General features: G+C 44.7%; 6 protein-coding genes across 8 annotated transcripts in view; 4 read left to right on the top strand and 2 right to left on the bottom strand.

Moving 5' to 3' along the window:
* The window catches only part of dapk2a (death-associated protein kinase 2a), a 22,002-nt gene extending 16,072 nt beyond the window's left edge, over positions 1-5,930 (bottom strand). Inside the window, exons 1-3 of the mRNA XM_083918425.1 lie at positions 5,874-5,930; positions 5,549-5,647; positions 262-483 (exon numbers count right to left, since the gene is read on the bottom strand). Of these exons, the coding sequence (XP_083774551.1) occupies positions 262-483; positions 5,549-5,610 (284 nt within the window). The 5' untranslated portion in view covers positions 5,611-5,647; positions 5,874-5,930. The remainder of the gene's footprint in view (positions 1-261; positions 484-5,548; positions 5,648-5,873) is intronic.
* Positions 5,931-9,313: 3,383 nt separating this feature from the next.
* Positions 9,314-16,324, top strand: sh2d7 (SH2 domain containing 7; the record flags this gene model as incomplete). Its single annotated transcript, XM_083920858.1, has 6 exons — positions 9,314-9,456; positions 11,504-11,593; positions 11,686-11,851; positions 11,918-12,139; positions 14,105-14,761; positions 16,280-16,324. 6 exons carry the CDS (start codon positions 9,314-9,316, stop codon positions 16,322-16,324), a joined length of 1,323 nt encoding a protein of 440 aa, XP_083776984.1.
* A 2,551-nt stretch (positions 16,325-18,875) lies between these two features.
* Positions 18,876-26,941, top strand: rab11a (RAB11a, member RAS oncogene family). 2 transcript variants are annotated; one of them, XR_014593222.1, is made up of 6 exons: positions 18,876-19,033; positions 22,129-22,324; positions 22,674-22,867; positions 23,517-23,597; positions 24,188-26,371; positions 26,444-26,941. XR_014593222.1 is itself a non-coding variant. In XM_083914627.1 (5 exons), the coding sequence occupies exons 1-5, from the start codon at positions 18,994-18,996 to the stop codon at positions 24,322-24,324; spliced, it is 648 nt and encodes a 215-aa protein (XP_083770753.1). In that variant the 5' UTR covers positions 18,876-18,993; the 3' UTR covers positions 24,325-26,941. The 2 variants fall into 2 exon arrangements, 1 of the variants encoding a protein (XP_083770753.1); XM_083914627.1 differs by having other exon boundaries at positions 24,188-26,941.
* Positions 26,942-31,544: 4,603 nt separating this feature from the next.
* Positions 31,545-176,869, bottom strand: LOC310945504 (multiple epidermal growth factor-like domains protein 10; the record flags this gene model as incomplete). Its single annotated transcript, XM_083911617.1, has 22 exons — positions 176,794-176,869; positions 152,280-152,372; positions 103,909-104,155; positions 102,660-102,780; positions 100,787-100,923; positions 96,319-96,531; positions 94,346-94,520; positions 87,612-87,732; positions 84,040-84,203; positions 77,100-77,202; positions 70,427-70,573; positions 63,020-63,154; positions 52,027-52,155; positions 51,643-51,771; positions 49,009-49,137; positions 47,769-47,897; positions 45,266-45,499; positions 44,727-44,878; positions 40,034-40,103; positions 39,457-39,510; positions 34,082-34,300; positions 31,545-31,735 (listed from the first exon to the last, which is right to left on the bottom strand). Exons 1-22 carry the CDS (start codon positions 176,852-176,854, stop codon positions 31,545-31,547), a joined length of 3,153 nt encoding a protein of 1,050 aa, XP_083767743.1. The 5' UTR covers positions 176,855-176,869.
* LOC310945526 (tripartite motif-containing protein 16-like) lies at positions 137,576-139,255 on the top strand (the record flags this gene model as incomplete). Its single annotated transcript, XM_083911646.1, has 1 exon — positions 137,576-139,255. The coding sequence occupies exon 1, from the start codon at positions 137,603-137,605 to the stop codon at positions 139,253-139,255; it is 1,653 nt and encodes a 550-aa protein (XP_083767772.1). The 5' UTR covers positions 137,576-137,602.
* Positions 176,870-239,313: 62,444 nt separating the features above from the next.
* Positions 239,314-240,000, top strand: part of dis3l (DIS3 like exosome 3'-5' exoribonuclease) — a 29,769-nt gene continuing 29,082 nt past the window's right edge. For both annotated transcript variants that reach the window (XR_014593327.1, XM_083919531.1), the window contains exon 1: positions 239,314-239,497. Coding sequence is in view for 1 of the 2 variants with exons in the window: in XM_083919531.1 (XP_083775657.1) it covers positions 239,368-239,497 (130 nt within the window). In the remaining variant the exon portion in view is untranslated. The remainder of the gene's footprint in view (positions 239,498-240,000) is intronic.

Raw genomic sequence — 240,000 nt, forward strand, 5'->3', positions numbered from 1 at the left:
AGTTTCAATAAGCCGCGCTCACAGTTCATCACAGTAATCCAAGCGTACAGACGGAGTTACTCAACGCGCATTTCACCAATTTGTGCCAATTTTCCTTTCCTACCGTGTGAGCGGTGCTGCAGGGCTGCACACACAAATGTTTCGGCGGCATTTCATGAGAGTTTGGGACCGAGTGGACGTTAAGCAGAGGCACAGAGACAGTGCTAAAGAGGCTTCATGTGACAGAATGAGACACTTTACGAACACAGTGACTGGACTCACAGCTGCAGGATGAGCACCACGTCGGTGCGGTTCTCGTAGACGTCGTGCAGCGTGACGATGTTGGGGTGCCGGATCTGCTGCAGGATGTCCACCTCCCGCTCGATCTCCTCCCGCCGCACGCCCCGAGAGCTCGCCATGCTCTGCCGCTTCTTGATGAACTTGGCGGCGAACTCCAGACCCGTGCTTTTCTCCGTGCATTGCTTCACGATGGCGAACTGCCCGCTGCAACACAGAGGAGGGAACACTGCATCAGAACCGGTGTACGCACGTGTGCCGGTCTCTAAAATGTCAAAGTAACGTTTCTTTTTTCAGTCGTTGCAGAACAAAAACTGTAAAAACAAAATAAAGACAATTTTTTTCAAAAACAATTGATTTTGTTCGACCAAAACCTGAAAATATTCCATTTATTTGAATGTAAAGAGAAAGAAAAACAGCAGATTTGAACAGTTGAGAAGCTTAATAAGAGAATATCTGTGTGTATTTTTATTTAAAAAGACTCATTTGATGATTAGAATAATAATATTATTAATAATAATGCATTTTTTAAAGCACTGTTCAATCACAAAGAACACAGAGGAGGGAAACACTGGATCTGACCCGGTGTATGCTCGCGTGTCGGTCACTCAACAACAGGCTGCGATGCAGAAATGTCAAAGTAAAGTTGATTTTTTTCAGTCGCTGCAGCTGAAACTGCAAAAACTAAATAAACAAGAACAACATCATCTATGTTGTTCGACCAAAACCTGAAAATATTATTGTTTTAAATATTTTTTCTTTATTTTAAGTTAAAGAGAAAGAAAAACAGCAGATTTGAACAGTTGAGAAGCTTAATAAGAGAATATCTGTGTTTTTTATGTTAAAAAAAGACTAATTTGCTGATTATAATAATAATAATATTATTATTAATAATAATGCATTTGATTTTTAAAGCACTGTTCAATCACAAAGTGCTGCAAGAGTACGACCAGATTAAAAACACGAGCGTGAGAATACGAGACTAAGAGAAAGCTGTGATTAGTCGTCTGTTCTTTGTCTAAAGCAGGGAAGTCAAAGTCAAACACATCAGAGGGCAAAAAAACCCTAATCTGGTACAAGCCGAGGGCCGGACTGGTTCAATGTTTATTAAAACATATTAAAATGATGCATATAACCTGTTGAACCAAGACCTAACACAGTGAACCGTATTTTATTTAATGATTAAATGAATAATCCAATATTTTTGTATCTGTCAGTGATTTTCCATCAGGCTCACAGACAAAAACAAACTTCCTGTACATTAAATGAATAAAGCAAGATTTTCTTATGACTTTAGTTATTTAGAGGAAACAGGCAAACAGCAAAAAATAAAGAATATGTTCCTTAATATCAAGATAAAGACACACAGCTGTATGAACATGTGCTCTGCCTCCCACCGAGCTTCAAACACCCTGTTCTCCACGTCCACCCTCCGTTTAGCCATTATTTGGGGGTGCTGATGAATAATGAAGCAGAGGCGTCTCACTTGAGGTGCTGCAGTGAGTTCGCGTGCTACCGTTGCATTGTGGGTAATGTAGTTTTGGTGCAGGCGGCTGTGGCGTGCGGGCTGGTTTCTGATACTAATCAAACATCATCCCGGGGGCCGAGATCATTCATTCACCAGATCCGGATCCGGCCCCCGGGCCTTGACTTTGACACCCATGGTTTAATTGATTAATTGATCAACTGTTATTCCAGCTGACGTCTCCTGACTGAGTTTAGCTGCTTACTGGATGTTTTCTGGATTAAGTGACAAGTATTAAACTCTGTGTGTGGGTTAAAAAAGTGCATTTTTCTTTCTTTGAGCTAAAACGGATTCATGTCACAACTTAAATCTTCCTACAGAGGCGTATAAACGGATCTGTTAGAGTCAGGGTTCGTCCACACAATTTAAAACAACCTTTTTCCGTCCACTTGGCCTCGACTCCTAAATCTCTGCGTCCACAGGAAACCAGGTGCAGCGACTCCAAACGCTGTAGTACCCATGCCAGACCTGGAGGTGGCGCTGTAACTGCCACAGAAATACACCAACAACGGAGAAGAAGAGACGAGGAGACGCTGTGTTTTCGATGTTTTTTCGATGTGTTTTCGACGTGTTTTCTGTTTTTTTTTGGTTTGTTTTCGACGTGTTTTCAAACGTGTTTTCGATGTGTTTTCTGTTTTTTTTGGTTTGTTTTTGACGTGTTTTCGACGTGTTTTCTGTTTTTTTTGGTTTGTTTTCGACGTGTTTTCGACGTGTTTTCGACGTGTTTTCGACGTGTTTTCGACGTGTTTTCGACGTGTTTTCGACTTGTTTTTGACGTGTTCTTGGTTTGTTTTCGGCCCCGATCATCTGATCACCACAGCCTACACACACACACTCACACACTCACACACACCAGAGAGAAAGAAAGAGTCTTTCCTTAGATAAAAACCAAAGAGTCAGAGTCAGTAAGTGGAGACTTTGGTGCTGTTCTGGACTCTGATGCACCGATCACTCTGCAGTTAGTGTCCTCACTGAGCAGAGGGGGCTGCTGGGAGCCCTTCAATCTGCAGTTAGTGTCCTCACTGAGCAGAGGGGGCTGCTGGGAGCCCCTTCACTCTGCAGTTAGTGTCCTCACTGAGCAGAGGGTGCTGCTGGGAGCCCCTTCACTCTGCAGTTAGTGTCCTCACTGAGCAGAGGGGGCTGCTGGGAGCCCCTTCCCTGTCTCAAAGCACTCCCAGGCGCCACTTTCTCACTACATTTAGAGACTTTTTAGAGACGACTCTGGTCCCATCGTGATTTCATTTTTCTCACCACTGCAGTCTATTTATAGCGTCACACAAACTGCAACACGGTGACAAAGCTGCTCTCACGGACAGACACTCACACGTCCCAGTATCACGAACACCTCATGTTAAATACTGGGGTTTATGTTATATAAGTCAATTTAAAAGTACTGTACAGCTGCATCTCCATTTCTGTTTCACGTGTTTGTAATCCAACACTCCACTTCCTCATGTGCAGCCGGTGTGAGAGCCGACGCAGCCTCAGCTAAACATAGAAGAGTCCTTTAAAAAGCAGCGTGACACGAGCGACAGTTGTCTGCACCTGACAACGCAGCAACAGCAACAACACCACAGGCCTGGAAACGCAACCGCTCACTTTCCCTCTACAGCAGGAACACGTCAGTGCACAGAGACACATATAAAATAAAAACGCACCACAGGGTTATAATGGCTGCAGCGTACAGCTAATGATCCTGTGTCATTTCCATATTATTATAGCACAGTCATAACTGCTCGGTGCACTGACCGACATGCTCGGTGGTGCTCTCAGGCACGTTATTCTCTCTCAACGTGAACTCTGATGTCTGCGTTAAGTTCTTTCCTTGTGATGATCAAAGTTGTTGCCTGTGTGCCAGTATCACTGGTGTCTGACTCACTATACTGGAATAATAAGGAAGTTATGTGAAAAAGTTGTGTTACACGAAACAAAACAAGACATAAATATAACAAAGAGTCCCATAAATATATAATTTCCCAATGTGCCAGGCGACAAAATCTTCTATACTGATGCACACTGGAGATCAAAATGAGAGAACACATTATAAATACTTGATTTATTCTGATATATTGTTTTGTATTGTTCATAATTTGATAGAATATCCTCTTTTGTATTTTTTTGTGGTGGTTTTGCATCTATTTTTAGTCATTTTGCATCTTGTTCTGGTGGTTTTGCATCTATTTTTAGTCATTTTGCATCTGTTTGTGGTGGTTTTGCATCTATTTTTAGTCATTTTGCATCTTTTTGTGATGGTTTTGCATCTATTTTTAGTCATTTTGCATCTTTTTCTGGTGGTTTTGCATCTATTTTTAGTCATTTTGCATCTTTTTGTGGTGGTTTTGCATCTATTTTTAGTCATTTTGCATCTTTTTCTGGTGGTTTTGCGTCTATTTTTAGTCTTTTTGCATCTTTTTGTGGTGGTTTTGCATCTATTTTTAGTCATTTTGCATCTTTTTGTGGTGGTTCTGCATCTATTTTTAGTCATTTTGCATCTTTTTGTGGTGGTTTTGCATCTATTTTTAGTCATTTTGCATCTTTTTGTGGTGGTTTTGCATCTATTTTTAGTCATTTTGCATCTTTTTCTGGTGGTTTTGCGTCTATTTTTAGTCTTTTTGCATCTTTTTGTGGTGGTTTTGCATCTATTTTTAGTCATTTTGCATCTTTTTGTGGTGGTTCTGCATCTATTTTTAGTCATTTTGCATCTTTTTGTGGTGGTTTTGCATCTATTTTTAGTCATTTTGCATCTTTTTGTGGTGCTTTCCATCTATTTTTAGTCATTTTGCATCTTTTTGTGGTGGTTTTGAATCTATTTTTAGTCATTTTGCATCTTTTTGTGGTGGTTTTGAATCTATTTTTAGTCATTTAGCATCTTTTGTGGTGGTTTTGCATCTATTTTTAGTCATTTTGCATCTTTTTCTAGTGGTTTTGCATCTATTTTTAGTCATTTTGCATCTTTTTCTAGTGGTTTTGCATCTATTTTTAGTCATTTTGCATCTTTTTGTGGTGGTTTTGCATCTATTTTTAGTCATTTTGCATCTTTTTGTGGTGCTTTTGCATCTATTTTTAGTCATTTTGCATCTTTTTGTGGTGCTTTCCATCTATTTTTAGTCATTTTGCATCTTTTTGTGGTGGTTTTGAATCTATTTTTAGTCATTTTGCATCTTTTTGTGGTGGTTTTGAATCTATTTTTAGTCATTTTGCATCTTTTGTGGTGGTTTTGCATCTATTTTTAATCATTTTGCATCTTTTTGTGGTGGTTTTGCATCTATTTTTAGACATTTTACATCTTTTTGTGGTGGTTTTGCTTCTATTTTTAGTCATTTTGCATCTTTTGTGGTGGTTTTGCATCTATTTTTAGTCATTTTGCATCTTTTTGTGGTGGTTTTGCATCTATTTTTAGTCATTTTGCATCTTTTTGTGGTGGTTTTGCATCTATTTTTAGTCATTTTGCATCTTTTTGTGGTGGTTTTGCATCTATTTTTAGTCGTTCTGCATATTTTTGTGGTGGCTTTGCATCTATTTTTTGTCATTTTGCATCTTTTTGTGGTTTTGCATAATTTTTAGTCCTTTAGTGTCTATTCTAAATAAATAAAATGTGTAGATGATGGTGCTAGTTTTTTGTTGTACTTCAGGTATGAAAGTGCATCCATACCATCAACTATATCTGGGTCATGACTGACATTAAACACCACACCGTTATTCATTACATTTAAAAATAAACATGCACGCGTGTCTCATGTTGTGTACCTTCCCAGTTCTTCACCGATTTCATAGAAATCCTCCACCTTCTGTTGTTTGAATAAGTCCATGATCACTGATGTCTGGACTTCTGCTTCATCTCTTTATCTGAAATAATGAAACACATCTTCATCTGGGGAAACTCACACAACAACTGCAACAACTGCATGCGACATAAGAAGCTTTGAAAACACGCTCAGTGAATTTAAATGCAGTTTCAATGTGGAATAGGTGGTTTTTGGTGAACTGGAGCGTGTCACGACACACACACACACATATATATATGTATATGTGTATATGAATATTTAAAGATCAATGAACAGAAACGTCTTACCGTGTCCCACAGCCGGAGTGTGGCTCGTGAACGCGTCCTGCTCCCGTGTGCAGGACGCGAGGACTGTGCCAAAGACACATTCCGCTCGGTGGCACGGAGCGGAGCGCGTCACACGGAGCTCCATTCACAAAACGGCCCATTTAAGCGGAGTGTTGTTGCTCAGAGCTGGAGGACATAAGAGGATGAAACGCTACATATCACTCCACCACAGTGCACACAGTGTGATACCAACAGGGGGCGGAGCAAAGCAGCGCATCTGAATCACACTTAAACACTGTTTGCATTAGTTCACCCTGCTCCTCTCTACACCCTTTACCTCAAGATAATGTTGTAAAAACTTTATAAACGATGATTTGAGGTTTATTATTTTAACGCCGAATCCAACAGTGACACGTGCAAACCCAGCGCGTGCGTTAAAACTGTTAAATATGTGCTGCGCCTTTGCAGAAATGTAAGAAAACTTTCACTTCGCAATAATTTAAACGAGGTTCTGCGTGAGCGCGTCTGTGCGCGCACTCTGCGTCTCGGCTCGACCACCTGTTCGGCTCGTGCGTGACGACTTTGACACCTGTTGTGTCGCGCGCTCTGGTGCACAGTCAGCTCTGGAAATCAACTGGCTGTTTTTTAAATGTTTACTATTTTCTATGTGAATAAACAGGTCAACAGGTGTCACAGCCGGGGTCTGCGTCACGTTCCTCATAAATCACTAATAATCATTGTGGTTTTAAAGGAGCTTATTAAATGTTTTAAGTTTAGAGTGCAGCTATAAAAGCTCTAAACATTAGGATTTAAGCGGGTGACCCTATGATGCCCACCCTCCTGCTTTATCATGGCCGAAATGTGTTTCCTCAGGAGGGGGTCTGGAGTCTCCCTTAGAGAGAGGGGGAGAAGTTCAGCATCCGTGAGGAACTCGGAGTAGAGCCGCTGCTCCTTTGTGTTGAAAGGAGCCAGTTGAGGTGGTTCAGGATCATCTGGTAAGGATGAACCCTGGGCGCCTCCCTAGGGAGGTGTTCCAGGCACGTCCAGCTGGGAGGAGGCCTCGGGGAAGACCCAGGACCAGGTGGAGAGATTAGAACTCCACACTGGCCTGGGAACGCCTCAGGATCCCCCAGTTAGAGCTGGTTAATGTGGCCCGGGAAAGGGAAGTTTGGGGTCCCCTGCTAAAGCTGCTGCCCCCGAGACCCGACCCCAGATAAGAGGTTGAAGATGAGATGAGATAAACTGCAGCATTGAAATGACTTGTTGCACAGATTTGGGGCTAAATTGAACCATTTTTCACTTGAGAATTGGTAAAAATGTCAGAGATTCCTCCAGAATCCCACATTCAGACTCCCAGACCTCCAAGAACACCAGACCTGGTGGATCAGACCTCTGTGTTGTGGTTCCAGTGGAGCCGGAGCACCGAGCCGATCGCTGCTGCTTCAGCGCTCTGAAAGATTTTAATCTTGTGGCTGTTCCAGACTTTCAAAATGTTGTCAGACAGAACAGATACAAGTCTGATATCAGTGCATGTGAACACGGACGTATTCAGAGCCAATGGGCCCCCGGGCACAGACATGTAAGAGGCCCCACAACTCGGTCTGCACAGGAACAAGAAGTCCAAATTTAAAGAGTCGACTTTTAGTCTTTTTGTTTTGCTTTCCTCCATTTTTAGTTGTCTTGCATCTCTGTGATATTTTCAGACATTTAACATCTTTTTGAGGTGGTTTTGCATCTATTTTTAGTCATTCTGCATCTTTTTGTGGTGGTTTTGCATCTATTTTTAGTCATTTTGCATCTTTTTGTGGTGGTTTTGCATCTATTTTTAGTCATTTTGCATCTTTTTGTGGTGGTTTTGCATCTATTTTTAGTCATTTTGCATCTTTTTGTGGTGGTTTTGCATCTATTTTTAGTCATTTTGCATCTTTTTGTGGTGGTTTTGCATCTATTTTTAGTCATTTTGCATCTTTTTGTGGTGGTTTTGTATCTATTTTTAGTCATTTTGCATCTTTTTGTGGTGGTTTTGCATCTATTTTTAGTCATTTTGCATCTTTTTGAGGTGGTTTTGCATCTATTTTTAGTCATTTTGCATCTTTTTGTGGTGGTTTTGCATCTTTTTTTAGTCATTTTGCATCTTTTTGTGGTGGTTTTGCATCTATTTTTAGTCATTTTGCATCTTTTTGTGGTGGTTTTGCATCTATTTTTAGTCATTTTGCATCTTTTTGTGCTGGTTTTGCATCTATTTTTAGTCATTTTGCATCTTTTTGTGGTGGTTTTGTATCTATTTTTAGTCATTTTGCATCTTTTTGTGGTTGTTTTGCATCTATTTTTAGTCATTTTGCATCTTTTTGTGGTGGTTTTGCATCTATTTTTAGTCATTTTGCATCTTTTTGAGGTGGTTTTGCATCTATTTTTAGTCATTTTGCATCTTTTTGTGGTGGTTTTGCATCTTTTTTTAGTCATTTTGCATCTTTTTGTGGTGGTTTTGCATCTATTTTTAGTCATTTTGCATCTTTTTGTGGTGGTTTTGCATCTATTTTTAGTCATTTTGCATCTTTTTGTGGTGGTTTTGTATCTATTTTTAGTCATTTTGCATCTTTTTGTGGTTGTTTTGCATCTATTTTTAGTCATTTTGCATCTTTTTGTGGTGGTTTTGCATCTATTTTTAGTCATTTTGCATCTTTTTGAGGTGGTTTTGCATCTATTTTTAGTCATTTTGCATCTTTTTGTGGTGGTTTTGCATCTTTTTTTAGTCATTTTGCATCTTTTTGTGGTGGTTTTGCATCTATTTTTAGTCATTTTGCATCTTTTTGTGGTGGTTTTGCATCTATTTTTAGTCATTTTGCATTTTTTTTGTGGTGGTTTTGCATCTAATTTTAGTCATTTTACATCTTTTTGCGGTGGTTTTGCATCTGTTCATAGAAACTTTGCATCTTTTGTGGCGTTTCTGCACCTATTAATAGTCATTTTGCATCTTTTATTGGATATTTTGCAACTTTTGCATCTATTTTTAGTAATTTTACGTTTCTATGTCTTCATTTTGTGTCTCTTTGTGGTCATTTTTGGTTGTTTTGTGCGTACTTGGGGTCATTTCTCTTTTACCTTCTAAGTCAATGGGATAAATGTGTGGTGGGGGTTTACGACGATGGTTGAGAGAGTCTGCAGGTCTGTTCAACAGCGCCTCTGTTTTTCAGTCCAGTGGTTAAAAAAAACTGGTCCATCAAACTCAATGAAAACGCCCAAAGAGACAAAGCTGTTGCAAGCTTGATCTGGAACAAGGAACACAGATAGTGAAATGAACTGGCAGCCCAGCGGCAGGAGAGGAGTCATTAGACGAACTGAAACAAAGCCACTATTCAGATGAGAGCCACGGCCAACAGAAATAGTCAAATGAGGCGCCTCGTCTTCCTTTAGAGTCCTCGGCTGCGTCGGCTGCCGGCACACCTGTGAGGACGGAGAAGATGTCGGCTGTTGACCTGCACGCGGAGGCGCCGGAGGGAGGCCTGAAGGAGCTGGTGCTGAAGTGGTTCACGGAGACTCAGGCGCCGCTCATCCTCAACAACGGGAACTTCCCCGACTGGTTTCAAGGCTTCGCTGCACGCAAGTACGAAGAGTCCTACACCGCAGGGACAGGACGTTTTCATTGATATGAAGCAGAAGTTAGACTCGTTTTGGCCTTTTATGTGCTCCGTGGCTTTTTATTTGACTTTATTTGAATAGACTTGTGCAGGGGGCTGTAGGTCAGGACGTTGTTTTCATCTGTGAGTGGCAGTAACTAAGGACAGTGAGTCTTTTTACTTCATGCGACTGTGTAACTCTACTCCATTAAGCCTGCGAATGTTCTCATTTGTCCAGGTCATCTTTATCCCCAAAGCAATTTCAGTCAAAAAGCAACTGGACAACTAACCAAGTCCAGGTGCTTTTGACTGAAATTACTTTGGGAAACTTCTCCACTACAATTAAGACGGAAGTTTGGCTTTTTACTGACAGCTTTAGTTACCAGTGTGTGACGCACTGTTAAAGATTTAACTAGTAAAATGGTAAATGTCTTGTACTGTACTTGAAAAGATAGGGGGAGAAGTTCAGCATCCGTGAGGAACTCGGAGTAGAGCCGCTGCTCCTTTGCGTTGAAAGGAGCCAGTTGAGGTGGTTCAGGATCATCTGGTAAGGATGAACCCTGGGCGCCTCCCTAGGGAGGTGTTCCAGGCACGTCCAGCTGGGAGGAGGCCTCTGGGAAGACCCAGGACCAGGTGGAGAGATTAGATCTCCACACTGGCCTGGGAATGCCTCAGGATCCCCCAGTTAGAGCTGGTTAATGTGGCCCGGGAAAGGGAAGTTTGGGGTCCCCTGCTAAAGCTGCTGCCCCTGAGACCCGACCCTTGATAAGAGGCTGAAGATCAGATATATTTTTAATAAAGACGCAACGGCAACTACTTAAGGGGAATTTCAGCATTTCCCCATCTTAATAAGACTGAATCCTTTAAGTGGACGTACATTGTATCTCCTGTAGCTACTGGGCCGGGTCTCACCAACCTGGCAACCCGACTGCTGGAGTTATTTTTTGTTGTGGCGACTACGGTCTTTAGACACTAGATGGAGCTGTTCTGCTACCTAAAGTTTGCCAACATCAGCCACCACACGCTGCTGATCATATCAGGCCGAAGCTGCAGGACCCCTGAGCGTATCGACCCGAGTCGGGGTGTGTTTTATTCCTCCTGAATTCAACTCTACATTTGTTAGCCTTAGACCAGCAGTGTCAAACTCAAATTCACAGTGGGCCAAATTTAAAAACTGGGACAAAGTTGTGGGCCAAACTGTTTCTTCTGTTTGATTCTTTGGTTACAGCCACGCTGACAAACAGCTCTTTACCTTCACACACAGATCATCTGCTGAAAGATCCTGTCCTCCATCTTTCTTTGGGTCGTTTTTGTGGAGTTTTCATCTGTTTTTAGTCGTTTAGTCATGTTTTTGTGGTGTTTTCAGCTGTTTTTAGTAATTTTGTCACGTTTTTGTGGTGTTTCTATCAGTTTTTAGTCGTTTTGTCATCTTTTTTTAATGTTTTTTTTTCACTTTTTTGTGACGTTTTCATCTTTCTTTACTAAAAGAACAAAAAAGACTGCAAATGTGCATCTTTTCTCTTCTCTCCAGATGTGTAATGTTGAACCTTTTCAGTGCAGCTTCTGTCCTCCATCTTTCTTTGGGTCGTTTTTGGGGAGGGGTGGATTCAGTGTGTCTGCAGAGACTGGTAGCATGGATGCTCATGTTTGCTAACAGAAAAGTAGACGTGTGTGTGCTTTATACTCACGGACCAGCTCTCACAGAACCTGGATATGATCTTAGGGGCCAAATATAATTACACCGTGGGCCAGATTTGACCCACGGGCCTGAGTTTGACACCCCTGCCTTAGACCGTCATTTTTCATTTCATAAGTGACCTAACCCTGCTTTAAGGCGAGTTACAGACAATACTTGATTTCCAGATATAAACGCTGTTTGCAGGTTTGAGGTGCGACAGGATGGACTGATAGATCCCGCGTCTCTCCTTTACTCCCTCTCACGCACGGCACTAAAGCAGGTTTCATGACATGGCTGTTATTTCTAAATCTAATTTGCCTGCAGTCTGTTTCATTGGCGCCGTCTTTCTGCCTCAGGGACACAGAAGATCTACTGAGAGATAAAGCTCTGGGCTGTTTTCTCATTCGCCTCAGTGACAAAGCAATCGGCTACATCCTCTCGTACAGGTGAGGCAAATCCAGTCCGTCCTGCTCTCTTTAGTTTCCTCTTTACTGCCGTTCTTCACGTCACCGGCTGTGATTTTTTTATCCTCCAACAGGGGCCACGACAGATGTCGCCATTTTGTCATCACCCAGAATCCAGATGGACGGTTCTCCATCGCGGGAGACCTTCAGACGTACGGCAGTCTCTCAGAGCTGATCCAGCATTACAGAGTCAGCCCCATCCAGCCCTTTGGAGAACACCTGACCTGCAGCTGTTATGAGGTGAGGTAAAGTCCGTACGCCGCTGGTTGACATCGTTTTCATGATAACACTGGCTGTTGTGTTCAGGTAGACGCGGGGGAGCTGTACGACGTGGTGAGCGCCAAAGAGAGATCTGGTGTGAGTGTCAAAGCTCTGCGGACTCTGTGGGACCACGATCACCATCACCGCAGCAACTCCGGCAGCAAGAGCGACCCTCCTCCTGGGTCTCAGCCGCCCACGCTGCCTCCTAAATCCAAGAGCAGAAAGCTGACGGGAGCCGTGTCCGTAGGCACAGTGTCCCTCTCACAGGTATGACGGAGAAAAGAACCAGAACGTGGAAACATTACTCACAGTGCTTTTTATCTTTAAGAACATGAGAGTGCAACCTGTTCGCTCTCAAGCCGGCACACACACATGAACACACACCTTTGTTCCTGCAGGACTGACTGTTGTAATGCTTTCTACAGCTACTGCAAAACTCTGCTGCACGTGTGTTAAAGGTTGAATATGGAGAATGAGCAGAACACCGCCACCTAGTGTCTCAAGATCATCGTCCCAACAACAAAAAAGAAGTCCAGCAGTGGGGTTGCCAGGTTGGTCAGACCCGGCCCAGTAGCTCCAGGAGACCGGAGTCTGTTTGAGCCTGTTTGAACCCGTCCCCTCCAGAAAATCACAGCATCAAAACAAGGATTAGAGGAGTTTGACTGACAGTTAGCACGGGGCACGGTACAGACGCACAGTGGGAGTGCGCCCTTAAATTGCAAAACACACACACACACACCTACACACACACACGCACACACACGAGTGCATGTGAGTTATGAATATTGATCTAATCAGCGGTCGGGTTGCGTCATATTTTTGCAGGACTGTTTCATTTGCATTCACAACAGGAAACGCTGAGTCGAGACTTTCACTAAACAAATCAACTTGATTTGATTGAAGCCGGACTGTTTTAAACAGAACAGTCAAATAAACGAGTAACACACACACATATAAATATAATAATAAGAGCAGCAGAGCGGTCGTACAGCGGATCAATGACTTAGCCTCAGATGTGATTAAGAAACCAACAGGAGGACGGTGTGACTGCCTTTAACTGACACACGTGACCTTTATGTGTGTGTGTGCTTTTTTTCCTGCTGAAGGACATTTTGGTTGATTATTAACAGGCAGGGACGCAAGCGAGCTACGACACACACGCACACGCACACACACACACACACACACACACACACACACACACACACACACACACACACACACTTCTTGCAATAGCCTCACGAGTGCACTCCTGTTTCATATAAAGGCGTTAATGCTCATTAATATTAGCATTTGATCCATTAGGTCTGATAACACGAGGGCTTTGTGATTTAAGTGCGTCAGATTTGAGATACGCCATTTCCAGCGCCCTCTTTGGCGGTAGGGTGTAACTGCAGGTGAGCCTCTGGGACTTCATCTCCCAGAGTTCCTTTGGAAACCGAACAGCGTCGACCGTGTGACGTCAGTAGATCGGCAGCTCTCACCTGCAGCGATGATAAAGTGTAATTCTGGCGCAAAATCATCCCATGGTCCAACAACAACAGCGTAGTTAGAGAAGCCAGAGTTTTGCTGGCTTCGGATGTGGCTAACAGTGATTAGCTCGGGGCAGCACGGTGAAGGCATTCAAAGGTCTTTTTTAACCACTAATGCTGCTGAAAATAACAGCAAACCTCTGCAGCAGCATGAGAAGAGTCCCTACACACACAACAAAGCAGCAGCAGCGTAGTTAGTGAAGCCAGAGTTTATTAAAAGAGTGTTTTAAAGACTTACCTACTGGTCCCTGTACCAGCTCCTCTCATAGTAAAGTCCATTACAGTGGAAGGAGCCCATTGGTGCTTTGTTGTGTGTGTAGGGACTCTTCTCATGCTGCTGCAGAGGTTTGCTGTTATTTTCAGCAGCATTAGTGGTTAAAAAAGACCTTTGAATGCCTTCACCGTGCTGCCCCGAGCTAATCACTGTTAGCCACGTCCGGCTGTTAGCGACTCTCCTGGATTTCTCCATTGTTACATGAAAAAAAACTGTCTTGACGGCTTATTTGATGTATTTAAGTGCTGAAAATGACCTGAATGACACTTCCAGTAGGAACCAGTGAACTCAGGGCTGAGAACAGACAGTGAAGGGACGTCTGGACATATTGAGCATCGTCCCGTCTGCTGAGGAAGGTCACGTATCAGACGGACCATGAGGAGAGACAGTTTTATCCATGTTCTGATTGTTCCTGATGTCTTTCAGGGCGTTCCTCCAGTACCAAAGAGAGGCACTCTTCTGGGTTTGTCCCTGAGTGGATCTTTACCCGACACGTCATCGCACCCCAGTGAAACCCAGACCGACCCACACCGGCCACAGAGACTCAGAGGGAGCCCAAACCCAGCGCCCGTGTCCGACAGGGACTCGTTTAACGGCGCTGACACGAGCTCGGCAGCAGGCGCCACGTACTCTGAGCTGGTGGAGAGCAGAAGCAGATCTCTCCCACGGCTGAACAACCCCGAGGAGGAGGAGGAGGAGCAGTACTCCAACCAGCTCAGTCTCTCCTTCACAGCATCCCCCACTCCTCTGAAGAGGGTCACCTGTCACACCTACTCCCTCCATGATCCCAGAGACGGTCCGAGGCCCAGCAGCTCCAGGTCAGAGCAGCAGGGGGAGGAAGTGGAAATGTCCAGGTCCAACCCGCTGTACCACACCTCTGAGGGGCCCGGAGGGGGTCAGCAGGCGGACGGCATGTACGCTGAGGTCCCCCAGAGGCCGACGCCTGCTGGGCTGCCCGATAACACCTACGAGCTGATCCCTGGGGAGGCCGCCGCCGCCATCGCTGCCGCCGCCCAGGGCAACATGTATGAGTCGCTGGAGGACGTGAAGACCAAGAAGTCCAAATCCACATGGGGGAAAAATGTAAGTCAGAAAGATTTGTGGATGTTATTGAAGGTTGAATCTGTAGAATGAGCAGAACAGCTCCCTCTAGTGTCTCAAGATCGTCGTCGCAACAACAAAAAAGAAGTCCAGCAGTCGGGTTGCCAGGTTGGTGAGACCCGGCCCAGTAGCTCCAGGAGACCAGAGTCTGTTTGAGCCTGTTTGAACCCGTCCCCTCCAGAAAATCACAGCATCAAAACAAGGATTAGAGGAGTTTGACTGACAGTTAGCGTTAGCCGTTAGCGTTAGCCGTTGCAGCTAAGTGCAGATGAAAGTGATGTTAGCATCAAGGAGCAGCGTAGCCATGTGGGCGTGCGTTTGAATGGCGTTCCTCTCCTTTCTCTCAGTCCATGGAGTGAATGCTCGGCCTATAGTGACTCTGGTTGTTGCCCGTCTCCGCTCACTCAGCTGCTGGGACAAAGAACGCCCCCTTCACTGAGGCTCCCAAGCAGCTGCAGGATCGGCTAACTCCATTTCACCCTGTTGTGGGAATTTTGGATATTTGTAATTCATAATCATAGTTTTGTCAGGTCAGACACAGTTCAGTGTCTCCTCTGTCTCACCTTCTTAATGGATAACGCAAATAACTAACTCATGATGGTATATTGGCACATTTGTGCATCTGCACCCTGTGTTAGTGACCTTGTGATGAGAGAGGTTCAGAATTGTAATGTCTAAGGCGTGTTTTTATTTGGTCTAAAGACGTCACCCAACCAAGGCTTAGCGCGTCCTGTCCCTCTCCCTAAAAGACTGTGCGAGATTTGGCAAATCGTCATTCCCTGCTAGACTGCGTGAGGACGCAGGGACGAACGTATTTTTGTCTGCAGAGGAAAATGCTTTGGCAAAATAACCACGGAGAAAAAGCCGATCCTGTTTGTTGATCTTTGTTGAAGGATCCATTTCCACAACAACCCAGTGCCAGCCTACAGTAGCTGCACCCAACAACAGACAACCCTGGCAACCAGCAACGCCCAACGCTATTGGCTGCTACCATGGAAACACAACGGGACAGAGAGTCATTGTAAAACCTGTCAAATTAAAAAAATATATGAATTCAGACTAAATAAATATTTTTAAAGAAAAGCTACGTCCCCCTAAAAACGCCCCGTGTGTGTTAAGAAGAAGAAGAAGAAGAATTACTTTATTAGTCCCGCAACGGGGAAATTTGATTTTTTCACTCAGAGTGAGGGGGCTGCCAGTGACCAGCGCCCTGAGCAGTTGGGGGTTCGGTGCCTTGCTCAACAGCACCTCGGCAGTGCCCAGGAGATGAACTGGCACCTCTCTAGCCACCAGTCCACGCTCCATATATGGTCCACACAGGGACTCAAACCGGCGACCCTCCGGTTCCCAGCCAAGTCACCTATGGACTGAGCTACTGCCGGAAATTAAATATAGCTTTTAATAAAGATTCTACTCGTTCAACCTTTAAGATCAGAAACTATAAATAAAAATGAGATATATATGCATCTAAAACTGAACTGTTCTTTATTTCTGTTGCAGAACATGAACTGGAAGAAATTCCTTCCTGATTACAAGAAGAAGTGAAAAGGAGTCGGAAACGACGGAAATGAAACGAGTATTACAAATAAATCACATCCTTTCATTTCATTTTTATTAATTATTCTTTGTTTTTACTGTTTGTTGAAAGCGTCCTGTGGTTGATCTCGCCCTGCGGAGGTGTACGTGTGTGTGTGTGTGTGTGTGTGTGTGTGTGTGTGTGTGTGTGTGTGTGTGTGTGTGTGTGTGTGTGTGTGTGTGTGTGTGTGTGTGTGTGTGTGTGTGTGTGTGGATTTCTCTGTTTGTCAAAGCACTTTGTAACTTTGTCTTTTTAAAGGTGCTTTATAAATAAAGTTAATATTATTATTATTGTATTAAGTGAGAAAGTTTAGATGTTTAAACACTGCAAATATCCACCTTTATAAAACACAGCTGCAGTTTTCTTTATGTTCTGTTATTTTCCTATTCATTTAAAATGTTTTGGATCTTGTGTTTTGTCAATTTTAAATAAATATTGAGCAACATTTTTCTATTCTTTTCATTCGTTTTTCAAAATTACCACGACGGTGCCGGCGCCCTGCACGATACTGATGGTCGGCTCTGAGGAGAGACGAGAGGAGAAATCGCTTATTAACGGATTTATCATTTTATTAATCAAATAAAAAACTCTGATATTCTCTTCTACCTCCTTCAGTTGTTGATAATAGGGCGCACTCACACTGTCCTTCCGCGCTGCGCCCTGTGCTTTAGGGTCCTTGTCCCCCCCTCCAGGCCCGTTTGTACTCACACTACCTGGGCCTCGGAGAATGCTTCTTGCTGCCTATACGTCATCACGCCGTAACACGTCACACGCATTGATGACGTCATGGCGATGCGTGGCTTTGTTTCCAAATCTTTCCGTAGACCTCTGAGTTTTTGTGCGTCTTGTCGACTGTTTTTGAATCTTTTCATCGACCAAATCTGCAGTAAACACTCCACCTCCGCATCACACCAACGTGAACCTTTCACCACCATTGTTTGAAATGTCCGCGCATGGTCCCTCCTTCTTTTTTCTACGTCCCAACAGGCGCACAGGAAATGACCTCAGAACCGCCGTAGGCCTCATGCTCGTACACGTGCGCACGCTCGTGCTCGTACAAGTGCAAACGTGCTTTACTAAAGCCCAACTCTCCCTGCAGTAAACACTTTTTCAAAATTAAAATGTGCTTTATTTGATTGATTTGTACTTTATGCACACAGAAATATTTGTGTAAGAAAATCCGTTATTTGCTGAATCTCTCTCAGGTCTCTGCTGCCGTGGTCCTGCATGACTCTTCCTGCTGCTGTCATCACTGTTACTCATATAAACTATCATTAGTTTAATAAATTATAACATTTGTATCCATAAAAACACCATCAGTGATATATCTCACTGTATCACAGCTGTTATCACCACGACTCATCACTTATCATATTTACCACCATCATTATCATCATTGTCATATTCTGTCACCTCAGCTGTGCTTGTTTCTACTGTTCTGCTGTATTAACTGTTATAACATATAAGTCACATTCACATAACTGTAGATATTATTATAGTTACTGTTACTTTGTGGTTGTTTGCATCTCTGGGACTGTCCATCTGTCTGCCTTTGTCTCTGTCTGTCTTGTCTCTCTCTCTCTCTCCGTCTCTTCCTCTCTCCGGTGCAGACAGATGCGCGTCCTCCACAGAGCTGGGTCTGTTCGTTCCTGTCTGTTATAGTGAAGGTTTTCAACGCCACTGTGTGCTCACGGGGGAATTGTTGTGTCTCTGTAAATCACAAATAAGTCAGAGAGTGTGGTCTTTACCTACTCTGTAAAGTGTCCTGAGATAACTTTTGTCATGACTTGGTACTAAATAAATGATGGAGCGTGAGTTTGGCCGGAGAATCGGAGCAGCGGGGGCGGAGCTGCAGTCGCTCTACCGCACCGTTGTGATGAAAAGAGAGCTGAGGAAGGCAAAGCTCTGGATCTACCGCTCAGTCCTGGTTCCTACCCTCACCTGTGGTCATGAAAGCTGGGTCAGGACCCAAAGAACCAGGTCCAGGTCCAAGCGTCTGAACTGTGTTTCCTCAGGAGGGGGTCTGGAGTCTCCCTTAGAGAGAGGGGGAGAAGTTCAGCATCTGTGAGGAACTCGGAGTAGAGCCGCTGCTCCTTTGTGTTGAAAGGAGCCAGTTGAGGTGGTTCAGGATCATCTGGTAAGGATGAACCCTGGGCGCCTCCCTAGGGAGGTGTTCCAGGCACGTCCAGCTGGGAGGAGGCCTCGGGGAAGACCCAGGACCAGGTGGAGAGATTAGATCTCCACACTGGCCTGGGAACGCCTCAGGATCCCCCAGTTAGAGCTGGTTAATGTGGCCCGGGAAAGGGAAGTTTGGGGTCCCCTGCTGGAGCTGCTGCCCCCGAGACCCGACCCCGGATAAGAGGCTGAAGATGAGATGAGATGAGACTGTAAATAAAATTAAATTGAAAGGTTCTGCGCAGAAAAACCTGTGCGGCGCAGTTCCGCCTCCTGACCACCAGATGTCGCTGTCTTCTTCGTGTGCTGCCGATGAGCTGCCAGAGGAGAAGCAGCAGAAGAAGAAACCCCGGAAGTGCGGCTTCTAAACAGATTCCCGTTGAAAGAAAAATAAAAACAGCAGATCTTCTTCCTTTCCGTGAAACCGAACTCAACCTTGGACTAAGCGTTTGTGAACAGGACGATGGGCACCAGAGATGACGAGTACGATTATTTGTTCAAAGGTAAAAACGAAGGGTTTCCTCTTTACTGGGCTGTTAGCCGTCAGATGCTAACGGAGGCTAACGGAGCCTCCGTCAGCTGAACCTTTGTGCTCTCATCTCTCTTCACACACTTTCACAACACATGTCAGCGCGTTTGACCAACACACACGGGTCAAACCGACTCCTCTCCCCCCGGGGGGAGTGGAAGCAGCGGCGGGTTCGTCACGGCGCGTTAGTTACCGTTAAATTAACGACGGGGCGTTTGGGTCGTTAGCATGTTAGCTCCTGTTAGCTTGTGTCAGTGGGCGCGGACACACCTAACCGTGCACCGTTATCACTGATCTCCGACCAGCCGAAACAACAGGAGAATTAACTAAATATACAAGAAAACAGGTTTAATCTGCAGTTTGCATTGAGTCGTGCAGCTAAGCAGCTAAGCTAAGGTGTTAGCATGGGTGTGTTTACTGCACTGGAGCTGGGTGGGAACATTAAGGCCAGTGATGCTGTCAGAGGAAGCTGCTGCTCCCGGTGTGGCACCAAATCACAGCATAGCTCACAATCACACAGATGTTATTAAATACTGAGATCATGTGAAATAAAGTCATATTAATAATAAAAAGATTAAACTCCTCTTTTCAGTTGTGATGATGTTTAATTGTGTTTGACAGATGTCATCGCAAACTTTTCAATAATAATAATAATAATAATAATAACACAATAGTTTTGGATCTTGCTGGAAAAAGAACATTTCAAATCATATATTTTTGACCTTTGCAAAATGTCAAAGATGTCAAACATGCATATTAATTTTAGTTTATAAACTAAATTTATCACAATTTGTGTAATTTTGCGTAAAGGAAGCGGTCATCAGCCCAGGAGTGTTATTATAAGTGGTTTAATTTAATGGAATTTAATCTTTTTTGTGCATGACTTCGTCGTATTTCTGTGGTTTTTCGGGGTGACTCCCTCAGATGTAGGGATCCACTGATACTGATGTTTTCCCTTCAGCCGTAGTCGATGACCGATACGGATCGCCGATTTTCTCGAGCCGATTCTGCTTTTGCTCCTCAATTTACGTCATAAAAATGACACAATGATGAAAACAAATGTTACGAGTCTCCGTTTAAAAAAGGAACATTTGCTGAACTTATAAAAGGCGTCTCCCGCAGCACGCAGCTGCCTGCTGACGCCCGTCTGTGAATAATGCAGGAAAAACTATCTGTGAACGCAGCAGCTGCACCGGCCGATAGGAAACACGTGAAGAAACGCAAATATCGGTCCATCGCTGCTTAGATGTCTTTAAAGAAAGGTACGATGTTCGGCCCAAATCCATCTGTATTTGACTTAACAAGGCTGCGTTGTCACATTCATCTCTGCAGGATCCACCCAGCTGAAACAACGGGAGAATTAAGTAAATATACAAGAAAACAGGTTTAATCTGCAGTTTGCATTGAGTCGTGCAGCTAAGCTAAAGTGTTAGCATGGGTGTGTTTACTGCACTGGGGCTGGGTGGGAACATTAAGGCCAGTGATGCTGTCAGAGGAAACAACTGCTGTTCGCGCTCTCCGACCCCCCCCCCACACACACACACTCACACACACACATATCTAACAAGGCTAAACAGGTACATTTTAAAATCTCATCTTCATCCATTTATCCAGGGTCGGGTCGCTGGGCAGCAGCTTTATTACCTTAGCAATAACACTACTAACTTGGTAGGGTGGCGGCAGTAGCTCAGTCCATAGGTGACTTGGCTGGGAAATGGAGGGTCGCTGGTTCAAGTCCCTGTGTGGACCTTGAACAGAGTGTGGACTGGTGGCTGGAGAGGTGCCAGTTCATCTCCTGGACACTGCTGAGGTGCTGTTGAGCAAGACACCAAACCCCCAACTGCTCGGGGTGCTGGTCACTGGCAGCTGCCTCGCTCTAACATCTAAAAATAATAATAGAGTGAAAATTGAATTTCTCCATTGTGGGACAAATAAAGGAATTCTTCTTCTTCTATATTGCGCAGTATTTAAAAATGTAGTTGAAGTGAAGGAGTTCAAGTACATTTTGAAATACTGTGTAATATATACAAAGTTAGTATTTTTATTGCTAAGTTTATAAATGTTGAGGACTCCTGCACTTTTTGTAAAATGAATCCAGAAACAATGTCACGTCTGTTTTTTTATTGTGATATATCGAAGAAGAAGAAGTTTTGCGGAGATGTTGAATCTCATTGTTTTACTTTTCTAACGTTCTGCTCTCCGACCCTTAAAGATGTGATTTGCTTCCTTTAACCCGGAAGATAAAAATGCTCGTGAACACCTGAGGAACTTTGTTTTCCTGTGTGTAAAACTCTTTATTCTCAACAAACATTTGCAAAATCTGCACCTAAGTTTGCTCCTTTCCTCCTGAGCTCAGCTCTTTGACTAAATCTCTGATTTTGTTAAATAACAAAAGAAAAAAACATTAGAGTCGTTATAAAAAGTTTCCCCTGAAGCCTCTGTTTGAACCATCTATTTTTTTAGCTTGTATTATTTAATTCTGCCTTTTTGTGCCTTTGCTTTATTAATGACGTTAAGCACCAATATGCTGTTAATTGTATACCATTTAAACAGTTCAAAAAAAAAAAAAAATGGTCCCTTTGTCACTAAAAACAGAAGAGGTTGGTAGAGTGTAATGTTTTGTTTTGCGGGGTCACGCAATAATCATTCAGATGTTATTAAATTATGAATTCATGTAAAACAATCTACTCATCGTAACATCTTCCTGTACAGCTGCATGTTTTATATTTACTGTTACACGTTTTACATGATAAACCCTGATTTATTCTGACATATTGTTGTTTTTTAGTGTTCCTAATGTGATAGAATATCCTGTGTGTCTGTACCTCTGCTCTACTAACATGTATTTTTAAATAACTAAGACACTTATTTACACGTGACATCACTAGTTTCTCACTCTGCTCTGCTTTGATTAAGTGGAGCGGTCGTAGTTTAAACACACAGATATTCAGTGTCTCATAAGACAGGAGAGCAGAAAACCCTCACGAATGAGAAGCACGGTTCAAAGACTGTTAAATGCTCTAGCTTGAAACCAGGCATCTGTGTTAAAGCGTCTTCTCTGTGTCTCAGTGGTCCTCATCGGTGACTCGGGCGTGGGGAAGAGTAACCTGCTGTCCCGCTTCACCCGCAACGAGTTCAACCTGGAGAGTAAGAGCACCATCGGGGTGGAGTTTGCCACGCGCAGCATCCAGGTGGACGGCAAGACGGTGAAGGCGCAGATCTGGGATACAGCCGGCCAGGAGCGCTACCGTGCCATCACGTCAGCGTGAGTACAGAGGAGGAGGCTGCGGACGGGCAAACACGAGCAAACGCACACCAGATCACACTGTCGGCCCATTCACACAAGTGAAAAACAGATCAGCTTCACAGGACGGATCTGAAACTTATTCCAGAAGCAGAATAACCCGAGCCGTGTCCCGCAGGTCCATTTAGATGAGGTCGTCAAGGCAACCGTCTGTCATTTCCTGTAGTTTTACACTAAATACGCCGCAGAAATAAGTTTTACAAATGACGCCAACTCACTGAAGCACAATCGACCGGCTCAGATTCCCAGCATGCTCTAAGCGTCCAATTCACCTGAAACTTGTGTGTGTGTGTGTGTGTGTGTGTTGCAGTTACTACCGCGGGGCGGTGGGGGCTCTCCTGGTCTACGACATCGCTAAGCATCTAACCTATGAAAACGTGGAGCGCTGGCTGAAGGAGCTGAGAGATCACGCCGACAGCAACATCGTCATCATGCTGGTGGGCAACAAGAGCGACCTGCGTCACCTCCGGGCCGTTCCCACCGACGAGGCGCGGGCTTTTGCTGGTAAGACAGTTGGGTTCTGTTTCTACACTATAAATATATTTTTTAACTGAATGAGACTATGACACCACAAACGAACAGAAGCTAGTTTCACGTTAACCCGACGCTGCTTCGACCCCCTCGACTGTTCAGCAGTCTGGCAGGAGACGTGGCTGGTTGTCCTCTGTAACCATGGTTACTTTAAAATGTGTTTGTTTCAATCCGCCTGTTAAAGTGTAATTCTGGCGTAAAATCATCCCTGGGTCTTTTTCTGCACTTACATTTATCAAATAAACCATCCAGACAGTTTTTCCTGGAGAGTCGCTAACAGCCGGACGTGGCTAACAGGGATTAGCTCGGGGCAGCACCGTGAAGGCATTCAAAGGTCTTTTTTAACCACTAATGCTGCTGAAAATAACAGCAAACCTCTGCAGCAGCATGAGAAGAGTCCCTACACAGGGACTCGTCACAGTGAAAATGCACGGGGGAAACGGGGGGAAGTGAGCGGAGTTACTCAGTACCTGCAAATACAAATGTTTTCTTTCCCTGTAACACAGTGAAGAAATAGTAGAACGGTGTCTGGTACGAGTTACACACACACACAGATACACACACCCCTCTGCTATCTGAAGAATGTGACGTCTCTGACACGCGTTAACTCTTCTCCCCACAGAGAAGAACGGTTTATCTTTTCTGGAGACGTCGGCTCTGGACTCCACCAACGTCGAGACGGCCTTCCAGACCATTCTGACAGGTCTGTACTCTGTGTGTGTGTGTGTGTGTGTGTGTGTGTGTGTGTGTGTGTGTGTGTGTGTGTGTGTGTGTGTGTGTGTGTGTGTGTGTGTGTGTGTGTGTGTGTGTGTGTGTGTGTGTGTGTGTGTGTGTGTGTGTGTGTGTGTGTGTGTGTGTGTGTGTGTGTGTGTGTGTGTGTGTGTGTGTGTGTGTGTGTGTGTGTGTGTGTGTGTGTTACAGAGAGACATTTACGACTCCACACAGGCCAACAGACTTTGCATTTATGGAGGAAATGCCACGCGTCTGTTTTTATGACGGTGCTGATTACAGTCAGGTGAGTGTTGTCGCTGCGTCACGTCACGGTGCCTGGTTGGCTCTTCTTTAACGAGCGTCACACCTTCAGTCATCACGAGGGAGACGACTGACTGACACGTTTCAAATATTTGTTTGCTGCCGTATTAATGATGCGAGTGTGGAAAACAGGACCTTTAAATAATTCATGGACGGATAGAAGAGTGTGTGTGGCGGCGGATTGTACCCCAGACAGGGGCAGAGGTAAACAGGCTGTAACTCTAAATGTCCCCCCCCTCCCCCCTCCCCCCTCCCCCACAGAGATCTACCGTATCGTGTCCCAGAAGCAGATGTCGGAGCGCCAGGAGAGCGACATGTCCCCCAGCAACAACGTGGTCAACATCCAGGTGCAGCCCACTGAGAACAAACCAAAGATGCAGTGCTGTCAGAACATCTAGCCCCGGCCGCGGACCTGCTGCTCCCCCCTCCTCCTCCCCTCTCCCCCTCTCTCTCCCTCTCCCTCCCTTCCTCTTCCCCGGCTCTCGACTCCTCAAACCCCCCGCCCTCAGAAAATAGACTGCCTCTGCGTACTGTGCGGTGCGGGAGCGACGAGCCACAGCTTCCAAGGCTGTGACCCGAACTCTGCACCCGCCTGTACCCGCCTCCCCCACCACCCAAACCCCTGCTCCTCCTCCTCCTCTCCCCCGCCGCCGCCCCACCCCAGGTAAATATATCCCAGTATAAGAAGTCACCGCGTGGGGGTGACCCCTCCCCCCAAGCAGAGCCCCTCTGTCGTCAGGCTACTGCAGGACAGCAGGCATTTCATATCACTTTAGATCTCATCATGTAGATGCGCTGACATGTCACAAAAATGTCTTAATATATGAATGTGATTTGTTTTCTTCATACTTTGTGCTCCGTTGATTCCTCCACACGTTTCACCATCTCCCTCTGTTCCGTCATACGTCGACTATATGAATTTAAAGCACATCAAAAGTTGCTCTCAAGTGTGTTCCCCGTATTCAAGCTTCTCCTGTCACTTTAGGCCCCGCCCCCTCTCTTTAGTGCAACGTACTGGGTTTTGGTTTTTTAGGGAAACCACGCGGATGAAACCACGCGGATGACACCCGTAGACCCGCGTGCTGCCGTAGTGTCGCACCCTCTGAGCGGCTCGCTGTGAATACGATGCTTTTTGAAACGTAGATTTTTTTTTTCTGCATTCGCTTCAGTTCGCGCAGAAAGAGAGAGCGGGTCGGGAGTTTGCATGTCGCCGCCACCGCGTTCACAGCGGGGCGGCGGGGTTGGGCCAGCTTTGCATGTCTTTTTAAAAAAGAAAGATGGCGCTCTGCCGTGCTGCATGTTCATCCGGCGGGAGACTCGACGTGGAGCGGCGTCACCGTCTGAACGCAGCTCCTCCTGGTTCTGTTGTCGTCACGCGGAGCATCACGCGGAGCGTCACGCAGAGCGCCACGCCACGCGTTCAGTCTTTTCCCCGCGTCAGCGTTTTAAAAGGAAAACTGACTCATTTTGACTCAACTATGCAGAAACTAGCACACGGCCGCCCGGAGTCTTCTGTGTCGCCTCTATAGCAAAATGAAGGAACGAAAACCGAGCAGCGGAGGTAACGGATGTAGTGTTCTCTTACGATACTCGATAATAGCATAACCTTAAACGACGCTTTGCATGTAACCACGGTAACTGTAGTTAGGACGCACCCGAGAGCGCAGGGGACGGAAAACGTCACGAGCGTGAAAACGTCACAAATGTTGCACTGAACCGTAAAGAGTTAAACACGCTTTTCACACCTGTAGGGTTAGATTTTCACTGCACACGGGGAACCTGGACCTCTCGTCAGATACTCGTTTGTTTGTTTTTGTTGTTTTGTTTTAAGGTCGTCGCCACTTTACAGAAACCAAACTGTCCCGTTCAGCACTGCAGGACTGAAGTCTTTCCTTAAACACTTAAAGACGGTTTCATGAAGGAAAAATCAAGGAATTCAGTCTCATTCTCGCCAACTTCTGCTCACAGTGCCTCCTCGCCCGTCTCATTCACCCGCTAACACCTCGCCATCGTACCCGTAACCTTCCGCGCCCCCCTCCCCCCCCGTCACATTAAGCCTACGTACACCGAGCTGCCTCTGACGTCAACACAATGCATGGCTTCCTGTTACGACTCCAACTCCTCGTCGTATCGCCTTACGTAGCTAACATAAGTCATTACTGTCCACGGTCTCTGCGGAGGGTCTCGGTTCGGCGAGCTGCGACGATAACGAGCCGTGACCGCTGAGTCCGGTCCGTGCGCTGACCGACGCCTCGCTAACGTGCTAAATTAAAACAAACCTCCCGAGTGTGTGTTCTGTTCCAGCTTGTAGCCGCGTCAGTGTGTGATGGTGTTAGACATATCCCTGAACTCAGAGTGTGTGTGTGTGTGTGTGTGTTTGTGTGTGTGTGTGGAGGCAGAAGGTAGATGGGTAGCTCTGGTGTGTGTGTGTGTGAGTGTGCGTGTGTGTGTGGAGGCAGAAGGTAGATGGGTAGCTCTGGTGTGTGTGTGTGTGTGTGTGTGTGTGTTTGTGTGTAGGCAGAAGGTAGATGGGTAGCTCTGGTGTGAGTGTGTGTGTGTGTGTGTGTGTAGGCAGAAGGTAGATGGGTAGCTCTGGTGTGTGTGTGTGTGTGTGCTTGGCTGGCAGTGCCAATGGCGTTTCTTTTTGAACAGACGGCGCCGCCAGCCGAGCCTCTCCAGACTCACGGAGCCGGCGTTCTGTGGACGAAGTGATTCCTTTTCTTCTGAGCTCCTGATTTCCGTTCCCGTTCCTCCATCGTTCTGTGTTTTTTTAAAGAAGTGTGTTTGATTTTTCCCTTTTTTTTACTCTATTGAATCTATAACTGACTGTAATTCCAGTGCAAACGTGATAAAGAGTGAAATGACGTCATTTCAGTGGATCTGGAGCGTTAAATGTGAGCGGGGGGGTCAAAATGAATGGTTTTATGTTTGTACAGATTGATAAATTGTACAATTGTGTCTATATCTTAAGTTATCAGTTCATCTTAATAAAAGCGCACCAGTCATAAACCTTTATACCATCTCCTACTTTACTTGTTACATCATTAAAGAGTGAACCACCTGAACTTGAACCACCTGAATCTGAACCTGAACCTGTACCAGCTGAACCTGAACCTGAACCTGACCCTGGTGCACCTGAACCTGAACCACCTGAGCCGCCTGAAGCTGACTCTGAACCACCTGACTCTGAACCAGCTGAATCTGAACCTGAATCACCTGAACCTGAACCTACTGACTCTGAACCAGCTGAATCTGAACCTGAATCACCTGAACCACCTGAACCTGAACCACCTGACTCTGAACCAGCTGAATCTGAACCTGAATCTGAACCTGAACCGCCTGAACCTGAACCAGCTGAACCTGAACCACCTGAATCTGAACCTGAACCAGCTGAACCTGAACCAGCTGAACCTGAACCACCTGAACCTGAACCACCTGAACCTGAACCTGAACCAGCTGAACCTGAACCTGAACCACCTGAATCTGAACCTGAACCAGCTGAACCTGAACCTGAACCACCTGAATCTGAACCTGAACCTGAACCACCTGACTCTGAACCTGAACCAGCTGAACCTGAACCTGAACCACCTGAATCTGAACCTGAACCTGAACCACCTGACTCTGAACATGAACCACCTGAACCTGAACCTGAACCACCTGACTCTGAACCTGAACCAGCTGAATCTGAACCTGAACCACCTGACCCTGAAAGGTTTGCAGTATGAAACAAAAATCTGTTTCTTTGTATCTTTGAGTTCCTCCACGGATGATCACTGAACGGGCCAACTGGGTACAGGTCATAAGGGCACGGGCCATGAAAAAAACAACAATCAAGAGATGCTAAAGGACCACAAGTTTACACAAAATGACCTTAAACACAAATAAATGACTATAGAGATGAAAAACCACCTCAAAAAGATGCAAAATGACTAAAAATAGATGCAAAACCACCCCAAAAAGATGCAAAATGACTAAAAATAGATGCAAAACCACCTCAAAAAGATGCTAAATGACTAAAAATAGATTCAAAACCACCACAAAAAGATGCAAAATGACTAAAAATAGATGCAAAACCACCAAAAAAAGATGCAAAATGACTAAAAATAGATGCAAAACCACCACAAAAAGATGCAAAATGATGCAGAATGACTAAAATTGAAGCTAAATATTCTCCTCAGATGTGAGGATTTGTTTAGTTTGTCGGTTTTGTATATTCTGGGTTTAGTTTGTTGGGTTTTTTAAACTGAGACGAGCATTTTCACTGTTTTTATACATTTTAAAGATAAAACAAAACATCTGATGAAGCAATTATGAATTATTTTATAGAAATAACTCTTCTCTTCCTGGTTCCTTGTTGTATAACTGACTTTTCTTTGGTCTTAAACTGAAGTGAATGGTGGGGTACTCACCTCACGTGCCACATTTCTCTCCAATCAGCAGCAAAAGCACAAAAGTGTTTCCCTGCGTACAGGACCAGTGCATGTGCTAATTCACCAGAACAACACACAACAAACAACAGGTGCTGTGAAGGACGTTTGTGGGATTCTGGTGCTCAGGTCGGAGCAGAGCAGAGCAACAGGAGGACGTCTCATCAGTCCAGATGAGTGGAAACACCTGTGTGTGCAGCAGCGCCTCCTTCCAACACACAACCACGACACACACACAGAACAGCATCACTGTGATCCTTGTTAAATGACTTAACAGCTGCTGCTGCTGCTGCGTAACCACACATGACACCACTCCCCTGAGCTATGACAACTTTATTGAGTTCAGAGTTGGAAACAAAAAGAGCAACAAGCAGAACTGGACACATCTACTGCAGCTGACACGATCACGGGGATCACAGCTGGAGGGAAAAGGACACAGGAGCAGGGAAAGTCACAGCCAGAGGAACAAACGACACGTGGGCGAACAGAGCTGTGACGTGGGATTGTCCTGTTATTGCTTTACGCAGCTTTAATCATCAGTATTTAAAACAAAAGTCACCCGTGTGTCAGTGACGGTCACGGCTCAGGTTCATGTGTAACGTGAGAGACGGTTTCCAGACGTGAGGTGACGACAGGAAGTCACTGACGGCCTTTTGTATCTTCTGACCTCGCTGTAACGAACCAGGTTCCCCCTTCACTGTTCGTACTTACACCTACGAGAACAAATGCACGGTTTGATCCCTACGTCGCCCACGTTATGGTGAGCGGGACGCCTCTGGGGTCAGGGGGCGACGCGTAGAGGAGCGACGTGGTGATGGAGTAAAGGGTCAAACAGCGTACTTAAAGGTTGAATATGGAGAATGAGCAGAATAGCGCCATCCAGTGTCTCACGATCACCGTCGCAACAACACAAAGAAGTCCAGCAGTCGGGTTGCCAGGTTGGTTGCCGAGTGTGTCAGTGAGGAATCAAACAGCCACTAATTTGGACTCATCAGTTAATATACAACAGCGTTTAAGGTTAGTCAGTCTTTCTGTGAGTGCTGTGTGATCCGTCAGCTCTCAACTCTAAATGATTCATGTTTCTGTGGCAACGACAGACAAACCTGGCAACCAGCAACGCCCGACGCTATTGGCTGCTACCATGGAAACACAACGGGAGCTACTTTTAGCGCTAGAATGCTTCGTGAACTACACTTAGTCCTAAAATTAGGAGGGAAACGCCCCTGATTTTGAAGAGTTTCTCCTTAATCAGCGAGTTAGGAGCTCTGAGCCTTAACGAGTTGTGAGAGTACGGTTAAAAGTTGATTCTAAACTAAAGGAACGTCGCATAATTCATATTAACACACGAATTTCAAGGACAATGAACGTTTTCCTCTCATTTCCCATGTGAGGTCCAGGTTTTTCAGCAGGCGTGGGAACCCTTATTTATCTTTAACTTCTCTTTTCCAGTTTTTGTACCAACGCCGGTCAAATGTGCAGAACTCACACTAGATCTCACACTAACGGTTGTATGAGGACACAAATGCATCAGTGTAAAGCTCCAGTGTGCAGGATTTAGTGGCGTCTACAGATTACTAATGAGTCAAACTCCTCCTGAGTGCAAAGCCTGGAAGTTTGTCCCCTCTGGGCTACTGTAGAAACATGGTGGGGCAACACGGGGACTCGAAAACACACCGGCTCTAGATTCAGTTGATTATCCACCAAAGAAAACACACTTTCTGCCCATAGACCGCCCTAAACACGACACACTGGACCTTTAATCCCAACTAACTTGATAATCAATTAATCGTTTGGTCATGACCGAAAGAACCAGGTCCAGGTCCAAGCGTCTGAAACGTGTTTCCTCAGGAGGGGGTCTGGAGTCTCTCTTAGAGAGAGGGGGAGAAGTTCAGCATCCGTGAGGAACTCGGAGTAGAGCCGCTGCTCCTTTGCGTTGAAAGGAGCCAGTTGAGGTGGTTCAGGATCATCTGGTAAGGATGAACCCTGGGCGCCTCCCTAGGGAGGTGTTCCAGGCACGTCCAGCTGGGAGGAGGCCTCGGGGAAGACCCAGGACCAGGTGGAGAGATTAGATCTCCACACTGGCCTGGGAACGCCTCAGGATCCCCCAGTTAGAGCTGGTTAATGTGGCCCGGGAAAGGGAAGTTTGGGGTCCCCTGCTGGAGCTGCTGCCCCCGAGACCTGACCCCGGATAAGAGGCTGAAGATGAGATGAGATGAATTTATCGTTTGAGGCAAAAATGTGTCAAAATGTGCCGTTTTTCTTTCCCCGCACGTGATAAAAAACAAGTTTCTTGAGGTTTTGGACATTTGAAGATGTCATGTTGTCGGTCAAACTATTAATCAATGATTTAAAGAAGAAAATCTGAACATTAATCAGTAATAAATAAAGGTCCGGACGTCAGACGACAGAATCAGAACGAGGGTATTCCTGGCTAAATATCATATCTGGATTAATCTTTGGCATGCATGTGTATCGAGCTTGACACGAGGAAAGATCACAATAACAATAACAATAATAACAATAACAATAATCACGAGTGTACAGTAAGTGTAACACCACTCCGTCTACAGTCTACATACAAAAAGAGAACTTCTGGATCCCGACCGCACCTTTAAACGTGTAAACAGGAAATAAGAAACCATGTGTAAAAAGAGCGGACGTGTACAGGTGGAGTGGGTCGGACCGGGCTGCAGTCTGGGTGCGTTCAAACACCTGTTCATTGGAGAACGTCAGAGGAACGAGCACCTTATTTTCACACAGTTCTGTACACGTCATAAAGTCCGTTTGATGCTTCTTCTTCTTCTTCTGCGGATCCCGTCGGTGCAGGTGTGACGGGGCTTCAGTCACACGTTTGATCTGCAGAAACATTTACATCAGGAACTTTCCTTTCCCCTTTGTCCGATCGTCTTTGAATTTTGATCTTCTGACGTATGAAGTCATCAGAAATCGCCAGAAATAAAAGCAAAGCTTGTGTTTGTTCCCTCTGCTGACGAGGGAGAATTTACAACCCGACACAAATATGAAGTATTGATCTGCACGGACGCAGTTTGGATATAATACAGAGATCACATGTCAAACAGCGGCGCGTCGGTCGCGAGGAGATCCTCATCCGTCCACGTCCCAGTCCACGGTCCACGGTCTCCTGGTTGTGGGTGAACCGGGAGCTCTGGTCCAGCGTGCGGTCCGGGGGTCTAGAGCAGCGAGCTGGTGGGGCTGCCGGGCAGCGGGGGGCTGTGGCTGTGGGAGGGGCTGGGGCGCACAGGCAGCAGGTCGTAGTGGCTGGGGATGTGGCTGTTCCTGGGCAGGTCGTACGGGTTCTGAGGGTAACCGGGGACCACCACGGTGCCGGCGCCGGCGCCCTGCACGATGCTGATGGTCGGCTCTGAGGAGAGACGAGAGGAGAAATCGCTTATTAACGGATTTATCATTTTATTAATCAAATAAAAAAGTCTCATATTCTCTTCTACCTCCTTCAGTTGTGGATAATAGGGCGCCCTCCCACTGTGCCTCCGTCCCGTGCCCCGTGCTTTAGGGTCCTTGTCCCCCCCTCCAGGCCCGTTTGTACTCACACTACCTGGGCCTCGGAGAATGCTTCTTGCTGCCTATACGTCATCACGCCGTAACACGTCACACGCATTGATGACGTCATGGCGATGCGTGGCTTTGTTTCCAGATCTTTCCGTAGACCTCGGAGTTTTTGTGCGTCTTGTCGACTGTTTTTGAATCTTTTCATCGACCAAATCTGCAGTAAACACTCCACCTCCGCATCACACCAACGTGAACCTTTCACCGCCATTGTTTTAAATGACCGCGCATGGTCCCTCCTTCTTTTTTCTACGTCCCAACAGGCGCACAGGAAATGACCTCAGAACCGCTGTAGGCCTCGTGCTCGTACATGTGCAGACGTGCTTTACTAAAGCCCACCTCTCCCAAACGGGTCGTGGACGGCCAGCTGTCCGCAGTTATGCGTGGAGTGGTTGCACTCACACTGGTCAAACGCACTAGGCTTTACCCGTAAAAACCTGTTTTGGCCCGGTGCTGAAGGACAGTGTGAGTGCGCCCTTAGAGAGTGTTGCGTACATCGTGACAGATCCAGCTGGTTCTTGTTGTTGTTTATAGACACTTGATGCAGTGAATATCTGTTACCCACATTATCTCAATACTCTTCTTCCTTTTTTTGTGTTCAACCCCCCTTAGATAAGAAATTAGTACTCATAAATACATAAAACTGGAAGAATAAATAAATAAAATATACACATGTACACACTTAAACCTAAACATACTAATTTGTATGCGCTAACATGCACAAATAAAAGAGTAAATACCAAAATAAGACTTTAAAAACAACCGTCCTCAACTCAGTTATCAGTTTAATTATTAATATCTTTATTATAAACTGAATATCTGTTAGTTTTGGATAAATCAACGCTCTCTCTTGTGACTCTTTCCCCACATTAATCATTTAAATGACTAATTTAGAAGTAATAATTAGCTGCAGCCCTTTAAAGTTGATTTTATTTGTAAGATGAATAAAAACAGTGTCTTTGCCCCGAGGCCACGCTGCTTAACGCCAGATTAAACAGCTGAATAACACGCATTCGTTATATTTATCAGGTTAAATGAACGAACATTAAAAAGAAGTGACTCATCTTTCTTTTAAATGAATAAATGATTATGATCAGGTGTTTGCAGGGCCGAGGGTTTAAAGACATTCAGGGTTTAAAAATAAAGTCAAATTTAAATCAAATGTAAAGTGCCGTATTTTCCGCACTATAAGGCGCACCTTCAATGAATGTCTTATTTTGAAACTTTTATATATATATAACTTCCCTGGACTTCGATACTGTGGGTAAAGCCACAGTATTGAAAGCCAGGGGAAGTCCGAATTTTTTAAATCGCCCGTAGGTGTGAATGGTTGTCTGTCTCTGTCCGTCTCTATGTGTCCTGTGATAGACTGGCGTCCTGTCCAGGGTGGACCCCGCCTCATGCCGGATGTCAGCTGGGATCGGCTCCAGCACCCCCGCGACCCTGATAACCGATAAGCGGTTGAAGATGAATGAATGAATGAATGAACTAGGCAAAGTGCACTCTAATGACTGTCAAAGTGGAACCTCCAACTAGCAGATGACCTACCCTGCTTTTGCTAGTAGGAGGTTCGACTTCGACAGTTATTCAAGTGCACTTTGCATAGTTATACAATGGGTCCAAAACCTCAAATTTCCCATGGCACTTGAACGCAGCATGAGCAGAGCGACAGATGACGGGCAGGAAGCTCAGATTTTTATCAGAAATATATGAAAATTGAATATTGATGAGTTTCAACTAAGCCCCCACCACAGCGACTTCCTGTTTGATCCAATCAGGAAGCTCGGTCAGCGTCAGTTCTCTGAGTGTCCACTAGGGGCAGGTTTCATAACAGAGCAGTTTCTCATTGAGCCCCATGTTAAACAGGCCGTTTACACAGCATCATTAAACCTGTTTAAGGACAAAAGAACATCCTAGTCTGTGTGTTTAGCTCAGATCTCCATGACAACACTGAGGGGGAGGGGCTAGTTTTGATTTTATTGGAGGTTAAAGTTTATGAATAATTAGGGGCGTGGTCTCCTGAGTGACAGCTAGCCTCTGGCCCTCACTTCTCCTCGGAGGTAAACGTATTTTTCTGCTCTATATGGGAGAAGAGTCAACATCTGAAGTTTTAAAATTACACGCCCTCTCGCCGTAAGCGTACCCATGTCGTAGACGTTCTTGGCGGGCACGGTGGTGTTGGTGGTCGTGGTGATGATGGCGGCGGAGCAGCAGTGCGTCATGTGGTCGTGGTGAGCCGGTGACTTCATCTCCACGTAGCTGCTCTCCGAGTGTTTACACACGCCGGGCGCGTCGTTGATGGTGGCGTACGGGTTTTCACTGTTGAGGGAGCAGGTGCTGGACAATGAGCCCTTCATGTAGTCTACAAGAGAAAGAGCACAACGGTCATTTAGGCTCGAGTGTGCGGAAAGTATAAACTGTACAGCTGAACTCAACACACTGGAGACCGTCACTGTCCTTAAAGGTCTGCTGGTGATTTCAGTTTTCACATTTTAAAGCCAGAGTGTTAAACCGCCCCCTCCGTCCCCTGCTTCATACACTCAATTCAATCATCCCCGTCGTCATAGTGATCCTGATGCTCTCTTACAGCTGCTGACAATGCTCTGTTTTCCTTTTAAAGCCCTTTTAAATGAACCTGTGATTCAGAAACATGAACTTCTCCTCAGCCGTTTCTCTCGTCTCTGAAACGCTTTAATACTGAAACTCTCTGCACTGTCTGTGCTGAAAAAGTCACTTTTTACTGCAGGATTTTACTCCTTTTAAAGCTGCAGTCGCCAAGTCTGGCAGAAATTTCGGATGTTTCCAACTCTCAAGCCCCTCCCCCTCTACCACCGAGCTCCTCCCCTCCCTCCCATCGAGTGCTCGTCAGTGCACGTGCACCAGATTCCTGTGAACGCGCCCGTCTCTTCTCTCATCGATAAACAACATGGAGTACACGCTACATGGAGGTAGGCTGGCTAACTCACTCATAGATAGCAACTGCTAACGTCATTTAGCGTGTGCCTGTGATATTTTAACATGCACGAGGGGGGAGGAGGGATCTGTGGCGTGTGCACGAACTGTGAACTGTGCTGAGTGGACAGGATGATACGGGCACGGTGGACTTTTGCAATACAAACAACAAGCTCTAGGTGCATGTTCAGGCGTGTTTGTTTCCAAAACTGGATGATTTATGTCGTTCTATCGGAGCCGAGTGTCGGTTTAATTGAATATGATCAAAAGAATGTTGACGACTGCGACTTTAATCAGACTTTCACCGTCCTGTAGTGATGTGAAACGGTTCTTTTGAACGGCTCTTTGGTATTCAATTCAATTTATAGTGCCAAATCCTAACAGAAGTGATCTCAGGACACTTTAGAGTAGGTAAAAACCACACTCTATGACTTATCTATGATTTACAGAGACGTAGGTATGAACAAACTGCTTCTGCACTGAACTGTACTTGAGAGGCGTTCTTTGGATCGACGCCCAAACCTCAGCGGCGGCAGCAGCTGCGGGATGCACAGACGGCCGTTACACCCTGTCACATCTGCGCTCTCTGTCCACACACACAGTTCTTCGTCCATCGACACAAATAAATAGAAACGGGGCGTCCGACAAAAGTTACGTTTCAAACGGCACTTGGCCAGTTAGGACCATCCAATAGAAAACAATGTTATCAAAGTGATGTCATCGCTGACGCTCGCTCGTGTCACGCGTTAGATTAGAGACACATTAAAGCCTTTAATCCAACAGGCAGGACAGGCCGGTGCGAGGGGACAATGCCTGATCGATGCGCAGATGAATAGAAAACGTTAAAAAAGAACAATGAGCGGCTAAGAAGGGGACAGCCGTGAGATCGAGCTCCCATCAAAGAGCCAGAATTCCCATCAGCACTGTCTGAAAGGATGCGTTTACGAGCCAATAGGAACGCTCTATCTCTCTCTGTGACATGAGCTGTGATTGGGCGAAGTCTCCGGTCGCAGGTCAGATGTTCTAAAGCCTGAAACCAGCCACGAAGAGAAGCAGAAGTCCAGTTTTTATTAGACAACTTGAATTGAAATAGATCAGATTGGACATTTTTTTGCCGTCCTCAGATTTACACGATGACATTGTCCTCGAAAAAAGACTCGAACCCGTGACACTAAAAACCCTGGACTCAACTTTCCTCATGAACGGTTATAAAACAGATGTTAATGCGTCATATCTGAGACATCTCCTGCAGCATTTGAACAAAACTGGCTGTTACCATGGTGACTAATTTCATGTTTGTTAATAGAGACATTCAGCGGAGTGGGTCACTCACACTCACACGTCGTGTTCTTGTACTTTCTCACCGGCTCACTGTCGCTTTTAACAAACAATAGGGAGGAAATTGTGAATTCACTGGGGACTATTTTCAGCTGTGGATGAATCACATTTGGCGCTCAGCAGGGCGGTGTGTGTGTGTGTGTGTGTGTGTGTGTGTGTGTGTGTGTGTGACTGAGACAACAATCGAGGAAGAATAGAGATTCAACAACGAGGAAGTCTTGTCGTGGTCATTGATCCTGTAAGAAACAAACACGTTAGGGTAATGATGGCATCACTGGACAACAGAGGTGACGTTCACGGGCCAACGTCAACATTCAAAAGCAGTTTGGGTAAAAAACAACATCTGCAGCTGAAGGAAGTGAGAGGGAAACACAGCATTCAGGAGGAGGAGGAGTCCAGCAGAGAGGGAAACACACAGAGGAGAGGCGTCGAGTCGTCCTGCAGAGACACAAACACACCGGGTTCATATCAACAACGTCAGGTTCAGCCTCGGAGCATTCAGGTACAGATCTGAGAGGGTTCATCATGCTGCAGCTCTTCAACCACACTCACGCACGCTGCTCTTACAACATGTGGCGTGTGCTCAAAGAGACACTTTACTCATTTTAATCCAGGTGTGTGCCAGTGTGGACATAACCACGGCACAGAGCTGGAACCATATTGGGAAAGTATCCTGTAAAACCTATAAAAACATTTTTGTTTTTAGTTTTATACCATGCGTATTTATGAATTAACGCGTATTTATGAATTAACGCGTATTTATGAATTAACGCGTATTTGTGGAAGCAAACCTATGTGAGCAGGGAGGGTCTGATGTTCCTCGGTCTGTTACTTTTTCCACAATCAGTGTTGATTCTTCAGGAAATAGGCCTATGTAGACCCTGACCCTAACCCTGACCCCGACCCTAACCTCTAATCCTAACCCTAACCTCTAACCTCTAACCCTAACCCTGACCTTAAACCTCACTCTAACCCTGACCCTGACCTCTCACCCTGAACCTAAGCCTAACCCTGACCCTAACCTCTAACCCTAACCCTGACCCTAACCCTAACTGTGACCGTGACCCTGATCCTAGCCCTGACCCTAACCCTAACTGTGACCGTGACCCTGACCCTAACCGTGACCCTGATCCTAACCCTGACCCTAACCCTAACTCTGACCGTGACCCTAACCCTAACTGTGACCGTGACCCTGACCCTAACCTCTAACCCTAACCCTAATCCTGACCCTCACCCTGACCCTGACCTCTCACCCTGACCCTAACCGTGACCCTGACCCTAACCCTAACTGTGACCGTGACCCTAACCTCTAACCTCTAACCTTAACCCTAATCCTGACCCTCACCCTGACCCTGACCTCTCACCCTAACCCTAACCGTGACCCTGATCCTAACCTCTAACCCTGATCCTTACCCTGACCCTGACCTCTAACCCTAACCCTTACCCTGATCTTTACCCTGATGAAACTTTGAATTAAATCAGCGAAGGCAGAGTATTATGCGACCAGGGAACATATGACCCTTTATTTATGAATTAGAATGTATATTAATGAATAACGTGTATTTATTAACATGCCAATTTATGAATTAACATGTGCATTTATTAATTGACATATGTATTTATGACTTCAATGTGCATTTATGAAATAGCACTGTCAGTGACTGTTAGTAAACTAAAGTGAATTTTCATGTGTTAGAATTCATTTTAAGTCATTGTAACATTTCGTCAGTATTTTCTTCATATACAATCATGTGCACGTCCTGTGGAGTCTAGAGCAGCGGATGCACCTGAAGCCCACTGGGGACCAAGTGATCCGGACCCTCTGATTGGTTAAGACTGTTTAAAAATATAAGCTGTGTAAAAAAAAACAACTATATGATGAGACACTGTTTCTGATCTCTGACTGCTGCTGATGAAGTCTGTGTCGGAGCAGAACATCTAAATAAGGATACTGACGTCTGTTCAAGTTATCCACCTATTAACAAAACCCTTTTCTGTTTTTCTGAATACACAATGGAGAAGACAATGTTCATTTATAAACCTGTGAGCACGGTAGAGTATAAAGAAGTCCATTAACAGATGAGTGGCGTCCTACGGGTAAATGTCAAATATAATTTTACATCTGAAGAAAAGCAGATGTAGACGTTCAGTTCTGCGTTTGACAGTTTAACCAGATTTCCTGTGACGCGTCCTAAAACACGTTGCTCACTGATGAACGGGTGCGTTCACAGGTGCATGTTAACAAAGCTCCGACGGCATCAAACCGACTACAAACCAACCACGTTTAAGGTCAAACTGAAACAGTAGCTTTGTGTCAGGACTCCGGTCCTGTCGGTCTCTTCCCTCTTCCTTTTGTGTGAGTTTGTCTCCCTCTGTCTGTTTCTCCTGCTTGTGTCTTTCCCTGTGTGTTTGTCTGTTGGAGCTGGTCGGCGTGGTTCTCCCAGCTGTGGCTCGTCTCCTCATTAACGCAAAAGGATAAAGAGCCGGATGTGACCCTCGTCCGGTTCCACGCCGTATTGCTATGTCGTGGTTCGTGTCTCTCATGGTTGGCTACCTACTCTATGATCGTGTTCTCTATCCATGTTGCTTTGTCTTGTGTTCATCCTTTCTTTGTTTCTTTTGTTATAGTTTCCTGAGTTCCTGTTTCCCTCCCTCCGTCCGTGTTTCGTCCCCTGATCCCCACGTGTGGTTTTCCCCTCGTCTTCACCCGGACCCTGTTCCTGTTTTCCCGTTCCCTGGTTTTTGTTTGGTTCTTATTTTCTTCTTTATTAAATATCTGTTTAAATCTTACTCGTTGTCCGTGTCAGCGTTTGGGTCCTGCTCCTCGGAGTTATTCCCCGCACCGCTCATAACACTTTGAGACAACACATCCCTGGACAAACACTTATGTAGCTCATTTAATGCACCAGTTTTGGTTTGAAAGTAAGATTGTGATTTAGTACTTTAGTACTTTACTTAAATATGAAGCTAAAGTTGGATCTCCATGCGCGGGTACGCACCTATACGACATCTAACTACAACCAGGAGCCCAAGTCCTGAGACTCTTTTTGTGTCTGTCAGACAGAATCTGTCTGTAAAAGATCGCCCGCTACAGCGACGACATGCTGCAACATGAAGCTGAGGTGCAAGACGGAAGAGAGGCATTCATTGGCAGAGGGAAGTGTTCGAGCAAGAGGATTGGCCGGGGTCGATGAGGTCACGCAGGCTCAGGCCCCCCTCACACTGTACCTCTGTAGCGCGGCTCCACGTGGTAGCTGTAGCGCCGGTCAACGCAGTAAACACCTGCACAGAAACAGAGAGGAAAAGGTCCTGAAAGGTGAAAACAAACAAGAACCAAAAGACCTCAACTACTTCTATATCTTTATTTAATAGTGGCACTTTGCACACTTTCACTACGTTCACACTGCAGATGCACAATTCTGATTTATGGCTCAAATCTGATGTGTTGTTTGTCTGTTCACATCACGTCTTTGAATGTGGACTGTCTACGGATTTGTGTGTGAACAGCTCACGCTCCTGAAATGACCCGCATTCACAGTTGATCATTGATGACGTCACAACCACAACGTTGTTTACGGAAGCGACCATGGCGACGGCAACCAGTGTTCAATTCAATTCAATTCAATTTTATTTACAGTGCCAAATCATAACAAAGGTTATCTCAGGACACTTTACAGAGCAGGTAAAGACCACACTCTATGATGATTTACAGAGACCCAACAATTCCCCCGTAGAGGCCTTCACGCAGAAGCTAAACTACACCTGTGAGCGTCTGAGGAAAGAAAAGAGAGACGCAGGGACTGACCCAGCTCGCTGAGGTTACAGTAGGCCCCCCACTCCGGAGCGCTGTTCCTGTGCCGCTTCTTGGTCTTCACCTGAAACACACGGAGACGGAGAAACACGATAAAACACTGGGAAAGAAATGATGAAACAGGATGATGGAGCAGTTTACAGACTCAGAGATTAGATTCATAGGAGGGGAAAAGGAGTTTGATTTATTTCAAGGCAGGGTCGAAGGTTATTATTATTTTTATTATTAAAAATCCAGTGAAATTTACTTTTCTCTTTGTTGTCACTGTTGCTTCATCTGTCGAGCTCTCTGCTCATATAATACGTCTGCTAATAAATAATAATTTATTTGTCTAGGTCAGGGGTGGACAATTCCGGTCTTAGAGCCACTGTCCTGTATGTTTAAGGTTTCTCTCTGCTCCCGGAGCCACTGTCCTGCATGTTTTTAGTTTCTCTCTGCTCCTGGAGCCACTGTCCTGCATGTTTTAGGTTTCTCTCTGCTCCTGGAGCCACTGTCCTGCATGTTTTAGGTTTCTCTCTGCTCCTGGAGCCACTGTCCTGCATGTTTTAGTTTCTCTCTGCTCCTGGAGCCACTGTCCTGCATGTTTTAGTTTCTCTCTGCTCCTGGAGCCACTGTCCTGTATGTTTTAGGTTTCTCTCTGCTCCTGGAGAGCCACTGTCCTGCATGTTTTAGTTTCTCTCTGCTCCTGGAGCCACTGTCCTGCATGTTTTAGTTTCTCTCTGCTCCTGGAGCCACTGTCCTGCATGTTTTAGGTTTCTCTCAGCTCCTGGAGCCACTGTCCTGCATGTTTTAGGTTTCTCTCTGCTCCTGGAGCCACTGTCCTGCATGTTTTATGCTTCTCTCTGCTCCTGGAGCCACTGTCCTGCATGTTTTAGTTTCTCTCTACTCCTGGAGCCTCTGTCCTGCATGTTTTAGGTTTCTCTCTGCTCCTGGAGCCACTGTCCTGCATGTTTTAGGTTTCTCTCTGCTCCTGGAGCCACTGTCCTGCATGTTTTAGGTTTCTCTCTGCTCCTGGAGAGCCACTGTCCTGCATGTTTTAGTTTCTCTCTGCTCCTGGAGCCACTGTCCTGCATGTCTTAGTTTCTCTCTGCTCCTGGAGCCACTGTCCTGCATGTTTTAGGTTTCTCTCTGCTCCTGGAGCCACTGTCCTGCATGTTTTAGGTTTCTTTCTGCTCCTGGAGCCACTGTCCTGCATGTTTTAGTTTCTCTCTGCTCCTGGAGCCACTGTCCTGCATGTTTTAGGTTTCTCTCTGCTCCTGGAGCCACTGTCCTGCATGTTTTAGGTTTCTCTCTGCTCCTGGAGCCACTGTCCTGCATGTTTTAGGTTTCTCTCTGCTCCTGGAGTCACTGTCCTGCATGTTTTAGTTTCTCTCTGCTCCTGGAGCCACTGTCGTGCATGTTTTAGGTTTCTCTCTGCTCCTGGAGCCACTGTCCTGCATGTTTTAGTTTCTCTCTGCTCCTGGAGCCACTGTCCTGCATGTTTTAGTTTCTCTCTGCTCCTGGAGCCACTGTCCTGTATGTTTTAGGTTTCTCTCTGCTCCTGGAGAGCCACTGTCCTGCATGTTTTAGTTTCTCTCTGCTCCTGGAGCCACTGTCCTGCATGTTTTAGTTTCTCTCTGCTCCTGGAGCCACTGTCCTGCATGTTTTAGGTTTCTCTCAGCTCCTGGAGCCACTGTCCTGCATGTTTTAGGTTTCTCTCTGCTCCTGGAGCCACTGTCCTGCATGTTTTATGCTTCTCTCTGCTCCTGGAGCCACTGTCCTGCATGTTTTAGTTTCTCTCTACTCCTGGAGCCTCTGTCCTGCATGTTTTAGGTTTCTCTCTGCTCCTGGAGCCACTGTCCTGCATGTTTTAGGTTTCTCTCTGCTCCTGGAGCCACTGTCCTGCATGTTTTAGGTTTCTCTCTGCTCCTGGAGAGCCACTGTCCTGCATGTTTTAGTTTCTCTCTGCTCCTGGAGCCACTGTCCTGCATGTCTTAGTTTCTCTCTGCTCCTGGAGCCACTGTCCTGCATGTTTTAGGTTTCTCTCTGCTCCTGGAGCCACTGTCCTGCATGTTTTAGGTTTCTTTCTGCTCCTGGAGCCACTGTCCTGCATGTTTTAGTTTCTCTCTGCTCCTGGAGCCACTGTCCTGCATGTTTTAGGTTTCTCTCTGCTCCTGGAGCCACTGTCCTGCATGTTTTAGGTTTCTCTCTGCTCCTGGAGCCACTGTCCTGCATGTTTTAGGTTTCTCTCTGCTCCTGGAGTCACTGTCCTGCATGTTTTAGTTTCTCTCTGCTCCTGGAGCCACTGTCGTGCATGTTTTAGGTTTCTCTCTGCTCCTGGAGCCACTGTCCTGCATGTTTTAGTTTCTCTCTGCTCCTGGAGCCACTGTCCTGCATGTTTTAGTTTCTCTCTGCTCCTGGAGCCACTGTCCTGCATGTATTAGGTTTCTCTCTGCTACTGGAGCCACTGTCCTGCATGTTTTAGGTTTCTCTCTGCTCCTGGAGCCACTGTCCTGCATGTTTTAGTTTCTCTCTGCTCCTGGAGCCACTGTCCTGCATGTTTTAGGTTTCTCTCTGCTCCTGGAGCCACTGTCCTGCATGTTTTAGTTTCTCTCTGCTCCTGGAGCCACTGTCCTGCATGTTTTAGTTTCTCTCTGCTCCTGGAGCCACTGTCCTGCATGTTTTAGTTTCTCTCTGCTCCTGGAGCCACTGTCCTGCATGTTTTAGTTTCTCTCTGCTCCTGGAGCCACTGTCCTGCATGTTTTAGTTTCTCTCTGCTCCTGGAGCCACTGTCCTGCATGTTTTAGGTTCTCTCTGCTCCTGGAGCCACTGTCCTGCATGTTTTAGGTTTCTCTCTGCTCCTGGAGCCACTGTCCTAGATGTTTTAGGTTTCTCTCTGCTCCTGGAGCCACTGTCCTGCATGTTTTAGTTTCTCTCTGCTCCTGGAGCCACTGTCCTGCATGTTTTAGGTTTCTCTCTGCTCCTGGAGCCACTGTCCTGCATGTTTTAGTTTCTCTCTGTTCCTGGAGCCACTGTCCTGCATGTTTTAGGTTTCTCTCTGCTCCTGGAGCCACTGTCCTGCATGTTTTAGTTTCTCTCTGCTCCTGGAGCCACTGTCCTGCATGTTTTAGTTTCTCTCTGCTCCTGGAGCCACTGTCCTGCATGTTTTAGGTTTCTCTCTGCTCCTGGAGCCACTGTCCTGCATGTTTTAGTTTCTCTCTGTTCCTGGAGCCACTGTCCTGCATGTTTTAGTTTCTCTCTGCTCCTGGAGCCACTGTCCTGCATGTTTTAGTTTCTCTCTGCTCCTGGAGCCACTGTCCTGCATGTTTTAGGTTTCTCTCTGCTCCTGGAGCCTCTGTCCTGCATGTTTTAGGTTTCTCTCTGCTCCTGGAGCCACTGTCCTGCATGTTTTAGTTTCTCTCTGCTCCTGGAGCCACTGTCCTGCATGTTTTAGGTTTCTCTCTGCTCCTGGAGCCACTGTCCTGCATGTTTTAGGTTTCTCTCTGCTCCTGGAGCCACTGACCTGCATATTTTAGGTTTCTCTCTGCTCCTGGAGCCACTGTCCTGCATGTTTTAGTTTCTCTCTGCTCCTGGAGCCACTGTCCTGCATGTTTTAGGTTTCTCTCTGCTCCTGGAGCCACTGTCCTGCATGTTTTAGTTTCTCTCTGCTCCTGGAGCCACTGACCTGCATATTTTAGGTTTCTCTCTGCTCCTGGAGCCACTGTCCTGCATGTTTTAGGTTTCTCTCTGCTCCTGGAGCCACTGTCCTGCATGTTTTAGGTTTCTCTCTGCTCCTGGAGCCACTGACCTGCATATTTTAGGTTTCTCTCTGCTCCTGGAGCCACTGTCCTGCATATTTTAGGTTTCTCTCTGCTCCTGGAGCCACTGTCCTGCATGTTTTAGGTTTCTCTCTGCTCCTGGAGCCACTGTCCTGCATGTTTTAGGTTTCTCTCTGCTCCTGGAGCCACTGTCCTGCATGTTTTAGTTTCTCTCTGCTCCTGGAGCCACTGTCCTGCATGTTTTAGTTTCTCTCTGCTCCTGGAGCCACTGTCCTGCATGTTTTAGGTTTCTCTCTGCTCCTGGAGCCACTGTCCTGCATGTTTTAGGTTTCTCTCTGCTCCTGGAGCCACTGACCTGCATATTTTAGGTTTCTCTCTGCTCCTGGAGCCACTGTCCTGCATGTTTTAGGTTTCTCTCTGCTCCTGGAGCCACTGTCCTGCATGTTTTAGGTTTCTCTCTGCTCCTGGAGCCACTGTCCAACACACCTGATTCTAATGATTTGCTCGTTATCAAGCAGCTGATGCTCGTCACAGTTGGATCATTGTTAGACTCAGGTGTGTTAGGGCAGGGAGAAACCAAAAACATGCAGGACAGTTGCTCTGCAGGACCGGAATTGCCTACCCCTGGTTTAGGCTCATTTGGGTGAATGAACTCTTACCTGTCATTGATTTTATGTGAATGAATATCACTTGTATTTTCACAGAGACGTTAATAAATGTTTCACATTTCTGAGATTCTACTGAAGCCGAGAGCGGACGGCTAATTTTTTTATAGTTAACTTCTGAATTCAAAATTACAGCACTTATAAAAAGTCACTTGCAAGCACGACTGTTCACTGCTTCATCACGTCTTTATGAATATTTGAATACTTAATAGTTCATACTAATCCTGCAGCACACACACAGTAACGGGGTTTCTTTTGACCCACCTTGGAGCTCCTCTTGGCTGGCTTGGCGTAGTGAGCGGCGTAGGTGCAGGGCCCCAGAGTGCGGTAGCTGGGGTTGGAGAAGCAGCCGCCTGCTGAGGCGTTACTGGGAGAGGAGTCTGGAGAGGAGAGCAGGCCTGTGCACTGCAGCCCTCCTGTCACCACACAGCATCAGCACATTTATACAGAAAACATACACGCATGTGCACACAGTCAGAGGGACGCCGGTGTCCACAGCTGCCAATCAAACTGAAGGAAGTCCAGCTGGATCCAAGAGGAGGAACTTCCTTCTCTTTACCTGTTTGTTTGTCTTTATGGTCACAAACACATAGAGGAGGTCCGTGCTGAAATCAAGAATGCTGAACATTGGCCCTTTTATATTAATGTATATTGAATATCTTTAGCCTGTTGGTAGACGAAACAAACCACGTGAAGAAACTCTTTTTCTGACATTTTATAGACGATGAATAGAAAAAAGAATGTGTTCCGGTCGCCTGGATGTGTGAGAAACGTTAAAACACGCGGAGAAACGGACGTCTTACCCGAGAGCGAGTAGTCGGTGGAGTTGATGTGCAGGGCGGGCGTGTAGGTGACGTTTGGCACGTGGTGACCCTTCTCTCTCTGCCGGTAGCGGAACCAGACGACGAGGCCGAGCATGGCCATGATGAGCAGCAGCAGGAAGATGATGCCCAGGACGGCGCCGGCCGACTGGCGCTCTGACGCCAGAGCCGGGCTGATCTTTGTGTAGGGGTTCAGTTCCTCCATCATCAGAGCCGCTGAGCAAAAACACGTAAACAGGGGTTTTACGTGAATGGACTGACATCCTCATATTACTGGAAGTTTCAAAATAAAAGCCCCACATTTAACTTATTACTGCGGAATCCTCAAATCTATCGTTGCTGTTGGAGAGAGACTAAAAAAGCATGCCAATCACTTTTATCGTGTTCCTCTGTGTGATTGGACCTATTCTCCTAAACATACGGCCACCAAACGGCCACGTCTGCGCGTTGGTTTGTTGGTTTGATCCAATCAGGAAGCTCCGTCAGCGTCAGTTCTCTGAGTGTCCACTAGGGGCAGGTTTCATAACAGAGCAGTTTCTCATTGAGCCCCATGTTAAACAGGCCGTTTACACAGCATCATTAAACCTGTTTAAGGACAAAAGAACATTCTAGTCTGTGTGTTTAGATCAGATCTCCATGACAACACTGAGGGGGAGGGGCTAGTTTTTATCTTATTGGAGGTTAAAGTTTATGAATAATTAGGGGCGTGGCCTCTTGAGTGACAGCTAGCCTCTGGCCCTCACTTCTCCTCGGAGGTAAACCTCAGCCAGATGGACGTACGCCCCTCCCCCCAACGTCACATACATGCCCTTTTTTGGACAAAGGAAATGAGGCGGAATCAAAGTTTGAAAAGATGGAGACTCCTGTAGGCGAGGACGATCGGATCAAGTTGAGAGAACGGACCTCGACGGAGACACTACGTCTGTTTTTACACAGTTTATGGTCACGGCACAAAGTTGGATATTATCTCCTAAATAAATAAACTTAAAAGAAAAAGGGACAATAAATTATGCTGCGTAAAATCATTCAAATTAAAACCTATAAAAAGAAAGAAAAGAATATAAAAAGTTCTGACAGAAGCCTCGGTTTTGTTATGAGATGAAATCGTTTTGTGAGGGCTGAAGATTTTGTTTGTAGGAAAACAGTCCTTCTGAAAACTGTCAGCTAATGCTGAAGTGGGAGAGGTGGGCATGTAGGAGCACGAGCGTGCGCACGTGTATGAACACGAGGCCTACGGCGGTTCTGAGGTCATTTCCTGTGCGCCTGTTGGGACAGGAGGGACCATGCGCGGACATTTAAAACAATGGCCTGTGTTCCTATAACACTTCTGCCTGACTCAGAAGTTGAAATATTCCGATTACAAGTGAATGCAGCATGATCTGGGCGACCGACCAACCGCTGTCAGCAGCGTCACTAACATGGCGGCTTATTTACATCTAAGTGTCGCCACAGACACGGATACTGCACTACTCAGCAAAAAGGTAGAAGAGCTTTCATTAGTGGGTCGTATGATCAGTCACCATTGTTTTAACTCACTCTGATAGAAAGGAACTTAACTTAACTGAACTTAAATCTTACAGACTACAACTTTAAGTCTTGACGTAACACGTAAGGACGGTTTCCAGGTTCAAGCCCCGTATTTCTACAACACTGCAGAGCAGTTTTCCTGTTGAACGGGTCATTTTTCCTCTTTCCCATTGATAAAAACGAAAAAGAAGTGATTGTAAAATGTTCACAGGTTTGGCCGTTGTTGTTTTTTTGAGTGTTTGGACCCAGAAATATCTTTTGAAAAGGTGTCAGTTAAAACTTAAAGACCAGATATTCATAATATTAATAATAATAATAATAATATGTACAGTGGAGATGCAGCTGTAGTGGGTTTGTTAGGGCACACTCCCCCTTCTGAAAACAGTCAGTCCTGTGTTGCTTTCATTCCCCACACAACGCATCCTTTTGATACGACTACTCAGAGTCACGAAGGTCCGAATTTCCACACTTAGTGGCTTTAAATCATGTGTTTTATGTATTTGTATTGTTTGAAGCCCTTGTAATGTTCGCAGAAACGATCTTTGAAGCCTTTCTGTGGCTCTGTGAGCTGCTTTGAACACATCACATCTCCCAGTCTGCTCCATCACTGACGAATGCTAACTGATGTTTCCACAAAGTTCATTATTCATCAATGTTCGCATGTGCTGACCCGAGCGAAAAGACTTTTTTCATAGTTTGAATGCACAAATACATCAAAGCACATACTTGCAATATCAACGATGAATGAGGATGAGGAATGAATCTGACTGTGAAATGAAGAACAGACGTGTGAGACGCTGCGTAGCTTCATCTTATACAAACACGTCTTCTCTTTAATCTCTGAGGTAATGTGTATCCGTGTTCCCCCGTCATCTGCGCTTCTACATTTCATCTGAGCCGACAGAGTCAGCATCAAACACGTTTCCTCCCCGGCAGCGTTCAGAGAACACGGGCTCACCCTGGTCACAGCGGATGCCTTTGAAGCCGATGCTGCAGTAGCAGGTCCCCGTCACGTAGTCACAGGTGGCGTTGTTCATACACTCGCACAGCTGCTGGCAGCCGTAACCAAACGTCCCCGCGGGGCACTCTGGACGCAGGAGCACAGGTTCACACACAGTTAATATTTCACGTGTAGACATTAAGGCACTCTCTGCAGCTTCTCGTCTTATTAAAATGGGACTAATGTACAGGAATGTGTGCAGAATGAATATCTTTATAACAATAACACAATAATGTGCAGAGTTTGTACTTTACATACACCTACAAGAACAATAACTTCACTTTAACGCTGCTCTCTCCACACGACACACAAACCCACAGCTCATGTGATATTTCTTTCTTTCTGCATTTACTTTACTTGTGTTAATAAAATAACACAAATAATAACACTGTTTAGGGCGTAAGCAGACAGCGAACCAGTGCCCTACAGTATGCGTCGTCTTTCTTCCTTGATTTATTGAAACTTTTCTGTTTTCAGTCCATAGGTGTCTTGGCTGGGAACCATAGGGTCACTGGTTCAAGTCCCGGTGTGGAAAATGTATGGAGCGTGGACTGGTGGCTGGAGAGGTGCCAGGCACAGAACCCCCAACTACTTGGGGCACCGGTCACTGGCAGCCCCCTCGCTCTAACGTCTCTCCTTAATTGCATGTATTGGTGCATGTGTGTGTATTTCGGGCCTGTGTGTGTGTGTGTGTGTGTGTGTGTAACATGATTAATAATAATGAGTGAAATGTCCCCGTTGCGGGCTCAATAAAGTAATTCTTCTTCTTCTGAACCCGTCTCCTTTTTGTTTTTGTTCATCCAGTAAATTAAATGTTAAGAACTTCTGTCACACTGATGCAAACATTATATATAAACTCAACATTATTATAAAGCAGTGCGGCTAATTTTTACCACACTTGTTTCATACACACAGAGATTTAATGGGAGAGATCCGACGGTATAATCAATGAAATCATATGAGCCCTTATCTTATTTATGTAAAAAAATATAACTGTTCATCCATTAAGATGCATTTCAATATGAAATATGATTATTTTTTTGATTGTTGAACTTTGTGAACTTTGACCGTATCGGTGTAATTATTGTTCAAAGCCCCAAAATATTGTATATACATTTTGTCTTCACAACGACGGCGTGCAGATATGGACACACACACACAGACACAGACACAGACACACACACACACACACACTCACTGAGCTCACAGCTTTGTCCTATGAAGCCCGTCCTGCAGGAACACTGTCCGCTGATGTGGGCGCAGTCCGCCCCGTTCTGACAGCGACACACTTCAGCACACTGCGCGCCGTAGAACCCCGCAGGACAGCCTGGAGACAAACACACGACCCTTTGATTCCTCATCATCACTGCGACTTCTTCAACGTATCGTAAACAAACAAACCCAAAAATACCGAATAAATGTGTCCATGCAAAGCTTAAAACAATCCCCATAACGGTCTTTTATAAACATTAGGGTCAGGTTTGACCATAGAAATGCAACGAGGGGAGAACGGATGTGAAATAAACACAGCAGGATGTTCAGAGCAGCAGCCATTTTTATGTGAACCACTGCCACTGCAAAGAACCGGGCCTCCTCGCATAAACGTCTGACTTATGAGTGAACAAATTAGCAGCGGAGAAGTCTGAAACATCTGTACTAAAGGTGTGAAGACGGACTGGGAGGACAGAGTTAGCGCCCTGCTACCTTGACTGAGGATCCAGTTATTTAGCCGTGTTTCTCTTGGAGACGTTCGACAGGTTCTCGGACAGAATGGATCCAATTATGATATTAATGCATTTTCATTTCCTGGGGGTCGTGATGCTTGAATAAAAAGTGAATCCACAGATTTACAGACGTTCTTTTGGGCCCAAAGGCGTCAGACACAGTTGTAATTCCACTGTTTGGCCACTAACGTAACTGTGTCACCAGTTGGACGCCTTGCTGGTGTTTTCCGGTCTGCCACAGTTTCCGGTCTTTTCGTGGTGCTTTTACAGTTTGATCTTCACTGAAGTGCAAGTAGAATTTATTTACACACTTCTAAGAATCTCCAAGGTAAATTTCATATTAGCACATGAACGTTTCCGTGTCAGATTGGTAAAATAAAGTGACGTTGGTGAGAGAAAGCAGTCAGAACGTTTGGGCGACGCTCAGCCTGAGCGGCTCAGGTGGTGTTTGCATTCAACATGGAAATGAAGAAGACTTTACGCTTTATTTTGGAGCTGTCAAAGCATGGGCTTTTATTGTGAAGGACTGTGGTTTGGACAACATTGATGTTAATGTGGACGACCAGCAGCTCCAGTGTTAACGGAGAGGAGATCTAAAGGGTTAGCACACGGCTAATTCAGCGTGTTAGCTGGTTAGCGTCCTTTTGACCGCTCTGGTTCACACAAAGATAAATCAGGACGTTCAAACCAGATTTGGTTACAAAGAGAAGAAGTTAGACTTTAGTTTAACTCCATTAAATTAGGGTCAGGGTTAGAGGTTACGGTTAGGGTCAGAGGTTAGGGTTACGGTCAGGGTTAGAGGTTACGGTTAGGGTCAGGGTTAGAGGTTAGGGTTACGGTTAGGGTCAGGGTTAGAGGTTAGGGTAAGGTTTAGAGGTTAGGGTTACGGTCAGGGTTAGAGGTTACGGTTACGGTTAGGGTCAGGGTTAGAGGTTAGGGTTACGGTTAGGGTCAGGGTTAGAGGTTAGGCTCAGGGTTAGAGGTTAGGGTTAGGGTTAGAGGTTAGAGGTTAGGGTTAGAGGTTAGGGTTAGGGTTAGAGGTCACGGTTAGGGTCAGGGTTAGAGGTTAGGGTCAGGGTTAGAGGTTAGGCTCAGGGTTAGAGGTTACGGTTAGGGTCAGGGTCAGGGTTAGAGGTTAGGGTCAGGGTTAGAGGTTACGGTTAGGGTTAAAGGTTACGGTTAGGGTCAGGGTAAGAGGGTTAGAGGTTACGGTTAGGGTCAGGGTTAGAGGTTAGGGTCAGGGTCAGGGTTAGAGGTTACGGTTAGGGTCAGGGTTAGAGGTTACGGTTAGGGTCAGGGTTAGAGGTTAGGGTCAGGGTTTGAGGTTAGGGTCAGGGTTAGAGGTTAGGGTCAGGGTTAGAGGTTAGTGTTAGGGTCAGGGTTAGAGGTTACGGTCAGGATTAGAGGTCACGGTTAGGGTCAGGGTTAGAGGTCACGGTTAGGGTCAGGGTTAGAGGTTAGGGTCAGGATTAGAGGTCACGGTTAGGGTCAGGGTTAGAGGTTAGGGTCAGGATTAGAGGTCACGGTTAGGGTCAGGGTTAGAGGTTAGGGTCAGGATTAGAGGTCACGGTTAGGGTCAGGGTTAGAGGTTAGGGTTAGGGTCAGGGTTAGAGGTTACGGTTAGGGTTGGAGGTTACGGTTAGGGTCAGAGGTTAGGGTCTACATAGGCCTATTTGCCGGGAAATTTGCACTGATTGTAGGAACACAGGACCCTTTCTGTGAAAAGCAGGGAACATGGGCACGCAGACCTTTATCGCGGCACTGTTGCTGAATATCTGTGTGAAACATGCTATTGTTTACTCAGTTTGTAGGCCAGAGGGGAAAGTAAGAAGTAGGGAAGAAAGGAAGAAGATAGCTAAGGAGATGGGGTCAGGAATGTCTTCAGGCATGTAGTTTTTTTATCTGCCACCAGATGGAGGTGCAGGTATGAGACATTCATAACAGGGGACCTCTGTGACTCCACTGTGAGAAGTGAGAGTGTATCAGTAATGTGTCCTCACAGCAGCCAGAGAGTGTATTCCCTTTCCTTTATTAGATCTGTGTGTGTGTGTGTGAGTGAGAGTGTGTGTGTGTGTGTGTGTGTGTGTGTGTGAGAGAGTGAGGCATACGCTGAGTGCAGAAGAGTCCCGTCCATCCTGGGCTGCAGTCACACTCTCCGTCTGTGGCGCTGCACTGGGCTCCATTGTGACAGTTACATGTGTGGATGCAGTCTGGGCCCCATGAGCCCTGAGCACATGCTGCCAATGACACACGCACACACGCACACACGCACACACACACACACACACACACACACACACACAAATGAACAGATATACGTCATCAGGGGTCTTCGTTAGCTTCATCACAAGTGATTAACTGATTGTTCTGTTCAATAAAGGATGGATGATTAATAATAAATGTTTTAGGTGCTGTCTCCGATTGGTTCACGATCCACTGGAGCGGTCTGTACGTGTTGAGGAGAGAGGGAGAGAAGAGGAAGAGCGCCTTACGTTTGGAGCAGTCCTCTGCGATCCACCCAGGGAAGCACTGACAGGAGCCGTCGATGGGGTTACACGTGCCGTTGTTGGTGCACAAACACGACTCGGCGCAGTCTTTGCCGTACTTTCCACTGGGACACACTGTGGGGACAGACAAACACAAACACACCGTCAGTCATTCTGGACTCACATATCTGCCTTTTTTTAATTAAGGGCGCACTCTCACTGTCCAGCCGTACCGTGCCCAAACAGGTTTCACGGTTTCAAGTCTGGTTCCTTTGACCAGTGTGAGTGCAACCGTACCACGTCTAGGAGCGGCACGCTTGCCGGTCACGGACCGTTTGGGAGAGGTGGCACACTCCAACTGTGCCTCCGTCCCGTGCCCCGTGCTTTAGGGTCCTTGTCCCCCCCTCCAGGCCCGTTTGTACTCACACTACCTGGGCCTCGGAGAATGCTTCTTGCTGCCTATACGTCATCACGCCGTAACACGTCACACGCATTGATGACGTCATGGCGATGCGTGGCTTTGTTTCCAGATCTTTCCGTAGACCTCGGAGTTTTTGTGCGTCTTGTCGACTGTTTTTGAATCTTTTCATCGACCAAATCTGCAGTAAACACTCCACCTCCGCATCACACCAACGTGAACCTTTCACCGGCATTGTTTGAAATGTCCGTGCATGGTCCCTCCTTCTTTTTTTCTATGTCCCAACAGGCGCACAGGAAATGACCTCAGAACCGCCGTAGGCCTCGTGCTCGTACATGTGCGCACGCTCGTACTCCTACATATGCAAGCGTGCTTTACAAAAGCCCAACTCTCCCAAACGGGCCGCAGCTAGACGCAGTACGGTTGCACTCACACTGGTCAAAGGAACCAGTCTTTAGCCGTGGAACCTGTTTGAGCACGGTACGGATGGACAGTGTGAGTGCGCCCTTAACTGACTACTTTACACACTTTGGGTTCAATGATTGTTCTCTGGGTTTGATCTCTAGTGTATATATGAAAGGACGTCCTGATGTGTGGGTGGGACGTTAGGGAAATGTAATCACTTCTCTTACTGCTATGATTATTATGTCATTAACATCAGTTTGTTGGTTATTTGCAGGTCATTATACATTCACTCAGGCTGTGATAGAAAAAAGACTTTACTGTCGGGGGTTAATAAAGTTCTCTCTCAGTGTTTTCACGGCCTGAATAAAAGCTCTACTTGATCTAATCTGAAACCATCTAAGAAGTGAGGTAGGGAGAAGCGTGTTTCTCTGCACACGAGGGAGGAGGAGCGGAGAAAACCCCAAATGGAATTAAATCTGCCCATTCTCTGATTAGTTTTTAATGAACAGCTGAAAAATCGGATGCAGAGTGAGTTAATACAGTGAAACATGTTTTCCAGATTCAGTGCAAGTTTACAGAAAAAGGCTTTACCACGCGCTTCTTTCACAGAGACTCTCTGTATAATGAAATACATCGTCAGAGAGATGAAATGACCTATATCTTAGTTGAATCCTGTGTTTTCTGATCAGCAGCCCGCAAAGAGACCGAGTGTGTTTTCTTATTTCACAGTTGGACGGTTCGTAGACGCTCCAGATATCCTAATAAAGAGCAAAACAACGGGAAAAACGACTTTTTCTTAATGTGTCACATTTAAAACGCTAACAGATCAAACAAAACGTCTGAAAAACTGCAATCAATGTATAACTTTCATTAAGTTTTCCAAGGGAAAATAGAATTATTATTGTATTAATGCTTAAATTATCATCTCATCTTCAGCCTCTTATCCGGGGTCGGGTCTCAGAAGCAGCAGCTTTAGCAGGGGTCCCCAAACTTCCCTTTCCCGGGCCACATTAACCAGCTCTAACTGGGGGATCCTGAGGCGTTCCCAGGCCAGTGTGGAGATCTAATCTCTCCACCTGGTCCTGGGTCTTCCCCGAGGCCTCCTCCCAGCTGGACGTGCCTGGAACACCTCCCTAGGGAGGCGCCCAGGGTTCATCCTTACCAGAGGATCCTGAACCACCTCAACTGGCTCCTTTCAACACAAAGGAGCAGCGGCTCTACTCCGAGTTCCTCACGGATGCTGAACTTCTCCCCCTCTCTCTAAGGGAGACTCCAGTGGGACAGACAAGAAACTGGTACCCCAAATATGAACGCATCTGTGTCTCCAGACGACAGTTTTTGACTCAATTCTAAAAAACTTTCTGTTTAACCTACAGATCTAAATGATGGCGTAAAGTTTAGAGTTCATTTATGTTTTTTTAAACTAAAGTCTAACTTCTTCTCTTTGTAACCAAATCTGGTTTGAACGTCCTGATTTATCTTTGTGTGAACCAGAGCGCTCAAAAGGACGCTAACACGCTGAATTAGCCGTGTGCTAACCCTTTAGATCTCCTCTCCGTAAACACAGGAGCTGCTGGTCGTCCAAATTTACATCAATGTTGTCCAAACTTCAGTCCTTCACAATAAAAGCCCATCAATGTTGTCCAAACTTCAGTCCGTCACAATAAAAGTCCATCAATGTTGTCCAAACATCCAGGACCAAACCTCAGCCCTTCACAATAAAAGCCTATCAATGTGGTCCAAACATCCAGGGCCAAACTTCAGTCCTTCACAATAAAAGTCCATGCTTTAACAGCTCCAAAATAAAGCGTAAAGTCTTCTTCATTTCCATGTTGAATGTAAAGCAGCACCTGAGCCGCTCAGGCTGAGCGTCGCCCGAACGTTCTGACTGCTTTCTCTCATCAACGTCACTTTATTTCACTAATCTGACACAGAAATGTTCATGCACTAATATGAAATTTACCTTGGAGAGTCTTACAAGTGTGTAAATAAATTATACTTGCACATCTTCGGCGATCACCCGTAGAAGCACCGTGAAAAGACCGGAAACTGTGGCAGACCGGATTCGTCCGGATAGGGCTGATACCAGCGAACACGTCCGACTGGTGACACAGTTATGTTACGTTAGAACATCAGAGCTCGACCGATGTGGTATTTTAGAAACTGATACTGATTTTAGAGGGAATTAAATCACAGATTACTGATATGGAAGCAGATCTAGTGCATGAAAAACGACCTTTTCTATGTGGATTTTGCACCGATATGACTCTGCAAAGGTGCTCAGACGGCTGATAGAGATAAAACCAGTGAACAGGATTCGACTGGTGACAGAATATCTTTGGGTTTTGAACGGTTTGATTGACGAAAACTCTCTGAACACAGTTTAAAAAACTCTGATTTGTAACTGGAGAATAAAACGTTCAAGACGTCACAGACACAGGAAGGATCTGAGTCGTCGTTTCCACCAGAGAAACGTTAAATATGACGAACACCACACTGAAAGAAAGGTAAAGAAAACATGATTGATGGTAAATGAAACATCTCCTTTCAGAGTGAGTCAACAGGACGCATCACTGACTCAGCACAAACTCATGTGAATCCCTGTTATTATGAAACCGATCTTTAATTGAATGAGAAACCATTTTGCTTTGAAACCTCCCCACTTAAATGATGAGTGTCTCTGCAAAAGAACAAACACACTGTTCACATTTTCTCCTCGGGAACAAGTTTGTCTTCTTCTTAATCATTTTAGGGAAATGCACATCCTGTTGCTTTAGGATGCAATACTTGGACTCTTACGTCGGGCTCTCTAAATGTAGTTACGCTGATAAAACACTGAGACACTGAAGCGTCTGAAAGGCCTGATATTATAATCATGTGCTCTGGGGTTTTTTGGATTATTGCTTATTAAAATGAGAGGACGTACTGCGGCTAGAGCGTGTTATACATCAATGTAGAGTTTATTAAGTTAACAGTATCTTAGGGCGCACTCACACTGTCCTTCCGCACCGGGCCAAAACCGTTTTTTCAGCTAAAGCCTAGTGCGTTTGACCAGTGTGAGTGCACCCGCTCCGTGCATAACTGCGGCCAGCTGGCCGTCCACGGCCCGTCTGAGAGAGGTGGGCTTTAGTAAAGCGCGTTTGCACATTTACGAGCACGAGGCCTACGGCGGTTCTGAGGTCATTTCCTGTGCGCCTGTTTGGACATAGAAAAAAGAAGGAGGGACCATGCGCGGACATTTCAAACAATGGCGGTGAAAGGTTCACGTTGGTGTGATGCGGAGGTGGAGTGTTTACTGCAGATTTGGTCGATGAAAAGATTCAAAAACAGTCGACAAGACGCACAAAAACTCTGAGGTCTACGGAAAGATCTGGAAACAAAGCCACGCATCGCCATGACGTCATCAATGCGTGTGACGTGTTACGGCGTGATGACGTATAGGCAGCAAGAAGCATTCACCGAGGCCCAGGTAGTGTGAGTACAAACGGGCCTGGAGGGGGGGACAAGGACCCTAAAGCACGGGGCACGGGACGGAGGCACAGTGGGAGTGCGCCCTTAAAGAACTTTATGCTCAGGTTACTCCCTGGGCCAGAAAGAGGCAGACGGACCATCAAGAGACATTTCAACCACCTCAATTATGTAAAAGTTGGAAAAATTATGAGCTGGAATTAAATTGCCCTGAGGGCGACACGGTGTTGTAGTGGTCAGCACTGTCGCCTCACAGCGAGAGGGTTCCAGGTTTGAATCCCGGCTGTATCCTTCTGTGTGGAGTTTGCGTGTTGTCCCCGTGTCTGCGTGGGTTTTCTCCGGGTTCTCCGGTTTCCTCCCACAGTCCAAAGACGTGCAGGTGTTTGGTTCATTGATGACTCTAAATCACCCGTAGGTGTGAATGGTTGTCTGTCTGTGTTCGTCTCTATGTGTCCTGTGATAGACTGGTGTCCTGTCCAGGGTGGACCCCGCCTCACGCCTGATGTCAGCTGGGATCGACTCCAGCCCCCCCACGACCCCGACAGGGACAAGAGGCTGAAGATGAATGAATTTCACTTGACCTGAACTCACTTTAATTGTTTAATGAGAGTTGCATAATTATGTCACAACACAAGATGCAGCGTGTGCTCTTTTAGTCAAGTTCATTAGATATTACAACCGTATCACAGCTCCATGAATGTGTGCTATTCATTCAATAATTCATGAATTAATTAATGAATTAATGAGGTGTGGGGGGGGGGGGGGGGGGGGGCTGGAGCCGATCCCAGCTGACATCGGGCGTGAGGCGGGGTCCACCCTGGACAGGACGCCAGTCTATCACAGGACACATAGAGACGAACAGAGACAGACAACCATTCACACCTACGGGTGATTTAGAGTCATCAATGAACCCAACACCTGCACGTCTTTGGACTGTGGGAGGAAACCGGAGAACCCGGAGAACACGCACGCAGACACGGGGACAACATGCAAACTCCACACAGAAGGGACCCAGCCGGGATGCGAACCAGGGACCTTCTCGCTGTGAGGCGACAGTTAAAGTTAAATACATTATATAAACATGAGCGGTGTAGAAACTCATTCTTTTACACGACTCTTCTCTGCCCGTTTGCATTTTTACCGCCACCTGTTACATAAAACGTGTCTTCCTCATTAACATATTCTGCTTCTAACAGAGCATTAGCGGGCCGTCGTGCATATTGTTCCACTAACATAATAAAACCCAGGAGGGATTCTTCACTCTGCTGTGAGCGCGATATAGATCATTATGAGTGTCTTAATGAAGTCCCTGCACTTACGTAACACTAACCAATATGTGACTAGTGTCTGTAAAGTTTGGATCAAAGGACAAATACACGTCCATGGATAAAAACACGGTTAGATAATTAGCAGGAGAGGGACTGTCCGCTGCTCCCCGATGATCCTCTGTTAACTGAGCACTCCAGACGCTTTGAGACGTCCTCGCTAAACATCTGCTGTTCCCTGCTGGATCTACAGTATTTACAGTACATACATTAAACACCGACATGTAAGAGTGTCCAACTGCACAACAGTTTGGTTTATGACTTGATACCTCTGATGTGCTTGAGTTTAGACACGTCACTCACGGTTTTGGTATCATGTCGGCTACTTTCTCTGTAAAATATTCAGGCTGAGCACGTCCTCATGGAACCAGGGTTACATCCAGGTAACTGCATGTCCTCAGCAGATGTGGAGAGTGAACAGGAAGATGTTGTGAACTCCTCCAGCCCAGTTTAAACTGCTTTGGTCCTCCAGCCCAGTTTAAACTGTTTTTGTCCTCCAGTCCAGTTTAAACTGGTTTGGTCCTCCAGCCCAGTTTAAACTGTTTTTGTCCTCCAGTCCAGTTCAAACTGGTTTGGTCCTCCAGCCCAGTTTAAACTGCTTTGGTCCTCCAGTCCAGTTTAAACTGCTTTGGTCCTCCAGCCCAGTTTAACTGGTTTGGTCCTCCAGCTCAGTTTAAACTGCTTTGGTCCTCCAGCGCAGTTTAAACTGCTTTGGTCCTCCAGCCCAGTTTAACCTACTTTGGTCCTCCAGTTCAGTTTAACCTGCTTTGGTCCTCCAGTTCAGTTTAACCTGCTTTGGTCCTCCAGTTCAGTTTGAACTGCTTTGGTCCTCCAGCCCAGTTTAAACTGGTTTGGTCCTCCAGCCCAGTTTAAACTGTTTTTGTCCTCCAGTCCAGTTTAACCTGCTTTGGTCCTCCAGCCCAGTTTAACTGGTTTGGTCCTCCAGCTCAGTTTAAACTGCTTTGGTCCTCCAGTCCAGTTTAAACTGCTTTGGTCCTCCAGCCCAGTTTAAACTGTTTTTGTCCTCCAGTCCAGTTTAAACTGCTTTGGTCCTCCAGCCCAGTTTAAACTGCTTTGCTTCAGCTTAGTAACGTCACATTCGTACGTACTAGTTCACCTTTTCCACACAGACTTGAGCAGGAAAGGCTGCACATTGGTGTTTGAATGGTCAGATCAGATCGATGGTGGGCCTCTGCCATCGGTGTGAATGTCCGTGTGAATGGGACAAGCAGAGCAAAAAGCGCCTTGAGTGGTCAGAAGACATCCACCATCTACAGTTTTTACACGACTCAAAAGATTGTGTTTCACAGGACAACAACGCAGGAATCAGGACACCAGATAACGTCTCGTAAAGTCTTTAAGTCGTTGTGTTTTCACACTAACTCACTGGTAGAGCAGTGTAAGGGGCAGGCCATGATGAGTCTGCTATTGGAATAAATCAAAAAGTGAATGTGCTGGTTATCTGTAGGTGATGGTGTCTGTAAATTATGTGGATGAGATACTTGTTTTGTTAAGGTTTTGTTAGGAGTGCACTGTATCCTCTCCAAGAAGACAAATCTATTACCTAAATGTTACATCTTGGTTAGTTTCCACTTAAAAAACATGTGATTTCTTTATTAACGCGGTGTAAAGCTATTTCGTCTCAGTTAACGCTTCTACACACACACACACACACACACACACACACACACACACACACACACACACACACACACACACACACACACACACACACACACACACACACACACACACACACACACACACACACACACACACACACACACACACACACACACACACACACACACAGAGCGAGTTGTTTTCTTGTGAGATGCAACAGAGCCTGTGAGAGGTACCAGTCAATAACATCATTAGCTCGGACAAAAGGGTTTCACACATGGAGGGAACAGGGATGGAGCTGGACGGGCTCTTCGGGCGGTTAAAAGCCCCCGCGCCGGACGTCTGATTTATCAAGGCTCCTCCGGTTATCTATGTGCCTGCTCTGAGATGCAGCGGCCAGCAGAATGCCTAATGTAGGACAGGGCATGAGTAAGGCCGACTTCATGTTTAATGATGATGAATATTTCACGGCACACTCCTTCACTGTCTCTATTTAAAATTCGACTTGGCAACGAACCTTGAGCCAGCTGCCTTCATAGGAGGATTAACACCTGTTTAACCCGCAGAGGAGCGAAAGCGGCACTGAAATAATGATGTACAGCAGGAACAGACAAAAAGATGTGATTGGGAAGCAATGAAGAGGGTGGAGGAGTCGTTAAAAAGGGGACACAGAATGCACTCAAGGTTTACATTTCTCTCTCGTTTCCTACGTTTCTAATGAAACGTCGACGTTCAAGGGGTTTGCTTTGTGTGCAGGGCTGAAGTTTAACCTACAGTTGATCAGAGATGTCAGGGTTTCACAAAGAGAGGTTGTGTAAAGAGGCAGAAAGCAAAGGTTTGATTTAGATAAAAAATCCCGTGACAAAAGGTTTCAGAAGCCGATGATGAAACAGCGTCGAACGAGACGTGAAGAAGAGAACTCTCTGGAACTTTGTTGATGTGCTCACACACAGATTGCCATCTCTGTTGCTCGTTGCATGTGACAGTGTGTGTCTAACAGCCTGTGACTGTTCTCATGTGTCCAGGTCGTCGTTATCCTCAAAGCAATTTCAGTCAATAGCAACTGGACTTGGTTATTTGTCAGGAAGACGTTTCACCTCTCATCCAAGAGGCTTCATCAGTTCATGTACGCATCTGACCAGGACCAGGCTGGGACCAGGACCAGGACCAGGACCAGGACCAGGACCAGGACCAGGACCAGGCTGGGACTGTTCCAACTAGCTGGTGTGAGATCCAGGTATTTAACCTCTCACAAGGTCGGTGATGTCACTGGAACCCTTTGTGCTCCAAGTGCCAACGACCATCGTTAGAGTGGCAGTCGTGGCGGCCTTGTGAGAGGTTAAATACCTGGATCTCACACCAGTTAGTTGGACCAGTCCCAGCCTGGTCCTGCTCCTGGTCGTGGTCCAGTCCCAGCCTGCTCCTGGTCCTGGTCCTGGTCCTGGTCCTGGTCAGATGCGTACATGAACTGATGAAGCCTCTTGGATGAGAGGTGAAACGTCTTCCTAGACAAATAACCAAGTCCAGTTGCTTTTGACTGAAATTGCTTTGAGGATGTGTGTCTAACAATGTTGGACAGGCCGTCTTTGGTGACCACAGCGCGAAACTCAGTGGGTGGTCGTGTCACAAGGTGCTGAGACTTTGAGTGGACATGTATTTATGGTTTGCAGGTGCCCCGCTTGATTCCACTGCAGCCCGATTTGAGTTGTGCACATTTTTATTTCAGAAACTCTCAAGTCAGTGGTGATGGCAGTGTTGTGACTGTTCAGTGTGGTGATGGCAGTGTTGTGACTGTTCAGTGTGGTGATGGCAGTGTTGTGACTGTTCAGTGCGGTGATGGCAGTGTTGTGACTGTTCAGTGCTGTGATGGCAGGGTTGTGACTGTTCAGTGTGGTGATGGCAGTGTTGTGACTGTTCAGTGTGCTGATGGCAGTGTTGTGACTGTTCAGTGTGGTGATGGCAGTGTTGTGACTGTTCAGTGTGGTGATGGCAGTGTTGTGACTGTTCAGTGTGCTGATGGCAGTGTTGGGACTGTTCAGTGTGGTGATGGCAGTGTTGTGACTGTTCAGTGTGGTGATGGCAGTGTTGTGACTGGTCAGTGTGGTGATGGCAGTGTTGTGACTGTTCAGTGTGGTGATGGCAGTGTTGTGACTGTTCAGTGTGGTGATGGCCGTGTTGTGACTGTTCAGTGTGCTGATGGCAGTGATGTGACTGTTCAGTGTGGTGATGGCAGTGTTGTGACTGTTCAGTGTGGTGATGGCAGTGTTGTGACTGTTCAGTGTGGTGATGGCAGTGATGTGACTGTTCAGTGTGGGGATGGCAGTGTTGTGACTGTTCAGTGTGGTGATGGCAGTGTTGTGACTGTTCAGTGTGGTGATGGCAGTGTTGTGACTGTTCAGTGTGGTGATGGCAGTGTTGTGACTGTTCAGTGTGGTGATGGCAGTGTTGTGACTGTTCAGTGTGGTGATGGCAGTGTTGTGACTGTTCAGTGTGGTGATGGCAGTGTTGTGACTGTTCAGTGTGGTGATGGCAGTGTTGTGACTGTTCAGTGTGGTGATGGCAGTGTTGTGACTGTTCAGTGCTGTGATGGCAGTGTTGTGACTGTTCAGTGTGGTGATGGCAGTGTTGTGACTGTTCAGTGTGGTGATGGCAGTGTTGTGACTGTTCAGTGCGGTGATGGCAGTGTTGTGACTGTTCAGTGCGGTGATGGCAGTGTTGTGAGTGTTCAGTGTGGTGATGGCAGTGTTGTGACTGTTCAGTGCGGTGATGGCAGTGTTGTGACTGTTCAGTGCTGTGATGGCAGTGTTGTGACTGTTCAGTGTGGTGATGGCAGTGTTGTGACTGTTCAGTGTGGGGATGGCAGTGTTGTGACTGTTCAGTGTGGTGATGGCAGTGTTGTGACTGTTCAGTGTGGGGATGGCAGTGTTGTGACTGTTCAGTGCGGTGATGGCAGTGTTGTGACTGTTCAGTGCGGTGATGGCAGCGTTGTGACCGTTCAGTGTGGTGATGGCAGTGTTGTGACTGTTCAGTGTGGTGATGGCAGTGTTGTAACTGTTCAATGTGGTGATGGCAGTGTTGTGACTGTTCAGTGTGGTGATGGCAGTGTTGTGACTGTTCAGTGTGGCGATGGCAGTGTTGTGACTGTTCAGTGTGGTGATGGCAGTGTTGTGACTGTTCAGTGTGGTGATGGCAGTGTTGTGACTGTTCAGGGTGGTGATGGCAGTGTTGTGACTGTTCAGTGTGGGGATGGCAGTGTTGTGACTGGTCAGGGTGGTGATGGCAGTGTTGTGACTGTTCAGTGTTGTGATGGCAGTGTTGTGACTGTTCAGTGCGGTGATGGCAGTGTTGTGACTGTTCAGTGTTGTGATGGCAGTGTTGTGACTGTTCAGTGCGGTGATGGCAGTGTTGTGACTGTTCAGTGTGCTGATGGTGGGGATAAAAGATCTTTTATAGATGTTTTTCCGTGCCAACGGGACCTCGTAGCGTCGACCTGATGGCAGTAAGTCACAGGAGTGTTGGAGGGGGTGAGTGGGGGTGAGTGGGGGTGGATGGGGTCCTGTGTGATGGTACTGACCGGGTGTACAGTTGTGGTAGGGGGGTTTGGGGAGAGCCAATTAATTTGCCGGCCTGATGAACTATACGTGCAAGTTTTGTTTTGATCAGATGCATTTCATTGCATTTGAATGTACGTATGCATGTGACAATAAAGTCAAACTTGAATAGACTCAAAGAAACAAAGAGAAAACAAAAACACACTGACCTTGATTACAGAGCGAGCCGAAGAAGCCGGAAAGACATTCACAATGTCCGGAGACGTGGTGGCACGCCCCGTCGCTGTAGATACACTGAGGACACGACTGGCTGCAACGATGGCCGTAGAAACCAGGCGAGCATGCTGCAGAGAACACACACACACACACACACACACACACACACCACTGTTAGACGGTTGTGGGTAAACAGTGTGTGTGTGTGTGTGTGTGTGTGACAGAGAGAGAAGCCAATTTCAGAGTCTAAAGAAAACTTCTGATTGCTTCTCTGATTAGTTCTTTGATCATCTTAATAATGGATTTCATGGTCCACTTAGTCCCAATTTAAGCTACATTTTTAAAACCCCACGTACATGAAAACTTAATATCCGCTGTGTCCACCGTACCCGTATATTTGTGTGTGTGTGTGCATGCACAAGTGTGTCCACGAACGTGCTTCCTGCTCGCTGTCTCCTCTCCGGGGTCAACCTGTTGGCACTAGCCGCTCTTCTTTGTTTCCCTCCCACCACAGATGCTCCCTCATACGTCTTCCTGAGGCCTTTAATTTGCTTTAACTGATGTTACTCTAAGTGGTGAGACAAGCTGGTGCAGGCCGAGCAACCGCCTCTCTCGCGCTACAGGATTTTCCTAATTAAGATAATTGCCTAAACTGTGAACTGAGAGCCCTTAAATTTATCACTTTGATGCAGAGAGAAGTGCAGGAGAAACTGGCCTGTGTTATATCGGCATATCAGCAGAAAGGCCCAGTGCAAGCAACACCAACAGGTAATCTCAGACTTTGGTTTGAGCCTCATGTATCACAGGGGCGTTTGGCTCTTTTCATGCATAAAGAATACATTTTGGCCAGTGTGCGGAGGTTTTTCCCTCTGAATTTTGGAAGTTCAACCCCAGCTCCTTTAATTAGTCTTTAATAAACTGTGTTTCCAAAAGACTGACACTCAAACACACTGAAAACCATTAAAACCACAATGTTTTTTGAACCCTGGCTTTGAAATTGTAGTTTTTGCTATCATCAACTAGATTGACAGCCTCCTGAGTCCATCCTGATCTCTGAGCTCCATTTTGTTTTACTCTCAGATCAGTCTGGTGACGTGAGACGGAGAAAATGTGGAGTAGTTTGAGCAGCGACCGAAACGATCAGCGTTGGTTTCTTTGGAGCAAGCCGCTCACTAACTCTTTGTTCTCTGGATCCTTCTGTTGAATATGGACCGGGCTCCTGGAATTGGGCCTTTAGCTCCTAGAGAGCACTTTAGCACACGTTTTGGCTCCTAGAGGACACTTTAGCACACATTTTAACACATGTTTTGGCTCCTAGAGTGCACTTTAGCACATGTTTTGGAACCTAGAGGGCACTTTAGCACACGTTTTGGAACCTAGAGGGCACTTTAGCACAGGTTTTGGCACCTAGAGGACACTTTAGCACACGTTTTGGAACCTAGAGGGCACTTTAGCACACGTTTTGGCTCCTAGAGGGCACTTTAGCACACGTTTTGGAACCTAGAGGGCACTTTAACACGTGTTTTGGCTCCTAGAGGGCACTTTAGCACACGTTTTGGAACCTAGAGGGCACATTAGCACACGTTTTGGAACCTAGAGGGCACTTTAACACGTGTTTTGGCTCCTAGAGGGCACTTTAGCACACGTTTGGAACCTAGAGGGCACATTAGCACACATTTTGGCTCCTTGTTTTGTGGCGGATTTAAGTGAAGAAAGGAGAAGAGACTGTTGAGTGTAAACAACATGGAGGCTTCCACGGATGAGATGAGCAGCTATGGAGCGAGCCGCTCACTAACTCTTTGTTCTCTGGATCCTTCTGTTGAATATGGACCGGGCTCCTGAAATTGGGCCTTTGATCCGTAACTTCACGTTAAACACAAAGGGAAAATCTCCTTTACCCACATGTTGCTTCCTTTCTGAGCTTTGCCTCCACGCTGTTAGCACGTCACACGCTTCACTGATCTGATTGGTTGGTTTGGCCCGTATGTTGGTGACAGACAGATGGTTTATCCAATCAGAAACCAGGATTTTCACCCCTACCTAAAGAGCTCCAAACCAGAGTTCAGATGGATCTGCTGAGACGATCTGGAGGAGTCAGGTTACCAAATTGAGCCCTGTTGTCATGTTTGCCCGATGGTGCAGATGCATATATTTCAGGGTTTTGCATTATTACGGACAAGAGACAACCTCTGGTACGGAAAAATGAACCTCAGCTCCTCACATTGAGCCACTTGAGACTCAGTAGCGTCATGACTCGATCCTCCTGGACCCCGACTTAGCTCGTCCATTTCAGGGTTCTTTATTCTACACATTTTCACCACAGCATGTGCTTTTTTCTCCACCACGTACATCATTCGGTTGCAATTTTCTGGCACCCAGTGGGGTTTCTGACCACGTTCAGCAGAATATTTGACATGTGGATCCTTGCAGGGATGCAGGAAGTCAGTGTTTGATAATGAAGGACAGTGAGGGTGCAGCCATTTCCTACCAGAGAGGCACATTCACCCAGAGGAGCAGCTGTGACTCTGTTTGTCTCTGTTAACTCCAGTCTGCAGCCTCTCTGCTCATTATCCCACTGAGAGAGGGTTTGCTTCCATTTGATTAAACTTATCAACCCACAACGATGCCTTTTTTTTTTTACGCGTGGCGTATTTTTGTTGCATTCGGTGAAGTGTAGTCTGCACTTATATCCCCCTGTACATGTGTTTTGAACGTCTTAACTGTATCTACCATGACCGATCAGCTCCAATCTGTCTGTGAGCTTGCCTGCGTCACCACATGCAGATTCCCCCGCCCTCGCTCTCTACGGAGGGAGGGTAAAAAACAAGTCAGTTAATCGATGCATGCAGGGTTCCTACACGTTTTCAAATGAAAAATTCCACTTTTCAAGACTTCTCTGGATTTTCCAGCCTATATTAAACATCTGAATACCAATTTTTAGATGCTTATTATGTAAAAAAAAAAGAAAATCGTTGTGAAATCCAACTTTTAACACGTCTGATTGGATGTTTTTGCTGCTGCACGTGTCTTCAGAGTTCCACCTCCCCCGTGTTGGAGACGTCGAAAGATTTCAAGCGTAATTTGCATCTTTATTTTCCCACTTGGTTTTCTTTTATCAACCATCTTTTATAGTTTTTCGTCATGAAGCCAGCCCTTGGGAAACTTGCATCGACCCGTGACACTCGCTGCCGACAAGAGGCGGTTGCAGTCGCACAGCAAACAGTAGCCATGGTAACCCAATACCATTCTACAGCCGGCTTATTAGTTTCATATCATCTACAGGTCGATGTGTTACGTTAAACTTGTTTTGATTTGTATAGATTAATATATTTTATTTCTCATGACCGAAAGAAGGGGGTCCAAGCGTCTGAAATGTGTTTCCTCAGGAGGGGGGCTGGAGTCTCCCTTAGAGAGAGGGGGAGAAGTTCAGCATCCGTGAGGAACTCGGAGTAGAGCCGCTGCTCCTTTGTGTTGAAAGGAGCCAGTTGAGGTGGTTCAGGATCATCTGGTAAGGATGAACCCTGGGCGCCTCCCTAGGGAGGTGTTCCAGGCACGTCCAGCTGGGAGGAGGCCTCGGGGAAGACCCAGGACCAGGTGGAGACATTAGATCTCCACACTGGCCACTTCCCTTTTTCCAAACTTATCCAGACGTGGAAATGACTCATATTCAATTCCATACTTTTCCGTACTGCGTAGGAACCCTGCACATACAAACACAGTTGATTCACTGCTGTCACTCGGCCTGGTGAAGGCAGGTTAAAGCAGCCTCTGTCCTCTCTGCTGACGTCGGTCGGTGACTCACTGACCCTAACTAACTCGTTCTCATTCCCATCTTGTCACGTACGGACGTCTGCCTGTGGAGACGTGTGGAGTGTGGAGTGGATGACAGAACTCACATGTTGCTTAAAATATCCAAGACTTGCAATGAGTAATTATGCTCCCTCGTGTCTGCCCCTGCCTTCACACACTCATTATTTTTACATACTTCTGTAATGCATTTTTGTATTTTATTGTATCGTACTGTACTGTGTTGTACTTTAGTACAAAGAAAGAGGAGTAAAAGAAGCCATCTATGTAAAAGTGGAGAAACCATCGCTAAACAGAGGAGGGGGTCTGAGACACCACTTATCTCCAATTTACAATGCCGCCCTTTCATCCCTTCCCAGGAGATTCAACAATCTAACCTCAAAGGACAACTGTTCACACATGGCCCGGGTGACCCCAACGACTGTCGTTCAGACTCAATAGAGCACTAACGACGTCGAAACCAACTGCCCACCACCGACTGTCACTCTAACGACGGGCGTGGGCACTTGGAGCACAAAGGGTTTCAGTGACATCATCGGCCTTGTGAGAGGTTAAATACCTGGATCTCCACACCAGTTAGTTGGACCAGTCCCAGCCTGGTCAGATGCGTACATGAACTGATGAAGCCTCTTGGATGAGAGGTGAAACGTCTTCCTAGACAAACAACCAGTCCAGTTGTTTTTTGACTGAAATTGCTTTGAGGATAACGATGACCTGGACGAATGAGAACATTCACAGGCTTACTTTAGTACTGATTAGGTGATTTGTAATAACCTGACAGGGACAACAGAGGAAAATAGCCTTTTAGCACATTTATATTGAAGTGGAAACTGAAATATTGATTACTGTGCACTGCATGTATTTGTTTTTTAAGTAATAAAAACATATACATACATACATATATGCATCTTTTTCCCCCATTGCAGTTAAACAATACAGAAACAGCAGGAGGTACTGCAGCCCCCCTCACCCCTCAGCGCCCAAGTTCCTTGCTTTGTTCTCGTACACGTGTCGTGATGCACTTTCCTGACGATAGTTTCACACTTCTCCACTGATCTGCAGGAAGCCATAACATTAAAAAATGCACCAACCCGTTAGGAAAGAAAATAAGAGTGCTAGGAAACTTGGATGTAGACAACTGTCTAGACTGGGTCTCAGACTGAGCACATCTCATCTCATCTCATCTTCAGCCTCTTATCCGGGGTCGGGTCTCGGGGGCAGCAGCTCCAGCAGGGGACCCCAAACTTCCCTTTCCCGGGCCACATTAACCAGCTCTAACTGGGGGATCCTGAGGCGTTCCCAGGCCAGTGTGGAGATCTAATCTCTCCACCTGGTCCTGGGTCTTCCCCGAGGCCTCCTCCCAGCTGGACGTGCCTGGAACACCTCCCTAGGGAGGCGCCCAGGGTTCATCCTTACCAGATGATCCTGAACCACCTCAACTGGCTCCTTTCAACGCAAAGGAGCAGCGGCTCTACTCCGAGTTCCTCACGGATGCTGAACTTCTCCCCCTCTCTCTAAGGGAGACTCCAGACCCCCTCCTGAGGAAACACATTTCACACGCTTGGACCTGGACCTGGTTCTTTGGGTCCTGACCCAGCTTTCATGACCACAGGTGAGGGTAGGAACCAGGACTGAGGGTAGATCCAGAGCTTTGCCTTCCTCAGCTCTCTTTTCATCACAACGGTGCGGTAGAGCGACTGCAGCTCCGCCCCCGCTGCTCCGATTCTCCGGCCAAACTCACGCTCCATCGTCCCCTCACTCGTGAACAAGATCCCGAGGTACTTGAACTCCTTCACTTGGGGTCAGGACTCATTCCCTACCTGGAGTAACAGGTTTCCTGCTGAGAGCCACGGCCTCAGATTTAGACTGAGCACATAGAACAAAAATCCTGAATTTGTTGTTTTTTGGACATAATTTAGTCCATCTAACTGTTAATTTATCTTAGTACTATTTAGTCGTACCTTTATCCAGGATAACGTTGTATTGGTCAATTTGAAAATATATCAGCAGTCATTTTAAAATCTGCAGGAAAGTTTAGCTCCTTCTGCTGCAGTCGTGTCAGCAGAAGGAGCAAAAGTCTAAGTGTGTCTTCAGAAATCAATGATCACTAAAAAATAAAACGTTTGCTCTGGTGAAGTAACTGTTAGGGGTGACGTCTCCTGCAGGTTTAATCTCTGCCTTAAGGCGAGATCAGCTCAATAAACTGGTTTTTAGGTTGCAGTTTTGTAGACTTGTCTAAAAAATGATGAGAACAGAACGTGACGCTGGACGTAGAGTGAGGCGGTAGAGAGTCACGTAAACAACTCAAACTCTCACAGAAAAAGCAGCTTGGGAAATGTTTTGTGAGGGAGGAAATGAATTCCACACGTTGTTTTCAGACCTCAAAGATCCACACACTGTGCTCTGGTGAGAAACACTGCATGTAAACAGAAACTCTGTTTACGAGAAGACTCCACAGGGGCATCAGCGAGAGGCTCCGGGAGATACTGGAAACACAATCACATAGAAATACAAAACAAGAGCATCTGCACGTTTGATTTCATTACATTCAAGCTTCCGGTCATAAACCCCCCTCAGGCTAAATCCAGTCGGTTTGTGGCCAAAAGCATATATGAAATTAAATTGTGCATGGATATCAGTGATTCCCAACCAGGGGCACCTTTGGAGGGAACTGCTGCTGCTGCCAGAGGGCACTTAAGATTACGGAGCCGCTCAGCTCATTTGTAAAAATGATGATTTGATTGGAATATATCAGCTGTGACACCTGCACGCTGCATTTTGAACTGAAGTGGGTGAAAATGAGTGAGCACAGAAGTTTAAACATTAAATAGACGAATTGAATAAAAAGCTAAACGTATCGATAAAGAGTAAAATGGACTTGTTCTTATAAAGCGTCTTTCCAGTCTTCTGTCTACTCAAGGTGCTTTCACAGTGTACACAGGCACGTTCTCAGCTCGTTGTTTATGCGTCATATAACGTAAACACTTATTCAGCCTGTTGTTCTCTGTTCTAGTTTTAGTTTAAATTGCCTTTTAAGATGAAATGTCGTTTCTTGCTGTTGGATTTAAACTCTAGTGCGACTTATTTATGTTTCTTTCCTTCTTTATTTTGCATTTTCGGCCGGTGAGACTTTTACTCCGGAGCGACTTTTAATCCGAAAAATACGGTACAAAGAACGGCTTTACGGCGTACGTCACGTTTCCTCAGATTGGGACGCCAGAGCCCAGCTGTGAAGCGTAGCAGGCTTCACAACAGGCTCCCACAACAACGTCAACACAGTACACACAGTCTACACAGGCTGCAGCAGGCAACACACAGGAATACACCCTGTGTGTTGCCTGCTGCAGCCTGTGTAGACTGTGTGTACTGTGTTGACGTTGTTGTGGGAATCTTGGATATTTGTTATTCAAACACTACCTCGATGCTCAAGCACAGTCGAATACGTTTCCTGGGAATTCAATTTTCCAATCATAGAATATCTAAGTAGTTTTGCTTTTCCTTTACCTGAGTCCTTCCTCCGTTACGCTGCAGCTACGATAGTGAAAGTTCAGCACGTGTGAGGTGAAATGTCTGTGTGTAAAATGTCTGTTTACTTCGTCTGCAGTTGGTGCCGCGGTAGCCGGGAGCGCACACGCAGGTGCCGTCTTCTGGGGAGCAGGAGCCGCCGTTCTCACAGGTGCAGCTGTAGGAGCAGTTGGGTCCCCAGCGTCCCTCCTCACACACACTGTCGCAATGGACACCTGTAGAAAGCACATACGCACACACACACACACACACAGAGACAAAGACACAGACACACACACACATTTTAAGACGATGGTAAAAGCAAGAGGCTTTGTTCTCAGCTGCCGAGCTTTTAAGTGAAGTCAAACTGACTTCACAAAGTTTCAGACGTGTCACTCGAACTTGAAAAAAAGGAGAATGATGCAAACGAGGGTGAGATGAGGGGAACATTAAGCACCTACTCAGACATGGAGTCAGCAGGGGAGGAGAGAGTGTGAAGGCGCCGTACGGAGATCAGAGGGATAAAGACAATTCCCTTACACTCATCACCCTATTTTAGATCACAGCTGCTGATATTCCTCTTTCCTTAGTGTCAATAAATCCTGTATGAGGACCAACTATGAAAGCGTCTACTCAAAAGTACAATGTGTGTGTATCAAAGGCTGATATCTCTTTCTTTGCCTTTGTTTCCCTTTGTGTCCGTGGAAACCGTCAGACAAATGCAACCACAACAAATAAACCGTTTCCTCCTGTTCGTTTGATAAAAAGCTACAGTGACCAGCTGTTGAAGGTTCACATAGGGCGCCCTCCCACTGTGCGTCCGTCCCGTGCCCCGTGCTTTAGGGTCCTTGTCCCCCCCTCCAGGCCCGTTTGTACTCACACTACCTGGGCCTCGGAGAATGCTTCTTGCTGCCTATACGTCATCACGCCGTAACACGTCACACGCATTGATGACGCCATGGCGATGCGTGGCTTTGTTTCCAGATCTTTCCGTAGACCTCGGAGTTTTTGTGCGTCTTGTCGACTGTTTTTGAATCTTTTCATCGACCAAATCTGCAGTAAACACTCCACCTCCGCATCACACCAACGTGAACCTTTCACCGCCATTGTTTGAAATGTCCGCGCATGGTCCCTCCTTCTTTTTTCTACGTCCCAACAGGCGCACAGGAAATGACCTCAGAACCGCCGTAGGCCTCGTGCTCGTACACGTGCGCACGCTCGTGCTCGTACATGTGCAAACGTGCTTTACAAAAGCCCACCTCTCTCAAAAGGGCCGTGGACGCCAAGCGTTCCGCTCCTAGACGTGGTACGGTTGCACTCACACTGCTCAAAGGAACTAGACTTTAGCCGTGAAACCTGTTTGGACGCGGTACGGAGGGACAGTGTGAGTGCGCCCATAATCAGTAGGAACCAATGAGCTCGGAGCTGAGCCACAGACAGGAAGTCAGACAGTATTGAGAGACGGACGAACACATTTTTGGTTGAAGTTTTTTTTTTTTTACTTTTCAGATAAAGTTTAAGAAAATAAGAACAAATGTCCACGTTGTGATGCATTTGCAGTGAATGCTAACGAGCAAAACCGACATAGATAGAGAGGAACTCAACACACTATTAACTAGAAGAAAATCTTATGATACGGAGAGGAACGTTTCACGCTGTAAAAGCTGTCTCCGATGGACAGAAACTGTTTCTAAACTACGACAAATTCTACGACAGGGAAGTCAAAGTCAAACACATCAGAGGGCTAAAAAACAAATGTGCTGCAAGCCGAGGGCCGGATCGGTTCAATGTTTATTAAAACATATTAAAATGATGCATTTAACCTGTTGAACCAAGACCTAACATAGTGTACCGTATTTTATTTAATAATTAAATTAATAATCCAATGTTTTTGTTCGGCTCTGTCAGTGATTTTCCATCAGGCTCACAGACAAAAACAAACGTGTCCTGGACATCAAATGAATAAAGCAAGATTTTCTTATGACTTTAGTTATTTAGAGGAAAACAGGGTTAACATCAACCCACTTGTGGCGCTGCAGTGAGTTTGCGGGCTACTGTTGCATTGTGGGTAATGTAGTTTTGATGCGTGAAAAACACCAGCATGCGGCTGTGGCATGCGGGCCGGATCTACGACTAAATATCATCCCGGGGTCAAAGATCATTCATTCGCGGGCCGGATCTGGCTTTGACTTTGACACCCATGTTCTACGACAACTCCTTTAACGCAGACATGACCACAGTAATCTCCAGAACATGATTTGTTCCTTTTAACAGCGAAACGCCGTGAAAGACTCTTTAGGTTCTGTATTTCTCTCCAGCGTTATAGTTTAAAGCAGAGATATATTGTTATATATATATATATATGTTGTTCAGGGGGGCATATTTTCAGAAGGCTAAGGGCACTGAGCTATTATTATTATTATTATTATCATTAAAATACACTAGACCGTATTTTTAATGTAATTCTTTAGGGTTTTATCAATACTACTCCTCTTATTGATATTCTGATTGGTCCTTTTCACTTTATAATAGATTTAAAAATGTAAAAAATCTATTTAGAACATCATATTTTATATTTTAAATGAAACGTATTGTTATTTCTAGAGCAACAACAGCAAAGTCTCTCCATAAACACTGAAAACGAATCTGAAATGTAGATTTTTATTCTAACACAACTGTTCGGAGAATATAAGAGAAAAGGTCTGTCTGGTACTCCTGCACCGCAGACGGCTCCATGGATTTATTAAAACACAGTGAGGCTGTTCATATATCAGATAAGGATCAAGGGTTGATGATTTATGCGGACTCGACTGTTTGTCTGGTCAGCGTTCTCTCTGCTACGAGGAGACGGAGACGGGGGTGCAGGTTAACGAGTCGGCCCCCCCTCACACCACCTACTGCTTATATCTGTTATAATAATTGTTATATAAGTTATACACTCTTGGCTGTACCGAGTATAACATGAAGAAAGTATCTTTGAGCCTCTTGTTCCCAATAAACACACAATACAACAACGCAAATATGTGCGTTTGTACGAACAAACATTTAAAAAAGCCTTAATCCCCCCAAACTCTGCCTGAGACTTTTTACTTTAATCATTTGCTGAAGTGTCTCCTTCTTTCATCAGGGTTGCATGTGCTCATGTGTGTGTCTCTGTCTGTGTGTGTGTGTGTGTGTGTGTGTGTGTCCTGAGAGGCAGCAGTCTTTCTACACAAACGGCTGCTCGCAGAACGGATCAGAGCCCTCGATGCTCACAGGGGACAGTCTGGAGACTACAGGATCCCAAGAGACTCACATTACATTAATTCTTAGTTACACACACACACACACACACACACACACACACACACACACACACACACACACACACACACACACACACACACACACACACACACACACACACACACACACACACACACACACACACACACACACACCTAAATATAGAATCAGACAGAGAGCAGGACAGACAGACAGCCACAGTAAGAATAGTGTATGTGCAAACACAGTGTTTCTTCCTCCTCCTCTCCGCAGTCGGGCGATTCTGCAGCTCATTAGAAAGTTCCTTTGACACAGTATATGAGAGAATATTAGAGTGGGGCACAGGCAGCCATTATAACTCAATTAATAAACTACCTCTGAGCCACAAAGTGGGTGAAAATCAGAAGCTCCATTCTCTTCGTTAGGCTGTGAAGTAAAGACGAGGGGAGGTGGAGGATGAGCAGACATGAAGCAGAAGAAGGCCAAATGTAAAATCTTGTCGCACATTAGGCTCTAAAGTTTAGGTGCAGCTGTAGCTCGGTGCAAAGCTAACACCTAGTATCCGTCTCCCGAGTGGCAGCAGCTGTGACGGAAAATTAAGACGCCAAAAATATGAATGCTTCTGACCCAATTCAAATCTTCTAACACTCACGAAACTCACCGAAAGAAGAAGTCTAAAACAAATTAAAGCAAACACTTCAAAGTAACTGTAGGTTCGAGATCGAGTGTTTGTGTCAGCAGCTCATCTCCAGACTCCTGGAGCTCAATCAGGACTGTTTCCTAACGTCATCGACTGCTGCCTCCTCACTTTTAACCGGCCAATGACTGCTTCAGTAGCAGAAGGCCTTTCTGCTAAGCCAAAAACAAGCCTCACCTCCACTGGCGTGCACGGGGTGGGGGGCAAAACATGTGCTGAAGTGCCCTTTAGGAGCCAAAACGTCTCTAGGAGCTAAAACATGTGTTAAAGTGTCCTCTAGGAGCCAAAACGTGTGCTAAAGTGTCCTCTAGGAGCCAAAATGTGTGCTAAAGTGTCCTCTGGGAGCCAAAACGTGTGCTAAAGTGTCCTCTAGGAGCCAAAATGTGTGCTAAAGTGTCCTCTAGGAACCAAAATGTGTGCTAAAGTGTCCTCTAGGAGCCAAAATGTGTGCTAAAGTGTCCTCCAGGAACCAAAACGTGTGCTAAAGTACCCTCTAGGAGCATAAACGTGTGCTAAAGTGTCCTCTAGGAGCATAAACGTGTGCTAAAGTGCCCTCTAGGAGCATAAACGTGTGCAAAAGTGCCCTCTAGGAGCCAAAACGTGTGCTAAAGTGCCCTCTAGGAGCCAAAACCTGTGCTAAAGTGCCCTCTAGGACCCAAAACGTGTGCAAAAGTGTCCTCTTGGACCCAAATCGTGTGCAAAAGTGTCCTCTTGGACCCAAAACGTGTGCAAAAGTGTCCTCTAGGAGCCAAAACATGTGCTAAAGTGCCCTCTAGGAGCATAAACGTGTGCTAAAGTGTCCTCTAGGAACCAAAACGTGTGCTAAAGTACCCTCTAGGAGCATAAACGTGTGCTAAAGTGTCCTCTAGGAGCATAAACGTGTGCTAAAGTGCCCTCTAGGAGCATAAACGTGTGCAAAAGTGCCCTCTAGGAGCCAAAACGTGTGCTAAAGTGCCCTCTAGGAGCCAAAACCTGTGCTAAAGTGCCCTCTAGGACCCAAAACGTGTGCAAAAGTGTCCTCTTGGACCCAAAACGTGTGCAAAAGTGCCCTCTTCAGTGGCGAGGAAGCGACATAATTCAGTACACACAAAGATGTCACCATGCAAACATGGAATTAGAGAGTGGAGCTGATGGAGGATGGAGGAGATGGAGGAGCTCACACGTGTAAAAGGATTCAAACTACTTGTTGAGGAGGAGGTGGACTGGTGTAACAGCCTCAGGTGTGTCCTTTAACTCTCAGACTGCCCTTTTTCACCTACACACAACGTTCACTTGTTATTGGCATTTACAAGATGGAGGCTGAAGGTTCATCAGGGTTTTGGTGTCAGCAGGAATATTAAACCCCTTTATGACCAACCCAGGCCTGGTTCCAGTGCTGTGCTGGTTCACTGTTGGTTCAACCTGTTCTGAATCGTGCATAAGTGTGAATAAACATTTTTTTAAAAAACGTTACTTAAACCGTGTTTCTGTGTTTATTAACCAAACTAAAGAAGACACGTCTCTTTAGAAAAGTTGTTAATTTTGACAAAAAACAACAATAAAATACACAAATTCTAAATTCACAACATTTTTTAAAGCAAGCAAGATTTTGTGGTCGCGGTTCAAGACCAGCAAAGAGTCGGAGCCGCTCTGTCCACCCTGGACAGGACGCCAGTCTATCACAGGACACATAGAGACGAACAGAGACAGACAACCATTCACACCTACGGGTGATTTAGAGTCATCAATGAACCGAACACCTGCACGTCTTTGGACTGTGGGAGGAAACCGGAGAACCCGGAGAAAACCCACACAGACACGGGGACAACATGCAAACTCCACTCCACCGTGTCGCCCCAGTTTAAAGTTGATTGCTGTTGATGTGTACCTTCAGTGGCATAACAGATAAATATCTGTCAGGGACACACAGATGGACAACAGAGAGACGCAGCTCCTTTTGTTCTCTTTGCTCGTAAACTGCAGGTGGATCAGAACAAAAAGCAAACGTTTTCACATCCACCGGGAACATAAAGGATCACAGGAGAAGTCTTAAAGAGAACATGACGGCTGCGTTAGAGAAGTCAGAGATGATACACACAGTGTTTTTATTCCAGCTCCACCAAGAACCCTCCTGTTATCTCCCAGGACTAATTATATCACCTCAACTGTAATTACACAGAGCCAGAACAACACTTCACGTCTCTTTACTTCTTCAAACCAAATTTAGTTTAAAACTTTTGGTCTGAACTCTGATCTAGAAATTCATCCATATATTGAAATCCCTGCCGGTGCCAGTTCATTACCAGATCTCCCCCCGGCAGTAAAAACAAAAAAACGCCCTTTTTCATATTCATCAGCCCTCTATCGATCATCACGACTCCTCTTATTGACAATTAAGGGGTGAGAGAGTCAGAGCTGCAGCTCGAACATGACCATTACCAAAGTAAACAAAGGTTCAAAGACACAAGTGCGATGTCGCTGCTGACGATGTTGATTTACTGCTTCAAAAATAAAAAAGCCTCCCATAAAAGCACGAGCCAAGAACACAAAGCCAAGTCCATAAAGGTACTTCACCCGTGGGGGGAACCCTCGTGAAGCCGTCGAACTCATCCGAGCCTGAACCTCCATCACTTTTACAGTCATGGGTTAGACTTCGTGCTCGTGTCGTATTGATGTATCGCCTCCGCTCCTGTCACGGTCTCTCCCGCACACCCTCGGCCTCGGACTCTCCTCTCCCCCGGGTCTTCACTCCCGCTGCCATGACGCCTGAACTTTGCCTGTCACTGTGTTTATCGCTCCTAAACGGAGGCCGCAGAACTCACCTGTCCAACCTGCGACGCAGCGACAGGAGCCGCTCACCGGGTCGCAGCCGTCGGCGTTGACACAGTCGCACCTCTCTCTGCAGTCCAGCCCGTAGGATCCCTCCTGACACCGGCCAGAACACAGCAGACCAACACATATAAATGCACGTCAGCACAAAACTACATCTCAAAGAAAGATGCTCTGTGCAACATACAAGAGAGGTACATTTACATTTCTAAATTTCAGACTTTTCCAGACTTCTCTCAGGATTTTTCAGTCAATATTAAACGTCTGAACACAAAATGTTAGATGCTTATTGTGTAAATAAATGGTTTTAACCCTGTTAAGCCTGACCCATGAAAAAATAGTGAGAAAATTCTAATTTTTTGGGACTGAAATGTTTTTATTATACCCTCAAACTAAATCCCAATTTTTTTTTTGCCACATCATTTTGTTTATGATATATTTTTTGTATCACATTTGATACATGGGGTTGTTTTGGCAACTCTCTGTTCACAACTTATGTTAATTTTAGATACAAAAACAGAACATTTTGACAATAAAGAACATTTCAGGTAGTTTTTCTCCCGTCACAGCTGTCATCTGTGCCTTCCTCAACACATGCAATGAAATCGACTGATTGATATTTATTTGTCTCCACATAAAATGGAATTTAAGATTAATTAGAATAATAAAATTATCAAAATAGTCTGTGTATTGTAATACATGTATTGATGTAGATTATATTACAAAGTTCTGACATGAGTGTTCAGGGATAAATCACCTTATATACCTACAGTATCAAATTTGATACACTCATTTTTAACACGATTTAACTCTAATATAAAGAATTAAGTATTAAATAATAAGAAGATATTTATCATGAAAAATGAGTAACAAAAATGTTTTTATTCTTACTGTAAGTTCTTGGAAATGAGTAAATGTTTTCCTGAAAAAGGTGTGTGGCTGAGCTGATGACGGCAGCCATTTTGAAAAGGTGTGTGGCTGATCTGATGACAGCAGCCATTTTGAAAAGGTGTGTGGCTGATCTGATGAGAGCAGCCATTTTGAAAAGGTGTGTGGCTGATCTGATGACAGCAGCCATTTTTAAAAGGTGTGTGGCTGATCTGATGACGGCAGCCATTTTGAAAAGGTGTGTGGCTGATCTGATGACAGCAGCCATTTTGAAAAGGTGTGTGGCTGATCTGATGACGGCAGCCATTTTGAAAAGGTGTGTGGCTGATCTGATGACAGCAGCCATTTTGAAAAGGTGTGTGGCTGATCTGATGACGGCAGCCATTTTGAAAAGGTGTGTGGCTGATCTGATGACAGCAGCCATTTTGAAAAGGTCAAATAAAGCCCCTCCTATGACTGCGTTTGAATGATAATCCACTAGGGGGCAGAGTTCAGGTATCAGGTCGTATACAACAGGTTTTTAAGGAAAGTATTGATAATGTTGATAAAATAGAGCTCTCAGAAAATAACGTAGCAAATATGATACAAATGGTTTTATGGGGTTAAAATCCAACTTTTTCAATTCAATTCAATTTTATTTATAGTGCCAAATCATAACAAAAGTGATCTCAGGACACTTTACAAACTAGGTAAAGACCACACTCTATGACTTATTTATGTTCAAATAACACATTCACCACTTCATAAATCAGTATATGAAGGTTACAGCGAGTAAAATAAAGTGTGGCAAAGTTACAAGTTCATTCATTTAAGTGGATTTAAACTTATATTTTAGTGTAGGTCAAAGATAAAGCTACATGAGTGTTTTACAGGGGAAGACGAGTACAAGTATGAAAAGTCTGACATTCATTTGAACGTGCTGACGTTCCTGGATTAAGAAAGGAAACCTACAAACATTTCAAGCTCCAAACCAACTTTACCAACTAAGCTTTTCAAAATAAAAGACCACGAACACGTATGTTAAATTCTGACTGTGTGCCGTTATGTTGCCAAGTAATTAAAGACATTTTTAAATACGTATCGTAGCTCAAAAGTACATTATCTCTGTTCAACGCGCAGCATTTTATCCAAGCTAAATGCTGAAAGAGTGAAATGAATGAGTGAACCTGTGACTCTACAGCCAGGAACAGTAGAGATGGATCATTAAATGAATAAGTGAACCTGTAACTCTACAGACAGGAACAGTAGAGATGGATCATTAAATGAATAAGTGAACCTGTGACTCTACAGACAGGAACAGTAGAGATGGATCATTAAATGAATGAGTGAACCTGTGACTCTACAGACAGGAACAGTAGAGATGGATCATTAAATGAATGAGTGAACCTGTAGCTCTACAGACAGGAACAGTAGAGATGGATCATTAAATGAATGAGTGAACCTGTGACTCTACAGACAGGAACAGTAGAGATGGATCATTAAATGAATGAGTGAACCTGTAACTCTACAGACAGGAACAGTAGAGATGGATCATTAAATGAATGAGTGAACCTGTAACTCTACAGACAGGAACAGTAGAGATGGATCATTAAATGAATGAGTGAACCTGTGACTCTACAGACAGGAACAGTAGAGGTGGATCATTAAATGAATAAGTGAACCTGTAACTCTACAGACAGGAACAGTAGAGATGGATCATTAAATGAATAAGTGAACCTGTAACTCTACAGACAGGAACAGTAGAGATGGATCATTAAATGAATAAGTGAACCTGTAACTCTACAGACAGGAACAGTAGAGATGGATCATTAAATGAATAAGTGAACCTGTAACTCTACAGACAGGAACAGTAGAGATGGATCATTAAATGAATGAGTGAACCTGTAACTCTACAGACAGGAACAGTAGAGATGGATCATTAAATGAATGAGTGAACCTGTAACTCTACAGACAGGAACAGTAGAGATGGATCATTAAATGAATAAGTGAACCTGTAACTCTACAGACAGGAGCAGTAGAGATGGATCATTAAATGAATAAGTGAACCTGTAACTCTACAGACAGGAACAGTAGAGATGGATCATTAAATGAATAAGTGAACCTGTAACTCTACAGACAGGAACAGTAGAGATGGATCATTAAATGAATAAGTGAACCTGTAACTCTACAGACAGGAACAGTAGAGATGGATCATTAAATGAATAAGTGAACCTGTGACTCTACAGACAGGAACAGTAGAGATGGATCATTAAATGAAAGAGTGAACCTGTGACTCTACAGACAGGAACAGTAGAGATGGATCATTAAATGAATAAGTGAACCTGTAACTCTACAGACAGGAACAGTAGAGATGGATCATTAAATGAATAAGTGAACCTGTAACTCTACAGACAGGAACAGTAGAGATGGATCATTAAATGAATAAGTGAACCTGTGACTCTACTGACAGGAACAGTAGAGATGGATCATTAAATGAATGAGTGAACCTGTGACTCTACAGAGAGGAACAGTAGAGATGGATCATTAAATGAATGAGTGAACCTGTGACTCTACAGACAGGAACAGTAGAGATGGATCATTAAATGAATGAGTGAACCTGTGACTCTACAGACAGGAACAGTAGAGATGGATCATTAAATGAATGAGTGAACCTGTAACTCTACAGACAGGAACAGTAGAGATGGATCATTAAATGAATGAGTGAACCTGTAACTCTACAGACAGGAGCAGTAGAGATGGATCATTAAATGAATGAGTGAACCTGTGACTCTACAGACAGGAACAGTAGAGATGGATCATTAAATGAATGAGTGAACCTGTAACTCTACAGACAGGAACAGTAGAGATGGATCATTAAATGAATAAGTGAACCTGTGACTCTACAGACAGGAACAGTAGAGATGGATCATTAAATGAATAAGTGAACCTGTAACTCTACAGACAGGAACAGTAGAGATGGATCATTAAATGAATGAGTGAACCTGTAACTCTACAGACAGGAACAGTAGAGATGGATCATTAAATGAATGAGTGAACCTGTAACTCTACAGACAGGAGCAGTAGAGATGGATCATTAAATTAATAAGTGAACGTGTGACTCTACAGACAGGAACAGTAGAGATGGATCATTAAATGAATGAGTGAACCTGTAACTCTACAGACAGGAACAGTAGAGATGGATCATTAAATGAATAAGTGAACCTGTAACTCTACAGACAGGAACAGTAGAGATGGATCATTAAATGAATAAGTGAACCTGTGACTCTACAGACAGGAACAGTAGAGATGGATCATTAAATGAATGAGTGAACCTGTAACTCTACAGACAGGAACAGTAGAGATGGATCATTAAATGAATGAGTGAACCTGTAACTCTACAGACAGGAGCAGTAGAGATGGATCATTAAATGAATAAGTGAACCTGTAACTCTACAGACAGGAACAGTAGAGATGGATCATTAAATGAATGAGTGAACCTGTGACTCTACAGACAGGAACAGTAGAGATGGATCATTAAATGAATAAGTGAACCTGTAACTCTACAGACAGGAACAGTAGAGATGGATCATTAAATGAATAAGTGAACCTGTGACTCTACAGACAGGAACAGTAGAGATGGATCATTAAATGAATAAGTGAACCTGTGACTCTACAGACAGGAACAGTAGAGATGGATCATTAAATGAATAAGTGAACCTGTGACTCTACAGACAGGAACAGTAGAGATGGATCATTAAATGAATGAGTGAACCTGTAACTCTACAGACAGGAACAGTAGAGATGGATCATTAAATGAATAAGTGAACCTGTAACTCTACAGACAGGAACAGTAGAGATGGATCATTAAATGAATGAGTGAACCTGTAACTCTACAGACAGGAACAGTAGAGATGGATCATTAAATGAATAAGTGAACCTGTGACTCTACAGACAGGAACAGTAGAGATGGATCATTAAATGAATGAGTGAACCTGTAACTCTACAGACAGGAACAGTAGAGATGGATCATTAAATGAATAAGTGAACCTGTGACTCTACAGACAGGAGCAGTAGAGATGGATCATTAAATGAATAAGTGAACCTGTGACTCTACAGACAGGAACAGTAGAGATGGATCATTAAATGAATAAGTGAACCTGTAACTCTACAGACAGGAACAGTAGAGATGGATCATTAAATGAATGAGTGAACCTGTGACTCTACAGACAGGAACAGTAGAGATGGATCATTAAATGAATGAGTGAACCTGTAACTCTACAGACAGGAACAGTAGAGATGGATCATTAAATGAATAAGTGAACCTGTAACTCTACAGACAGGAACAGTAGAGATGGATCATTAAATGAATAAGTGAACCTGTAACTCTACAGACAGGAACAGTAGAGATGGATCATTAAATGAATGAGTGAACCTGTAACTCTACAGGCAGGAACAGTAGAGATGGATCATTAAATGAATGAGTGAACCTGTAACTCTACAGACAGGAACAGTAGAGATGGATCATTAAATGAATAAGTGAACCTGTAACTCTACAGACAGGAACAGTAGAGATGGATCATTAAATGAATGAGTGAACCTGTAACTCTACAGACAGGAACAGTAGAGATGGATCATTAAATGAATAAGTGAACCTGTAACTCTACAGACAGGAACAGTAGAGATGGATCATTAAATGAATAAGTGAACCTGTAACTCTACAGACAGGAACAGTAGAGATGGATCATTAAATGAATAAGTGAAGCTGTAACTCTACAGACAGGAACAGTAGAGATGGATCATTAAATGAATAAGTGAACCTGTGACTCTACAGACAGGAACAGTAGAGATGGATCATTAAATGAATAAGTGAACCTGTGACTCTACAGACAGGAACAGTAGAGATGGATCATTAAATGAATGAGTGAACCTGTAACTCTACAGACAGGAACAGTAGAGATGGATCATTAAATGAATAAGTGAACCTGTAACTCTACAGACAGGAACAGTAGAGATGGATCATTAAATGAATGAGTGAACCTGTAACTCTACAGACAGGAACAGTAGAGATGGATCATTAAATGAATAAGTGAACCTGTGACTCTACAGACAGGAACAGTAGAGATGGATCATTAAATGAATGAGTGAACCTGTAACTCTACAGACAGGAACAGTAGAGATGGATCATTAAATGAATAAGTGAACCTGTGACTCTACAGACAGGAGCAGTAGAGATGGATCATTAAATGAATAAGTGAACCTGTAACTCTACAGACAGGAACAGTAGAGATGGATCATTAAATGAATGAGTGAACCTGTGACTCTACAGACAGGAACAGTAGAGATGGATCATTAAATGAATAAGTGAACCTGTAACTCTACAGACAGGAACAGTAGAGATGGATCATTAAATGAATGAGTGAACCTGTGACTCTACAGACAGGAACAGTAGAGATGGATCATTAAATGAATGAGTGAACCTGTAACTCTACAGACAGGAACAGTAGAGATGGATCATTAAATGAATAAGTGAACCTGTAACTCTACAGACAGGAACAGTAGAGATGGATCATTAAATGAATAAGTGAACCTGTAACTCTACAGACAGGAACAGTAGAGATGGATCATTAAATGAATGAGTGAACCTGTAACTCTACAGACAGGAACAGTAGAGATGGATCATTAAATGAATGAGTGAACCTGTAACTCTACAGACAGGAACAGTAGAGATGGATCATTAAATGAATAAGTGAACCTGTAACTCTACAGACAGGAACAGTAGAGATGGATCATTAAATGAATGAGTGAACCTGTAACTCTACAGACAGGAACAGTAGAGATGGATCATTAAATGAATAAGTGAACCTGTAACTCTACAGACAGGAACAGTAGAGATGGATCATTAAATGAATAAGTGAACCTGTAACTCTACAGACAGGAACAGTAGAGATGGATCATTAAATGAATAAGTGAAGCTGTAACTCTACAGACAGGAACAGTAGAGATGGATCATTAAATGAATGAGTGAACCTGTGACTCTACAGACAGGAACAGTAGAGAAGCACTTACGTGACAGGGTAGGTCGCAGAGCTCGTCTCTCCAGCCCGGAGAGCACGTGCAGGTCCCGTTGACGGGGTCGCAGGCCGCCCCGTTGGTACACTCACATGTTTGATTGCAGCTCAGTCCCCACGCACCACTGGAGCAGGGGATGGAGCAGTCCACGCCCTGCCAACCTGCACGGAGACACGGTCCAAACAGCCATCAGCCACTGAAGCACTTTCTATGAGTCTGCTGTATTTCATGAGCAGGAACTCTGGTTTTTTCCACAGTTTTGTTCATCGACTGTACATAAAGATGCAGACCGCTCCATGAAAGGGAAGCCAAAGCATCCCCAGGTTGCATTATGGGTAATAAATCGCCCCTCCATGTAATCAGACAGGACGTGGGCATAACTTAGTGTTTTTCTTTCTTTTAAAATGTGTTTTTTATTATTTCTTAGATGCGATCGACTCCTGTGGTCCGTCTTTACCGCAGACTGAACATAAAGATAGATGACGCCTCTACACTTCCTGGTTTCTTGTCTCTTGTTCAAGCGTTCGTTTTGTTTTTGTCTCTGCTCTGTGAAGCACTTGTGATGATTGTTACAGGTCTTTTTAACTGTGCTTTAGAAACAAAAGTGAACTTGAAATAAGATACAAAGATTTATATATAACTATATATAAATGTGACAAAACTATATAGAAAATGATCTCATCTCATCTCATCTTCAGCCTCTTATCCCTGGTCAGGTCTCGGGGGCAGCAGCTTTAGCAGGGACCCCAAACTTCCCTTTCCCGGGCCACATTAACCAGCTCTAACTGGGGGATCCTGAGGCGTTCCCAGGCCAGTGTGGAGATCTAATCTCTCCACCTGGTCCTGGGTCTTCCCCGAGGCCTCCTCCCAGCTGGACGTGCCTGGAACACCTCCCTAGGGAGGCGCCCAGGGTTCATCCTTACCAGATGATCCTGAACCACCTCAACTGGCTCCTTCCAACGCAAAGGAGCAGCGGCTCTACTCCGAGTTCCTCACGGATGCTGAACTTCTCCCCCTCTCTCTAAGGGAGACTCCAGACCCCCTCCTGAGGAAACACATTTCACACGCTTGTACCCGCGACCTGGTTCTTTGGGTCCTGACCCAGCTTTCATGACCACAGGTGAGGGTAGGAACCAGGACTGAGCGGTAGATCCAGAGCTTGGCCTTCCTCAGCTCTCTTTTCGTCACAACGGTGCGGTAGAGCGACTGCAGCTCCGCCCCCGCTGCTCCGATTCTCCGGCCAAACTCACGCTCCATCGTCCCCTCACTCGTGAACAAGATCCCGAGGTACCTGAACTCCTTCACTCGGGGTCAGGACTCATTCATAATAGTAGTAATAATTAGTAATAATATTAAATATCAAATCTTTTTTTGGAAGGTATTGTCATGAATGAAGCTAATGGTGAAATTGAGGAAGCTTAAAGTACATTTATATGATTTTCTCATCTCATAGCTTTATCTTAATGTAGGTTTCTTCATTTTTTTTTCCCGTCTGTGACGTTTGCTCGTTGTGTTTGGCCGGGGTTTAAACGCTTGGCGCCCTGGTGGCGTCGGGGCTAACCTGGTTCACATCCGGCCTGCACGTTTGCTGCATATCAATCCTGCCTGAGACATAAAAGACTGTGGACACGTTGGTGTTGGAGGCATCAGTCGGGGATGAATGACGTGCTTTTCTGTACTTTACCTCATTTATTTTCTCACTTATTACTGCAGAAGGCACACGAGCTGAAACACTGATCCTTAGAATTATGGATATAATTATGCACGAGTGAGTGTCCTCATGTTCCCTCTTCCTGCTTTCACTGTAAATGTGTCAGACATGCTTCTGATGTGCCTGAACTTGTGACTCCTTACGCCTCGCGGTAAACAGTCCTGATAGCATGCTCAAGTCCGCACATGATCAGATGTTTACGTGACCAGCACTTGTTTGAAAAAGCTCTTTAATCAGCCTGAACTTTTCCCCTCCGTAGCTCTGAAAGGAAAAGGAAATGAGGGTTCACAGGGTGACGGCGGGCGGGCACCCACTTGTTCCAGCAGAGCCCTGGGCCCCTGGTCCTGCACGCCGCCTCAGATGTCTCTCCACTTTAATTACCCATGAGGTTCAGTGGCGCATAAATATTAAAGGATGCTGATATTGAGGGAAATTAAGAGGGAGATGTGGAGAACAAAGAACAAAGAGAAAGTTCTGGAGATCTTGAAGGTGGGAACTTTTACATCTTTAGGTCAGTCGGGAGTTTGATGGGTGACTTTAGAGGAGGGAAGAAACCTGAATGTTTACTCAATAACAAAAGCAAAAATGATTAAAGACCCATGTACTGACTTTGTGTTGTTGAGACGAGAGATAAAGAAAAGATCAAAGTCACTCCTGACGTGAACACACGTGAAGTTTCTAAAGCAGCGGGAAAAAAACAACCATGTTGTTTAGCTTAGTCATGTCCGCAAGAACGAGGACGCGGGCACAAGCGTCTGAAATGTGTTTCCTCAGGACGGGTCTGGAGTCTCCCTTAGAGAGAGGGGGAGAAGTGTCTGCGCCTTGTTACTGCGCCTTGTGTCTCGTGTCTGCGCCTCGTGTCTGCGCCTTGTTTCTGTGCCTTGTGTCTCCGCCTCGTGTCTGCGCCGTGTGTCTGCGCCTCGTTTCTGCGCCGTGTGTCTGCGCCTCGTGTCTGTGCCGCGTGTCTGAGACCTTGTGTCTGCGCCTCGTGTCTGCGCCGTGTGTCAGCGCCGTGTGTCTGCGCCTCGTTTCTGCGCCTCGTTTCTGCGCCTCGTGTCTGCGCCTCGTGTCTGCGCCTCGTGTCTGCGCCTCGTGTCTGCGCCGCGTGTCTGCGCCTCGTTTCTGCGCCTCGTGTCTGAGACCTCGTGTCTGCGCCTCGTGTCTGAGACCTCGTGTCTGCGCCGTGTGTCTGCGCCTCGTTTCTGCGCCTGGTGTCTGCGCCTGGTGTCTGCGCCTCGTGTCTGCCCCTCGTTTCTGCGCCTCGTGTCTGCGCCTCGTGTCTGAGACCTCGTGTCTGCGCCTTGTTTCTGCGCCTTGTGTCCGCGCTGAGCTTGGGTAAAGAGCGTTTAGTTTTGCTGCTCCCACCTCATGGAACTGTCTCCAAAATGACTTGAAAATAGATTTTAAAAGATAAAATACGGGATACTGGGCCGTGCCTGTGTTTCTGATTTGTTATCCATGCTCAAGATTCTGCACGTCACCTGTAAATCAGTTTGCACTTTGTAAACCGTTGTTCTCTGTTAACTCATTGTTTGTAAATTGTAATAGTTTCATGCCGTGTGTCGCTGCCTTCTTCGCCAGGTCGCCTTTGTGAAATTGATCCTGATCTCAATGAGTTATTTATCTGCTTAAATAAAGGTTAAATAATTAATTATTCAAAAAAACAGACATTTTGCCTCTAAACGTCTCAAATGGCTTCATTTAAGAACGCAGGACTAACTAAGTAAAGGTTGTGAGTACCTCTTCCACCACTGTTCAGGGGATTTACTGTGTTTCCAAAAGGAAACTTGTAGCTCAGGATGAAAGCGTGACACATGAATGATCTGTAACAGTGTGATGGAGGATCTCTGAACACCACCTTCTCTGCAGGTGCACGAGCCGTCGATGTGCGAGCAGGAGATCTCGTGGTGACAGGAGCACGAGGAGGTGCAGTTGATCCCGTACAGGCCGGCAGGACAGCTGATGGAGCAGTCGTCCCCCTGGAGCACACACGCACACGCACACGCACACACACACACACACACACACACACACACACACACACACACACACACACACACACACAATTTAAAACCACAGATGTCATGGATTAGTTTAGTTGCTTAGTTAGTGATACCGACACGTCCTGCAAGAAATAACTCTCTAAAGTCAGACTAAACTCTCCTGTCCTGTGACCTCTGACCTTCTCTGTGTCTCCCCTTTACAGACGTGCATTTCTCATTGTCCCATGTGTTTCAGGAGTGTGTTCACACTGCTATAGACTGCTACTTCTTTTTATTTGAGTCTGGTGTTCAAAGCGTCTGCTGAGAAAAAAAATCTGCCCCTCTGACAAAGACAAGACACTCGGAAATAACAGTAATAATAAAATAAATCAGTGCCAAATTTGTGAAAACTGCCACAAACCCTGTGGATAATGTCGTGATAATGATACGAACATTACTGCTGCAGAGATGAGTCGATAAATTGATACTTGACAGACCGTTCAGACTCATTTTTTACAGAGAAAATGTCAGAATCCTCTGATTCCAGCGTCTCAAAAGTGAACACTCTGTGGTTTCTCTGCTCCTCCACCATGAAGAGGTTTTCCTGAACGTGTTTTGTTTCTCTGCAGCGAGTCGAGCTCTCTGCCTGCGCTCAGAACAGGCGTTTCATTCTCTGCAGGTGCTTCTTGTATTCTTCATGAGACGGCCTGCTCAGCTGTCCTGACTCTGCACTTTGGAGTTTGGGAGTTTTGGGAACATCTTGACTGACAGCGCCATCTTGCCCTCCTGCAGCTCCGCTCCAGGGGAAACCGCTCCTGCTCAGGGTTCATCTTTTAAATTCATTATAAGTCCGCCACTGCAGTAGAATCTGATGGCAGAGACGCAGCAAACACGCACATGTATTATGGAGGAGAGAGACGGTCACCACCGACGGCATCCCTGCAGAGAAACATGATGTCTGTGCTCGTCCAATCAATGGAGGACACGGGCAGACAGGCTTAAAAAAGACAGCTCGGCGTTAGCAGGGTATCTAACCTTTCTCTGCTCTGTTAGCACGCTGTGAAACAAGCTCCACATAAACCTGAAGCTCCAGCACGCCGCCGCATTGATCAGGACCTTCAACATATAAACTGTGCTAATTAAAGCTGCCTGCTGCCGCCCTGAAATTGCTATTAATCTAATATTCACAAAGCCAGGCAAATGTGCAGAGACAGGAGAAGAGAGAAGCCTTATTAAAAAATGTTGGTGAATTAATGACCTTTAAACAAAAACACAACTTTGTTCATAAATAACTTGTGTGGGCCCAATAAGAGAAACAATCAGAGTTTCCCAGGGGAAGCAGGAGTTATTCTAACGCATGAATATGTGCGGATCGATGGATCCTGGTATTTATCACGCTCTTCTGAATTCAGAGAGGTGCTTTAAAAACTTTGTTCTTCTTATTTTACAAGAACAGAGACGATGAATAAAGAAAATGGTAAGTTTTCTTTTGAAAAACTGCGTTCAAACAGGATTAAATGAATCACTTTGGGGCGAGAATCACAGTAATTACACGCTCGTCCATGGATGTGAGGAACGCGTTATTATAACCCTCTCACACACTCTGGATAGGAATGGCACAAATACACACAGCAGCTTCCACGTGTGTGTGTGTGTGTGTATGTGTGTGTGTGTGGAGCAGAGGATAAAGGTTACACAAAAACAGGGATGTTGTTCTCATAGTGCCAATTAAGTTGACATCAAGCCCCGATACACCGGCGGCGTGCTGCTGCAGAACGACGCCGAAATCTTCCCGAGTGCCACAAACTCTGGAAAAAACCGGAGCCAATACAAAAAAGTCCAAAATCTCAACGGTGAAGTGTTTCCATGCCGGTGACGGGTGCAGAGTCTGGGCTCAGTGTGACGTATTTCCAACGCATGAGCGCTGCGAGCGTGCTGGAGTTCAGCGGAGGTCACCGGGACACGCTCGGGTAATGAGGACATCCTGTCGGACACCGGGCTCACGCGCACTGTTGTTGTCTGCTTCCAGTTTCATGGTTTACTGTGATGTGAACGTGGACAGTTTTCTCACCGTGCACATTTGCTAATCGACGCTATTGAAACTTTATTTCTGCACAAAAGGGACTTTTTATACATGTTTGTATTAAATAAAATGTTTCAGATTAGAAATGAAACTGTATAAAAACTTCATTTTACAGTTTATAAAGTTTTGCAAAGCATTTTTCAGATTCTTCTTCTAATGTTAAATACTTATTTGGGATCTGAGCAGTAAAGCTTTTACTAGGAGGTGTTAAAACCGGGGAAAGCCACCGTGGAGGAATGGATCAACATTATCTATGATGATATTTTTAAGATGGAAAGTATGGTTAACGTATGTCCCACCAACACGACCGTCACTCACCATCTAAAGTGGATTTTTGTGTCCTTGTTTTATTTTATGCTCCCTCTGCAGAGAGCTTTGGGTGTCACTAAGGTTTACCCCAACATGTTACTTTATTAAGTTCTTTTTCTCGCCTCACAGCAAGACGGTGACAGGTTTGTATCCCTGCTGGGGCCCTTCTGTGTGGAGTTTGCATGTTGTCCCCGTGTCTGCGTGGGTGTTCTCCGGGTTCTCCGGTTTCCTCCCACAGTCCAAAGACGTGTAGGTGTTGGGTTCATTGATGACTCTAAATCACCCGTAGGTGTGAATGGTTGTCTGTCTCTGTTCGTCTCTATGTGTCCTGTGATAGACTGGCGTCCTGTCCAGGGTGTACCCCGCCTCACGCCCGATGTCAGCTGGGATCGGCTCCAGCACCCCGTGACCCCGACAGGGAGAAGTATAGTTACTGGAGGAGTGAAGGCCAAATGTTTATGTCTGGGACACCTACAATTGTACATTTGCAGATGGCTGAATGAGTATGATGTGTATTATCATTGACTGTATGGACTTGGAGAATCATAATAATAATAATAATAAAAAAAACTTTATTTCACCATTATAGTGGCGAAAGTTATGACAGTACTGTAGGTTAAAAAAAAAATCAAAATCATTAATCATCTAAATTTGCTGACACGTTTGGTCTGAAAAGATCTGTTGGACGACTTGTTCAGAGAGCGTCAGGTGGACTTTGACCATCGCCTGTGTGACTTTAGTGAGCTGCAGCCGTGAAAACTGAATCTGAGCTCCGTGTAGTTAGAGTTTGAGTTTTATTTTTTCATCCTTTTTTTTAATGCTCCTCAGATTTTAAACGTCTGTTTGTTGCAAAGTCAGAGACTTTCACACCAGGAGTCTGATAAAAAGTACTAGAGTGATAAGAAGTCGTAGTCAATGCTTGATAAGTAAAAGTATAATAAATAACTAAGTGTATTTTTTGGTGTTTGTGCCGATATGATAATGCCAGCTACAAATAAAAACTCCTTTCACCCTCGTGTGTGAGAGCATTGAGCTGGTGAAGCCTCATGGAGCTTTTCATTTGTGCACACGGTGACGTCTGGGGGCCTAAAGACGGACGGCATCATTGCCACGCTGCACTGATTTAAAGGTTTGCAATGAAAGTTCAACGAGCCTGTGTGTTTATTAGACTGTAAAATCTATAACAGTTTCCATCAGAAGTGCTGCATCGTATGTAGATGTGAAGAAGTTTGCAATAATTAATCAATGCATCACCCAAAGATCCTGCATATACAATATTTCTGCAGACAGAAAATGTCAGAATGGACTTTTTTGGTGTAGTTTAGGCTGCGTATCCACTATGAGCTCATGTGTTTGGACTTCATGGTTCATATTTATATAACATTTCATGAGTCTCAATGAGCTAATTCATTTAATGTATGAATGACTTTATTCAATAGTTTCATTTAACCCATTAATGTGCTTCCCAGGAGTGAAACGCACTGTGCCTGAGTGCAGCCTGACAGCGCTAACATGGCTGCAGACTCTCGTCGTCTCGTTGCGATGTGCTGCTGACTGTGACGGCCCTTCTGCTCGGAGACTTTGCTGTTCGTATGTTGTCTCTCTCCGCGGCCGCAGACGTCTATTGGGAGTAATCAGCGGCCGGCAGATCTCCACAAACACCGCACACCCCTGTGTCTGGCTTCTGGTTCCTTTTTCTAAGCTTTTACAGCACAATTTCACTCCCACTTCACAGATTCCTCCCATCCACTTGTTCGCTTGTGTGTCCCCTTTTGTAATCCAGCCTCAGAGCCGGGCTGTGACACGAACCAACAAACACGTGGGCCTGAAAACAACGACCTTGTTACAAAAGTGGACTCAAGTGCAAATGGAAAACTATCCTAAAATGACTCCAGTGTCCTGACGCAGAAGCCTCACACTCAACGACGCAGGCTCAACGTTGTTATAGAGGTCTAGATGAAATTAATTCACTCTTTATTACTGCTTACATATACAACGCTGACATTACCGCACTTTCCTTCTCCTTTAGGTCGACCTATATCACGCAGTTTGCACCTGCAGCCGCCTTTCACCGTAACAAGCCACGAACAGCGAACTCCACGACTGAACCTGCAGCGTCCACAGCGCCTGATATCGAGCATGTTCTCCTGCAGCAGTCCAGTGTTCTTCATTTACACGTCATCTGTGTACTTGTGTTCGTTTATGTCGTGCAGATTTACAGCACTATTTTTTTATTTGTTTGAATTTTGTTTTAATGTACCTCTGACTAAAAAAAGATTCATAAAAAGTGTTTGATTCATTGCCTTGGGAGCTGATGAGTCTGTCGCTGTAGCCAAGGGCGTCCTGCACTGTAGGTTTCATTAGACACAGTTTGAGCATCAAACACTTAATTTCCTGTGTTCTGGTGAATTAACAACTACTCTGTGCCTTTCCTGCATCCGTTTATGGTGGAAATGTCTTTATTTATGTAAAAGAAAACACAAAATTCAGGCACCAGGTGGTAAATAACAAATAATGGAACATAATGCAGTGAGGCTTTCAGCTGTCTGTGTCGCTTTCACATATTTACTCTCCTGTAGATCAACTTTTTCCATGTTAACGCTGCCAACACACACATGTAGGCAGCATGATCGTGGATGTATTACTGAGCGAGCCTACAGGGCACAGGCTCAGAGGCCCCGATTTATAAAATGTTTATGAAGAAAACACAAAATAAGACATAATAAGAGATGCTGAACGATCATAAGTACAGACAAATGTCAAGAAATAACCAGAAACAGACAAGAAATAACTAAAGGGATGCAAAACGAGCTAAAGGAGATCTGAAGAATGAAAACGGACTCAAAACAACCACGTAGAGAAAAAATGACGAACAAACAATATGATTTAAAATAGATCCAAAAAGACCACAGAGAAACAAAATGATGACATAGAAAGGTCAAATGTTTAGAAAATAGATGCAAAACCATCACAAAAAGATGCAAAATGACTAAAAATAGATGCAAAACCACCACAAAAAGATGCAAAATGACTAAAAATAGATGCAAAACCACCACAAAAAGATGCAAAATGGCTAAAAATAGATTCAAAACCACCACAAAAATATACAAAATGACTAAAAATAGATGCAAAACCACCACAAAAAGATGCAAAATGACTAAAAATAGATGCAAAACACCACAAAAAGATGCAAAATGACTAAAAATAGATGCAAAACCACCACAAAAAGATGCAAAATTATTAGAAATAGATGCAAAACCACCACAAAAAGATGCAAAATGGCTAAAAATAGATTCAAAACCACCACAAAAATATGCAAAATGACTAAAAATAGATGCAAAACCACCACAAAAAGATGCAAAATGACTAAAAATAGATGCAAAACCACCACAAAAAGATGTTAAATGACTAAAAATAGATGCAAAACCACCACAAAAAGATGCAAAATTATTAGAAATAGATGCAAAACCACCACAAAAAGATGCAAAATGGCTAAAAATAGATTCAAAACCACCACAAAAATATGCAAAATGACTAAAAATAGATGCAAAACCACCACAAAAAGATGCAAAATGACTAAAAATAGATGCAAAACCACCACAAAAAGATGTTAAATGACTAAAAATAGATGCAAAACCACCACAAAAAGATGCAAAATGACTAAAAATAGATGCAAAACCACCACAAAAAGATGTTAAATGACTAAAAATAGATGCAAAACCACCACAAAAAGATGCAAAATGACTAAAAATAGATTCAAAACCACCACAAAAAGATGCAAAATGGCTAAAAATAGATGCAAAACCACCACAAAAAGATGCAAAATGGCTAAAAATAGATTCAAAACCACCACAAAAAGATGCAAAATGGCTAAAAATAGATGCAAAACCACCACAAAAAGATGTTAAATGACTAAAAATAGATGCAAAACCACCACAAAAAGATGCAAAATGGCTAAAAATAGATGCAAAACCACCACAAAAAGATGCAAAATGACTAAAAATAGATGCAAAACCACTGCAAAGACAAACAAAACACCTAAAAATGGAAGAAAATTGTCTCCAGCAGCACCTGCAGATGTAACTGTTTACCTGACGCACATTATCAGAGGTGAAAGTATTCAAACGTAATGTCACGAAACACCTGCAGCTCCCGGTGAAGTGACTCAGCAAATTTAGATACGAATCACCACGGCCGTGTTTGTGTTTCAGCACTTACTATGTACCCCGGAGCGCACATACAAGCTCCGGTGATGCCGTCGCAGTCGGCTCCGTTGGCGCAGGCGCACAGCTCTCTGCAGCCCTCGCCGTAGTAACCCGCCGGACACGTCTCGTTACAGTAAAGCCCCGCCCATCCGGCTGCACAGGTGCACTCTCCCGACAGAGGGTGGCAGCTGAGGGAGCAACACATTTGGATCAGTCCTCAAAGTAAACAGCGTGTTTCTATGTGCATGTAAGAGTCACACCTTCATTTGGTTCAAATGTCAAAGCTGCATTCTCTCTAATGTCCAGCAGGAGGAGACTCCACTTAAAGCTGCATTCTCTCTAATGTCCAGCAGGAGGAGACTCCACTTAAAGCTGCATTCTCTCTAATGTCCAGCAGGAGGAGACTCCACTTAAAGCTGCATTCTCTCTAATGTCCAGCAGGAGGAGACTCCACTTAAAGCTGCATTCTCTCTAATGTCCAGCAGGGGGAGACTCCACTTAAAGCTGCATTCTCTCTAATGTCCAGCAGGGGGAGACTCCACTTAAAGCTGCATTCTCTCTAATGTCCAGCAGGGGGAGACTCCACTTAAAGCTGCATTCTCTCTAATGTCCAGCAGGGGGAGACTCCACTTAAAGCTGCATTCTCTCTAATGTCCAGCAGGGGGAGACTCCACTTAAAGCTGCATTCTCTCTAATGTCCAGCAGGAGGAGACTCCACTTAAAGCTGCATTCTCTCTAATGTCCAGCAGGAGGAGACTCCACTTAAAGCTGCATTCTCTCTAATGTCCAGCAGGAGGAGACTCCACTTAAAGCTGCATTCTCTCTAATGTCCAGCAGGAGGAGACTCCACTTAAAGCTGCATTCTCTTTAATGTCCAGCAGGAGGAGACTCCACTTAAAGCTGCATTCTCTCTAAGGTCCAGCAGGAGGGGACTCCACTTAAAGCTGCATTCTCTCTAATGTCCAGCAGGAGGAGACTCCACTTAAAGCTGCATTCTCTCTAATTTCCAGCAGGAGGAGACTCCACTTAAAGCTGCATTCTCTCTAATGTCCAGCAGGGGGAGACTCCACTTAAAGCTGCATTCTCTCTAATGTCCAGCAGGAGGAGACTCCACTTAAAGCTGCATTCTCTCTAGTGTCCAGCAGGAGGAGACTCCACTTAAAGCTGCATTCTCTCTAATGTCCAGCAGGGGGAGACTCCACTTAAAGCTGCATTCTCTCTAATGTCCAGCAGGAGGAGACTCCACTTAAAGCTGCATTCTCTCTAATGTCCAGCAGGGGGAGACTCCACTTAAAGCTGCATTCTCTCTAATGTCCAGCAGGAGGAGACTCCACTTAAAGCTGCATTCTCTCTAATGTCCAGCCGGAGGAGACTCCACTTAAAGCTGCGTTCTCTCTAATGTCCAGCAGGAGGAGACTCCACTTAAAGCTGCATTCTCTCTAATGTCCAGCAGGAGGAGACTCCACTTAAAGCTCCATTCTCTCTAATGTCCAGCAGGAGGAGACTCCACTTAAAGCTGCATTCTCTCTAATGTCCAGCAGGGGGAGACTCCACTTAAAGCTGCATTCTCTCTAATGTCCAGCAGGAGGAGACTCCACTTAAAGCTACGTTCTCTCTAATGTCCAGCTCCATCTTGCTAACCAAGCTGGCTAGCTAGTGTTAGCATTAGCTGGTAACTAAAATGAAACTGCCCATTTTCAGCCGGCTCTGTGCCACTGCTTTGCATGAGCATAAAAGTTTCCCTCTTTAGCGTTTAGCTCAGTGCAGCGCCACTGAAATATCACCAGCTCCACCTTTCTTCCAAATATGGTCACTTTTGGCTCCAAGATAGCAAGATGGCGGCGGCCAAACAGCAAACTCGAGGCTTCAAAACTGTAGGGGTGACTTCACGTTGAGAGAACGGGCCCCGATGGAGAGGCTACGTCCATTTTTTATACAGTACAATGAAAACAAAGCAGGTTTCTTAGTTAAGCAACAGTGAAGTACCTGAGTGTGTTTGCAGTTTTGCAGGGGCAGTACTTGTCACAGATGAGTCCGTACAGGCCGGCGGGACAGAAGCGGTCCTGGCAGCTGGGGCCCTTGAAGCCTTCATTGCACAGGCAGGCCCCGTTAATGTGGTAGCACTTGGCTCCGTTCTGACAGTCACACTTGTGGGCGCACTGCGGCCCGTAGGTGCCAACGGGGCATTCCTCCTGGCACCTGGGGGGGAACAGAAGCAGAGCGGGCGGAGCAGTGAGAGGAGGTGTGCGGCCTGCAGGACATCATGTGTTTCCAAATGAAATTGGTTTGTCTTGCTGTGATATCGTTGTGAATCTGAACATTGACATTGAATATAAGCAGTCAGTTCAGATACAGGGACATCTGAGTAGTGTGGATTTCATGATAGAAAAAGAGGAACATGACCTTGGGCCCAGCAGGGGTTATTTCTGCTCTCTAAGTAGTTTGAATATAATGTTTACCGATGCCACATACAGCTGAAAAAATATATAAAAATGTTTATATTGTTGTTAATCTTCTCTTGTTCTTTACAATCAGCACTGCTCTCAATAGACTATTGACCTCCTGTACCCTGCACTGTGCAATATTCCTGTACCAAGGTCACTTCTGTTTTTGCACTATTTGGACTTATTTAATCATATTTATTCACTCCATCTCACATTATTACAAACAAACAAGACAAGAACAACTGCACTATATCATGTCAATATGTGTATATGTCTATTTTCCATTTCTTCCCTTTTTAAATTTAACTTTATTGTTTATTTTTGCTTATTTTTTTATCTTATTTTGTAATATTCTGTTGCTGCTGTAACAAAAGAATTTCCCCGTCTGCATGAAACATTAAAGGTGATTCTGATTCTGAATGTTCTTAAGAGTCTTTTCCTGCTAAAATCAGAGAAACTGTTTTTTTTATACCTCTACTGTGAGGGTTCTGTGTCTTGGTGTTTTTACGCCGCATGTTTGTTCCACCCCTCTGCAGGGTTTGGCTGACGAGGCTGACGAGGCACACCTGCAGCCATTCAATTACCACCTCAATATACACACCTGGTCTGGGCCCTGCTACGCAGCCAGATCATTCCTTCTTCTATTTGAGCTTCTTAGGATTTTATTATTGTATTGTTTTGCTTTTTGTCCTTTAATGCCCATGTGCCCATTGTGAGTGCGCCCTTACTTGCATTGTAATTGGTCCTTTTTCCTTTTTCCTGCTGTCATTATTTATTTAATTTGACTTCATTTAAACTGTATTGAACCAGGGAAACGACTCAATGAGATTAAACAGGACAGGCAGCAGCAACACAGTTTCCAGACACAAGCATTTAACAATTCAATGGAAACAAGTTAGAAATAACAGTGTTCTAAGATATCAAAGCATAACTCAGCGTTTAAAACATCTGCAGCTACAGATGTGACGTCTTTAAGCATCGCTTCATATGTTTATATGTGTTTAGTCGTATATTCTCCTTGTTCCATGTCTGTTTTTATTACTGTGTCTTTCTAAAATTCAATTAAATGTTAATCGCACGATGCAAAACGTTAGAAATAGGTTTTACATTCATCACGGCCAGAGCGATCTTTTAAACGCACATTTACACTTCACACAGTGATCAATGGTGCTCCCGCTCCTCCCTGATGATAAACACGGAGTGGTTTTATCCCCCGACCTGCAGAGGAGGCTTCATTCTTCTCACGGACGACATGTGCTCTCCCGTCACACACACTCACACCGTTATGAGGTCAACAGGCTACAACATTATGCAGGGACCCTGAGTGGTCTTTATAATGAGCACCACTGAACACACAGAAGTCAATTGAATAGAAAAGTGTTGAAAGCCTGAGTTAGGCTGACGTCTCAGCATCATTCTCACCACGTCTGTGAGTCGAAACCATTAAGAAATAGACAAATCACTCAATTAAAATGGCTCAGTGAGGATTTCTGTTTGTGTCACGTTTAAATCACACCGACTTCCTTCAGGACTCTTATCTCGGCTAATTCCATTAGGTGGTGGACGAGGGGGAGGAGAACTCAATCTAGGAATTATTCCATGTAGGCTAATTCACCTGTCTGGGGCCTAAATGAATGGAGGTAATTTGGCTCAATTGAGAGGAAAGATGGAGAGAAGAGGAAGGAGGAGAGAGACGGAGTGCACCGGGGTTTGCAGAAAGTCTTTTTCAACTATGAGACGAAGAAGAGTGTCGCAGATGATGGAGGAAATAAAGAAGGAAACAAAGTCAAACGGCTCTCTGGGCGGACAAAGAAGTGCATAATAGCAATCAGTGAGCATTAGTATGTGCGGGAGAGTAGGAGGGAAGAACATTAACATATAACACTGAACAGAAAGGCTTTGTGTTCTGAGTGATAAACACACACACACACACACACACACACACACACACACACACACACACACACACACACACACACACACACACAGGTGCAGACCAGGTGTGCCGGGGACTCTTCTCCACCAGTCACTTTGTGTTAAAGCCTGATGTCTTGAGGTCAACCAGGACAGAGAGGTTTTGGTATTGTTTTCACCTTGTGAGTGTGTGTGTGTGTGTGCGTGTGTGTGTGTGTGTGTGTGTGTGTGTGTGTGTGTGTGTGTATGTATGTGTGTGTGTGTGTGTGGAACTACCACAGAGGAGGCTCAGATGTGTGTTTCTGCATCTAAAAACTAAACTAAAAACGTTTACATTTCTATAAAATTACAATAAAACTACAAATAATGTTCGAAGCAGGGATCGACCAACACACAGTTTTTAGCCTTAGCTGATGACCGATACGGACTGCCCATATTTGGAGCTGATTCTACGTTTGCGCCCTGAATTTACATTAGAAAAATGCCACAATGATGAAAACAAATGTTCCGAATCTCAATTTTTTTTAAAAAAAGGAACATTTATTGAACTTAATAAAGGCGTCTGCAGGAAAACGGAGCTGCCTGTGGACGCCGGTCTGTAAATAATGACTGTAAAAAATGCAAATACAGCAGCCTACATCGGCCGATATTTGTGTTTTTACGTGTATCGAATTATATTTGTGTTTTTTACGTGTATCGTAATCACCGATATTTGTGTTTTTTACGTGTCACTAATTCAGAGCAAATAATCACCAGTTGCCTCATCCAGGAGTTGTTCCAACTTAGAGAAAGCAAAAGTGAAGAGGAACAGTGCGGAGCATGTGAAGGCATCACGGCGCATCGCTGCAGGTGAGAGCTGCCGATCTACTGACGTCACACGGTCGACACTGTGTGGTTTCCAAAGGAACTCTGGGAGATGAAGTCCCTGACGCTCGCCTGCAGTTACATCTCACCACCAAAGAGGGCGCTGGAAACAACATGTCTCAATTCTCACGGATTATGACTTTAAACCTTACAATCAATTTCACAATTATCCCACTCTAAAGCAGCCCAGCTTCATCCCCCCTCAACAGTGAATCACCCCATCCTGATTTAGCATTAGCACAACCACTGAGGCGTGTTTACATATGCACACACACACACACACACACACACACACACACACACACACACACACACACACACACACAGGCCCGAAATACACACACATGCACAGACAGGACCTGTATACATGCAATTAATGGAGAGATTTCAGAGCGAGGGGGCTGCCAGTGACCAGCACCCCGAGCAGTTGGGGGTTCGGTGCCTTGCTCAACAGCAGTGGTAGGAGATGAACTGGCACCTCTCCAGCCACCAGTCCACGCTCCATTCATGGTCCACACAGGGACTCAAACTCGACCCTATGGTTCCCAGCTGAGTCACATACGGACTGAGCTACTGCCACAGGCTGTCAGTCTTTCCGTCCTCGTCGACAGAAACTTTCTCCTTTATCATTAAAAAAATCTGTGAGGAAAAGCCTTAAAGTAATGATTACTGTCCCTCCAGTGTTTTCCCACACTTTATGAACTCTCCCTTGTTTGTCTATTCCTTAAATCTGTTTTGTATTCCCCCCTCATGCTCATGTTCTGATTTCTTATTCTCCAGCTTCTTCTTCCACACGTTGAAAACCGCTCAAACATTCAGCTCCGTGAAAAATTGTGAATTACTTAAAACTTGTCGCTCCTCTTATAACTCCCTCAGGACCGTCCGCTCCTGCCAGACTCTCACCTGGTGTCTGCATCCTGAACACCGGTAACCTAGGAAACGGCTCCGTCCGTCATCATCTTTTTAAACGAGGCTGACACTAAAGTGCTTCCAGATGTTAAGATACTGCATTTGGTCTTTCTCTGTATTTCCTACTAACATACTTTCACTGACACCAACTGTGTTACCTTATGGTGCATTTACCTTGTATTGACTATCTCACTGTGTGGGCTCATGTTTACCTTTCTCTCTATTGAATTCACTTAATATTTTCAGCTGCACAGGGCTAATTTCCCCGGGGGGGTCCAATAACGTTTCATGTAATCACACTGTCACACTTTCACACACGGTACCTCTCTCCGATGTATCCGGCGGTGCACTGACACTGACCGCTGATGTGGTCACACAGGCCTCCGTTACGACAGGTGCACTCCTGAGAGCAATTAATGCCGAATGATCCGAACGAGCACGGCTGCGCGCACACCGGACCCTGAGGAGGAAGAGGACACGACCATCATGTTAATATGCACATGGAACATGAGAGTACAAAGTGTTTAAAGGTGTGACTGTGACTGTGTGGATCTATAAATGAAGCGAACTTGCTGCCAAAATAACTGGTTCCCCCCATGACCCCCCTATCTGAGCTGTACAGTCGCTCAGTGATCAGGAAAGCCAACCTGATCACAGAGGACCACTCTCACCCCCTCCATCGCTCCTCCAGCTACTACCATCAGGCAGGCGTTTCAATGCACCACCGGCCCGGAAGAACATTTACAAGAAGTCCTTCATCCCTTCTGCAACAGCCATGCTGAACAACACAAAATGACTACCACAGCTGACACCTCAACACCCCATGTCCTGTCCTTATATGTCTGTGTGAATGTTTCTTGTGATTGGAGCCTTGTCTAAGAAACCCTTGTGTAACAGACAATAAAGTATTATCTTATCTTATCTTAAACGTGTTTGTCACAGTAGATGATGGCAAGAAAAACATCCTGCTCAGGTTGATGACCTTAAAGTGTAAGTCAGGGGAGTCTATTTTAATAAACTCTGGCTTCACTAACTTCGTTGTTGCTGCTTTGTTGTGTGTGTAGGGACTCTTCTCATGCTGCTGCAGAGGTTTGCTGTTATTTTCAGCAGCATTAGTGGTTAAAAAAGACCTTTGAATGCCTTCACCGTGCTGCCCCGAGCTAATCACTGTTAGCCCTTTGGGGCTGTTAGGGCGCACTCACTCTGTCCTTCCGCACCGGGCTAAAACAGGTTTTTCGGCTAAAGCCAAGTGCGTTTGACCAGTGTGAGTGCAACCACTCCGCGCATAACTGCGGCCAGCTGGCCGTCCACGGCCCGTCTGAGAGAGGTGGGCTTTTGTAAAGCGCGTTTGCACATGTACGAGCACGAGCATGCGCAGGTGTACAAACACAAGCACGAGGCCTACGGCGGTTCTGAGGTCATTTCCTGTGCGCCTGTTGGGACCTAGAAAAAAGAAGGAGGGACCATGCGCGGACATTTAAAACAATGGCGGTGAAAGGTTCACGTTGGTGTGATGCGGAGGTGGAGTGTTTACTGCAGATTTGGTCGATGAAATGATTCAAAAACAGTCGACAAGACGCACAAAAACTCTGAGGTCTACGGAAAGATCTGGAAACAAAGCCACGCATCGCCATGACGTCATCAATGCGTGTGACGTGTTACGGCGTGATGACGTATAGGCAGCAAGAAGCATTCTCCGAGGCCCAGGTAGTGTGAGTAAAAACGGGACGGAGGCACACGGGACGGAGGCACAGTGGGAGGGCGCCCTTAGCGTCTCTCTAGGACAAAAAAACGGTCTCCATGGATTATTCAAACGTATTTTCATACTGAAAAAGACCATGGGGTGCATTTTCATCTAACTTACACTTAAATTTGAGATTATTCTCTAAGTCCTGAACTGCAACTACGAGCAAACAACTGTTTTCTTGTTGTTTGTTAACGACTTTTGATGATGCAAACGTAATGCAGGTGCAGCACGGTGACAGAACTGCTTCTTCCCTAACAGGAGTGTTACGTGATTATACTTCACACCATTCAGGAGGTTTTTCAGACTGGTGTGAACTAAACTTTGGAGAGGAAACTTTTTTAACATGAAGACAGTGTGATGTGAAATGGCTGCTCTGAACACAAACGGGGCTGAACTCGGATAAACATGCACATCAGCTGGTTTTGTTGTGGATGTGGAGCAGGTCGTACCACCCAGCCGGCGGGACAGGAGCACTCTCCGGTGACGTGATGACACGTTCCTCCGTTCTGACAGGGACAGCGCTGTTCACACAGAGAGCCGTGTTTACCCGGAGGACAAGGCTCCTCACAGCTGGAGGGGAGAAGGAGGAGAAGGAGAAGGAGAAGGAGAAGAAGAAGGAGAAGAAGAAGGAGAGGGAGAAGGAGGAGGAGGAGGAGGAGGAGGAGGAGAAGAAGAAGAAGATGATGAAGAAGCAGAAGAAGAAGAAGAAGGAGAGGGAGAAGGAGGAGGAGGAGAAGAAGATGAGGAAGATGATGAAGAAGAAGTAGGAGAAGAAGAGGAAGGTGATGATGAAGTAGGAGAAGAAGAGGAAGGTGATGATGAAGAAGGAGGAGGAGAAGAAGGAGAAGAAGAAGAAGATGATGATGAAGGAGAAGAAGAAGAAGATGATGATGAAGGAGAAGGAGAAGAAGTTGATGATGAAGAAGAAGGAGAAGAAGAAGAAGCAGAAGAAGAAGGAGAAGATGTTGATGAAGATAAGATGAGGAAGAAGAAGAAGAAGGAGAAGAAGAGGAAGGTGATGATGAAGAAGGAGGAGGAGAAGAAGGAGAAGAAGAAGAAGATGATGATGATGAAGAAGAAGGAGAAGAAGATGATGATGATGAAGGAGAAGAAGAAGAAGAAGTTGATGATGAAGAAGAAGGAGAAGATGATGATGAAGATAAGATGATGAAGAAGAAGAAGAAGGAGAAGAAGAAGAGGAAGAAGGAGGAGGAGAAGAAGATGATGATGATGAAGAAGACAAGGAGAAGATGAAGAAGAAGAAGAAGAAGGAGGAGGAGAAGAAGAAGAGATTCATGTCTTTCTGCCTGATCAATAAAAGTTCGGGTAAATGCAGAAAACAAACCTCCTACAATAATTTGTTGATTCAATTTCCATTTTTATCTCCGCTGAATAAATAAATTACTGACTAATTTGAAGAAAAATGAAAGTACTTTAATATTTCTTTAATATATATGAAATAAAAATCACCCGTCCTGTTCATGTAATAAAACCTACTAATGTAGAATTGATGTTATAAATGTTCTAAAGTCAATCACGGGCGACCTTTAGCAGCGTATTTCGATTATGTCTACCTTAATAATGTATCACAAAGATGAATTATCACATGAATTATGCATCTATTCCTTTTTCTTCTCCTCTCTGAATCTGAAATAATAGAAATTTGAATTCAGAGGGACAGACGTGCAGAATACTCACAAGGCGCCGGTGTATCCGGGCGCACAGAGGCACTCGCCGGTCTGATGCTGGCAGGTGGCGCCGTTGAGACACTGGCACTCCAGCAGGCAGTCTTTGCCGTAGAAGCTGGGGTCGCAGGGCTCCTCGCAGCGCCAGCCCTGGAAGCCGTCGGTGCACACGCAGGCGCCGGTTATCGGGTTGCATTTGGCCCCGTTGCGGCACTGACAGCGGTTACTGCAGTGAGGCCCCCAGAAGTCGCTGTCGCAGCCTGGACAGAGAGGAGGAAGGAGGGTCAACGTGTGACTTAAAGCTCATCGATGTCTGCATGAACACGACACATTTATACATTTATTTATATCACACCTCTAAGAGTTAGACTCAAAGCTCTCAAAGACAAGAGACAATGTTCTCCGCTGAAATGAGAAATAAGACTTTTATCACTTGTCTCCTTCAACGTACAGGGAGTTACCAACCCCCCCAAAACAGCGACTTCCTGTTTGATCCAACCAGGAAGCTCCGTCAGCGTCAGTTCTCTGAGTGTCCACTAGGGGCAGGTTTCATAACAGAGCAGTTTCTCATTGAGCCCCATGTTAAACAGGCCGTTTACACAGCATCATTAAACCTGTTTAAGGACAAAAGAACATTCTAGTCTGTGTGTTTAGCTCAGATCTCCATGACAACACTGAGGGGGAGGGGCTAGTTTTGATTTTATTGGAGGTTCAAGTTTATGAATAATTAGGGGCGTGGCCTCTTGAGTGACAGCTAGCCTCTGACCCTCACTTCTCCTCGGAGGTAAACGTCAGCCAGATGGACGTACGCCCCTCCCCCCAACATCACATACAAACGAAAAGTGTACAAATGCCAGAAAGGGAAGAATTGCTTTAAGTATTAAATATACGTTTTATAATTTACATATTTCTCTACTCTATAAGGGAGAAGAGTCAACATCTGAAGTTTTAAAATGAAAGGAGATGTGAGAAGTGACGCGCTGACACGCCCCTCTCGCCGTAAGCGTACCCATGTCGTAGATGTTCTTGGCGGGCACGGTGGTGTTGGTGGTCGTGGTGATGATGGCGGCGGAGCAGCAGTGCGTCATGTGGTCGTGGTGAGCCGGTAACTTCATCTCCACGTAGCTGCTCTCTGAGTGTTTACACACGCCGGGCGCGTCGTTGATGGTGGCGTACGGGTTTTCACTGTGACGTACACCCCTCCCCCCAACTTCACATACATGCCCTTTTTTGGTCAGAGGAAATGAGGCGGAGTCAAAGTCTGACAAGATGGAGACTCCTGGAGGCGAGGACGATCGGATCAAGTTGAAGGAACAGACCCCGACGGAGATGCTACGTATGTTTTTTATACAGTCTATGGAATTTACCCTGTATCTGACATCTTGTTCAAAATCCTTACATTTGTGATTATAATTTCTTCACGATTGTTCAACTGAGATTAAATAAAGACATTCACAGCTTTACCTCTCCGTCTCTCAGCCCTGTTTCAGTTTACGCAGTTTGAGCTGAAGCCGTTTTCTGCTCTCTTCAAAGCCACCAGACTCCTTTGACTAAAACAGATCACAGGAGCTGCTGGTCTCCTGCTGCCTCCTTGGTTTGTTTGTTTGTTTTATCGTGCGACTTCTGTGTTTTAAAGGGTTAGGAACAAACAGAAGGAACCGATAAACTAGCTGATCGAGGCAGCGGTAGATCAGCAGCTCCTGTGTCCTGTGAGGTAAAATGACTGTTTTTGTCAAAGGAGTTACGCGGCTTTGAAGAGAGCAAAGAGAGCAGCTTCACTTCCCCCCTGTAAACCTAAACAAGACTGTTTGACAGCAAGGTAAAGCTGTGGAGATATAATATATAGTGTACATTGAAACTGATTTTTTAGGCGTCCACAGCTTGTCCAAACTAAGGACGTGCTGACCATTATCTACGTGTAATGAACCGTCATTTAAATACACTTTAAAACATCTGAACAATGCCGTTCAAAAGTTCAAAATTTCACTTTAAGAAGTAGAGAAAAAAGAGAAAAGGAAAAGTCTTGAACCTGAACAAACCTGATACCAGTCCAGTATACATGTCCATAAAGTATTGGTCCCAGTCTTCATGAATACTGGCAAAAACTAATTTGTTTTACAGCAGTTTAATCTGCACCGAGGCCCCTTGAACACACCAGGTGAGGTAAATCTGCTCGCTGTCGGCTCTAAATGTCAGCGAGAGGCGACGGACGGGAGAGTTCTGATCCGCAGTTCCCATAAAGCAGCATCAGTAAACTCTGTACAGCTGATGTTTACCTCCCCATCTGCTCTGGGATCTCTTCATATCAACGGATCACTTAGTGCAGGAAAGCCAAGTCAACTGGATTTAGAAAGTGGTTTATATATAGTGGATTATAAAGTCTGGGTGCAGCTGCAGCAGAAATCCTGGCACTGATGTTCGCCTTCGACTTCACTCTTTTACCTTTTTAATGTAATCAATTACTTACTTACTTACTTACTTACTTAGGCCTTTCATTTCCTTTGGGAACACAGGCCGTTGATGAGTCTTTCCCACCCTCGTCTGTCTTGGGCCGTTTTTTCCAGCTGTTTCCATGTCAGTCCTCTATCTTTAGCTTCTTCTTCAGGTGTTTTTGGGTCTTCCTCTGCTCCGAGGAAGTTTGTTTGGCGCGTTCCCACATCTCATCTCATCTCATCTTCAGCCTCTTATCCGGGGTCGGGTCGCAGGGGCAGCAGCTCCAGCAGGGGACCCCAAACTTCCCTTTCCCAGGCCACATTAACCAGCTCTAACTGGGGGATCCTGAGGCGTTCCCAGGCCAGTGTGGAGATAATCTCTCCACCTGGCCTCCTCCCAGCTGGACGTGCTTGGAACACCTCCCTAGGGAGGCGCCCAGGGTTCATCCTTACCAGATGATCCTGAACCACCTCAACTGGCTCCTTTCAACGCAGAGGAGCAGCGGCTCTACTCCGAGTTCCTCACGGATGCTGAACTCCTCCCCCTCTCTCTAAGGGAGACTCCAGACCCCCTCCTGAGGAAACACATTTCACACGCTTGGACCCGCGACCCCGTTCTTTGGGTCCTGACCCAGCTTTCATGACCACAGGTGAGGGTAGGAACCAGGACTGACCGGTAGATCCAGAGCTTTGCCTTCCTCAGCTCTCTTTTCGTCACGGTGCGGTAGAGCGACCTCAACACCGCCCCCGCTCCTGAATGCTGAAAACTACCTGGTTTATAAAGAGCCAAGATGGCGGACGTCTGAGGGCAGCAGGCGTTCCTCATCCTCCTCATCTCCCAACAGGCCGCACTTCAGCTCAGCTTTGTCGTCCTTTTGAGTAGTTTCAGTTTCTTTGAGTAGTTTCAGTTTCTTTGAGTAGTAGGGGTGGACTGTCACTTTTGTTAACATTGTTTTTTCCTGTTTATTTAGTTAGGGAAGTAAATCTTGTGTCATTTGTTTCTTAAGTTTGGTTAGGTAAGGTCAAAATGCTCCACGCTCAACATTTAAGGAGCTTTTTTGTTCCCTCTGACATTTTTACAGCTGAGTGAAGACGACCGTCTCACACAAAACAAAGTCACACAATTTGTTTTCACAGGTCGACAATGAAGGAATCAGGACAGCATCGATAATGTAGCTTCTACAAATGTCCCGGTTATGAAACTGTGACGTTATGTAACTGCTGCTTTATCGGTTAACCCTGACATCTCTAAGTGACATGAACTGAACTGAACCCCACCACCATCAGCCTGCCGTGGCCACATGGAGGATGCAGTTTCCCCCACACAGCACAGCGCTCCCATCAGGCTGAACCAGCAGAAAATATCCAGCATTTAAATTCTCTGGGCCTCTGCGGCCACAGTGTTTTGCTGTGGACTGCTATTTGTCCTATTTCCTAACGGACTCTTATTTACACAAATTAAATCTGCGTATGAGCACAGTCATTGTCAGCCTCTTGTAACTGAATGGAGGGAGTGATAAGAAACCCTTTTGTTCACGCTGCCTCCTTCCTTTTATTCACGCTGATGAGTGGATTCAACAGATTCTCAGGATCCGTATTGAGAGAATACATCACAGGTCTATAAGTGGATGAATTGCTGCTATAAATCACAACCCTGAAGACATTAGATGAAAACAAGTACAAAAGACGGGACATTTTATTGTATATTACATCATCTGAAGATATAATAAATCAAGGCACTATTATCTTTTTGATATATGCTCACAGGGCTGAACTGCTCTCCCCAGACGGGAAGTAAAGTACCCAGAGTCTGAGTGCCAAGACCTCTGAGTGAATGTCCTTAAGTTAAAAAGGAAAAGTCCTGCAAATGGCGGCGAGAGACACAGGCAAAGATGTCCAGAACCTTCCCCTCCAGATGTGTGTGGTCGTCCTACAGATATCATAGTGTTAAATGTTTCATCAGGACTGTGCTGGACGGAGCTCCGAGCAGACAAAGCATATATCACACTCACGCTCCCTCCCTCTCAATCTCCCTCTAATTTACTTTCTCTGTTTTCTATGCATCTCTCAGCTCCTCCTGCCCCTATCTCCGTTTCTCTCCTCCTCCTCTTCTCAAAGAGGGGACTTCTCTTTATTTCTCTTAACTAGTGAGCCAGCATAGTCAAATCCTTTATCCTCTCACAGCCTCAATTATTCAGCAGCAAAGAGTCCAAATCAAGTGACTAATGACTTTGATCAAGAGTAGCTCGCTGGCACTAAGCAGAACTTTCTGCACTAAATTAAGAGCTGCATAATATACTTTGGCCAGGGCTAACTCTTACAGGAATATTTCTAGGTTCGTCTGTGGTGTAGCCGCTCTTTGCCAATAATAAAATGTGAGCTTGCTCTTTGGTTCTTTGGCTCTTTTCTGTCTCGTGTCTTAAAAAGAAACGCCCCTCGATTACATGTTAAACATGCATCTCTATGTCCGTGGCCGTCTCTTGAATCCAGCTTTCCCCGCGTGGTTCGCAGTAAACGGGCTGTCCTCATTCACTGTTCATGCATATATACGTGCTAAAACTAATTCCCTGTTACTCCTATGTAATCCAAGTATTTATGATCGTACAAATTACTTCACAATTCAGAAGAAGGAAGGTAGTATAAGAGCGCTAAAAAAACCTGCGTAGGGAGGACGTTCGCAACCTTTTTCTAATCTTGACCAAGTCGTTCTGTGCTTAAACTTAACCAACCGGCTGCTACACAGCGTTAAACAGAATGTTATATATTGTGAAGTATGATTCATGCAGATATCATACGAGTTGGCGTGTATAAGAAATCTTAGGGCGCACTCACACTGTCCATCCGTACCATGTCAAAGCACGTTTCATGGTTAAAGCCTAGTTCGTTTGACCAGTGTGAGTGCAACCGTACCGCGCACGGCCCGTTTGGGAGAGGTGGGCTTAAGTAAAACACGTTTGCACATGTACGAGCACGAGGCCTACGGCGGTTCTGAGGTCATTTCCTGTGCGCCTGTTGGGACATAGAAAAAAGAAGGAGGGACCATGCGCGGACATTTCAAACAATGGCGGTGAAAGGTTCACGTTGGTGTGATGCGGAGGTGGAGTGTTTACTGCAGATTTGGTCGATGAAAAGATTCAAAAACAGTCGACAAGACGCACAAAAACTCTGAGGTCTACGGAAAGATTTGTAAACAAAGAGACGCATCTCCATGACGTCATCAATGCGTGTGACGTGTTACGGCGTGATGACGTATAGGCAGCAAGAAGCATTCTCCGAGGCCCAGGTAGTGTGAGTACAAACGGGCCTGGAGGGGGGGACAAGGACCCTAAAGCACGGGGCACGGGACGGAGGCACAGTGGGAGGGCGCTCTTAAGATATTATATGGACTCGTGGATGAGAATACGTTGGGGTAAATTACGGGGATAACCTTTCAGATATCGCTCGTGATTTTCACCCAAGCAGGACAAAGAGTGTGAGAAAAATAACTGTGACGGTTAGACTACATTAGACAGGTAGTTGAGAAAGAGGACAGGTTATAGTTAATTAATAATAACTCTGTATTTGTGAATTTTTATGCATTTCTGCTCAGCTACACCAGAGTTGAATAAGTGAATGTGAGGTCCTGAAACTCCTAAACTGATCCAGCTTCACTCAAAAGAGACTCAAAACGGACGAGGATGTGATGTAATGCAGCCACACACGACATTTTGAAGCAGTGCACCTTTGTTTGGACTGAAAAACATCATGTTTGTCGTGTCAGCCTGCACTCAACGTAGATGACTAACAGCTGTTTATAACACGAGGGAAAAGAAACCAGAATAAAACCTTTACAATGCTTGTTTTGAAAGCGTGAGGGCAGCATGTTCAATAGGCGTGTCGGTACTTTAGCATTTCCTACGGAAAGCGAAGTTCAAAAACAATAAATTGTCAGTTTTAATGGATGATTTTACTGCAAACAAAATGTCCCCAAAAACGACTCTGCTATGATTAATATAGTGTTTAAAAAAGACAGTAAAGAAAACTCAGAAGGGGCTGGAGGCACATCTACTCCTTCTCCCTCACTGAGAAATTAAAAATTAGCATCTTTTCTTAGTTTCTGTTGTTTGTCAGTGTGTTTTCTCTCTAACTGAACACTCTGAGCTCCAGTTTTCAGCTTTCTTTGACGCTGTTGTGTCCAAGTCGTTGTCCCGTCCAATACGACAATTCACCATGACGTCACCACGATAACATTTGTACTTCTGGGTGGCAAAAGCCGAAGCGTTCTCCAATCGCACCACTAGTAAACAAGCCCTTCCGTGTCATTTAACCAGAGGAAAAGGCTTGAATTACTGTTTGATCTGCACCAAAGTGCATGTAGAACTAATTGACATGAACATTTCCGTGTCAGATCAGTAAAATAAAGTGACGTTGATGAGAGAAAGCAGTCAGAACGTTTGGGCGACGCTCAGCCTGAGCGGCTCAGGGGGTGTTTGCATTCAACATGGAAATGAAGAAGACTTTACGCTTTATTTTGGAGCTGTTAAAGCATGGGCTTTTATTGTGAAGGGCTGTTGTTTGGACAACATTGATGTTAATGTGGACGACCAGCAGCTCCAGTGTTTACGGAGAGGAGATCTAAAGGGTTAGCACACGGCTAATTCAGCGTGTTAGCGTCCTTTTGAGCGCTCTGGTTCACACAAAGATAAATCAGGACGTTCAAACCAGATTTGGTTCCAAAGAGAAGAAGTTAGACTTTAGTTTAAAAACATTAAATGAACTCTAAACATTACACCATTATTTAGATTTGGTTACAAAGAGAAGAAGTTAGACTTGTATCACAATATTACAGTCCTGACTGGTATTGTAACAGATGTTTTCCCCCATGATGTAAAACCTTTCAGGTGTGTTTTTAAAAACAGATGATGTAATCATTTTGACGGATAATGTTATAATGTAAACATGTTTTTTTTTCTCGTAAATGTAAAGTGTGCAAGTATAAAAAAAGTATTATACTGTTAGCGTCATGTTAGCCTACTGAAAACATGTGACACTGATTTCATGTTTGTTAATGTGCTCGAGGCTTAATGTAGAATTTGAAAAATGGGACCTAATAATCAGGCAAAGATGCATTAAAGCAATTCTCCCCTTTCTGACATGCAAAGAAAACAAAGCACCAATGGGCTCCTTCCTTTGGGATTGACTTTGGTAATCCACTGTAATGGACTTTACTATGAGAGGAGCTGGTACAGGGGCCAGTAGGTAACTCTTTAAAACACTCTTTTAATAAACTCTGGCTTCACTAACTACGTTGTTGGTGCTTTGTTGTGTGTGTAGGGACTCTTCTCATGCTGCTCCTGTAGGGACTCTGTAGGGTTCTGTCGGTCTCTTCCCTCTACCTTTTGTGTGAGTTTGTCTCCCTCTGTCTGTTTCTCCTGCTTGTGTCTTTCCCTGTGTGTTTGTCTGTTGGAGCTGGTCGGCGTGGCTCCTCCAGCTGGGGCTCGTCTGCTCGTTAACGCAAATGGATAAAGAGCGTATTGCTATTTCGTGTTTCCCGAGTTCCTGTTTCCAACCACCTGTTCGTGTTTTGTCTCGTGATCCCCGCATGTGGTTTTCCCCTCGTCTTCACCCGGACCCTGTTCCTGTTTTCCCGTTCCCTGGTTTTTGTTTCTTACTCGTTGTCCGTGTCTGCATTTGGGTCCTGCTCTTGGAGTTATTCCCCACACCGTTCATGACAGCTGCAGAGGTTTGCTGTTATTTTCAGCAGTATTAGTGGTTAAAAATGACCTTTGAATGCCTTCACCGTGCTGCCCCAAGCTAATCACTGTTAGCCACGTCAGGCTGTTAGCGACTCTCTCGTTAATATACGAAAAAAAATTGTCTGGATGGCTTATTTGAAGACCCGATTCGATGTCTCTTTCCCTCTCTGTCTCTGTAATAATCTCTAATAATGATAAATAAGAAACACATTTAAATGTGATGTGAAATAATGACGTTTTGTATTCGTGCTGTAGGGTTTTCTGAGTCTGCAGAGGTCACGATAAAACACGTAGGAGTCTTAATTTGACTCCATAACGTGTATTGCTGCTGTGCATATTTGCAGTTGGTGCAACTCACCTCTTTATTATAACATATTGAGGAGGAACTGCTTTATGTCACACTGGCAGGTCTGTAAACATGCAGTGTAATAAGGTTATAATGCAGTGTTACTGCTGGTCTATCAGACTCAAACGGCATGATATGATTAGGCACTGCTCTTATTTTTATCATTGTTGTTTTGTCTCATATAGTATTGTAAAGGCGTGTGAAGTGCTTAAGGTAATGTCTGCTGTGCACACACACGCTGTGCACGGCTGATTGATGTCGTCATTAAACCGTCTGCTGCACCCACTTTAAATGCTGCTCTCTCTCGTCTCTCCAGCCGTTCGTACGGAGAAAAAGAAAACCTTCAGGGTTTCACTGTACCGCTTTCTCATGACACAGGCAAAAGTTATGCAAATATAATAATCATTCATTAGTCATTATCAGGCGGAAGTCAGTTGCTTGAGTTGTTTTTCTTATGTGGCCCCGACAAAAATACGTCACTATGCATTTCTGGGGCTGTGATCGTTTGAGTGTGCAGAGATCTGTTTTTCAATTCAATTCAATTTTATTTACAGTGCCAAGTCATAATAAAAGTTTTCTCAGGACACTTTACAGAGTAGGTAAAGACCACACTATGACTTATTTATGATTTACACAGACCCAACAATTCCCCCGTAGAGTACGGTGGCAACGAAAACCTTCACTATAACAGACAGGAACGTCAGACAGACCCAGCTCTGTGGAGGACGCACATCTGTCTGCACCGGAGAGAGGAAGAGAAGGAGAGAGAGAGAGAGAGAGAGACACACACAGATGGACAGAGAGACAGACACACTTCCAGAGATGCAAGCAAGCAAAGCCTAACAGTAACTATAATAATATCTATAGTAATGTGAATATGCAGATATGTTAAGACAGTTAATACAACAAGCCTGTGAATGTTCTCATGTGTCCAGGTCGTTGTTCTCCTCAAAGCAATTTCAGTCCAAAGCAACTGGACTTGGTTGTTTGTCAGGAAGACGTTTCACCTCTCATCCAAGAGGCTTCATCAGTTCATGTACGCATCTGACCAGGACCAGGACCAGGCTGGGACTGGACCAGGACCAGGACCAGGACCAGGCTGGGACTGGTCCAACTAACTGCTGTGAGATCCAGGTATTAGTTAATAAAGCAGAACAGTAGAAACAAGCACAGCTAAGGTGATAGAAGATGACAATGATCATAATTATGGTGGCAAACATGATCAGTGATGAGTCGTGGCGATAACAGCTACGATACAGCGAGACACGCCACTGATGGTGTTTTTATGGCTACAAATGTTATAGTTTATTAAACTTTCTTAAACTTTAATTCATCCAGAAAATGCCACTGAGCGTTCGTAGCAGCTTCATGCATACCAGTGCAACAGCGGAGCAGAGGCAGTCCTCTTTCCACTTCCACTTCCAGACAAACTTTTTAAACTTCCTGCACAAACACAAAAGCCGAGGACTACGATTCTGCTTCAAACCAGTTTTTTACAAAACCTCTCCAGCTTTGAATTAACACTGAAACCATCTCTTTTCTCTCCTGGCCTAAACAACCACTGACATCTGCATGACGAGTGTTTCACATTAATCAATACAGTCACAGGGTGGGCAGCGAGGTTGTAGTGATTAACTGTGTGAAATTAAAAAAAAACACAAAGCCCTGCATTTCAAAAGTGTCCTTTCACAAGAGAGAAAAAAACCCCTCTGCAAATTGAATTAGCCGCTTTTGTGAGGCTCTTGACTGCTTTATTTTTCGGCTGATTGAATCAGAATTAGAGTGGTGGACGACTAAAAACACAATACTCACGGGAGAAGATTGATTGTTGACTTCCAAAAGCCCACTAGAGGCGATTTCAGCGTGACCAAAAAGAGTTTATTTGTTTGTTTGTTGGAATCAGCACATAGGCACGCTCCCTTCTTACCTGACAAACAGAAATCACTTTGGTTTTCATTTAAGTCCTCTTCCAGACGCATTTGAATGTATGCAAATGCTCTTAATTTAGATTTTTAACATGGTTAAAATCTGGATCTGCCCTCGAGCTGAAGAGGTGTGACGTAGGAAACCCTGGCTGTCCGAGTCCAGGACGTAGAGACCGTGATTCGCTGGATTTCCATCCAAATGTCAAATGTTTTTTAAATTTTAACCACATTGTTGAAGCCAAAATAGTGTCGTGAGTTATTAGTCAATTATGTGGTGTTACGGTTATTTATTATTTAAATGAATGTGGGGCTACACGGTGGTGTAGTGGTTAGCACTGTAGCCTCACAGCAAGAAGGTTACAGGTTCGCATGCGTGGGTTTTCTCCGGGTTCTCCGGTTTCCTCCCACAGTCCAAAGACGTGCAGGTGTTGGGTTCATTGATGACTCTAAATCACCCGTAGGTGTGAATGGTTGTCTGTCTCTGTTCGTCTCTATGTGTCCTGTGATAGACTGGCGTCCTGTCCAGGGTGGACCCCGCCTCACGCCCGATGTCAGCTGGGATCGGCTCCAGCACCCCCGCGACCCCGACCCCGAGATAAGCGGTTGAAGATGAATGAATGAATGAATGTGGTTGAGAGAAGGACGGTGCATCATACAAACTCATAATTGAATGAGAGCGGCTGCAAATGTATTCCAGCTGTGCTCAGTCCCAGGTATGCAGTCACACTGTTTTAGACCGCAGCAAAGCAGCCATTAAAGGTCCACGAAAGAATCTATCTGCAGGTAACACACCTGCCTGTTTCTCCTCCGCCCCGGTGAGAAATTAATGCAAAACTTGTTTGTTTAAGAAGAGGAATAAACAACCTTCAACAAAGGGAAAGTTGGGGTGAATCTAGCAGCGCATATCCTGGTAAACTAAAGGAAAAGTCTCGCACTTTTATAAATTTGGACAAAATCTTTATAAGAAAATGCAAATGAATTGCTTCCACACACTACTGTTACGTGATCATTAGGAGTTGGAGTTGAGATTAGCAGATCAGCAGCAGGTGGAGCCAATTCTCCAGTCAGGAAAACGTTATATCGTTGCGTTACAAGAGGGTAATTACATTCAAAGAGCACCAGTCGAGTGAAAAACAATGTAAAAATACAACATTTGTGTTTGTATCACCCCCCTTGCCTCACTCTCTTCTCTCTCTGTTCACCAGACCACAAATGAGACTCAAATTAGCTCAATCTCCAAATCCACTGACCTCTGTCTGATGATGATAACATCATCCTCATACTTTGCTTCTGCTACCCAAACCTCTTCCTGTTGCTTACAGTTTCTACCTTTCTATGCAGAATCTGTCGATAGCAATTAAGAGTAAGCTAGCCGGTGTACACTGCGGTCCTCCTCGCTGCTACGGAGGGACGAGGACAGCAGCTCCAGAGACCAGACCTCGGCTGTGGCGGCTCGAATTTGGCCAGTTGAGCGCAGCCACACAGCAGCTGATGCTTCACCACCGTGTAAACTGTTTCAATTTTGTCACCTTTTGCTTTTATCGATTCTATTCAATTCATCAAAAAAAGGTCAGCGACAGCGTTAACTGCTCATTTCTTTCATGCTATGTCCTGCAGTATATTAAAAACACCATACAGACATGTTAATAGACAGCTACAAACTTGTTTTTCATCGGAGGGTGTCTAACAACACTCATACTCTTCTTACAGACATAGATGGTAACGTGGTGAGACATGGTGACATCAGCTGTAATAAAGAGGATGCATGTGCCCCAGTGAAACGGTGATGGACGAGCCGGCCGATTGGACAGGAGCGAGGGGGGAATACCCTGCCAATAAGCCAGGCAGAGGGATTGTGCTGAGTGGCCAAAAACCGCAGCAGCACTCCGACTGCCACTGGACCATCTGTTGATCTATGGAGCAGCAAGCGCACTCGTTTGTCTCGGTTCTGCCCCGCTGATTTGTGTTTGGTGTGCGGGGGTCGGACTGCGGTTTTATTGGAGTTTATTAGTGTTCACCTGGACTAATAAGGGGCATGTGCAGGTGGAGAACAGAGGGGGGCATGGAAGCAAGAGTCTTAAAAACACACGGGTGGAGGTGGAGGCTTTCTCATTAAAGTTCACATTAGGGATGCACTGATCCAACTTTTTCGGTTTTAATAACGATAAATGGGTTCTGCGTATCAGTCGATACCTGATACTGATCCGATACCATTGTTGAATTAATAAACTTATACCTCACCGTGTGGGAGAGACTAAAGGCCTCAGGCTAGACTTAAAGCAACTCTTACCTTTCGGGCATTTTTACACTTTTCTTTTGTTATGTTAAAATGCTCCTAATAAGTGTACGGCACCAAAATGTCAACGAAATCCACCCGATGTTCAAACTCTAAAATATTCAGTTCTCATCAGTTCTGATAAGAGTCTGACCACCATTTTATACGGTCCGCATAAAATGATATACCGAGCTTCCTGCCTGTCATTGTCGCTCTGTTTCAGTTGCTCAGTTCGAGTGCTATCGGAAGTCCGAAGTTTCGGACCTCCAACTGGGCAAAGTGCACTGGAATGCCTGTCGGTCAAACCTCCTACGTGTGAATTCGAGGTAGGTTGATCTCCCTTAATTTCAACAGTAGGAGGTTCCACTTTGACAGACATTTCAGTGCACTTTGCCTAATTGGAGGTCCGAAAAGTGGGACTTCCGATTGCACTTGAACGCAGCATTTCTCTCAGCACAGGTGTCGGGGGAGTGTCAGAGGTGAGGCAGGGGGAAGAGGGTGGGACTTACGAGGGAACCGCTGTGAGACGTGCAAGTAAGGTAAGAACTGCTTTAAACATTACTTCCATGTACTGAAATTGTTATTTATGTGTTATTAAAATAAACAATTGTGCACCGGTTTAAACTTCTGAAAGCAATAAAATAATAACATTAAATGGAACAGCTGAACCTGATAAAGTTACTTAAATAACAAACAGTAAGGAAACTAACTGTCTAAGTGTAAAGAGGAATTCGAAATAAACAACAGCAGATGAACCTGATAAAGTTACTTAAATAACAATGTGAGACTTCGACGGTGCAGCGCTGTTTGTCCACTCAGACTTGCCGTAGTTGTTGTGATGTTAAGGCGAAGCTGTTGTTTTTACTTTTGCTATTGTTTTTCTCAGCTGTACCTTAAGGAATGCATTTCTATAAGTAACCAACTGTATTTGATTTGAATATGTAACATTTCGACTGGTGGGACTTCATTAAAACTGTAATTGAAATAAGGCCGATGACCCTGGCCTGCAGAGACCCTGAACGCAGCGCAGTGTTTAGTATGAGGTCATTATATAGACTGGGACCCCCAGCTGGGACCGACCTCCAGCACCCGTACTGTAACACACAAACAGGCGGCTGTGATCGCGTCCATCCAGACACACGCTTCATGCACGGCTGCAGACGGAGACGAGAGGCCTCGTACTCTCTGAACTGAGAGCAACTAAACGGCTCCTTGCAGCCGGGACGAATAAATTATTACAACGTTGTTCTGTGTCTGTCATCGAGTTCGCCTTCAACATTTCACCCAGACAAGACGCCGGATCGATGCCGCTGTCAGCCAATGAACGCCTTCTCAGCTGCTCTCACAGGGACTGTTGGGCAAAAGCCAATGAACTATCCAGTCAGCACACACACACACACACACACACACACACGCACACTTAGAGCCTCAAGCTTAATTAATTCATATTTAATTCAATGGTGTCTTTGTCAAACACCCATGAACAGGCAGAGGCGGTCTGCGGGACACTTGTTTCCAGGACTTTGACGGCACCTTTGGTGATAAGCAGTCACAGCTTTGGCGTTCTGCATTTACCGCAGGCGCCCGCATAATATTATCTATTATTAAATAGGACTCTCTTATATTTATTCCAAACAAATGACTGCTGTTGCTCCCATGAACACAAAGACGATAAGTTCCTGTGCAGCAGAAGAAAGCGAGTCGTTCCCACAGCTGAACAGCAAAGTAAGGGCTTTTCTAAACAACCCCGACTCGTCGACTCGTTATTTTATTGGCAGCAGGGTAAGAAATGCCTTTTATTCATATGAAAAAAATGGCGAATGATTACTTTAAGGCGCAGCGAATCACACCTGCTGCTTTTTAAGCGAAATGTCCCACGGGCTCACTGAGAAAGGTCACGAGCAGGGACGAGAGAAGTGTACTATGAGCCAGGAGTACAGTTCATTTATATTTCCAACAGCACCCAGGTGTTACCCAGCTATGCACCGCTTTATTTAAGGCCACACTGCCCGCGTGAGTAGAAGTAGTTTCATCAGCACGCCGCCTGACAGCCACAGAGAACACCGTGACAAATGAGTAAACAATAGTTTTGAAAGAAGCAGTGGGAGCGGGTGAGGCCACTCTCACCTCCAAAACACACGCATGAAAGTCGCCGATTATGTTGCTAACCGCGTTTGAACCGCGGTGGAGTTTTCACGCTCGTCAGTGGATAACTACGTCTTTCAAAGCTGAGTTATTAGCAGGCGTGTGACCCATATACAAACTCGCACGCTCGTGTTTAATTCAGAGCCATTGATTTCCTATTTCCAATTAATAATTGTAATTAGTGGCAGCATAGTTCAGGCTGTATGGGACGCGGGTCGATGAGGGGGGAGGGCGCTGATGGAGGACAGGCCAGATGGATGACACAATTTACTGCTCACCGGCCCGGAATAAAGTGTCAGTTTACCTTGACACCGACGGCGTCTGCATCTGCTTGTGTGTCGAGGTGATTGAGTTTTTACAGATTTCCCTTTAATTTGAAAAGGGAGGACATTCTTCCATGTCCAGATAATAAGTTGACGCGTCCGCTGCGTCACTTCTGGATCAACCTGAACTAATTCCAAGAGTCTTTACTGACTTCTTAGCTCCGCGCTCTCTGCGGGTTTTTTAAGGCTAAATAATTGCTTTCATTAGCGGTCGTCAACAACTTTGCTGGAATGATGCATGAGACGCGTCGGCCTCTCACTGATGTTTTTTTTAATGCGAGCGTTGGACTCATTCAGACGCCGTCCAAGCGGCTTTTTTGTGGCGTAATTGCATTTTAATGATCTCCCTTTTATGCAAACTTAGGGCATAAATTTGAGTTCAGGTTTAATGGCTCTTGGCAGGTGGTTGTCCTCCCACCGACCCACTGATAAATATAAAGAGGTGAGAGAACATCAGACAGCTGATGGCGCCATTTGGCTGGGGTCAGAGGTCAAGCATCATCCTGGCGCATTACTTCATGGGAGTCGTCCACCAAACGTCCACGCGGTGACTATCTTTCTTCCTGTCTTCATAAAACTCAGTGAAAGTCAATTAGTATAGGCCCAGTTTTACTTATTTAGTTTTTTTTTTAGCAACACATCATTATTATTCATCTTTGGGTGCAGAAACCTGGTCCCTTCAGCTCTGCTTGGGTCTCCTGAGGTAAATATGGTAAATGGACGTGTACTTATAAAGCGCCTTTCTAGTCTTCTGACTACTCAAGGTGCTTTCACAGTGTTTGTCACATTCACACTGATGGCAGTGGACATCTACAGACCATCTAATCTAATGTAACCATTCACACCACATTCACACACCCATGCGCAGCACGGAGAGCAATTTGGGGTTCAGTGTCTTGCCCAAGGACACTTCGACATGTGGACCGGGGGAGGTGGGGATCGAACTACCAATCTCTCGAATGGAGGACGAGAGATTGCCATTGAGCCACAGTCGCCCCCATATCTGCCTCTGTAGCTGCTAAACGCTCCAAATGACCACAAAGAGACACAAAAAGAGCACAAATGACACGAAATGACCACAAAAGGAACATATAAAGACAGAAAGTCTCTTCCCTGTGTAGACAGGTTGGGGGCCTCTTACATGTGGGTGCCCAGGAGCCCATTGTCTCATAACCTGCGCGACTGTCATTTGTTTCCTGCTGTAACATCTTTGTGTTTGTCCTGGAGGACAGATCCTCCCTGAGGGATCAGTCCAGTGTCATCTTCTCCTAAACCCTGAGAGCATGTCATTGAGCAGACTGGCTTCAGGGGATGCTTTAGGAATCAACAGGCCCACCTTCCTTCCTACTTGGAGGTCACAGCGGCTCCCTTCTCTGCACCACGTGACCCCCTTGAGAAAGGTCAAGACGGCTTGAAGTGCAAAATGAGCGAGGGGGACGAGGATGAAGGGGGAAAAAAGAGAGTGAAGACGCTGCATCGGCGCTCTTCTTCTCTGAGCAAATGTAAAGTAGAAGGAAGACAGACGATGAATAATTCCTGGCCATTTTCAAAGTCAAAGCGAAGTCAGTCGTGTGGGGAGGAAAGGGATCTATTGTGCCGGCCACTTCAGCTGAAAGGCAGCAGTGGACGATAAACAAGTTAGTTTGGAAATTAATCAGAGTGCATAGAGAGAGAAGGAGAGAGAGAGGGGGGGATGTTGAGACCGTGGAGGAGGGGAGGGCAGCCAGAAAGGCAGAGCGGAGTGGGCAAGTCGTTATATTCCTTAATGGGTTGTCTGTCAGCGTGGGCTCACGTGGCATTAGACGGAAAATGGGTAATCAAAAGGTTTCCGAGGTGAGGTGCCGGTCCATTTCCCCTCTCCTCTCAGACACACATGATCGATGGCTCACACGGGGAGAGAGAGAGCAGGACTCGGCCGCAAATTTGGCCGCTGACGGAGCCGTGTTTCCTGTCAACAGAGGAGCCGACGCGCAGAACTATACACTCAGATTAGTCACTACGGTATCAAACGCAGAGAGAACTGACCTGATGCTGTTATGGTGACATCACGGGCTGCACGTGTTGTGTACGCTCATGGTTAAACAGCGAGACAGGAAGCGCTGGTGTCGCTAGTTTTCAGCCATTTGTTGCACAAACTCCATGAATACTAAACAGAGTCATCGTTCACGGGTTTCATTTTTACAGATTTGAGGCAAAAGTCCTTCACTTTTTCATTTTAGGTTTTCCGCCTGGCATTTTTCAGCAGTAGTCATTCATTGTATTTCCATTCTGTAATTACCTCTCGAGATAATAGATTTTATTGTTGGTGGTGGAGAGATTCACAGGGAACTACATATTTCAGAGTGTGTGTTTGAAAGTTCACTGACAGATCTCTGCAGAGCCGTTTCAGAGCTGTGTTACTTTAGTGCGACTGAAATCCAAACATTTTCTACTGCTGCTGCTGCTGCTGCTTCACATTAAAAGCAGTCAACTGTTCCACCACAGGCATGGACGGGTTATGAGACAACGGGCCCCTGGGCACCCCATGCTGTCTATACAGGAACAACACATAAAGAGTCTACTGTTGGTCATTTTGCATTTCTGTGCCTTTTCCCCAACTCATCCAGTTCAAAGTCCTCCACAACCAGGCTGCTTCTTGCCTCACCGACCTGCTGCACCATCACTATCCCCCCCATAACCTACCGTATTCTCCGCACTATAAGTTGCACCTAAAAACCTTCAAATGTCTCAAAAGCCGACAGTGCTCCTTATAATGCGGTGCTCCTTATATATCGACCAATATTGAGCCACAACAGGTCTCCAACTACGGTGAGCAGCCGCCGACTCTATTTTCCCCCGTAGAAGAAGTAACGCGCGGTGCATGTTGAGATATACGACTGCGTGAAGCGTGCCGTTTCATTTCCATGTGTGTGTTTGTGTAAAGAGCCCAAAATGGCTCCTGTTAAGAGACACGCTTACGACGCAGAGTTTACACTCAAGGCCATTAGTCACGCAGTAGAACACGGGAATAGAGCAGCAGCCAGAGAGTTGAACATGAACCAATCAATGGTGCCGAAGTAGTAATTTTGCGTCTTTTTGTTGTGGTTTTGCATCTATTTTTAGTCATTTTGCATCTTTTTGTGGTGGTTTTGCATCTATTTTTAGTCATTGTGTATCGGTTCGTGGTGGTTTTGCATCTACTGTGGTCATTTGGAATCATTTCAGCAACTGACTGATACAAAACATTTTTTAGCTATGTATTTTTATTTCCTCAGAGTTCATTTCTAGAACTGGTTGACAATATAATACATTGCATGCATCTTTCTTCCACTGCTTGTTGGGGTTGCGGAGGGCTGGAGCCGAACCCAGCTGACATTTGGGCGTGAGGCGGGTCCACCCTGGACAGGACGCCAGTCTATCACAGGACACATAGAGACGAACAGAGACAGACAACCATTCATACCTACGGGTGATTTAGAGTCATCAATGAACCGAACACCTGCACGTCTTTGGACTGTGGGAGGAAACCGGAGAACCCGGAGAAAACCCACGCAGACACGGGGAGAACAGGCAAACTCCACACAGAAGGGCCCGAGCCGGGATTTGAACCAGGAACCGTCTTGCCCCAGCATTCCATTGCAGAGTAAAACAGGTGCACATTCCACAGTGAACAGGTCTATTTTAATTCCCTATGTTGACCATCGGTGAATCTTACCTCTGAAATAGGTATTGGTCTCACAAATGAGAGCCTAATAAACTACCCCAAGTGTTTTGACCTCCAAAAAGTTTTGTCTTTTACGTCTCAGTGCATCATAAATCACTGAGTTGGTGCTATCTTTACTTTCAAAGAGCGTTGTGTGGCACCACAAAGGCCGGAGGAAGCCATTCAAATATATGGATGACTTCTCCTCCTTCACTTGTGTCTTTCTGAGAACTTGCACACTTTCTTGTTAAGCTGGCAGGTTTAACTAATGCGTCTTGAGCGGGTTACAATGAAGAGTCTTATATCAATAAACTCTGCGGCACAAAGGCCTGTTGTTTTCCCTGTACACCACTTGTGCTGCAGGAGAAACAGGTCTAATGAATCAACGTATCCCATCACTGGCACTGACACACAGGTGTGGTCTGCAGCTGCAGAGCCTCCAACGTAACGCAGCTGATTTATGTTGTTTCAGTCCTGATTTGTTTCTCGGCTAAGCACAAATCACCATCTTTGGTCTTTTTTTTGTTCAGGTGTTTGTATTTCTTGTTTTGGTCCAAGTAAGTTTTCTGGCCATGGCTCTCAGCAGGAAACCGGTGGATTGTTACTCCTGGTGCACACGCTCGTGCTCGTACATGTGCAAACGCGCTCTACAAAAGCCCAGCTCTCTGAGACGGGCCGTGGACGGCCAGCTGTCCGCAGTTATGCGCGGAGCGGGTGCACTCACTGGTCAAACGCACTAGGCTTGACCCGAAAAAACGGTTTCGGAAGGACAGTGTGAGTGCGCCGTTAGTTCCTCTGAAGTGCAGATTGAGGATAAAATGATGATGAGAGAACGGCCTTTAAAGATATGGATTGTGAAATTTCATACACCACTTTCTCCAGACACGATATCTGATCAAATCCTCAACATTAGGAGACATTTACAGACACAAATAAGCAAAGGGATGTTAAATAATCACCTAAATGTTTTCTTTCCCCTGATAAAAGAGCAGCGGTCGTGTCGTAATGCGTGTGAACGTATGTAACGCGTGGATCTGAGGGCTGCAGACTCTCACTGATCTACACTGGAGTGGATCAGCCACAACATTGATGAGATGATGTGTATCAGCGTGTTGAACGACGAAGAGATTCACAGAAAAGACAGAAAAGGTCAGATGTTATTGTAACAGTTTATCAGGAGCTTCTTTCGACCTCTGTTCTTAAGATTTTCACATTTGGTGCCAACGTTATCCAACACTCTGCAGAACGGGGCCAAACCTGACCATGTAGTTTTGTTGAGCTGGTTCGATTGAAACACTTTTCATGTGTATTTGTGTATTCTCTTAGGTCGCCCTCCCACTGTTCCTCCGTCCGTGCCCTGTGCTTTAGGGTCCTTGTCCCCCCCTCCAGGCCCGTTTGTACTCACACTACCTGGGCCTCGGAGAATGCTTCTTGCTGCCTATACGTCATCACGCCGTAACACGTCACACGCATTGATGACGTCATGGCGATGCGTGGCTTTGTTTCCAGATCTTTCCGTAGACCTCAGAGTTTTTGTGCGTCTTGTCGACTGTTTTTGAATCTTTTCATCAACCAAATCTGCAGTAAACACTCCACCTCCGCATCACACCAACGTGAACCTTTCACCGCCATTGTTTTAAATGTCCGCGCATGGTCCCTCCTTCTTTTTTCTACGTCCCAACAGGCGCACAGGAAATGACCTCAGAACCGCCGTAGGCCTCGTGCTCGTACACGTGCGCACGCTCGTGCTCGTACACGTGCAAACGTGCTTTACAAAAGCCCACCTCTCCCAAACTAGAGATGAAAAGTGTCAGACTTGCGTTGTTTTCTTGGAAATCGCAGTGTTTCAATCGTCCCGGCTCTCCGTTAACGTCTCTTCTGTTTGAATTCACAACATCCAAGACTGTTAAAAAGGGAAGCTAACTGCGAGCGTCACCGCATGAACAGATAACGGCCCACTGAACCTGCTGACAGGTGTAGCAGCACCTTCTAACCCATAACTGTGATCACGTCCCAGGTGTGTGTAGCAAGAGTGTTTGACTTCTTCCGCCAGCAGTGGATGTTTGTAAAAAACCTCACTGAGCATTTTTGCTTTTCTCCGCATAGGCCGCAGCTTTGATTGTGTTTCTCTCTGTAATTTAAAAAACTGCAGGAAACTGCTGAAGGATCATTTTTCATCTGCTCACAAGAAGCAAGACCAACACATGCTCCACAGCTTCAAGCTGAATCACAGCTCCCCGTTGGAGGAGACGGACATCGCAGCTCCAAACGGGGCCGTGCAGAGAGCCGATCGCCCCTCAGGCTCTGTGCTGAAATTTGATTTAAAAGTTTGTTGGTAAATTAATTTTGACCAAACACAAGAGGCATGCTGATGCTGCTGCAGCCGTTAATTGGACTTGGCAGCGGGGCAAGTCCACTCGTCAGCGTGTGTGTGTGTGTGTGTGTGTGTGTGTGAAGCTGTGTTCGTGTCGAGCAGGACAATCACTGTCCCCTAAGACTGTGTATTATCACTGAAGACCTAAATGAAGTGCCAGGATAAACATCCGGAGGAGCTGCAGCCTCGAAAAACACACACACTCTTCAGAGTGGAACAAGGTCAGCGGTGTGGAACACGGACCGCTCGATACATGCAAACACACACACACACACACACACACACACACACACACAGACGCACACCACGCCTATGCAAAGTAACAACAGGTGCTTTAATCCCTGAGTCACACACTCCTCCTCCATGTATTCCCTTGATCTGCAGGCTGTCCATATGCTCCATCTCTGTAATCATACGCGTCTATGATCCTCTCTCATGTAGCGCTCCCTCACCTCTCCGCAGAAACTCGCCGCATCATTCCTGCAAAGCTGCACTTAATGAGTCGCTGAACTCAGTCTGCTGGGTAATGAAAGATGCACCGTCATAAAACACCAGTCTTCTCCTGAATGGGGTTCAGACCCGGACAAAGCTCAAGAGGACAGACTGGCTAATGTCCGCCGACCCCACAGCATCACCCCTCCAACACGGGCAACAGGTTTTGGCTTCCTAATGAACTCGATGCTAATGAGGAGCAGAGGGACGTCACAGGCGTCTACTGCCGGGCAGAGCGCAGGTGAGAAGCACCGGGACCACACTACATTTAGAGTTTGAGTCAATAATAGAAAGCTTCAATTCCTGACATTATAAATGTCTTTAGTGTTTGTTTTAGACAGAAACACTAGAGTGTTATGGGGTTAATATAAATGTTTATACATATTCTACATATATACGCATTGAAAGTGCTGTTATGATGTCAATATGACCATCAAAAAAACATTTCACTCCTCTCTTTAAGGTCCAATATTGTAGAAAATGTCATTACAGTCATTCCTCGGCTGCAATGACGGTGCAGAGACGAAAGACACAGATACACTCACCAATCAGAGCAGACGGGGACTTATCATTGATCTTTTAGTGGTGGTTTTGCATCTGTTTTTAGTCATTTAGCATCTTTTTGTGGTGGTTTTGCATCTTTTTTTAATCATTTAGCATCTTTTTGTGGTGGTTTTGCATCTTTTTTTAATCATTTTGCTTCTTCTTGTGGTGGTTTCCAGCTTTGTGACGGTGTATTTTCCAGCCGATCCAAGAGGCTTTTTAAAGACTTTATTCAGATTAAAAAGGAGGAGAAGAAGAATTCCGCAACGGGAATTATTGTTATTCATGTTACACACACACACAGGCCCGAAATACACACACATGCCAAAAGAGGACCTATATAAATGCAGTTAATGGAGAGATGTCAGAGCAAGGGGGCTGCCAGTGACCGGCGCCCCAAGCAGTTGGGGGTTCCCTGCCTTACTCAACAGCACCTCAGCAGTGCCCAGGAGATGAACTGGCACCTCTCCAGCCACGAGTCCACGCTCCATACATTGTCCACACACGGACTCGGGCGGGCGACCCGCCGGTTCCCAGCCAAGTCACCTATGGACTGAGCTACTGCCGCCCAGAGGGGAATTTTCTCAGCACATAAACAAACACTTCATCCATCAGTTGATCACAAACACATTTGGAGATACGTGGTTTTCAGTGAACAGGAAGGGGATGAAAAGCTGTCAGCTGACAAGTCACTCAAGCTTTTAGACAAATGTATTAAAGTAAAGAAGGTGAAGGTAGTGGCACAATGCATGGTAAAATGATAAGAAATCAAAGAAACAGCAGAGATTATCTCATCTCATCTTCAGCCCGGGGTCGGGTCGCGGGGGCAGCAGCTTTAGCAGGGGACCCCAAACTTCCCTTTCCCAGGCCACATTAACCAGCTCTAACTGGGGGATCCTGAGGCGTTCCCAGGCCAGTGTGGAGATCTAATCTCTACACCTGGTCCTGGGTCTTCCCCGAGGCCTCCTCCCAGCTGGGCGTGCCTGGAACACCTCCCTAGGGAGGCGCCCAGGGTTCATCCTTACCAGATGATCCTGAACCACCTCAACTGGCTCCTTTCAACACAAAGGAGCAGCGGCTCTACTCCGAGTTCGGCCGCTTGGACCTGGACCTGGTTCTTTGGGTCCTGACCCAGCTTTCATGACCACAGGTGAGGGTAGGAACCAGGACTGAGCGGTAGATCCAGAGCTTTGTCTTCCTCAGCTCTCTTTTCATCACAACGGTGCGGTAGAGCGACTGCAGCTCCGCCCCCGCTGCTCCGATTCTCCGGCCAAACTCACGCTCCATCGTCCCCTCACTCGTGAACATGATCCAGAGGTCCTTGAACTCCTTCACTTGGGGTAAGGACTCATTCTTGCTTTCACATACACACGGATAAGAGTTTCACTTGTTAAACAGCTGATGGATTACTTTGAGCTCAAAAGAGAAATCTACTCAAAACAAGACAGAAATGTTTTCTCAGCCCTGCATTGGTTTGTAAAAGCTCAGCTTCTCAACAATCCTTCCTGACATCAGAGACAGGAGTGAGAGAGTGAGAGCACGCAGAGACCGGGATCCTCCCATCTCATAATGAACTCCGCTAACGTTTGCTCACATCAGTTCAACTTTGTCCCCTCTGTGTCGACTTTAATGCTGCGTTCAGCTTTTAAAAACTGTATTACAGCAGCACGTTGGGTCCACTGCTGAAGACCTTGAACTCAGGCGACCTTTCAGATAAAAAATACTAAATAACAAGGGTGAGTGAGCACCGGTGTCTAATTGTAATAGAAGTAATCTACATGAAAGGCCACACTGCACACCGCTCCCAGGGGTTTTTGTCTCTTAGAGCAGCCTATCAGCTCCAACCGGGAGCTTAGTTCCTCCTTTCCAACGGTGAATTGCCTTAAGGCGGCCTCCACTTTGTTCCCTCTTGTCTCCCAATGGAGGGGTGACCTTCCCATCCCATTCAGCGCTGCATAGTCACTGCCTATGTACCGGAGGGGATTGAAAACCCATCTCTTCAAGAAACAAGTCACGTCCGTCTCCCTGCCCTACCTTCCTCTCACTCCTCCAAATCACACCTCCGTGTCCTCGTCTCACTCCTGTCCTCTTACAGGGAACTTAACCTTTTCCACCTGCTGCTGATTTCCTCTCACAAGATGTTTACCTGCTTCCTCTCACGAGCAAGTGTTTTCCAGAAGCAGGCTAAGTAGACAAAGACAACAAGCATGCATGTTTGACACTAGAAGAGGATAATAAAGGAGAGCTGTGTGGCTATGTCACATTGTTTCACATTATGAGTTATGGTGTTGAGTACAGAGCATTGGTCCATAAAGGAGATAATTACAGTCTCAAGTTTGATGGCCTTTGCTTTATATAATAAACTGTATGTAGTGAAGACTGTCTGGCTTTTTTTTACTTTTCTTTTGTTATCTTAAAATGCTCCTAATAAGCGTGTAGCACACTAAAATGTAAAAGAAATCCACTGATAAAAGCCTGACCAGACTGATGAGACTGAATAAAATGATTTGCTGAGCTTCCTGCCTCTCATCTGTCGCTCTGAAGTCCGAAGTTTCGGACCTCCGACTAGGCAAATTGCACTGGAATGCCTGTCAAAGTGAAACCTCCTACTTGTGAATTCAGGGTAGGTTGATCTCCCTTGAATTCAATAGTAGGAGGTTCCACTTTGACAGGCATTTCAGTGCCTAATGGGAGGTCCGAAAAGTCGGACTTACCATTGCACTTGAACGCAGCATTTCTCTCAGCACACGTTTTTAGGGGAGTGTCAGAGGTCAGGCGGGGGGAAGAGGGTGGGAATCTCTCAAGATCTGGCTCTGTCAGTGCCCTCCTCTCCTATGTCTTGTGTGTGTTTGTCTCTCTCTGTCTGTGTTTCCCTGCATTTGCTTTCCCCTGTCTGTCTGTAGGTCCGGTAGGCGTTCCCCCAAGCTGCAGCCTGTTTAGCTGATTACACCAACACGTTAAAAGCCTGAAGCTGGCAGGCATGCAGCGCCGGACCGTCGTCGACCCAACCTTGGTAAAACTATTCCCCCCGGACTGGCATCCCCTTTCTCGTAGTGATTTTCACGCTCCCCGTTGTAAGCTTACTAATCGTGTTTTGTGTTCTGTTTTCTCTCCGTAGTTTCCCGTGTTCCCGTTTTCCCATCCGTCTCCCGATCTCCCGTCATCTCCCCGTTCTTGTATTTCCATGTTTGTTCAGTTAGTCTTGTGTTTGATTATCTGTAGTGTTTTTCCGTTTGTATTTATTAAACGTTTAATTTGTAACTTTCTTTTGTCCGTGTCTGCATTTGAGTCCAAAGTTGTGTTATTCCTGTACCGTTCATGACAGAATCCCTGTTAGGCATGTAAGAAAGGTAAGAAATGCTTTAGTGAAAGGTATTACATTTGTCTCTGTTCGTCTCTATGTGTCCTGTGATAGACTGGCGTCCTGTCCAGGCTGTACCCCGCCTCACGCCCGATGTCACCTGGGATCGGCTCCAGCCCCCCGAGACCCCGAGAGGGTAAGCGGTTGAAGATGAATGAATGAATGAGGGGTTATACAGCATGCTCTGATACCATATCAGCTAACTAGGCACTCCGCCATCAGATAAATTCAAAGATCGATAAGAGTCTCAGTTGTTTATGACCAAGTAACGAACCAGCCGCTCCACTGTGGTGTAAACCTAAATACCTCTTTCAAAACAATGGGAAGAAGAAAGAAAAGTCCATCCGAGATGCACCTGAATGCAGCATGAAGTACTGCCGATTTAAAGTCCAGTTAAGACCAAATATTTGCAACGAGAACAGTTGAAACTTCAAATGTGCTGTCACGCCGCGGTGAGGTGTGTCCTGTCTTTGGGTTTTTGTCTGGTGAATTTCCTGTTTTATTTTGAAAGGTAACTCTCCTCTGGTTCCAGGTCACTTGCCCTTCCTCTTGTGTCACCGGTCTGACGTCATTCCCTGATCCATGAGTGTTTCCACCTGTGGTTCCACCTAGTCCGTGTCTTCCCCTCCCTTCATGTGTATATAGTCCGTGTCTTCCCCCCCCTTGTTCTGTGCCAGATTAGTTCGTACATTGTGTCGAATGTTTCCAGCACTAGTCTTGTTCGTGCCCTCGAGCTTGTTTCTACGTTCAGGTGATGGTATTTCTTGTTTTGTTAAAGTAAGTGTAGTATTTTTGAATTCTTGTTTATCCATTGTTTTTCCCTCCTGGTTGGAGCGACTTTATTTACTGTACTGTACTTTACTTTATTACTGGCGACTTCCTTTTTGTTCCTCCTGTGCGTGGCTTTTGCTCTGCGCCACGTTCCTGTCGTTGAGCTAATAAAGCCAAGTTTTAATCCGCGAACCTCCGCATCTGAGTCCTCATTCCTGCCTGGGCCTGACATGTGCAGGTCTGCAACGTTCTGACGCCTGCCAGTTCACACCAATAAGACGAGGTGAGATGCTGCAACGACTCCCTGGACTTCGGTTCTCTCTTCTGACTTTTCAGGCTTTTTTGTTTTTTTGCTGGATATAATTTGTAGCGTCATAAATTATAAATGAAGACAGAGATAGCGAGATACTTTCTACAGCTGCATCAAAGCGCCAAAACGTTTGACAACCTTAATCCAGTGATATCCGATTTAAAAACAACATTTTTGTGAGAAACAAGACGATTAGAAGAGAGTCAGTCTGGCAGAGAGCACTCGTTTAAAAGCACTCATGAATATTTGAAGAACCAAAGTGCATTTGTTTAGTCCACTGTCTGGATGTTGTTAGTTTGACCTTTGGAGACTTACGTGCAAAGAATATAAAAGAAGTGATCCAGCAATGAAATCTCGTCTCGTGAAATTAATATACTGTATCTTCCGCACTATAAGGCGCACCACATTATAAGGCGCATAGAACAGACGCTACAGTGGAGGCTGGGGTTACGTTCTGCATCCATTAGATGGAGCTGCTCTAAAGGGAACGTCAACAAAACAGTCAGGGGAGGTCGTCTTGTTGCTTCCTCCACTTCGGCACCATTGATTGGTTCATGTTAAACTCTCTGGCTGCTGCTCTATTCCCGTGTTCTGCTGCGTGACTAATGGCCTTGAGTTGAAACTCTGCGTCGTAAGCGTGTCTCTTAACAGGAGCCATTTTGGGCTCTTTACACAAACACACACATGGAAATGAAACGGCACGCTTCACGCAGTCGTATATCTCAACATGCACCGCGCGTTACTTCTTCTACGGGGGAAAATAGAGTCGGCGGCTGCTCACCGTAGTTGGAGACCTGTTGTGGCTCAATATTGGTCCATATATAAGGAGCACCGGATTATAAGGAGCACTGTCTGCTTTTGAGACATTTGAAAATACGGTACAAAAATGAAAACGATGAAAAACAGATCACGAAGAATAAAGTCAGTGGAAAGGCCTCGTATGGAGAGGCTGAGTGTCGGGGAACACAAAAACAAATCAAAAGCTGAAGCTGAGGCAGAGTTGCAGTGCGATGGATCTGTATGGATCCTGTCGAGTCGAGCTTAAGAGTGGCACCGGGAGATAAGGAGAGAGACTCACCGGAGACAAACAGAGGAGCGAACAACAGCTGAGGGAAAGCTCAGGCTGCATTATGTTGTTGCACACCTTGACAGGCTCTCTCCAACACGGATGCCAGCAGGAAAACCTGAGTGAAACTTGGCTCTTGTGGGGACTTAGGCTGCCCAGCTGCTCTTCTGCTTATTTGTGTGTGTGTGTGTGTGTGTGTGTGTGTGTGTGTGTGTGTGTGTGTGTTGCATCCATCTGCATGAGTCCAGCTCGGATAAATGGCATGTCTGAGCACAGCGGTGAGCGAGCGCCTACGCTGGCCACTGACAGCCGCGCTGTCGTCTCGACAATCCACACCGGATCAACTCGACCTCGACATATCATCATATTTATAGGAACTTTAAAAATAAAATAAAAAAACTGTGTAAAACACAGAAGAAGGTGAAATGAGAAGCGAGCTGGGGAAAGCCACAAACACCAGAATACACATGTGGGCAGGTTCAGTTGTAGATATCTTTAAAGATAATGACAGAGAACGCAGCTGATGGGATATTGTGCAGAAGAACTAAGATAAACCACGTCTGTCTCTATTTGCTCATTAGGGAGGGTCCTGTTCACAGGTGAACTGATGCCCATGCTGGTATCTGCCCCGGACGATGCCTTTCTTATAGCAAAAATGTCATTTCAGTTACAAAAATAACTCCAAATCCATGCATCCTATTTACTGAGAACATTTTCTAATTTAGAATAAGGGAGAGAGAGAGACAGAGAGAGAGACACAGGGGATGATGGTTTTGAACCCGGGCTGCTGCAAAGGACCCACCTACAGGGGTGCACGCTCTACCAGGTGAGTCAGAGGCCAACCCACAAATTTGAAGAAATTGAGATGAGAGAGAAGGTTCCAGGTTTGAATCCCGGCTGGGGCCCTTCTGTGTGGAGTTTGCATGTTGTCCCCGTGTCTGCGTGGGTTTTCTCCGGGTTCTCCGGTTTCCTCCCACAGTCCAAAGACGTGCAGGTGTTCGGTTCATTGATGACTCTAAATCACCCGTAGGTGTGAATGGTTGTCTGTCTCTGTTCGTCTCTATGAGCCCTGTGATAGACTGGCGTCCTGTCCAGGGTGGACCCCGCCTCACGCCCGATGTCAGCTGGGATCGGCTCCAGCCCCCCCGCAACCCCGACAGGGACAAGGGGATGAAGATGAATGAATGAATGAATGAATGAGGGGTTATACAGCATGCTCTGATACCATATCAGCTAACAAGGCGCTCCGCCATCAGATAAAGATCGATAAGAGTCTCAGTTGTTTACGACCAAGTAACGAAGCAGCCACTTGACTGTGGTGTAATCCTAAATAGTTCTTTCATAACCATGGGAAGAAGAAAGAAGAGTCCGTCCTGATAGCAGCACGGCTAATAGGGAAGTCACGATTCTACGTAGACGTCGGAAATTCGGAGAAATCTCTAACAGCGACCGACACAATGGTGTTCGGAGCTGAGCACAGACGGTCGGCAGGGCTCACGTCTAAATGCAAACACTTCTTTATTTGACGCTTCGGTTTTATTAAATATGACTTTAAAACATTATTACAACATCTACAGGTCAGAGAAGATGGAAAAGCAGAATAGGTCAGGTTTAAGGTGAACTGGTGCTCAATTTAATTCAACAAAAGTTATGTCGAAGAAGAACTTTATTAGTCCCGCAACGGGGAAATTCAATTTTGTTCACTCTATTATTAATCATGTCACACACGCGCACTATATACATGCAGTTAATGGAGAGATGTCAGAGCGAGGGGGCTGCCAATAATAATTATATTTATAATAAGTATTTATCCAGCAATCTTGTGCACACATTGGCGATGTAAATCTTCCTTTTAGCAGCAGGAACGTCTCTACGGAGGCACATTTACTCCGCGGTGCTGACGTAATTCACTCAGTACCCTTAAAATATTTTCTCTGACTGTCAAAGTTCATCCATTACAAGAGACGTAGAAAACAAAAGCATTGTTTTTTTTCCGTCTAGAGAGCTTCCAGCAGCTCATCAGTAAAAAGCGTGTTAATGTAATGTTCTTGGGCATCGTCCGTTTCCATGACAACAAATGGAAACCTGCACCGAATTCATCACTTGTGTCCGAGTGAAGACTGAGAGTTTTTACAAAGAGGTCTGATTGTTGCTTTAAGAGGGGTTTGTGCACTTTAGCCCGACTCCTCCCGACCCCCGGTGGAGAGAGCGAGAGAGCGAGAGAGAGGTGAACTACCCAGAATCCCTTGTGGTCAGAGGTCATTTCTTATAGCCGGTTGAGATTACGCCGTCACCTCTATCAAGCTAGTTCTTTTAAAGGTGTGCTGAGGCTGCAGCCTGGGTTGGTTAAAGGAGATGAGGCAAAAAGGCAAACACTTCAGATTAACAGCACCTGCTCCCGTCAACATAAATATATATTTATATATTTCTGCTGCTGTCGGTGCCTCGACGTGGATGAGTCTTTAACTGATTGTTGTGATATAAAGCGCTTTGTTTTTAGTGTCACACACAACTGCTGCTGTGCCGAGGAGTAACTGAGGTCATATAAAGAGGGAGTGATCCTGAAATGAAACTATGCATTAGCGAGCGCCCGAGGTGTTTGAGATGAGACTCATAATCCCTCTTTACAGCATCAGACACTCACACACCCTGCAGGATCCAAAGGCCGCTGCAAATGTTTGTAGTTCGTCCGCTGCACTCGCGTCACTCACAACGGCATGAAAATCCATCAAATAAGCCATAGAGACAGTTTTATTTATCAACCATGTGTAGAAAATGCTAACAGCCCCAAAGGGCTAACACTGATTAGCTTGGGACGGTGCGCTGAACGCATCCAAGGGCGCACTCCCACTGTGCGTCTGTCCCGTGCCCCGTGCTTTAGGGTCCTTGTCCCCCCCTCCAGGCCCGTTTGTACTCACACTACCTGGGCCTCGGAGAATGCTTCTTGCTGCCTATACGTCATCACGCCGTAACACGTCACACGCATTGATGACGTCATGGCAATGCGTGGCTTTGTTTCCAGATCTTTCCGTAGACCTCTGAGTTTTTGTGCGTCTTGTCGACTGTTTTTGAATCTTTTCATCGACCAAATCTGCAGTAAACACTCCACCTCCGCATCACACCAACGTGAACCTTTCACCGCCATTGTTTGAAATGTCCGCGCATGGTCCCTCCTTCTTTTTTCTACGTCCCAACAGGCGCACAGGAAATGACCTCAGAACCACCGTAGGCCTCGTGCTCGTACACGTGCACACGCTCGTGCTCGTACATGTGCAAACGTGCTTTACAAAAGCCCACCTCTCCCAAACGGGACGTGGCCGGCAAGCGTGCCGCAACTAGACGCGGTACGGTTGCACTCACACTGGTCAAAGGAACTTTACCCGTGAAAACCTGTTTGGACACGGTACGGAAGCACCAAAGTGGATCGCAAACATAGAAGAAGCATCAATAAGAAAGAATAAATTGTAGAAAATATAGAAAAATATATTCACAGGGAAATATATAATATATATTTATATATTTCCATGGAATTATAAATGCCAAATATTTTAGTTATTAGTTTGTCACATTCACCCGTTCACACAGACATTCACACTGATGCAGTGGACATCTACAGACCATCTAATCTAACCATTCACACCACATTTACACACCCATGTGCAGCACGGGGAGTAATTCGGGGTTCAGCGTCTTGCCCAAGGACACTTTGACATGTGGACCGGGGGAGCTGGGGATGGAGCCACCAATATCTCGAATGAAGGACGACCCACTCTCGCACTGAGCCACAGCCATAAACTATTAACCGTAAAAATAGAAAGTATATACATATCTGTATTTACAGAAGTAGATCAGGAGGTAGTGTGCAGTTAAAGTGTCCAGCGTTGGTGCAATGCATATGTGAGTTGTAGGTCCATGCATGTCAGTCAGAGTCTTGTCTCAGAGGGGGAGTATCTGTCCCTGTGGCGGGAGGTTTTGGTCCTGATAGACCGCAGCCTTCGGGGGGAGGAGAGAGGGGTCAGCTGTTTTTTTCCCTAGCTTTCTTCAGGGTCCTGCAGGAGTAAAGATCCTGAAGAGAAGGGAGGTTACAGCCTCCTTGAACTGAACTCCAGTGCATTCTGTAATCCACTCGTACGGACGACGTGTCAACATGGACCTGCTGGTAAGGCCCAGACTTGTAAAACAGTCTTTTTTAATAAACTCTGGCTTCACTAACTACATTGTTGGTTTTTCGTTTTATGTGTAGGGACTCTTCTCATGTTGCTGCAGAGGTTTGCTGTTATTTTGATCATGTTAGTGGTTAAAAAATAAGTTTGGATGCGTTCAGCGTACGGCCCCGAGCTAATCACTGTTAGCCCTTTGGGGCTGTCAGTGTCTCTCCAAGATTTCTCTGTTAATAGGTGATCAATGAAAAAAACTCTCTCCATGGATTAATTGTTGTATTTTCATGCTGAAAAAGACTAAGATTAAGTGAATACTGAATGTACTGAATGTACTGAATGTACAGTTATGACTCTTTTGATGAGAGGATAGAGAATGATGTGTGTTTATAGAAGAAGGGATTACATGATTGATGATAGACGATATGAGTAAAGGGAAGATGTTTATCTTTGCTTTAACACAAATTTTGATACGTTTATTTAATGGAAAATGAGTAAATCATAGACATTTAAGTGGATGTCATTCAAATGTGGTTAATGTACCAGTGCTTTAATGCAAACAAAACAACAGGAATATTCTATGATTGCAGTCAAACGGTTAACAGGATTTTTGTAAGGATAAATCTAATCCAAAGCACTTGGAGAATGAGCAGTTATGGTCCCGTTTCACTCATTTCTATCCTGTGTTTCCAGTCAGGATTATCTATCTGTCAGCGGCCGAGCCGGGACCCGCTACACAGGCAACCACAATCACCGGTCATCACCAGGCCCACCGTCAAGGGGCAAACACGTGTACAGTTGCCCTGGGCCCTGCAGGGGTGAGGGCCCAAGAAGATCTTCTCTGTTTTCCTCTCTTCTCTTGTAATACATGCTACAAGTATTTCAAGAAAATAGAAAAAGATGAGGGAAAGCAGAAACCTTTGGTGCCCTGTCACTTTAGGTCAAGAGTTTAACCGTTAATTCACCGGTTTCACCACGCGGAGGAAATAAACCTTGGACCTCTGGGCTCCTGAATGCCCGGGTACTATGACAGAATAATCTTCTCCCGGCACTGAGAAGACACGCGGCGGGCCTGGTCATCACGCACTACTTTTGGTGTGATAGTATTTATATATATATATATAATATATTCATGTATATTATTATATTATTCACTCGAAACTCGAAGCGCTTCAGTTTGATAGGAAACAATTAATCTGCTAAAACACGCTCGGTCTGATCCTAACGTCATTACTTTGAGATACTAACTTGTTATTTTGAAAAAAATATATTTTCTCATCGCTTTGGCATAAATGAAATTGAATTGTTTTGTCATAAATGCTTCAAAGAAGACGATTTAATCATTAAAGAAGAAGTGAAACAATAGAGACCATTGTGAGTCGGCTGTTCCCCAAAGACTGAGCTGCCAACAAGTGTTTTATAACTAAACACCGACGTGTTTTCAGACGTGGAGCGGGTTTGAACCGAGGCTTTGTTGTCAACGAGGAAACAAAGTGGCGCTCCTCTTCCTGGAGTGAACACAGCTTGATAACCCCTCCCTCCTCCTCCTGCTCTGAAACACAGCCAGCTCCACCCTGAACTCCACTTATTTCCTTGTTCCCTCCCCTTCAGATCTACACTTTGAAAATGGGTGGAACCAACATGGTGGTGACGTGCAGGAGCTGACAGGCCCCACTCACTGCACACACACATGTTGTTGAGATCAGAGCTCAGACTAGTTTCACTGCTGAGGAAGAGAAACTCACACAGGCGTTGGCACTGAGAGGTGAAATGGCGCAGAAAGGAGTTCAGCTGGACCGGGAAACCTTCTCTTGTTCCATCTGTCTGGATCTACTGAAGGACCCGGTGACTATTCCCTGTGGACACAGCTACTGCATGAACTGTATTAAAAGCCACTGGGATGAAGAGGAGGGGAAGAAAACACACAGCTGCCCTCAGTGCAGGCACAGCTTCACACCGAGGCCTGCCCTGCTGAAAAACACCATGTTAGCAGTTTTAGTGGAGGAACTGAAGAAGACTGGACTCCAAGCTGCTCCTGATGATCACTGCTATGCTGGACCTGAGGATGTGGGATGTGATTTCTGCACTGGGAGGAAACTGAAGGCCATCAAGTCCTGTCTCTTCTGTCTGGCCTCTTATTGTGAGAAACACCTGCAGCCTCATTTTGACTCAGCCACATTCAAGAAACACAAGCTGGTGGAGCCCTCCAAGAAGCTGCAGGAGAACATCTGCTCTCGTCACGATGAGGTGCTGAAGCTGTTCTGCCGTACCGATCAGCAGTGTATCTGTCTTGTGTGCGTTATGGACGAACACAAAGGCCACGACACAGTCTCAGCTGCAGCAGAAAGGAGCCAGAGGCAGAGAGAGCTGGAGGGGAGTCGACTAAACATCCAGCAGAGGATCCAGGACAGAGAGAAAGATGTGAAGCTGCTTCAGCAGCAGGTGGAGGCCATCAACCGCTCTGCTGATAAAGCAGCGGAGGACAACGAGAAGAGCTTCAGCCAGCTGATCCGTCTCATGGAGAAAAGACGCTCCGATGTGAAGCAGCAGGTCAGATCCCAGCAGGAAACTGAAGTGAGTCGAGTCAAAGAGCTTCAGGAGGAGCTGGAGCAGGAGATCACTGAGCTGAAGAGGAAAGACGCTGCGCTGGAACAACTCTCACACACAGAGGATCACACCCAGTTTCTCCACAGCTACACCTCACTGTCTCCACTCACTGAATCTACATCCAGCTTCAAGATCCGTCCTCTGAGACACTTTGAGGACGTGACGGCGGCTGTGTCAGAAGTCACAGAGAAACTACAGGACGTCCTGAGAGAGAAATGGACAAACGTCTCACTGACTGGGACTGAAGTGGATGTTTTACTGTCAGATCCACGAGCAGAGCCCAAGACCAGAGCTGACTTCTTAAGATACTCACGTGAAATCACACTGGATCCAAACACAGCATTCAAATATCTGTTATTATCTGAGGGGAACAGAAAAGCAACACGGATGAGTGAAGAACAGTCTTATTCTGATCACACAGACAGATTCATTGATTATCCTCAGGTCCTGAGTAGAGAGAGTCTGACTGGACGTTGGTACTGGGAGGTGGAGTGGAGAGGAGAAGTTGATGTAGCAGTCGCATACAAGAATATGAGTAGAGCAGATGGATTTGGATTCAATGACAAATCTTGGATGTTATATTGTGACAACAACAGTTATTATAACTTTTATCACAACAAAGTCCACACTCCCGTCTCAGGTCCTCGGTCCTCCAGAGTCGGAGTGTACCTGGATCACAGTGCAGGTGTTCTGTCCTTCTACAGCGTCTCTGAAACCATGACTCTCCTCCACAGAGTCCAGACCACATTCACTCAGCCTCTCTATGCTGGGCTTTGTCTTTATGGAAACTCTGCTGAGTTGTGTAAAGTCAAATAGTCAGCAGTCATTTAATGGTTAAATCCTCAAACTTATTTCGTCTCCACGTTTGTCGCTGAGAGCTGATTTTTCTTTCCACGTCTAGGCTGCACACAGATCAGCTGTCACTCACACGTTGTGGGCGGGACTTTGACGTCTTGTCATTAAGTTGTGGTGTAAATGTTTGAGTGTCTTTAGGTGGCGCTCCTTCCTGCGTGTGTTTAGCCACGGAGCCTATCACTGCTCATGGGGATGGAAAAGGAAACGTGTGTGTGCTCTAAATGTCTGATGAATATCTGATTCTATGGATGCATTTGTATGTTGTTGTTTCTTTGTTTGTCACACGTACGAATGAGGCTCTGGGATTGATGCTAAAGTGTAATAATCCAGATTATAATGAGGGAGGAAATCCTGATTCTTCTCTGTTCCACAGCTGAGATTCTGCTCAAACATGTTGATTGTGTGGATGAAGTGTTCCTGAAATCATTGAGTCATTTCACTTTACTGATGGGACGTGTGAACAAACTGAAGCTTTATCAAGAAATAAACGTCAACACACTCTTTTCTCCTCTTTGTTGTTTCAATAACATATAATCAGATAATGTTGGAATATAAACAGCTGCAAAAGAAACTAATGAAACATACTGTACAGTAATTATGCTCTTTCATTAGATATTTAATAAATAAATATAGACATCATTTAAAAATATGCCTATGAAATAAATAAATATGACTGCAAAATTAATCTTTAATTAAATAAATAAAATCCTGTTTAATTTCCCCTTTTATTCACTAATTATTTATTTTAAGTATATTATTATTATAATATTATTATTATTATTAATTATATTTTTAAATTATTTATTAATTAATTAATTTTAATAATGTAGTAGCAGATGAAATTAGATGTTATTGTGCTAATTAATAAACATAATTGTTAAAGCTCATTAAACCAGATGTTCATGAATAAAGTGCTGAAATAAAAAATAAAAATATTCAATAAATAATAAATCTTTATTGGCTAATCTGATCAAAATAACACCAAACCTCTGCAGCAGCACAAAATAAGCTAAGATATTCATTTATTAAATTTCCTTTTTAAAGCAGCAAAGTGGACGCAAACATAGAAGAAGCATCAATAAGAAACAATTAATTGTAGAAAATATAGAAAAATATGAACAATATATTCACAGGGAAATCTAAATTATAAGAACAATATATACAGTATCTTTAAATATTACTATTGCACATTGAGATTGAATTCACCTGAGCTAAGTCTTTCACACAGAGGTGAACCCAGCTGGTGAAATGGGCGCCAGTAGCATAATCAGGGTCCCGACACGTAAAACCAAGCACCAACAACGTAGTTAGTGAGAGTTGTTGAGAGGAAAGGGATTTTGTAACTTACATATTCAACTCCTTTCATTTTTGTGTCGACACTCGATAGACATCGTCACAAACAGCAGTACACAGAGTTTTAAAAAATAGATATAAATGAAGAGTTCTTTTCCAAAACGAGATAAAAGCCAAATTTAAAACAAATGAGTTTGCTGTATACAGAACCTTTTCACTGCTTCATCAGTGTTTCTGCCAAATCGCTATATTTCGTATTTAAAATGGTCTCAAGATGCAGTTTCTTTCCAAAATGACACTAAACAACCAAAACCAAACAAATAGTGACTACAAATGACTCAAAATGACCACAAATAAATGCAAATCAACTAAAAATCGACGTAAAAACACAGATAAAAGTGCAAAATAACTCAAAGTGGATGCAAAACTCTCACAAACGTATGCAAAATGACTACAAAGACGTGTAGAATGACCATAAATAGTTGTAAAATGACTACAAAGACGTGTAGAATGACCATAAATAGTTGTAAAATGACTACAAAGACGTGTAGAATGACCATAAATAGTTGTAAAATGACCACAAAGACGTGTAGAATGACCGTAAATAGTTGTAAAATGACTACAAAGACGTGTAGAATGACCGTAAATAGTTGTAAAATGACTACAAAGACGTGTAGAATGACCGTAAATAGTTGTAAAATGACTACAAAGACATGTAGAATGACCATAAATAGTTGTAAAATTACTACAAAGACGTGTAGAATGACCGTAAATAGTTGTAAAAAGACCACAAAGACGTGTAGAATGACCGTAAATAGTTGTAAAATGACTACAAAGACATGTAGAATGACCAGAAATAGTTGTAAAATGACTACAAAGACGTGTAGAATGACCGTAAATAGTTGTAAAAAGACCACAAAGACGTGTAGAATGACCGTAAATAGTTGTAAAATGACTACAAAGACGTGTAGAATGACCAGAAATAGTTGTAAAATGACTACAAAGACGTGTAGAATGACCGTAAATAGTTGTAAAATGACTACAAAGACGTGTAGAATGACCGTAAATAGTTGTAAAATGACTACAAAGACATGTAGAATGACCGTAAATAGTTGTAAAATGACTACAAAGACGTGTAGAATGACCGTAAATAGTTGTAAAATGACTACAAAGACGTGTAGAATGACCGTAAATAGTTGTAAAATGACTACAAAGACATGTAGAATGACCGTAAATAGTTGTAAAATGACTAAAAAGACGTGTAGAATGACCGTAAATAGTTGTAAAATGACTACAAAGACGTGTAGAATGACCGTAAATAGTTGTAAAATGACTACAAAGACGTGTAGAATGGCCGTAAATAGTTTTAAAATGACTACAAAGACGTGTAGAATGACCATAAATAGATGTAAAATGACTACAAAGACATGTAGAATGACCATAAATAGTTGTAAAATGTCTACAAAGACGTGTAGAATGACCGTAAATAGTTGTAAAATGACTACAAAGACGTGTAGAATGACCGTAAATAGTTGTAAAATGACTACAAAGACGTGTAGAATGACCGTAAATAGTTGTAAAATGACTACAAAGACATGTAGAATGACCATAAATAGTTGTAAAATGACTACAATGACATGTAGAATGACCGTAAATAGTTGTAAAATGACTACAAAGTGACCCAAAGTCATTACAAACGACCAAAACCAAACAAATAGCGACTGCAAATGACTCAAAACGACCACAAAGAAAACAGAGCGACTCAAAAAGTTAAAAAGTTAAAAGTTGAGAGAGTCCCTGTTTAAAATGGTCTCAAGATGCAGTTCCTGTCCAAACCGGGACCAGCGCCAAACCTGTTTTTAGCCTAAACGCGATACGTCCTCTCGACCAATCAGAATTCAGTGAGCGTTCTATGGGATCCAACATGACGGCGCTCTGAAGCGGGAGAGTTTTTTGTGTCGTCCGTCCGTTCAACATGTTCAGACTGAGTGAAAGTGAAAAAAACGACTAAAAACAAATGAAAAACACCACGAAAATGTGACAAAATTAGTAAAAACAGATGCAAAATACCACAAAAACTGAAAAAAACAACTAAAAACAGATGAAAAAACACAAAAACGATTAAAAACAGATGAAAATACCACAAAAAAGTGAAAAAATGACTATAAACTGATGAAAACTCTCGACCAATCAGAATCCAGTGAGCGTTCTATGCGATCCAACATGGCGGCGCTCTGAAGCGGGAGAGTTTTTTGTGTCGTCCGTCCGTTCAACATGTTCAGACTGAGCCATAAAACATTTTAACAAGATAAACTGAATATGAACCAAATGTGTGGGTAGAAAATGTAATGCTCCTGAAACTATTAAAATGGATTTATAGCGTTTTGGAAAAGAGCTCCTCAAATAAACATGTTCTGTTAGTTTGAGCTCACAGAACACGGGTTGCTGGTCCACTGCTGGTGTTTTAAAGAGTTAGGGACTAACTCAACTGGAGCAAAGCAAAGCTGCATTATCCCTGAGGGGCAGTTTGTCTCGCAGACAGCTGCTCAACACTCAGAGAAGGGGGTCGAAGCACACCTCCTCTTTCTCCCTCTCTTGCTGAATCCAAGTGTCCGCGGACTTTGAGCCCCCGTGGACTTCTGTGACGTGTGACACGCCCAGTCCGGGGGGTTGAGAGAGTGCTAAACCGCTGACAGACGTTTGTTTCACTGTGGAAATGTTTGGAGCAACATAAGGGATCGTCTTATCAGGGAGAGATGCACACCTCTACCTTATCTCTGTGTGTGTGTGTGTGTGTGTGTGTGTGTGTGTGTGAGAGACGGGTGATGAGCTGATGAGCAGAGAAGAAATTAGCAGGAACGTTTTGATTTGTTAATTTTTTTTTGGGGGGGCGGCAGTAGCTCAGTCCATAGCACCGGAGGGTCGCCAGTTCGAGTCCCTGTGTGGACCATGTATGGAGCGTGGACTGGTGGCTGGAGAGGTGCCAGTTCATCTCCTGGGCACTGCCGAGGTGCTGTTGAACAAGGCACCGAACCCCCAACTGCTCAGGGCGCAGATCCATTGGCAGCCCCCTCGCTCTTACATCTCTCCAATAATTGCATGTATATAGGTCCTGTCTGTGCATGTGTGTGTATTTCAGGCCTGTGTGTATGTGTAACTTCTTCTTCTTCTTCTTCTTCTTCTTAACGTGGGTTTTCTCCGGGTTCTCCGGTTTCCTCCCACAGTCCAAAGACGTGCAGGTGTTCGGTTCATTGATGACTCTAAATCACCCGTAGGTGTGAATGGTTGTCTGTCTCTGTTCGTCTCTATGTGTCCTGTGATAGACTGGCGTCCTGTCCAGGGTGGACCCCGCCTCACGCCTGATGTCAGCTGGGATCGGCTCCAGCCCCCCCCCCCCCCCCCGCGACCCCGACAGGGGCAAGAGACTGAAGATGAATGGATGAATGAATTTGTTCTCAGTGAAAAAAAACCCACACATTTGAGTAAACTAACAACTTTGCCAACTCTTAATTGATAAAAGTGTGAGGCGCAGAAGTAATCACTGTTGATCAAAATGATTCACTCCATAAATTGCTTATGGAGCAGCTTCTCCTCGGCCTGATTCTTTTACGACCCTTTAACATCTTTAAACTGCCTCTCTGCAATGTTCCCTCGCTTCATCTTCTCCTCATGCTCTTTATAATCTTCCTCATCATAATCACCATCTTTACAAGATAATTTTCCTCATAATTCGTCCTTATCTGCTGCTTTTTTCCTTCTAATTTCCTCTACTTTTAAGGCCCCTTCAGTCCCTACGCCTCCTCTCTTGTCTCCGCCGTCTCATCCGGGCCTTCCTCTCGCTCATTCACCCCACTTCAGCCCGAGCTTTTTTCATGTCGCCTGGCAGAGCAACAAAGTTCTTCATCTGGGCTGGAGTTTGGAGAGAGGGAAGGCGGTCAGAGGCTAATGTGGTGAGCTACGGTCAAAGACAACGCAAAGGATCTTCTCTTCTTCTTCTTCAGTCAGAGACGGCTGGAAGTTTGAGTTGTCGATGTGTCTTCTGCTATCTCCGCTCTGCTTTACAAGGGCGCCACTGACGAGTGTTATTGGTTAAAAGCCTTTTTTTCTTCCCTGCACTGTGGCATTATGGTAAATGGACTTGTACTTATATAGCGCCTTTCTAGTCTTCTGACGACTCAAGGCGCTTTCACAGTGTTTGTCACATTCACCCGTTCACACAGACATTCACACTGATGACAGACCATCTAATCTAACCATTCACACCACATTTACACACCCATGTGCAGCACAAGGAGCAATTCGGGGTTCAGTGTCTTTCAAGGACACTTCGACATGTGGACTGGGGTGGGGATCAAACTGCGATCTCTCGAATGGAGGACGGCCCACTCTACCACTGAGCCACGGTCGCTCCATGTCTGGTAATGTCACTCTAATATACTACGAGATGTGTTTTTATCCATACTTTGTGCAGGAAACGGATCATGTCCACTGTCATATTCTGCTAACACGCAGATGGACTGACAGTAAACGGGGGGTTATAAAAAGAATTACCCCCTCAGCTACGCACAGTTTTTAACTTACTGTTTGGGGTTTTTACGGCCCACGAGCAGTGGTGATGAAGTATTCAGATCCTTTGCTGAAGTAGACGTAATAATACTGTGAGAGCCTTTTATGGGTTATATGTGTACTTGTGTATTTCCTGGAGGCCACAGCAGGTGGTGCTCTGCACTGTGGGGTGTAGGTAATCATCAGGTGTGCTGCTGACGGGAAGAGCAAACTGTTTTTTGACCGTCGCCATTGTCGCCATTGTCGCCATTGTCGCCATTGTCGCCATTGTCGCCTTCGTTTATGCGTTGTGGCAAATATTTGAGTCTTTTGTGTTGTTTGTATGCACACTTATGTAAGGACGCTGTGGCAGTTTCCCCTGCCACTGGTAAAACACCACACCATCATTCAGTTCACATACCATATGTTGGCTAGGTTGCGTACTATTGTTAGTTTGGTGGGTGCACACACTGAACTACAGTTAACATCCAATTAAGTTTCCTGTGTTATGTATTTTCATAGTTTTCCAGACACACACACACAAACACATGTATTGTTTTGAGTATTTTATTATTATTTAAGAATAAGTAATCCTGAGTTTAACTTATTGGTGTTTTCTCACCATAGTATTTCCTGGTGCTGGGCAGAGACAAAGGACCCGAGCCTTGTGTCAGGCTGGCTTTTATAGTGCCCGAACCAAACCAAACCTACTGTGGGGTAAAAATTGGTTTGTACAGGCATCTCTGGATCGAGGCCTTTTGTAATGTGGTGATGACTGCCTTTAAGGGTGGTTAGATGTAATGTATGTATATGACAGTGATTTGGGCACTGTCGCCTCACAGCGACGCGGTTCCAGGTTCGCATCCCGGCCTGGGCCCTTCTGTGTGGAGTTTGCATGTTGTCCCCGTGTCTGCGTGGGTTCTCCGGGTTCTCCGGTTTCCTCCCACAGTCCAAAGACGTGCAGGTGTTCGGTTCATTGATGACTCTAAATCACCCGTAGGTGTGAATGGTTGTCTGTCTCTGTTCGTCTCTATGTGTCCTGTGATAGACTGGCGTCCTGTCCAGGGTGGACCCCGCCTCACGCCCGATGTCAGCTGAGATCGGCTCCAGCACCCCCCGCGACCCCGACCCCGGGATAAACGGTTGAAGATGAATGAATGAATGAATGAACTAATTGATGACTTTACTGATTTCAATTAAAGATGGTATGGTCCATGGGAGGGGCTAGGCCTTTAAATTGAGGCGTTTGACACTGCTTAGGGAGTCCGTGAAGGGCTGTGTAGCTGTGTGGACCTTTTGGCTTTCTGGTTGAAGCGCTGCTGTCAAGAGACATTGTGAAAGGACAATAAAACATTTCATTTTCTTCTTCAAGTGGACTCTGTCTTGTGATCTTTTTTGTCAACATTTTAAGGCTAAACCACCCTTTTTCCAGTCAGCATTTCGGCAGACTACCCTCACTCGAGGCCGGAGTGTGACAGACGCGTACTGTCAAGAGCACAAATCTATAAATAAACGTTTATGATTGCAAAAGACGCGTTGGATTCATTGGACCCGGAAGACGACAGACGGGTCGATTACAAGTTCCAGTACAGCCGCCGCTCAGTGGCTTTATGTTTATGTTGTTTCACGTTAAGAACAAGTCTCTACAAAAACCACACTGTGAAAATAAAGACCTCAAAAGTAAAAGTATTAATGTACGATGAGCAGAATGCACCTCAAACATAAAAGTCTGTCTGGTGCAGTAAAATGTTTCCTGGTATATCTGGTGTTTGTGGATGAATCTTCCTGCTGCATTCATGTGTTTGTTTCAGTTTCCTGCTGTAGATGTTTAAGGATGAGCTCATTTTAACTCCTTTATATCCTGTTGGGTAGATTAATCTGCAGCAAAGCATCATATTCTCTAAGATCAGCATGTGTTTGAAGCGTGGCTGTTCTGCCGGTCCGTCCTCTCTCCCTCTTGTATGAGTTTGTCTCCCTCTGTCTGTTGTTCCCTGCATGTGTCTCCCCTTTGTGTTTGGTCGTCCAGGTCCGGTAGGCGTGTCCCCCCAGCTGCAGCCTGTTACGCTGATCACCTGAGGACTATAAGAACCCTGAGCTGACGCTGAAGCTGATGCAGCGCTGGACCGTTGTTATCCTTCCCCTGGTAAACTCTTCGTCGGATTGGCTCCCGTTACTGGTCGTTCCTGTTTTGCGCTCTGTGTTGATTGTTATTGTGTTAATCTTTGTTTTCTTTGTTTCTTCCCGTAGTTTCCCAAGTTCCTGTTTGCCTCGTTCTTGTTTCCTGACCGTCCGTCGTTTCCTCGTCTGTCGTTTCCTCGTTCTTGTTTCCTGACTGTCCGTCGTTTCCTGGTTCCTGTTTCCTGACCGTCCGTCGTTTCCTCGTTCCTGTTTCCTGACCGTCCGTCGTTTCCTGACCGTCCGTCGTTTCCTCGTTCCTGTTTCCTGACCGTCCGTCGTTTCCTGACCGTCCGTCGTTTCCTGAGAGTCCGTTGTTTCCTGTTTCCTGACCGTCCGTCGTTTCCTTGTTCCTGTTTTCTGACCGTCCGCGTTTCCTCGTTCCTGTTTCCTGACAGTCCGTCGTTTCCTGGTTCCTGTTTCCTGACATCCGTCGTTTCCTCGTTCCTGTTTCCTGACAGTCCGTCGTTTCCTGGTTTCTGTTTCCTGACAGTCCGTCGTTTCCTGGTTCCTGTTTCCTGACAGTCCGCTGTTTCCTGGTTCCTGTTTCCTGACCATCTGTCGTTTCCTGGTTCCTGTTTCCTGACCGTCCGTCGTTTCCTGTTTCCTGGTTCCTGACCATCCGTCATTTCCTGTTTCCTGGCCGTCCGTCGTTTCCTCATTCCTGTTTCCTGACCGTCCGTTATTTCCTGTTTCCTGTTTCCTGACCATCCGTCATTTCCTGTTTCCTGGCCGTCCGTCGTTTCCTCGTTCATGTTTCCTGACCGTCCGTCGTTTCCTGTTTCCTGTTTCCTGACGTCCGTTATTTCCTGTTTCCTGTTTCCTGGCCGTCCGTCGTTTCCTCGTTCCTGTTTCCACGTTCCTGTTTCCTGACCGTCCGTCGTTTCCTCGTTCCTGTTTCCCTCGACCGTATCGTCTTCAGTGTTTCTGTTCCCGTTTCTGTCGTGTTATTAAATATTTGTTTGTACTTTTACCCCGTGTCCGTGTCTGCGTTTGGTTCCTGTCTCCCGGTGTTATTTCCCTGCACCGTTCATGACAGAGTGAAAAGTGTTTTTTCCTTTGTGACGATGCATTTTCCAGCTGATCCAAGAGGCTTTTTAAAGACCTCATTTAGATAAAAAAGCACATAAATGACCACTTCATCCTTCAGTTGATCACAAACATTCAACATCAAAGAGGAAAAATGCCCCGAGGAATCTCAGAATGCATCCAGAAAACATGATCAAGGGGCAAAAACCGCCCCAAAACAAGTATAACAACCAGTTTAGGACAATACCCCAAACATCATATGTCCAGCCAGTATTTAATGGTGCATTTCTGCCTCTAACACACACAAACACACAGCGCGGAGTGTGTGTTTTATTTACTGGCGGTGTTGGCACAGGGCGGTGATTACACGCAGCACCGGTCACTTTATAAAAGACTCTCAGGAACACTGTTGCACTTCCATCAGCGCCTTTTACATTTATTATATTTAGTCATTAGCATTTATGTCCTTTATAAAAGGCACATTTTCAGTTTGTGTAGTTTTCTATACCCTTTGGTTTTGCCTCAGTTTTGTACTATTTAGAATTTATTTAATGTACATATTACTTATATTTTTCTTTACTTATTGCACCGTGGGTCGGAGAGAAACCTATTTTTGATTCCTCGGTATGTCTGCTTTTTACCGTTTACCTCATTATTATTATTATTATTATTCTCTTCTTTAATACTTGTTCTTTGCACACTTCTTCATCTTGATTGTCACTTGTCATTAATCCTCAGCAACTTACGCCTATTAATTCACCTTTTGTTGTATTTTAACGCACCTGTTTTTATTGTATGTTATTGTATTGAACGGTTATGACGATTTAATGAAATCATCTATCTATCTTGGTTAGCACTGTCCCCTCACAGCGAGAGGGTTCCTGGTTTGAATCCCAGCTGGGCCCCTTCTGTGTGGAGTTTGCATGTTGTCCCCGTGTCTGCGTGGGTTTTCTCCGGGTTCTCCGGTTTCCTCCCACAGTCCAAAGACGTGCAGGTGTTGGGTTCAGTGATGACTCTAAATCACCCGTAGGTGTGAATGGTTGTCTGTCTCTGTTCGTCTCTATGTGTCCTGTGATAGACTGGCGTCCTGTCCAGGGTGGACCCCGCCAGGGACAAGCGGTTGAAGATGAATGAATCATCTATCTATCTTTCCATCTCGTTTACTCTAACCGTCTGTTCACTCTGACCTAACACCCTTTCAAAATAAGGTTTCCGGGTCCAAACGCTCCGTTGAAACAAAACAGACACAACGGAACAATTAAATCACCTCTTCGGTCGTTTGGACGTTTTTTTCATCGATACGAAAGAGTTAAAATGACGAATATGTTGTTTTTTAAAAACTCAGATCTGTTCAAACAACGGGGGACACGGCGCTGTGGTGCAGAAATACGAGGCTTGGACCAGGAAATCATATTTTGAAAGGGTGTTACGTCACGACATTAGAGCTGGAAAGACTAGTTTCATGTAAAAAACAGCAACTTTATGAACTAAATACTATTTTTTAAGACTTTTTAAGACAATGAGGAAAAGAGTTGTCCTCCAAATATTGCTTTAATATCCAACGCTGACGTCTTTTTTTACTGGATAGGACGAAAAACTGTCATGTGTGCGTTGAAAAACCTCTGAGATGGAGTTTAAAGTATAAAGCAGCAGAAAATGGAAATACTCAAGTAAAGTACAAATACTTAATTGAAGTTGTTTTAACGTTTTAACATGACGCTGAACATTATAACCGTCATGAAGGAGGAGGCATGTTTGTTTTTGTTTGGCTTGGTTGTCTCTTATTATTATTAAGAATCCACTGTTTTTACAAACCTCATCAATAAATCACAGCTGGACGCCATCTTTACTGAGACGCTGCCTCCCTTCAGATCAGTTTGTACCATTTTTCACTGGAGCAGAGCCTCCGATCAGGATCCTGAGTCCCTTCTGCCTTTAAATGCATTCATTCATCCTGAGCTGCAGTTAATTACTGTAGAAAACAAAAATATTAATGTAAAAACTTTCAATCTGTTACTGACCGTAGGAGTCATTTCCTCTGGCCAATCAGGGACGAGCGTGCGTGATATAAAACAGTCTGTGTTATCCTCCCGGGAGGAACGACTCCTGTCTCACTGTGCGCGATCTTTACTACAAATGACATCCTCCCACAGGTAACGAGCAAATGACGAATGTTACTGTCGGGGTGCGAGGAGGCTGCGTCTTCACGCTGCGGGACACTCGCGAAGAAGATGCTTTTTAATTTGTTTTTCTTCATATGCACCTTTTTATACAGCTGCAGAGTTTTTACTCAAATAAGGGAATGGGGAGGAGATGACGAACAGATGGAAACAAGAACAAAGAAAGAAAGGAAGTTAAATTAAGCCAGACTACCAGAGTGAAGCCGACAGATTGAGTTGATGGAGGTACTTCACCCTCAGTCTAAGTGCTGGTACATTTACCTAACCCCTCTCCTGGCCTCTGTCCCCCGGCCTCCAGGCAGCAACACAAGCAGTAAACAATAGGTAAGGCTGGAGCACACCACCAACAAAGTGAGACTAAGGGCGCCCTCCCACTGTGCGTCCGCCCCGTGCCCCGTGCTTAAGGGTCCTTGTCCCCCCCCCCAGGCCCGTTTGTACTCACATTACCTGGGCCTCGGAGAATGCTTCTTGCTGCCTATACGTCATCACGCCGTAACACGTCACACGCATTGATGACGTCATGGCGATGCGTGGCTTTGTTTCCAGATCTTTCCGTAGACCTCGGAGTTTTTGTGCGTCTTGTCGACTGTTTTTGAATCTTTTCATCGACCAAATCTGCAGTAAACACTCCACCTCCGCATCACACCAACGTGAACCTTTCACCGCCATTGTTTGAAATGTCCGTGCATGGTCCCTCCTTCTTTTTTCTACGTCCCAACAGGCGCACAGGAAATGACCTCAGAACCGCCGTAGGCCTCGTGCTCGTGCTCGTACACGTGCGCGCGCTCGTGCTCGTACACGTGCAAACGTGCTTTACAAAAGTCCACCTCTCCCAAACGGGCCGTAGACGGCAAGTGTACCGCTCCTAGGCGCGGTAGGGTTGCACTCACACTGTTCAACGAACTAGGCTTTACCCGTAAAACCTGTTTTGGCCCAGTACGGAAGGACAGTGTGAGTGCACCCTATAGGAGCTGTCAATAGCTCCCAAAATCCCTCCGACAGCCCACACACACACACATACACACACACACACACACACAGTGCGTTTACATTAGACGGAGTAACTCTTCCTCCGTTACAGTAGGTGGCGCTCCTCCAACATCCAGCTGGTCTGAATGCGCCTTTTTCTCCCTGTTCACCTTTGTCAAAATCACAACAACTTGGAAAGCGTGGGGGAAAATGGCCGACTTTTGGACAGAATTACGACACAAATGGGTCTTCTTGGTAGTGATGTCAGTTGCCATGGTGAAGTCCTCTGTTTGCTTACTGGTTCATGCTGATACACCTAAAAAATGCCAATAATTGGCCGGCCGATGTATCGGCCCATCACTAATAAATATGGAGGACGCATCTCCGCTTCCTCACACTGCACAAAGGTGAAGCCTTTTTCTTTTCCCGGATACGCGCCCCGCCATGTCGTTCTTTTGGAGCCAGAGTCTACGCAGTAGTGACGGGCTTACACCCGGTCGACCAATCGTGAGTCACTAACAGCTGTCAGTCATGATGTTTCCCCCCGTTTTTATAGCATCAAGTAGCTAAACAGAAGCACTTAAAATGACAGGAACCTTTGACTTTTTTAGTTTGGCTCATGTACCATGCACTAACGTCGAGGAGGCGGGGTTTACCCGCACTGCAGCCGGCCACCAGGGGGCGACACAGATGTCTGAGCAGTCTATCGTTCAGACAGACAGTGTGATAAAACCATCAGTTTCACCCAAAAATACAGAAAAGAACCCTTTAAATTCAAAGTGATGTGTACTCACCACTGGAGCAGTCCAGTCCTCCCCAGCCCGGCTCACACTGGCAGGTATCAGGAGAAACACAGCGTCCGTGGGCACACTCTTCAGTACACAACGCTGAGGAGGAAACACAAAGACTCATATCAAACCCAGGCTCTGACCGCCATTACAAAGTCCCTGTTGGTCTCAGTTTGCATCCACAGCAGCAGAAACTCTTATTGTGAAACTTTACAGAAATCTTGCACAATTCACACAAACTCTCTTATGCGCCTCACCGTTCTCAAGTGGCAGCGAGTTCCTTATGGACTTTTTTGCTCCCGGTTTCGTCTCTCAGGCAACATTCAATATATCCTAAGTTTGTGGAAGAGGTCACACACAGTACTGCAATAAAAGCTGCAGGATCTGTATTTATATTTATTTATATCAGTCAGGCATGTGACAGTAAAGCACAGGACGGCTGCAACTAACAGTTGGTTTCATTATCAATTAATCGGTTAAAAATCTCAGTTTACATCCTGGTTTCTCAAAGTTCCGGGTAGTGTTTCAATAGATTCGTCGACTAATCGTTGAAACTTTAAAGTAAAGAAACTGTAGGCATCTGTTAAGGAAGCTAAATGTTATGACGTGATAATAACTCAATTTCTCCTCAACTAATTTGATAATCGATTCATCGGTTTGAGTAATTTAGGGGAGAAAGTCAAAGGAAGATCACGGCACGCCCGGCCCGAGGCCTGAGGAAGATCACGGCACGCCCGGCCCGAGGCCTGAGGAAGATGACTGCAGGCCCGGCCCGAGGACTGAGGGAATGACTGCAGGCCCCGTCCGAGGCCTGAGGAAGATCACGGCACGCCCGGCCTGAGGCCTGAGGAAGATCACGGCACGCCCGGCCCGAGGAAGATCTTCTTCTTCTGCCCTGCAGTGAAAATGTTTTTGTCTCAGACCGGAGTGTTTTTGCCTGGATGTGTGCACGCTTGGTCACTTTCCTACACACAGTTTGTCCCCTGCAGCAGAGGGACAGTCACAGACGTGCATGTGTGATTCCAGCATTTTCAGCAACAAATGAAAGAGGGAAAAAAGTGCATCTAACTCTGTGCACAAGTTTTTCAGATGACCCACAATAATAACGTCTTGAGTCCGTGCGAGTCATGGTGCTGTGCTGTTGTTTTAATTGTTTGTGGCTTGACAACATCACACATCAATGAGGCACAGATCAACCACCGACCGAAACAAAACAACTTGACTGCGATATGCTGCAGTGCTGCGAGCTCATCTCCTGATATTAAAATAAGGCATATTATCTGCTTTGTACAGCGCACAGATAAGGCAGCGCTGACATCTCTATTTTCACCTTCTCTCCCGGTGTAATATTTCATCAGGACACAACCTTTACAGTTGAGAGCTGTCACACACTATCTGAAGGTTCAAAACAAACGACTGTCACGGCGTAATAAATGCTGCAGCGTTCTCACAGAGCTGCCGCGCCTCACCGTGTCATTACACCGTGCTTCGATTAGCTCAGGTGGCCACGAGAAGGAGCGAGGAAGACGAGGAAGGAGGAAAAAGGTAGAGAGAGAGGACAGCAGAGAGACAGAATGAAGACAAAGGAAGCTTAAAGACAAGACTAATGACACACACGCCTAAAAGTGAATGTGAAAGCGTCTCTCCCGCTGACTTCAAAAGACAAACACATAAAACTTTAAACCCAGTGGCACGTCAGGATGATTTTTAATAATATAAAACTTTTTCATTTGCAGTTATTGTGGTTGCATCATCAATTTTGAGAAGCTCTCTAAAGGGAAAGTCTTTATACCGCATCATGTAATGCGCTATATAATGTTACAGTATAACTGTGCGTAAAGTACTCTGATCACACATTGAATGTTCAGGGATTTGTGTGAATGTTTTTGGGAAAAAACACACTGATTGAAGAGTCTTTAACTCTCGGCCAACAGTATCCATGAGAGACTGTCGTCATACTTCAACACTTCCACACACATGTTGCAACAACATTTCTGTTTGCACACGACTAAACTGCACTCTCCGTTTTGCTTCGAGGGAAACGTTTAGATTGTTTGTTTCAGCACGTCCTCGGTTACAGTTTTAAACATGCGGTTAACGTTGTGAATTCAAACAAACGTACTTGAGGTATTTAGCTCATCCAGGGAAGCCGTCATGTTGTTAACACTGAACAGTCTCTTCTCATTTTGTCACTTAAATCTGCCTCAAAACCAACGCTGATTAGTTCGGTTGCTTGGCAAACTCCATACGTTCTCCACCGCACGTTACCAGACTGATCTGAGAGTAAAACACAACGGAGCTCAGAGATCAGGGCGGGCTCACGAGGCTAAAAAGCTGTTGGCGAGCAGAAAATCAGGGCTAAAGTCGGGTAGTAAGAGTCTAGCTCAGGGGTGCCCAATCCTGCTCCTGGAGAGCTACTGCCCTGCATGTTTTAGGTTCTCCCTGCTCCAACACACCTGACTCCAGTGATGATCAAACCTGTGACGAGCTTCAGCTGCTGTCCTTGACGAGCACAGCATTAGAGTCAGGTGTGTTGGAGCAGAGAGAAACCTGAAAAATGCAGGGCAGGGGCTCTCCAGGAGCAGGATTGGGCACCCCTGGTATAGGTCAATAAAGTAAGAGGTCAAGAGGCGGCACGGTGGAGTGGTGGTTAGCACTGTCGATTCACAGCAAGAGGGTTCCTGGTTTGAATCCGGGCTGGGGCCCTTCTGTGCAGAGTTTGCGTGTTGTCCCCGTGTCTGCGTGGGTTTTCTCCGGGTTCTCCGGTTTCCTCCCACAGTCAAAAGACGTGCAGGTGTTCGGTTCATTGATGACTCTAAATCACCCGTAGGTGTGAATGGTTGTCTGTCTCTGTTCGTCTCTATGTGTCCTGTGATAGACTGCCGTCCTGTCCAGGGTGGACCCCGCCTCACTCCCGATGTCAGCCTGGATCGGCCCCAGCCCCCCGAGACCCCGACAGGGACAAGAGGCTGAAGATGAATGTCGATTCCTGTCATCTCTCTGCTATCAGCTACGTCATTAAGACTAAAAATCCCCTGAAATATAATTAAATATATACTGCATTTATATTTATAGAACATATATATCAATACATCTTCCCTGAAAGCTTACTACTGAACATGTTTTTTAAAGCAGGAAGAATCCTCTTCAAGCTTTTGTTTAATCCTTCCACAAACACAAAAGGTTAAAATGACAGTTTACTGTTTTATCGGGCGCTAACCTGCTGCACCTGTCTCTGGTGCACGGGCACGGTGACTTTGTGGAATATTGTCTTTTATTGTGAGGTTGCCAAGCAAACTAGCAGAGAGTGTAAACAGAGCCAGAGTGCTGATGCGTCCAGGCTCTGCCCCGGAGCATGCTGGGAAAGGCAGTAATCGTTAACAGTCCCTCGGCTCAAAAATAATAATTTGAAAGGGATAAAAACTATAAAAAATGGTAATTTACCCCGTCACAATAAAAGCCCTGTATTGCTTAATGGCATGAAAAATCAAAGCACAGAAGATAAAACCGCTTTATTGTCATCTGTGCCACAAACTGAGAGGCTGAACTTTTTCTAACATTGCCTGCAACTCATTTTGTGAGGATCACTCGTGTATCACAGCATGAATACTGCATCATACATCAGGTAGGGATTGTGCGAGGAGAAGACGAGCTGACAGCTTGGAGACTTTAGCTCCTCCATCACAGAGAAAGGATGTGCTGCTGCTCCCGCTCTCTGTTTGTGCAACTGATTCCTCTCGAAGGGAAACAGGCAGCTCGACTTCATATCTCCTAAATTAAAAGTATTGTGGCTTAAGTTTCGCTTCCTGTAGGATGGGACTCCGTGCACCCAACACTAATTCTGCATCACAAGCTCTCACCAGTGTTATTAAGAAAGCTGTGTTTTAAGGCTATGAGGTGTTATATAAAATCAGCACAGTGCATAAAACGTGAAGTGCTGATTTTTGAAAGCTGCAAGGAAGCGATGCGAGCAGAGCAGGGAGGAAGAGTGCGTTCAGTGGATACAGGAGCTGGACTGGTCTCAGAAAAGCCAGCTTTTATGGGTCTTCAGGTACTTTAGCCACAGAGGGGTCATCCAGTCTAAATTTACGACGGCACCGTGTTAACATTTTACAGCCTTTTTCATGCATTAGTACAGGGATCCTCCGGGCTGTATGCACTTGGCGCGGCACACTGAGTTCAGACTGATACACGGGGAGGGGAGACTGAAAGCTTTAGCTCAGAGATAGACGCTGAGAACACGGTGGTTTGTTTTAACAGTGGCAGGTGGTTAAGTGTGATGAGTATTTGTATTTGGGTAATTCAAAGATGCTACAGCATTAGAGCACACACACTAGAGCTAAAGGTTCTGCGTGTAACTTTTTGGGGGAAATGAGAACGTTCTCCTACTTTCTTGGTTGCCTATAGTAACACGTGGCTCTAACTATGTAAAGGACAAGGGACACATGTTCCAGGAACATCATAAGGACGTGATTGTTGCACGCTCTCTGGTTCCTTTGCTTCTCTTCAGCTACAACCAACAGTGTGCAACATTAGTGAACGTTAGCTTAGAAATGAAGCACGCTAACATCAACAAACAACGAACTGAGCCGAATGTGTGAAGTGTGCTGATACAAACACTGACATGTGAAGTAAATACTGGTTTTAGCTGGTAAATGTTAGATAACATAACCTCCAACAACACAAATTGCTATTTATTGTTAGCTGACATTGTTTCAGACTCCTGGCTGGCTCGCCGATACATATTTATCAGCTAACGCTAACGTTGCCGGATCCAGGCAGCGTAGCTAAGTTCCAGCTGGTTCCTTTGGCTGAAACTTGCTCACGCCTGTGGAGTGCGAGCACAAGCAACAGGATGCTGACTGCAGTTCACCTAATGGCCACTGGTGTCGCTAAAAACAAGGGTTTTCTGAATGTTAGGGCGCACTCCCACTGTGCCTCCGTCCCGTGCCCCGTGCTTTAGGGTCCTTGTCCCCCCCTCCAGGCCCGTTTGTACTCACACTACCTGGGCCTCGGAGAATGCTTCTTGCTGCCTATATGTCATTACGGCGTAACACGTCACACGCATTGATGACGTCATGGCGATGCGTGGCTTTGTTTCCAGATCTTTCCGTAGACCTCTGAGTTTTTGTGCGTCTTGTCGACTGTTTTTGAATCATTTCATCGACCAAATCTGCAGTAAACACTCCACCTCCGCATCACACCAACGTGAACCTTTCACCGCCATTGTTTGAAATGTCCGCGCATGGTCCCTCCTTCTTTTTTCTACGTCCCAACAGGCGCACAGGAAATGACCTCAGAACCGCCGTAGGCCTCGTGCTCGTACACGTGCGCACGCTCGTGCTCGTACATGTGCAAACGTGCTTTACAAAAGCCCACCTCTCCCAAACGGGCCGTGGCGTGGTACGGTTGCACTCACACTGGTCAAACGAACTACACTTTAGCCGTGAAACGTACTTGGGCACAGTACGGATGGACAGTGTGAGTGCGCCCTCAGACGAACCTTTAACTAATTTAGTTCAACAAGTGCGTAAACCTTGACAACAAAGTAGTTTGCTATGTCTTGCTAATGTCTTCTGAAACAACAAATGTGATATTACAACATAGTTACTGTGAAAGGAACTTGATCTGGTGAGCTCACGTAAAAGCAGTAACCACACCGGGTGATCAGCCTTTCTGTTCAGCACATGCTCTCTCTTCATGGTTCCTGTCCATCTCCACTGTCAGCTCACAAATAAAGAGGCACAGATGCAAAAAAGACTCGCATTAATGCGTGAAGTCATTTCTCAGAAAAGAGTGAACGAGTTTTAAGTGTTGAACAAATGACCAATGCTGTTGTTTTCGAGGGCGTTTGTCATTTGCTGGAGTTCATTTGTCCGTTTATTTGTATTTAACTACTGAAGTTGAGGAATGCCAGTCCCTGTCAGAGTCGGTTGTGCATTTTAAGAAGCTTTTCTGTGAGCACTTCGTTGAGTAAGGTGTGTAGTTTTTATTGTTCTTATTGTTTCCGTTTGATTGCTTTGTTGTCTGCTGTATTTTACTTACTCAGCACCTTTAAACAGTGGTTTTGACAGGTGCTTTATCAATAAAATGACCTAATTTACATTGATTTGCCCACTTTTGATGTGTTTTGATGTAAACTTCAGTGAGTTCTGCTCAGATTTAGGCCGGTCACAATAACACATTTCGCTTGGCCATAAATTGTCATAGGAATTATTGCGAGAAGCAATAACTTCGCCGTTTTGTGACCATTTTCAACTGATATAATTATAATAATAGCCTAATAATGCAAGTCCATCTTTTCAAAGATCAATAAACGTTTATTTCTAAAGAATATTTAACACGAGAACTGGAAAACTTTTAAAATATCAAGAATAAATCAACAAAAGAACCAAAAACAATAAATCAAATGTACTCTCAGTCTATTTTAACACCTTTACGTTTAGTTGCTGCTTTTTTAAACAAAAGCGTCACAGCGGCTCGCTCAGGTGAAGTGGTTCACCGCGGTCGTTGGGTTTGAACCTGAAGTTCCCACACGGCAGCTGTGGCTTTAAAACCAACTCCATCTTTGTTTTTATTCCTCCAAATCTCAGCTAGCGTGTCCTCTAAGCTGCTCCTCACAGGGCTCTCCTGCTGCACTCTGGGTAACTCCAGGGGTCCCCCCCCACACAGACACACACACACACAGAGACCGTGCTGCTGACGAGTGACCGACACGACACCAGACGAGGGTGAACTCCTCGTTACAGGAGGAAGAGAGAGGCTCAGTGGAAACAGACGCACTGCAGTGAAACCTCTGTGACAGAGAGACACCAGGAAAACACAGGAAACATGGAAACGATCGCAGCTGGAAACGTTATCGAGCTCATCAAAAGTTATCATAATTAATTGATTTATTGTTTATTGCGACGGACTTAGTCAGATTGTTATAAATTAGAAATATTTTGAGGCCTGAAGACGAAAAAAATATATAAAATATTTCACAAAAATAAACAACTAAAAGGGCAGTCACACTTTCACCAAGGCCAAGTGGAAGTGTAAGGGCGCGCTCACACTGTCCGTCCATACCGTGCCCCGTGCTTTAGGGTAGTTGTCCCCCCTCCCTCTCCCCCCACAGGCCAGGCCCTTTTGTCCTCACACTACCTGGGCCTCGGCGAATGCTTGCTGCCTATACGTCATCACGCCGTAACACGTTTTTACAAAAGCCCACCTCTCCCAAACGGGCCGTGGCCAGCAAGCGTGCCGCTCCTAGACGCGGTACGGTTGCACTCACACTGGTCAAGGAAACTAGACTTTAGCCGTGAAACGTGCGTGGGCACGGTACGGATGGACAGTGTGAGTGCGCCCTAAGTGACCGAAAGTGAAACATGATATGTTTCTGTCCAGTGATTCGGATCAGCCCCAACATTTAATGGTCCCTTCTTTGCCGAGAGGCATAAAAACACACCAACGGAGGTTATAACGACGGGGGCAAAGTATATTTTTCCATCTTTCATTTACTGCTGATCATTTTGCGACCCATCAGACGCCTCTCCTCGACCCTCGGGTGGGGGGCCGCAGTCCTACAGGATCATTATTTGACATTTTGTGTGGTTCCACTGTAGAAAGCAACAAAAGGAGGGGGGACGGGGTCACTGCTGAAAACAAAACAGCCTGAACTTTATAATCAGCCAAAAGCCGTCCGGATTAACAGTTTTCATGAGAGCACTTGTTTTTTTTTTGTGCTATGCAGCATATTTTTTTAACACAGGCCCATTTTAATAAGAGTGCCAAAGACACATGCTCCTGTAATCCTGAAGGAGAGTTGATAAACCATTAAACGCGGGGCCTAATCCTTTCATCCTGTGCAATTGAAGCGGAAGCATCTACAAGACGGATTACATCAGCAACGGGTACAGAAAGATTAATAGATATCAAATTGAATAATCGCTTCTTAATTCCAGCTATTGTCTTCTTCACGCTGAAGCGGTCTGTGGCGCCTTTGAATCTCTTGATCTGCTGCAGGAGGGAGAATGGGAGCGGAGGTGCGAGCGACACCTGAGCCAGCAGCAGCGGGCGCCTCTGTAAGTGCACACCTGACATCTTTTTTGTCGACGGTGCCGACCACAACACCCCGGGGGAAAGGGATTCAAATTAGATTGTTCTTGTTCTGAACAAAAAACAATATTAATTAACATTTCTCCTCTTGCACTCTGGACAAAACATTTTATCTGACGCTGTGTTGGTTTTTGCATAAAGCCTTTTTTACTAGGAGGTTAATTTGCTGAATAAATAATCATGTAATCTATGTATTAGGGATATAACCGGATATGAGTACTTTATTGGGATATGAGAAGATAACGCTCTCTGCATCCAAATTTCTTCAGTAATACCGTATTTTCCGCACTATAAGGCGCACCACATTATAAGGCGCGTAGAACAGACGCTACAGTCGAGGCTGGGGTTACGTTAAGGACAGCCTCTAAATCCATTGATGTTAAGTTGGCGTGCTAGCGCTGTTGCTTTCAGTGGAACAGTGATTGTACGGACTCTTCTACTTGCTGCTCTCTGTTCAACAACCCACTGTTGGAGTTTGTCCTCCAGCTGCAGCCGTCTCGCTCTGTTCCCTCTAAACTCTGTTTAGTCTTCTTTACTTGGCGCAGGTCGTCTTGTTGCTTCCTCCACTTCGGCACCATTGATTGGTTCATGTTAAACTCTCTGGCTGCTGCTCTATTCCCGTGTTCTACTGCATGACTAATGGCCTTGAGTGTTAACTCTGCGTCGTAAGCGTGTCTCTTAACAGGAGCCATTTTGGGCTCTTTACACAAACACACACATGGAAATGAAACGGCACGCTTCACACAGTCGTATATCTCAACATGCACCGCGCGTTACTTCTTCTACGGGGGAAAATAGAGTCGGCGGCTGCTCACCGTAGTTGGAGACCTGTTGTGGCTCAATATTGGTCCATATATAAGGAGCACCGCATTATAAGGAGCACTGTTGGCTTTTGAGACATTTGAAGGTTTTTAGCTGCGCCTTATAGTGCCGAAAATACGGTACATTTTGGCTAAGAACAACACTTCTTCTCTCTTTCAAAAGTCAGTCAAATCATGATTATCGTAAAGGAAAAACAACACTAAACTTAGAAATCATTATTTTAAAAATGCACTTCTTCTCCCGTAATGCAGGTGTAAGTGTGAACAGGAGCAGGAGTAGTGAAGCCAAAGGAGCTCCACTTCTCAAAGGTATCAAAAGTGTGAACAAATAACGACCAAAAGCTAAAAACAACAAGGACGTGTGTAAAGTTAAATCTACAGATATTTGGTGTGGGTCAGTGCAGGATAAAGTTTGACTCGTGTTGCACAGACATCATGTGTTCATGATCCGATATTGAAACCGTGTGTGTTTGACAGAACACTGATGAGGTAAGGGGCTGTCTCAAAAGTACGCGCATAATGACCAGGAGTTTTTGTCAACAGCTTTGTATTTTCCTTTCACAGCCATTTTGAACCCACTTTAGTTTTTATCTAGAGCTGCTCCTCTAACCTGGGGACCAGAGGAATCTGCAAGCGCATGTTGTATTTGCTCCGGTAGGTACGTCTGGTCCCCCTGATGATACGATGACTCACAACTTGGGAAGACTTCATGCAAAATATTTGATGATGATGATGATTTTCTGGCTTGTGTACGAGCACGAGCACGAGGCCTACGGCGGCTCTGAGGTCAAAAGAAGGAGGGACCATGCGCGGACATTTAAAACAATGGCGGTGAAAGGTTCACGTTGGTGTGATGCGGAGGTGGAGTGTTTACTGCAGATTTGGTCGATGAAAAGATTCAAAAACAGTCGACAAGACGCACAAAAACTCCGAGGTCTACGGAAAGATCTGGAAACAAAGCCACGCATCGCCATGACGTCATCAATGCGTGTGACGTGTTACGGCGTGATGACGTATAGGCAGCAAGAAGCATTCTCCGAGGCCCAGGTAGTGTGAGTACAAACGGGCCTGGAGGGGGGGACAAGGACCCTAAAGCACGGGGCACGGGACGGACGCACAGTGGGAGGGCGCCCTAATATTCGCCTCAAATGAATTAATTCAGTAATGATAAATACGACTGTTAGCTGTGTGAAAATCTAAGGTAAGTAAAAGAAAAGAAAAATGAGGACATTCAGCTCCTTTAGGAGACAGGAAGTGTGTATTACTTCATTTAATTTAATTTCAGCTGTGGTTTCTTTTATATAGAGAATCTCTGGACCACTGAGAGTTAATGAGCTATCTACTTAAAAAAACGATTTAGAGGCAGAGTTCAAATAAAATGAATCCTTTTGATGAATTTAGGTTTAAATATGACATTATTTTCACACACACTCACCCTCACACACACACACAAACACACACACACACACACACACACACAGACGGTGCAACGCTGCACAGCAACGCTGAGCGATGCTCAGGGAATAAACTCACACAACTCAAAGTGACCTATCACTGAAATGCACCTTTCTCTCTCTTGCACATTAAATCCACACACACGCACATTGTAATATAGTGTTTATCTGCAATACTGTACTTTTGTTTTATTGTTGTTCATATTTTGTATTTTATATTTTATCTTATCTTTTGTATTTCTGATTGTTTTGTACCGCTGCTACGATGACCTCATTTCCCCTCGGGGATAAATAAAGTTATCTATCTATCTATCGACCACACACACACACACACACACACACACACACACACACACACACACACACACACACACACACACACACACACACACACACACACACACACACACACACACACACACACACACACACACACACACACACACACACACACACACACACACACACACACACACACACACACACACACACACACACACACACACGCACACACACACACGCACGCACAGTACGAGGAGTATAAATGGGGTTTGGCGTGATTTCACTTGTGTAAATCTTGTGAAATAAACAAATACAGAGAGCAGTTTTGAGTTAAACTCCTACTTTAGTACATTCGTAGTACAATTATTGCTCTTTCATGATTTACTGACACATAAATACTTATTTTATGAAGGAAGAGAGAATCCTTTGATGAAAGAATGGATGTTTTTGTTGTTGAATGTGATCAGAAATCACATCCCAACTGTGTTTTATATCAGATTTGCTGCGGGGAAGCGACGAGTGTGTGAGGTCTCGGAGCGGGGAGGAGGGTAAAGGCGGATGGGTGACGAGGTCAGAGACGAGCCAAGCTGCTCTGGTTCAACGGCCGGAGAGAAGGGGACGCACAGGAAAGCGTTAAAATAAAAAAATAAAGTTGGGCCGAGATTGAAAAAGGGGACAACTGAGGGAGGGATCATACTGACAAGAGATGAAATGGCCTCAGGCGGAGAGGAGACATAACAAAAGGTTTCTAGGCCTGCGAGAAAGGAAACATCAACAAAAGATGTGTTCAATGTCCAATGTGAAAGTCTGGGAGCAAAAAACAGCCCTGCACGTAATTACATGTTTGTGTATGGACGTGAAAAACAGAGCGCTCACAAAACAGAGAGGAAACAGAGAAAGAGGAAAGCCCTGTAATTAAATTAGCGGCGGCTGCTGCTCCTCCTCCTCCTCCTCCTCCTCCTCCTCCTCCTCCTCCTCTCTGTCGGGGAGGGAAACCTTTCAATTAGCTCAGGCTGTGTGCATATCACACAACAAAAGAGCTGTCCCAGGCTGTTAACGTTAGCCAACCAGGCAGGCATCTCCCCGTAGTTAACATTGAAGAATTAGCTTCTGGCATTCAAAGCCTGCGGGAGCGTGTGTGTGTTTGTGTGTGTGTGTGTGTGTGTGTGTGTGCGTGTGTGTGTGTGCAGCGGTGCAAGCATGACACAATAGAGTCGAGGGTTATTTGTCTAGGTCCCCCGGGAGAATCTAATAAAGTTGTTTACAAGCAGATGTTGAATAAAGACACACAATACGCTCCTCTTTTCCCTCCTCAGCCCCTCGGGCAAACCCATTCACTTCACTCTCCTCAATAGGAAAAGGCAACACTGCCCTATAGAATTTACCATCTAGGGTGGATAATTGATTTCTTTTGCTGCATCCAGGAAGGTATACCAGCATGAGATAGAGACGGCGCAGGGAGACAGCCTCCTTCTCTCACAAACTTTGTTGTTTCTGACGTTTGAATGCTGATTTTTGAAGTTTTGAGCTTCACAACTTTCGGGATTTCACTTTAAACTGCTTGTGTTTGCATGCGGGTGGACAGAAAAATACAAATTATTAGTCCATGAGCTGTCGTTATCAACTGGGGGGGGGCAAAGTCTCATAGTGATTTTTCCCTTCCCTTCACGATAGCAGTGCAGGAGTGGTCGGATACCACCCTTTTCAGCTCATAATGTTACTAACCCCTTAGGTCGTGTCCACACGGAGACGCTTTTTCCTGTAACCGCACAACTTTAGTCTGGTTTAGTCGTCCATCCACAGCAGCCGGCGTTATCGGAGCCTGAAAACAGGATCTTTAGAAACCGGGTCCCAGAGTGGGAAGATGTGAAAACGCCCCCCATGGCGTTGTGGTCTGGACGGTGAAAGCTCAGACTTTGTTAAAAGATGGCGTCATGGCCCCACCTCTGACCTCTGGCGTCACATAACAACAACAGTGCTGCTGCGTGAGAGGACAGAGACGGACCCAGAGACTGTTTACTGAACTGGACTCGAAAGGTTCACGTTGGTGTGATGCGGAGGTGGAGTGTTTACTGCAGATTTGGTCGATGAAAAGATTCAAAAACAGTCGACAAGACGCACAAAAACTCAGAGGTCTACGGAAAGATCTGGAAACAAAGCCACGCACCGCCATGACGTCATCAATGCGTGTGATGTGTTACGGCGTGATGACGTATATAGGCAGCAAGAAGCATTTGCCGAGGCCCAGGTAGTGTGAGTACAAACGGGCTGGCAAGCGGGGGGAGAGGGAGGGGGGGCAAGTACCCTAAAGCACGGGGCGCGGTGCGGAAGGACAGTGTGAGTGCGCCTCTAGTCTCTGTTTCTAAATCCAGTTCTAAGAAGCTGTGAAAAGTCTCTAAATGTAGTGAGAAAGTGGCGCCTGGGAGTGCTTTGGGACGGGGAAGGGGCTCCCAGCAGCACCCTCTGCTCAGTGAGGACACTAACTGCAGAGTGAAGGGGCTCCCAGCAGCCCCCTCTGCTCAGTGAGGACACTAACTGCAGAGTGAAGGGGCTCCCAGCAGCCCCCTCTGCTCAGTGAGGACACTAACTGCAGAGTGAAGGGGCTCCCAGCAGCACCCTCTGCTCAGTGAGGACACTAACTGCAGAGTGAAGGGGCTCCCAGCAGCCCCCTCTGCTCAGTGAGGACACTAACTGCAGAGTGAAGGGGCTCCCAGCAGGCCCCTCTGCTCAGTGAGGACACTAACTGCAGAGTGAAGGGGCTCCCAGCAGCCCCCTCTGCTCAGTGAGGACACTAACTGCAGAGTGATGGGTGCATCAGAGTCCAGAACAGCACCAAAGTCTCCACTAAGACCAGAACCAGGGACACGTTTGTCTCTAGGATGGAGGAGGATTTGGAGAGGAACTCTCCGGTGTTTGGATTCTCCACAGCGTCTCCCCGTCTCTTCTTCTACGTTGTTGGTGTATTTGTGTGGCAGTTACAGCGCCACCTCCAGGCCTGGCATGGGTACTACAGCGTTTGGAGTCGCTGCACCTGGTTTCCTGTGGACGAGGAGATTTAGGAGTCCAGGCCGAGTGGACGGAGGGAAAATAAAGGTTGTTTTCGATCGTGTGGACGAACCCTGAGATAAGTCACATTTTTGGAAGCAGGTCTATATCTGGTTTCGGCTCATGGTAGGGATATTGTCAATATTTTATAATATGGTGCTTGGTATCGTTGGAAAGTTGACCTTTGAGGCTTTCATTTAAACCCAGTATCGAATCTGACTGGCAAACACAGAGGTCACATGACTTCTTTAAACCATAAATAACACACATTTTCTCACAATTTCCGCCTGAATGTATGCTTTCTTTTGTCCCTGTGGCATGAAGGAACACCAGGGACACAAAGCCCAACCACTTCAATAATCACGGCACTCTGATGATTCAGAAAATGTATAATTTACCCATACTATATGTATTCTTCTCTAAAGAGTACAAAAAAGTTATTTCACAGCTTTGCATGACCACCTGCTGATACTGCTTCACCCTGGTCATGTGAAAAAGCTCGCTTTGGCACTTTATGGATGATTCTGAACATGATTCATTAAATTACATTCATACACGCGCTATAAACAGCCACAGCACATACGCAGACTCTGACTCGCTGGAGGTATAATCAAAGGGCAGAACATTTAATCTCTCCTTTTAAGTATTAAATAATAAAAAGTGCATTTACACTGAGGTGCTAAACGCTCCTGTTTCCTGTGGAGTCTTTGAAACAACTCAGTCAGATATTGTTTCTGCTCGTGGCTGCAGGAGGAAGCATCGATGAACATACACACGTTCACCTCCGCTGAGTTCTGGAGAAGCTAAGAACGTACTCTGAAACTTTAACGGTGGCAAATGCACGACATCTTTGAGCCCAGCAGGTGGAGCATAAATTAATAAATCATGCTCTCAAATGAATATGTTTGTTTCCAATCATTTCACAGAAGAAAACCTGTGCGTTTACTACAAACAAGTCACAAAACAACTGGACACACTCTCATCTCATTCATCTACAATCCACGTTTGATGCTTTCATATCTCATTAATAACGCCGCCCAGCACCAGCAGTTATTCCGACCGCCAGCGCAATTTGTAACACTTGAATTATTGCATCAAAGAAGCACAACAGAAACTTCAGAGAGCCTGTTTAATAGTCTAGTGTTATCTTCCAGGCTGTTCTCATTCACTCGGTGCGTTAACAGTCACAGCGGTAACCTGAAAATGGTCTCTCCTCGTTTAAGGGAATCATGAGAATGGGAAAATGACGGGGTAACTCGACCTGCGGCGTCGCCAACATACGGCTGGGCTGAATACGGCTTTTTCTCCCGGTTCACTTTTGTCAAAATCACAACAACTTGGAAAGCGTGGGGGAAAATGGCCGACTTTTGGACAGAATTACGACAGAAACAGGTCTTCTTGGTATTGATATTAGTTGCCATGGTGAAGTCCGCCCTCGGTTTAAAATTGTAAATGTCAAGAGTCGGTTCTGTCAGTCCCTTTTCTCTCCCTCTTGTGTGAGTTTGTCTCCCTCTGTCTGTTGTTCCCTGCATGTGTCTCCCCTTTGTGTTTGTTTGTCCAGGTCCGGTAGGCGTGTCCCCCCCAGCTGCAGCCCGTTACGCTGATCACCTGGGCCCAGTATTTCAAAATTTGTAATCTGGATCAGAATAATCCGGATAATGAAATCCTCCTTTTCTCAGTCATGGATCACGGTGATCCTGCTGACTTTATCTGAGTATTTCAAAACACAGGCAGGGTGGATCACCGTGATCCCTAACTGGCCGGATACGGATTTCCCAATCTCAAGTCTCCGCCTCCGGGATCTGAAACATGGTGGACTACTTCATGAAAGGAGTAGCAGAGAGCCGACTTTCACGTCAAAAGTGTAAGTTAACCGTCGTCTATTGTGTAGCGGTTTTAATACCATACGAACGGCAACCAACACATCATGCAAGCCAACTATTTGAATTGTCACCTTATTAAAAGCAGGCCGTGGCGATCTCTAATTGAGACGCGGCCGTGCTAACGGGAGCTAACGCGGCTCCATTGACTTGTGTGTTAAGCAGCTAGCGGGCTATCATTAGCGGCTATCATTAGCGTCACGTCATTTGCAACACGGCAGATTTACAGTATAAGCAGGCTGCGTTGTGTACAGACCTGCTCAGTGCTTAGAAAACACAACGCAACACAGTTTGAGTATTAACTACAAGGTTTGTTCAGAAGGTTCAGAATGCTACAGTAGCCTAATGCTGGTGATGATATCATGTTTTTGTGTAGGCTACATAAACACAATTTGGGATTGTGGATTAAGATACTCATACACCTTCTACCTTCAGAGTCCACTCACAGCCATGGACCACTCAGCTACAACAGGGTGAGTGCTGGAAATCCTTGAAAATGCTTTAATTGTATTGATACATTTAAGACTTTCAAGTAATTGGAGTTTGAATAAAGTGCTTGAAACTGCTTAAATTTGTAATGGCATTACTTTCATGGTATTGGTCAGTGACACAATTAGAAACATTTCTTCATCCTAATTCCTCTCCAACATTGGTGAGAGCTTGTTTTTTTTTGCATTTCACTACACTGTTTTTAAACCTTGGTTTTAGCTTTGCATGTGACCAATAAACTTATCTATCTACCACATCACGCACGGGGGCGAGAGCCAGAGCCAGCGCCAGCGCCAGCGCCAGCGCCAGAGCGACGGCGACGGAAGAGGCATGCCGGAGATGAGGAAGCCTATGAGAGGCTCCTCAAAATGGAGACCGAAAGGGCAGTCAAACAGACTGAACTGGCCAAACGGCAAATTAAGCTGACGCTGCTTCAGCAAAAAGAGACAGAATTAACAATCAAGCTGTTAGAGAAACAGCTTGACATTTGCAATAGCATGGTCCTTAGTGGTCACATTATTTTTTGTTGGAATAAAACTTTGTTTGGACCCTGCATTCCTTTGTCTTTCTCTGTTTTGGTACATGCAAGTTACAATGTTTGGTGAACTAGAATTTGAGAAATAATTGTAATTTTATTTACAGCAGTTTTACAGTGTGGTCAAAAATTTTACTATGCTTTACATTTTTTGATATTACTTAAATTACTTGTTAGAAGTACAACACTAACACTTAAGTGTAACAAACATCTTGAGTAACAATATCTAGGAGAAGTATGCGCTGAGAGTTTGTCAATCCAAGTCAAATCCACCTCTGAGGTGGGATTCAAATGATCCTGAAATTTTGGTATCAAGTTGATCCAGATATCTGACTTAACTTTTGAAATACCCAAATCAGCCTTTTATCTGGATTCAGGGGAGGATTGGATTACCAGAGCTGAAACCCTGATCTTCAGGATCAGGATTCTCCTGATCTGTGTTGAAATACCCAGTTTTCAGATCAGATCTAGATTTAATCCAATCCGACCAGGATAATCCTGTCAGATCACGTTTGAAATACTGGGCCCTGAGGACTATAAAGACCCAGAGCTGACAGGCATGCAGCCCCGGACCGTTGTTATCCTTCCCCTGGTAAACTATTCGTCGGATTGGCTCCTGTTTCTTGTTCGTTCGTTTTTGCGCAAAATTGTTTGTTGATCTTTGTTAATCTTTGTTTCTTTCTGTAGTTTCCCGCTTTCCCGTTTCCCTGATCTGTTCCCTGACCATCCGTCATTTCCCCATTCCTGTTTCCCTCTTTCCTGTTTCCTGACCATCCGTCATTTCCCCGTTCCTGTTTCCCTCGTTCCTGTTTCCTGACCATCCGTCATTTCCCCGTTCCCGTTTCCCTGATCTGTTCCCTGACCGTCCCTCATTTCCCCGTTCCTGTTTCCCTCGACCGTCTCGTCTTAGTTTCTTGTTTCCCTGTAGTTATTCACGTTTGTCTGTCGTTTATATTAAATATTTGTTTGTACTTTTACCCCGTGTCCGTGTCTGCATTTGGGTCCAGTCCCTTTGTGTTATTTCCCCGCACCGTTCATGACAGTAAAGCTTGTGTTGTTTTGTTTTTTTCACGTTGTTTCGGCACCGTTGCGTCCTGGTTTATTCGATTTCCAGGTCCAAAGCCACTGCTGCGGAGTGTTATAACCCAGGGAGCATGTGCGGAAGCGTAACCTGATCATAACCGGGGGTTTACATGCACGAATACTCCGATTACTAAAGGAGTTATTTAGGTCTGTTACCCGGGGTTTGGTGTTTTCATTGGCATTTGAGAAACCTGACAGTGCCCTTAACCTGAATATAATGGGGTTTTTAAACTGCATGTAAAAGCACTGACTGTAATTCGTATTTAACCCACGTAGTGGTGAGGCAGACGTGTAGGGCTGCCTCTAAAGAGGAGGTCAGGCGACGGAGTATAAAAGACTACAAAGTCCTCGTGTAGAGGAGGTCGTGATGGATGGGTCAAACAAACACAGGACTTCCACTCAGGAGACGGAGTCTGTTTGTGTCCCGTGAGAAAACCAAATCAATGTTGACCTTTGGAGAGATATAATCCGAACAGTTACATGAGGAAATGTTGTATCTTTAACACTGTTAAACATCATCTGCTGTTATTTCAAGAGTTGGACAGCTTGCATTAGTAATCCCTGTGCACAATTTAAACTGAAACCACAAATTATTAATAACTTCTTGTTGTTATTTTCCTCCACGGTGCCGAACAAACTGTGTGTGATACAGACACCAAAGAGGAGAGGGGGAAGTTTGAGCCGTTGTTTGAATAAAGAATAAAGAACGGAGAGGAGCTGCTCGTGTGGCGACCGGCAGCAGAGAGCGTTTTTACCGTTTCAGATGATATCTCACTCAAGTGGGTTAGATCCTGTGTGTTCTTAAGTCCTAAACGTTGTTAATGGGTCAGAGATGAAGACTTTTGACCTTCATGCTGAAGAACGTCTACGTGTCAGCTGTGTCCTGTTAGTTGTTGTTCATCAAGGTTTTGTATGAATCCTGACTGCAGACCAAATTCCCTCTAAGGGACAATAAAGGTACTTTAACTTAATTTAGAAGACAGGGATTCACTCAATGTTGTTGCGTCTGAAACAAAAGCATCTACAGTCCTAAGGAGTGAATCCTTGTTTGTCCCTCAGACAAGTCATTTACCTTCAACTTGTCCAGACGCAAACAGTTGAAAGCATCCAAACTGTGTCAAAACGTATAAATAAGTGTCATTTTCACTTGGTATATCATGAGAAATAATCTTTTTCTTGTCCTTTTTAGCGCTCCACGCACGCACACTGTTAAACCACGAATAAGACGAGCATCGAAATCCAAGCGGCTGCTGGCTGGACCGGGGTTTCCCAAACGACGGCTCATTTCACGTATCAGTGAATGCATTAAGTGAGAGACGGGACGTCAACCTTAACTCCCTGTTCACTCTGAAGCTACATTACAGATGTCAGATCGCACACATGGTCTCTCAGCTAGCTTCAGGTAGCTATGTTTGTAGCTTAGCTAATCTCAAAATGTATTTTTGGGTCAATGCATCTGATTCAGTGAGAGAAGGCTGCAATTCTGGGCGCTTCGCTAAAGTTACCCCTAGCTTGGCAGTCGAGGCGTTGCCCCCGGCAAATGCCACAGAACCACGGACGTTTTTGTGCGTCTTGTCGACTGTTTTTGAATCTTTTCATCGACCAAATCTGCAGTAAACACTCCACCTCCGCATCACACCAACGTGAACCTTTCGCCGCCATTGTTTGAAATGTCCGCGCATGGTCCCTCCTTCTTTTTTCCTCAGAACCACCGTAGGCCTCGTGCTCGTACACATGCACACGCTCGTGCTCGTACACGTGCAAACGTGCTTTACTAAAGCCCACCTCTCCCAAACGGGCCGTGGACGGCAAGCATGCCGCTCCTAGACGCGGTACAGTTGCACTCACACTGGTCAAAGGAACCAGACTTTAGCCCTGAAACGTGCTTGGGCACAGTACGGATGGACAGTGTGAGTGCGACCTTATATGTTCGGCAAGACTGAGACTTTGAAACTTTCTTACAGTATGAAAATAAAATACCGCGGCTTCATCAGCAAAACTCAATAAAACGAGCTTAAATGAGCGGTTTTAATGGACAGAGGACAGTTGGTGTGTTGGAGACTTCTTGAGCGGTATCAGATGTGATGAGATAAATCGATATATGAGAGAATCAGTGTGTGTGTGTGTGTGTGTGTGTGAGAACAGCAGCTGAAGGCTGGTTCTACAGTTAAATAAAGAATCCTGTGTCGCAGTGGCGTCGACTGAACATCTGTCGTCTCATCTGCTCTGTCTAATTGTCTGACATTCTTTTTGATGTACGACTTGGATTTTTCTTTGGCTGGGAAAAAAGAAAACGCAGCTTCAAACTGGAATAACGGTGCGGAGAAATATTGGTGTTTAATCTCACTGACCAACTTCTTCAACAACAGATCCGTCTCACGCACCAGGGAATAAAGCTCGTCTGTTTCTTGCACTAAAGATAAAAGGCGACAGAGGCAGAACGAGCCGTCGGCTGATTTACCAGATGACCTGAGACGACACTATTGTTCAAGCATCAAATCTTCAGAATAAAGATGAGATTTGTCAGTTTTATGAGATATCGGACTCAATATTAGCAGCTCTCTGTGCTCTGCAGCTTTTGTTTCCCTTGTTCTGTTTACGTTGATTTCAAAGGTCTCTGCTGTGAAACTTTGAGTAGAAATGGATCCTCATTGTAACAGAGGCGGATTGATCTAACTCGGCTCTAACAGCAGATATAGATAACTGTCTGAGACTGAATCACAAGATAACGCTGCAGTTTGAACAAGTCCTGAAACTTTGTGTGTATCGTTGAAAGAAATAAACTACACAGATGACGGGAAGATGATTTTGTTTTGTTGCAGAGACGTTAACGCCGAGCGCACGTTCCCCTGTGGTGGGAATATTTCAAATCCAGCTGCATTCTGGAGAAAGTGCCGTCTGATGGGAAGCAATGATGTCGGATACGTTTTTATTGCCTTTTCATCAAACGCAATGTGCATTTCCTGCATTATGAGAGCTCATTTACTTCACATAAATAAGTGGAGAGCAATTTGTGTTAACCTCTATTGAATAAAGTTAAAGTGTTGCTCAGTCAGACCATGAAAGTACATGAACGGAGTCATTTGTTTGGTCTTTAAATCATTCTTCTATCGCTTACAGCTCGGCTCTTTGTTACACAGTACTATGAAAAGCTCTGTGTCTTCCAGCAGCAGAGAATTTAACAAGACTATTACATAAAGTGGTCAAAAGAGACATCTGTTATGTGCTGCTGATTCAGTTTGGATTATGACTCTTTCTGGGCAGACGTCTTTAAGATGTTGCAGTTCTTCCACGAGCACGGAGACAGGAGCTCGCAGAATAGGTCGACACCTCGGACTCTGGCGTCTGTTTACTGTGCTGAGAAAATGAACCACTATTAACAACTGCCCCACTCAAAATCTTGGACAGAGAGGACAGATGGTTTGAAAGAGGAGTAAAAGAAGCCATCTATGTAAAAGTAGAGAAACCATGGCTAAACAGAGAAGGAGGTCTGAGACACCACTTATCTCCACTTTACAATGCTGCCCTTTCATCCCTTCATCCAACAATCCAACCTCAAAGGACAACTGTTCACAAACGGCCTCCTGTGACTCCAACGACGGTCGTTTAGACTCAATAGAGCACTAACCAAGTCCAGACCTACTTCCACCAACGACTGGACCAGGACCAGGACCAGGCTGGGACTGGACCAGCACTAACCAAGTCCAAACCTACTTCCACCAACGTCTGCCACTCTAACAACAGGTGTTGGCACTTGGAGCACAAAGGGTTCCAATGACATCATCGGCCTGTGAGAGGTTAAATACCTGGATCTCACACCAGATAGTTGGACCAGTCCCAGCCTGGTCCTGGTCCTGGTCCAGTCCCAGCCTGGTCCTGGTCCTGGTCCAGTCCCAGCCTGGTCAGATGCGTACATGACCTGATGAAGCCTCTTGGATGAGAGGTGAAACGTCTTCCTAGACAAATAACCAAGTCCAGTTGCTTTTGACTGAAATTGCTTTGAGGATAACGACGACCTGGACACATGAGAACATTCACAGTCCTACTGCCCCGCTCAATATTTTTACATTAGCAACGGATCAAATTACTGCATGTAGTGTGAAAGGAGGAGCAACAAACACGGAGAATCACCACTAGGGAAGGGACAATAATCGTTTTTTTTAATCACAAATTGCAATAAAAAAACACACTCAGAATAAGTTAATTGTGAGATAAAGCGCAATATCGTTCCAATGTGCAATGTTATTTATATTTACCTAAATATTAAAACCACAGTAATGTAACCACTCAACGTCATTCTCCTCTTTCCCTTGTATATTGTCAGGATCCCTGACCTGTCAGTCTCTTCCCTCTTCCTTTAGTGTAAGTTTGTCTCCCTCTGTCTGTTTCTCCTGCTCGTGTCTTTCCCTTTGTGTTTGTCTGTCGTTGCTGGTTGGCGTGGTCCCGCCCAGCTGTGGCTCATCAGCTCGTCAACACTGGAGGAATAAAAGGCTGGATGTGGCTCACCTTCAGCGCCAGACCGTTTTCGCATTTACGTTTTCGTTACCTGTTTCTTTGTTTTTTTTTCTTTTGAGTTCCAGTATTTCCACCACCCGTTCATGTTTGTCTCCTGATCCCCACGTTTGTTCTTCTTCGTCTACAGCCTGACCCTGTTCCTCTTTTCCCCCTTTCCTGGACACTGTTTGTCATTTGTTTTTTGATTAAGATTCGTTTACTTCTTACTCAGTGTCCTTGTCTGTATTGGGGTCCTGCTCCTCTGAGTTATTCCCTGCACCGTTCATGACATATATATCTTATTTATTCTTGTATTATAATGTTTGTACAGCCCTTTGTTGTTGTTTGGATTGTACTTTAGGGATGCAGGATATTGGATGTTTTTGCCGAATATCCGATATGCCGATATTTTATAAGTCATTGGACCAATATGATATGATATCGATATTTACTCTTTTTTCCCTGACACCTAATCATCAAGTCTCTGCTGTAGTTGAATTAACATGTTATTATGCAGACTCTAATGTGGCACACGGCAAATCTGGACATAAAATACAAAGCTTAAAATAATGAAATATTCATCCCTTATGTGTAGGGACTCTTCTCATGCTGCTGCAGAGGTTTGCTGTTATTTTCAGCAGTATTAGTGGTTAAAAAAGACCTTTGAATGCCTTCACCGTACTGCCCCGAGCTAACCACTGTTAGCCACGTGAGCAATGTAATTAGTTCCTTTTTGTTTTTGTTATTAAATATTTGTTTAATATCATACTCTGTGTCCTTGTCTGCATTTGGGTCTGGTTCCATTGTGTTATTCCCCCGCACCGTTCATGAAACATTCCTATTCTCCACTTTGTTTATACAGTATATATATATATATATATATATATAGTAATACATGCTATTGAGCTATTTAGGACATTCATCGCAGAGCTTTGCTCGGGTGCACAGGCCAGTGGAGCCAATGAATTTCAGGGAGCAGCTGTAGAGTCGTCCCCAGTTTTAGCTACAAGACGACAACTAACATCAACTCTGCAGAGGAAAAAGCTTTAAACCCACTGTACACGACGTGTCCAGCACCAAACAGCCGACAAACACAGTTAATTAAAGAGACCAGCTGGTGCAGAACAGGGAGCATTTACTAGAGCTGTCCTGAATTCCAGTTTGTGAGACTTGGATATTCGGTACTCATCAGCAGCGGATATTTGTTGGTTGGGGGGCAACAGCATGAATCGGGAAGGAGCCAGCCAGCACCGTGCACAATGTCATTACGTGCAGCCTGTAAACAACACCAGGCTGCTACAGTCAAACCACACCGACCTCTACACACTTCAGACTGCTCGGTCATAACGTGACTGAGATGAGGAAGGCACAGCACTGCAGTGTCAGTGGAATTAATAAATTAGCAGCTAGCGGTAAACAACACTGTTGAAACAGGACATTCGATGTTGGAAGCAGAGCAACAAGTGCTGCACCAGCTCCAGCGTGCGGAGAGAGAGAAGTGACTGAAGAAGACAACCACTGAGTGGAAGTGCAGACACTGTCCTGCAGCACGTCTTTCAATGGGTCACAACATGTTAAAGCTTTGATCTACGATTTGGATTACGTTCCTGTAGTCCGATCCACAGAATATGAATAGTACTAGGGGCAGCTGTGGCTCAGAGAAAGAGTGGGTCGTCCTCCATTCGAGAGATTGGCGGTTTGATCCCCAGCTCCCCCGGTCCATGTGTCGAAATGTCCTTGGGCAAGACACTGAACCCCGAATTGCTCCCTGTGCAGCGCTAGTTGTGTGAATGTGGTGTGAATGGTTAGATTAGATGGTCTGTAGATGTCCACTGCCATCAGTGTGAATGTCTGTGTGAATGGGTGAATGTGAAGACTAGAAAGGCGCTATATAAGTATATTAAAAATAAAATACAGTTAGTCTATCAGCCGTAGGCCTGCATTGACTTAACAGTTTAGCTCAAGAGCTGCCTGAAATGCTCCTCCTCATACTGGAGTTGATTTCAGATTCACACCCAGATTCTTGCAAAGTGAAAGACGACTTTTCTCTATTCTTGTTTGAGTGTTACGGAGAAGACAAGTAGTGATGTTTCTCTGCGTGTGTGTGATGAAACCAAATGTTAACACTGTAGTTTAAAGTCTGCAATCAGCACCCTGTTGTACCTGAATCACGTTATCAAGCAATGCAAGGAGCAGGAAAGAGCTATTACATGAGTTTACGAATGCAATAGACTCCAAAGGACCTTTTTTGTTCATTATAATAACTATGGAGCCTTCACCTTCACCTCACCGGCAACAGCATCATGTTATTGTTTTGTTGATATTCATAAAAATACTTACGGACACAGAGGTTTCCACTTTCAAAGAAGCCTGGGCAGCACTGAGAGCGACGCCTGTACATGGTCCTCACACCTCTTCTGTATGCCGTCTTGTAGCTGATCCTGTGCACACACACACACACACACACACACAAACGCACACACACACAGATCTGTTATTTTTTTCTCCAGGCCTTCTTTCCATTAAACTAGTGCAACTACATTTACTAAGAAGTTATTGTTATGGTGCTGCGCCATAAAAGCGATATAAAAATGTGTTCACACCACTACACTTCTGAAAGACGAGCGACACTTAAACGTTTAAGGGAGTTTCTCCCACTCATTCAAGGACGGGGATGTTGTCTGACATTTCGGCTTAAGATCAATGACTCAGCTCTTAGCTGGAGGAGCTAAACTGGTGGCTATAAAGCTTAATGTGGTCATTAAAGCTGATGCGCCGACGGTCGCTCATCGAAATGACCACATCAGACAGAGCTGAACTGCTGGTGTTTGGGTTGAAAGACGCAAGTGACTGACTGCCTCAGAGCTCCTGCAGCAGAAGTGCATGCGGGACTCATCTACAGCGGGATGTGCACTGGATTTACGTCTGTGGGATAAAGAAGGAAAGCAAATCAAACGTCATCACATTAATTGTTCAAAAAAACAAACTCTTTCTTTAATTGTCTCTAAATGTAGCGCGTTGATGTATTCACATGATTCCCGTTGGACCCACATGACTGAACGCACTTATTGTAAGTCGCTTTTATAAAAGCAGCAGCTAAATAAATGTAAGGCAGTAAAGTGCAAAGCACCAGAAACCAGACTGTCCCCAACGTTTAAAGCGATATTACACTCTGATCTGGTGTCACTGTTCACTCTTAAAGGGCTGCAACTAATGACGATGTTCCTTGTCTTTTCTTCACTCTGTTAATAGATTAATTGGTCGGCCTATAAAATGACAGAGAATGGTAATTAATATTTCCCACAGTCCAAGATGACGTCCTTAAATGACTCCCAACTCACATGCAAAGTCCAGTTCAGACCAACAAGACGAAACCGTTTCAGATGTTTGTAAACGTTGTGAACTAACTCGCCTCGTCTCGACTCAGAGCTGCTGGTTATAGAACATAAGACACGTCACCTGTTTCAACAGCCAATCAACTTTTAGCTAAGTTTAACGGTCAAGTCACTTAGGGCACACTCACACTGTCCTTCCACACCGGGCCAAAATAGGTTTTTCAGCTAAAGCCTAGTGCGTTTGACCAGTGTGAGTGCAACCGCTCCGCGCATAGCTGCGGCCAGCTGGCCGTCCACGGCCCGTCTGAGAGAGGTGGGCTTTTGTAAAGCACGTTTGCACATGTACGAGCACGAGCGTGCGCACGTGTACGAGCACGAGGCCTACGGCGGCTCTGTCGTAATTTATGTGCGCCTGTTTGGACTTAGAAAAAAGAAGGAGGGACCATGCACGGACATTTAACAACAACAACAATGGCGGTGAAAGGTTCCGGTTGGTGTGATGCGGAGGTGGAGTGTTAACTGCAGATTTGGTCGATGAAAAGATTCAAAAACAGTCGACAAGACGCACAAAAACTCTAAGGTCTACGGAAAGATCTGGAAACAAAGCCACGCATCGCCATGACGTCATCAATGCGTGTGACGTGTTACGGCGTGATGACGTATAGGCAGCAAGAAGCATTCGCCGAGGCCCAGGTAGTGTGAGTACAAACGGGCCTGGAGGGGGGGACAAGGACCCTAAAGCACGGGGCACGGGACGGAAAGACAGTGTGAGTGTGTCCTTATAAACTGTCAGCTGGTTCAAATGGCAGTTTTGGACGGAGGCTCAACGAGAGAGAGAAGGAAAAAGAGACAGAGAGAGAGAGAGAGGGTTTAGGGAGCTAGAGAGTAAACAAAGAGAGGGAGCGCTGTAACTAGAAACAAAGCAGGGAATCAGAGAAATAAAACAGAATTTACTCAGTTTCATCTCTACTAGAAATGCAGCTGTAGCAAGTATCTCTGTCTCTGTCCTTATTTATATTTTAAGAGGCTACAAAAGATATCAGCTAGGAAAAAAACAGCCGGAAAAGCCTCACTGGTGTAAACTGGTTTCAGGATGGGGCAGACCTGCACATTGCAAGTTTCATTGCGTCTTGTTGCAAATCTTTGGTCTGAACTAGACTTAAGAAGCTGAAATCAGAGAAATGTTTTTTTTTTCTTAATCCATTATTGAAATAGTTGAAGATTAATGTAATAGTTGGAAGTAATCGATAAATCTGTGCAGTTCTACTTTGAGCTCAACTAAGGATGTTAAATATCTCTTGTCCTGTAAATTCAAACAGGTTTGCTGACGCTGTGGATGTGAACGATGACCTCTGACCTGTTCTCATAACTCACGGCGGAGAACGCGATCGCCGTCTGAAGGAATGAATCAAAGGCACTCACGTCCGCTGGTGTTAGAGTGGGGACAGGAGGAGCTTACAGGATATCACCTTAAAGTGTCATTCTGCCGCAAAATCATCCCACGGTCTTTTAAAGCAGATACACTCACTAATTATTTAGCAAGTTCCAGTTCAACCAAAGAAAAAGTATGTACCTGTGTAAAAACAGCCACAAAAGAGAAAATATATTACGGAGCATTTAGACCAAAGAACCTTTCTGACCACTTTTTAATCAGCTGTTGCAATTTTGAGTACAATGGACATTTAAAGCGTAATTCTGGCACTTAGGGCGCACTCACACTGTCCTTCTGTACCGTGCCCAAACAGGTTTTACGGGTAAAGCCTAGTTAGTTTGACCAGTGTGAGTGCAACCGCCTAGCTGCAGCCAGCTTGCCGTCCACGTCCCGTTTGGTAGAGGTGGGCTTTTGTAAAGCACGTTTGCACATGTACGAGCACGAGCGTGCACACTTGTACGTGTACGAGCACGAGGTCGGTTCTGAGGTCATTTCCTGTGCGCCTGTTGGGACGTAGAAAAAAGAAGGAGGGACCATGCGCGGACATTTAAAACAATGGCGGTGAAAGGTTCACGTTGGTGTGATGCGGAGGTGGAGTGTTTACTGCAGATTTGGTCGATGAAAAGATTCAAAAAAAGTCGACAAGTCGCACAAAAACTCAGAGGTCTACGGAAAGATCTGGAAACAAAGCCACGCATCGCCATGACGTCATCAATGCGTGTGACGTGTTACGGCGTGATGACGTATAGGCAGCAAGAAGCATTCTCCGAGGCCCAGGTAGTGTGAGTACAAACGGGCCTGGAGGGGGGGACAAGGACCCTAAAGCACGGGGCACATGATGGACGCACAGTGCGCCCTTTCGGACCTACGGACGAATTAGAGTCATCAATGAACCGAACACCTGCACGTCTTTGGACTGTGGGAGGAAGAACCCGGAGAGAACCCACGCAGACGCGGGGAGAACATGCAAACTCCACACAGAAGGGCCCCAGGTCAGAATCTCAGACTCAACCTTTGAGTCATTTTAGGATTTGCTACGTTTTCCATTAAATTAAAAAAAATGAATATCACAACTGTGGACTGTCCGTCAGATTATTTAGAGGTGTCACTTTAGGCTCTGACGCGTTGTGACAGGCATATTTTCTAAATTCCATGACATTTTATCAACGATTGATTAATTGGCCCCTGAAAAAACAATCAAGAGAATAAATGATCGTGAAAATAACCATTAGTTGCTGCAGTAGTCCACACTGCAGCTTGGATGAGCCCGTACCTGTGTCTGGTGCATTTGAACCAGTTGAGGATGTCGGTGCAGCGTGTGTAGTAGACCTGGTCGAACGGATGAGCGTAGGACTCCTGCACAGTCACCGCGTAGCTGCAGGGATCGAAAACACAACCACAGAAAAACAGGGGGGCTAGAAACAGTTGATAACAACAGTGCACAATTCAGCTCCTAATCTTGAATAAATATTTGTCATTAATAAATTAACAAGCTGCGTGCTGCGCATCCAATTTAAGGATTACCCTTCCAGGCTTTGGGGAAATCTGAAAACTCTAAATGTTACTGCACAATATTTCTCAAAGCTCAAGATACCAGAGGAACATTTGTCCTCATCAATAACGTTTCCTTTTAAGACAGATCATCCGGATGTCAAGTATTGATCCCAGGACAGTGAGCGAGGACGTCCTCTCGGTGCAATTATTTAAATCTGAAAAATGTTTAAAGGTTATCGATTATTTCAGAGCGTTTAAAAGCTTTTTACTTTATCTTCCTTCCAACTTTGACGATTTTCTAAGACTCCAGGAAAAACTCTCCTGGAACAATACACACCGGACACAGTTCGCCGAGTCAAGGTCAGTGAACTGAGTCCGACCTTTAGCCGGAAGTGAAAACATTAAGAGTCATCAGAGGTAATATCCCATTTTCCTCAATTCGCGCTGATTACACTGAGAGATTATTGATCACAGCACATGCACTCTGTGTCGCTCTCCTCAGAAATGACATTGTGCTTTTACTCAGCGCAGCCCTGAGTGGTGAGACCACTCAAGCAGTCACATTACCATGGCTGCGGATTTATGGCCTCGCTGTGTCCCCAGGAGTAAACCTTTTCCCTTTTGCTTTTGATTATTGGCTAAACCTCATTCTTGATTTGTGGCGGGGAGTCCATTAGTTCACTGCAGCGTTTTGAGCGCTGTTTTTTTTTTTTATTTGAATCCTGAAGAGGAGGAGACTCAAACTGACCTCTCCCAGTGGCTGCACACGTTGGGGTCGTCCGGGTTGAGGGGTGACGCCAGAGAGATGAAGGTGAACAGGTTGAGCCACAGCAAGGCTCGGGCGGAAACCCCACCGGCCCCCATCGTCCTCCTCCCTCCGTCCTTGGAGAAGCGAGAGAGAAGGAAAGAGACGGTGAGGAACAAGACGTCACCTTTGTGTTCATGAATCGAAAAAGACAGAAAATAAAAAACCTGCGTCTAGATAGATAGATAGATAGATAACTTTATTTATCCCCGAGGGGAAATGAGGTCGTCGTAGCAGCGGTACAAAACAATCAGAAATACTAAAATAGGATAAAATATAAAATACAAAATATGAACAACAATAAAATAAAAGTACAGTATCGCAGATAAACACTAAATTAAAATATGCTATGTGGATTTTAATGTGCAAGTGAGATAAAGGTGCAGTGATAGGTCACTTTGAGTAGTGTGAGTTTATTCCCTGAGCGTTGTTGTGCAGCGTTGTAGAGTCTGACGGCAGCAGGTAGGAACTGTTTCCTGTGGCGTTCTTTAAGCAGCAGGTAGGAACTGTTTCCTGTGCCGTTCTTTAAGGCAGCAGGTAGGAACTGTTTCCTGTGGCGTTCTTTAGGCAGCAGGTAGGAACTGTTTCCTGTGCCGTTCTTTAAGCAGCAGGTAGGAACTGTTTCCTGTGGCGTTCATTAAGGCAGCAGGTTGGAACTGTTTCCTGTGCCGTTCTTTAAGCAGCAGGTAGGAACTGTTTCCTGTGGCGTTCCTTAAGGCAGCGGGTAGGAACTGTTTCCTGTGGCGTTCCTTAAGGCAGCGAGGTTGAAGGAGTCTGCTGCTGAAGCTGCTCTGAAGCTTGTCCAGGGTTTCATGGAGGGGATGGGAGACATCGTCCGTGATCACCAGCAGTTTTGCATCCTGTGCTCCACCACCTCCTCCAGGGTGACGAGCTTAGAGCCAACAACAGACCCGGCCTTCTTTATGAGTTTGTTCAGTGTGTTCGCGTCTTTTGCTTTGATGCCCGCGCCCCAGGACACCACAGAAGAAGAAGATGGTGCTCGCGACAACAGACTGATAAAACATCTGAAGCATCGGGTTGCAGACGTTGAAGGACCTGAGCCTCCTCAGGACGTAAAGCCGGCTCAGGCCCTTCAGTGCCTGTGTGTCTGTGGTCCACTCCAGTTTGTTGTCCAGCACTAGACCTCAAGTGTATCAGATGCAACAGATACGCTCTCATGTTAATCTGCACAGTTGTCTGCACCTCACAGCTACAAACACAACCCTGAAGCTTTTATTTAGGCTTTTTTATTACGCTTCGGACGATCCCTCCACTTTTGCCCAGCAGCTTGAACTTCTCTGGTATTTAGGAGCAGCAGTGTTTCTTCACAGACTGTAACCTGCACTGTACATTAGCCGACAGCTCTACTGCGCGTGAGCGTCTGAACCCGCTGCTGGACTCTTTGAACTCCACAGACCAGACGGACGTTTGCTCAGACTTCAGGAAAAACAGGAGATTTGAAATCAATATAAAGAATAATAATAAAATAGGTAATATGAAAAACATGGAGAGTAAACCTTCAGCATGACCTCACCAAATAAACAGTGTGTTAGCCGCTCTTCAAAACATCTATTTTTATAAATAACTGCCCATTCAACTCATGGCCACTGGTGGAAATTACATTTACTCAAGCACCGCACTGAAGCAGAGATTTAAAGCACTTGTTCTTTACTCGAGTGTTTCATTTTCTGCTACTTTCTTCTTCTATTACACTGCATCTACCTAACAGATATAGTTACAAGTTACTCTTAAGACTTTTAATACATTAAAAAAGAAACTGCCAGTTGTCACGCCGTGAGGTCTGTCCTGTCTCTGGGTTTTCTGTCTCGTGAGTTTCCTGTTTTATTTTGAAAAGTAACTCTCCTCTGGTTCCAGGTCACTTGCCCTTCCTCTTGTGTCACCGGTCTGACGTCCTCCCTGATCCTTGATTGTTTCCACCTGTGGTTCCCTTCATGTGTATATAGTCCGTGTCTTCCCCTCCCTTCATGTGTATATAGTCTGTCTTCCCCTCCCTTCATGTGTATATAGTCTGTGTCTTCCCTCCCTTCATGTGTATATAGTCCGTGTCTTCCCCTCCCTTCATGTGTATATAGTCTGTGTCTTCCCTCCCTTCATGTGTATATAGTCCGTGTCTTCCCCTCCCTTCATGTGTATATAGTCCATGTCTTCCCCTCCCTTCATGTGTATATAGTCCGTGTCTTCCCCTCCCTTCATGTGTATATAGTCCGTGTCTTCCCCTCCCTTCATGTGTATATAGTCTGTGTCTTCCCCTCCCTTCATGTGTATATAGTCTGTGTCTTCCCCCCCCCTTCATGTGTATATAGTCCGTGTCTTCCCCTCCCTTCATGTGTATATAGTCTGTGTCTTCCCCTTCATGTGTATATAGTCCGTGTCTTCCTCTTCCTCATGTGTATATAGTCCGTGTCTTCCCCTCCCTTCATGTGTATATAGTCCATGTCTTCCCCTCCCTTCATGTGTATATAGTCCGTGTCTTCCCCTCCCTTCATGTGTATATAGTCCGTGTCTTCCCCTCCCTTCATGTGTATATAGTCTGTGTCTTCCCCTCCCTTCATGTGTATATAGTCCGTGTCTTCCCCTCCCTTCATGTGTATATAGTCCGTGTCTTCCCCTCCCTTCATGTGTATAAAGTCCATGTCTTCCCCTCCCTTCATGTGTATATAGTCCGTGTCTTCCTCTCCCTTCATGTGTATATAGTCTGTGTCTTCCCCCCTTCATGTGTATATAGTCTGTGTCTTCCCCTCCCTTCATGTGTATAAAGTCCATGTCTTCCTCTTGTCCCGTTGCCAGATTATTTCGTACCGTGTGTCGAATGTTTCCAGCGTTTTTTTCCACAGTCTGGTTCGTGTTTTTGAGTTCTTTGTTTCCACGGTAAGTTTAACCTTTTGAATTGTCTTGTGACTTTGTTTTTTCCTCCTGGTTGGAGCGTCTTTATTTAATTCAGTATTTTGTTCACTTTGTTTTTGGTTCTTCCTCCCGTACGGAGCATCTTTATTTTGTACTTTGCTTTATTACTGACGACTTTGGTTTTGTTCCTCCTGTGTGAAGTGATTTTTTTGTTTGTGGTTTTGATTCTGAGCCACGTTCCTGTCGTCAAGTTAACAAATTCAGTGTTGATCCGCAAACCTCTGCATCTGAGTCCTCTTTCCTGCCCGGGTCTGACACCAGTCACTTTTCTCTATGAGAAAATCTTTAATCCCGATGAAGATAATTTCATATCCCAGTAACGATCACCATAAAGCATGTTTTTGATATTCCAATAAATTAATAAATAAATAGACTTAATGAAATAACCACAGGGTAAAGCCTATTTTGGAACATTTCTTTGTGAATTAAATACCTGACAAATTGATCAAATATTGATATAAATAAAGCTCGACCAATATGAAGCAGCGACTCACAGTGAGACGCTCCGGTCACAGCTGCAAATCTGCACACCGAGAGCGCAAGAAGCAAACTGTGGCGCCTGTTCTGCCAGGCGATAAACTGTCCCAGAAATGATTGAAGTGATAATTTTGCTGTTTTGAGACCATTTTCAACTGATATAATAATAATGATAAAGAATATTTAACACTAAAACTCAAAAATAAATCAACAAAACAACCAAAAAACAATAAATCAAATGGACTCCGAGTCTATTTTAACACATTTAGGTTTAGTTGCTGCTGTTTTAAATAAATGTGTCACAGCGGCTTGCTCAAGTGAAGTGGTTCACTGCGGTCGTTGGGTTTGAACCTGAAGTTCAACTCCATCCTTGTTTTTATTCCTCCAAATCTCAGGTAGTGTGTCCTCTAAGCTGCTCCTCACAGGGCTCTCCTGCTGCACTCTGGGTATCTCCAGGGGTCCCCCCCCCCACACACACACACACACACAGACCGTGCTGCTGACACGTGACTGACACGACAGCAGACGAGGGTGAACTCCTCGTTACAGGAGGACGAGAGAGGCTCAGTGGAAACAGACGCAACGCAGTGAAACCTCTGTGACAGAGGGATGCCAGGAAACATGAATAAATAAATAGACTTAATGAAATAACCACAGGGTAAAGCCTTTTTGTAACATTTCTATGTGAATTAAATACCTGAGAAACTGATCAAATATTGATATGAATAAAGCTCGACCAATAGGATACAGCGACTCACAGTGAGACGCTCTGGTCACAGCTGCCTGAGAGATAAAAGTTACTCAAAGGACAAAACCACGCTGACAAGATGATTTGCAAATCTGCACACCGAGAGCGCAAGAAGCAACAAGACTATGATGTGCATCTGTGTTTATATGCGGCCGTTTTCCACACCAGGGTAGAAACAGAAGGACGAAAAGGAAAACGGCACTGATTTACAGTTTAAACCTCAGAAATAATCATTCTTTCATTCATATTTAAAAGATAATAGATTGTAGTAAAGGGATCTTTTACACTCATGCTTTGTCTTCAGTCTGAGTCTTAGATAAAAAAACAAATGGTGGGAACCCTGAATCGGATCAAATCGTGAGTTCAGTGCATCGTTACATCCGTGCTAATAACTAATAAGACACAACACGTTTAACTGGCTCCTTAATGTGGATTTTTTTGTTTTAAAAAAAGGAAAAACTAGGACAGCTCTCCAGTTTGATGGTTTAATGAAAGTAGGAGGACGATTGAGGCAAGACGGCCTTCTTCAGCGTGTGTTATGGTCATTTCACAATCAATGCACAGAGGCAGGTTGATTATAGGTAAATGGTAAATGTACTTAAACAGCGCCTTTCTAGTCTTCTGACTACTCAAGGCGCTTTCACAGTGTTTGTCACATTCACACTGATGGCAGTGGACATCTACAGACCATCTAATCTAACCATTCACACCACATTTACACACCCATGCACAGCACGGGGAGCAATTCAGTGAGTTCAGTGTCTTGCCCAAGGACACTTTGACATGTGGACCGTAGATCGAACCGCCGGTGTCTCGAATGGAGGACGACCAGCTCTGTCACTGAGCCCAGTCGCCCTCGTATAGGTGAACAATGTCACAGAGAAGAAAGAGGGACAGAGTCCTTCAACAAAGAAAGCTAATATTGATTGCGAAATTGTAAAGAATACACGCTGAAGAAGGGTTGTCATGACAATACTTATATATATTGCAGATCCTGATCCCAGCTGACATTGGGCGTGAGGCGGGGTCCACCCTGGACAGGACGCCAGTCTATCACAGGACACATAGAGACGAACAGAGACAGACAACCATTCACACCTACGGGTGATTTAGAGTCATCAATGAACCGAACACCTGCACGTCTTTGGACTGTGGGAGGAAACCGGAGAACCCGGAGAAAACCCACGCAGACACGGGGACAACATGCAAACTCCACACAGAAGGGCCCCAGCCGGGATTCAAACCAGGAACCCTCTTGTTGTGAGGCGACAGTGCTAACCACCACTATTTTATAGAATACAACAGAAGTCTTTATTGTCATTGCAGCAGAGTAGCAGTGAGATTGGAGATGCGGCTCCGCTTGGTGGGTAGTAAAATACAATTAAGTTTAAAACACAAGGCAACACACAACAGATAACACTGTCAATAAGTTCAAAAAGCATCCAGAGTACATATTAAAGAATGGATGTTGGATAAAAATACTGTATTTACAAGAAAAGGAATAAATATATTGTAAAGGTAAAAATGCATATAATTTGATATTTATAGTGTTTAACAACAACACTACCTCTGTTCCTTGTTCAACACTGAAGCATAAACACATTCAACATGGAGTTATTGTTACGTTATTGTTACGTTTCTCAGTATCTAACGTGATTACATCTCATTTCATCACACAACCACTTTCCCGTAACATCTAAGAACCTGAACTCTCGACGCGCTGCAGAAAAGAAGCTTCCTCTTTGTGCTGAAGGACACAAAGAGCAACTGATGTCTGTTCTTTTAAAAAATCCTCTTTCACAATTCTGTGACACCTCTGTTATTGGTCTTTAAGAGCCCAAAGCTTGCACGGAAAGATCAGTTCTCACGCCGACCGACACAGAACCTGCACTGATGGCGGGTTAGCTGGGCGGTGGGCGTGAAACCTTTCATTAGTGTCATTCACCAGCGTGGCACGGAGCGGACCGTTGATAAAAATGAATCAATATAAAAATAATACCATAAAATGGAAACAAGCTGTAATTTTAAAAAGAACATGAGGAGGATGTGGCGCCGCCGTAACACAGGAAGCAGCGGGAAATCAAAGCAGCTGTGGTGTAAATATGGAGATTTCCTCAAATGTGAACGATTTGGTTTACAAGGCGATGAAACTCGTGCTCGGGGCGATCCCCTGTTATTTTGTGTGGAGCGAAAGGGAGGGCGGCACGTCGGGGTAGGAAAGAGCGCGGTAAATGTTGAAATTTTCTGTACTTTATGCAAAATAAAATAGCAGGGCACGCATGCACTGCTGAGAATGCCAATCAGCGAAATGTCGTCTCTGCGAGCAACAACTCAATGTGGGGCTGTGTGCCCGACACAAGCAATCTCGTTTCCACAGAAATCACTCACTGCTTTACATAAAAGGATGGATACAACAGCAGCGGCAGCGGCGGGGATACATCACTCTTTACTCAAGCTGTCCAATTTCTGTTCCTCAAATGGGAAAAGAATTTAAGGGAGCATCGATTTTTAGCTTCACAGATATTATTGTTGTTGTTATCGTGCCGCTCTGATGCAAGGGGAGAATGTAAGGCCAAGCAGATGGAAATTTCTGAGGAAATCATAATCAAACTTTTTTTGTTGTGTGAATTCCACACAGCCCGATAGAACGACTGTCTCCGCTGAGGCTCTTGCATCTTCAAAATGTTTGCACAATCCCTGTTCCCTGGGAGTGTTGTGGGCTGTGACAGAGACATAAGACTCGACAGCAGACCGATCCCTCCTGCCATCGGGCCGTTTCAGAGGCAGGACACTCTGACAGCCCTGGAAAAAAATCATGGCGATGATGAATAAACCCCTGAGTGACAGAGGTGGGACGAGCCAAATCCTCCCACCCACACTGTCCGTAAAGGAGTGACATTGTGATGTTCATTTGTGGACAACTGGCGGAGTGTTCTCATTAGCTGTCGGCTGAGCGAAGGCCATGAGGAGACGCTGAGGAGTCAGACAAGCTGGACGTCTTTTTGTTTTGCCCTACAGGTGTCTGCTGTGTGGAGACAGGCTTCAGACGGACAGTTATAAATAAGGTGAAGCAGCGACTCAGCTTACGCAAGATGATACGATAAAGACCATGTGTCACGTTTGACGTAAACAACGGCATCGCTGATGTGTGGTTATTTCATGTAGACTATTTATCTATTTGAGGCGGCAGTAGCTCAGTCCATAGGTGACTTGGCTGGGAACTGGAGGGTCGCAGGGGGGTTCGAGTCCCTGTGTGGACCATGAATGGAGCGTGGACTGGTGGCTGGAGAGGTGCCAGTTCATCTCCTAGGCCTGCCAGTTCAACCCCCAACTGCTTGCGGTGCTGGTCACTGGCAGCCCCCTCGCTCTGACATCTCTCCATTAACTGCATGTATATAGGTCCTGTCTGTGCATGTGTGTGTATAATTCGGGCCTGTGTGTGTGTGTGTGTGTGTGTGTGTGTGTGTGTGTAACATAAATAACAATAATAGAGTGAAAAAATTGAATTCCCCCTTTGCACTCGGACTAATAAAGGAACTCTTCTTATTATTATTATTATTTATTTAATTAGCAGAAAACGTGCTGAATCCTGATGTTTATCATCATCCAGATATGAAACGACTGACGTTGGGGTAGAGGATGTTTTTGGCACAATCGTCCGGCCCTATGATCGAGTGTGACGATGATTCACAGTAAAGAGAGAGATGTGTGCTGAGTCCTGTTCGGTCAAGGATAAAAACTCATTCTCAGTGTAATTTATAAAGACGTTTAATACATTTATTCATTTTATTTTTGCCATGGAATGAACTGAAGTAGAGAAAGTGCTGAAACACTTTGTTTTCTCACTGTGTTTTTAGAAAAAGACTAAAATGAAAGTCCTAGGGATGAAAAAATGTCAAGGCTCAAACAGAGGAGCATGTCCAGAAATAAATGAGATTAAATTTGAATTGAGCAAACAATTCAAATCAAATGACACCTGGAGACACAGAATGCATCTTACCTTGAGCGGAGGTGAGTGTGATGAATGGTAATCGGTTATGAAACGCAACTCTATCACAGGAAAAAGAGCCCCAGTGGACAAAGGTGTTGGAGCTGGAGCTCAGGATGCCTGTGGATGAAAAAGAGAGGAATATACTGAGAACAAACACACAGCGTTACCTTAAACACACACACACACACACACACACACACACACACACACACACACACACACACACACACACACACACACACACACACACACACACATAAACGTACACCCCCTCAGTGAGATGTCTGAGAGAACTGCTCCGTCTGTTTAAATGGTTTTTGATGCTTTCACATTTTAGAAAGTCCTCTTAACAAATAGATGTTATTGTAAATGGAGGGTTTGAATGAAACCAGAGTGACAAATGAAAGGGCAGGAGACAAAGATCCCTCTGAGCAACAGCTTAATAAGAAGAGAAGCAATCCACACACACTGGTGATAGAGACAGGAAGCTTAGCATCAAACTGTGTGCAGCTTTAAACGGGACCAGGTTCCTGTAACAAGCTCTTTTACACACTTCACAACAGAAGTAAAAGGGTTGGTGGAGGGTTAGCACAGGGCTGCGTGTCACACGTGTTTTAGGGCGCACTCACACTGTCCTTCCGCACCGCGACCCGGGCTTTAGGGTCCTTGTCCCCCTCCAGGCCCGTTTGTACTCACACTACCTGGGCCTCGGCGAATGCTTCTTGCTGCCTATACGTCATCACGCCGTAACACGTCACACGCATTGATCGCGTGTGTGTGGCTTCGTTTCCAGATCTTTCCGTAGACCTCTGAGTTTTTGTGCGTCTTGTCGACTGTTTTTGAATCTTTAATCGACCAAATCTGCAGTAAACACTCCACCTCCGCATCACACCAACGTGAACCTTTCACCGCCATTGTTGTTGTTGTTAAATGTCCGCGCATGGTCCCTCCTTCTTTTTTCTATGTCCGAACAGGCGCACATAACGCTACCGCCGCAGGGCTCGTGCTCGTGCTCGTTCACGTGCGCACGCTCGTGCTCGTACACGTGCAAACGGCTCTGCTAAAGCCCACCTCTTTCAAGCGGGCCGTGGGCGGCTGTTATGCGCGGAACGGGTGCACACACACTGCTTAAAGGTACTAGGCTTTAGCTGAAAAAAACGTTTTGGCCCGGTACAGAACGACAGTGTGAGTGCGCCCTAACTGAACAGAATATATTTTGTGAAAAAAGCAGTGGACAAAAGGACCCTCTCAGCCATCAGAGACATGTCGGGCGTTCCAAGTCTGTGATTTCAAGAATATTGAAAGGACACAGATTCATTAAAGTCCCTCAAAAAGGCCGATCCTCGTAGAACAAGTGCACGAGAGGACAGGATTAAGTGAAGACTCTCAGTGGGGAATCAGTTCAACAGTGCAGTTGGAGTTGCTCGTCAGATTGGTGCTGAACAGGACAAGGATCTGTCTCTGCACACAGTGTATTAGCCATGACCCGCCCCCACCGAATTTTGATTGGTTGACGTGTGTGTGTGACGATTGCTGATATACGCCTAGTCTCTTACGTGACTGAGATAAATAACAGCCTAACCTTTGATATTTTACGGTAATGTGTTAATAATTTCACACATAAGTCGCTCCAGAGTAGAAGTCGCACCCGCGGCCAAACTATGAAAACAACTGCGACTTATAATCCCAAAAATACGGTATATATATATTATATATTATATTTGATCTCTTGTGTGTCTTTTAAGAAGAGTTCGATGTATGAACACATAAGTAGCGACTGCTCCAGTGTGTCTCGTGCACATTTCCACCCCCACAGACTGTAGTTTTTACGTCTTAATCATCACCTTCTGGTTAAATGCACCGGAGGACACCGAAAACTGCAGAGAATTCACTTCCTCCAATTCATCCAAATCAGCACATACAGGTGGAAGCTCCCATCTGATATTCCTCAGGATGAAACCCAGAGATAACTCAGAACTATCAAACATTCAGTCAGCAGTGCTTTTTACCTGAGCTCTGCCATATTTTATCACCGCGGTTCATGAAAAGTAAAATAATACAGCGTCAGAAGTGAAGAACGACAGAAGCTTTGGACATAATGTGTGTGTGTGTGTGAGTGTGTGTGTGTACAGTGTGTGTGTGTGTGAACGTACGTTTCTGTTTGTGTTCATTGGGTGCTGTTTCTCATAAGCGGCGACTCGCAGCGACAGAAAATCAATAAAAACACTGTTATTGTTAGTCAAACAATATTTCCCAGATGAATGTCTCAACGTCGGGGTTTTGCAGCAGCCGAGCTGTCAGACAGTGAGCTTAGACAGCGCTGCCAAGATGTGCTGCAGACGCTGGCGTTATGGGTTTACGGGGGGAGAGGATATGATGTATTCTGCAGCACTGGTGGAAAAAAAGAGAGACCCACTCTTGAGCTAAAATAACCCTGTTAAAATGAAACAATTAGATCAGTGGTTCCAGATTGTATTAAATGCCCATTTCTTAGAGAAGAGTCATCCGATTTCATCCGTATGCATCATTCACATAGAAAAGGTTCCTCTCCAGAGAAGAGGAAAACGCCAAATTTGATCTCAAATGCCTCGTTATATACTCATCTGCCACTTTATTAGGTACACCTGTTCCACTGCTCGATAACACAAATATGTAACTCAATCACGTGGCTGCGACGCGATGCATTCAGGTATGTTTTTAGGTATGTAGACGCGGTCAAGTCGATCTGCTGGGGTTCAAACGGAGCATCAGAATGGGGAAGAGAGGTGATTTAAGGGACTTTGAGCGGTTGTTGGTGTCAGATTGGCTGGTTTGAGTATTTCCGGAACTGCTGATCACTGGGATTTTCACACGCAACCATCAAAAGGTCTTTTTTGATGGTAGAAGTCAGAGGAGAATGGCAACAGTAACTCACTCGATACAACCGAGGAACGCAACAGAGCATCCCTGGACGCACATCGTCGGACCTTGAAGAAGACGGACTGCAGTGCTGCTCCTGTCAGCTGACAGCAGAAATGGGGAAGGCTCTCCGAAATTGGACATTAGAAGATTGGAAAAACCTGGACTGGAGAGTCTTGATGACTGCGGCGACAGCAGGGTCAGAGTTTTGGCTTAAACAACATGAAAGGATTGTTTAAACGCCATCCTGAGTATGGCTGCTGCCCACATCCATCTCTTTATGACCGCAGTGTTCCCATCGTCTAATGGCTACTTCCAGCAGGATAAACGCACCTTGTCACAAAGCTAAAATCATCTCAAACTGCTTTCTTGATCATGACAATGAGTCCACTGTGCTTAAAGAGATGTATTACCCATTCAAATCCAGGTCTGTGCGTCTCTGTGAGAGGCACTTTATTGGTACATATTGTGACTCTGTGATTGAAGGTTCGTCAATAACGATCAAATAAGGCAAACAATGAAGATTTAAGAGACAAAAGATCGGCTTTCTCGGTGAGTTTACTCCAAATATGTTCTGCAGAAAAGGGCAGGAAGAAAACAGGCCTCGAGTTTAGGGCAGTTCTCCTTTTACTGTCAGGATCCAGGTCCTGTCGGTCTCTTCCCTCTTCCTTTTGTGTGAGTTTGTCTCCCTCTGTCTGTTTCTCCTGCTTGTGTCTTTCCCTGTGTGTTTGTGTGTTGGAGCTGGTCGGCGTGGTTCCTCCAGCTGTGGCTCGTCTGCTCATCAGTGCAATGGATGAAGAGCTGGATGTGACCCATGTCCGGTTCCAGACCGTTATTGCTATATCATGGTTCGTGTCTCTCCTTTGGTTGCTACCTAATTGATGATCCTGTTCCCTTTCCATGTTGGTTTGTCTTGTTTTAATCCTTTCTTTGTTTCTTTTGTTATAGTTTCCTGAGTTCCTGTTTCCCTCCGTCCGTTCTTGTTTTGTCTCCTGATCTTTACGTTTGGTTTCCCCCTCGTCTCCACCCGGACCCTGTTCCTGTTCTCCCGTTCCCTGGTTTTTGTTTGTTTCTGGTTTTCGTCGATTAAAGATCTGTTTAAATCTTACTCGTTGTCTGTGTCTGCGTTTGGGTCCTGCTCCTCGAAAGCACTAGATAAGTCAGTATTCAACGGGAAGACGTAGTCATAATGATACAGATACAGAGTAGATAGTGTCAAAGGTAAGTATCCTGGAAAATGAAGCATTTCTGCTTGTCACGGCCAGGCCCCTACCACAGCGACTTCACGGTTGATTCAATAGGGAAGTGCCAAAATTTGTACCAGGCTAGGTTCACGTACAAGCGTGTTTCTTCTAAACCGGATGATTTATGTCGTTCTATTGGAGCAGAGTGTCGACTTCAGTGACTATGGCTGAACAAATGTTGCTGAGGTCATATTTATTGGGCTTTACATGAGCCTTGTATTTATAAAGTCATGTAGTCTACAGTAGATTTATGAAAAACAATATAAAGGATTTGAGGCAGACTATAAAAGAGAAGCTTTCATCTTTCAGCTATATGTCAGCTACTGTTGTAGGTTATTGATGTGCCGCTCTTTACATGCTGCCTGAAGAACTCCATATACAGTATATACGTATATATTTATATATATATATATTATTATGTGTGTAGGTTTGTTTTAGTGGAGCATAAATGTACAGAGGAACTCAACAGACAGGTCACCAGGGGTAATACAATACAGTTCATAAATAAAGGCATAAAAGGACATCGACTCACAGTAGTCCCAGCCCATCTGGCCCCATTAGGGGGTTAAATGATCCGTCTAGTGACATTTATTTAATAATTACACGTGCAGACTCAATGTCCACCCAATGAACACAAAAAAGAAATAATTTTCAATGTGATAATACACAGGGGGGCAACATGGTGATGTGGTGGTCAGCACAACGAAAGGGTTCCTGGTTCGAATCCTGGCTGGGGCCCTTCTGTGTGGAGTTTGCATGTTGTCCCCGTGTCTGCGTGGGTTTTCTCCGGGTTCTCCGGTTTCCTCCAACAGTCCAAAGACGTGCAGGTGTTCGGTTCATTGATGACTCTAAATCACCCGTAGGTGTGAATGGTTGTCTGTCTCTGTTCGTCTCTATGTGTCCTGTGATAGACTGGCGTCCTGTCCAGGGTGGACCCCGCCTCACGCCCAATGTCAGCTGGGATCGGCTCCAGCCCCCCGCGACCCCGACAGGGACAAGAGGCTGAAGATGAATGAATGAATGAATGATGACTATTTCTGTTTTTGTTAACATTTGGGCTGCACCCGACCAAGGATTTTTTTGGTCGACATCGTACACCTATACGAGGGCGACTGGGCTCAGTGACAGAGTGGGTCATCCTCATTTGAGAGATCGGCGGTTCGATCTTCGGTCCACATGTCGAAGTGTCATTGGGCAAGACACTGAACCCATTGAATTGCTCCCTGTGCTGCACATGGGTGTGTAAATGTGGTGTGAATAGTTAGATTAGATGGTCTGTAGATGTCCACTGCCATCAGTGTGAATGTCTGTGTGAACGGGTGAATGTGACAAACACTGTGAAAGCACCTTGAGTCGTCAGAAGACTAGAAAGTATATAAGAACATTTACCATTTACCTATAACCGAGCGGTTGAAGATGAATGAATAATACACAGGGGCCACAAACACGAGGTGAAGGAAGCAAAGAGAAGTAAAACATAAATATTGGTATTCGCAGGTATTTCTTTTCCGTGTAATGTAATATCCATATGTGATAACCATGATTCCTTTCATCCATACGTTTGATTTACAGCCTTCACAGAGTCTGTGAGGTGTGTTTTTTTGTTCATCTATAAATGTGGTTATTTGTATAGGCGGCAGAAAAAAAACATCGCAATAATGTTTTAGTTTTGTGTTTTACATTTCTGTGCTTCCCAACAACTCTGCCTTTGAACTTGTAAACAACAGAACAAAGGTTTTACATTCAAAATCCATGTTCAATCGGGTGAATTCAACCCAAACTATGTCACTGAATTATTGCAACAACAAAAAAAATGTCTTTCAAAAGAAACAAGCAGGAATGTTTCTCAATGCCGTCTTTGTTGACCTCGTTTTATTTTAGACCAGCGACAAAACACTGAAGGCTCCACTTTACACACAAAAGCAGGTATTTGATGGAAATAATGAAGGAGAAAACGTAAACAAGGACACATGGGTCCTACAGTTCGAGTTTCATTTACTCAAAACCAAAATGTGCTTACACGCTCGACCGAACACCAGTAAAGCTATCTGCAACCACGCAAGCTCTTTAATATGTGACTCATTGACCAGCGCGCTCCCCTGTGGCCAATACGCAGCTCCGCCGTGATGGAGAGTTACAGTCTGCTGACAGTAGAAAGAGACAAGTCGATGTCTTCAGTGGTCTCCCGGGGCTCTTTGGTAATCTAAACTCAAAAAATGATGGCAAAGCAGCTCACAGATTACTGCAGCTGAGACAGGTGAGAGGGTTACTCCTGTCTGGGGACGTCACAGTATGAGATTTTGAAGATTACTTTACCAGGAAACTTTACGGTTTCACAGTTTTCACGATCATTAATCAGGCAATTTATTATTGGACACTAAGGACACACAAGCATTCTGTTGGTCCTGCACATAAAACATGCCAGCCTACTTTATATCTAAAATAGAGGGTTCAGCAAGGGCTCATAGAAGTGGGGTTACATCCAGGTTACTACTACAGGCCAGTTAAAAACAGGAAATGGACTCGTCTTACTACTCTTCTGACCACTCAGGGGGCTTTTTACACTGACATTCAAACACTACATCATCTAATCTAATCATTCAGCATTCACATTTGGAGTCACTTCGATGAGGGATCGACCAATATGGATTTTTTAGAGCCGATGGTGTGTTTTTTTCTCATCAGCCTTTGCCGATGACTGAAACGACCTGGCATTTTTCTTGAGTTGGTATTTGGAGCTGATTCTACTTCTGCTCTCTCAATTTACATCATAAAAATGACTAAACGATGACAACAACTCTCATTTGTCAAAAAAGGAACGTTTATTGAACTTAAAAAAGGCGTCTCCAGCAACACGGAGCTGCCTGTGGACGCCTGTCTGTAAATAATGCCGGGAAAAAACTAACGACGAACGCAGAAGCCGGTATTTTGGTCTATGACTAACTTTGACATGCAGTCGGAAGAGCCAGGGATCGAACCACTGATCTCGACCCGACCGGCTCTGAGCCACAGCGGCCCCCTGCACAGACTTGAGCAGAAAGGACTGTAACATGTTGGATCATATTCACGGTGTTGGACCCTTTCACTCACTTTTAGACGCCACGCTTTGAGAACTGGAGATCCATCTTCTCCCACAACTCCCTGCTCATTTTGGACACACACTAAACGCTCCATGCTCAACGTTTAAGGAGCTTTTTTGGTGATTTTTTGTTCCCTCTGACATTTTTACAGCTCTACTACAACCTGGAGAAACTGTTTTTCACAGGGAAACAATGCAAGAATCAGGACACCATAGATATCGTAGCTTATACAATTTGTATTGTTGTGTAACCGATGCTTTGTATCTACTGGTATAGCAACAGTTAAAGGTTGAATATGGAGAATGAGCAGAACAGCTCCAACTAGTGTCTCAAGATCGTCATCACAACAACAAAAAATAACTCCAGCAGTCGGGTTGGTCAGACCCGGCCCAGTAGCTCCAGGAGACCGGAGTCTGTTTGAGCCTGTTTGAACCCGTCCCCTCCAGAAAATCACAGCATCAAAACAAGGATTAGAGGAGTTTTACTGACAGTTAGCGTTAGCCGTTAGCGTTAGCCGTTCCAGCTAAGTGCAGATGAAAGTGATGTTAGCATCAAGGAGCAGCGTAGCCATGTGGGCGTGCGTTTGAATGGCGTTCCTCTCCTTTCTCTCAGTCCATGGAGTGAATGCTCGGCCTATAGTGACTCTGGACAGTGGGAATGCACGCTCAGATAGAATGGATATTGACAGTAAAGCGGAGAGAAGGGCGCAGGTCGAAGTCAAACCGGTTCCGTGAGGACTTTTAGCCTTCGTATATTTAGGGCGTCTGCTCTGACCACTTATCCACCAGGTGCCCTGTTAATGCTATATTAATCAGTTAAATACGACTATATATGTGTTTAATGATCCTTAAGTGTTAGTAGAACAGGGCGTCAATGGGCCGACATGCCTCAGCGATACAAGAGGCATAAATTAATTAAACGTTTCATCATAGAAATATTACATTACCTCAGATCTTCACATATAAATCATGAGCGGTGTCAAAGTCATGCTTTTCTGCTAAAACCGACACCATTACAGAGCATTCCTCTCAAGCAGATGACCTTTTGTTGGTAGATAATACACTAATATTAAAGTACTTTTCACACCATTAGGTCTTGTTCACCTCAGCTGTATGTGGGCGGGCTATTGACACATAACCTCAGCGACCCATATGAGACGGCCTCTCTCTCTCCGCACACTGACTTTAAGAGCTATGCTCAGTTGGCAATGCAGCAATCTGTGAAATCGCACTAATCCGTCCGTTCACTCTTCATCTCGCCTTGATCAATGGTCACCTATGGGCAAAGGGGAGCCGAGGATGGAGGGTGGGTATTGATGGTCATGGAGCCCGGTCAATAAATTGATCGCTTTAGCCCCTTTATCTTTAAGACACGCTACTTTTGTTGATTAAGGTGTTTTTTTTAAATGGGGGAGGGGGGGGTTTGCATTTCACTGCAGATGGTTTTCAAATAATAGCTCTTATTAAACTTGCAAAACAGGCTCAAGAGTCAGCCCCGAAATCTCCTAAGGTCACAAAAACTCCAAAGAGAGGACTTCATCAGAATAATAACGATGCATCTTTAATGCGCCAAGTGACTTAAAGGCTAAGTGTCGACATCTTCTATATTGTTTTATCATCAACAGATCCGATGAGTAAACCAGCCGGGTGTTTGCCGTGCCCTCCTTCACTTCCCCTCGCCACTTAATATTATGTAGCATCACACATCACAAAGAGGGGGCAGCGTCCGGGTGCAGCGGAAGATTTTAACACTATTCACCGACACATCAGGAGCGAGACATTTGGCTGCACTGCCAATTAATGTCAACGAGCAGTGAAGGTTTGCAGAGAATCAGTGCGTTTAAATGCACAGCAGTAACCTGAGAGCGGTCTTTCCCCGGTTAAGGGAATAATCAGGGGTTGAACGGGAAAGTGACGGGAGTAACTCGACCTCCGGAACAGTAGGTGGCGCTCCGCCGACATGCAGCTGGACTGAATACGTATTTTTCATCCCGTTCACCTTTGTCAAAATCCCAACAACTTGGAAAGCGTGGGGGAAAATGGTCGACTTTTGGACAGAGTTACGACAGAAATGGGTCTTCTTGGTAGTGATAGCGTTAGTTGCCATGGTGAAGTCCTCCCTCTGTTTAAAGGTAACGCTCTCGTTGGTGTTGTTTTCACGTTGTTTCGGCACCGTGGCTTTCTGATTTATTCTATTTCCAGTTCAGAAACCACTGCTGCGGAGTGGGGAGCAGGAGTTATACCCGAGGGTGCATGCGCAGAGGCGTAACCTGATCATAACCCGGGAATGCTGTTTACATGCACGATTACTCCGATTATTAAGAGTTATTTAGGTCTGTTAACCGGGGTATTAGAACTCCAATTTGACCCAGGGTACGGTGTTTACATGGCGTTTGAGAAACCGGAGTCTGACCTTAACCTGAATATAATCTGGTTGTTAAACGGCATGTAAATGCACTGACCGATGTTTGAACAGCGGGACCATCAGTGTCTTCAACATGGTGAGAACTCTGACTCTGAAACCGTAGACGGTAGACCATCAGGTCTTTCCAATACACAATCAGTACATTTACAATCAGTGGCGTCTACTTTGTGTCCAGACGTCATCATGTCCAAATACAGTTCAATTGTTTTCTATACAGAATGTGCTTATCAGGCCTATGTCCCCAGTACACGGTGACCTCGGCCTGTTATTCACTCTCTCAATCATGTTTTCACCTTTAAAGTTGGTTTGCGATCCGCCAAAACACATATTGAGTATTTTTATCAGTGTGTTGAGGACTATTTTCAGCGGCGGATGACTCCACATTTGGCGCTCTATTGAGTATTTGTGTTAGCAGGACGGTGTGTGTGATTGAATCAAAGTAAACTACAGTGTGTGTGTGTGTGTGTGTGTGTGTGTGTTCATGTTGATGAGGAACATGTCATGTCTGATGTGATTTTAACAATGATGGAGGAGGAAGATATATCAGGCTGTGATACACACGATACTTTAAGAAAAATAAGGAATATCGTTCAAATATTGTATGTTTTTTTAGATGAAACCTGCCGTGAGCGCATGTCCTCACACTGTCCGGGTCTAAGAGATCATAATAAAGTACATATGTCATGTGGGATATTGTTGAATGTCCAATTTGTCCTGTGAGGGCGGCAATAAATAAGAGACACGGGCTAGTTTGACAGTCGGGCAGCCACATGATGAAATGACACTGTGCTGCACGGTGATAGCCACAGTCATCATGACATCACAACGTTGCATCATGGTCCAGCACCACCACAATAACCAGGGCAGCCACCGGTGGAAACACAGTTGTGCTGACATCTCTAATTTGGACACGCTTCCCGTCGTAATTGTCAGAGAAAGTTTGAAACTTTTGTGTGAAATCAGAGAAGTGCTGGCTCTTACTGACGGGGGGGGGGGGGGGGGTGGCGTTCTGGAGGCTTTTATCACAACAGACGGATCCAACCTTTTCGCTTCAGTGAGGGGGAAAGAAAAATCTATATTTCAAGATGCAACATTAAGGAGCTTCTCGAGGCGGTCCACCCTGACTCATAGTGTGTAATGTCTTTGGCTCCTGGGGCCGTTTGACTTGGACTTACTGTATAATTAGCCCCGGGAAAATCCAAGCGCTTCCTGTTTTGCGGCTCCCTCTTGGTATAAAGGACAATGAAGTAATAGCTTTTTAGGAGGAACACAGTGTGCAAGAGAGAGAGCTGAGAAAGCATTTGTGCCTTGCAGGACAGAGCGGTCTGATGAGGGCAGCGGGCGGCTGAAAAGCATCCATCATCCGTGTAAACATGCGAGACTACAAAACCGCACGATCTCTTAAATTACTGCTAAATCTATTCTTAGTGCAGGCGCCCCGCTGCTATATTAGATAGATAACGTGCATGTGCAGCTGTTTGAATGTACACTGTGGGCTGAGGGATGACGTTCCACGCAGAAGGCAGTTTAGGGACCCCGCCGCTGACCGGCCCGAGCAGCCACCGTGTCGTTTTTCACACTCTTCTTCTTCTTCTCCTCATAAACTGTTGTCAACAACTAATGAGATTTCACCAGATCATCCACCAATCACGTCATAGTCCGTCTGAGATATAGGAGCACTCCAGGCTCCCTCCTCCTCTTCCTGCTCCTCCTGATTTTCCTCTTCCTCCTGCTCCTCCTCCTCCTGCTTTTCCTCCTGCTCCTCCTCCTCCTCCTGCGCCTCTTTCTCCTACTCCTCCTCCTCCTCTTCCTGCTCCTGCTTTTCCTCCTCTTGCTCCTCCTCCTCTTCCTCTTCTTCCTTTCTGCTCTTCCTCTTCCTCCTGCTCTTCCTCCTCCTCCTCCTTTTCCTGTTCCTCCTCCTGCTCCTTTTCCTCCACTTCCTCTTCCTCCTCCTCCTCCTGCTCTTCCTTCTCCTGCTGCTATTCCTCTTCCTCCTGATCCTCCTCCTCCTGCTCTTCCTCTTCCTGATTTTCCTCCTCCTGCTCCTCTTCCTTCTGCTCTTCCTCCTGCTCCTCCTCCTCTCCTCTTCCCTTTCCTCCTGCTCCTCTTCCTCCTGCTCCCCCTCCTCCTCTTCCTCCTCCTGCTCCTCTTCCTTCTCCTCCACCCCCTCTTCCTCCTCCTAGCCTCTCCTCCTGCTCTTTCTCTTTCTCCTCCTCCTCCCCCTGCTGCGCCTCCTCCTCCTCCTGCTCCTCTTCCTGCTTCTGCTTTTCCTCATCCTGCTCCTCCTCCTCCTCCTCTTCCTCCTCCTGCTCCTCCTCCTCCTTCTCCACTTCCTGCTCCTCCTCCCCCTCCTCCACTTCCTCCTCCTTTTCCTTCTCCTCCTGCTCTTCTCCTTCCTTCTCCTGCTCCTCCTGCTCTTCCTCATCCTGCTCCTCTTCCCCCTCCTGCTCCTCTTCCTCCTGATCCGCCTCCTCCTGCTCTTCCTCCTGCTCTTCCTCCTGCTTTTCCTCCTCCTGCTCCTCTTCCTCCTCCTCCTCCTCCTCCTCCTCTTCCTCCTGCTGCTCCTCCTGCTCCCCCTCCTGCTCCTCTTCCTCCTGCTCTTCCTCTTGCTTTTCCTCCTCTTCCTTCTGCTCTTCCTCCTGCTCCTCCTCCTCCTGCGCCTCTTTCTCCTGCTCCTCTTCCTCCTCTTACGCCTCCTCCTCCTCCTGCTCCCCTCAGGTTTTGAGTTACTCTGCTCTTCCTCTGATTTTTAAGGAGCTGACGTGTGTTTATGTGTGTGATTTTGAATTTTATGACAAACAACCCTCCGTGTTGTGTTCATCAGCCTACGTCTCCTCGATTGCGCTCACAAAGTTCTCAGAAGGTCACGTTCAACGAAATTGCTGCCAAACAGAAATGCATTCACCTCGGTGCACTCCTCCAACATTACGCGTAATGTAAAAACCTATTGTGCTGCTGTCCTTAAAGCCATTCATGCCCTGTGCAATGATTCATGTGGGAGAAGGATGAAGTGCTCCATTAGTTAATTCAGCATCATTCAAATACATCAGTAGTTGATGTTTACATGTGTAAATGTTTTAACTCAAGGATCCCACCCAGTACGACTAAACATGTTTTGTTAAGTAAGTGGCAACCGAGGCTGTTTTTTTAACTAAACCTAATTAAAACATTGATTAATATTCATTATTAAACTCCTGTAATCTCCGATAACAATGATCCTCTGCAGTCAAGCAAACAGATCACAGATCACACTGTTGCTATATCATAGATTTTTATTATTTATCATTTTCCAGTAATGCCTAATCGAACTTTCCCTAATAAATAAAATAAATAAAGATATAGGACTAATGGTCAAACTGGAGTGTAGCTGCTCAGTCTGGCTGTATTTACTGAAGGTGCAGCTGGACTTTCAGCTGAATCAGGCCAATATCAGCACGGGGGGTTATGCTTACAATAACCCTTTTAACATGCTGATGTCTGCACTGTTTACTGTGTTCACATTAGCTTAGCATGCCCCCCCCTCCTTCCATGTCGTCGGTGCACGGAGCCCGTCGCCCTCGAAGACCTGCTGGCTCATGGTGTGAGAACAAAGTTAGAGCGGGAGCCGTGGAGATGCTGGACTGGAAACCAGATCAATCTGCCAAATAGAGATGAAACTTACCGGTTTAATGAAAAACCGCAGTAAAGTTCCAGATGGTTAGTACTACTGTTTTAACTTTTATCTCATCTCATCTTCAGCCTCTTATCCGGGGTCGGGTCTCGGGGGCAGCAGCTCCAGCAGGTGACCCCAAACTTCCCTTTCCCGGGCCACATTAACCAGCTCTAACTGGGGGATCCTGAGGCGTTCCCAGGCCAGTGTGGAGATCTAGTCTCTCCACCTGGTCCTGGGTCTTCCCCGAGGCCTCCTCCCAGCTGGACGTGCCTGGAACACCTCCCTAGGGAGGCGCCCAGGGTTCATCCTTACCAGATGATCCTGAACCACCTCAACTGGCTCCTTTCAACACAAAGGAGCAGCGGCTCTACTCCGAGTTCCTCACGGATGCTGAACTTCTCCCCCTCTCTCTAAGGGAGACTCCAGCCCCCCTCCTGAGGAAACACATTTCAGACGCTTGGACCCGCGACCTGGTTCTTTGGGTCATGACCCAGCTTTCATGACCACAGGTGAGGGTAGGAACCAAGACTGACCGGTAGATCCAGAGCTTTGCCTTCCTCGGTGCGGTAGAGCGACTGCAGCTCCGCCCCCGCTGCTCCGATTCTCCGGCCAAACTCACGCTCAATCGCCCCCTCACTCGTGAACAAGATCCCGAGGTCCTTGAACTCCTTCACTTGGTGTATTTGGTAATCCACTTGAATGGAGCTGGTACAGGGGCCAGTAGGTAAGTCTTTAAAACACTCTTTAATAAACTCTGGCTTCACTAACTACGCTGTTGCTGCTTTGTTTTGTGTGTAGGGACTCTTCTCATGCTGCTGCAGAGGTTTGCTGTTATTTTCAGCAGCATTAGTGGTTAAAAAAGACCTTTGAATGCCTTCACTGTGCTGCCCCGAGCTAATCACTGTTAGCCACGTCCGGCTGTTAGTGACTCTCCCGGATTTCTCCGTTAAAAGTCGTTACAAGAACAAAAACTGCCTCAATGGTCGGAATTACACTTTAACCTCTGTGACCAAGGCTAAGACGAGAATACCCTTAAAGCCTGTTCTGGTCTTGGGCTGAACTAAAAATGCAATATGGCCTTCTATTGTCCCTAATTGAGTCCATCTTGTCAAAGCTTCACACACATTTGGTTCACCATGCAAACAGGGAAAAGATTGTTACAATGAAATAGTCCAGTGTAAACAGCAGGGACGATTACAGCAACACCTGCTCTATACGGATACCTGGCTCTGTGTTTTAGGACGGACTTGAATTATGGACCTATCCTTTCGGTTCCTCTTTAAGTGCCTTCATAGTTATGAGTCTTTCTTAATTTAACCTCATACAAAGACTTAATATTTCTGCACAGAGTTTACACGGTTGCACAGTCCTGTTAAAATAATTAGAGGAGAGTGCAGTCTTTGTGCGGTACGCTGTGTCAAAGCTTTAAAACTGAGTTACCCAATCTTAAATGTTGGACTTCAGGGTGCTGAGTGACAGCTTTTAGCCAAAAGCGAGGAGGATATTTATAGATCCTTTATTTCCACTTTGGTTTCTCTTGGACTCTCTCTGTAATGTAACAGGGAACAAAGACAACAGTGTTATCCAACCCATGACAGGTGCTGCGCTTCAGTGACGGATGCTGTGGAAAGACGAACACTGGTGTCATGGCGACGGCTGCTGCATCCTCCTCGCCTCCACTTCCTCCTCGTCTGCTCCCTCCAGTTTAACTTTACATTATGTTGGATCCTGGGTTTCGTGCCGTTGCCAGCCATCTACTTCCTAATGTTCGCTTCCTCTACGTGTCGGACCCAGTCGAGTTTCACTTTGCTCACATGCTCTAATCCCCCCGCTCAGTTGTTGTTTGTTGGAACATTTTCTGTTGTCATCGAGTTCAAGCCTCTTTTTTCCTGCCTGCATGCATCTATACTGGAGATCGAAATTAGAGAACACATTATAAATACCCTATTTTCCGCACTATAAGGCGCACCACATTATAAGGCGCATAGAACAGACGCTACAGTCGAGGCTGGGGTTACGTTCTGCATCCATTAGATGGAGCTGCGCTAAAGGGAACGTCAACACAACAGGGGAGGTCGTCTTGTTGCTTCCTCCACTTCGGCACCATTGATTGGTTCATGTTCAACTCTCTGGCTGCTGCTCTGTTCCCGTGTTCTACTGCGTGACTAATGGCCTTGAGTGTAAACTCTGCGTCGTAAGCGTGTCTCTTAACAGGAGCCATTTTGGGCTCTTTACACAAACACTCACATGGAAATGAAACGGCACGCTTCGCACAGTCAACATGCACCGCGCGTTACTTCTTCTACGGGGAAAATAGAGTCGGCGGCTGCTCACCGTAGTTGAGACCTGTTGTGGCTCAATATTGGTCCATATATAAGGAGCACCGCATTATAAGGCGCACTGTCAGCTTTTGAGTGTGAATTTTGTGAAGTTTGAATGTGAAGGTTTTTATGTGCGTCCTATAGTGCGGAAAATACGGTACTTGATTAATTCTGACATATTGTTATTTCTTACAGACCATAATTTGATAGAATATCCTCTGTGTCTATACCTCTGCTGTACTGACATGTTTTTTTTTTTTAAATAACCAAGATACTTCAACAGAAACCTTTATTTAGTGAAAAAAGCAGTTCTTCTTCTGACTCTTCCACTGTTCAGTAACTTTAATGGGTTTCAAAGGGCGCACTCACACTGTCCTTCCGCACTGGGCCCAAACAGGTTTTTCGGCTAAAGCCTAGCTCGTTTGACCGGTGTGAGTGCAACCGCTTGGCGCATAACTGCGGCCAGCTGGCCGTCCACGGCCCGTTTGGGAGAGGTGGGCTTTTGTAAAGCACGTTTGCACACGTGTACGAGCACGAGCGTGCACACGTGTACGAGAACGACGCCTACGGCGGTTCTGAGGTCATTTCCTGTGCGCCTGTTGGGACATAGAAAAAAGAAGGAGGGACCATGCGCGGACATTTAAAACAATGGCGGTGAAAGGTTCACGTTGGTGTGATGCGGAGGTGGAGTGTTTACTGCAGATTTGGTCGATGAAAAGATTCAAAAACAGTCGACAAGACGCACAAAAACTCCGAGGTCTACGGAAAGATCTGGAAACAAAGCCACGCATCGCCATGACGTCATCAATGCGTGTGACGTGTTACGGCGTGATGACGTATAGGCAGCAAGAAGCATTCTCCGAGGCCCAGGTAGTGTGAGTACAAACGGGCCTGGAGGGGGGGACAAGGACCCTAAAGCACGGGGCACGGGACGGAGGCACAGTGGGAGCGCGCCCTTGGACTTTCCTTTGTTTTCAAAGTTATTAAAAAAAAAAAACATGTTAGTACAGCAGTGGTAGAGACACAGAGGGTATTCTATCAAACTATGAACGATAAAAACAACTATTTCAGAATAAATCATGTATTAATAATCTGTTCTCTTGTTTTGATCTCCAGTGTGTTTCTCCTTTTACCTCTGATTATCAGCTGGCCCAGTTTACCTCCACAGACTCATTTGCCTGTTTTTTCTGCCTTTTACTGACTGTAATTCTGCCAAAAAGGAACGTTTCCTTCAGTAAAACGACCTCCATTTATGTTGATTTCTTTTGGTCGGCGGACTATGAAAAGCTTAAATTGTGCTTCAGGAAGTGAATCCTTTATGTGGCACTTTTTATCCGTCAGGGAGAAAAAGCAGCATTTTGTTCAGCTGTAAAATAACCTGTTATTTTGTAATGAAATGAAATAAATTGAAATGTTTCAACACTGCAACGGTACTTTTGGTGTCTTGGTAACCCGTGATGGTTGGGCACTTTGTATGCATGACCTGGAGATGAAAAGCTACTTCATTAAATCTGTATATTTTGAAGTTGTTGTTCTGTTCATACACATTTCTGGTAACATCATTTTTTTATTCATCATTTTTTAAATTTTTAACCCATTAGTCCAATAGTGATGTCATTTCTTACCTTCAGAGACTTCATATCCACAAACTATGTACAACCTGAGTTCAAATGTAAGTCATGAAACTATGGTAATTAAGTATTCAAAGTGTGTCACACATTTGAGTTAAATTAAACGGATTAAAGTACTTAATTCAACAGTCATTATGTGAGTTTTTTTGTGATATGTGAATTATTATGAGCCGTTTTGATCATTTCATCTCCAGCTATCTATGTAAATCATAAATAAGTCATAGAGTGTGGTTTTTACCTGCTCTGCAAAGTGTCCTTTTGTTATGATTTGACACTATAAATAAGATTGAATTGAATTGAGCTATAATCAGATCCGACCCTGACATGAACCTGTGTAGTTGCTGAGCCACAGCAGCAGTTTGGAGGTTGGCAGTCACATACAGCGGTACACAGCCCATACCGTATTCATGACATTACACAAACTGTAAGGTCTGCATTACAAACAAAACAAAAAACACTGGGAAATTTGAGTGAACCCGCCTCGATTCAAGCCCAAGTGAATCTTGTGTTCGGACAGAGAGTCTAAGCACAAGTTTCATCTTGGGAGTTATCACCCAAGGATCATGCGCAAACACAAAACCTGATAGTAACCAAGGAAAAATGTTTACATGCACGAATAAGCGGGGTACTGAAGGAGTTCTCTAGGTCTGTTAACCCGGGGTACGGTGTTTACATGGTGTTTGAGAAACCGGAGTATGACCTTAACCCCAATATAATCGGGTTTTTAAACTGCATGTAAACGCACTGATAGAAGCCTTAGCTTTCTGCTGCACAAAAAACAGGATGATGTGGAGAATGACTGACCGCAGGACGTCCTTTCAACGCCGTTTTCAAAGGGTTCAACAAATTTGACTTGACTCACACAACCACTACCTCTGGAACCACTTGTTTCTCAATAATCAAAGATAAAAACACCACCTTTGTATCCTTTCACGACACTTTTTTACACACTTATGTCAAACATTTGGGGTCCGGAGGTGGGCTTTGACTGTGAACTGTGTGTATGCTCTCAGAGGAATGCCCGTACAGACAAATTAGTGAAAAGCAATTATTGGACGTATTAAAAGATTACCCAGGATGTGCATCTTACAGTGATCTATCCAAAGTTTTCACAAACTGTAGGAGTGAATCTGATGTTATATGGGTGTTTCTGTACAGGAAGCATATCAACGTATTTCATCGTAAAACCAAATCCCTGCCAGCAGATAGCTCTGCTAATTCCTGTTTTACCACAAATCCATCCACTATGATTAGAAAAATAATCCCGTCAGTAATTGACCTGCTTTCCCAGATGACATATTGAGCGTGCTCAGTATGATGTATTACTAAAACTCTCCAATCGCTCCAAGTATCTCGCTGTGTTAATACACAAACTAGCACACATCCTGCAAATCAAAGAAGGATCGATGTACAATACTGCATAATGAGTACAAGCTGTATAATCATGGCTGGTTACTTTTCCCTTTGAACGTATGCCTGAATGAGGTTGCGGTCTGCAGAGCATAAATACTTGATGTGGCCCTAGTCTCACACATACATGGGCGCCCCAGTTTCTGCTGCTCTATTATGGCGCGTGTGTCAGGACAAAAGACACTGAAGTGGACTGAACGAGGTGAGAGCGGGCGAACCCACAATGACACTGACTGACACGGTCCACGGGGTTTCCATACACTGCACTTTCAATCACAAAATGCTGTCATGTACTGAAAAACTTAATCAAAGTGATGAAATCTCACAACTATTCACACCAGAAGTTCTGCTTGCTTTGTTACGCTACTGTATTTAAATGTGAACAGACTTGAAAAGGAGTTTAGCAGAGTCACAGGGAAGGAGGTGACGGCGATGAGCTTTTATCGAGGTCTGCGAGAACAAACAACTGATGCAAACTCTCGACATCTCAGCAGGAACTTTTCTCCTGAGAGCGCTGCGGTGTCAGCTGCGTAATTCATGAGTGAAGCCTGTCAGGGAGCCGAGCCGCGGTGAGGTATTTCTGAAGCACAACTCACTCTCTGTAATTTGTCACGCAGGCTGCCCCTCACCCCCACACCCCCACACCCCCACACCTACCTTTACATTGATTAGAAGCCTAAGTATGATGCCGATTCAGCACTAGGCTTTAAAAGGTTCAATCAGGAATGTATCGGACCATATAGATTTTGTGTAGATTTGCATAGTATGTTCTGGAACTATTTGACTTTGAAAATGTTCCTTTTAAAACTTTCCAGACTGATCAGTGCAGGTCAGATATAGTCACAAATATATAACGACGCAGTTACATCTGGGCCCACCGTCACAGAAACCCGCATCATAACAACACGTTTGGAGTTGCATTAGAGATGTCTGAAATATATGTAGTAGGGTTGTCAAAAAAATCTATACTCGTAAAATAATTGATACTAAAAATTAGTATTGGATTCAGATACTACCTAGCAAAAGTATCGATACTTTGCCGTCAACAGTGCAGCCTCCGCCTCCTCCATTTGACGGGTAAAATCCCCCAGACGCTCCAGCTCGTCTCCCTGAGCGGTATAAAATGAACAAAGCAAAAACGCCGTTTGGAAGTATTTAGCATACGAGGCCAACGACCAGGAAAATGCTAAATTAGGCTAAAAGTGTCATAATAAACAGCAACGTTAGCGGCGGAGCTAAGCAACTGACATCCTCAGTCCGGCCCGTCTAACGTAAAGAGACGTTAATTTAACAGGATGACACAATAACGTGTGTGAAAAGTCAACCAGCAATGAGACAGGAATAGTGGCCGCTGCTGTACCAACTCTGTTTAATCAGCAGAGAAAATATGCGCCGAGTAACAAGAAATACAGAAGATAAACAGGACTGTAGCTAATACATTAGCATGGAGCAGATCCCTGTTTACACTGTGGAGAAACCTGACGAACAACAACTGATTCACTGAATGAATCCAAGGTTTAACTTCCTTCATGGGATCATTTCACGTCCACACAAATCTGCAACATGAGCTCTACAACGCAGGAAAACCAACATCTGCTATATTTATATTCTGCGTTTTCTTTCTTATGTTCTCAACGTCACACCCCTTTTTTAAAAGTGTTGCTATCGATGTTTGTATCGATCTAATCTTAATTTAAAAAATGAGACCCTTCATTTTTTGTAATTTTCTCCCTGTGGTATGGAAAATGGTATCGAGTATTGAGGAGCCAGTTGAGGTGGTTCAGGATCATCTGGTAAGGATGAACCCTGGGCGCCTCCCTAGGGAGGTGTTCCAGGTACGTCCAGCTGGGAGGAGGCCTCGGGGAAGAGCCAGGACCAGGTGGAGAGATTATATCGATACACTGGCCTGGGAACGCCTCAGGATCCCCCAGTTAGAGCTGGTTAATGTGGCCCGGGAAAGGGAAGTTTGGGGTCCCCTGCTGGAGCTGCTGCCCCCGCGACCCGACCCCGGATAAGCGGATGAAGATGAGATGATGAGAGTAATTCAACCCTAACATGCAGGCTATAGAGCTACACGATTAATCACATTCAAATCAACAACTTGACTAAAGCCTCAATGCATCTCTCATTGAATGATTATAAAAAAACAAAAAACAGATTGTTTATGACTGTCTTCTTGTCTTCTCTTGTTTTGACCGGTGCTGGTAAAATGTTGAGCTCTTCACCACAGGAAAAGCACGCAAAGACTAACGTTACTATGCGGAGTAGTGGGTTGCATTGTAACCGCATGATTTATGTGGTGAAGGTTCAATCTGTTGTTTATAGCGTGTTGAAGTAAAACAAGGCATCACAGTCATTCAGTTATGGTTAGCACCGTGTTGCTATCGTTGTCAAGTTAGCATGTTGTGCTTTGGTTCGGTCACCTACACAGCGCTTCAAGTTCCTTTTAGTGGAAAGTATCTGTAGGTCTCAGGAGCAGTCACGCAGAGTCAGCAGCGACATAAATATGCAGCTTCAGCCGGGGGAACACAGACATTAACTGCGTCAGGCTCCGGTTGGCTCTGACATAAAAGAACAGAAGGCCTGAAGTTCCCTGTGAATATCAGAAATGCTTTTTCCTTGAAATGCCCGTTCCTAATTTGCATTAGTAGGATGATGTGTTGCATCAAACTAGACGCTCCCCAGGCTGAATCAATAACAAGTTCGAGTTACACCATGTGAAAAAGTCTGCACAGGTAAGAAGGGAGAACATCGACGTAGATAAATCTAACGAGGTAAAGACAAGGGCGTTAAATACAGTGACAGAAAAAGCTTTTAGGAACAACCCAAATCCGTCGATAGTGTAAAACCCTGTGATGCTGAGAGCGAACGACACATTTGTTCATCCCCACCTCTGAGGAAAATGCAAACAAAAGTAAGAATAAGTCTTCAGTAAGAGATCCTTAATCATAAAATGACCACACAAACATGCGTAACAAGAGCCGGACACGGCTTATTGGCAAAAACAAGGACTGTGGTGGTTATGAATCATCACCTAGCGAGAAACACGGCTCAACACTGAGCAAAACAAGGGATTAATGCCACGCTAGACAAACACCTCTCAATGCCGCCGCGGACATTTCTTCAAGTACTGTGAAACCTGCTCTATACCGGTAAAGCGCTGCTATACAATAGTGTCAAGCAGCAGCTGAGTCAAAAATATGAAAAATTCATCATTTTGAGGCCACGGCAGATTTATTGTTCAGCCAAACTGTGGAATTGTACGTGACGGTCCATTTTAATCAGCAATAGACTGTTTCTCCCAAAGGTCTCGCAGGAGTGAAAGAGGGTCTCACTTGTCAGAGTTTGGAGGAGGAAAAAAATTACCATTTTAGTTCCTCAATGTCCAAGATGATGCTTTTAAATGTCTGGTATTGTCCAGAACTCAAGGATATTCAGTTTAATATGATATAGAACAGAGGAAAGCAGGAATTTCTGCCCTTTTTGCATGAAAATGTTTGATGAATCGATTGTTTTTAATGTCTATGTCCGGCCCTTCCCTCGTCCTTTTGTGTGTGTTCGTCTCCCACTGTCTGTTTTCTCCTGCTTGTGTCTTTCCCTTTGTGTTTGTCTGTCGTTGCTGGTCTGCATTGTCCCGCCCATCACACCAACGTGAACCTTTTGCCGCCATTGTTTTAAATGTCCGCGCATGGTCCCTTCTCCTTTTTTCGGTGTCCTAACAGCCGCACAGGAAATAACCTCAGAACTGCCGTAGACCTTGTGCTTGTACACATGAACGCGCTCATGCTCGTACACGTGCGCACGCTCGTTCTCGTACACGTGCAAATGTTGCATTACAAAAGCCCACCTCTCCCAAACTGACCGTGGACGGCAAGCGTGCCGCTCCAAGGCGCGGTACGGTTGCACTCACACTCCAATCTCCAATTTACAATGCTGCCCTTTCATCCCTTCCCAGGAGATTCAACAATCTAACCTCAAAGAACAACTGTTCAGAAAAGGCCTCCTGTGACCCCAACGACTGTCGTTCAGACTCAATAGAGCACTAACGAAGTCGAAACCAACTGCCCACCAACGACTGTCACTCTAACGACGGGCGTGGGCATTTGGAGCACAAAGGGTTTCAGTGACATCATCGGCCTGTTAGAGGTTAAATACCTGGATCTCACACCAGTTAGTTGGACCAGTCCCAGCCTGGTCCTGGTTCTGGTCCAGTCCCAGCCTGGTCCTGGTCCTGGTCCAGTCCCAGCCTGGTCCTGGTCCTGGTCCTGGTCCTGGTCCTGGTCAGATGCGTACATGAACTGATGAAGCCTCTTGGATGAGAGGTGAAACGTCTTCCTAGACAAATAACCAAGTCCAGTTGCTTTTGACTGAAATTGCTTTGAGGAGAACTACGACCTGGAGAAATGAGAACATTCACAGGCTTCTTGCACTCACACTGGTCAAACGAACCAGACTTTAGCCGTGAAACGTGTTGGGGCACGGTACGGATGGACAGTGCGACCTTAGTTGATTATTCCTAAATTCAGTGTGCCATGTAACTGAATTAGAGATTAAAAATAAGCACACAAGTATGAATAAAAAAAAACAGTTTCTAAGAATTGTTGTTGTGATTTTCAAGATTTAAGTTTTTATCTTCAGCTTCAGAAATGTTTGAACACAATAGATTTTACTCTCTTCGCACTCTGGCAGAGGATAAAATAGCACGACTGATCGACACAAGTGAATGTTTTCATTCCAATTTTAAAACTACGTGGATAACAATAAATAATTTACAAGCTGAAAATGCATCTATATACGACTGAGCTGCATTATCAAATACTGATGCTGCTCCAAACGCTTTAATAATAAATCTGACCATGATAAAAAAAAAAGCCCTGGTGCAATTTACAAAGAGCAATAACAGACTCTTATTTCCAATTTCAGGTTTCAAAGGTCCAAAATGATTCGGAGCGTAAAAGCCTCGGCCCGCTGGGTCTGAGCAGCGGCAGCGAAGACAAAAACAGTGACAGCCTCTGTCCTCCTACGAGTTCAGAGCACATTTAATAATTTTCTGTGAGAGCTCGGATCTGTCGGGCACAGAGCACACGGGGTCTCCGCATCTGGAAAACAACGAGTCACAACTTGTTTTTCTGACTGATTTTCAGACCATGATGTGACAAACACAGACAACAATAGGAGTAGAAGGCTTCTGTGGGGCGGTGGCTTTTTACAGTTTTCTTCCACACATGTTGTTACTGTTGTTACGTGTTACTGCGTTGTTTTTTGTTTGTGTGGCTGCAAGTATGAGCCTGATTTAGCTTCTCTAACTCGACCTCATACACACACACACGATTCCTGTGTGTAAGCCTTTTTTGTCACCTGTGCTGACCCAGTGTAAAATAACAAACTGTACAACTTGTCTCAATTTGTTCAGTGGCGTTAATCTTACATCCCTGCGCAGCGGGAATCCGTGGTGTGAAAGGGGTGAATTATTTTGAAGTGATTGATGTAAACTGGTGGGCTGTAGCTCCACACACACACCCAAACACACACAGCAGGGTGCACGTACGAGGCATAGAGGTTGCAGTCAGTGCAGATTTAAAGTGCCGGAAGAAAAGAGGAGAATGCAATGACGATATAACGAAAATGTCCGTATTTATCCAGTGAAAAACCAGTGCACAAGGAAGCTGTTTACACCGCATTTCATGTTTCGGGTCCGTCAATCCATATATCTTTGAAAAAACTTCAGCCAGAGTTTAGAAAAGTACGATGATTTACCCACCGTGGTGTGTATAATGAAGGATAAAACTTTATAATTCAAACGTGCAACCTCAGCTGGATGGAGGATAGTTAGATGGGGGTTTTTTTGCTCTGTGTTCTGATGTTTAAAAAAAAAAAAAAGCACCACACTAATAGCCCTGATGGCAGCAGGATCATTAGGAGTCAACATCTCTAAGTCTGAAATAACTGCTACCAGAAGGTTGATTTGGTCCTAATCAGGGCTTCATTACTGGAGGACAAAATGTGTGTCTTTAACAACTGCTCCTCTCATTATGAAGAGTTTAAAAGGCATCCATTGCAACACAACTGCGTGAATGTGAACACAGTGGATGTAAAGGATGTGTATGTGATCACTGAGATGATTATTATCTTTTGGTTTATTCTTAGCAGAGCAGGGATCATGCAGTTAGTGGTGGATTTAATGTTTTACTTTTAACGACACACAACATAATTTATGTGCGCCTGTTGGGACATAGAAAAAAGAAGGAGGGACCATGCGCGGAGATTTCAAACAATGGCGGTGAAAGGTTCACGTTGGTGTGATGCGGAGGTGGAGTGTTTACTGCAGATTTGGTCGATGAAAAGATTCAGAAACAGTCGACAAGACGCACAAAAACTCTGAGGTCTACGGAAAGATCTGGAAACAAAGCCACGCATCGCCATGACGTCGTCAATGCGTGTGACGTGTTACGGCGTGATGACGTATAGGCAGCAAGAAGCATTCGCCGAGGCCGAGGCAGTGTGAGTACAAACGGGCCTGGAGGGGGGGACAAGGACCCTAAAGCACGGGGCACGGGGCACGGGACGGAGGCACAGTGGGAGGGCGCCCATAGAGACAAACAGAGACAGACAACCATTCACACCTACGGGTGATACAGAGTCACCAATGAACCGAACACCTGCACGTCTTTGGACTGCGGGAGGAAACCGGAGAACCCGGAGAAAACCCACGCAGACACGAGGAGAACATGCAAACTCCACACAGAAGGGCCCCAGCCGGGATTTGGACCAGGAACCCTCTTGCTGTGAGGCGACAGTGCTAACCACCACATCACCATGTCTCCAGAAGGATGTGTATATTATATATATTCCAAAGCTATTTGTAGGGTACGAAATGCGGATACAACTTCAAGCATTTTCAAGCACTTTATCCAAAATTCAAGCACTTTTCAAACCTTGAAAACACAACATTAAAGATTTCCAGCAGCCGTAGGATCCCTGTGTTACACTTCCAAACTACTGAAGTCACATGCTTGTGCACCCAGAGCTGTGCTGTAAAGTTCAGTCCTTCCTCTGAAGCCGTCTATTGACAGGCAGTAAGAGGAGTTAAGCCAGGTGGCTGCTGGGTAGTGAGGATATTCCCCCGGGTGAGCTGGCACACGTAAGAAGACATATCAGCATTATTTGTAAAAAGTCACACACACAGCCCTGCAGAGGACGGTCCACCTGTCATTGAGATAAACTGGCTAATAATTGATCGTCACAGAAATGAAGAGGGGGGCGTCGGGGTTACAGAAAACCCTTAAGTTATTTGGTATGCGTGCGTGCGTGTGTGTCCAGCGATGGAAAGACAAGAGTCGGGTGTAGCTCGGCTAGATTGTGCGGTTTCTTTAATGGGAAATGCACATGCTGCATAATAATGTCTATATCTCCAAATGTACTCTCCGGGCAGCTGCGGGCTTTTCAATTCTTTCTCAATCTCAAACTGTCTGAATGCATCTGCTGCCGAGGCATGTGGTATTCAGATGCTCTGAAAACAATGTGACACTGAAGGGTTTGTCTTACATTAAGGCATTATTCATAAAAATATCCATTTGGAGATTGTTTGTTTTAAATATAAACTGCAGCGTCATGTTGCAGTGTCTAGTCCAGGGGTCTGCAACCCACAGCTCTTGGGCCGTATGTGGCTCTTCAGCCCCTTTTTAGTGGCTCCCTGTAGCTTTGCCAAAAAATTATACAAACAACGTGTAAATAACGTCTTTTTTGCACAGTGGACAAGGGAACACCTGTTAACTTAGAGGTGATTTTTTTAAAATATTACGTGAAACTAAAATATGCATCACTTCCTAGGTCTACAGCCCAACGCATTTCCCTTAACAGTAAAAATATATAAACCTTTATAAGCTGTGACATCAAATATGTTTTGGGGCTCCAGACAAATTTTATTTGGTGGAAGAGGGGGCAAAAATGGGGGCAAAATGGTCTACAGCCCAGCACCTTTCCCTTCAGGAGGCTAATCTTGAGATGGTGACCCGCACTGGTACGCTAGCCGCGGATAAATCCCCCCCAGAAAAATGATCGGAGGAAAATAGTGTTGCGTAGACATATTAATTTGCTTTCACGCGATGATTGCTTGCCTGTATGCTTGATATGTTGTGAGAAATTAGCAAACAACATCTTATAATGACTAATAACAGGAATAAAATGTCAACAGTAACTATATATAAACCTTTATAAGCTGTGACATCAAATATGTTTTGGGGCTCCAGACACATTTTATTTGGTGGAAGAGGGGGCAAAAATGGCTCTTATGATAGTAAAGGTTGCAGACCCCTGGTCTAGACAAATAACCAAGTCCAGTTGCTTTGGACTGAAATTGCTTTGAGGAGAACGACGACCCGGACACATTAGAACATTCACCAGCTGATGGAAACTCACGTTACCTGCCAATTTATAATTTACCTGCCTTTTAGAAAAAGATGATTCCAGGACTTTAACTCGCAAATATCTCTAATCTTTGGTATTTTGACTTCTTACTAAAGACTTCTGAATTCTTCTTCCACATAAATATGAAGCGATTACGTTTGAGAGGCAGCTGTTTGCCGTGTATTCTTGTTTTGTTTTCTTACTATACACACCGGAGATCAGAATCAGAGAACAAATATAAATAATATAAATACTTGATTTAATCTGTCATATTTTTATCGTTTCTGATTTGATAGAATATCCTCTGTGGCTTTACCACTGCTGTACTAGCATGTTTCTTGTGTTTTTGTGGCAGTTTTTAAGCCTTTTTATTACAGAGGACCGACAGGAAATGGGGTGAGAGAGAGGGGGAGAGGGGGAGATAAAGAGCAAAGGGCCGCAGGTCGGAGTCAAACCCGCGGCTGCTACCTCGAGGACCTTCAGCCTCTTTACACGGGGCGACTGAGTTCCTCACGGATGCTGAACTTCTCCCCCTCTCTCTAAGGGAGACTCCAGACCCCCTCCTGAGGAAACACATTTCACACGCTTGGACCTGGACCTGGTTCTTTGGGTCCTGACCCAGCTTTCATGACCACAGGTGAGGGTAGGAACCAGGACTGAGCGGTAGATCCAGAGCTTTGTCTTCCTCAGCTCTCTTTTGGTCACAACGGTGCGGTAGAGCGACTGCAGCGTCATGTTGCAGTGTCTAGACCACCTTTATGTACTGAGAATTATGAGATATAACGAGCCTTTTGTCCTCATTTCTGCATGTTAATGCAAAAGGGAATTAGAATTTTATTTTAAGTGAAATTGTACTGTATATATATTATTGTTGTTATATCTATAGTGCAATACGCAGGCCTATACGAAATTACAACATTGTGTTTTGGTGAATATCTTGATTTATATTATTGTATATAATAGAGAATATAATAAATACAGTACATAGAGGAATGAAATTGTGTTTCAGTCGTGGAAAAAAAATAAAAATAACATGAGGTGCAAAAAAAACAAGATACATAAATAAGTAGAAGACAAAGTACAAACATATAAGGCTCGAGACAGACGTGCGTCCTCCACAGAGCTGGGTCTGTCTGACGTTCCTGTCTGTTACAGTGAAGGTTTTCAATGCCACCGTACTCTACGGGGGAATTGTTGGGTCTCTGTAAATCATAAATAAGTCATAGAGTGTGGTCTTTACCTACTCTGTAAAGTGTCCTGAGATAACTTTTGTCATGATTTGGCACTGGAAATAAAATTTAATTGAATTGAATTGAATGTACTGAGAATTATGAGCTATAACGAGCCTTTTATCCTCATTTCTGCAGATAGCCTGAGACTGTTAAACTAGATAAATACACAGCTACGTTATGAATTTAAAATAATTATAAAGGTAAATGTATTAAAGTCAAAACTATTGGATTTCCCATAATTTATAAAACAGCTAATCTTCCATTCTCTAAGTTCTTTGACACGTTTGCTTTTTTCCAGTAATCAACAGTGACTCAATCAAAGCTACAGGAAAGTGGAAATATGAATCGTAAACTGGTGTTTTTTTTTACTTTGTCATCTTTATTTAATGGTTCAAGTGTTCAGATCTCAACAGACTGAAAGATTTTATATTTTGAAGAGTTATCATGAAAGTCCAGAGCCTGCAAATCAAACGCTCTTAACCTGCCAGCTCCGTAGTTCTGAGGTTGTCACAATATCAGAATTTTAAACTTCGATAAAATACTAAATAAATACATAAAGTATTCATTCATTCATTCATTCATTCAACCTCAACCGCTTGTCCCTGTCGGGGTCAAGGGGGAGCAGATCCCAGCTGAAATCGGGCGTGAGGCGGGGTCCACCCTGGACAGGACGCCAGTCTATCACAGGACACATAGAGACGAACAGAGACAGACAACCATTCACACCTACGGGTGATTTAGAGTCATCAATGAACCCAACACCTGCACGTCTTTGGACTGTGGGAGGAAACCGGAGAACCCGGAGAAAACCCACGCAGACACAGGGACAACATGCAAACTCCACACAGGTGCATTCAGGTGCACCTCGGAGAAACTAGTTGCACAGTATCGTTCTGCCACCCAGAATCAACTCTTCCTGTTCTTGAACTGCAGGTTATGAAAACGTTATTGTGTTCCTAGAACTTTTTTTTACCCAGGAGGTATTGAGTATGGTTTGGGCCCTTCTGTGTGGATGTTAAGTGAACTGATCGTGTCGGCACAGAGGACACACAGTGCACGGATGTAGGTACACTCATTGCTGTACGCGTTTGGGAAAAAGGGAAGAACTGTCTTTAACCATCAAAGTCCATTTCTTTGTGTGTTTGTATTTGTGTCTTTTTAGCCCCCTCTGTTTGGTTTGTTTGTTTTATTTCATTGTCTTTCTTATTTCCATTTCTTCCATGTGGGTATTTTATTTAACTTCTAGTAGCATCGTCTTTACATATTTATTTATTAATCTTTTAAGTGTTGAAGTGAATCCTTGTGTTCTGACATTCGCTGTGAAAGAAAGTACATAACTATACTTTTTTTAACCTTTAAAAAGCACCTTGTTTTGATGGTATTTATTCTTTTTTCCTCACCAAAACTCCATTTACGTACATTTACAATTCCGATCATCATTTCTGGTAAGTGCTCGGTGGCAGTGTGTGATTTCAGACAGCGCACGGATGTCAGTACACTCACTGCTGTACGCGGTTACGGGGACACATCAACAGCCTCCATCCCGTGGTCCCGTCTGTGCAGGGCCCCAGGAAGTGCACCAGGCTCTGAGGTTAATCCGGCAGAGCAGCCAAACGTTGGTATTGAGACAAAAGAGACGTCTGTAAATCAGTGGATACATTTTTCGAGTGCCCCGACCCCCAAGTCTTTGTGTCTCCTAATGCTATTGAGGAGCGTCATTCAGACCCAGCTTGGTTCACCGGGTACATGTGGCCTCTGGGCACGGCTGCAGCACATAACGGGTCACATAATGCTCCCAGCTTTAACAACACATCTCCATAAATGTGCCGACATATATACAATAATTAATAATAATAGAAATACTATAAAAACATCATGTCATGCCAGGTACCCTTACATGTGTGTGTGTGTTTGTTGTGTTGTTTTAATTGCCTCAGATTCTTTTCTTCATTTATCTTTTGTTTGCTTGCTTTAGGATCACTTTGTTACGATTTCATCCTTAATGTTAATTAATCCTTAACTCTCACAGCACTGGGCAGCTCCTTCAGCAACAGACTGATGCACCCTGAGTGTGCGAAGGAGAGGTACCGCAGCTCCTTCCTTCCTGCTGCTGTCAGACTTTACAATCAGCACTGCTCCCAATAGACTACTGACCTCATCCTGTACCCTGCACTGTGCAACATGCCTGTCACTTCTGTTTATTTGGACTTATTTACTCATATTTATATACTCAATACTTTATTATTACACAACAAACAAAACAAGAACAACTGCACTATATCATGTGAATATGTATATATGTCCATTTCTATTTCTTCCCTTTTTTAATTGAACTTTATTGTTTATTTTTGCTATTTTTTAATCTTATTTTGTCATATTCTGTTGCTGCTGTGACAGAAGAATTTCCCCTCTGCGGGACATTAAAGCTTTTCTGAAAACTGAAACTGAAAACTGAAATGTTTATCACTTGTGTATCTGCTAAGCATGCAGGTTGTGCGTATATCTTAAGTTGTCTGTACTTTTATTGAATGTCTTTATTGTATTTTTATTAGGGCTGGGCGATGTTGTCTGAGTACCTCACCGGTTGTTTTTTGGGATGATAGTTATTTTATTTTGCTTATTTAATTTTCTGTCTTGAAAGAATTGAAAGCTGCTGGAGACCGCGGTGGGAAACCGAGCTTGGAGCCGGCACATTTTCACATCTAACTCTGTAAATGAAGGTTTCATTTCAACCAAACCGGAGTTGGTGATTGTTGGAAGATTAAAAAGAGTGAGTTTGAATGATGTGTGGCTACGGATGTATTTTTCTGTGCATTAAGGTAAAAAAGTGCAGGAATATATCCGGTTTGACTGCAGACATTTACTGAACCAATATAGTTTTCATGTGGGCTCCATGGGACGAAATCCACAGTGTTTATGTATTGATTCAATGATTTTATTTCCCTGCTCACCGTAGAGAATGAGTTGAATCAGCCTCACGCGCACACGCAGACGGTGAGCGGATAAATCAATATACGGTTACGTTTAAAAACATATATACATATGTATGTATATGACGTATACATATATACCGCAGTGATATCTGTGTGATTTAAACAGCGGTCTATGCAGATCGTGCTTCATTAAACGCCACAAAAATAGACTAAAAGTGTGATATAAGAAAACTCTGGAGGTCTCCGAGGGACGCTGGGGTCGTTGTGGGAAGACGGTGCATGGTTGTAAAGTTTTAACATATCACTCAAACCTTATTTTTATGTTCAGGACCCCAGGAAGACCAGAGACCCACCTATAAATGTGTTATCATGATCCTTGAATCAGCAATAAACAACAATTTTACTGCATTTGAGAGAAACACCTGAACAATCTAGAGATGCAGGAGAGATGTCAGAATAAACAATGCGGTTTTTGTTGTTGTATTTTGTGTGACTTTAGACGCTTTACACGTGACATTTACATTGCATGAGAGTCAATAAGATTTAGGGTTTACCAAATTATGGGATGGCTTTTCCCATCTGGCAAAGAACTGTTCCTCCGTCACACGCTATAAAAGAAACTTAAAAGATCATTTAATGGCTGCTTTGTTATTGCTTTTGTCATGTGTCATGTATTGTTGTTAATTCTTTACACATTTGTCCTTTTACATATTATATTCTCACTTTCTTTGCTTTTATATTGTATGTTATTATTTTTGGTTATTATACATAATTTGTTACTATTAACTTGTTATTTATTTATGTACTCTTTATTTTTTTGTATGTTAATTTTGTGTTTCCTTATAATAATGTGAAATTTTAACATTATTTAGGTGAAGGTTTGGCTTTTCTGCCTCTTCCTGTACTGTTATTGTGTGTTATTTGTATTCTTTGTCAGTATTTGTGTATTTTTTTTTTTAATTGTGTTAAATAAAAAAGTCAAAAGGCGTTTTTTTTAAATAGTTATTTGATATTTTATGTAACTTATGATGGTTTGCACGTGACATGTACAGTCACATATTTGGTAAAAATGTGATTCCTAGATCACAAACTGCAGCTTTTCCATTAAAAAAGATCGCTGACACACACACACACACACACACACACACACACACACACACACACACACACACACACACACACACACACACACACACACACACACACACGCTTTGTTTTGAGCAGTAACACACACACGTGCAGGATACATTACATTTATGGATGTGTTAATATTTACTTTTCAAAAGCTAAATAAGCCAATCGCACAAATTAGATCTTAACTTCAAGGGAAAAGTTAATCTCTAACTAAATCCGAGCAAGCCCTTTAATGCTAACGGGGCTTTATCATCCGTCCGCACATCTCGCAGCATTTCAAACCTCTGAGGATTGTCAGTCATAATTAGTATGTTGTTGCAGCCCCGGCTGCTAACATTAAAGCAAAAGAAAGCAAATTTATCACCAAAGTTCCCTCAGATATCCGCTTTAGAATTCACATCAGAGCACATGAAGGTGTTTCCGATGCGGAGCAGCACGCGGCAATCAGCGCTTCCCTTCATTAGCGGACTGAAGGTCATCTGCAGAGTGTCTCAGCTCAAAGTGCTTCAGCAGAACCTCAGCTGAGAGAAGCTGCAGCAACAGCAGCTTTAGGTTTAGGGAGGAAACTCACGGTGGAGTTGGAAAGCATTCATGATAGAACTGCATCAAGGTTTCATTTAATGCAGGAGGAGTTGGAAGAGGCGATTTCCAGCAAATGCTGCTCAGGTCTTCATGAGCACGACAGTAATAGTCCGGTCCGACATTTATGAAGGCTGGATTACCAACCGTGCCCCGGAGCCCCCACAGCACCAGGTTATCCAAGCAGCAATTACTGTGTGGTCATTACTTATTCTGGGGCCATTTTTATTGGCTGGTTTAAAGTGGAGAGGTGACAGGAAGTGAGGGGAGAGAGGTGCCTTAACCCTCAACCCCCAGGAAGTCCCTGCTTTGTTGTTTTGTCCTCATGTCTGGAATCATGCGTCACTGACGCTCAATTAAAAAACAGAAAATTGCATTTTCACCGAATCTTGAGGCCCTGAGTCAAACCCTCTAAAGTGTCATTCCTGTGTAAAATCATCAAATGGTCTTTTTCGGAACTTTGATACATCAAATAAGTTTTCTCATGTATAAATTAACAGAGAAATCCTGGAGAGTCGGACGTGCTGTACCCGGAAATGTGACGCCCCTTACCATATACAGAATCAGTGACCTCAGCAGCTGAAAACACTGTATTTATGGAAGCTAGCCAAGTTTGCTGTGCAACATGCTAACATTAGCTTTAACAGGTTAAAATGAAATTCAGACGTAAAATCATCCCAGGGTCTTTTTCGGCAAAGACACTCATCAAATAAGCCATGGAGACAATTTTAACAGAGAAATAACAGTCGGACAAGCGCTAACAGTGATTAGCTCGGGTCAGCACGATGAAGGCATTCAAAGGTCTTCTTTAACCACTAATGCTGCTGAAAATAACAGCAAACCTCTGCAGCAGCATGAGAAGAGTCCCTACACACAACAAAGCAGCAACAGCGTAGTTAGTGAAGCCAGAGTTTATTAAAAGAGTGTTTTAAAGACTTACCTACTGGCCCCTGTACCAGCTCCTCTCATAGTAAAGTACATTCCAGTGGATTACCAAAGTCAATCCCAAAGGAAGGAGCCCATTGGTGCTTTGTTGTGTGTGTAGGGACTCTTCTCATGCTGCTGCAGAGGTTTGCTGTTATTTTCAGCAGCATTAGTGGTTAAAAAAGACCTTTGAATGCCTTCACCGTACTGGCCTGAGCTAACCACTGTTAGCTTTTTAAAAAAAAGACACAACAATTAAAAAAAAGACACAAAACAACTAAAAAAAACGACACAAAATGACACAAAACAACAAAAAAAAACACAAAAAAGTAGCAAAATGACACAAAATGACGAAAAAAAGACACGAAAAGACTCATGCTGCTGCAGAGGTTTGCTGTTATTTTCAGCAGCATTAGTGGTTAAAAAAGACCTTTGAATGCCTTCACCGTGCTGCCTCGAGCTAATCACTGTTAGCCACGTCCGGCTGTTAGCGACTCTCTGGGATTTCTCCGTTAATAGTTGTTACACGTAAAAAAAACTGTCTCTATGGATTATTTGATGTAAGTGCCAAAAAAGACCCTGGGATGATTTTGCAACAGAACTACACTTTAATATTCTAGTTTATATTCTGCATAAAAGGTGGATTTCTTGAAATAAATTAGTGATTAATCAAATTATCACGTACAACAAACATCACGCTCACTTTTACGCCCGGACCCCAGTCCTTTTTATCCTGCTGTGGAGTTTAACCACATTTAACCAAATGTCTGCAAAGCTGGAGACAACTTACGGTCTTTCTTTTTGCACCTTTTATGTGAATGTCCAGTATTTATGTTGTGATGGTGGCAGGGCCCTACGAGAGTGAGCGAGGAGCAGAGACAGCGGGCCTCAGCTGTGTGTTCGGTGATGAACACACTTCACACTAAAAGTTCCCTGTTGTTTCATCATTTAACAGCTTTTAATGTGAGGCAGAAAATAAGGGACATGTTGGGTATCCATCAGCAGCTGAACGCAAACGCGAAAGAGAAATAAAGCAGAGAAATAAAGAGACAAGAGTAACCGTGGCCTTGTTTGACGCTCCAAAATAGAAACAAGGTCTTAGTGGAACCTCTTAACGCTTCGGGTGCGTGTTGAAAAACAAGGTGTGCTTTCAGTGAAAGTGATGCTTTCAGTGCATTTGAGCCTTGCAGGAATTAAACATGACAACATCTTCAACACTGATTAGACATCCACGTATCACAGCGTTTACCATCAGAGCACAATACCAGTGCGTCCTGTTATGCGTGTGTAGCAGCTGTCACAGCGCAGCAGTCACTTACTAACCCCGTAGAGAGTCTCACAGACAGACAGTCAGAAAAAGCGGGATCACTTTACAATGAGCTAGTCTTGCAGTGCTGTGCTGGACTTAGTTTAATCCACTGAAATGCTTCCAGCTCTCAGGGTGTTCTGTGAGAGCGGCTGTCAAAGCTGGTTGAAGTCGACAACTTCACGGGTAGGCCCCCCAGAAAGACGCTAAACACTAAAGACGGAGAGGCAATCCAGCCAGCGAGCGCTCCTCTAATCTGTTTTCTTACAGAGGACACGGACAAGTGCTCTCTACGCGTCAAAAATAAATGTAACAGCAGAATTAAGTTTTTCCTCACTCAGTACCAGTGGCAGCGCGGTGTCACAGGGTGATCTCTGCTATAATTTCGCTCCACTCGTCTCCCGGAGCAGGCAAGGGCATTACTTATTGCGGGGCACATAATGATCTGGATTGTCCGTCTCAAGGCTCTCCTGTTTAATGAATGCACAGAGGAAAGACACAGAAATCTCACACAAATCCCCGGCTGGCATCATTTCATGATTACTTCCCTGTGTACAGAGACGCTGTTGAGTCCCACTGAGGCCGTCAGGAGCAACCCTGAACCCCAAAATGAACTTTATACAGTTGCAGTTCAACAAAACGTAGTTGAGTAGGCCTGTCACAATAAGCAATACATCAACAATGAGCTTGATAACTTTTCCAGCTGCGATCATTTCCAGGTGGAGGAGTTAACCCTCGTCTGGTGTCGTGTCAGTCACTTGTCAGCAGCACGGTCTCTGTGTGTGTGAGGGGGGGGACCCCTGGAGTTACCCAGAGTGCAGCAGGAGAGCCCTGTTAGAGGACATGCTAGTTGAGATTTGGAGGAATAAAAACAAAGATGGAGTTGGTTTCAAAGCTTCAAACTTCACCTGAGCCGCTGTGACGCATCTGTTTTAAAACAATAGCAACTAAACGCGCTAATGTGTTAAAATAGACTGGGAGTCCTTTTGATTTATTGTTTTTGGTTGTTTTGTTGATTTATTTTGGAGTTCTAGTGTTAAATATTCTTCAGAAATAAACGTTTATTGATCTTTGAAAGGGTGGACTTGCATGATTACTCCATTATTATTATAATATCAGTTGAAAATGGTCTCAAAACAGCTAAATTATTACTTCTCGCAATAATTCCTAGCACAATTTATCGCCCAGCAAAATCTATTATCATGACAAGCCTAAAGTTTATTACTGTTTTTAGGATAGAACATCTATTAAAATCTCCTCTCATCTCATCTCATCTTCAGCCTCTTATCCGGGGCCGGGTCGTGGGGGCAGCAGCTTTAACAGGGAACCCCAAACTTCCCTTTCCCGGGCCACATTAACCAGCTCTAACTGGGGGATCCTGAGGCGTTCCCAGGCCAGTGTGGAGATCTAATCTCTCCACCTGGTCCTGGGTCTTCCCCGAGGCCTCCTCCCAGCTGGACGTGCCTGGAACACCTCCCTAGGGAGGCGCCCAGGGTTCATCCTTACCAGATGATCCTGAACCACCTCAACTAGCTCCTTTCAACACAAAGGAGCAGCGGCTCTACTCCGAGCTCCTCACGGATGCTGAACTTCTCCCCCTCTCTCTAAGGGAGACTCCAGCCCCCCTCCTGAGGAAACACATTTCAGACGCTTGTACCTGGACCTGGTTCTTTGGGTCCTGACCCAGCTTTCATGACCACAGGTGAGGGTAGGAACCAGGACTGAGCGGTAGATCCAGAGCTCTGCCTTCCTCAGCTTTCTTTTCATCACAATGGTCACGCATCTATTAACATGCCTTTTTTTAATTAAACACCATGAAAATACTGCACCATTAGCTTTGAACTGTGGACTTTAGAAGTATAGAAACTCTTTGTGTGATAATGGTTGTGGATCGTGTGTCAGGGACGTTGAAGTTGAACATGTGGACCCGTTTAGTGAGGATGGCACCAGAGGCCCATGTCAGCAGGACCCCAGCCTCGGTCAGAGAGATAATAATGAAAGAAAGATCTTCTCACAAGTAATATTTCAACTTGGGGCCAGAAAGTCTGGTAAACAACTTGCATACGCATATTTGTCCATCTGGAAATCCTTTGCATGTTGTATGACCTGAGTATAGAACCTGCGCTGTGTCTCCCGGTACACCGTAATAAACCGCCTTAACAGAACATCCCTCGTTTGTCCTCTTTGATGTCCGTCTCTCCTTGAAGTCTCTCTATCAATCTTTGGTTTGACTTTTATGAAAAAAAGAAGGTGATTACTGCAGCCCACGTGTGTCTGCCTGTGTTTAAAACCTACGTCGGCCTGCTGTGGATCCAGAAGGCTCGTCATGCTGCAAGCTCATTACAATCTGCGTCATGCCAAGACAACAGAAGCGCTAACGATGCACACAGAAAGGAAACAGAGTCCATAACACGATTTCAACCGTGTAAACACCTCTACGATCAACACCAGGAGTGTCCACGGCAAGTCTGTACCAACACAGGAGTGCTCACTGTTACTGTTGACCAACGCAGAGAGAAACAGGACGAACACAGGGTCCAGGAAATCAAAAAGTTTCTACATTATAGTTTAAAATATCAAAGCGATAACGCAACGTTCCACACGTTCAAACTACCATAAAAATATTTAGTTTTGTTCGATGCAACTGACCAGAAGACGTGAACACGAGTGTATCATTTATTGAACATATACCCGTAGAAACAGTTTTGGTTATGCTCAGATCAATCCAACAATGTAGACATTTTACCGTTTATTCACGCAGTTACAGAAAACATCTACTCTCTTATCTCGAGTGGTAATAATCCGTGCAGCCTCTTAGGGCGCACTCCAACTGTGCCTCCGTCCCGTGCCCCGTGCTTTAGGGTCCTTGTCCCCCCCTCCAGGCCCGTTTGTACTCACACTACCTGGGCCTCGGCGAATGCTTCTTGCTGCCTATACGTCATCACGCCGTAACACGTCACACGCATTGATGACGTCATGGCGATGCGTGGCTTTGTTTCCAGATCTTTCCGTAGACCTCGGAGTTTTTGTGCGTCTTGTCGACTGTTTTTGAATCTTTTCATCGACCAAATCTGCAGTAAACACTCCACCTCCGCATCACACCAACGTGAACCTTTCACCGCCATTGTTTGAAATGTCCGCGCATGGTCCCTCCTTCTTTTTTCTATGTCCCAACAGGCGCACAGGAAATGACCTCAGAGCCGCCGTAGGCCTCGTGCTCGTACACGTGCGCACGCTTGTGCTTGTTCATGTGCAAACGTGCTTTACAAAAGCCCACCTCTCCCAAACGGGCCGTGGCCTAGGGGCGGTACGGTTGCACTCACACTGGTCAAAGGAACTAGGCTTTAGCTGTAAGACCTGTTTGGGCACGGTACGGAGGCACAGTGTGAGTGCGACGTTGCTGCAGTGGGATCTCGGGTGGCCAATCAGATTTTAGAAACGCCCCTGCATCCTCCAATCAATATGAACCTCACAATGATAGGAGTGCAGCTTTTGATGTGCAATTTACTGTTTTAAAGGACTGAGTTGTTTGCATTTGAATTGCATTAGACGTCAGTGTTAATTGTTATAGATAAATAATGTTGTTAAGAAACAGAGTTTTTTCTCTAATTAATCTTCTACATCCCTGAACCATTTTATTCGATATGGATAAGAAAATTCCCTTTATATAGGGTATTTTTTCTTAATATACTATATATACATATACATATAAATCTGTGGCTAGTGAGAATGCTGAGTGGCTAGTAACTTTTGAAGACCACTAGCCACAGTGTCTGGTGAGCAAAACAGTTAGTTTACAGCCCTGGACCTTACAATTTCTCTCTCTCTCGTTATAATAGTTTGTTTTTCATGTAAATGCCTGTAAGTTATGAAGAAGGGTTAGTACAACTGTTCCATGGTCAAATTCAAGCACTTTCAAGGTCCAGTTTCAAGCTTTTCCTTTTTTTACGACTATTAAAAATCATTATTTCATGTTTTTCATTCCAGGCGCTGACTCATTGTATTTCTACTCCACAGCTATTCGTTGTGAAAGAAATGCAGACACAGTTTAAAGCATTTTCAAGCACTTTATCCAAAATGTAAGCACCTTGAGAACATTACATTAAAATCCAATCATTTCCAAGGATTTCAAGCACCCGTACGAGCCCTGAATAAAAGTTTCAGATCATATTTTAGTTGCTATTTGTGGTAAAATGAAATGCCACTGATTGTGTTAAATGCAGATGAAATCATACGGATGGCATCGTGGCTGACGGCAGCGAACATCGTACCGTCGTGCGAAGAAAGGATATAATGCTGCATCATGATAAAACTCGTCCGTCACACCTAAATGATCAAAGCAGGAACCCGACCGATACTTTGACACTGAGCGACAAACTTTAGGGAACAAAACAACGTGACCCTGACTGAAGAGAGTGCTGCTCTCTCTCTGTGCGACAACGACATGAGCGCGGAGCCCCGGGGTGTTTCGTGTATAATGGTGTTACTCTATCCATTTGCCCCGAGGAGAGCGTTCACGGTGCTTTGTAATGGTCAGCTCCATCCACTCAGATGTACCCACCACCGGGCAGAACCACTTAAAAGTCTTTCATGTTGCTTTTTCTTCTGCTGCTTTCTTCCTCCTCTGCTCAGCCTTTGTTGCAGCATGAATAAGCTGCTGAGCGCTGATGGGCTGCTGGCCTTAATGGTCTCTCCCTTTTTACCTCCACCTTATGAGCTATTTGAATTTCATGACTGATGTTTTGCCGTAGCATTATCCCCAGAATGAGAGAACAGTGCTAAGACTTCTTGACAAAGGCTCTCCATAATTCATAACTCCCATCGCACACACACACACACACACACACACACATTCTCAGCCGGTCTCGCTCTCAAACACCATAAATAACACGCTAGATTTTCATCTCCTTCTCTGAAGAGATAAACAAAACTTATGCACACAGAAGAGTATTTGGGAGACAGAGAGAAAAACGCATTTTAAAATAAGAAACTTCCAAAGATTACATGATGACGTTCACCTCCACCTCTCACCCTCAGTATTATTTTTTTCCTCATCTAACGTGTGATATTACAGCAACAGAGGCTCGGGCAGAACTTGCTATCATGCAAAGGCAGCCGGTCGCAGCCGCCGTAACACCAATATAACATGTCCTTGAGAAACAGCAGCCGGCGTGCTCTTGCTATTTATCAACCCTGATTACGTGCATCGATCGGACAGAGCATGGAGGGCTCCGCGGTGAGAGGGTTCAGCGGAGTGGAAACGCCGCGGCTGCTGCTGCTTCCCGCTGAGGATCCTGGTCCGTCCAGACTGAAATAGACGAACCGCTTCAGGCGTAATCTGCCTGCATCAGCAGTTAGAGGAGGCCGACCTTTAACGGCACTGTGTCACATCTGTGTTATCAGGTATCTGCTCATATTACTGTTGGAGCTATTTATTTATTATTAGTATTTAGTGATGTTTACTTTGGTATTCTGTGTAGTGAGCAGTTAGTTTTGATTAGTCTGAATCAATGTATTTGACTTAATTCTGATTAGATTTCCATGAGTATTCTTGTTTATTATTCGTGTTTTGTTTCAGGGGCACCGGACGTTTTATAGGTAGGGCGTCAGTGAGGGACCAGCATGCACTTGGGTGAGCAAAAGGGTTTTTTTACCGGAGTGGGAGAGGCACAGGAATAATCTTCTTTCTGTGTTTGCTCACTTTCTGGTTTAATAAACCATGTTTTTTTTGTTGAAACTGGACATAAACGTACTCCACAACCCATGGTGCAACAGGGGCCCTTTGATTTGAAACTTTCATTTGTTTTTTCCGTGTTTTTGCATGAATCATCCTCATCCATCATCATGTTTATGAGATACCACAAAGACACATTTGCATCTCCCAATGTACAAATTAAGAACTTCACTCCAAAATAAAACATGAGATCAACTCTCGTATACTTTACAGCTTAGCTTTGAATCTTCATGAGACATTTGCATGTAAAATAGAACATTTTTGAGCCGTTTCCTTGTTTATTATTTGTGTTTTGTTTCAGGGGCACTGGATATTTAATAGGTAGGGTGTCAGTGAGGGACCAGCATGCACCTGGGTGGGCAAAAGTTTTTTTTACCGGCACAGGAATAATCTTCTTTCTTTGTTTGCTCACTTTGTGGTTAAAGAAACCATGTTTTTTCTTTTTAAACTGGACATAAGCTTACTCCACAACCCATGGTGCAACAGTGGCCCTTTGGTTTGAATGAGTTGAAGTTCGATTTGAAACTTTCATTTGTTTTTTCCGGGTTTTTGCATGAATCATCCTCATCCATCATCATGTTTATGAGATACCACGAAGACACATTTGCAACTCCCACTGTACAAATTAAGAACTTCATTCCAAAATAAAACATGAGATCAACTCTCGTACACATTACAGCTTAGTTTTGAATCTACATGAGACATTTGCATGTAAAATAGAACATTTTTGAGACGTTTCCTTGTTTATTATTTGTGTTTTGTTTCAGTGGCACTGGAAGTTTTATAGGTAGGGTGTCAGTGAGGGACCAGCATGCACCTGGGTGAGCGAAAGGTTTTTTTTACCGGAGTGGGAGAGGCACAGGAATAATCTTCTTTCTTTGTTTGCTCACTTTCTGGATAAATAAACAGTATTTCTTTGTTGAAACTGGACATAAGCGTACACCACAACCCAAGGTGCAACAGTGGCCCTTAGATTTGAAGTTTGATTTGAAACTTTCATTTGTTTTTTCAGGGTTTTTGCATGAATCATCCTCATCCATCATCATGTTTATGAGATACCACAAAGACACATTTGCAACTCCCAATGTACAAATTAAGAACTTCATTCCAAAATAAAACATGAGATCAACTCTCGTATACATTACAGTTTAGTTTTGAATCTTCATGAGATATTTGCATGTAAAATAGAACATTTTTGAGACGTTTCCTTGTTTATTATTTGTGTTTTGTTTCAGGGGCACCGGAAGTTTTATAGGTAGGGTGTCAGTAAGGGACCAGCATGCACCTGGGTGGGCAAATTATTTTTTTTACCGGCACAGGAAGTGTCTTCTTTCTTTGTTTGCTCACTTTCTGGTTAAATAAACCATGTTTTTTTGTTGAAACTGGACATAAGCGTACTCCACAACCCATGGTGCAACAGTGGCCCTTTGGTTTGAAGTTCGATTTGAAACTTTCATTTGTTTTTTCCGGGTTTTTGCATGAATCATCCTCATCCATCATCATGTTTATGAGATAATACGCAGACACATTTGCAACTCCCACTGTACAAATTAAGAACTTCACTCCAAAATCAAACATGAGATCAACTCTCGTATACATTACAGCTTAGCTTTGAATCTTCATCTGATATTTGCATGTTAAATAGAACATTTTTGAGACGTTTCCTTGTTTATTAGTTGTGTTTTGTTTCAGGGGCACTGGATATTTTATAGGTAGGGTGTCAGTGAGGGACCAGCATGCACCTGGGTGGGCAAATGTTTTTTTTACCGGCACAGGAATAATCTTCTTTCTTTGTTTGCTCGATTTCTGGTTAAATTAACCATATTTTTTTTGTTGAAACGGGACTTAAGCGTACTCCACAACCCATGGTGCAACAGGGGCCCTTTGATTTGAAGTTTGATTTGAAACTTTCATTTGTTTTTTCCGGGTTTTTGCATGAATCATCCTCATCCATCATCATGTTTATGAGATACCACAAAGACACATTTGCAACTCCCACTGTACAAATTAAGAACTTCACTCCAAAATAAAACATGAGATCAACTCTCGTACACATTACAGCTTAGTTTTGAATCTTCATGAGATATTTGCATGTAAAATAGAACATTTTTGAGACGTTTGCTTGTTTATTATTTGTGTTTTGTTTCAGTGGCACTGGAAGTTTTATAGGTAGGGTGTCAGTGAGGGACCAGCATGCACCTGGGTGGGCAAATGTTTTTTTTACCGGCACAGGAAGTGTCTTCTTTCTTTGTTCGCTCACTTTGTGGTTAAATAAACCATGTTTTTTCTTTTTAAACTGGACATAAGCTTACTCCACAACCCATGGTGCAACAGGGGCCCTTTGATTTGAAACTTTCATTTGTGTTTTCCGGGTTTTTGCATGAATCATCCTCATCCATCATCATGTTTATGAGATACCACAAAGACACATTTGCAACTCCCAATGTACAAATTAAGAACTTCACTCCAAAATCAAACATGAGATCAACTCTCGTACACATTACAGTTTAGTTTTGAATCTTCATGAGACATTTGCATGTAAAATAGAACATTTTTGTGCCGTTTCCTTGTTTATTATTTGTGTTTTGTTTCAGGGGCACTGGATATTTTATAGGTAGGGCGTCAGTAAGGGACCAGCATGCACCTGGGTGGGCAAATGTTTTTTTTACCGGCACAGGAAGTGTCTTCTTTCTTTGTTTGCTCACTTTCTGGATAAATAAACAGTATTTCTTTGTTGAAACGGGGCTGAAGCGTACACCTCAACCCATGGTGCAACAGGGGCCCTTTGATTTGAAGTCTGATTTGAAACTTTCATTTGTTTTTTCCGGGTTTTTGCATGAATCATCCTCATCCATCATCATGTTTATGAGATAATACAAAGACACATTTGCATCTCCCAATGTACAAATTAAGAACTTCATTCCAAAATAAAACATGAGATCAACTCTCGTATACATTACAGCTTAGTTTTGAATCTTCATGAGACATTTGCATGTAAAATAGAACAATTTTGTGCTGTGAATCGTTTTACATCTTTTACAAATATTGCCTGACGTGCTCAGGGCAGCAATCCCCCCCTTCTCCCCTTCTCCACCAAAGTGAGCATGAATACGAAAAGCATTTTGGACTGAAATAGAAATGTAAATGGAAAGTCTAGTTTAATGTGTTGGTAGACTGACAAATAGCACTTCCATCCGTGTGCACAGAGATCATTGAATTTCAGGGACCGAACGCGTCCACGTGCTCCAAAAGAAAGCCCAGAGGAACAGTGAAACGCTCGCTCCGATATTCCTGCACATCAGGTGTTTAATGGCTGTGCGGCAGCAGCGGGCCGTTTGGTTTTGGTATGCACAGGAGCGCAGCCGGCCTGGAGGAACTATTTTCTGCTGGCGACACACTTCACTACTCTGCCCTCGACAGCCTGTTATTCTTTAAACAGTGATTGGAATTATGTTTACCATTAAATGGCTAAATCACAAGTGCAGGAGTGCAGGAGTGCAGGAGTGTGGAGGGAACAATTATTAAGATGTGGCGCACAGAGCAGTTGAAGAGGTTTTTTTAATAAATTCCCAATTAATGACTCCTGCTGCTGCAGCCACGCAGAATTAGCTGCACCACTGAGGGCTGTTTTAAACATAATTAATTCATATGTGATCTTTTTTCCTTCTCAAGAATGGCTGAATATTTTTATTTTTAGTCTTAATTTTCTCCAACAGCCTTTTGTCACATCGTGTTGAACAACTTTTTAAACTTCCATGGCTCCTAATGAGAACTCCACCCGCTAAATTAAAGATAAAGGTGGTTTCTACTGGAACATGTTTACGCGCTTTAATGCTAAACTATGTTTTTTATACTGTCTGTCTGCATATATCTGTATTCAAGATCCAAGAAGCTTTAATTATCCCGAGGGAAATTAATGTGCAACAGTTTCGACACAAAGATGGGAAAGTATCAGAGTGACAATAAGCATAAAAACATAAATCAAATCAAAATAAATCAAACAATAACTAAATGTGACAGAGTGCAACAGACATTGTGGTTAAACGCAGGTTTATACAATATACAACAATACGCAGCGTGCAGTTTAGCAGCAGATTGAAATTAAATAAGTACAAACTAAATAAGTGATAAGGAGCGATATGTGATAACACCCTATGTTTAGCGCCTGTCTCTTTAAGACCCCTTTAAGATTGGATCCCAAATGAGCCCAGTCTGCTCTGATTGGTCGGTGTTTCTGAGTCTCTCTGCGTTTCTGCACCGTCACTGAAGACGGCATTTCAAAATTTCTTAAGACTTTTCCAGACGCAGATTTAATTTATAAAATTAATGAGCTTTATGAGCATTGAACGTATGAGCCACGTGCTCCAGTGATCCCGATCTCAGGTCTCTGGCACCTTATGGTCCTGAAATGACCACCTCCACAACCTCCACCCTCAGCCTCCCACACACACGGCATAGTGTTGAAAAGTAAAACACATTTAATCAAAGTGAGAGCTTGAGAGTCGTCAAAAGCTGCATTACTATTATTGCATATTTGTGACAAACGTCTCTGGGACATATTTCACAGCACATTCTCCAACTGGAGCAGCTACTTGAGGAGAGAACACAACACGGAGACTGAACAGCACTTCTGTCAAGCACCTGTCAGCTCTGTGTGTGTGTGTGTGTGTGTGTGTGTGTGTGTGTGTGTGTGTGTGTGTGTGTGTGTGTGTGTGTGTGTGTGTGTGTGTGTGTGTGTGTGTGTGTGTGTGTGTGTGTGTGTCTGCTGCCAATTGCTTTTGAGCTTTACATGCTCAGGTCAGCAAACACAAATATTCTGAATATTCAATCTATATTAACAACTGAATACAATCTTCTAGGAGACGTGAAAACCTCTGCACACGACTTATGTGTGTGTGTGTGTGTGTGTGTGTGTGTGTGTGTGTGTGTGTGTGTGTATGTGTGTGTGTGTGTGTGTGTGAGTGAGTGTGTGTGTGTGTGTGTGTATGAATGAATGGAGCATCTGTTGTGTTTACATGTGCCTTGCTCAGGATTGCCATCTAGTGCTGAGAGCGTGTCACTTCCTGTGTAAAGTCTGCCTGCTGTGACGCCTCAGGGGAATCAATGGAAATACTACAACAGCAATGATTATCCAGACCCATCTAATTAGCATCAAACCCTCAGACGGAGTCCAGACCAACAGATGTCTGACTGAAAAACGGTCTCAGTGCACACCAGTGGTTTTCAGTCCTCTGCAACCAGAGCAGCTCCCTGCAGTGTTTAGTTCAGGTAGCAGCCACTTATTCTGTCCAACCAGCGACTTGATTACAGCTAATTGCATTCAGCCCCCGGCCAAGGTCGACTACGTCCCGATTAGATCACTGGAATAAAACCGAGCAGAGGTCTGGGACCCGAGGATTGCACAATAAAGTGAAGAGTCTGAGAACAAATCAACTTGCAGCAAATAAGGTGAAAGCCCAAAGTGACTGCATGCAAACAAAGCACACAGTTTCATAATAAAAGAGCTGGGAGACCTTCTTTTTAAGGTAAGCCAGCTTCATAATAAAGATGACCCACACACACACACACACACACACACACACACACACACAAACAGAGTAATAATGTGAATAAATAATGGTCAGCTAATTAGAAGTGAAGGGGAACCTGCCAAATGAATGAGGTCCCTCTTGATTCGTTCTTTACTTTAAATAAATGTAGCTCAAACATTCAGTTATGCAGCTTATTTTCCCAGATACGTTATTTGTTTATTTAAGGTATAAATGTGCACAGTTCAAGGATGTATACTCGGGCGCAAAGTGTAATTACAACCCTATAATTAACTTGAGCAGGATGACCGATAATAAAGATATTAACACAACAACACGCGCCTTATTAAAGCAAATACACACGTGTGATGATGTAAACTCGCTAACACCAAACCACACACTTCATCTGTCAGGTTATTATCGTGCAATGTTTATCTGCGTGTGCTAGATAATAACAATAATAACAATAACAGCTTACCTGCGGGCGGGATGCGTCCTGAATAAAGTTCCTTCTGCAGGTAAAGGTGATATTACAGGAGCGTCCTGAGAGAAGACATGGAGGAAATTAAAAATACTGTTCTCAAAGATGATGTCGGTGTGGAGACATGAGTAAAGTCCTCAGCATCCGTGTCGGTGGACAGTAGTTTCCAACTTAAGCGGAGTCTCTCTCCTCTCTGCTGCTGCTGCTGCTGCTGCTGCTGCAGGCGAACAAAGAGTAGCGGAGGCAGCAAGAGGAGTGACCCCACCCCGCCACAGATTTCGTTTCAGAAGGGCAAAAAAACGCGGATTTTTTTTAAAATAATACTTTAAATAAGAGTTTTACAAACGTACATTTTATCCATGATATTAGAAACTTTAATCCCTTCAAAATTGAATCACCAAATTATTTTGAGTCCATCCAATTTATTAATAATACGAAATGTACTTATACGCTAATATATGTTAAAGGAAATGTCATAATATAGCGCTTTTTTTATTTAATTCATTTGTATGTATAATATTTTGCTTTATTTATTGTTTTATTTTCTGCCTTTTTATTTTAATGTGTTTTTAAGTACTCTTTTTTCCTAGGCTAACTTATGTTATGTTATAATTTAGAATTGTGATGTTCACTGTAAAGAGAAATAATTGCCTTATATATTTTTTCTTTGCCAAATATGATGCCGAAGTGTCCCATAATGTTTGTTTTATATTTGTGAAAATATGCAAAGTTTAAAACATTAATAAATAAATAGACAAATGAGAGTTTTAACTATGCTAGCTTATCTTGGGTAGCATGCTAGCCAGAAAAAATAACGATACTTACACATCCAGCCTAGCAGCAGCATGATCCGTTAAAGTCCGATGTTCACCGGTGATTTGTCCCGTTTGCTCAGCCGACTCCTGAGAGAAAAACTGTCGGTTTGAGCTCATTTTCTAATCAGTCTTCACCTTTTCTCCGCCATTTTGTATTCAGCAGACAGCATGTCGTTAGCTTGTGTTAGCTATAACGTACCGTTAGCTTGTGTTAGCTATAACTTACCGTTTGCTTGTGTTAGCTATAAAACATACCGTTAGCTTGTGCTAGCTATAACGTACCATTAGCTTGTGTTAGCTATAACATTAGCTGTTGTGGACTGGCGGGGTTTGTTGGTCAAAGTTACATGCTAAAAAAGTAGCTACTGAGCGGGCGGTCATGGCAAGAAGTTTTAACATTTATTAGCTTGACTGGATATGTATCGCAGATATCTGTAATTCACTTCTTACGAGTCAAAAAAACGACATTTCAGATATTTACAACGACATTCTTACAAGTACAAATGACGTCACGTTTGCCGTTCATGTGTGTTGCGCTTTCAATTCTAGATATCCATATCCAGACAGTTTAGATATCTAATGCGATTCTTACTAGAAATAAACATTTCAGCTATCTACGATCCAGTTATAACTAGTCGTAATTTTTATTTCAGATATCTAAAATGAAAAAACAACAACAATACAGGTATATATAATAATGTTCATTCTAGATATCTAAAATCAGGGCTAATACGCCTTTTCCAAAGTCAGATTCAAGCACATTTCAAGGTGCATATTCATGCTTTTCCAGCACATTACAGCTGTGGTAAACTACATATTTGTATAGCGTACAATACTCAGTATATCTATTATTGCACTTGTTCATCAAACTAAATTATTGTCAAGTTATTGTCCTAAAAACGTGATGTTTCGAGACATATTTCTACACAAGGACGACAATATACAGAAATATAATAACCAACTATTTAACTACTATTAATCAAGTCATTTTTAATGCAAACATGTCAGACAAGTCTGTTTCCAGTGTCTTAAGTATGGAGGTATTCTTTTATCTGTTATATCATATGTGCCATCCCATATAACATGACATTTCAAGCAGTTTATTCAAAAGCCAAGCACTTTTCAAACCTTGAAAACACTTAACATTAAAATTCAGGTGTTTTTAAGGATTTCCAGCACCAGTACGAACCCTGTCAAATGTAATTGTGGATATTTAGCAGTGAAGGCCCAATACACAAGAATGTAAAAAGCGACGCCATTGGTCCTGGTAAGAGTTCTTTAGCTAGGAGAAATGGTATTTTTGGATATCTAAATTGTAATTACAGACAGGAGAGTGAGTCCGTTAAATGTTAAAACCTCTCTCCACGGGCGGTGATACATTTCCCGACCACCAGGGTGCAAACCGGCCGAAAAACATCACATTAAATTGTGTTTTTTTAACTTTCCGCCCTCTTGATACCGACCGTTATTCTGCCGTTGAGTGTTTCAGCTTCACTGTCATTTGAATTTTCAGCACGCGACGCGACCGTTAACCACGGCTATGCCCGAACGTTAACGAGCAGCACCGATTACCTGGCTGACATGTTTGGGTTCACTCGGATACATGAACGTTATACTTATATCGGCCCTGGATCGTGGCTACATATAAACCGTATATGGGTTATGTGATAGGCGGGGTCACGCTTTACATGTAAGCTTTTTTTCTGTTATTTAAGATTAAAATATAAATTGTTTTTTTGTGTTTCACTCAGGTTTCACTCTGAATGAAGCTCATCAGTCCAACAGCACCTGAACGCAGCAAAAGAGAAACGTCAATCTTTTGCGTCATGACGTCAGACGCACGCACTTCCCTGAAGTTCAGCGTGAATGTTTACAAGTGTCGTCGCCGCCGCCGCTTCCCGCGTTGCGATAAAAACAAAAACAGCGGATTAAAGAGGAGAAGCGGCCGCCGATGGCGCTTCCCTGAGACCCGAGGATGATCAAGACCGAGAAGATCCTTCACCTGAAGAGCTGCCGGGGCCGGAAGGTCCGTGTGGTCCGGGAACACTACCTGAGAGAGCGGGTTCCCTGCTTCAGCTCCCTGTGTCAGGCGGACTGTGGCAACGGTAGAGTCCCAACAAAGACACTACACAGCCTTTTATTTACCTTTACAGGGAAACACCACACACACTGGCGCTGCTGTAACAGCTGTGGCTGCACTAATCCAAACTAACATGCTCCAGTTGTTGTTATATTCCGCTGAAATGCCGTTTAATCAGCTTGTTTACAGCGTGTGTTGGTGTTTAACAGCCATTAAATCAGTGCAGACAGACTGAGAAGGTGGTTCCTTCACAGTCAGTGGTGGAAAACTATAAACATCTGTTATTTAAGTAGAAGTAACAATACTGCAGACTCTGCAATGCAGTCTAAGACTTCAGACTGTGCAGCCAGCACTGCACCCAGTAGACCACACACACACACACACACACACACACACACACACACACACACACACACACACACACACCAAAACAACAACAATAATAAATACTGACAATAACTGCACTATAATAATGTTCACCTTGAGGAGAGAACACAACACAGAAACCGAACAGCACTTCTGTCAAGT

The sequence above is a fragment of the Echiichthys vipera genome (assembly GCF_963691815.1).
Source record: "Echiichthys vipera genome assembly, chromosome: 1".
NCBI lineage: Eukaryota > Metazoa > Chordata > Actinopteri > Perciformes > Trachinidae > Echiichthys > Echiichthys vipera.

Coding starts and splice junctions, on each gene's coding strand:
- rab11a (XM_083914627.1), top strand. CDS start 18,994: ATGGGCACCAGAGATGACGAGTACGATTATTTGTTCAAAG. Junction 19,034..22,128: donor GTACGATTATTTGTTCAAAG/GTAAAAACGAAG, acceptor TCTGTGTCTCAG/TGGTCCTCATCGGTGACTCG. Junction 22,325..22,673: donor TACCGTGCCATCACGTCAGC/GTGAGTACAGAG, acceptor TGTGTGTTGCAG/TTACTACCGCGGGGCGGTGG.